Raw genomic sequence first — 288,358 nt, 5'->3', positions numbered from 1 at the left:
TTTCAAAGGCCCAAGTCAAAGTGGACGCACACACCACATTAGGTGCACTTAAGTTCCCAGGTTGTGACCTGGTTCCTCTGTCTCTCCCTTCAGAGGTCACGGACTCCTAGATTATAATCGAACATGACTGACAGTAATGGCATCCAATCACAACTTTCCTTTTTCATCAGTGTTCCAAAAGGTGGACTTCCCATTCCCTAAAAATATATAACAAAGCAGCAAACACGCAAACATATTGGTGACATAATACAATATAAAGCTAATGACTATTTTAAGCATTCATTCTCTTTTCCATTGTTATAACATATATGTGTATATACATATATGTATATATACACAAGCACACACACACACACACACACACACACACACACATTCTCATGATAATAACCTAGATCTCACTGTTCGCAGATGGAGGCTGCATTTTCACAGCACAAGCTGTGAAACCCGTTGGCATGCAGCGGCAGTGTTACCTAAGAATCCCCGAGAACACCAGATCAAATGACGTCACTCAGGAATGGAAGAAATCCCAAGGACGTTTTAGATAGATATGCCTATATTTTGCCTATCAATAAACCAACAAATCAATAATTAAAATATTAAAACAGCATAGAAAAATAGGCAAAGGATTAGACAACTCCAAGAAAAAAATACTAATGGCTGCTAAAGCCATGGAGCCCAACAGCTGCTTAAAATATATGTTAAATAACAATAACTATAATTTTAAAAATGTAAATTACCTCAGCAACAAGATACTATTTTCTCTCCATCGAGCTGGCAAAGATTAAAAACATTACAAAAACTCTCTCTTCTGTCCAGTAGGTCGTATACCTTTTATATTGCTAATCCTCTTCCATTGCGTAAACACTAAGACAGTATGCATCAGAAGTCTAAAGTATCACACAAAAATAGCTTTTGACCTAGTAATTTCATTTGAGAGAACAACCCTAAGGAAATAATCAGAAATGCAGGCAAATTTATGTACATATATGTTTATTATAGCATTATTTGTTATCATAATAAATGGGATCAATAAAAATACCCAACAGTAGAGGACTGCTTACATAAATTACAGGCCACACAAACATGTATACTGTGGGCTGTTACACAGCCATTAAAAATTACATTTACAAAGAATTTTGAACAACATGGAGAAATGCTTACAATGCACTAAGTGAAAGAAATGGGATGTAAAGCTATTTATATAGCACTATCTCATCGTTATTTTTTTAAGTGAGTTTGTCTGCAGAAAAAAAGTCCCAAAACATGAACAATGTGGAAGATTACAAGTGATTTTTATTTTACCCTTTATAACATCTCTTTGTTTCTTCTAATTTTCTATAATGAGCATATAATACTTTAACAATTAGAGAAAACATTCATTTAAAGAGGTCAATTACAAAGTGATGGAAGGAGTCTAGACTTCAGGTGGTGAGCACACGGCAGAGTATACAGTTATACATTTGAAATTTACATAATGTTAAAAACCAGTGTTACCCCCATTAAACTTAATTAAAAGAAAAATATAAGAGAAAAATAAAGTGCATTCCATCAGTTGGCATTCGAGGCCCTGGAAAGATTCTATTCCACTTCCTCCCTTCCATCCCTGACTGCTGCCACATTTCCCTGCTTTTCCTCTTAAAGTTCCCACTGCTTGGAAGTCCTTACGAGAACGCTGAAAGTCAGTCAGTTCTTCTAGGCGACATTCTCTGAAGCCTCCAGTAAGAATCGGCTGTTCTCTCATCTTTATTTTAAAGCCAGTTGATACTTGGTTGTAGGATGTCATTTACCAAATTAATTCTAATTATGCATTTATGTATCTGTCTCCCCTCCTGGACTTTGAACTTTTCAAAGGCTCAAGGTCTTAGAAACCTTTAAATTTCTAATACCTGGTACCATTCCTGGCATGCCATAAATATTAAATATATGGATGAATGATAAATGGAAGGATGGCAGGAAGAAAACCTATAGGTTTTCGAAGGGTGAAAGAACTCTAGAAACTAAGCATCTTCAAGTCGCCTCGTGCGTTTGGGTGGAGCATGCCGATGGCACAGCCACAGCGCTGTGTTGCGCATCCCTAAGACGATTGAGCTATAATTAGCTTATAACAGAACTGAAATTTTTCAGGTTGAAACAACAAATCTGTTACCCTGCTTTACAGTAAATGGCTCTCTACAAAGGATATCCATATGCTATTTTATTATTAAAAACCATTCCAATAAAAGATATGCTGAAAAATTATTGCAATTTCTTCTAATTAAAAACTAATTAAGTCATTTGCTGAATAATACATGTACTCTACTTGCACTATCTATGAGCATGCTCCCCACTTACAAATATTTGTCTCCATTTCATTAAAGTAATTAAACTGCTTCAAGTATGGTTATTTTTACAAGCATTTTATAGTCAACTCTCAATTTTCCATACCAATGGAGAAGCATAATTGAAATGTTTAAAACTGAATAACAGATAATGCAGACCCTCCCTTCAGTGCCTCTCCTCCTCCAGTTTAACAAACAACAAAAACAACCGACTCAGGTTTTAGCTCCCACTCCGATAGCCTAACAGAAAACAATTGCACGTAAGCAGTAAGATCATATTCATGAGCACACAGCACTTCCTTCCAACCTCCCTCTTCTCTCCCCAGCCTGGCTCTTAGAGTATGTCAAAGTGGAGGGATTAGTCAGCCTACTTTACCAGCGCAGAGGGACCATCCCCGAATCAACGACAAAATTAATTGCACTCTGTCTCTCCTATCACATCACCCATGCTTTGTCCCAGGCAATTATGAGAATTCCTTAAGTTCCTTAAAAAAAAAAAAAAAAATGCTGCATAAAGCAAAAAAATTTTTTACACTAAGAATTATAATGGAGATTCTGAGTGAAGGTGTCAGCATGTGCGTGACAGCGTATCTGGCTGCAGCTTTGTTTGCTATTTTAAAGTAAGGAGAGTTATGTGGAGGAAACATGTTCATTTGCAGAATGGGAGGGAGCATAATTATGAAGGGGCAGAAAGAAAGTAGAAGTTGGATGCATCTAATTACATACATTGAGAAACGTGACAAGAAAACATATATTGGAAACAGGTTGACAATCCATTTTCCATAATAGGCTTTTCGTCGGGGGCGGGGGGGGGGGCGGGAACAGAACGGAGTTCTCCTCACTCCCTAATGTCTGCTTTTGCCCTGAATAGAAGAGCCACCTGTAGGAGGAGAGCGATGTTACCATGTAGAGAAAGCACCACCCAAGGAGGCAAAGAGTCGTGCAGAGGGGTCAGCCATGCAGACCAGGGAAGGAGAAAGGCAGTCAGAGTGCAGACAGCGTAGCCCTGGGGAGACGGGCTCCAAGGGGCTGGAAGTTGCAGTTGTGATACAGAACACGTGATAGATAGATGATGATGAAGATGGATGGATAGATGGATGGACGGACGAACAGACGGATATATGGATAGATACACAGACAACTGCATAGATAGACAGAAAAAATAGTATTCAGTATCCATGCCTAGCATATAAATACCTGATAAATGCACCAAACTCTCGAGATCCTCAGAGACAGCATTGGTTCCTAAGGTTAAAGACACAAAACAGGTTGTGTGGCAGGAGGCAGGGGGAGGGAGTTTTTATTGTTGCTTTGTTTCCTTTTGAAAACAGGCCTCAGAAGTGGTACCCAAACGTGTTTAGAAGGCTTGAAACAGAATTTCATTCTAAACTCGTTTGTTATACGGCATCTCCTTTATTCTGGACTTTCCCCTGCTTTAAATTTTATTGGATTTTAATCGGAGACCATCTGATGAAATGTTCTGAACCTAGATTAGAATGGTGCATGTACTACAGCTGAATGAGAGGGAGGACAGTGGAATCACATAATGGAATATAAAATAGATTTTAAGAGCAATAAAACTGCAGCATGCGGAGGGGGTCTCCTCGGGGGCAGGGAGCATCGGGGACATGTGGAAATGTACTCACCACCGAGAGAAAGAGAACCCCAGCAAGTTCCTCCACAGGCCAAGGGTAGGTGCCCAGACCACGGCCACTTGCCTTGGGCCAGGGCGTGCCCCATCCTCTCCAGGGCACAGTAAAAAGGAGAGGCAGAAGCTGGGCTGGCTTAGTGGAATAAAACTAAATGAAGTTTAAAAAAATGAATAGCCAGAGTCCCCAAGGACCAGAGGCAGGCACTTAACTTCTCTAAAATTCATCATGAGAGACAGTGGAGATCATTGAGAGCAGGGCTTCTGGAACATTACCATGCAACAGAACTACTGGGGATCTTATTAAAATGCAGATTATGGCTTAGGAAGTCTGGAGTGGGCCTGATAATCTGCATTTCTAGCAAGCTCTGAAGTGATGCTGATACTTGGTTCCAGGGAACACAGAACGTAAAGCAGTGTGTTTCTTACCTGCATCTGTATCATTCAGTACCTAGTTATAGCTCCAATGCCTGAGCTCCCGCCCAGACTCGCGCCTCAAAGGATGGAGCCTGGTAATTTGCATGCTTATCAAGCTCCCCTGTTGATTTTTATGCCTACTCTTCCACATGCCAGACAAATTATTGATAATTTATAACATGTAGTTCTCCATATAAATGACTATACGACAGAAAAGCGAGCAGCAAGTTGACTGAGTGGCAGAATTGAGAGTGATGCGAGGAGGTGGGGGTGTAGCTCTCATCCAGGTAAGTTTAGCAGTGAGTCTACGAACAGAAAACCATACCAGGAACCCTCTCTTTGGGGGAATCTATTGTATGCTATAGGGCAGGCACGCCCACTTACGGGCTACAGGTCACATGGCTGCTGGTGGTCATTGGGACTAAGACCCAGTTTCCCACCTCTTAGTCCACTGAGATACTTGCTTCAGTGGGTGCTCTGTGGGGAAAAAGGAAAAACTCCAGTGCCCAACAGGCCTAGAGAGTTTCAGTACACATTATATTAAGGCTATGAAAAACCTTCCACTGGAGAAACCTGTCTTTCCCAGCTCTCCTTAAGCACAGCTGACCTAGAGTCCTGCACTCCCATGGAGCTTCCTAACATCTATTACCACACCCAGATCACACATATTCAGCATGAACTATAGGCGAGAGAGGTATAAGTTAACACAAATTTAAAGGTTACATGTGAATTTTCCCTATGCTCAAAGAAGTCTTAGTGTCTTTACCATGTTATTCCACATTTTGAAGCCTATAAATGACTTTTTAAGCAGCTGGCTTGGCTAACTTTGAAGGTATTTAGCTATCCTCCAGGGAAGATGGCATGGAAAGCCCCGGTGGGCTGACCTCGCGTTAGGTATTCCTGCATGCTTAGCTCATGGAGCTTCTTTCCCAGGTCCGATCCCAGCACTCTGAAGCCCAGCATCCCTTTTATCCTACGAGGTCAGCATGACCAGGAGGGCACCTGGTGCTCCCTAGTATGACCAAAAAGAAGTGGTAAATAGGGGTACCCAGTCCAGCGATAACTAAGCATGGCTGCCCACCAGGAGGAAGGGAAGGGGGCTGGGGCTCAGTGCTTGGAAGATCCTTACCTAGGAGCCATGGGGACTTGGGAAGGCTTGAGGCTGAACTCAGAAAACTGGGGAAAGATGTTTCAGAAGTGTGGGATTCTAACTTAGGAGGGGTGTATGGGCACTGGGCCTTACTAACGGAGAAGGGCCTGACAGGACACGGGAGCTCGGCTAAGCCACCATCTCATCCAGCTGTGAGGCAAGGAACAGTGAGGAGAAGAGCCAGAGGCTGTGGAATCCACACAGACAAAAGTCCAACAGAGCAAGTTTCTCATGCTTTAGCCGCATGCCTTTGGACAAGTTACTGAATTTCCCTGAGCCTTGGTTTCTGGATGTGTAAAAGAGACAGATAACGAGTATGAAAACTCTGACAGATAAACAAAGTGCAACCAAATGTAGGTATGATTATAATAACTATTACAGATGTTTACTGAACACTTACGATGCACCACGCATTGGGTTAAGTACTTCAGAGACATTAGACTGCCTAAGCCTTCCAGGAGCCCTCTGAGGTAGATACTAGTTTTAGGCTCCATTTGACAGAAATTGAAGCCCAAGAAAACTGATTTACTTGCCCAAGGCACACAAATAGAAGGCAGTAGAGCCAGCATCTGAACGCAGACAAAATACAGATAACATTTTTCACTCTACAAACACTGATGCAGGAAAGTGGCAGAGAGGACCGTTAATAGTGAGTCAGCCAAACTCACTGGGAGAGTGAGCTGTGAATGCTGAGACAGTCAACAGCCCCTCCTGGGGTCAGTTTAACAAGCATAATCCTTTGATTTCAATTTGCACACTCTGCCTGAAGCTGAAAAAAGAACTCGAAATCCTATCGAGGCGTCCGTCCATCCTCACTGGGGATGGCAGAAGAGCCCAGCTGAATGACAGTGGCCAGAGGGATGTATGCCAGCACCAGGGGCGGCGTGATACACTCTGCGCTGATGGCCAGGACAGGAGCCTCCCTCCAGGCCCTCAGGCACATCCTACCTGCAGAGATGTAGTATGCGGTTCATGCTAGGCCAGCAGTGGGAGGCCTTGGCTTCAACCTCATGAGGTGGTGATCAGCCATAGGCACCTTTGTGGAAGCCCAACGAGCCTGCTTGCTGCAGCTGCCCTTGGCAATCCAGAAGCAAAAGTTCCTAGGTGCATATTAAATCATGAGAAAGAGGTTTTCCCAGGTGGAATTTGGCAGATCAATCGGGCCATCCCTGAGTGATTCTTGAAGAAAGCCAGTGGGAGTTTTAAGAAGTGAGAGCTCCCAGGGAGTAGGGCGGTGAGGTTGGGGAGGGGGCGGCTGCCTTTACATCACCTGTCTGCCCCTGGACACAGCAGGCAGTCCTGATGCTCCAGGAAAGAACAGCCAATCCTTAAGGTTCCAATATTCCGTGCCAGGGTAGCTGGGAGAGAAGTTCCAGATGGGCTTGATGTGAACTTCAAAGATAAGTTACATCCCTGGGTGAATCAAAGGTGTGGGGTGGAGGCTTTAAGTGGATTTGAGGCTGTGGTGCAGGGAACAGGAGGGCGTGCCATGCCCCAGCCCCCAATCGCGTCTGAGTCATAAAATTCAGAATAGGAAAGCTTATCTTGGAAGAAAAATTGCATGTTAACCCATAACCCACGTAGGAGGTCCTAAAACCAAGCACTGCTGGCTGAGGACAAAAATCTGTCTTACAGTCCTAGAGGAAGGAGGAGGGTTGGGAGGGGAAAGGAAGGAAAAAGGAAGAGAAAAATGGAAGAAGGGAAAGAAAGGAGGAAAGGAGAGAGCTGGAGGAGACTCCTAAATTAAGGTCAAATATGAGATGAAGAAATTCTAGGTGATAGGACCATTTTATTCTATTGCTTAGGATTTGAAGAAAATATGTTGTTTTAAAATAATGCTGCCAGACTTTGGGGGAAGTCTGCTCTTCTTCGTAGTTTTAACTTTTGTAATAAAGGGGGAGGGATGGGGGGGGAAGGAGTTTAAAATTAAACATAGATGATAAAAACCTCAAATTTTTCAAGTCAAATTTCATTAACTGATAAAAGTCTACCCTGAGCCCTGGGCAAGGACAGTGGAAGGGATTTGGTTAATTTGTTAGATTAAAGACGTTTTGAATAATTGAGGCCACATTAGAGGGAGACTCCATAATTTGAATGACATTCCAAGGTCAGAGACTTAAGAGCTAAGAGTCCTTATCCAAAAACACCCAGTTAACCTTTCAGACAGGAAAAATTCAAGCTACTGTGGCCTTGAACTTCAATGACTGATAAACAAGAAACAGACAATATAAATTGGCAATCTACCTGTTTATACATAGATTTATCTTTCCTTTGGTTAAGGAATCTGACCAGTGGAGTCTTGAATATTTTAAGGTGTTTTGTATAAGGTAATGTGTTATCTTGACAGTTTATTAGCAACAAAGTCAAGAAGGTCAAAACTGAAGACTCCTTCTATAATTTTATTTTCGCTCTGCTTACATCTTAATAAAAGGTGTCTCTTGCAACAGTAAACAGAAACCAATCTGCATCCGCAGGTGTAAAAAAGGTGCTTTCAAATATATTATCAGCAGAGAATGACATACACTTATTGGAATCAGCATTACTCAACACTCTTTGTACCTTGGCAAGATACAAAATGATCTGATTCTTCTCTTGGCTAAACAGAAAGTAAATAGCAAAGTCTATAGGATACAAAATTAAACCAATCAAGACTATAGCAGTTTTGTTATTGTTGCTATTATTAGTAATAATAATGCCATATATAATGCTTTATAGTTTTCTAATATTTTCCCATAGGTCATTGGTCAGAGCTGCTTTGGTTGAAAGGGTGTGTGTCAGTGGCAGGTGAGGGCTGAGTGTCCTCTCCCCTCATTCCCTCACACCATTAGAAGTGGCCCTTGAGGCTCAAAGGGACACAGAATTTGAAAAAGACATAAATTGCCTAATTTTATCTTTGATATTACTATCATGGGTATTGTGGTCGCTGCCCTAACCTCCATTCCCCCTTCTCTTAGTAACTGACAAGACCTCCATTCTGGAATCCACACCCTACACACTGAAGCCCACGAGCTTTGGCAAAGGGCCCTGCACACCTGGTTCTAGATGTGGGGCGTGCAGGAAAAGAAGTGTTATTCCAACCCCAGGCCTCGGTTACTGGTTCAAGGGTAGGAATATGACATAATTTGGGTCAATGGGACTGTACACTGGAGTTTTCTAGGAGTCTGCAAGAAAGAAGCATCATCTCTCTTCTAAAGACTTCCAGGGTGTGTGTATATGTGTGTACATATGTATGTGTGTGTATGTATATAGATATAGATATACACAAGGAAGCATATGGGCCTTAAATTATGACAACAGTAGACAGTTATTCTCAGGACAAGGCTGGCACTAGAAAAGGCAAACAAGGACAGAGTTGAAAAGAAGCATAATCCTCGATGACATCACACCAATCCTGAAGCCCACATAGTTCTAGACTTCCAACTACACAAGCTAATAAATTCTATTACTTACGCTGATTTGATTTGAATTTTCTGTTATGTGCACCTGATCTCACCCTAAGTGATACTGGTACTGTGTGAGGTGATTTAGTCAGGTATTGTATCTCCATTTTAAAGATAAGAAGGTGGAAGTTCTGAGATCTTATGTGACACAAGAACACACAGCTAATAAGTGATGAAACCAAGTTTCATGTCATCTGACCCCAAGTCCAGTGCATTTCCATATGCCATCTCCATGATGTGATTCTAGAAAGCCCCTTTTTCAGATTTATGATTGCCACTAAGTTAGAAGTTAAATATTCTGACATTATACAATTAAAATTAAATTTTAAATGTTGGTTCAAAATATATTTTCTTATTAAAGAGCAGCATGGGTTTTTTTTGGTTGGGGGGTATTTATTTGTTTGTTTGTTCATTTGTTTTTGTTTTAGCAAAAAGCTACCACCCATTTGTGGACGAGGCAGTAAACCCATCAAACGGCTTCATTCAGGTCACTGCAAACAATATCAGGCATGAGGACAGACTGGCAAAAGTAAGTGCAGATGGCTAGGTATGTTGTCCTTACTGGACAGGCTATAAAATATATTAATACAGAAGCCCTAGGTCAGTCATTTAACAGCAGTTAAGAAGGTTGGTTAGGCAGTATGGAATCATAAAGTTTCTGCCTTCCAGGAGTTAATTATCTAATGGAAAGGGAAAAGATGGTGCACCTTTCTCCCTCTGCTGCTTCTTCCAGCTCCAGCTACAGGCCTCTCCCACAGCCCGAATGCGAGATTAATTCTATTCATGTGTGTGCTAAATAACTGTGAGTCAATTAGAATCTTTCTACAGTCACAGGGAAAGCACCCAGCTTACCTTAAAGATCAATCAATTATATGAAAGGCAGAAGGAATAGAGAGAGAACAGCTGGGGAGGGGGAAGAGATTTGTTCTCTGAAGAGATATCTTGGGTTACCAAAGAGTAAACACAAATTGAACCAGAGGAGAAAAAAAGTCAAACTGTCTAGAGATAAAACCAGTATCAACTGCTATTTTGAATTGACGTTATTTTATTAAAACTAATTTCAGACTAAGAGGGAGTAGTAGGAACTAGACAGTCACAGCCAAAGAAGGAACTGTGCTCCTCCTCCCACTTGGATTACTGACTTACCACCTATCAAAATTTTAGCATAGTGAGAAGGTCAAGAATTACACTTTCCAAGACAGCTCTGGACCCAAAGCCCAATCCCAGTATTTACTAACTACATGATAGTATGACTGAATAAATTACTGACCCCATTTAAAACTATTTCCTCATTTACAAAATGAGTTGGCATAAGGATTAAGATTATACCTGTAAAGTGTTTAAGATATAGTGTTCAATAAACTGAAGATACCATTATTAGCCATATGCCAATCATCCTTCAAAATGTTGCCCAGATTCTTAATTGTAGATGCTGTCTTCCCATAAACCATGATGATTTGACCTACAGCAGCTACTAGCACAGCCATTACCATGAGTCTTCCCTCAAACTCCAGCAAGTTCTGCAACATTAACTCTTCCCCTTTCAGAACCAACCTTTAGCTGGCTTTGCAGACTCTCACTGGGGCTAAGGATCATGCTTCTACATCACTCCTCATTTTCTGGACATCTGAGCACTCTTAGCTTAGTCTCACCTGCTCAAGAAATGTGTAACTTCTGGTGACCCAAACATCATTTTGGAGGAGGAGTAGCTCTCAAATGAAACCATTACATAAGGCAGGATCCATGTTTTCACAGAGGGTCCAGGGCACTGAGAAAGTGAGAATGTTCATGCCTCTTTTTATTTTCTGCAAAGACCGTGACTCTTGACGGTTTCCATATTGGCCTTGTCTGAAAACCACTCTACAGCACCAAGTTCAAGTGCAGGTAAGGTCTCACATGAGTTAAGGCAGTCTGGAGACAGAAATCACAGAAGAAATTTGAACAGAGGGAATGTAATATAAAGAATTATATAAAGTTATTAATAAAGAAACTAAAAGAATGAAAGAACATTAGGGTATAATGAAAGCAGCAAGTACAAGAAACAGCTATTACCCCTAGGGCTGGAGAAGCAAAAGGAAGAGTCTGTAATTATTAAAACTTATAGAAGGAAAAAAATCTTACAAGAGGGATGCATTCTTCTGAGGAGGTAGTACCAGCCGACTAGTGCTAATGTCTGGGGTTAGGGCTGGGGTGTTGCAACGAGACTAATTCTCCAAATGCTGGAAAAACTGCAAACTAAATTCAGCAGCTGCTACCGGAAGGGATGCTGTTGCTACCAGAGTGAAGAAACTTTACTGGGTGACACTCAAAGGAATAAAAAGAAAACTAAAGGGGTAATTCCCTTCTTTTTCCTCTAGCCTTGCAGTCTCCCTCTTAGGGCCCCCTATGGCAAATTCTAATCAAGAACTAGAGGACAAAGCACAAATGTGATTGGCAGACTATGACAAAGCAGGTAGAAGGGTAGCTTTGTTGGTGAGAGACAATAGCTTCCTGACTAGCGCAAGGCTCTTATCCTTCCCCTTGACCAGAAATTTCCCACACTGGTAAGTCAGGTTCTAGAGATGTCCACCTTGCCCTGCTCTACACAAAGGACCACCAGCCCTCGGCCCCAACATTCCCTGAGGGAGGCAGGGACTTCCCAAAAATATGAAGGTCTTCAAGGACCTCCTAAAACTGCCCACACCAGATCTGTCTCAGATAGGTCAAAACAGCCTGGTGTTTTGTATAAGGCTAAGGTCACTCTGTATTTTACTGACAATTTAGAGCCTACATCACTAGAAATTATTAATCAATTAGCACTAGGTAATAGTACATTTAATATAACATTAGCAATATCAGGTATCCCAAACTTGCTATCATTCTCTGAGATGAATGTCCTCCCTTTGTTCTCATAGGTAAATTGACATCTGAAATGTATACATACATTTCCTTTTATTTTACTTAAAATTCTATTGACATTTCTCTTACTATTTTTATGCAGAATCAGCTGGGGCTTTTTTAAATGTCCACAAGAAGGAGAAGTCTTGGCAACCTGGTACAAGTTCCTACTATCCTCCTAAAACCACATTATCTGCTGCTCAGACCCAATTAGCTGCTAGGGTTGATGGTCAGCTGATTGCCAGAAAAGTCTCGGGCTCCAACCTACGAAGCCTGAAGACCACAGTCAAAGAGCTGGGGTAAAGACTGAACACCTTGAAGGAGCTTGGTCCCCAGAGATTTTCACCCTTCTAAGAGTAAGGTCAACACTGGCCCCTTATGAGAGGTGTCACATGTCCCCAGGAAGCCGGAACGTGCTGAACTATAAAGCTGAGGTCTCCTTCTCTCTCAGGTGAGGAGACTGTGTGGAATGTGGGGAGAAGGCAACTTTCTTCAGAGATTCCAGGCATCTGTTTGTTTCCACTTCCCCATACCATGAGATAAAGATCACATTGCTTCTCACTACCATCAGGACTGCTGCCTCCTAGGACACTCCAATAACCATGGTTCTAGGGAAGGAAAGATCAAAGGAAATAGGCATCGGCTAGGTGATGCTTCCACAGGAGACAGATGACGCCTGACCTAAAGTGTACCAATGGCACCTCATGAAATTCAAGCACAGATCACAAGCACATGCAAGAGATCTACAACTGACAGCTTGATTTTCAAACTAAATATCTCAGTAAGTTAATTGACAGAGAATTGGTAAACATTAAGACCCACAGTAGTGCCCTAGAACTCTACTTAGAACAATCTCAAAGTACAGAAAAGTAATTATGAGGGAAAAGATAAAATACTTACAGAATAGATTCAGGATAACTAAGATGTCATAATAGAAGTTCTAGAAATCACCAATGGAATACAATGACAAGAGGAAATATTTAAAATAATAAAAGAGAACTTTCTTGCAATGAAGGAAATTCCAAGTTTTCAGTTAAAAGTGTACACTATGTTCTAGGCAAATTTGACTTTAAAAAGATATGCTCCTGAGCACATGATGTTAAAATTCCTGAACTCCAAGGATAACAAAATAATTATGAGTTTTGAACAGAATAAGTTATTTACTGAGAACTGGTATTGAACTTTTTATTTGTTACACTGGAATTAGAAGATGTTGGAGGATATCTTTCCTATTGAGAGGAAATAATTGAAACTCTAGAATTCTATATCCAACTCTGTATTTAACTGTCAGAAGGAAAAATTATTTGCATATATTCATGTCACCCACCCCTCATCAAAAGAAAGAAAATGCTCAAGAAAGAACTCGAACCAAACAACTAATGAATCAGAACCAAGGGCTCAATTTGTAACAAAATAAAGAGAAGTAACTGATAAACATCAAGCTTTGCTCTGTGTGTGTGTGTGTGTGTGTGTGTGTGTGTGTGTGAGAGAGAGAGAGAGAGAGAGAAACTATACATGGATACTGAAAAATTGTGGGAATGAGTGATGCATGCACTAAATAAGGATTATTAAAATAGGATAAGCTTCAGTGAAAATTTTAATAATTCTAGAGAACTAAAAGCACTAAACTATTTCAGCAAAACTTTGAAGTTGGGGGATAGAGAAAAGAAAGGAGTCTTCCAAAAGTCTCATCTGGGTTGGGGCTGGGAGCCTATAATATGGGGAAAGTTAAAGAATTCTTTAAAGTCTTATTTTACCAGAGCAATGGTGGGAAAAACAGAGAGAAAATAGAATTGTTGAGGAAATTGGCAAAATACTTTTTAAATAAACAGAAATGTGTATATGACTCTGAGTAACAGAAAAAGGACTAGGAATGTATAGTAGAACTTCTAAATTAATAAGAGGAAACATGAAATGAATACTGTTTAACAAATTAGCAAAAACAATGAAAAGGAAAAAGTACTCATTTGGATTATTTAAACATTTTTAGTATTCCACTAATTTATCTGTTGGCTTTTGGGCTATATAACTTTTGCTTTGTCTTGTTTTTCAGTGGTTACTCTAGAGACTACAATATTAGTATCAAACTTTACCTTCTTAGACTAATTAGAGTTCATTTTGTTCTATTTCATATGAAAGGTGGAAACCTTCCAACCATATAGGTCCTCCCACCAACCTTTATGTTACAATTGGCATATGTATTAGATCTTCATACATTGAAAATCCCACAAGTTTTTGCCTTTTTCAGTCATACATATTTTTAAAACCTCAAGAGAGAAAAAAATACTATTTTCTATTCACACAGAGACGCGCCATTCCTGTTGCCCTTCCTTTATTCCTGAGGACAATTTTCATTCTGACAATTTTCCTTGGCATTTCCTATGGAGCAGTTCTGCTGCTAATGGATTCTCTCAGCTCTCCTTCATCTGAGGAAAACATTTATTTTGCTTTCATTCCTGACAGATATTTACAGTAGACATAGAACTTTGAGGTTGACAGTTGATTTTTTTTTTTTCAGTAAAGTTGTTGTTTCACTTTCTTCGGGCCTCCATGGTTTTGACAACAAATCTATAGTCGTTCGCTTTGTTGCTTCCCTGTATTAATGTGCCACTTTTTTACAGCTGCCTTCAAGACTTTTAGTTTCATCAGTTTGACTGTGATGTACATAGGTGCAACTTTCTTTGAGTTTGTCCTGTTTACATTTCATTGAGCTTCCTAAATCTGTAAACATATGAGTTTATTTTCCCAAGATTTGTAAAGTCTTGACCATTTTTTAAAATGTGTTTTCTTCCTCAATATCTTCATCCTCTCATTCTAGGACCACCATGTATGTCAGACCTTTCGATATTGTTCTCTGAGGCTCTGTTAACTTTTTCAGTCTTTGTTTCTCAAATGAGATTATCTGCCAGTTCACTGACTTGTTCTCTGTCCTTTCTACTATGCTATTGAGTTCATACAGTGAACTTTTCCATTTCAGATGTTATATTTTCTAGATCTAAATTTTCCATTTGGTTCTTTTTTATAGTGTTTATTTCTCTACAGAGAGCTTCTATTTTTTTTCCCATTCATTTTTAGTGTGTTTACCTTGACCTCATAGAGCACAATTATAATAGATGCTTAAAGACTTTGTCTGATAATTGCAGCATCTGGGCTATTTCAGGGTAGGTATCTATTTAATATCTTTTCCCTTGAGAACTGGTCAATTTTCCTGGTGTTTTGTATATCAAGTAACTAGACATTGAGAATATTATGCCATACAGACTCTGGGTTCTATTATAATCCTCTGTGTTGGTGGAACAACTGGATGTGGAACAACTGGAACCCTCACACACTGCTGGTCAGATGTAAAGTGGCACACCCACTTTGGAAAACAATTTGGCAGTATCTTATAAAGTTATATATACACCTATCATACAACCCAGCCATTTTACTCCTACATATTTACCAAAGAGAAATGAAAGCATATGTCAATTCAAAGAAAAAAATATATATATACAAATGTTCATAGCAGCTTTCTTCATAAACTCCAAAAACTGGAAACAATGCAAATATCCATCAACAGGCCTTTGGAGAAACAAATTGTGGTAAACCCATACAATGGAATATAAAAGAAATGAACTATTGCTATGCACACAAAATGGATGAATCTCCAATCATTACGCCATTTGAAAGAAGTCAGGCAAAAAAGGAGTATATACTCTACAATTCCATTTATATAAAATTCTAGAAGTTTCAAACTAATTTATATTAGCAAAAAGCAGAAATGTTTGCCTAAAGCCAGGAATAAAGATGTAGTCTACAAAGAAACACAGAGAAATGTTGCAGGTGATAGGAATGCTTGCTATCTTGATTGAAGATATAATTTCACAAATGTATACATATATCAAAGGGATCAAATAGTACATTTTAAATATGTGCATTTAGTATGCTCCAATTACATCTCAATAAACCATGTAAATAAAAAGAGGAGTCAACTACGTAAATTAATACAAAACACAGCAAGAGAGACGTACTGTGTACAACAAAATTCTCTCCTTAAGAAACAAAAGACAAAACTCAGACTTCTTAAAAAAGATAAAAATGCTAAGCTTATAAAAAGTATTGAAAGTGATAATAAAAGGTTGGAAATAAAGAAATATATACAGAGATAGTGGGAAAATATAAATAAAAGTTGAATGGAGCTTTTTAAAGACAGACAAGGTTATAAAATCATTAAACAGATTAAAGAGCTATTTTATAATAAGAATATACTGTTTATAAAGAAGATACCACAGTCACCAAATAACACAGCAGAACAATATATAAAGCAAAAACTTTTGGAAATGCAAATATAACTTAATAAATAAACTTAACAAATATACCAGTAATATTTGATATACTGTTTTCAGTAATGGGTAGATTTACTAGACAAAAAAAATAAGCAAATACCTAGAAGAACTGAATAACACAATCAATAAATTGAATAATACAAAAAAAAAAGTACTAAATACATGGAGAACCATACAGCTCCAAATAGAGAATACACATTTTGTCTTATGTCCATGAAACATTTACAAAAAAATGGATCCTACACTTTCTTTAAATAAAAATATATTTTAAAAAAATCCTTTATGGGCCACATTTTCCATTCATAATATATCAGAAACAAAAAGATAAATGAGACTAACTAAAACAACTGTCAGAACTTTTCTGAGGCTGATATCGATCATGATATAGCCTTAGCTTGTAGGGAGAAAATCTGGTATCAAATTTCACCTCTGCCACTGACTGACACTAGGAGGTGACCCAACCCCGCTGAGATTCCGACTCCTATAAATAGCAGTGATTCTACCCACCCCACGAATTTCGTGAAAGTTGTTGCCAGTGACAAGGCAAATTGAGATCATGAAAATTAAGGCATTTTTCAAAGTATAAAGTACCATTCAAATGTAGGATGTCTGGGAGAAAATATGCTTACATAACAATAAACAGGACTTGCAAAAAGACTTTGAGAAGAAAGGGCTCTAGAAATGTGTCTATGTTGGGGTCTACCTAAACATGTATGCAAAGATTTTTTTTTTTAAAATCTAGAAAAACTATACATACTTAAAGTAGTAAAAGTTAATAGCAACTAACAAGAATAACTTGTTACTAAAAACTAATGAGGAGGAAAAGTCCCTCAGACGGGAGCTACTTAAATATTTGATGACTAATAAATTAAATGTTAATTAAATACTTCAGCTATTTTCTTCCCTGACCAGCATATAATTAACATTTAATTTGTTATAAAATATTTAAAGTTATGAAATATCCTATGGTATCTAAAATGTCTCCATTGTCAAACCATCTTGAGACAATGTGTCAAGGGTACAAGAGGTTAGACTGGCATTTAAACCTCAGGAGATAGCACATAAAATATATCTTTTGTGACTTTCTCACATAAAGAAATTGAGAATGAAATAAGGAGAATCTCATTTTCCAACTGAATTTAGCCAAGGAATTTATAAGTGCTAACTAGGAAGTAAAGGATAAAATAGGAATGAGGCACCCTTGCAATCCTACAACTATAATATCATGAATGTCCAACCACCTAACAGGAAGTGGAAAACATGACTAAAACTTGATTAGGAAGAAAGCTTCATTCACTTTGGCCTCTTTGAACTTGAAATACATCTGGAAGAAGAAGCATAAGGAGGAAGCAGATTGGACAGAACAGTTTTCCAATAAGACGAGGGGTAGCATGAAAGATGTATCCTGCTCCCAACCTCCCCTATGAGGCTATCAAAGTCCCAGAAAATGCATTTCCTCACTGGTTCGAAGATGACCTTGAAAAGTAGTACATGAGCCTGGCCTTACAGTAAGGGCAGTAGGGGCTGGTAGGGCAGAGAGAGATGTGGCAAGACATCTAACTAGTAAGGAGAGAGGGATTTGGGGAGTGAACATCTTCACTGTTAGTCTTTAAACTTGAACCATACAGAGTAGTCACAGGACCAAGAGAAACAACTGTCGTGGATCATCAGTAGAGCTATGCAATGAGCTAGGATAAGGGTAATCTCCTAAAAGAAGGCTCCTCTGACACACTACAACATCAGAGGGAACAAGTGGGTTCCACTTCCAGAGATCATAACTTGGGAATGCAGCCTCTCCCCTCCCATCCTCTCTTTGGGCCTCTTGCAAACAAGGTCTTCAGTACAACCCTAGTTCAGGGGTTTGGAGTGCCATCAATCCATTTTCCATCAGAGGTGAGAAATTTGGCATGCATACAAGACACAAACTTTGGCCTTCCTGAGTACTGATTCAAAGAGCTTCTCAAACCCCCTAAATCACTGACGGACATTGATGGCAGCCTATCCAAACTCTCTTACCTATCCACTCCCTCCTATCTAGTATTTAAGGAGAGTCTAGCTCCAACCTGAGCCTCCAGCATCACAGAATACATTCCGCTCAGTACAAGATGTGCTACTCATGGAAACCTTGTTCGGTTTGTCAGTGATTGATTTAGGAGTAAACGGGAACTAGTTCTTGCCAAAGAGCTATAAGGAGAGATCTACTGCGGCCTGTCTCTCAAGAAGGAGAACCTAGAAGAGATAGTCCTCATAATTCCAGTTGATGTGTGTCTTTCTGCAGCTAGAGACAGTGGTAGTCATCTCATCACTATGGTAAGATCGATCTTGAAGAAAAAGCACCTAGTGGGGATGGAGACCAGAAAGAATGAAAGAGCTGGCCCCTCGAAGACATTAATTAGAGAGTGACTGAATTAATCTACCCTGAGGATGCCCCACCTCTGGATTTCTCACACTGTGTCCTTTTTTTGATAGCCCTTCTCTTACTATGCAGCCTTCTTTCTATCACCATGTTCTATTTTCTCAATATTTTTGCCCTCTTTAACTCATATTAATTCTCTGCTACCTGCTTCATGCATCAAGGGCTCCATGTAGACAAACCCCAGCCTGCTCACATTATCCAGCTCAGTACAACACACATTAACAATACCTACTGTGCGATGAGAACTACTAGGCATTGTGCTAGTAGTAAAGTTCATGCTGGCTCCATACAAATGTTTCTAAAACACAGATTGCAATATGATTGGTGCTGTCCCTTACAGACAGCAGTACTCCTGGGTCATCCTTTAATTTTATATACAGGAAGTATCCAAAATTGCATGAACGATAGTGTGTCTATATCAGGAACAGACTTTCTCTTTGTGCTCTAGATTCCTACCCCATCCTCCACTCTAGCAAGTTATTTCACTCACTTCTATGCAGGTCCAGAGGCAGCCACTCCAGGGAACAGGTTTGACCTTAGAAAGCAGTGTCCATAAACTTCCGAGACTGCAGATGGCTTCACTAAACTGCATGATTTCGCAGCTGTCATAAACTGCAGCTTTCTTGTTTGCTTTTCTCTACCTCTTCAGCTTCTATAGCACTGTAAGTCATACTGCTCTGATCTGCTCTTCAGGAAATTGTTGCCCAGGTTGTGGTTTGCCTGCCTGGTTTCTTACCTGCTCTTTGGCCTGGTTCTCACTCCTGGTACTACCATCCGTGCCCACCTTACTCACCCACCTGCCACATAAGAGCTGCCATCCATAGCCCAATGTGTTAGACTTAGCCAGAGCCCTGAGAAATATTAGGGAGAGAGAGGGAAATGCTTGCATAATATTGTGAAACACATGGCCGTGAATATAAGCCAGGGAAAGTGACAAGTAATTTTCCATTGGGAAGGTGTTGAAGCAATAACAAAATTATAGATAATGGCATATGCATCAAATAAGAATATATGCAGAAGTTCTTTGAAACACAAAAAGCCATAAAACTGTAGACTGGAGAATGGTCGACAGAGTGAAAAGCTGAGAAAAAAATGAGGTTTTGGGAGACATCATGTGATCTACAATTTCAGAGCTCATATTAACGAAGTCAGAATGCAGAGCATCCTAGATTAGAACTGATTTCAGAGGAGGAACTCTTGTTTTTGTCACATTTAACCTCCCTACAGTTGACTCAGTAGAGGAGCTGAGAACAATGAATAGTGTTTACTGATGTCAGACACACAGTGTTAGAGTTCTCATCCGTCAGCGATTATATGAACCTCACGTGAGGTTATGCAGCAACATCAGGTTTCATGACGGCTGCAACTCTGCTTACAATGTCAGAAGATGTTTTCTTGGTGGAACAGCTTTCCGCCATGCCATTTAACTCTCTGATGAACCCACCGCAATGATAAAGCTCTTCATGTCCCCAGACTGGCAGGGAACATCAGCGTCACACATAATTATCGTCCTCAGAGAAAAGAGTCCATTAATGATCTGGGCTGAAACCAGGTCTGAATACTAATGAAAGGGTGGCCTTCTAGGATATTAATTAGCGGTGACACTTCCAGGGCAAGCTTGACTCTTCTTCCTAGGATTTCAGTTGAGAGCACGCATTGCATGTGAGCAAAATGCAGATTAGAATAAAAAAGGAAAAGAAGGAACAGTAGAGAATTTTTTTTTTAAAAAAGGAAAAAAGATAATGAAAAGCAAATCAAAAAGATTTCAAACCTAAAACTTGAAAAGTAATTCAGGTACCTATTTCTCATGTGTCAGCTGCCTTCTTCTTGTCATCTGAGTTTTAATAAAACTGATTCCATCTTTTTCTCCAGTGTTCAGTGGGCAGTCTAACACTCTCCCCTAAGATTTCTGTGGACCTCTAGAGTTTATATTCTCAAGGCTTTTCTAAGTTTCCAATCTGCAGCATGTGACAGTTCACCTGCATTGCTTGCCTACGGTTCTCTTGCCTCTCTCCCAGATACTCAAAATGGAGGTCTTGAGACCAAGGATACTGGTAACACCTGAACACTTGTCAGTAATACAGAATCTTGGGCCCTACTCCAGACCAAATGAATCAAAATCTTCAAGTTTTACAAGTCTCCAGCGATCTACATGTGTATTAAAGTTCGAGAAGCTCTGCTATACTCAATGCAAACTATGTGTATGTAGAACTCCATTACTTTTTGATTTTCCCCAAAAGCATGATGAGAATAAAAGATTTTATTATGGATTTGGGGCCATGAAGGCATTCACACAGAGCAATGCCTACACCTTAGATTATTAGCCACGTGTACTTAAAACTCTTCAGACCACTTTGACCTGTTACTCAACTACCTCTTTCCCTCAAATCTCACATCTCAATTCTCCTCATTTTATTATGTAGAGTTATTCAGTCTCCACTCTATCCTAGCTCTGTGCTCCCTTTTGCATACATAAACATTCACTTATATCCTTTGATAAAACAATGGGTTATCTAAACCTTTGGTACCCCCAAAAAACTTGCAGAAACTTTAAAGTTTAACACTTCCTTTCTCCCCCTGGCCTCTGTGAGTGAAAGGAAGCAGTGCAGACATATGTTTTTCCTCTGATATGAAATATATCATCCCTACCCCACTTGAAAGGCAGAAACTGCTATAGTCACTTGGATTTTGAAAAATATTTTTTTTCATCCTGAAGTCCGAAATCTCAATTATTCATTGTAAGACAAGATAATAGCATCTTAGGTAATTTAAATCCAGAGCATAAACACCATATGCCAGACACTACTTTCAAATGTTTTACCAGAATTACAGACAGAGAATGTGAATTATTCTAACTTCTAATTGATTTCTCTTTATACAATCAGTCTCTTTTGTCAAGATTAGCTCTTATCTCAGACCCCAGACTTATGACTTTGGCCAGGGCAACCTATTACCATCTTCCTTACCTATGTCATTGGCTTTACTTGTGGCAATGGGCCCAGGTAAGGAAGGTACTAATAGGTTTGGCCATAGGCCTTGTGACAAAGTCTCTCTAGAATTGGCTATAGTCCCTGACAGGATCTTACTAAGAAATTCTTGTCTAAGGCAGGTGTTGCCTCAGTTTTAAAATCTTATTTTTTGTGTGCCTTAGGATCAGATGATCAGGAACATGGAGTGTCATAAGAGTTATTAACAACAGGGAGAAGCGAAAGAGGTTCACTTGCCTTCATGTGAGGTAAAAGCAAGAGAATTTTCCAGACATGGAAGACTGGGAGCACAATCTGGGTGGGTGGCCTGCCTGTATGACAGAAAATACATCAGATTAATTTGTTTTATAATGTAGGTGAGCAGCAGCCTCTAATAGGTACTAATGAACTCTGATCAACAGCAGAGTTGATAAAAATAGCCTTGTGTTCAATCGAGCATGACAAATGTTCAAAACAACAAATATTTTTTCAACACATACTAGTGCCAGGCATTGTGCCAGGCCCTGGGAATGCACACATATGCAAAATCGTCCCTACCTTCAAAGTTGATTTGAATATAATATAGCAAATTCTAAAATAGATATAAGCACAGAGCATCAGATATAAGCACAAAATATTTCTTCACCTGTCTTGAGCAATCAAGGAAAGCTTCAGGAGGAGGTACAAAACAAGAATAGATTATTCTATTCTACTGTGGTAGAGACTGATGTCCTATTTTCATCATACTTTTCACCACAAATATGCTTCTGTCAGACTTTTTAACATAATTCTCAACATAGCTTCCTTGGAAGCTTTATAACAGAGTTGTTAAAATGGAGGACCCTAGAGAAACTACCAGGCTGCAATGCAGAGCTGGAGATCTATGGTAAGTTGATGTTGGACTGTGAACTTCTGCCACAAAACAATTTGGAAGGTAATTACAAGGCAACAGCTCAAGATAGAATGACCTTATAATTTATTGACCAAACTAAGACACTTCTAAGGAGGGACACTATTAATAATTCCTATCGTATATAAGACATGAAACCATAAAACCAGAAGAAAACATAAGAAGACAATTCCTTGACTTCATTCTTGATGATGATTTTTTGAATTAGTTACAAAAACAAAGGCAACAAAAGCGAAAATAAACAAGTGACACTAAAAATAAAAGGCTTCTGTACAGCAAAGGAAACCACTGACAAAGTCTAAAGATAACACAGTAAAAAGGAGAAAATACCTTTATATCGTATATCTCAAAAGGAGTTAACATCCAAAACATATAAAGAATTCATACAACTCAACAGCAAAAAAGAAAAAAAAAATTTTAAATGGGCAGAGAATAGACATTTCTTCAAAGAAGACATATAGATAGCCAATCAATAGTTAGATGAAAAGGTGCTCAATATCACTAATCATTAGGGAAATGCAAGTCAAAACCACAATGAGATATTATCGCACATTTGTTAGAATGGTTATTATCCAAAAGACAAGAAATAACAAGTATTGGCCAGAATGATAAAAAAAAGAGAGAGAGAGAGAACTGTTGGTGGGAATGTAAATCAGTGTAGCCATGATGAAAAACAGTATGGAAGTTCCTCAAAATATTGAAAATAGAACTACCAATGGTCTACAGCCACACCACCCTGAACAAGCCCAATGTCTGATCTCAGAAGCTAAGCAGGGTCAGGCCTGGTTAGTACTTGGATAGGAGACCACCTAGAAAGACTAAGTGCTGTAGGCATAAAAATAATAATAATAAAGAAAAAGAAAATAGAACTACCATATGATCCAGCAACTCTACTTCTGGGTATTTACTCAAAGGAAGCAAAAACACTAACTGTTCATTGCAGCATTATTTACATTAGCCAAGACATGAAACAACATAAGTGTTCACTGATGAATGAATGGGTAAAGAAGATATGGTAGAGGTATATAATGGGCTATTATTCAGCCATAAAAGAGAATGAAATCCTGCCATCTGCTATGACATAGATGGATCCCAAGGATGTTATGCTAAGTGAAATAAGTCGGAAAGACAAATACTGTATTACATGTGGAATCTAAAAAAAAAAAAAAAAAAAAAAAAAACCTGAATTGATAGACACAGAGAACACATTGGCACATTGATACTTGCCAGAGTGGGGTGGAGGGGTGGAGGATGAGAAAAATGGATGAAGGTGGTCAAAAGGTACAAACCTACCATTATAAAATAAATAAATAAGTCCTTGAGATATAAAGTACAACATGGTAATTGTAGTTTAAAATACTGTATTGCATATTTGAAAGTTGTTAAGAGAGCAGATCTTAAAAGTTGTCATCACAAGAAAAAAAATTCTAACTGCCTATGGTGATAGATTTTAACTAGAGTTGTTGTGGTAATCATTTCTCAATATACACATAGGTCAAATCATTATGTTATATACCTTAAGCTAATATAATGTTATATGTCAATTATATCTCAATTAAAAAAAAAACAATTTCCAGGACTACTAGTATAATCTGAAACTAACTTGGATGAACTGGTAATAGGGTCATCCTATTGCAAGGTCACATTTCCAGTCATCTTGTATCTTAGTCTGTTCAGGCTGCTATGATAAAAAATATGATAGACGGGGTGACTCATGGAACAGCAGAAATTTATTTCTCACAGTTCTAGAGTCTAGAAAGTCCAAGATCAAGGTGCTGGCAGTTCTGGTGTCTGATAAGGGTCCACTTCCTAGTTCATAGATAGCTGTCTTCTCACTATAACCTCACATGGAAAAGGGGGTAAATGAGCTCTCTGGAGTCTCTTTTATAAAGACACTAATGACATTCATGAGGGTTCTGTACTCATGACCTAAACATCTCTCAAAGGCCACATCTCCAAAAACCAACATAGTGAGGGTTAGGTTTCAATACGAATTTTGAAGGGAAACCAACATTCAGTCTATAGCATCTGATAAATAGTAAACACCCCTAACGACATACCACATCATCACCATTAGTCTTCCTATATCATGTCGAGGATGAATTGCTTATGAAGGATTTCAAATAACACCCTTCCGGAATTTGAGATTAATTTTTTACCTTGAGAACAGGTAACTTTTCAATAGTGAGAATAGGATCCCAACTAAATGGACCATTGCTTAAAACAGGATGTGACCGGAAGAGGGGGGTTGGGAGAGTACTGGACCCAGGTATGGGAGATAGGCACTGGGGAAACTGACTCTGCTGCAAATGCCCACTGAGGTTCCTGGTCTACCTCATTCTCCAGTCTTAGCCCATGTAAATACTCCACGGTGGCTGGGGAGAAAGGAAGGAGTGGAAGAGCAAGAGTAAAATTGGAGGATATCTCAGTTGGTGGCAGAAACCATTGAAAAAATGAGTAAAATTCAGAAAGTCAAAACAGGAAAGCAATATCTCAATGGTCCACTGAAAGGTGGTAAAACCTAGTCAGAGCCTTACGTTCATTCTGGAAAGATCTAAACCACAAATCCAATTAGTGGTACCGGGGCATGCAGGGAAAAAACAGTGTTAAATATGATGTTGATTTAACACACATTTTAAAATGTCTTTACAACAAGTCCTTTCAAATAACAGTAATAATAGCTAACATTTACAGAATAATGCTTCAATCACTGTTCTAAGAGCTTCACATTTATTAACTCATCATATTTTCACAGTAATTTTAAATGCTGTATTTTATTACAATTTCATTTTGCGCTAGAGAAGCTGAGGTACTGAGATACGAGCTGTGAAGTCTTGGAACATACAGGAAGCAATGCAGTCGCCTTTTATGCAGTGCGGCCTCTTTAGAGGTAGATTTGAGCAGCTCTTTAAAGGCGATGCCACTTACTTAAGAAACATATAAGAAAGAATTTGAGATTACCCTAGAGAGTTCCTCAAGGGTTAATAAAATAAAATTCTCCCAGAAATAGTGAGAATGTTAAAGTTCTGTTTATTTACATGATACTGAGCTTGGTGTGTTATTCAAAGTGCACACCTTAATTGATACAATAGTACAATGTAGTTCACCTAGAACTAATGATGCAGGAAGCAAACAAGTTCTTATTTCTCAAAGAAATATGGCAAGAGAAGGAAGCTGGGAGAAACTTTCTAACAGAAAATCAGCTCTGTGAGAAAAGCTCACAGCTTCAGTGAGCACCATATTGCTGAGAACCAAGAGAAAATTCAGAGAGGGTCATAAGGCCCTGGGACCCTAGAAAAATATCTAGCACCTAGCAACTCAAATTGTAAGTTGATAATCTGCTTCTGAGGAATATCAGATTATTATTAAAGCACATTCCAATAAAGTAGAGTTCCTATTTGCCTCAGGATGAATGTTTTTAATTTTGAATGCTACGCTGAATTGTTTATCATGAAAATGTTTAATAATGCAATGTGGTTGCAATTTAGGAATGCACCACAGAGAGGGGCAGAGGCAGAATAATTGACTGGGAAAAGCCTCTCAGTTAAACCCTACCAAGAGCACGCTGGCCAGTAACGGAAATACTGAAGTCGGAGACTGGAAGAAACAGTCAGAGGAAAACAAGAAGAATCAAAGAATGTCACACAAAGAAAAGGAACTGCAGTTCTTTTCCCTTTTAAGTCCCTTACAGAAGGTCATGTGATATATATGTAGTAGATGTCTATATTACCCAGGGGTCCAAACAACAACTAAAGATATGTTTTCGGCAATAGAGTTGGGGAAAAGGATGGGATACAGAACTTGGATGATGCTGCTCACTGAGGCCCAGGAAATATGTCCCAAGACTTCAGCCCCATAGATGAAGTAAAAAAACAGCACAGCTGGCAACAAAAGATATTTTGGCTTCTATATGAAATTAATGCTTATTGTGTCTGTTGTTTCCAAATTAAATTTCCAATTAACTCCATAATAAATCTTAATTCTTAGTGTGCTGAGAGGAAATAAAGCAACAATATCTATGGTCAATGAAATAAACCGCCTGAGAATTTTTTGTAAGAGGGCTCTGAATCAAGTGACAACACATTTAGATTATATGATATATCACATATTCTTCAGAAAATGTCCCAAATGGGGTCTAGATATCCTGACACCACCACATAAGGATTTTTCCTTCTCGCAGGACTAAACTAAATAGACGGTAATCATTATTTGTTAGATAGGTGGGCAGGGTCTCTGTGCTCTTTCCAAAGAGAGATTGCATATTTGCAGTGAAGGAGAAAAGCATGTAGCATCTGCAGATGCTTGCGAAAAACCGTATCATATTTTAAAAATCTCCCTTAGTCTCTCCTTTCAGATGTGGTTTCTATAAATTAAATAAGAGAAGCTAAGCCTTATGTAAGCTAAAAAGACAAAATAAAATTGTGACTGGATGTCATATGAGCCCACAGTTTCAGCTCAAGATAAAGTAATAAAAGGAATTAGTGTCTCTATGGCCCTTTGCTAGAACAGTTACACATTGTCACCAAGTTGCCTGCTAGAGGAGAAGGAAAGGCTGGGAGTGGAAATGCTGTCTTTGTAGAAAGCTTTTGTAAAGCGCATCTCAGCATGACAGGGAGAGCCATGTTGGTTTTCTATGGGAATTAAGCATCTGCAGTGAATGAATCTATGATTCCAGGGAAGTGACAGTCTCATTGCCACAAAGGGTAGAAGCTTTAGAGGCAAAGTCACTATTAATCCCCATGAGGTTTGCAGCAAAGAGTGTGCTGTCAGCAGCAACAACCTCGGGGGCTGCTGGCCTGAATTCACAGGCCATGCCCACATGACCTGGAGTGTTTTTATAGTCTACAGTGACTCTAGAGATCAGTGAGGCTTATTGCTCTCATCCTGTTCTGTGAAGAACTGAATCCTCAATTGATTGTACACCCAAACACAAGGACTAGGCAAGGGCACAGCTGTGCCATGAGATTTAAGGTTAGGGCCTGAGTATACAGAAGTAGCTCAGGCCAATGTAGAGTCCCTCAAGATTTGAGGGTCAACATGGTGACAAGCTCAGAGGCAAATGTGACAAACTGCCAAAATTCAAAAGACAAATGTGGTAGCTAAAACGATTTAGAGATGCTATAGAGATGAAACCATATTTATAGTCAATTCTATGGATGAGCATTTCAGGATCCTGCAGGATGGTAGAAGCTGGTTAGGTTTATTTGTTTATTTAATCTATAAAGTTTCCTTCTGAATATCATGCCAAGTAACAAGGGCAAGGAAGAAAAACTGCAGACTATACTTCTGTTCTGACCATAACAGTAATTGATATCAACCTAATAGTCTCACAGTAATCAACTGTAAAATTGGACAAATCTAAGAAGCAAATGTTTTTAGATACTGGACAACAAACAATATTTAAAAAAGAGATGCAAATGAAGTAAACCTTATTATTTCCTTGCTTTTCTATATGAAAACAATTTCTGGGCCCTGGTTCAACGACGTAAGTTCATGCAAAGCATAATAGGTTTATTGCCTGGAGAGACATAGCTTGGAGATCAGGACATTAAAGAGAGAGAATTTGTGGAGGCTTGTGATAGAAATAAGGGAGCTTCACAGAGGGGCAGAGCAAGAAATCTGCAATAAGTCTGAACATTTTGAACAAAGATTAAGTTGCACATGCATGAATGAGAGATGAGGCAACAAAGACAATAGCTACTGGAGATAAGAACTGTGCATTGAATGGAGATTGCAGAAGTCAGAGAATGCATGGAGACATGAGTGTTCCAACCAGCCAATGTAAAGAAGCCTCACTGCATACTCCAAAAATTCAACTGAGACTTTAGAAGAGCCAGAAATGAGTTGCCCTATTCAAACCATAGAGTTATGCCTAAATAGATCTATCATAACATAGATTAAAAATATGCCTTGAAATCATCGCCCTAATGCTCCATTAAATTAACTGCCTGACAGAACAAAACCCAACATGCTTTAAAAGAAGACAACCAAAGTCTGTTTATTTAAAAAAATGTAGCAGCTACAATGTCTAGCACACAATCAAAAACTACCAGACATGAGAAGAAAATGTAATCCATAATTTTTTTTTAATTAATAGAAACAGATTCAAAGATGACAGAATTATAATTAGCAAACTACTTTAAATAGATAGTATAAATATGTTTAATGATTTAAGAGAAAAGATAGATAGAATGAAGAGATAATGAAACTAAAGAGATGAGGGGATTCTATATAAAAGAACAAAATAGAAAATACATAACTTAAAACTGATAACGGAAGTAAAATAAAAAATGCTCTAGATGGCCATAACAGCAAACTGGACATTGAAAAAACAATGAGTAAACATAAAGACAAGACAATGGAAACTATCCTAACTGAAGCACAGGAAGTCAGGTGGGGGGTGACTGAAAAAATGAATAGAACCTCAGTAACTATAGGGTAATATCAAGCAGTCCAATAAAACGTGATTGGATTTCTAGTGAGAGAGAGAGATTTTGCAGTTTTATATATGTATTTATATATATGCATATATATAATAATACCAAAAATTTTCCATATTTAATGAAAAATATCCACCCAGATTGGAGAAGCTCAGCAAACCACAATCCAAATAAACAAACAAACAAAGAAAATGACACTAAAGCTTATCATAGCCAAATTTCTAGAAATCAATGATAAAAATAAATGCAGCCATAGGTTAAAAGACCTCCAAATGCTAGGAATTATCACATAACTCTTATTAGAAACAATGCAAGCCAGGAGCTAACAACATATTTAAAATGCTGAAAAGAAAAATAAACGTCATCAATCTAGAATCCTACATATAGTGAAAATATTCTTCATAAGTTAAGATAAAATAAAGGCTTTTCAAATAAATAAAAACTGAACCAACTCAGCATCACCAGCAGACCTGCCCAACAAGAAAATTTTAAGGAATTTCTTTAAACTGAAAGAAAATGATGAAAATACTATAGTAGATATGAACAAGTGGGACATATACCACATATTTCAATAAGAAGACTCAACATCATCATGATCTTAATTGTGGGTTAATTCATAAATTTATGTCAACCCTAACAAAAATATCAACAGAAATGCTTCTATGGCTAGACAACTGAATTATAAAGTCTATTTGGAAAAAGAAACAGCACCAAACAGCCAGAAAGGTCCTGATAAAAGAAGAGCAAGGGGAAAAGAACTAGTCTATTAGATAGTAAAGCATATTATAATCCTTTAAAATTAAAACAGTATAATATTGACAGGAGCAGACAGACTAGAACGTTTAGAAACAGACTCAAAGACATATGATAATTTGATATGTGAAAAAAATGACATCTCAAAACATAGGTTAAAAAAATGACTTTTTAATGATGTTGAGGTAATTACATAGCCCTTTGGAAAATAAAATAAAATTGAATTTATCCTCACATTACCCACCAAAATAATCTCCAAATTGTTAGGGATGTATATAAATAAAAATGAAATCACAAAAAAAAAACCTAAAAGAAAAATCAGCATATTCCTCTTAACTTAGGAAGAATGAAAGTTTTCCTACATGACTTAGGTTTCAGAAGTGAAAAAGAAAAAGACTGCCCTATCTGACTACCTAAAATGTAAAAAAAGAAGAAAAAATACACTTATATTAAAAAAAAAGGAAAATTAAAATACAAATGAACATACTGAGGAAAATGCAACATATATATATAAAACTAGCCTCCATAAGTATATAAGGACTTTTTTAAGTTCTAGAGAAAAAAACTAATAACGCAATAAAATAAAGGGTAACAGCCGCCATCAACAAGTAAATTCGCAGATAAGGAACATTTTATAAACATATGAAAAGATGTTTACCTCACTCTTAATAGGAGAAACACAAATTAAAACCACAAGGATACACTATTTCTCACTTATCTCCCAGCAAAACCCATGAGTCTAATCATATACCTTTTGATGAGGCTCCAGGAAAACATCTGTTCTTATTCTTAGCTGTCTGATAGGCAAAATGGCAACTTGTAGTAAAATTAATTTGCATTTATCCTACCTACATTTCTTTAACCTTAGTTAGTGGTATCCTGAATTCTATTTTTATCTGGAAACATTTTAGAGACTCCTCTTAAAATCCGGGTACAGTTAGAGCTAATTGTTCCATTATCCCCATATTCGCCAGGTAGAGGCGATGTAATTTTGGTGTTTGATATGTCTATTGATACAAGATAGTGGGGAGGACACTTAGAACCCTGTTCAGGTACTCAACCCCAGAGGGTTTTTAAATGTTGCTTGATTAGGAGTACATATCTGTGGTTATCAAGGGACAAGCCCCAGTGAGAAGCATCAAATACATACCTCGAATTTTCAAGTCCCTCTCCTCTCTCCTGATAACTATGGAATATAAGTGGTTCAGGTAATGGCAAGAATTTAAGATGGAAGAAGATTATAAAACATATTATATCAGGGTTCAGAAAACTATGGCCTACAGGCCAAATCCAGCCAGCAGCCAGCAGCTAGCAGCCAGTCCCTTGTTTTTATAAATAAGAGTTTTATTGGAACACAGCCTTGCTCATTGGTTACATATTATTTATGATGGCTTTTATGCTACAATGGCAGAGATGAATAGCTGCAACAGAAACTGGGCCACAAAACCTAAAATATTTACTATCTGGCCCTTTATAGAAAAAATGTGTCACCCCTACTCTAAAGTAAAAAGAAATTTAGACTTTGCAAACTTCTGGGACAGTTTGGCTCTGTGAACAAGTCCCGATGTGTTGGTTCTTCTACCATGATATCAGCAAGCAACAAAAGGTCAGCTGGGTCTCCAGCATTGCTGTGGTCATGAGGTTAACAGCAGAACCACCAAACTGCAGAATCTTGGGCAATGTGTGTCCTCAGAGGCACAATTCAGAGACCCCCACACTGGCTCCCATCCTCCTAACAAGCTGTGACACTGACCTTGGAACTCTGAACACAGGGATAGTTATCTTACCAACCACTATAACTAACTAAAATAAACCTTCCAAAAAATATCCTTCTCTCCCAAGTATTGGGCTTTTCAATTCTATCCCAGAAAGAGTAAATAACAACAACAGAAACAGCAGTAACAAACATAGACTTTGGGAATGTGAGAATTCTGAGATGACCCAGGAATGGGGAGCTGTAGCTTTTTCTCTGAGCTCACTGATTGAGGCAGAAAGGTCTTATTCACTTATATTCTCCATGTCACACTCTCCACTCAGTTTGGACAGCTACACACACACACACACACACACACACACACACACACACACACACACACACACACACACCCTCCCCTCCCATCAGGCACCAATGATTCCCTCAACTTCCTCTCATACAATCTCTAAACTCTTGTCTTTTCTCTCTAAATGGCTTTCAGTTTCCTGGACACAAAGCCCCCACAGAGGTTACATCCCACTTTAGTCGTTCTGCTGCTAAACATACTTGGCTTGCGCTCTAGCTCATAGCTCTGCACGCGAAGGAAGGAAGATATCAGGACTAAGTTACCTTGCCAGGTGTTGCATGGCTCTTGGTCCATGGATGTACTGCACCCCTAAAGATTTCCTGCTGCCTCCTCTATCCTTGCCTCTGATAAGGTGGCTATGTACACCCACCACATACAGTTGCTGATCTAGGGATACTGAGCTCTGAGAAAGTGGCCTTGCTGTGCTCTGCTTTCTAAATAGCTTAAGCAAGACCTTCAAGGTACTTGAACTTAAATGGCAATTTGATTTTCATTCGTTCTCATTCTCAGCCCCTTTGCTGTCAATTCTCTACCAACTCAAAAAGGTCTAGCTCTTCTGAATGTGAGTTCCTAGTAACCTCTGGCTTCTTCTCTACTAACATCCCTAATAAATGTGTAAACATACTGATTATGACTCTGCTCCGTTACATTCTTCCCTGGCTTGAGGAGAGGCTGGTGGCTTGAAACTAATCATTCCTCAAAGTGCATCTGCTTTGGAGAACACAGCGGGGTGAGTCCAGCTGGCTTTCTTCCAGGTCCACTACACCAGGAGCGAATGCAAAGGAGACTCTCGTCCTCAAACTAGATCCTAGTCCTTGGTTCAATGCCATCCATCTCAGTGACGAGGATCAAAAGTCACATTCCCCACTCCCTCCGCCCAACACCTGTGACTGGGGAAAAAGCCACCTAATATTTAAGATTTTTGACAGTGATAAACCAGAAGGCTAGATAATAAAGGTTCTCCACTCCAGAAAGTGCCTCTGGGTTTATTAGTATATCTGGAGCTCATCTGTGTGTATGTGGTTCTGTCTCTCTCCTACTTCCCTCAGACGATCCTCACCTGTCCATCAGCCCACACTACTTGCTGTCTCCCTCTGTGTCACTATGTCTATGTCTCCTAGGTGTCATAAACCTGAGAAAGATGTGGGAAATTTTTTTTTTTTTTTTTTAAGAAATGAAACTAAACCCAGTTCTGCCAGAGCTCCTTCCTTTATCTGGCAGAGTTCTTGAGTGGTCATTATGCTCGAGCGTCATTCCAAGTTCACCTTTATGGTCACAGAACAAATTTCACCTCTGATCGTCTCAGAGCTGGAGTTACTATGTCCTTCCTCTCTCTGTTACATGGCAGGTGATGGGAGGACCTGATCATGATATAAGCAGGCCGCATCACCCTGGCCATCTCTTCCCGCCCATCATCACCACATTGCCACTATCCCTCCATCCCGCTCCAGTGCCTCATTGACCTTTCCTAAACCTACCACTCCGCTGAGGTGGGAGAGGACTTTCTCACCATAAACCCTCCAACATTCTAACGTGGTCCTTTTTGTGCACTGAATTGTGTCTCTCCAAAATTTTCATGTCAAAGCCCTGACCTTCAACATGACTTTATTTGAAAACATGGCTTTTAGGAAGTAATTAGTTAGGACTGGAGTCCTTATAAGGAAGAGACCCCAGAACTCTCTCTCTCTCTCCACCACATGAAGACACAGTGAAAAGGCAGCCATTTGCATGCCAGAAAGAGAGGCTTCATCAGGAACCAACCCTACTGGCACCTTGATCTTGGTCTTCTATCTTCAGAACTGTGAATAAATAGTTTCTGTTGCTTAAGTCACCCAGCCTATGGCATTTTGTTACAGCAGCTCGAGCTGACTAGTACAGTCCAAAACAGGTTGAGCTTGCCTTGTCACTTCCTTCTAGCACACTATTATGTTTGTGGCCCTCTATCCTCAGTTTCTTATAGTTCCTCTTATAGGAAGTTGAAAGATGCCCAACTTAAGGCTAAGTATGAGCCACTATGGGGAGAAGCACCAAGCATTGTACCTGTAACCGTCCACCCACTCAGCTCTGTCCAGTCTTAGCTGTAAGTTACTTAACGCCTCTTCACTATTTTCCTCAGAAGGCCCACTTAGTCACCACCCAAAAAGGGCCCCAGTCCTTGTCTTGAGCTGCTAGGAATCGTTCTTGGGAAAATAACATTGGACTCTGCAGAAACCTCATCCATAGTAAATGCTTTTCGTATAATAGTTTCTTTCCCTGTGTGTTTCTGTTTCTCATTCTATCTTTCCTTGTCTCTTTATTTTTAAAATATCCTTTTGTTATCCTCTCTCTTCCTCATTCTTGAGGTCTTCGTCTCTTTTAATTGTTCCCTTTTCTGCTCCTTTCCTTTCTTTCACTCTTAATATCGAAATATGTTTTTTATTATTTTAAACGTAATGAATAAGGTCTGTTCTCTAGTATTAACTTGATAAGTAAATGAGTCAAATGTTATATGTTTCTTCTTGTGTGAAAACAAATAAGCAAATGAAAACCGAATAATACAATTTCTCTAATTCTTGACTATTCTTTTTTATTGGGTGCACTACTAACCAACTTTTGTTGGCACCACAAGGGGGCAGTGCAACCAAGCAGATCATTTAACCCAAACAATTACACCAGGGGCTTTCTCCTGGAGAAAGGTAAGGCTAGAAAACAGCAATTGCCTGCTTTTGTCGCTTGGGAAGAGCTATGACAGGCAAAGAGCATGGAGAATGATTCAACAGGCTTTCTGACCATGAAGTTTTCATAGCTACGAATTGTGTTTTCACCCACCTGGAGGATCTGAAAAGTTCATCCAGGCTCAGAAGCCTGTTTTGTTAAAAATCAAGGGGTAGGAAAAGGTGATGAGATGAAGTATGATTTTCAATCTTTGAATATGGCTAACCAGAAGGACCTGGCAATTTGGTTATAAACACGTTGACTTTGGGGTGAGGAATGGCCAAAGAGAAATATCTAGCTAACATTTGTAAATTTGTAGCCAATGCCCAGAAGAGAAATAAGAACAACTTTTGTAATTTAGGAGGTCATAGAAGACATATATATGGAAAACTTAAATGTTCTGTGGTCTCCATCCTGATGATTTATATAAATTCTGCTTGGCATTCCTACGTCTTCCTAACCTCCCAAGCTGAGAACCAATATGTGCCTGTCATAACTCTTCCATTTGCAAGTGACAAAAATCAATTCAAATTATAATCAGGAAAAAAAGGAATTTATTGGCTATTCTAACTCAAAAGCATAGAGACATGCTTACCAAAAGAAATATAATGTGAGATACATACATAATTTAAAATTTTTTAATAGACACATTAAAAAAGTTAAAGCATTCAGGTGAAATTAATTTTATGATATATTTTATTAATAATACATTTTATTAATATATTTTAATGATATATTTATTAATCCAATATCTACAATTATTCTATTCCCAACATATAATCAGGATGTTTAAATTATTGATTTTACTTTTTAATACAATAAGTCTTAGAAATATGGTATTTTACTAGAGGAAAATATGGAAATACTAGAGGACATTTCAATTCAGACTGGCTATATTTCAAGTGCTCACAAGCCGCGTGTGCTAGTGGCCACCATATTGGACAGCAGAGGCCTAGAGCTAGACCTTCAGGTATGACTGGATCCAGGCTCTCGAATAGCAAGGTTTAGGCTCTCCCTCAGTTTTGCTTTTCTTCGCATATTGGGCTCATCCTCTCCAAAAAGAGAGAGAACTTCATTTGGATGGGCATGTAGTTCCAATTTATACTGTGCTTTTAGCTCATAGTCACAGAGGAAAAGAAAAGACATCATTCCAATAGCATCATCTGGTCCTGCTGATATAACATTATCATCCATGAACCAATCACTGAGGCCAGGGGAATAGAGCCAACTCCAACCTACATTGTCTGCAATAGCTCTGGTAAACAAGGCTCTGATAAACTACCCAAGCCTGGTACATGCTCCTTTCTGGTCCTGGAAGTGCAGTGAGTAGCTGGTTAGCCCCACCTGAACCTCACAGAATCAAGAAAGGTAGGTCCCCAAAGGAAAGGATGTGGCACAAATCACATATATCCACTTACCTACCACCTGTGGGATTAAACTGCCCCAGATTCCAGGCTGTGTTGAGGCAAGAGGAATTAGGAAGATCAGTGTTAGTACCTGCTCATCTAGTCATAACATGACTACCAGTTCCTCTTTTTCAACTTATACCACAGTCATTATGTCAGGAAGCTGAATTCACACTGGATTCCCACTCTTGATTTGCAGGTCCTTTTAACCTGGCTGGATCTCTCTTATGCTAACCTGCACGAGATTCCTCTGAGAATCTAACCAACCCTGTTCCTCCACTCAACCCTTGGACCTTAGATTTAATTTTGACCGTTTGCCTGTCCTTTCTTTGTGTGGATTGGTGCCCCAGTCTGGAGGTCGCATTTGCTCTGAAGCACAGACCAGTACTCTCAGGCTCAGCTCTTTCATACAACTCTCATTGCTCTTTAGAGGCAACTTCAGTCCTCCTGACTTTCTGCTGACACTGAACTCCAAAAACAACAGCAATGAGAATAACCAGAAAAGACTATATAGTACAGAGTCAGTTATTTAACCTTTCTATGCCTCAGTTGCCTCTTCTTAAAAATGCAGATAAAATAGGATCTATTCGCCAGGCTTGTGTAGTAAATTAGATGTGTAGATATATGTGAAATGTTTAGAAGAGTCTCTATAATAAGCATGTACCATGGAGGGTTCAATCAGGGAAGCTGCACCTCTATGACTGATATGAAATAAAGGTTTTATTACAAGGACTAGACCTTATACTACTGTGGGGAAAGCAGGGTAAGTAAAGTTCTGCAAGAGGAAAGCTAGAGGATCAGAGAAAAATCACTAATCAGGAACCACAAAGGAGAGGTGATGAAGACTACTGCTGAGAAAGACTATTATTACCTCAGCAACTGATGGTGGCCTTGAAGCGCTAGGTCAGAAGAGTAGTTGGGGAAGAAACTCTGGACCAAAGCAGAGGAAAGCAAGGAAAACAGCGACCCACAACTCTCTCACCACATTTAACCCGAACATTGCTAATGACGCAGAAAAGAAGCGGATGCCCAACACCGGGCTGCACACGTACCTGTCAGAACTTGGAGGCGCTGGAGACCTGGTGGGAGCAGAAGGAGTCCTACGCCCAGTAGCTGCTTGACTCCAATAAATTCAAAGCCGGAGAACGTCGACAGCATCGGCCAGGGTAGCCCCATGCACTGAACCAACTTTCCCCGCACAGGGGCTGCTGCGTCACTTCCGCCTTCCAAATCTGGCGGGAATTTCTCCTGAGGCCAACCCTAACCCAGAACCGTACGAGGGAGGAGTCCTAGGAGATGCATTCCCAGTTTAGCTAAACTGGCCCAGTAGTAAACCATCACGGAGTGTTAGCTATTATTATTGCTACCGATACTCTGTATGGGTCTTGTGTCGTTATTGTTTATTGCTTATACTATACTCTGCTAGAGTGTAAGGCCCCTGAGGACGTCTTAGTACGACCACTTTATACACGGTTTGCAAGAGTTGTCACATACACGTTATTTAACACACCTAACAACCCAGTTGCGTGGGCAAAGTAGGTTTTATGACCCACAGAAGGCTTACAGCGTAAGTGGCAGGGCTGCAACTCAACTGCAGGACCGCAGGATCCCCTCCCCCCCCCACCCCCCCCACCCCCCAATTAATTCCAAGGCCAGGGCACGCCACTACGCCCCATTGCCTCTTACGCCACACGATGGCAGCACAGTGCACTGTGGCACTCAATTATATTTATGACCTCGCTTTCAGTTTCCAGGTGTACATCAATTACAAAGGAATGTGGCATTCCGTGGCACAGTGAAACTGGTTTTTATGAGACGTTTGTGGGATCAGTGTAGTTACTAATCCAGCACGCCTCATATGCCTGTCGAAATCCAAATGTTCAATTTTTAAAAGATGCAGTTCCTACAACTTGCAGCAAGGGTCACCCTAGAGCTACTGAACAATCAATGCCTGAGCCCTAAAAGGATCAAGAAAAGGAAATAGTGCAATGTATAACACGTAATGCAGGATGCTGCCTACATTTTAACCTGAACAAAACAAAACAAAGAAAAAAAGAAAAACCATGGCACCATTTCATGTTATATTGAAGATAACAACTTTTTACCATTTCTCCGTACCCTACCTTCTTTAACTATCCACCAGTAACTGTCGTTAGGACATCAATGCTCTAAGCGTTGGAGAGTGGTAGAACGTTAAAGCAGGTATTTCAAACGCAGTCCCTGTTCTGTTATGTTTTGATATCACCAAGTCCTTATGTTGCCACTTGGAATTGGGATCTTTTCCATGCAATGCTACCTGTAATAGCACGCTATCCTCTCCCTGCTTTTTTTGTTCCTTGCAGAATCAACAGTCATCATGAACCTGACTGTCCTTAGGGCTGGACGAGCCCTTTCAGGCCTACATAAAATCATGGGAGATAATAATAACCTTTTATTCGTTTTACCCTTTGTACTTTTCAAGGTACTTTTCATATCTGTCATCTCATTTGAAACTTATAACTACATTGTACAATGAATAGGGCAGACACTCTGATACTCATTTTACAAAAGTGGAACTAGCTGCAGAGGTTAAGTCAATTGGCCAAGGTTACAGAGCTAGTCAGCCAAGTACTGTACCTCCTATATCCAAATCCAGAACACACTCTGCTATCATTAAAGAGGAACCAGAGTCTTATATGCATATTAGCATAACTTATACGTATTCCATTGTAGGTAGATTTTAACTGAAAGAGGATAATTAGCTTCAATGATCTTGATAGGCATAATGCCCTAATCTCCAATTTATCTAGAATCTAGAATGATGAAGAATGGAACTTTTTGGTTAATTGAGAGTGCCACGCATCTATGATTTGATACTGCTGTGATGGCTTTCCTAAATACAGATTTATGCTACAATTCCTAAAATGTAAGTTTCTCTGGGGGAAGAAACTTCCTTTTGTTTACAGGTGCATCTCCAGCACCTAGAAAGTCCATGACAAGTAGGTGTTTAATAAATATTTGTTGAAAAAAATGATCGAAATCTTGAAAAAAGCAAAGGAAGAAGGAACAAGAGTGAAATATAAACACTGCCATTACGTAATTCAGCTTTGGTTTGCTCCAGTCACTTAATGAGTGGAGGTAAATATCTTCCATTTTATATCTTAGTCTATTAAATGAACAGAACTGCAGAACAAGAAAACGAGACATTTAGCAGTAGCAAGCTCGCTTTTTCCCTGAGCCCTTATCTTTTCCTCAGCATTCATAAATGCCATATTCAAACATTAAAGTTGTTCACAATGCTTCTCCAAGTCAGAATCTCTTATCCAAAGGCAAACTTCTCCCACACCAAAGGTATTGATCTCTACGTTTTGTCCTTCAGAAGTGGTTTCCTGAGTTTTTGAGAAGAATATAGTACAGTGAAAAAACAATGCACTTCTCAATGGCTCCATACTTGGATTGTGTCCTGTCCCATCCCATTATCAGATTGGTCCAGAAACACAGCCAAACTCAGGCCATGCAAAAGTTTAAACCACTGCATCAGGGCCAGAGGCTGGAAAGCCCTCTAGGGTCCCATGGAATATTTTAGTAAATTGTCCGATGATTTTTCCATTGGGACGCAAGACTGAGATCTGCTTTGTTACCATCCACTCTCCTCAAACAAACAGGGTCCCCATTTTTGTTACTATTTATAAGTCATCTAACTATAAACCCTCAAGCCGTGTTATCCTATCAGAGGTGTCTCTCAAAGTGGCACCCTCTTTTCTATCCCCACCTCCCTGACTTTAGTCCACTTTCTCAGCATTTCTTACCTGAATTAAATAGCCTTCTAACTGGTTTCTAAAGCTAGTTTCTCCTCTATTTCTCTTTCTATAATATAGGTCTCATCTCGTCACTTTGTTTTCAAAACGTTTGGTGCTCTAGTTCTCAAAGAATAACTATATAACTATATACTATATACTATATTCCTCTACTCTTTTTCATCAACCATCCATGCACAACTCTATCTGCTATTCCTCCAAATCAATAGGCACTTCCAGCATCCCATCCAAATTCCTTTCATTTTTCTGCCTTTTCTGCCTGGAATGAGTTTTCCCCTTCGTGCCTGGGAATGTTCTTTACTTGTGGTTCAGTTTTAAAAAATCACCTAAGTGTATCATATGTTGCTGCTAGTGGTGTAACTTGCTGTAATATTTCTAGATAAAAGTTCAGTAAAGATATCAAGAGGCTAAAAAAATTGTATTTTTGACCTAATCATTTGCCATATCTATCTTTTCTAGGAAAACAATCTCAAGAAGTTATCCACAGAGAAATCCATTAAAATGTGGTTTATAATAGTAAAAACTATAAATGTCCTCTGTTGGAGAATGCTTAAAATAGCAGCTGTTGAACTTTTTGACTATTAAATATATTCACATGCAAAACACGTGTATGCATGTATATATATATAGATATGCATAGAATCAGACAAATCTTCATGAGACAGTAAATTTCTTTACTACACACAATGCATTTAATTTCATTGATATACTTCACAGTTTGAAAAATGTTAGCTTAAAAATATGATAACAAAATATAATTGAATATTATTTAGCTACACAAATATTTCTTAAAATAACATTTAATCAGATATATTAATGTAACATTAAGTGATAAAAAGCAAGATACTAATGATCTCTATAGCCTGAATATATTTTTTAAGCATGTATGCACTGGGATGGTTCTCCAGGGCCATTATTAAGAGATAGGGTGCTTTAGTGTGTCCACAATTGCCTTAATATTTTTCTTGCAGGGAGTAAAACAGAAGAGCATGAGTCTTGTGTGACCTTGGGTTAAATATAAGACGTATTCATTTTATTCAATAAACATTTATTAACCATAAACTTATGTACTCAAGTACTCAGAATGCAAACATATTCCAAATCTATTATGAAAAGTCAGCCATTTAAACAAATTAATGCACTGGTGTTGCAGACGAACATAAAATATATGGCAGGGGTCCAAAAGAGAAAAATAGAGTCTTCATTTCAACTGGGAAGTGATTTCTAAGCTGATATTGAAAATGAGTTTGCCCTAAGAAATTAAGAAAGAGAAGAAGAGCATTTTAGATAAAAGGATGGAGCAGTAGGGGTGCAAGAACAGAGAAGAGTGAAATTGCTCTGTGAATTTGGGTATGTCAGGTATATCGGTATGACCAGAGCATAAGGTAAGGTAGGCATAAGGTGAGAAGTGAGGCTGGAGAGCTGAGGACAGGCTAGATCCTGGAGGGCCTAGTGTGCCATACCAAGGAGCCTGGACCCTCTTCACCACTGATTCTTGAAGAGGATGGACATTATCATTGCCTATGCAGCTTGTAAAACTGCAGGTGCCTGGCTAACCCCGATAATACTGATTAGCTGGCCCTTAATGAGATCTACCATTTTTTATTTTTTACTCAACTTCTTTCTGTAGGCAATGAAGGATACTTAAGGAGTACAACAGACAGAGGGGTAACATCACATTTCCGATCAGCAACACTATGAAGAATAGACTATACATGGATGAGATTAAAATCAGAAAGTTTAGCTGAAGAGATCATTGTGACAGTTCAGGTGAATAAAGAAAAAAACACAGACTAAAGGGAAAGCAGTTGGGAAGGAGAAGAAGAAACGGATATCACTGTCAAGCCCACAGTCTGAACTTAATATGGAGGTGGTGGGATGGGAAAAGGTGGGTTGAGGAGCTGGGAGGTATATAGCTCACCCATAATCTTCTGCAGCCCGCCTAAATGAAGAGGCAAAATGAAAACTGATATTTGCTACACTTACAGAATTATAGGAAAAATCCTCCACTTTCCCTTCCTTTACTTTGCTCATTTTCCAATAGATTGCCACCTCTAAGCAGCTCCTCTCTCTGAAGCCACCACTAGTGTCTGGGGGCGGAGAGGAGGGATAAGGAGGTGGAGGGGAATTAAGGATGACTGCCTTTTCCCAACACCTCAGGGAAAACAATACTTACCTCATGGATTCGAAGTGAGAATAAATAAAATAATGTATGAACTGTGTCTGGCACATGGTAAGCTCTCGATAAATCATTTCCTTTTCCTAGACGGGAGGGACTAAAGCCCAAATCTTCCTTTTGTCTGACAAAAAATTTCTACCCAGCCCTGTTTTCTTCTCTTAAACATGTTTATAAGTATTTTAGTATAAGACCGAAATGACGAGTTTTCGCTTTCTTTTTCAGACAAGACAGGATTTTTTTTTTCATCATATGGAATAATTAAAGCAAGAGCTAGATAAAAGATTTTCCCTTCTTTAGGCTATGTTTCACCAATTGAGAAAAAATTCTCTTTCCCAATAATCCTCTCTGAAATTTAACATTCTTTTCACCCTTATACTCAATGAAAAAATAAAAAAAAAAGTGCTAGCAGCAACACATCTGAAGGTTTCTTGTACCCATCTAAAACTTAATTCCTCTTCAGTGCTTTGCAAGTAGCCAAGAACACTACACTTAAAAAAAAAAAAAAAAAAAAAAAAAAGCTGCAGAAGCCTCTATTAAAGCTGTTCTTTTTATAAAAGTGCAGTCACAAATCAATGCATTGTTAATGAAGAGTTTTCCTCTATAGGCCTCTAGAGTTATGTAGAGACTCGAGAATTGCTCATGACTTCTCGCTGGGGGGCGGGGCAGGCCGGGAGTTTACACAATGGGGGCTTTCAGCTCCATTTACTTCAGAAGGACCTGGCAGAGGAAGTCAGATGCCAGAACCAACCTTTTCCTCCTCCTTTTCAAAGGTTTAAGCCCAGATGGTTATAAGGAGAACTGGGGGGAAAAGTGTACTGATATAAATCATTCAAATCTTCCTCTTAATTTAAAAATGCTCAGAAATGCACCTTTTCTTCTTCTTCTGGAAGTACAAATATCAGAAAGCACAGTATGGCAATTAAGAGCCAGGTTGCCTACATCTGAAACCTGGTTTCAGCCCTGCTGCTTTGTAACCTTGGCCTCCTTAATTGCCTGTGCCTCATTTCCTCATCTGCAAAAGGGGATAGTAATAGTATCTATATTGCAGAGTTGTAAGGATTAAAATAAGTTAATAGAAGTAAGGTGCTTAGAAGAGTGCCTGACACTTGGTTTCTGGTCACGAGATACTCAGAGGAGTGCGCCAGTCTGGATCAACCCACGTAGCTGTTAGAAATGGGTGTGTTCTAGAACAAGAAATTGTAAGTATTGGACCATAGGCCAACTAAGCCCCACAGACACGTATAATTAACTTGTACATGTATAGTTAACTTTTTTAAAAATGTGTTGCCAACATACACAGTTCAGGAGATATACAAAATAGCATTTCTTCTGTAGTCCCTCCATTGGAACTTTCTACCTCTTCATAAAATTCAAATCAATTATTTATAATCTAAAACAACAGTTACAATTTATCAAGAACTATGTCATTTCGCATCATCGAATCCTTGGAACTGTTATGTTAAGAATTATGATCCTCATTTTATAAGGTGAAGAAAATGAGGAGCAGAGATGCTAAACAACTTGCCTAAAATCAGTTAGGAGGTGACAACGTTGGGACTGCCTCTCAGGGTACCGGGTAGCACAGTGCATTCTTCCTACCACATGCCACCAGGGGTTTCTTCAGCCCCCTCAAAACTTCTCACCTAACAGAATTTCCTCAAGTTCACCCTCCTCTCACAATAGCTCTGACTACATAGCTAAAGGTGGTGAGGGAACTCGTATTTATGCAAATTGCAAATGCCCTAGGAAACTGATGAGAAAAAATTAAAAGGCTATGAGACACCCTAAATGTGTAGGAATTAAAAAGGGATATTGCAAAAGCTTGACTGTGTGGAGGAAATTAGTCTAATGGTCTAAAACAGCAGTCCCCAACCATTTTGGCACCGGGACTTGTGCTCCTATGAGAATTTAATGTCTGATGATCTGAGGGGGAGCTGAGGTGATGATGTTAGCCCTGGGGAGCAACTGCAAATACAGATGAAATTTTGCTCCCTCGCCTGCTGCTCACCTCCTGCTGTGCAGCCCAGTTCCTAACAGGCCATGGACTGATACCGGTTCACGGCCTGGGGGTTGGGGATCCCTGGTTGAAAAGTCAGAGATGGAAAACTTTTTTCCCTAATAATAAAAAAAAAAAAAAAAATGGGGGCAAAGAATGACTGGAAAGAAGAGTTCTGTCTATCTCATGACAAATTTGAGGTAGTGCCAAGATTTTTCATATTTATTATTTGTTTTAACAGAGGGGCAGTCTATAGCAATAAATGAGCAATAGCTTTGTGACCCTGAGAAAACTGCATAATTTATGTAAGTCTTCGTTTTCTCATCTAGAAAATTAGCACAATACTAAACTTGAAAGTGTATTGTACGGATTAAATGTGATATACACAAAATGATTAGCAAGCTGTCTGATATATAGAAGGTGTTCTATAAATGTTGATATTTTCCCATCCTCTTAATTTTCCTCAGTGATTTAAAATTCATGAACATAAATGTACTTTTGGAATGAAATGTGGAAAAATAGGAAACAAGGAACTGTTTGGGAAGACAGACAATAATTACAGTCTTCTTTCTCTTACACAGAGTCTCACAGTGCCCTTTTATATTCAGCAGCACTAATAGTTTCTCTGACAAAAAAAGTTGGAATACTGAGTAAGTGTAAATGACTTAGCTATCGCCTAGAAGTTTAAAGTTTTTGAAATACTACTAAAGGCTAATATTGAGTGTTTACTATGGCCAAATACTATGCCATTTACTCTATGTGCATTATTTAATTTATAGTCATCACGATCTCAAAGATAGCTATTATCTCCATTTGGCAGATGAATTTGAGCCTTAGAGAAGTTCATAACTTGTTCAATATAATGGACTACTGTAACTCGTCCACGTACATGTACAGGAACGTATAACTTTTCCAAGCCCCAAATGCAAAACTGCTGTAAATCTGATGAACTTAGGGAGCAAATGATGGTATAAAAAAAAAATGTGGCTTCAGTGTAAATTATTTTAAACTAATCTAATTTAGATAGCCAACCTGCCAAACTTAATCAGTTACCAACTGAACCTACAGCGTTTAATACACATAGGCACTTAACTTATTGCTTTGTCTAATTATTTCATCTCTATTGTTAATGTCATGATTAAGCCAGAATTTTATGCCTTGCATTATCTAAAATAGGGAAATAACACCTATTTACAAGGGAGTCATGAAGAAAAGCTATAAATAGTTACGTACACATAGAATTTACAAGTCTCCGGAGAGCATTTATCTTCTGTCATCAAAAAGAAAATTTAATCTCTGTAAACTTAAGAGTTTTATTTGGGCTTTACTGAGGACTGTAACCCAGGGACGTGAATTCAAGAAAACTGGAAAGAATGTTCCAGCTTCAAAGAGTGGCGCTTTTATAGGCAGAAAGAGTGAGACTAAGAAGTTAAGAGTCCATTATTTTTGGAGACAGGACACCTTTTCTTTGGGAGAAGAACATGGGAAGAGTTTTTATCATGCAGATTGCCTCTCATTTCTATCGGAAAGGAAGAGTGCTCATGCGACAGATAACCTTACTGGTACTTGCTTGGCCAGAAAATGAGAGACTGGTTGAGTAAGACTATAGTTCTGGGAGAGGTTGAAACTGCAATTGGATCAAGTATTAAATCTGGGTTTGGTATTATCAGAGGCTTTTAGCTCATGATGCTATTTTGAATTTGTGGTTTTCTCTTTAACACTTCTCCACTTTTTTCTGTAAAGTTAAGTATTATTTTACTAACCACAAGTTAGATAATTTGTGCAAAAGTTAGGTGACTTGTCTGAAAGAGGACTGTAAGAAAGTAAAACAACTAAGGCCCCCAATCTCTCTTTTCAGACACCGGTTCACTCATACAGGAGTATGAGAAAAACAACTGGCAGCTTACTTACTAGTCTAGCCAAATTGTTTACCCATTATTAGCCTCAGTGTCTGGACTTGTAAAATATGAGTGACGATATCTTCCATGTAGGATTGTGATGAGGTTAAATGAATTAACACTTAAATGCATTTTAAAAGTGACTGTCATGTAGTAATCACAAAACAAGTAATGGCTATTATTTTTATGTAAAATACTTCATAGCTACTAAACATGGCATTCTTTAAAATCACTGCATTTAGTATGCTATTAATACAGCTTTTCAAAAGAGCTCTGCGTCTCTGACATTGAATGCCGCCCAGGGAATTGGTGCAATCATTTGCTCCTTCATTTGCGATGCACTCTTACTTTCTGATATTTAATTGCTACTTGTAACACTTGAGATTAAGAGACCAATGGTGTATTTTCAGTTTTATCAATTTATCCCATCTTTCAAGCTCTTCCTCTCAGTGTAGCAATGTGCTAAATGTTGTGACCACCACCAAAACATAGACAAGATCATCTCTTCCGCCTGAATTTGTAAAAACATCCACTTGTGTATTTATGACACTGATTGCAATCATTTCATCATGGGTCTGTACTCCTATAATGCAAACTCCTTGAGGATAGCTGCTGTGGCTTATTTCCTGTTTTTATCTCCAAGCACCTAAAACAGTGTTAAGCACACAGCAAAGGATCAAAAATGATGGTGGAATAACTCAGTTTACAGTCCAGCAGGAGAAATCAATCACATACACAAACACAGGACTATAATACAGACTGTGACAATTCTCTTACATGTAGTAAGTACTACAGCTTGTGAGAAGCAGCAGCCAATTCTCACTGGACTGAAAAAGGAGGACAGAATATTTGAGTTGGACTTGAGGTACAGAAAGATTTGGGTGAAAGGTGGAAAAAGCAGATTAAAAAAGGGGGGGGGAGGTGCAGGAAAGAACAGTTCAAGGGAAGGTGAACAGGCCTGGAACCAAGCTGAGGAGCCGCAGTCGATGGGTGCACAGTGGACCATTTGCAGAAGGAACTGAATGAGTAGAGTCCAGGAGTAAGAATTTTATTTAATATATAGTTGAGAATCGTCAAAGCTTCCAAACAGTATAGTAAAATTTGTTTAACTGCTCATATTTTAAAAAGTAATGTTCCAGGATTTTGGATTCCAGCCAAGATAGAATAGCCCCATTGCAAATCCCATTGTAAGACCGTCTTCCCTTACGATTAAAAAAGAAAAAAACTACTGGACATAACAAAAAAGCCTAAGATGACTCTGAACAATGGGAAGAAGATGTATCTCATAGGGACCTTAAGTACTGGCCCAGTGGAGGTGAGCCTACAGTCACACTCAGGATCAAGGAGGTGTTAAAAGGTGATGCAAGGCAGGGTAGATGACACTTCGTTTTCCCCTTGCCCTGGTTTCAACAGGCCCAATAGCCCCACTTACCATCAAGGAAGAGTGAGGTGACATTCCACTTGCTTCCCTCCCCTCTACTGGTATCGCCTGGGTAGCATGGAGGTGAGTTTCTACTCCTACTCTGTAGCAAAAGTGATATGAGTCGGTGCTCTACTTCTTTCCTCCTGAGTGTCAGCAGAGCCCCTCCCGGAACTGAGATTATACTCCCACTTGAAGGCAATAATTAGGTGTGAGTTGGTGCCCCACTTTCACCAAGAAAGTGTAAACAGAGGCTAGGGGGCGCTATTGTTCCACTCCACGCATCTGCAGAGACAGTGTAAACACTCCACTTTTGCTGAAGTGCTCTCCGTGGGGCACAGGGGGAAACTAAATATGTACACCCATATGTCTCTTGTGCTATGCTTCAACAATGAGAATGCCTGCTTAAAAAATAAGTATTAAAAAAAGTTCCAGAGTATCATTATACAATATCCAAAATGTCCAGGAGAAAGTTAAAAAAAAATCACCCATTTCCCCAAGGACCAGGAAAATCACAACTTGAATGAGAAAAGACCGTCAACAGATGCCAGTTATCAATCAGATGTTGGAATTATCTGAGATAATTTTTAATGCAACTATAATAAAAACATTTCAATAAGCGATTACGAATTCTTGTAAACTAGAGAATTTCAGTAAAGAAAAAAGAATGATGTAATAATGCATGCTACAACATGGATGAACCTACAAGAACATTATGCTAAGTAAAATAAGCCGGTCGTCACACACATGTATATGCACACACACACACTATATACCATTTGTGAAATGTCCACAGTAGGCAAATATAGGTTAGTGGTTGCATGGAGCTGAAATGATGTGGTATAAGGAGTAACTGTTAGTGACTACAGGTTTTTTCCTAGGGTGATGAAAATGTTCTAAAATTAGATTGTGGTGGTATTTGTACAACTGTTTAAGTATACTAAAAACTATAGAATTGTACACTTTACATGAATGAACTTTATGGTATATAAATTATATCTTAATATAAGTCGTAAATTAATCATTAAAACTTATTTTAAAAAGAATTAAATGTAAGTTGTTGAACTAAAGAATACAACAACTGAAATAAAAAAAAAACTCGCTAGATTGGTTTAACAAGAGAGTAGAAATGACAGAAGACAGAAATCAATAATCCTGAGGACAGATCAATAGGATTTACCCTTAACAACAGAGATAAAATAGACTGAAAAAAAAAAGGAACAGGGCCTCAGGAACCTGTAGGACAATAACAATAGATCCATCATCAGAATCCCAGAAGGATATGAGAAAGAGAGTAGAGCTGAAAGAGTATTTTAAGAAATAATGGCTGAACACTTCCCAAATTCTGCAAGTACTGAAAGAAAAGAACTGTCAACCATGAATACTGTATCCAGTGAGGAATGAAGGGGAAATAAAAGATATTCTCAGACAAAAGAAAATAGAAGGTATTGCTAGCAGACCTACCCTTACAAATTGGCTAAAGGGAGTTCTTCAAATAAGGAAATGATAAAAGAAGGAATCTTGGACCATCAGGCAGGAAGAAAGAACAATAACAAAAGCAGAAATATGGACTTCTCATGAGTCTTGTAAATCACATTTAATGACTGAATCAAAAATTATACATCATCTTATGATAAAAGAAAAAGATATTTAAAAGTGAGGAAGTTTTCACACTTCACTCAAAGTAGTAAAATGTCGATACAAGGAAACTGTGATGTCTTATGTTTGCTTATTGTAATAGCTAGAATACTAAAAACATTATTCAAAGTGTATAACTCAAAAACACTATAAATATATCAAGAAGGAATCCTAAAAATTATTTAAGGATAGCACTAGTAGAAAAAGAGAAATAGATAATGAGAAATGGCGAGGGTGCAGAAAACAAAAAAATACAATAGCAGCTTTAAGTCTTAACCATATCAATGATTACCTTAAATGTAAATGGTCTAATATACCAATTAAATTCAGATATTTGCAGAGTGGACACAAAATTATGATCCAACAATATGCTGTCTATAAGAAACTCACTTCAAATACAATGAGACAGAAATGTTGTAAGACAATGAAAAAAGGCATACTATGCAAACATTAACTTTAAAAATGCAAGAGATATTAATCCAGATAAAGCAGATTTTAGAGCAAAGAAAATTACTACAAAGAGACGTTACATAATGATAAAAGGATCGATGAACCTAGAAGACATAGTGATGGTAGATACATGTGCACCCTCCAAAAAAAAAAAAAAAGAGCCTCAGAATATACAAAGCAAAAAATTGATAAAGCTAAAAGGAGGAGCAAAGAAATCTATAACTATAGTTGGGGATTTCAACATCCCAGTTTCAGCAACTGAATTACTAGATAGAAAATCAGTAAGTGTAATAAACTGAACAACATAATCAATTAACTAGATCTAATTGACATATTCAGAACATTCTATCCAACAAGAGCAGAACAAATATTTTTTTTAAAACAGACCATGAAACATGTACCAACAGACTTATGTCCTAAGCCATAAAACAAACCTCAACAAATTTAAAAGAATGAAAATAATACAGATTGGATTTCTGACTTTGACCTAAAAATCATTAATAGGAAGACAAGAAAAACTGCAAAAACTTGGAAGTTAACACATTTCTAAATAATCCATGGACAAAGAGGAATTCTCACAGGAAATTGTAAAAATCAATAAAACTAAAAACAAATATAGAAAAATATAACAAAAAGTTCTTTATTCGGAAAAAAAAATCAATAAAATTGTCAAACATCACTGATAAAAAATGAAAAAGACATAAGACACAGATCATCATTATTAGGAGTGAAAACAAGGTATTAGTACAGCTCCTGCTCTCATTAAAAGGAGAATATGGACTATTACAAATAACTTTACACTAAAATATTTACAACCTATAAGACATAGAACAATCCCTCAAAACTTACAAACTATCAAAACACAATCAATGTGAAATAAATAACCTGAATAATCCTATAACCATTCAAGAAATTTAATTAGTAATTTAAAAGCTAAAAATAAATCTCCGGGCACAGATGATTTTACTAGAGAATTCCATAAACTTACACACAAAAATCCTCAACGAAATATTAGCAAATCAAATCCAGCAATGTTTAAAAAAATTACAAGCCATGACCAACTGAAATTTATTCCAGGTATGCAAAGCTGGTTCAACATTTGAAAATCAGTCATTGTAATCCAGCATACCAATAGGCTAAACAAAAAATAAATCATATGATTATATAAAATGATGCAGAAAAAACATTTGACAAAATCCAACACCCATAAATGATAGACACTATCAGCAAACTAGTAATGGAATGAAACATTCTCAATTGATAAAAAGCAATCTACAAAAATCTACAACCAACATCACAATTAATGGCAAAAAAAAAAAAAATGAATAATTTACTTCTAAGACTGGGAATAGGGGAAGGATATCACACTCACTACTTCTATAAGTTCTAACCACCACAGTAATGCAAAAACAGAGGCACACAGATTGAAGAGGAAGAAATAACATTGTCCTTTTTTTGTAGATAATATGATTATGTATGTAGAAAATCTCAAAGAATCTACAAAAAAATAAATGAAATAAAAAACTGAAGAAGTGAGTTCAGCAAGGTTGTATAATATACAATCGATATGCATAATTCAATTATACATAGGAACTACAATTTAAGACATAATGACATTTATAATTGCCTTTAAAAATTAATGTTTATGGATAAAACAAACCAAACATGTACAGTTTCTGCATCCTGAAAATTACAAAATGTTGATGAACTAAATTGAAGACATAAATGTTCATGGGTTAGAAGACTCAAAATAGTAAAGATGCCAGTTCTTCCCAAATTGTTCTACAGGTTTAATGCAATTCCAATTATAACATCAAGGTGTTTAGTAAACATCGACTGTCTTTTTAAAAATTCATATGGAAAGGCACAGGAACTAGAATAGCTAAAACAATTTTGAAAGAGAAGAATGAAGTTAAAGCTTCTTAAATAGCCACAGTAGTCAGTATAGCACTGGAGGAATGATAGACACAAAGATCAGTGGAACTACTTGAGAACTCAGAAAGAGACCCACAGCTATATACCCAAGTGGTTTTTTCCCAAAGGTGTAAAATTCATTCACAGGAGGAAGCATAAACTTTTCAACTAATGGTGCTGGAGCAACTACACTCTCAGACATTGATTTCAGAGAAATAACAACTTATGTTCATACAAACACCTGTAAAAAATGTTCACAGAAGATTTATTTGTAATAGCCAAAAACAGAAAACATCTCAAATATCCTTTAAATCCATCAATGGGTAAATGGTTAAACAAATTGTGGTACACCTGTACCAAGAAATACTACTCGGCATTAAAAAGGAATGAACTATTGATACATTTGACAACTTTAATGGATCGCATGCAAGCTGTGCTGAGTGGGGAAAAAAAGCCAATCAAAGCTTATATACGGCATGATTCCATTTATATAGCATTCTTGAAATGACAAAATTAGAGAGATGGAGAACAGATTAGGGATTTGGGACTTGGAGAAGAGGGAGGTAGCCATGACTATAAAAGGGAAGCACGAGGAATCCTGTATCTTGACTGTGGTGCCACATGGTTACATGAACCGACTCGGAATAAAAGGGTATATAATGAAACACATGTACGCACACACAAGTGAGTGCATGTACAACTAACCATCGAAGTATGAATAAGGTTGATGGATTGTCAACTTGTGATACTGTATAATAGTTATGCAAGATGTTACCATTGGGAGAAATTAGGTGCAGGGCATGGAAATCTATTACTTCTTACGATTGCATGTAAATATATAATTATTGCAAAATAAAAAAGTTAAAACAAAGGAATGATCCAATATATATATCAAGAGCTACAATCATAATCATAACTTTCTGAACTAAAACTTGGTAACTTCAGTTCAAAAATCTTCAGTCATTTACCTACTTAACACCCATATGAGGCACTGTGTTAGGTGATAGAGATTCAGGAGTTAAAAAAGCAGATAATATAAAATATAAAATATAAAAATAGCTCAATGCATGAAAAAGATCATTACATCTTCAGTCTACATATGAGAACTGGCCTCAAATGTCTAACAATTAGAGAAAAGTAAATTTTGGAATATTATACACCCATTAAAAATGATGACTACTGTTTAACACAGAATGGAAAATGCTTATAACATTAAGGAGAATACAAAATCACATATTTGTTAGTATAATTAATGACAACGTGTTTTTATATGAATAAACTTTTATTAAATTTTTGATAATTAGAAAGAATAAAGAAATGCAAGATAAGTGCTTTCTAAACAACATCTGAAAGTATCATCTTTTCTGTGTCATGGTATTTTCACTTTTCTTTATTAAAAAGTATAGACATTCATTTATTTAAATGTTTACAAAGCCAAGAACCATCAAGTGGAAAAAAAATAAGTAATGCTAAAGTAAATTCAGCTTTTCATCAATATTGGAATGGTTAGGTTCCGAGTTTAGCCCTCTTGGAAAAATAATGTATGCAGCAGCTGTTGGTTTCCATTTATTCAAATAAGCCTAGAAATCAGTAGGCCACCCTTGTGATGACTGTGCTTGCAGGAAAAGAGGGCAAAAAGCAGAATGGGAAAAAAAGAGACAACATTGGGAAAAGATGCTCTAATTGAATCACAGGGTCAGTATCATAATTTATGATAAATTATTTATCAAAAGAGTCTGGAAAGATATCATTTGTGTGTTACTTAAAGTGTGATTAAGGCGAGATAGTCATCAATAGAAGTATGGCCAGATCTACAAAGCACAAAATAGACTGGAGAGTTTGTAAATTATCTAGTGAACTCCAAGTCCAGCCACACCAGGTAATTAATCACAAAAGCCATTTCTTTACAGTGGTGTAAAATGCATTGGGGCAAAATTGCAACCCTGAGTTCTGACAAATACAGCGCAGACTCTCCCAGGAGCATATATGAAGACATCCCGTTTGTCTCGGTTTCATTTCTTTTGCAAAAATAATTATTTTTAACAAAACAAAAACAACTTTTGCCCTGCCTGTAACAACCTAACCTCTACTTGTCACACAAGGAAAAATTACCTACCTCAGTACAAAAGGCATCAGGTGCTGCCCTCATTAACAGTGACCCAGTGTGACAGCCAGGAAGACCGGCACGGTCCTGCTCTGAGAGGCTGCCAAGAATGCTACAGTCCCTTACACCCGCCTTCCTGCTCCTGTGCTGCCCACACAACCTAGCTTTCTCATGAAGCACCTTCTGCTTGGCTCAGTGAACACAATCACTGAACGTGGTGTTAACGATGGTCTTTTCTTTCCCAGTCCAATGCCTCTCATGTATTTTTTTTAAAAAAACACTAGTTTTCTTAAAAAAAAAAAAACAAACAAACATTTCCAGAAAATGATGAACAGTAATTGTCATGAACCTATAGCAGATCTTGAAAAACAAAGACAGGCAAGAATCTGTCAATATAGCAATATTCCAAATATGAAATTCATGGTTCAGGAAGAGATAAATAAATAAATATAAAGGGGCTTCTCAAATAATTTCTTTTGTTTTCCCCCAGTTCTTACTGAATTTTGTTTGTGTAAAAAGTTTGGATTCTATGATACAAGAGCAAGCCCTATTGGGACCAATAGTAGCCATTCATGCCATCAGCCCTCCACATAAAGAGCGAATGGGGAAAGGCAGAAGATATTCCAGGGTTGTTCATTATTTTTTCTAAAGACATCTATCTTTTAAAATAATTTCATTATTTAAACTCCATCTGGCACTTTAGTCACTTGAAAAATTATTAAGTTAGGCATGAATTAAAGAACAAACCCATCTGGACTGCAGTTTTCATTTTAAGTGCTATTCTGCTCATATCTTTTTCCTTGGCTTGGCACATCTTTGAGATACAGCTTACTGAACAGAATCCTGGGACATGTGTGGTGAGGAAACAAAGTCTTCATGACAGAACATTTGAGTTCATTTCACACATCCCAGTGGCCAGGTAACAGCATTTGTCATCTTCTTTGTGCTTTTTACTAGTATCATTATAAGGAAAGTGCTTCTTTCCCAATACTCTCCCATCACACCCACACCCTTGTATGGGGCATTCCACTGATTCTTCTCTGAACACTGTATCTGCTCATGTCCTATACAAGGGACCCGGCCCGACTCTGGGCTGGCACCATGACAGGGACAGCACCAATTCGCTCCAGCGCTGCTTGGCTGATGGTGTAGGAGTGCATGTGCTGAGGCCGAGGCTTCCTGCTGACTGAGCCATTGCTCCTGGACATGACCTGCGGTGATGACCCTCTGTTGGCTGTCACTACCAGAGTCTTATGTGAAGTTGGGATCAGATGGTTCCCATTAGCATAGATGGATGGTATGTTGACATTGCCTGAGTGCACGGAGAAAGACTGGCGCAAGTCACCGAAATGGTTGAATGACTCCGTGTTTCTGTGAACTTTCGGATTGTTGCCCCAGTATCGGCTGTTGTAGGTATTAGAAGAGGTCAGTGTGTTGTTCTCTGAGGAGGATATCTCGGTGTGAAATGCTTTGGCAGAAGAAGAACATTTAGGTGGAAGATCATCCTCTCTGAAAAGGAAAAAAATGTAGTTGTCATTAGGATTTACTTGAGGTTTACCCGACCCTCTGCCCAGGACTCTTTCTTCTACATTAAGGTATGTCTGTGAAATACAAGGTTTCAGGAAAGGCCACACTGTCGTGACAGTAAACATAGCAGTCCTGGTGGCCTTGGCTTTGACATTCATTCCCTTTGAGACAATGCTCAAGAAAATTGTCCCCATTTTTCAGTCCCCAAGAGTAGAAAGGGTAATTTCAAATCTTTAAAAGACTGTGTCTTCAAATATAACTGAAAAAATACATGTATTCAAATTCTTTTTTGTTTTTGCTCTGTATAGGAAAATAGTCCAAGAAGAAATCCACTGAGCTAGTGGCTGTAAAGCTCTGGGTGTGGGGAACATCAAGAAATGGTTAGAGTTCTTATTGTACTTGGGCATTTGAGAAATCACTGTAGTGTGCCGAAAGAGGTTTTTCTCCGTAATCTTATGCTGAGATGAAATCTGCCCATTTGCAGTCCAAACTCTTATGAATTATAAAAGACTAAGTCATTAATTTAATTTAAGATGTTAATTCATTCATTTAACATTTACTGAGTACCAAGCATTCTAATAGATGTTTCATATGGGGGAAAAAAAAAACAACAACACAGTTTCGATACCCAAAAAGCCTATGGTCAAACAGGGTTGACGAATGCAAAAACATTTGCAAGTCTGAAAGGATGGGCAAGGGGCCAAAGTCAACTTATGTGAGGAAATAATGCCTAGACTAGTCTTGGATCGGATCATGGAATTTACTGACAAGATGAATGAAAAGGGAAGAGGTTTAGTCCAGGAAGAGGGTGGAAGCTTGAGCAAAGGCCCTGAGGCATGGAAGAATGCAGAATAGACTGGAACATGAAGTAATCAGGGAAGTGGTGAGTGTAAGACCAGGGCACCAGGGGTGGGTCAGATCCAGAAGGGCTGTATATGTCATGCTAAGTAGACTGGAGCCATTATTTTCAATAAGGACATGACATGGTGCAATCTGAGATATTAGACCTGAACTCCCACATCTCCACAATATGCCAAGAGTCACTTTTCTTTAAAGATCATTTTGATGTTCTCTCCTTAAGATGTCCATATTCTTGATGGAACTCTTTCACACTGAACCATAACGTTTTGGCTTATCTGTATGTAGACAGATACTGGTATGCTCTTAAGGTATTCCTTCTTGCTTTATGTTCTCATCTATTATATGCATCAGTGTTAAACATGTATTCTAATGTAACTTTTCTACTATCTATGACTGCCACCTAATCCCACTTACCCTGGAGATAGTTTTCACTTGCATCCTCCTAGTCCTCCCCTTTCATGATCCAGTAAATAAAGCTTACTAGTATCATGAGGAAAAGTGATGTAACATACAAGAAAATATCATTTAGCTATTTTAACTATCTTGGTCATGATAGTCATAAGACTAGCCATGAAATCTCAGTTGCCCAAATGAATAGAAATATAGACACTGGCTAAGCAGGACAAATTATCTGACGTACAAACCTTATTTCATTAGGAATTTCTTCTTCCTCTTCCTCTTTATTTTTTCTTCTCCAGTAAAAGAATGCCCCTAAAATTAGTGCAATGCAAAAAATGATAATAACTGCACCAGTGCCAATGGCTCCAGCTATTAGTCCAAAGTTCCTGGGCTGGGCTGCAAAATATATTTAAGGTATATTTAAAGAACAAAAAATAAAAAAAGAGAGATAAATAATATACGCACTTGCAACTTTATAAACATGCAAGTTTATTAAAGAATCTTCTTAAAATGTACGAAATTAGCTGAAGTAGTGCATCCATGTAAAGTTAAACCTCACTTAACTTTCTGTATCCCCAATAACCAGGACTAACACACAGTAGGCTCGCATTATTTAGTGAATTTACATAACAAGACTCACAGCTTCAGGAGGGCCACATCTAGAGCAGAGCAGGAAAAAGATGGTCCCTGTCTAACCTTCCCGATCTGCCCCACATGAACCCAGCAACCAGTGAGATAACTTATCACTTCATTCCAGCCAAATCGCTCCCTTTTGCAACTAGAATTCAAATACTGAATTCTAGCTGCAGAATTCTCAAATAAAGGGAAAAATTCTACACTGCTCATTGATAATCAGGACACCCAACAAGAAGGTTTTGTCTTAGCCATGGCCATAGATCATCATAAATTTTATAATGTGTATAGTACTATACAATCAGAAGTGATTTGATACTAATGATCCTGAGAAAGACATTGTGTCATAAAGAGATCATATTTCTGAGGCTAAAAAGTATAATAATGCATTTAGAAAATATCTTCAAAACATTTAACACCAAAAGAATTTCTACTTAATCTTCAAACAATCTAAAAACGAATAAGTAGAACTCTTCATTCCCCAGTTTAACAAAGATCTTGGTGTTTCAGACCTAGAGTGGACATTGGAATTTTATATACTTACGTGAAATAACCTGGAGATCTAAAAGACAGGTGCTGGTTCCAATGGCATTAGAAGCCATGCACTGGTACAAACCTGAAGACAGAGCACTGATGTTCCGGATGGTGACTGTTCCCTGGACCTGGTCTGTCACAAAAATAAAAACCGAAGAAATTAGAAGGTAAGACTATAAAAATAGATAAACACTGAGGAGGTGTTAATAGCTTTGCTTGCAGAAATTTTAGAAAAACTAAAATCACAACATTGCATTAAAGACCTAGAGCTATTGAGGACTGTCCTAAAAATAAAGGCAACCTTGCAACTTAATCTGCAGATTAGTGTGAGGGCCTAAATGTGAGTAGCCTTCCCAGAGGAGACAGGGACTAATGCCTACCCAGAGAATTTACAATCAGTAACACCAAATTTTAATTTGAAGGAAATGTGATAACAAAGATGAAGTTAAATTCATTAATGATCGCTTCTTACCAGATGGAAAAATATCTACTCTGTGCTCAAGTGTATAGATTGTTATTCCCTTCGATGACTGTTATAACAGTTTAAGTCTAGACCCTCCAAGAGGCAGATGCCAAGACAAGAAAGAGGTTTATTGGAGGCTATGCCAGTAAAGGAAATGGAGAGGGAGCTGGAGAAGGCAGAGAGAGTCTCAGACTGAAATGCAAGTCTGGCCCTTAGGAAGGGGAGAGGAAAGGAAGGACAGTGGGGGAGGGAGAATCTTGGACTCCAGCAGTGTTGTGGAAGTTTCCACTAGGCTGATGGGGAGTCCTTGAGCCAAAGTCACCTGTTAAAGGGGTCCCACATCTTGTAGGAACAAGCGTGTATGAGTAGCCCCACTGTGCCCAGTTACTGGCTGGGAGCTGCCCAGGAGGAGCTTGGCCTGGATGTGGAGCAGCTACCTATCCTGGAGGAGGCAGGCGGGTCTGTGAGTCAATTATGTTAGCCTCATCAAGAGATTCAAGCAGTGCAGTTTCAAGGCCACCACACTGATGCTATCAAAAAATGTTTCAGTAGTTTGCATTTTAGTGATTTATCAACATTAGCATAGATTATTGTTTATAAATAAATAAAGTTAATAGTAATTAAAAGCATTGGCTAAGCTTTTATATGTATTATCTCAATCTTTAAAATGACTCAATAAGGTATTTATTATTATTAATCCCATTGAACAAACAAGGAAACTGAGGCTTTAAATGAGTAATAAGATTACACAGCTAGTCACTAGGAATTGGAATTGGGTGGAGGGTTATCTTAGTCTGAGCTCTAGGCTTCTTGGCCTCCCTTAAGCAGAACATAATACATTAAGTCATCTCAACCACTCAAAACGGCTGCAAATCTAGAAGTAAGTGGAAATGGCTCCTAAAGGCACATTTCTCACACAAAGTCCATGTATTTTCTACAGAGACACCTGGAACTAGCACCACATCGGGCTGACTTATTTTTACATCGAACTAAGATTTAGTTACCTTATTTTTGCTGCTGGCAACCTCCATTTCTATCTAGATCAAAGGCAGATACCGAGAAAGGGGGCAGCGAAAGCAGACCTGACCACCGCATGCATGATTTATTCAGATACTTAACAAATAAATATTTATTGGGCACCCTTCTGTCTGTTGGGTAATTTCTGAGGATGCTGATACATGACAAACAAAACAAACTCAGCCCCTTATGTTAATAAGACAAGCAAGCAAGCAATCACAAGAAATGGGCTCAGTGTCAGCACTAGAGAATATTGGGTGCTGGGGAGCACATAGGAGGGGCAGTTAATGAGGATAAGCAAATTCTGAAAGATCTCCAGGCGTGGACAGCCCTCAGGGTTCTCTCTCTGCCTTTCTAACACAATGCAGCGGACAGTGTTAAATGACTCTGAATCATCAAACACGCACTGGAATTCACTTCAATATATTGGCCAGGGAAAGGAGATTTGTTTTCCACTTCCCGTTGTTTTTTTAATGGGAGCATTTAAAGGGTCAAATCCATATTATATGGAGAACTTACTTATCCAGAATAGGATCCTTGGTGAATTTGGACATTTGGATTGTATTGCACACACCTAAGTCAATATACTTGGTTGGCACTTGTATATATTTATTTCCTTAAAGACAAATCAATGGGTACTAGACTTATTGGGGTTATGACTTTGCAAGTTATGTAAATGTCTAATCACTATGTTGTATACCTGAAACTAATATAATATTGTATATTAACTATAATTTAAAAAAAAAAAAGACAACAAGAAGAAACGAACTCTGAGGGCTACCAATATGCAGGAGCCTTTCAGTGAATTTACTCAGATACTTCGGTCAGTCTCGGGAGAAACTGTCATCTCCTCTATTCTGTGTTCTATTTGATTTCACAGTCCAGACCCTCACCGAATGCCCCTCCTACGTGCTCCCTAGCAACTTGTTCTCTCTGGTGCTGGCACTTGGCCCATTTATTGTGATTGCTTGCCTAGCTGTCTCATTAAGATAAGGGCCTGAACTTGTCTTGTTCATCACCATATAACAATCCTCAGAAATTTCTGATGCACAGATATAAGGGTCACCTTCTCTTTAGTGCCTATTGTGCATCACATGCACTATACTAACAGCTTGATGTGTCTCATTTAATCTTCAAATCTTAGGTTTTATATTCTCTACTTTTCGAAGATGAAAAAGCTCAAAGAGGCTTTGCAATTATTCCAAGATCACATATTATGTCAGTAGCGCAATCTATAAAATCTGGTCTGTCCATGCCCAAAGCTTATAATCATCATATATATCCTTGGCATTCTAGTAAGGCATTTAAAACCACAACATTCTATGGGCTGCATCTATAGGATATCTCCTAAGCATGCAATGTTCTAGTGCTGTTAGTATTAAACTAAGCCACCTGCTAACTCCATCTTCAATACAGTACCCAATGTCATCCTTCAAGAAAACCATACTCTGGACAACTAACCCCACAATTCCACACACTGTGTTTTCCTAAGCCCTGAAATCCTAGGAATTTGATCAGCTCACACAAAACCAGTACTTTCATTGATACTTCCATGGAGATAATTTGGGAAATTTTAAACAGCTGATGTAAACAGAATGCTGGGATGCAGAAAAAGACAAACTTTGAAGATTCTTGCTTTAAGAAGTTATTTTTAAAAGGTGAAATCACTTTTCTTCCCTTTGTCTTTATAGACACAGACACCATGAGCAAACAGATAAAAGAAAGTATTTTTTTTTAATTTATTTTTTTATGGTAACATTGGTTAATGAAATCTAGTAAGTTTCGGCTGTACACTTTAACAGCAAAGCATATATATATTTTTCACTGTGTGTTCACCTCTCCTAGTTAGATTTCTTTCTGTCACCAAGACATACCATGCCTGAGCTAACTCAGGATGTAATCAGGGAATGAGAAAGACATATTGATAAGAGAGGATTAACCAGAAGCAGAAGAGGGCTGTTTGTGTAGTCAAGGCAGAATGGACATGGAGCACGTTTTCAGCAAGCACCAGACTGTTTCCAGCCATGAGCACATGGCCCTTTCAGAAACAAGATGGGGATGGGCTAATTCCTCAATCTGTCACTTCATTTGGTCTGATCTAGCACAGAAGTAATTTGTTCAAATGAACTTTGAAAATAAATGTTCTTTTGATCTTCTTTCTTTTAAAGAATAGAGGACGTTCAATAGTGTGAAACTATAACTTGAGTGAAACTATAACTTGAAAGCACGCAAGACATCACATCCCACTCTGTTTTAGTTTGCAGCAACACTGTATCCCATACAAGCTATGCACCTGGACTAAAATGCTCTTCAGAATTAGAGAGAAAGGAGTATGTGTACATTTCCATTTCCATTCTCTCTCCTTAGTCCCAGAAACACTTGCGGATGGATGTTTTCTAGACGCCGAGAGACCGGGCTGCAAACCGCCCTGCCACCTACTAGCTATGTGGTCTTGAATATACTACCTCTTTTTCATCTATGTTTTAGTTTCCTCGTGTGTGACTTGGAGCTACCAATGTGACTCCACATCATAGGACACTGTGAGGACTAAATGAGATAATGCAGGTAGCAAGTTAAGTATATTATCTAGTAATGCTTCCCTGTGGAAATTTCTTCCTGGTATTGCTTGGGAAATTTATGTATTTTTCTGAATCATATGAAAAATCAGTCAAGAAATTGGAAAAATGTCAAATGTCTCCAAATTCCCAATAGATATTAATACTCAGGATTTGACATTGAGCTAGGAATTCCTATATCATAAATTATTCTATATTTTACACAATTTATGTATTTTTAATAATGAGTGATCATAATAATAAAGTGAGTCATTTCTTACATAAAAGTTTCAGAAGTATTCTGTAGCAAATAATAACAATATTATTAATAATAATAAATGCATGGTTTATTGTTATTTGAATAAATGTCAAAATTATACATTTCAATATTATATTTAAAAAATGATCCTAACCTGATACATTTAATTAAAAAATAATAAAAACAGAATGCATCAAAACAAAAAAAAAGCCTAAATTAAAATCTATTTAAAAATTCAAAGATAATATCACAAATGTTTAATATTTAAATTGTCATTCTAAAAGTTTAAAATACCATACAGCATTAAGTGCACTATCCAAAAGTCTTGATCTTTGTTCCAGACAGAAAATTTTATTTCATTTTTGTGTTGATGTTGAAATGACAGGGAGAGAACCTGTACCCATTAAGAGAATGTTCAAAGGGAGGGATAGGATATATGCTGCTTCACATAAGCTCATTGCCTGTGTTTAACAAAAATATTTTGTCTGTTTGCCCTGATTTTTGTTTTGCCATTGACATACATATTGCTTTTGCCAATGCAGATTTTAAATCCATTTCTGATTTTAAGTCAGTATATTCCACATCAACATTTGCATCTTCTTCTCTTCACATTTCTGTCATTAAAAGAATTGAAATCTACGGCAAATGTTCAAGCACTGGAAAACATCCATTAACATTACTAGAAAATAGTTGCATAATGTAACACTTGGATCCCCTGGTATTAGCAACATTACACAGAATAACACATCAAAATTACCAAGCTAAGGACTTATTTTGCTTTTAAACCTGTTACTTCTTGGAACACCCTTCATGGCATTTGTATAAAATATACAATGTATATAAACATGTTGATATTTATTTGCAAGAATGACTCACCATTAACAACAGACATGGTCGTGTGAACACACTCACGACATGGCAGCAGCTACGAGCAAGACTAACTGATTAGATCATGACTGCTCCTCTTCTGCACACTTCTGTCCTGATTCCCAGAAATGTTCACTCCAAGTGCTATTTTCCACTTGACATCAGTGGATTCTTTTTAATCACCATGCCTCTATGTTGATTGTTAGGCCTTAATTCTCAAAGGAGAATGGCACTTAATGCTCAAAAAATGTTACCTGTTACCATTATTATTTTAATCCCATCTGGATGTCTCAGATGACTACAAACTCACTACCTATTTTAATCCCATCTGGATGTCTCAGATGACTACAAACTCACTACCTTCCTCAAGGAAATCTCGAAGTTTTTTCTCCCCTGATTTAGTTATTGTTTGTTCAATGGTCTAAGACAGAAATCTGAGTTAACTTTAATTCTTTTCTGACTCCCAACATCCAGTCAAGCCCCATGCCTTGTTGACTCTTGTCTTCAATCTCCTGAATTCCACCCTGCCCCTTGTCCTTCCTCCGTCCCCATCAGTAGGGACCTTACTGCAGGCCCTCTTTATTTCTTGATGGAGCTATTATCAAAGCCTCCTATCTGTGACCTGGCTGCCAATTTCTCACCTTGACTGCTAAGGCTGTTTCTAAGATGCACATCTGGATATCTTCTCTTGGTTTATAAAGGCCAGTTAATACCCATGGTCTCAAAGATAACATCCGAACTCCTTTCTTGTTATACAATGCCTTTCACAAACTGGACCTGAACTTACCAACTTCCTTTCTGGTCAAACCTCCATGAATCTCTATGCCAGTTTCACAGATTTCCTCACTTTAAAATGTCAAAAATGTTTACACTTCCAAAATTCTGAGTGCATGGTTCCCTCTATTGGTAATAGCCCGTTTTAACTTCTGTTCACCCTATAAGATCCTTTTCTGCTTAGAAATCTCTTTCCATATAAAGTTCTTCCTTAGACTCTTCAGGGAAAATTAAAACTTCTATTTTTAATTATATAGCACTATAAACATTTTGATAGCATGAAGCATGTAGCACTCTTTACATCTGTCGCCTCCATTAGACAATGAACTCTAGAATGGAGATATGTCTCTTTATATTTCTCTACCTTCCCCAACTACTTCCCCTGAAGTAGTTGCACAGAACAACTCTGTGTGTGTACACATACACACGTATTTAAAAAATGGACAAACAAGTAAACAAATGACTATAGCTCTGATAATCACTGGTATTAATTTTTTAAAGAAGAGGGAGTATATTGCATGGGACTTGCTTCTTTATGACAGAGGGCAAAAAGGGGAAAAACTTGTCTTCAGTCAGAATAATGTCTTGATGAAGAGAAAATAAGCGCCTGTCTATTCAGCGACTTAAGTGGATGCCAACATTTTTACTCCCCTTGAGAGAACTATGAAAGCACTCTCACTGGGAAGGGAATTAGCAGGGGAAGTTCAGGCAGGAGAACTGAGGCTTCTGATGCTTATGAACATGGCAGAGGAATGCAAGGGCTTTCTCTCAGCAGACTCAAGGCAAGCCTGGCACCTGTCCTTGCTGGCTGGGCCTGTCTTCTCCCTTGCAACACTAGGGTGCTGGGCTACAGAGCTTTTTAAGATACTCTCCTGCTCCATTTACGATCTCCACATGAAGTTCTGTACAGTTCTCAAGCAAGCAGGAAAGTGAACCATGTCCCTTCATTGTATTGTTAAATTATGAAAGGATGAGGACAACAGAGAATTTCTTAATAACCATGAAGGAAAAATGCATAATTTATAAAGAACACTGAAATAATCAGAAGGTATGGGGAAAGGTAAATAGAAAACATCCAATATTAGAAATTCATCTAAATATATCCATAATTACAATTACTATAAATATATTTAATCAAAGGACAAAGACTCTTAGATCACAGATTGAAAACCAAACTAAACCCAGACATATGCTATTTATAGGAGATAAACCTAAAAAATAAAACATGGAAACATAAAAGTGAACCATAAAACAGAAACATACCAGCAGGAATTAACCAAAAAAAGCCATGATAGGAATTTTAATAATAGTTAAAATAAGGCAAAAATGCATATTAAGCATAGAGATCCAGTGAGAGTGAGATAAAACAACCTGTAAGACTTAATCACATAGGCTCGAGAAAGGTTTAAAAAAACTGGCATAATTGCAAGAACAAATGGACAAATCCGCAATACTACTGTGTGATTTTTAAATACATTTAGCTCATAAAATCATTGCTGAAACAGATAAAATATTTGTAAAGATGTGAAATATTTGAATAATGCAATTAAATTACGTGATAGATGAATGGATAGATGGATGGATGGATGGACGGACAGACATAGAGATATCCATCTTAGTACCTGTAACTGACATCATAGCTCTTACTATTCTCTGTCTGCTCCCTCCACACCAAATATAGTGACATCTTTGCTATTTAGCAAAAACAGCAGGCACACTCTTGCCTCAGGGACTTTGTATAGCTGTTCCCTCTGCCTGGAATACTCTCGTCAGCCCCATAGTCACAAGCCTCTTCCTTCATCATCTTTAAATCTCTGCTAGAATACTATTCTTTCAATGAGACTTACTTTATGCACCTTATTCAAAATTAGGGCTCCTCATGCCTCAACTAATCCATTTTACTCTGATCTTTTTTCCTATTTCCTGATTCATTATGTTCAATCTCCAGCCGCTATAATGTAAGCTCTATGAAGGGAAAGATTTCTGTTCTGTTCATTGATGCACCTCCAGCACTTAGAACAATGCCTGAAACATAGTAGGTGCCCAACACATACTTGCTGAATGAATAAATGAAGAACAGGAATTAATACAAATATACAAGAAGTTAGATAAAATCAAAAGTTTCATTTAACAGGACTGATAAAAATAATTAAGGTGAAAAGGACAAACAAAATTAAGAATGAAAAGGAGAACACAGAGTTTTAAAATTTATAAGAATAATGATAGTATAAATGCTCATATTTATTAAGTGCTTATAATACCAGATGCTGTTCTAAACATTTTACATGTGTTTTCAACTAATCTTTATTCCACCCTGTGAGGCAGTTACTACTATTGTGTCCATTTGACATATAAGAAAACTAAGGCACAGGATCACATAGCCAGTAATTCCTGGAGCCAGGATTCCAACCACATCCTCTAATTCCAGAACCTGCATTCTAAAATACATTCCTCTGTTTTCATATGGAGAATACTACAACTTGATGTCAATATGTTTAAACTTAAACAAAAAAGACATTTTCTAGAAAAATTCAGAAAATCTAAATAAACCTACACCATTAGAGAAGCTGAATCAGTAGTCAAAAATCTACCAACAAAACATAACAGCAAGGCGATGCTTTTATAGGCAAATTCTACAAAACAACCAAGTAATCTCTTATTCATACTGTTTCAGAAAATAGAAAAAGGGGAAAAGCTGCCCAACTCATTTTGAGGCCATTGTATAATCTGATACTAAAACTGAACCAAGGACAATAGAAGACAGAAAAATCATAGGCCATTCCTACTTATGATCACAGATGCAAAAAATCCATTAAAATATTAGCATACTGAATGACGCAATTTATGTAAAAATAATCACAAACAGACTTTATTCCAGAAACACAAGAATGTTTTAATTTTGAAACTCTATGTATGTAATTCACTTATTGACATTTTAGTCTGGATAACTCTTTGTTGTGGATGCTGTCTTGTGCATTATAGAATGTTTAGCAGCATTCCTGGCCTCTGCCCACTAGCTGCTAGTAGGACCCTCCTCCCAGCTGTAATGACGAAAAATGTCTCCAGACACTGCCAAATGAAACTGTACCCGGTTGCGAACCCCTGATGTAAAAGCTGGTGACTTGTCTCATGCATTATGCTTAGAATTCTAAAGTATTATATACCAAAAGGACAGTACTAAATCAACTTTATTGTTTCTCTGTATGAAGATGAAGTGTACCTCACAGTATACTGGTTCTAAATTTACTCAACTCTTGAATATCCACATATGAATTATATGAGGACAACTTTTTGGTAACTTTTATTCTGACATAATTTTAAACTTACAGAAAAGTTATAAGAATACCACAAGGAACTCAGATTCAACAACTATTCATATTTTTCCCAATTAGCCTTATCATATTCTCACGAAACGTATAAATATTTTTCTGAACTATTTAAGAGTTGAAGACACTGTGCCTCTTTACCACTAAGTACTTAGTACTTCCTAAGAACAAAGACAATCTTCACATAATCACAGTGAAAGCATCAAATTCAAGAAATTTAACATAGATACAACAGTAACATCTAATCCAATTTATACTCATTTCATCAATTGTGCCAATTTTACCCACACTCTAACCCAGGATTCTGCATTGCATTTAGTTGTTTTAACTCCTTAAGACTCTTTCATTCTGGAACAGATTCATCTTCCCCTTCGTTTGCTTGACGTTTCCACATGACTGGATTTAGTTAGGTGTTTTTGACAGGTAAACCACAGCAATGACATTGTGCCCTTCTCAGCGCATATATTAGGAGGCAGAGGATACCACTGTGTCACAATATTGGCAATGTTCATTTTGATAACCTAGTTCAAGTGATATCCACCAGGTCTCTCTACTATAAAGTTATAGCTGACCCCTGAACAAAACAGGGGCTAGGAGTGCTGAGCCCCTCTCCCCTGCATAGTAGAAAATCTGCATATAATTTTTAACTCCCCAAAGACTTAGCTACGAATACCTCACTGTTTACTGGAAGCATTACCAATAACATAAACAGTCGGTTAACACATATTTTGTGTGTTACATGTATTATATACTGTAGTCTTACAATAAACTAGAGAAAATGTTATTAATAAGGAGGAGAGAATACACGTATTTACTGACAAAAATTCACATATAAATGGTCCCATGGATTGCAAACCCTTGTTGTTTGAGGGTCAACTGTACTATTTTTTCTTTGTAATTAATCAGTAATTTGTGGGGACATATTTTGGAACTATGTAAATATCTTGTTCCTTATCAAACTTTAGTCGACTACTTTGACAATAGCGATGACTTTTCCTAACTCCATTATTCTTTCCACATATATTAATAAGCATTCTATTGTAAAAAAAAAAAAAATGCTTTCCCTTTTTCGCCATTTATTTACGTATATCGGTTGAGAGTCAGGGACTCTCATTTTATGCACTGGATTATGTATTTATTTTCATGTTCAAATTGTCTCAGATTAGGCCGGAAGAAGAGCCTTCAAGCTAGCCCCTACACACAAGGACGGTGCTAACCCCCAGTTGTGCTCCTGTCACTAATCACATATCTGGGGGGCTCTCCTCTGGTGTCAAATATTCTTTTCTCAGAAAATGCACCCTGAGTTTATCTTAAGCAATTGCAAATGTATTAGTAAAGTAAATCTTTTGAAAGAATTCTAAGTTATTTACAGGTTAAGTGCTATTTTGAGATCTATTTTATTAATGTAGCCACCACGAAGAAAACTTAAAAATCAGACTCATTTAATGTGCATTATTATGATAGGTGAAGTTATCCAAAGTAATTCTGATAAATGATTCAGATTTTGAATTACAAAAAAAACAAACATTTTCATTTTCACATTCTTCATTTTTATACCTAAAATACCAAAGAATATTCAAGTTGCAAAAAAGATACCAAGAAATTTGACCAATATATATTTATTCAAAAATAAGGAGTTATGGAAAGCTAATAGATATTTCACAACTAATATATAAACAATCACTTTTAAATGTTTGTAATTCCAAACTCAATTCAATATTTCACAAAATGTTATAAAAAATAACTGAATCTTAATATCAACAATATAATCTTGTACATTTGTTTAATCCCTTATTTTACAAAAGGATAACAAGGGCCCAAGGAGGCGAACTGTCAGAGAAATAAGTACAGGAAAATCGAGAATTTGAATATAATATCAGGATTTTAAGACAAGAGCTATTTTAAACATGCCATTTACAATGGTGAGATTATTAAGTTAGTCCACAAAAAAACGCTATTTAGCCTACAGTGTGGCTGAAACCTTTAGCAATGAACAATCAGCAGGTAACAATAGTATTGCAGTAATCATTATGAGAATAACCCAAAAGTTATGTTGAAAGAAGTTTTTCAAAATAATGAAATTTGGGCTAATTAAAAGGTGATGGGAGGCCCATTAACATTTCTGTTGTGATTCTTTAAAAAAAAAACCTTACAAACTCTTTAAAAGGTTGGTGGTCCTACTTCTTTAATATATCTAACTTCATCATACAAATTAAGACTTTCTTTTCCATGTCAGGCACATATCGTCAATATGATTCAAATTTCTCAGGCATAACTAAAGTTGTTTTAGACCTGTCCATTAACTGCCAACTCTTTAGGTTAAGATTTGTAAATCTGCCCTGAGAATGCTAAAAGGAACATGTTCTGTATTAGAGATGATGCAACACTCAAGACTGCTAAATTTTAATTTCTTGAAATGGAAGATTTTATATACAATTCTATAATTTCCCCTCATTTTACATAAATTTTCCTCAATTTTTCAAGAATGTTCCCTTTAATATCAAATTTAAATAGCTGGATGTACATGCAGAAAACCATAAATGACAGTCTAGCCTCCTCCATATTTACCTGTCTGGTGTGATTAACTCCTGGATTGCCCATGATTTGGGGCCTTTTCCTGTTCTCTTTCCCATTTTCATCCTCTAATTAGACTGGAGGCTAAAAACAGGATTAACCCTCTCATAACCATGATGATGTTTCTCATACTAAAACAGGTAGCTGTATCTCAAGTAGGAAGCAGATTCTTAGTTATAAACTTCAAGGATTGTTGTATGGTTAATATAAAAAGGTACTATTTAGCTATTTTAAATCTTCACTAAACCAGAACAGAATTTCCATATATAGTTACCACTGGATAAGATACATTTCATAAAAGCAGCGATAAGAAATTAAAAGAAAATGTTTCATTCTCTTTAAAGTTGAAAACACAAAATGATCCAGGTAGCCTTTTCGGCAGTCACAAATATAGTGTGTCATTTTTCAAAATCTATTAAAGTTAATTATGCTGTGAGTCTTATAATTTTCCATTATTAATTAAAATGGGTAAAGTGACACCATACATACCCTGAGTGGCTGTTGGAGGTAGTTTGAGGGTATTATCTAACTTCTCCCAAAGGTAAGTTGGTCGAGGAATGCCTTCCTCTGAGCTACAGAGCAGGATGACATCGCTGCCGATATCCTGGGATCCTTGGATTTGGCAGTGTGGGGCAGAAGGGGGAACTATAAGAAGAGTAAGCAATAAAGGATGCATTTACTGCGAGCCAAATGATGATGGAGGAGACATCGACATTCAGCACACCGGAACCTCAGATGACACTGTTATTGGAACACATACCAGGAGACTACCTCATGAGTAAAGACAGTGAATAGTCATATACTATTCATGGGGCTTGAGCATAGGTGCAGGGCTTACAACTCCGTTTCGCAGGTAGCAACAGTGTAAAAGGGGCTACACTCTCTATTTATATTTTCAAAGTATCTTATGGTCTTGGTTCCACTCTTGCTTCCTCTAAAGAATAATTCTTCTGATCCTTTGTACAGCATACTGCCTTTAAAAATGTAATTGAATAGATACATATTTACAGCAGCATTATTCACAATAGCTAAAAGGTGGCAACAACCCAAGTGTCTATAGGTTGATGAATGGATAAACAAAATATGGTATGTACATGAAATGGAATATTATTCAGCCTTGAAAAGTAAGGAAATTCTGACATGCTATTACATGGAGATGAAACAAGGATATTATGCTAAGTGAAATAAGCCAGTCATAAAAAGACAAATAATATATTATAATTCCACTTATAGGTGGTACCTATAGCAGTCAAATTCATAAAAACAGAAAGTAGAACAGTGGTTTCCAGCAGCTGGGAGAGGGAAATGTTTAATGAGTAGTTTTAATTTTGCAAGATGAGAAGAGTTCTGGAGATTGGTCACAGAACAATGTGAATGCATTTAACACTACTAAACTTATGAACTGGCTAAGACAGTAAATTTTCTGTTATGTGTATTTTATCACAATTAAATTTTAAAAAATAAAGAAACAGGCCACGTGTAAAGAAGATATTTCAAAGAAGAGCAGCCATTTAGTCTGCCAGCTTCTCAGGCTAAGCCCACCTTAATAAGGTGCTTTGTTACTTTGAAACAAAAACTAGACCAACCCACTTTATACTAAATTCTGCTTTCTGGAGGGGGAAGTTAGTGTAATGGTCAAGTATATATATCTACTACCAATAGTAACATTAGTAGTAGACATTTTATAATCATTAAAACAAATAAGGACATAAACAATGTGAAACAAAAATTACAAAAAAAAAAAAAAAAAACACCAAAGGAAGAAGGTGATGGTTTATAATAAATCAGTAAGCAAATAAAAATATAAACTAATCCTATGGCTTGGTATTTCATATTGGGAAATTCAGGCAGTAGAGATTAAATACAAGAGATAATGTACTTGCAATGCTTTTCAATAAATGTGTTCAGCCTTGCAAAAATAAATAACTGGAAAATGAATGCGGAATATAGAGGAACCAGGTGGGGAAAGAGGGAACAATGAGAAAGTATAAGTAGGAAGAGTAAAATATCTCAGGAAATCCCCAGGAGATAAGCCAACCTCCTCAATTCACTGCCTTCGACATTGCCACTGGGATGCTATGCAGAGTGACCCAAAATAATTCTTTGAAGGTAGTAGCATTAACTATAAGGTAAATTAAGGGCTCTTTTTCTTCCTATAAAAAAATGAAAACATAAACTTGGATAATGTGGAAAGGTAGTTACCTAATGTATAGGTAGAATCAGAATAATGTTAAATTCCAACAGTACTCTGTATCCAGTACTCAGAGTACTGTAAAGTCTATACAATTTTAATATATTAGAATGAATAACATTTCCAGGATAGACATTTCCAACCTGGTTCATAGTTTTCTTATTCTGTCTCAAGACTGGAAGAACAAAGCGCCAAACCTGTAGCGTATCCTCACCCAAAGAAGGAAAATGGCAAGAATCCCAATACTGTAGTCCTCAAATGACTCAACAATAGAAGGGAAAAGAAGAAAAAGTTACCAAGGAATATGGGGGCAGATTCTGCAGAGGACAAATCAAAAGCATCAGTCTTTTCTAAGAACTTCCTCAGTCTCCTCAAATAAACTGAATTTAGCCACTTCTACTACAAGAACTCACTTAGGAGGCAGTAGAATTGACAAATGAAACATGTTTAGAATGGGTTTAATTATTAGATAGTCCAGTTTCCAGAATAATGCAAGAGTACTAATTTGAACAAAAAGACCTAAAATTTTTTTTTTTTCATGCCTACAGCAACACCTGGTCTTCCTAGGTGGTTGTCTATCTCAGTACTAACCAGGCCCGACTCTGCTTAACTTCCCAGATCAGACATCGGGCTTGTTCAGGGTAACATGGCCATAGACCATGGACCGTGGCTCCACTGGGGAGTGAACCCAGGACCTTCTGTGTGTAAAGCAGACATGCTAACCACAACACTATGGAACCATGTCCAAAAGACATAAATTTTAAACTATCATTGTTCATCATCTTGAAAAAGATGATGAACCAAATTGATCAGATAATTTACCATTCAAACAAGGGTACTTTTAAGAGTAAAAGGCAGTATTAAATTATACCAGGAGAAAAGGTGTAAGCCAAGAGCTGTGGTGAGCCTACTTAGTATTACAGAGACACCAGGTAGTAATAAATTTATTCTCACATGTGCTAAAACTTTAACTTCGTACTCATAATAACTAACTCTTGATTTAATTTGCTCTGAGCAAGAAGTCCTATCCTGCAGAAGTTTAATAAAAGTGAGAGGCCACTTTTGATAGTATTTTATACCACCTTCAGAAAAAAAATCATTCGGGAAGTAAGCTTTAGAGAGCCACCTGGAATAGGGTAAGGGGTAGGGAGACCATGTGTAAGAAGCATGGAGAAGCAGGGCTGAGATGGGTCTGAGAGAAGCAAAGACAGGGAAAGGACACGAGCAGACTGAGAGTGTAGAAGGACAGACAGAAGTAAATATGCTTGAAAGTAGATCCATAAATAAAGCCAAAGTGCCTGGAACATTTCCTATCACTCACCTAGAACTGTGAGACCGGTGACCCCAATGTTCCTGCCCCCTCTGTCTGGAAGGTTGTTAACCAAACACTGGTAGGTGCCTGTATCTGACAGCTGAGTGTTATTAATGAAGATGGAGACATTGGTGGCTGGCATGGTACCCATAAATCCTACCCGACCATGGAACCGGGGGGCACCATCAAATATCTGTCCACCCTGATACAGAATGACCTGTAAAAGAAAGCAAAGTAAATAAACTGGCCACTGCATCTCCTTCCAGACACATAACAATAACTAGTAGACAGTAGACTGCATCAAACATTGGAAAATTTTATTTCCAAGAGTTGTCATCAACTTTTTACTATGGCACCTGTCCATAGGTATCTAGGGGTTCTTAATTCATACACACCAAATTGAAATAACATTGTTTCTTCGTCTCTCACCAGAGTATAAAAATGTCTTATGCTACCCTACTATCAGCCCATATTTTTACCGGTTCAAAAAATTAATTCCAAAATAAAAAGACAAAAAAATTAGGACTGCCATTCTCATGCTTCCTAGGTCATGAAAAAAGATAACAGTTAAAAACTGACTATAAATGAATGTCATAAAAGGGAGGAAGATACAAGCCTATGATTATTGTTCTTATGTCAGTTTATACCATTGAAGTTAACTATTCATGGAAGATGACTCAGAATGATGTTGCAAAAAGCTCTTTGGGCTGAATGAGGGACTTGGTTCTATTTGAGCTCTACTGCAAAAGCTTGGGTAACTGCAGTTAAGTCTTTCTTTGCCATTTTGACTCAATCACTGACTCTTAAAATAATGAGTTTGAACAAAATCATCTCAAAGACTCAGTTCAATTACAGAAGTTCCATAGTTTAAAGAAATACAAGTTTCTATTAAATATATCTATTCAAATTTCATATCAGAAAATTTAGCTTATCAAATATTTTTAGATAATAAGCTTATTGAAAACAGAAAAACTTCATAACATAAATAAGTTAGCTTTGGGAATAAAGGTATAGTCATGATCACAATTCATTAATTTTCTGAGCATTATTTTCTGCAGTGGGTATCACATATTATGGGTCTTTTACCTATAACTGATATTTCTTATTAACTAGTAACTTCTATCTCCATGTGCCCTAATTTATTTTATAATACTTATGAAATTAGCCAAACAATTCAAGTACTACTATCTAATGTTACTTCTTGAGTATTATCACTATCTTTAAAAAGTACTGTCTCATCCACCTATTTTAGTGCCAGTCCCTTCCTTTCAAAATATATTTTGCTTTTTCTATCTTGGTATTTCCTGTCAGGGATGTTTTTTGATAAAATTCCAGGTTACTATACAAAATTCTCAGAAGAATTCCTTTGACATCTGTTAGTTAAAAAGAAAGTCTTTAAAAAAGAGGATAGCCCCTTCTGATAATTGACTAATAATGCAGGAGGACTTAAAACACCATAGGCACAATGAAAGTGCCGCCTTTTTCTAGAAATTAAATACGTACTTAGGATGCTTTCCTACCCACCTCTTTTGAAAAGAGTAGTTTTAGAGGTAGCACAGGATGGAACAGAAGTACCTGTTCAGGTTGGTTGGCATTGGAGAGAGGAATGACCATCCAAATGACATTGAGGTTAATGAGGGCAGCGCTGGTAGTGAAAGTACAAGGCAGGACTGCTGTCTGACCCCGGGCCACTTGGATACTCCCAGGGCTCTCTGAGACTTCCAGGGAAGCTGCGACGCCTACAGAAGAATGAACAGGAGATTATGTGCTCACCCTTTCCTGACAGCCCAAATCCCTTCAGAAAAGGTTTGTGTGTTTTACACTACTGATAATGTAAACAGAATGACATAATGGTCTTACTTAACAACTACTAACCAGTCACTGAGTCAAAATGATAAAAACTGGTCATCCCTTTACCTTTTGGAAAGTACAAATGAAAAATATTAGAGGCTATTTCTTCTATTTTGTAAGATACTATCTGGTATTTGGCCAATTTTGAATACAACTTGGCAGAATTCAACTGATAGGGTTGGAGTGAAACTTAAAATGGTGATGGAGGATGAGAAAGAAACTGAACTTTTTTGAAAGCATCATTACAATGGCACACTATAAAATTAAATACTTATATGTAAATAAGCAAAACTTGTGCAGGATCAAGCAAAACTTGTGCAGGATCTATAGCTTGAAAACTATAAAATGCTAATGAAACAAATCAAGTAAGACCAAATAAATGGAGAGATATGCAATGGTAATGGATTGAAAGATTGAATATTGTTAAGATGACAATTTTCCCCAAATTGACCTACAGATTCATAGCAATTTCAACCAAAATCCCAGCATGGTTTTTATTGATATTGATGAACTAATTCTAAAACACAAGAAAAGGGAAAGAGCTAAAAATAATCAAAAGGATATTGAAAAAGAACAGATTTTCAAACTATCCCATTTCAAAATTTGCTATCGAGATATAGTAATAAAGACAGTGCGGTACCAGAATAAGGTGTACAGATCACCAGAAAAATGGCCCAGAACTGAGAGTTCTAAAATAAGCCCTTATATTTCTGGTCAATTGCTTTTCAACAAAGGTACAAGACAATTAAATGAGGGAAAGACTAGTCTTTTCAAAAAATGGTATTGGAACAATTCAATATTAATATATAAAAAACACCTCAGACCTTTACCTCATAACATATACAAAAATTAATTCAAAATGTATCATAGATCTAAATGTAAGAGCTAAAACTATGAAACTTCTAAAAATAAATATAGAAGAAAATGTTTTTGATTTTGGGTTAGTCAGAGGTCTTAGAGATGTCACCAGGCCCATAAATCAAAAGAAAACAATAAATTTGACTTCATTAAAAATTTTAAGACTCTGTGCTTCAAAAGATTTAAGAAAATAAAAAAGCCAAGGTACAGACTGGGAAAAAACATCTGTAAATCATATATCTGATAAACAATTTGTATATAGAATATATAAAGAACTATTATAACAATAATAAAAAAGACAAACCACCTATTAAAATAGGTAAAATATGCTCAACATTATTAGTCATTAGGACACTGCATGTTAAAACCACAGTGAGATATCATTACATATACATTGGCTTTAACCAAGACAAAAGCAAGTGCTGCTGGGAATAGTCACTTTGGGAAACAATTTCAGTTTCTTAAACAGTTTAACATAAACTTATGATACAACCTAGCGATTCCATTCCTAGAATGTATGCAAGTAAAATGAAAATATACGTCCACACAAATACTTACCTATGAAAGTTTCTAGCAGCATTATATCATACTCCCAAATGGAAATAACACAAATACTCATAGACCAGTGAATAGATAAACAAAATGCGGAATATCCATACAATGAAATATTACTCAGAAATAAAAAGCAATAAACTACTGATACATGAAGGGCCCTCTCAAAAACATTTTGCTAAGTGAAAAAAGTCAGATGTGAAAGACTACATATTGTATTATTCCACTTACACGAAATGTCCAGAAAAAGTAAGCCTGTAGAGATAGCAAGTAAATCAGTGGTTGCTGGGACAAGAGGAGGAAGTAAGTATTGGTGCTAATAAGTTCAATGAAACTTTTTAGGGCAACAGAAAACTTTCAAAACTGGGTTATTACAATGGTCGTACAACTCCATAAATTAATGAAAAACAACTGATTTTTATACTTCAAATGAGTGAATTTTGTAGAATGGAAATTATACCTCAATAATGCTGTTAAAATGAGGGGGGGAGGGAAGGAGGGAGGGAGGGAGAGAAAGAAAATAGTGACTTACCAGAGCCAACTCCTGGAAAGCCAAAATCAACTGTTATCTCTTCTGAAAATAATACCCACCCCTCTACACCTGCTAAACCCTGCTACTCCCCTGCCCCACCCTGGGACTAAAGAACAATATGGGACAAAGAGGAGACTAAAATCATCAGGGAGATCCAACAAAGAAGCTATTCTAATCCTGAAAAATACATTAAGTCCATGGCAGTATCTCAAACTGTTTTATTTTGAAGTGATATTATCTCAATTCTCCCAAAAAAGTAACACAATAACCTACTGTTATGATTACAATTAGTTTAAAATATAAATGTACATAACACTTTCCTTCTATAGAACTTCATGTTCTTCACATATAGTCTGATGATGTTAAATTTGCAAGATAAAATGTTCGATAAAATAAGTCATCTGTGGTAGAATATAAAGCACTTGATAACATTAGGAAAAGACTCTAAGTTTTACAAAAGAAAGCCAAAAGAACCTCAGGCATTAAGAGGTGGAAAGGGAAGGTTATCTGATCATGGAACAGGCCATGGTGGAAGCCAAACTGGTGACAAAATTTCCATCAATTCATTCTTCAGCTAATACTCCAAGGAAGAAGTGAAGGGAATATGCCCCTCTTAAACCACCCAGGATAATGTATACCTTCCACTCTCAATTCGCTAATTTCAAGATGAACTCACACCATCTTTGATATAAATTTTAAAAAGAAAAAAAATGGCCAATATAAGCAATGGTGGGATTTCACAGAAGGGAGAGTAGATTTGCGGGATAGGGAGCTGGGGGAAACATATCAGGGTCTGCTGGCAGAGAGCAAGCCTCTGAAATGGTATTAGCTATTAAACCAACTTCGTTTACTTCACATCTTTACATAAGGTTAACACTGAAATCTCAAGTATCAAGAGAGCTACAGAGGAAACATTCTAGATAAGCAGGCTTTCAGAACTTGTAAAAGTGTGAGGGTGAAGTTGGACAGATCTAGTTTGAAATCTGTCTCTTTCATCTACTTAGCTATGTGGCCCCAAATAATCATTTAATCTCTGATTCTGTTGCCTCATCTGTACAGTAGGGCTAAATACTCCCTTACATCATCATAAGGGAATGATAAGGTCAGTACCAGATGCTGATGGCTGATGATAGCTACTACCAGTGCTGCTATTGCTAGGTAATATTTAGAACATACTGACCAAATATCAAGTCCACCTTAAGCAATATATATAAACATATATGTATACATACACATACATATACACTCATTTATTTAATCCTATAAGGTATTAATAGGTAAATTTCAGGTGTACAAGTCAATAGAAGGCATTGTGTGTATGTATATCCCACATATAAATGATATCATATGATATCATGTGGTTTTCAACTTTTTCTGTCTGTCTTATTTCACTTAGCATAATTATCTCAAGGTCTATCCATGTTGTCACAAATGGCAGTATTTCATCTCTTCTTATGGCTGAGTAATATTCCATTGTATATATTACCACAGCTTTGGCTCAGATTCAATCATCTATTATAGAACACTTCTATTGCTTCCATGTTCCAGCCACCATGAATAATGCTGCTATGAACATCAATGTGAAAATATCTTTTCGAATATGAGTTTTCAAGTTTTGGGGGTAAATACCCAGTAGAGGCATTGCTGGATCATATGGTTGATTAATTCTTAGTTTTCTGAGGAACCTCTATATTGTTTTCCATAGAGCCCATTCAAGTCTTCAATCTACTCCTGCCATTACTTCTTAAAAATAGTTCTCCCTAGGTTTCCAAGAGACCTCCTGATGCCTTCATAACTCTTGTGATCATTCCTGGACTCTAATAGTGATGACCATTCCCCCTCCTTCTCGAAACACATTTTCCCCTTACCTTCAGTAATATAACTCTTTCTTTCTTTCTATACCACTGGATGCTTCTGTCTCTTTTGCTGTTCCACCCTACATGGCTATTAAATGCTGGCATTTCTCAAGGAGCTACCTTCTCTTCTTATGATAAACTCTCTCACTAAAGACTCTCATCTACTATCATGGCTTCAATTTTTTCTACACAACAATGGATTCCAAATTTCTCTCTGTCACCCAAACCTCTCCTCTTATATCCAATTGCCTCCTAGACATGTCCATGTAGCTACCTGAAAGGGACCGCAGTCACCTTGTCCAAGTCAAACTCTTGCTCTTCCCTCCATGTCTGCCTCCACTGGATATCTGGCTCCTTTATAATGTTCCCTGTGCTAGTGAATGGTTCAACCAGCCTTCAGGTTGGACAAGTCAGAAATTGAGAAATCTTTCTTAATCCCTTCTACTCTCTCATAATCTCCCAAACCCCATCCATGATCAAATCTGATCCATTTTACAAACTGAATTTCACCTAACTTCTTCAGTCAGTAAGAGCCTTTGCTTTGTCCTCTGTGTTTCCTGTGATTTTCTCCATTCCACACCCTAATCCCTTTACTTGGGAACCTACTTGTCCTTCACATTAGCTGGTGTTACCTTCTCACAGAAGAGCCTTTCCTGACCTCAGCCTAGGTCAGGACCTCTTAAAGCACCGATCCTTTCATTCTGAACAGTATCCAAAGTTGTAACCATACTTTCCTTAGTAAGGTATCTTCACTAGTATACTGTGAGATACATTAGGAACTCCATTACTATAACCACACAATAAGAACTCAATAAATATATATTGCTGAGCTGATCTAATTAAATTTCCACATGAAAATCCTAGGGTTCAAAGAGGTAGACTTGTCAAAGATCTTAAGATTGGGACCTGCATCTTCTGACTTCCAATAGAATGTGTTTTCTACCACAACAAACTCTTCCATTCATAATCTCAGAAAATTAATGATATTACTGCTTGTAACATGATTAGGGTAAAGTGATACTTCTGTATCAACAAAACCAACGCTTAGCAATAAAAATTCTGTTTGTAAATATATCTGCTCTATTAAGTTTCGTGTAACTTTCTATAAAAAGGCTGTTATATTCTTTATCAGAATTTTCTATGGAGCAGAATTTAAAAGTCATCTAATACCCTAAAGATATCAGATATTAAGATATCAGATACCAAAGTGAGTTTTAAGACAGACTACCCTGATGAACTGGCACAAGGAAGATAGCTGGAAACTGGCTATATAACTTTTAAGACTATAACTTTTAAGAATGAATGGGTCAGGAGTAAACGTATATAAAGAGTCTTTATGGAGAGAATTTTTTTATTAGAGCTGTGGTGTGCTGTAAGTTCCATCCCATTCCCACTCAGCCTAAGGGCCTACATTCCCTGAATGTGCCAGGGCAAAAGACATCTGAAAGTGTCCAATGAATCAGGTGTAAACACACTTAAGAGATGGAGCAGGGTCATCTCAGATTCTGTCCAAGAGGGGTTGTCTAAGGAGATTTCCAACAGAAGGAAGCTGGGAGGAGACCTCTGGATTCCTAAGGGTGGGTCACTGGCATTGTGAGAACTGCATGAATATTTCTGTATATAATTTAAGATTTTCTTGTTTTGGTTTATTTTTAAACTAAGAAAAGTTGTATTACCTGCTTAAGTTTACATCTACGGAAAGAACTGGCTCTTAAATAAACTTAAAGGAATGCAGAAGACAATATAAAGTTGCCTTGCGATTGTATCTCAGGATTCCTATTTAACATACCGATTCGACTGAGGATAATTAAAAACTTCTTAGAAAGATTAAAAAGAAGGGAAATAGGTGTCTTCCATATTTTAAATGTTTACGTTTTTTTCCAGCTTGCTAAAAACCAACTAAAAATTCTATTTCTTTTTAAAGTGCATTTCCATGTTTGAAATTCTAGGCAGGAATTTACACTTTAATGCTAAATATTGGATTAAAGATTCATTTAAAATATCTTACAATGTGGAACGTTTACATGTAAATGCATAATTTAAGAGCTGAATAGGCAGCATTTTACAGACTTGAATATTTTCTTAGTGTCTCACCCAAGAAAAATTAAGTCAACTCATAAATTCTGAATGACTCTTAGCAATTAAATAAGAAAGGCATATACCACATGACCCTGTTTCTTCTGAGGAGTTGAAATAGTAACAGTTGCCTATACTCTTTCTTTAGGCCCTTATGTCTCAAGATTTACAGCAGAAATAAATTCACATTTTCTCAGAGCAAGAGGTACATGTTACAGGAAAATAAGCTGGCAGCAAAGAATCTTTATAAATCTTAAGAGGAATCACGCACACTACAATGCCAAGAGAACAGACAAAGGACCTTTTACAGTCATCTGCTAGGCTCAAAGGACAAGAACTGTCCCCTACAAATCCATCAGAGCCAGAACACCTGAAGCTCAGAATGAGGACTGGCCCTAGCAATCCAACTGAGACTTCAAAATAGAATGTTTGTTGATGCCCGTGGAGCATATGCTCATGTTTCAGATCAGCCCAACTGCCAGAACACGTTCCTCTGGGAATACGGTCAGTCTCTGGGAATACAGTCAGTAGAGCTTCCAAAAAGGATCATACAGCATTTTTGGAGACCTATGTTTCCCTTTCACCTAAAATGTTAGTATCAACAGTCATAAAATGCTTATTGGCTTATATGATTCCTACATGATTTCATAAGTGCTGTTTTTATTACACATAAAAATATAAAATTCATTTAACCTATTCAAATTGTTTTGTAGTTGTCATACCAAAATAAATTTCAAAACACAAAAATTCTAGGCAACCCTCGTTTTCTGAAGGAAACTATGGAATAGCACTAGTCTCTCACATTGTACTGGTTTTTAAAAACAAATCTCTTTCTCTTCACACTTTAACCAAATTTTAATTAGGCGAAATAATCTATATTATATATTTTTTAAAACTGCCATCTCAACTAAAAATTAATGTTTGTGTTAACTGACATTAAATTATATTTTGGCCATTAACACAGTACTAAGTGAAACTAAGTGAAGAGTAAATATCTGGTTAATTGATCAATGTAGATAGCTTAATTGTGCACTGGTCATCTCCATCTATCAACTTATAGGATCACGGTCAAAGTTGTACTTCATTTTATGCATATTAAACAGTATATTTTATTGTTGGTATATAATGGCAGGCTTCCATAAAATTATAGAGCCTTATCTTCTGGCTGAAGCACTGAACACTCATACATGTCCCATAGCATTATAGTATTGTTATTTCCATGGTATGATGGTTCCCCTTTAGATGCTATGGAAGTGCCTCCTCCTTGACTTCTCCTCTTCCACCATAAACATTCCTTACGGGGCATGCCAAGACCAAACAGCATGCCAGAGGACCAGGGCATAAAAATGATTTCTTCAGGTGTGGTTCCAAAGAGTAGGTCCGGACTTGAAACAGAGAGAAGCTCAAGGCCTTGGACTAAACCATGCCCGCACTGTACTTTATCGTTCCCCTCTGTCACTTTTCAAATAACCAAAAAGTATATACATCTGCCTACTTGGCCCCTTCATGCCATGGCATGTCTATTATGTGTGACATTTACTCAGCAATAGCTCCCAACACTGGACATAAGTCTGATTAGAATCCTCTACAAAATGTCTCCCATTTTTAGCACCCTCTCCTCATTTTACATGTGGATGGCACAGGTGTTCTAGTTTAAGAATTCCCTTACAGAGATGACCACAGTCTGGCGAAGTTACATACATATTTTGCTTGGTCTACATTATATGACCCACTCAATTTGGTACTGAATAACACAAAACCACAGATTACCAACTTATCTTGAGAGTTAGTAACATTGGGCCTGCATTTCACAAGGCAACTGATTACTGATGCCCTTTTAGACAAAGCATGAGCTCTCCACATTGCCACAGTCCCTATCACTTCCTATTATTCTACAATATAGCCCACTTTACTCAGTCAGCAGCATAACTGTTTGATTCCTCTGGGAATTTCTGTTTCCATACCCATTTTTAAAACTAAGAGAATAATGTCATTATAATTAGTTGTTTAAAGAAGCAGAAGCAAGCTACACAAGCAGAACCTTGTTTTGCAGTGTTATGATGGACATGGCACTATGATTGCCACCATAGCTGCCATTCCCTTCAGTGAAAGCAGAACGAAGCAATTCCTTAAACATGGGTTGCCATGATTTGTGATAGAATCTCATTCACACCCTGGCTATCAGAGAGCTTCACCCATAGACTGGACAGTTGTTTATGTGATAACTGTTATAAGATCCTTGTCAAAAGATATACCAAATACAACAGCACCTGGCTAATCCAATAGGACCTTCCCTCTTCGTGGAGAATTTGAGAAAGATGCAACACGTGAAGAGAGAAGAGCTAGGTCACTAAAACGGAAATAAGAGGAACATTAAATAATGATAAAGGGATCAACTGATCAAGAACATAATAGTCCTATGCATGCACCTAACAATGGCTTCAGAGTACATGAAGCAAAAACTGATTGAAGTGAAAGGAGAAAAAGGAAAAAACAATTATAGTTTATAATTATAGTTTTATAGTTGGAGACTGGAACATTCTTCTGTTATTAACAAAGACATACAACAAATCCATTGAACAAATAGATAAAAATCAGTTTAAAAATCATTAAAAATACAAAATACCTAAACAATGAACTTATTAACTAACCAAAGAACAGATTTTCAGAACACTCTAATATCATGGAATATTGTCTAGTGCACATGGAACACTCACCAAGAATAAAATCATACTAGAAATATAAATTAAATTAGAACAAAAAAAACTAACAAATCATCAAATATTTATAAAAATCCACTTCTAAATAATTCACCAGTCAAAGGTGAAATTACAGGGAAAAGCAGAAAATATAGTAAACTGCATGGAAATGAAAAAAAAACCACTATCAAAATTTATGAGAAGGCACCAAGCACTACCTAGAGGAAAATTAACAGCAGCTAAATGCTCATATTACAAAAAGAAGAAAGGTTTATAATCAACAACCCAAGCATCCACCTTACAAAATTAGGAAAAGAAAAGCAAATTAAATCAAAAGCAATCAAAAAAGGGTAAGAATTAAGAAAGAAAAATATAGAGTAAATCAATGAAAGCAAAAGCTGGTTCTCTGAGGTCAATGAAATTGATAAATCTCTAACTAAACTGACCAAGAATATAAAAGAGAAGACACAGTTATGAAAGAGGTAGGACTACAGATCCTAGAAACATTGAAAGAATAATAAATGTATATAATAAGTAACTTTGTGCTAATATATTTGATAACAGATATATGGACAAATTCCCTGAAAGACATAAAGTACCAAAGCTTACTCTAAAAGATATAGATAGCCTGATACAGGTAGTCCTATGTCCATTAAAGAAAATGAATTTAATTTGCATTTCAAAATCCCCCCACCAAGATAACACCATATTCAGATAGCTTCATTGGTGAACTCTACTGAATATTTAATAGAAAAAAAAAATTCTATATATAAACCCTTCCAGAAAAAAAGAGGGAACACTCCTCAACTCATTTTATGAGGCTAGCATTACCCCAATACAAAAATTCAATAAGACGATATATACAAAGAAAATTACAGATTAACATCCTTTCTACACATTGATACAAAAGTCCTTAATGAAATATTAGCAACTGAATCCATCAATATAAAGAAAGGGTGAATCGTGTCAAAAGTGATGTTTATTCCAGGAACTCAAGGTTCACTCGATATTTGAAATTAATAAAATTCACCATACCAACATACTGAAAAAGAAAAATACATACATAATCTTTCCAACGGGTACAGAAAAGGTAACAAAAATCAATATCTAGTCAATATAAAAACTCTCTTCAAACAAGAGGAGGGAACTTCCACAAACCTGTAATAAGCATCTGCCAAAAAACAGCTAACATCGTATTTAAGAGTAAAGAGATAACTTCTACTTAATAGCTAAAGTTGCTTTCTTCCTACAATCAGAAACAAGGCGAGGATATCTGCCCTTGACATGTCTGTTCAACATGGAGGTCTTAGCCATTGCGACGAGGCAAGGGTAAGAAACAAAAGGTATATACACTGGAAAGGAAAAAGTAAAAATTCATTTATTTGTAGATAAAGCAATCATTTACATTAAGAATTCTAATGAATCTACAAAAATAAACTAATTCTAATTAATAAATTGGTTTAGCAATGTTGCAGAAACCAATACACAAATATTAACTACAGAGAAGCTATAAAATTTTGGAAATTAAAATTTTTAAATACCACTTATAATAGCATTAGAAAAATAAAACACTTAAGGATAACTTTAACAAAATATCTGTAAGACCTATACAATGAAAATTACAAAACTTTCCTGAGAAAAAATTTAAAGACCTAAATAAATAGATACAATATAGCTATTAATCAAGACTTAACACTGTTAAGATGTCAAGACTCCCCAAATTCATCTATTGATTTAATACAATCCTAATCAAAATTCTAGTGAGCTGTTTTGTAGAAATAGTCAAACAACTTCTAACATATACGCATAAAAGTGAATATGAAAATAGCTAAATTTTTAAAAGAAAAAAAGATTGAAGACTTACAATACCTGATATTAAAACTTACTAGAAACCTGTGATAATCAAGATCGTGTGAGACTGGCATAAGGACAGACATACAGAGAGTCCAGAAATAGATATACACGTATGTGGTCAATTTATTTCCAAAAAAGGTGTCAGGGCTGGTCAGTGTGGGAAAAGGATACTCTTTTCAAAAAACAGTGCTGTAAAAATTGGACCTCCATATGCAAAAATATTAACTTTATCCTTACCTTACACCTGACATAAAGCTAATCTGCAATGGATCAAAAACTTAAATTTAAGAATGAAACTATAAAATTTCTATAAGGAAATATAGGAGAAAGTCTCGACTCTGAGTTAGAAACAGATTTCTTAGAATGCATAAACTATTAAAATTAATATAATTAGACTTTCAAAATTAACAATTTCTTGTCTTCAAAGGACACTATTCAAAAAAATAAAAATACCAGCTGTATTTTGAAATAAAATGTTTTCAAAGTACTCCAAGGACTTGTATTTATAATACATTAACAACTTTTACAATTCGATCATACAAATAATATTACAAAAATGTACCATAGAAAACATATAAATGAGTAATAAAAACAGAAAAAGATGCTCAACTTCATTAGTCAACAGGAAAATTAAAACCACACTGAGCTATCACTACACATTAACTAAAATGAATTAAATTAAATGACTGACAACACCAAGTGTGAATAAAAATGCAGAGCAACCCAAACTCACACATTTCTGGGGATGCTGCAAAGTGGTATGGCCACTTGGGAACATATTCACAGTATCTAACAAAGTTAAATATATACTTAACCATACCATCTGCCAATTCCAATTCTAGGTATTTACCCAAAAGCTACAAAAACATACATCCACAAGAACACTTATATGCAAATGCTCATAGAATCTTTACTCACAATAGCCAAAAAACTGGAAACACTTCAAATGCCCATCAACTTGCAGATGGAAAAAACACTGTGGCATAAACCATACGATGGAAAATGACTAGTCAACAGAAAGGAACAAACTACTGACATACGACATGGAAAAATATCGAAGTCATTATGTTAAGTGAAAGAACCCAGAAACAAAAGACAATATGTGCCCATTCTTAAAAATTCTGTATTCTAGAAAGGGCAAAACTGTAGGAACAGAAAACACATTAGTGGTTGCCAAGGGCTGGATCTGGGGTAAAGTGGGGAGCCCACAGAAAACTGCACAGGAGCATGAAAGAGTCCTTTGAGATAATAGAAATATTCTGCGGTGGGGATTAGAAGACTAAACATTTGCCAAAACTCAACAAAATGTACATATAAAGGGGGATTTTATTATATGCAAATTATACCTTAATAAATCTGATTTTTTTAATTGAAGGAAAAAAAAGGATGTTGAGATGCTAACAAAATCACCAGATGAACAGGGAAATAAGTTCAAGTCTAAACTTTCAGGGAAAAAAAAAAAAAAAGAACAACAACTATGCTATAGAAGTGGCCTGATGAGAAAACTCCTGCAGCTATCCCTGTCACCAAAGCCTAAATGCCAGAATCTTACTGCAACTACTAATGATGCCAGGTCTCTCTCAGGCACTCTGCCCTACACTATCATCCCAAGGCCACATTCTGCTGCTGCTATCTATGCAGGCAAACAGAAGCTCTGCACAGAGCCCGTTCTTAATACTGCTCTCATTCAAATCATAGTCTCTCACCTATGTGCACCTGACTTGAAAACTGAAGTCCAAACTGCAAAAGAGGCTTGAAATTTGGGTTCTCACTTTTAACACAGAGGAGTTGAACTGATAATGTGAAAATTTCTCCAAATGTAGAAATCTATTCAATATATGATGGGCAGACATGAATAAGACAAATGTTGACTATAGCGAGCAGTAAATGAAAACACAGAAAGTTGTTCCTCTTTCTCTTTCCTCTCCCATACCTCTTCTAATCCTGTCTTTGTCAAGTCTTCTGTATTTCCTTACCTCATAGGCCTTTACAAGATGGAAAACTGAAACTGCTGAGGACAAAAAGGCCTCCTGTCTCTACTGAAAGCCAGGGCTCACTGAGGAAATTACACTGAGGAGGTGGGAGCAGTTGCCTTTGAACTTGAGAAAGGAAAAACAGGGCTACTGGGAAGGGCACGGAAGCTGGCCAAGTTCCTGGAGAAAAGGAGGCCCACGCTCTACTTTCCTCAGAGGCCAAGGGAAACAGCAGCTCCTCAAAGAGGACGGCTGCCCCTGGACACTGGGACTCAGTGCAAGATTCTCAAAGTCCCACGAGGCACAGAAGCTGCAGTGCAAGATTTCACAGGACCCTGCTCAAATGTGGGGCATGTTAGTTATCAGAGGGGTCCCCCAGTGTCTTGGTTCTGTAAGAGGTCTTGCAGGGGAGAGGAAGGAGCCTGGATGATAACTGATATTAAATTTCCTGCCACACTGATAAGAAGAGAATCTCAGATTTGTATTTAACTAAATTTAAAGATAATAGATGAATAGACCTGTTTTGCACATCTCCGTTGGTCCTAGAAATGATAAGTATAATTTAAAACTAAATCTTAATGCCCCAGCCCCAAGGATTATTTTTTTAATATATGTGTACTTTCAAATTTCAGAAGTCACTGTTTAGAGACAGGGCAGGGCCTGGGAAGAGAAAAATGACGGCCTATGGATTATTTTTCCAGTGTTTCAGATTCCAGCTAAATCTGAACCTGTGAGTGACTAACCTTTTTCAGGGGGAATAGTTCAAAATAATTTGCTGCTTAACCTTCTAAAGAACTTCTGAAAATCTAGGCTTTTAACCTGAACAATGATCAGGGTAGGAAAAATGTATTTTTCTTTCCTGGCTTAGTTTTGCTTTGTTTCCTAAAGAAATCACATAGCACTTTACTTTACATTTTGGTACACTTTTCTGACATTGTCACACTGTAGCTCAATGCCAATACCAGTCTGGTTAGCACACTGAAGATTTATATTGGGAAATACTAACTAGAGTTTCCAGATGGCGAAAGGCCAGATAAATGGTCTTTACTGTTAAATACAACCATGCACTCTCAACTTCGCCTCTCAGTTGAATACAGCCCCACTTGGCTATAATGAGCGAGCTCCATTTGTTTAATGAAGCATTCATATGATAAAAGTGGCTAAATCAACAAATAGAGTAATTTATGAACAAATAAAGCCATCTGAAACCATCAGGAAGGATGTTATATCTGAAACCAATTAAATTCTTTAAAAAAATGGCTCGACTGAAATGTTTTATTCTTATTCACCAATATACTGTCTCTTTCCAAACTAAACACCATTTTTTAAAAATTTCATCTTTTGGGTATGTTTGTGCCAGTACTAGTTTAACTTCTAGTTTATTTTAAAGCATTCTTTAGTGTGTACAACATGAAAAAATAAGAGATCTGAAATGCAGAAATAGGGAATTTGGTTATTCATTCTGTTAGAAGCTTTTAGAGATTTTGGAAAAACATGGCAGAGTGAGAGACACCCTCATCTCTCTCCCCTTGCAACAACAATAAGTTGTACATCTAAAACGGAACAAAAAACACCCAAACTACACACCAGCACATCTGAACATGGGATCTGCGCATAAGAGCTACCACAAGTCAGAACTCCGGATGTCGGGCAGTTACTGGGACAAATAAAGAAGCTGCCTCTCGCAGACGCCAGAGCTCCTTGCAGGAGAAGGAGATGGGGTGAAGGTGCAGCGACTTCCCTGAGACACCAGAACTTTTCTATGCAGCCAGCAGCTGGGCTCAGTCATCAAGGAACAAAGCAGAGAAGTGGAATAAGATAGCAGTAAAACAGCAGTTGATTTTCACTGGCCCCAGTTGCAAAACTGAGGCTGAGCCGCAGCCCCCAACTCCAACCCGGAGGGCCTCTCCCCACATACCCTCTGAGACCAATCACCATGGAGCCCCTGGGGAATCTAAGCAAATGTTACCAAAACTGTTGCTAACACTGACAGAGACGGAAACTGAGAGCAGTGAGTGTGATTAAAATCTACAAGAAAATAAAAGACATTAGGCTTTATATAAAGCAGGGATCCAAGAGGCTTAGACACCACCTACTTGAAACCAAAAGAAAGTACCTTCTATGCAGCAGGCTAAAGAGAGACCATTATATAATAAAACTTCTTTCTGAAAAACAACAGAATACACTTCCATTAATGCCCAGGAAGAGAAATAGTCCATTAAACACTAGGAACAACCAAAGTGACAAGACATCTCAGAAAGAAAGATAAAAATCTCCAGAAAATAAGCTTACGGACATAGAAATATGAGACTTAAGTTACAGACTTCAGGATGGCACTTCTGAAAAAACTCATTGAATTCCAAAACGAGTCATATCAATAATTTCAGAAATTACAAAAACAGCTAGATGACCAGAGCAAGGAGATTGAAATCCTCAAAGAGAACCAAATAGAACTTCTAGAGATAAAAAACAAAACAAAACACTGTGAGAGCTGAAAAATGAAAGAGCAAGCCTGGGAAATAGTGTTGACCAAATGAAGAAAAGATTCAGTGATATCGAAGACAGAAATCTAGAAATAAATGAGAAGGGAGAAGAGAGAAACTGAAGAATGAAAACTAATTAAAGAGAAATTCAAGAACTAGCTGATACCATCAGGAGAGGAAACATAAGAATAATGGGCATTAGGAAAGGCAAGGAAAAGGAGCAGCGACCAGGAAGCATTTTCAGACAAATAGTGGACGAGAATTTCCTAAATCTAAGGAATGAGCTGGAGCTTAAAATTCAAGTAGTCAACAGAACACCCAATTATCTCAACCCAAAAAGGCCTTCATCAAGATACATTGTATTAAAGTTATCAAAAATCAATGACAAAGACAGAATTCTCAAGACAGCCAAGAAGAAAATGGTGATGTATAAAGGAAAACCCATTAGATTATCATTGGACTTCTCAGCACAGACCTTACAAGCCAGAAAGGAATAGAACCAAATATTTAAACTATTAAGTGAAAACAACTACCAGCCTAGAATAATGTAGATATATAAGTATCTTTTTCATATTTGTAATGTTAACCACACACTATAGAGTCAGAACTGAAGTACATAACACAAAACAAGAAGAATCAGGGGCAAAACCCACAAAAGCCAACCAAAATAAAGAAAACAGAAACACAAGGACAAGGAAGCAATGGAAACATTGAGCTACCATCAGTATTTTTTAAAGAAACAGAACAAAAAAATCATCAGATTCGTATGGAAGCATCACTCTGCCTGAGTAAATGACACTACAAAGTGATAGTAATCAAAACAGCATGGTACTGGCAGCAAAACAGAATCAAGAGTCCAGAAGTAAACCCATATTTTATATGGGCAAATAATTTTCAACAAAAAGACAAAAACATACAGTGGAGAAAGGAAAGCCTCTTCAATAAATGGTGCTGGGAAAATTGGAAGGCCACCTGCAAAAGAATGAAATTAGACTGTTGTCTATCACCACACACCAAACTCAAAATGGATTAAGGACCTGAGTGTTAGACCTGAAACAATAAAATGCATAGAAGAAAACATAGGAACTAAACTCAAGGACCTTCATCTTAAGAAGGATTTTATGAATTTGACCTCAAAGATAAGGGAAGTAAAAGCAAAAATAAATGAATGGGACTACATCAAACTAAAAAACCTCTGCTCAGCAAAAGAAATCGTCAACAAGGTAAAGAGACAACCATCTTGATGGGAATACATATTTGCAAGCAATGCCTCTGATAAGGACCTAATATGCAAAATATACAAAGAGCTCATACGACTCCATAACAAACAAGTGATCCAATCAAAAAATGGGCAGAGGACCTGAACAAACACTTCTCCCTAGAGGACATACAAATGGCCTACAAACATGAAAAGATGTCAACATCGCTAGCTATTAGGGAAATGCAAATCAAAATCACAATGAGATACTCTCTCATACCTATTAGAATTGCTATAATCAACAGGACAAGTAATAACAAATGCTGGAAAGGATGCGGAGAAAAAGGAACCCTTGTACACCGCTGGTGGGACTGCAAATTGGTACTGCAAATATTTCCACTATGGAAAACAGTATGGAGGTTCTTCACAAAACTAAGAATTGATCTACCATATGATCCAGCAATCCCTCTACTACTGGGTATTTACCCCAAAGACTTGAAAACCCACATCTGAAAAGATATTTGCACACCGATATTCATAGCAGCATTATTCACAGTGGCCAGGACATGGAAGCCACCAAAGTGTCCTACGATACATGACTGGCTAAAGAAACTGTGGTACGTATATATAATGGAATATTACTCAGCTATAAGAAGACATAAAATACTGCCATTTGCGACAATGTGGATGGACCTCGAGATAATCATGCTAAGTGAAATAAGCCAGACAGAACAAGTTGAAAATCACATGATATCACTTATATGTGGGATATAAACCTAAAAGCAATAAATGAGCAGGACAGAGACTCAGAGACATGGACAATGGACTAGTGGTTAACAGAGGGTAGGGGGTAGAGGAGGAAGGGAGAGGTAGACGGAGTAAAGAGGGTCAAATATATGGGAGGAGGGGAGAGTAGAGTGGGTAACGGGGATCAAATATATGGTAGCTGAAGGAAACTGGACTTTGGATGGTAATCACACAATAGAATATATAGATGTCAAATTATACACCTGAAAATTATATAATCATATTAACCAATGTTACCCCCATAAACTTAATTTAAAAAATGAATAAAAAAAGAAAGAAGCTCTTAGAAATTTAAGAATGTAGAGAGAAATAACATAGCATCGTACACCGAAGAACTTTGTGTGGCCTTCAAGGCCTTGCTTAATCTGGCCTCTGCCTGTTTTTCCAGCCAGTCTTACAGCATTTCCCCCCACAGTGGACTTTTCTCAGGTCCAGGAATAAAGTGGGCTTTCCCAAATTTGTATGATGTCTTTCCTTAGTTTGAAATACCCTCCTCTACTACATATACGCACATGCACACGCACACAAGGTCCTTCTAATACCTAACTATTCTTCAGATTCAAACTTTCCCTGACTTTCAGAGCTGGTTTCTTTTCCCCTTTAAAGACCTCCAGAGCATTTTGTACTTCCAGAGCATTTCCCCTTTAAAGACCTCCAAAGCATTTTGTACTTCCTTGAAACTGTCATGACACTTTAAATTCTCTGAGCATAGGTCTTTCTCACCCGATTCTAAGCAGAAACTATATGCCCATGTCTCAGCATAAATTGACCATAATACAGTAAATGTCCAATATGTATCTGATAATATTCATTAAGAATTTACATGCCAAGTACTGTTCTAAGAATTTTATATAAGCTTCATAACAAACAAGACTGGGAGGTTATATGTTTATTAATCACATTTTATACATGAGGACACGTAGGCCCAGAGATGTTACAAATGTTACCAGATAGAACTGAGATTCAGACCAAGGTCTAGTCTGACTCTGAGGCACTCCTATGTCTACTCCTTACAGCCTCCTGGTGAAGAGAGCACAGGATTTAGAATGTGGGAACAGCTACTTACTAGCTGTGAACCCTTTCTTAAACTTTGTGCCTTTTTTTTTTTTGCATTTTTAAGAAGAAAGATAAAAATATCTACCTCATGAGATCACTCTGAAGAAGTGTACATTAAAGTGGCTTGCATAAGGGCATAAGGAGGTTCTTAATAAAGAGCAATTGCATCTGACCTCAGAAAAAAACCAAAGTAGTAATAAGCAGTAAGAAACATAATTGTCCTAGAGGCATGAAATGTCTCAAGAAAATTATAGTTATACACTTATTTTGATACATACTTACAAACATACATACATACATATCTGGCAGGAAATAAAATTTTAAATCTAAATGAAACCAAAAATAGTGCAGGAAGAATAAGCAAAACAAGAATGGGGAAGATAATGGGGATAGAAGGCCCTGTATTGTTGACAGCATCTGATCCACTGATTAATGTTATTTCTAAGCAGATTAACCAAATCCCAACTGTTCTACATCAGGTCCTTTCTCTAAGCTTGTCCTCCCTCATATTAGCAAATAAAAAATAATTTAAACACGCAAATAAAACAGAAGGAAAAAATCACTCATACAAAAGAGAAATGTCCCAAGTTGATGATTCGCCCTAACATGCCTATTCTTTCCTGTGCCTATACTAAAATGATAAAGTGATACAGTTTAAAAGTAAAACAGAGAATTATCTCCTGTGTGTAATTTTTTAAACAGAGCATCAAGCCATCCACCTGTCAGCAATAGGTAGTGCAATACTAAAGATCATCACATGGCGGGGTTTGGGGGGGAGGCCTAAAGAAATTGGGAGGGAGGGGGATGTTATTTCTGTCTCGGATGCAGGAAGAACTTTTAACTTCTGATGTATTTCCTTATCGTAACCTTCTCCATAGCAACCACAGGACTGCAGTGGCAAGAAATAGATGGGGAGATAAAAAATATACATGTTATGTTATATACACACACACACTTAAATATAAATCCTGCACAACTGCTGAATTCAGTAATGGTTTTAAGAAAAATATCACACATTCCCCTGAAATCTCTATTGCTGTGGAAGACTAAGCACTAAAAATCAAAATCAAGCTAGCATGGTACAAGTGTTATTTTTCTACAGCACTTATATTTGTAACATATTTATAGCACCTTATGACAGATTTAATCTCTAAAATGAGGTTATTTTACTAAAAAAATAAATCTTTTGAGGCCTAACATATTTCTCAATGTTTGGGCCAGAAGAATAGGCTTTTATCTCACCTATTATTCCTAAATAACTAAGGCCATCAACAGTAATAATAAGATTGTGACTTTGTGTCCATTACACATTATACTGCTGGTGAAAATTTTAAAACTAGAACAACTAGAAAGGGATATTTCCACTGACAAGGACTTTTACAACAAGTAAAAGGAAGAAAGAACTATAGTCACCCTTTGGGAACCAGATGCCTCAGTTTGCAGTCAGCATTCCCCTATTTGGACTTAACTTTGATTTTTAACTTCCAGATTAACAAATACACACAAAACCTATGGTTTCAGCATGAAGAAGGCCTGCACCCAGGCTGGTGGTATGGGGAAGCATGAATTCATCAGAAAAAGCACTGTGCCCCTACCACCCCACTTTATAGAAAGGATGAAAGCCCATAGTTCAGATGGTAATGACATTAAATGAATGAGTGTTCCCCTTTAAGACCTGCTCTTTTGCGGGATAGACTATTATAGATCTTCTCACTGCTTCCATTCCTAACTTCCAGGTGCCTAGGAACCATCTCAAAAGGTACTAAATATCAGTGAGAAGCCTACATTAGAATCCAAAAGGCCTCCCCAGGGGGGAACTTTGAGATGTTCACCTATATTCTCTCACTAAATGATGAAGTTTTATTACTGGCCTGGCTCATATGTTTATATATGGTCATTTGAATGCCACAGAAGGATACATTTTTATGGCTCCCTTTATTCAAATATAGGGAAAGAACAGGCAACAAAGAATATGGACACGGTGGGTTGAGTGGAAGAGAAATAGGGAGAAAACATTTTGATGAAGGTGTGTTACTAATAGCTTAATAGGAAAGAATATACTTAGTTCTTTCCAGGAATGGGAGGGGAACTGATGTGTGTGAGTGGCAGGCAGGGGAGAGTGGGTGGGAGGAGAAACGGAGGCAGCAATGGCTGGGGGCTGAGGAGCTCTTGGGAATCACACTCTTTATGCTTTTACCTTGACCCACAGGCTCACATGGGCCCAGGCCAATAGAATTTTACACTTATTAATTCAGGCAGCCAACAAAATGACAGGTACCAGTAAGAGGGGCAAATGTAAGGCACACAAATTCTGCCTTCACAGAACCTGCTGTTCTTTGATGAAACACAATGGCAACAAATGTCATGCAGAAGGTAAGAACTTTAATTTCTCTTTTGTCAGGATGAGATACTTCCACTTTTGAGATTTGGTTATAATAGGCATTTCTCTAATAAGTATGGCTACTTCTAGAATCACAGGCCTGTCAACAAACTGCTGAGTCCTCAGGTCTCAGGGAAAACATCACAGAACCAAGGCTAGCTGGCAGTCTGTGACCGACACATAAGAGCCCAGGGGGTGACCTAGAGAGGCACCTCTCCCTAGACTACTACAACTCTGTGCTCTGAGGTGCAGAGGGTCTGCAGGCTCTCGCTATAATTACCTGGCCCTTCCAGAGTTGTCTCAGGTTCAGAGATTTCAGCTGAATTTTATTCAAACTGATCTTCAGAGGGAGCCCAGACAAGCTGCTAAACGATGTTTTCTTCGGCATGAGAAAAAAATGATAGCAAACTGAAGACACCAAAGGATAGACAGAACTTTCAGCACAGCTGCCACTTTTCTGCAAAATTTAGTTGCTCCTTGTGAGACTCAAGCTGATGGTTTAAGAGTGAAACTTACTCAGCTCCACTCTAGTTACAATGAAAAAATGTTGCATGGAATGTGCTCCCACCAACTTGTAAGCGAAAGAGCTTTGACAATTGTACAGCATTATCAGATCCACGGTATAACTACTTACACAATATTAATATGTTCCTTCCACATGATTTTTAAATTCTTCTCTCCTTTTCTCCCCTCCCAAAGCATCTTCCAGCTGGAGACTAGAAACAGTAGTAGTTCTAGCCTCCGATTACTTTTCTTTCCACAGTGCACAGCATTTTATGCCCTGACCCAAGAAAGCCACTCCCATCCAGCACTTTATCCAATAAAGAGAGGGTCTCATAACATTCCAAGTCAATTCTTTGAGATAATTCTAAGGCTCCTGAAAGTTTCCAGTGGTTTTCAGGTTCAGCCAGATGAACACAGACTACTGGGTGCAAAATGGTTTGCAAATAATTAGTTAACAACCACAGCATCCGATAAACATATGCATGTACAATCTGAGAGTTTGGAGAAAAAATGAGTTACCCAGCTCAGATACCAACAAAAGAATAGAATTAATAAAGTTTCATGAATAAATAAAGTAGCTGTTGAGCTGAAGATTATGAGAATAATAAGACTGCTAAATAATCTGTAATTTTCAAAAGGTTAAACATTTTTTAATGGTATGAAAAAGAAGAAATGAGAAGTTGCAGTCCTTTCTGATCCAGTTTCCTCATGAAAATATCCTCAAAATAAAAATCAGCACGCTTTACCCCTTCTTCTCCCCTTGAAGCCAGACTCCAGTGGGAACCACTACCTCATCTTCTACAGAAGTCACCAAGAGGGAAATGACATGAGGCAAGAAGTCTAAAGAATTCACAAATGAGGTAATCTGCTCTTCAATTATGAGGTATCTCCTATAGTATTTATGACCACTCTAACACTGTATTTCAAGATGTGTGTGCGTGCATGCGTGTAAAACACTAATAACAGATAGAAATGCCTAGAGAATGAGAGTTGAATCAGATTGGCGGCTCAATTTAAAATTCACTAGTTGTTCTACTTAAAACAATTACTTCCTATTTTTTAATTAGGAGCTGATAGGATCAGCATTCTCTAGATGCTCACACACCAATATCTAGTAGCAGGCGCTATTAGACAAAACTGTATCTGTGCTGGCTCTGTAACTCAGACAGGGAAAGAGTCTGAAAAAATAAAGAATGCCGACAATAACTATGAGTTTTGACAAAAACAAAAGTGAGACCCTCTAGCCAATCCAGTGGCCTGGTGGCAAATTTAATAAGTTAGCTTTTAAATAAAAGAGTGGTCTACAAACAGCTTCTCAATTTTATAAACTGAACCTTAATGGAAAAATACATTTAAACAGTACAGATTGTTTTAATATTACCTTATTTACTAATTTTCATTTCCAAGTTGAATTCAGACTGGGTATCTTGTGATCAGTCTTTCTACCTTCGGTGAGTTTTCTATCTCAAAGAATAACAATCAGTTATCCAAACTGTGTTCAGAAAACAAGTCAGCAACCAGATGGCATTTGCCATTGCCTCTCTCCTGTTCTTTCATTAAAAGTCTATTTGAAAGTCTTTATTTTGGATGCCATGTGCTACCCTTAGTATTTCCTAAAGCTTACAGACTCTCACATTTTATGTAAAAATAAAGGTTTACAATAAACCCCAGACATAGATGTCATTTTAATCTGTTTTTTTTTTTTATTTGAAGCTTTTCAGAACATTAAAAGACGGGGAATGACCTTATGTCATCTAATTCAATTCTCCCTTTATTTCATAAATGAAACAACTTAACCCCAAAACAAGGAAATCATTGGCCTGAAATCACAGTGCCAATCCTTAATTCCCAGTTCAGTGCTATTTCAACTCTATCAGATTTGTTACACAAAAGACAGAAAATCAAATACTCAAGAATAAATCTCAAGTATTTATAAGTAAGAAGCCTGAAATTTCTGCTTCTTTAACTTACCACTGTTATTTGTTCTATTTTTCATTTGGACATTTACCAAGTGGTGAGCTTCTTATTTCCAGGAGATCTCAGTATCTAATGGCAAAATAGCATAGAACCCAGGAGGGCAGGTGACGGCATCAAAAGTCTATGGACAACTTTTGGCCATTATGGGTGGTCTGGAGATTTTCAGGAGACATAAGAGGAGGTTGCTAATGCCTCTAGTAAAAAAAAAAAAAAGTGTTGGAGTGAGAAGAGGGATACAAATGTGAGAGCCATTCGGTGGTAATCTGAACAGATTTCATTGTAGGGAGTCCCATCCAAGATGCCTGGTTTACAAGTAATAGTATAAATTGGCTTAAGTAAAATTTGTTATTAAAAAAATACGTTGTCTCCAAAATTCAAAGATTTTGAGCCTGTTTTAATATTTGTGGGTGCTTAAAGAGCCATTAGCTCTTTTTTTTTTTTTTTTGACAGTATGGAGTGGTTCTCAGCTTATGAAACAATTTTCAGAAATTTAACAAAGGTAACAGAGTCCTGTACTGTGCAGGGCAATGACTTATGTCCTTTGTATTAGTATGCCCTGAATGAGGATGTCAGATGACTCTCCCTAGAGGAGAATATCATCAGTGTGATGCCACACTTGTGCTTCTGGAGAAAGCTGGATGTGGTTAGGATCTTGCCTGCAAAGACTGCATGTAAGAATAGGGCTATTAAGATACCCACCCCATGGACAGATGGACAGCTAGGTAGAGGTGTACTGTGTCCCTTCAAAGATGAAGGCAAATTGCAACTGAGAGGCTACGAAAATAGGCTCTGAACTGAACACATTAGCCAAATCCATGATTGTAAAGTATTACTAGTTGATGATTAGACAGAGTCAGTAATTTCAATAATATTGGGAATGCAGGTCTTAATGGGTGAGATCATAACATGAAGGTTATGATAAACCACTATGGGGCATCATTCATTCTTTCCAAGTTTAACAACAGGTCAAATTATGCTGTTAAGTGGAGAAACAGTAGGAATAATCACCTCTTCTCTAAAAAGGTCTTATATATAGGTTTCAGTTCTTGAAGGCTCTATTTTAAGTTCCATTGAGCAATATTAACTTTTATTCATGGAGGAGAGAAGAAGTCAAGGAAGCCCCATTTTTCCAAGCCAGCTGTAAGTGCCAAAGATGTAATGTAATGTAATTTATTACTCATTGGGTCAGAATGCCCATGCTGACTATGGGATACTGTAGGGCAATAACTTCTATGATCATGGGGAACTTAGGCAAGGCAACAGTTCAGATGGTTAAGGAGGGGCATGCCTATTTGTTTTCTATTTTTTATTTGGTAATTTCTCAATGAATGTAGAGGGCACCTTATTAAAATGAAAATATATTAAAAAATAGTAGGCTCCCCATGTATAGGGTTACCTTGTTTACATTTACTGGGATCCTCAGGTATAACTGTAATTTGAGTCTAAAAATCAATTAAGACCATGAAGGTGCATTTCAGCAGATGTTAAAGTTAATTCAGAACCTATGTTATAGAAGTGTAGAAGTCTGTCATTTCCTTTTTATTTTATTGCTGTAGAAATTCTTTTAATAAACTTTGGATTTCCAATTGGATAAAACTGTGGACTTCTGATTCTGTATTTTGTTACTCCCTCCCCCCACACCAAGTGCCTAAATATTTGTATTGAAGGTTTTTTGGTGGTTAATAGATATACTTCAGGAAGGTTTTCTCTACCCTGCTCATATATATGTACATTTCTTCCTCCAGAAGGCCTCAAGTAAGAGTCATCAGGGTTAGGGTCCTTTCCCACGGTAATGATGGCTTTTTGGGTCAGGTTTGAATTAACCCCTTGGTTTTGCCAAGTTGAGCTATGGGCATTTTTCACTGTAACCTTGAAATATCTTAGATTCAGCTAAAATAGTGCTTAAAGAAAAATTTATAGCTCTAAATGCTCATATTAGAAAATTACATAAGATAGTAAATAAAATTGATAAGTTATTATTGCTATAAACAAATAAAATTAAAGAACAATAAGTGTTCTTTAAACTGATAGATTAGCAAGAAGGACTTTGTATTTATCAAAAGTAAATAAACCCAATACTTATAAATAAGATGAAAATCAACTATAACTGCATATCTTAATGTAAATTTTTTTAAATAAACAAAGAAAATGCACACTTCTCAAGTAAGTTTTAACACAGTAAAAATTCTTCAAATCACCATTAAATGATTAATGTGCTATTTCCCATTACACATAATAGAGCATTATTCCAACAATAGCAGACATTGATAGCCACAATGAGATACAGCATTATGTGATACATTAAAAAAATTCTAAGGCAATATGCCTTTTATATATTTTATAGAGAATACTTAAAGGTTAATATTTCTCATTGATGTACTTTTTTTAGTGGGGCAAAAAATACACACATACAAACACATGTATACTCCAACTCAATTTTCCCCTCATACCTGGAAAGGCACTAAAAACATATCCTTTGAAGTTCAGTGGGGAAAAACTACCTTTTTAATTCCTCTGTGGAATTCTCTTCAAACTAGAGAGACACCTAGCACCAGAAGCCTACAGTCAACAAAGAAAGAGCTTTTAAAAAATACGTCGAAAACAAATATATAGGTAGGAAGAATCAACATTGTTAAAATGGCCATACTACCCAAAGCAATCTATAGATTCAGTGCAATCCCTATTAAAATACCAATGGCATTTTTTCAGAGAGCTAGAACAAACAATCCTAAAGTTTATATGGAGCCATAAAAAAACCTGAATAGCCATGGCAATCTTGAGAAAGAAGAACAAAATTGGAGGTATCGCACTACTTGATATCAAACTATACTACAAGACTACAGTAATCAAAACAGCATGGTACTGGCATAAAAACAGATACAATGATCAATGGAACAGAATAGAGAGCCCAGAAATAAATCCACACCTATATGCTCACTTAATATATGACAAAGGAGGTAAGAATATACAATGGGGTAAAGACAGTCTCTTCATTAAATGGTGTTGGGAAAAATGGATAGATTCATGCAAAATAAAAGAAGCTGGACCGACCATCTTCTTACACCATATACAAGAACACACTCAAAATGGATTAAAGATTTAAATGTAAGACCTGAAACCATAAACTTTTAGAAGAAAACATAGGCAGTAAACTCTGTGATATTACTAAAAGGAATTTCTTTTCAGATACATATCCTTGGGCAAGGGAAATAAAAGAAAAAATAAACAAATTGGACTATATCAAACTAAAAAATTTTTGTACAGCAAAGAAAACCACCAACAAACTAAAAAAACAATTGACTATTTGAGAGAAGATATTTGCTAATGATACAACGGATAAGGGGTTAATATCAAAAATTTATAAAGAATGTATACAATTCAACAACAACAAAAAAATCCAATTAAAAAAATGGGCAGAAGACCTGAACAGATACTCTCCAAAGAGAAAATACAATGGCTAACAGACATATGAAAAGATGCTCAAGGTCACTAATCGTCAGAAAAATGCAAATTAAAACCACAATGAGATATCACCTCACACCTGTCAGAATGGCTATCATCAATAAAGCAAAAAACAGCAAGTGTTGGTGAGGATGTAGAGAAAAGGGAACCCTCCTATATTGTTGGTAGGATTGCTAACTGGCATAGCCGCTATGGAAAACAGTATGGAGGTTCTTCAAAAAATTAAAAATGGATATACCTTTTGACCCAGTAATTGCACTTCTGGGTATTTATCCAAAGACAACCATAACAATAATTCATAAAGATCTATGCATCCTAATATTCATCGTAGCACAATTTACAATAGCCCAAGATATGGAAGCAATCTAAATGCCTATCAACAGATGTTGGATAAAGAAGTCATGGTTCATATATACAATGTAATATTACTCAGCCATTAAAAAAATGAAATCCTACCATCTGCAATGACAATGATAGACCAAGAGGTTATTATGCTGAGTGACATAGTTCAGACAGAGAAAGATAAATACCATATGATTTCACTTACAAGCAGTATCTAAGGAACAAAAAGAAGAAATCAATCAAAAACAGACTCACAAATATAGTGGACAATTTGGTGATGGACAGAGGGGAGGGGAGTTTGGAGGCTGGGAGAATGGGGTGAAGAGTTAAAGAAGTACAACTTAGTAGTTAATAGTTGGGCAAAGGGAGCATGGCAGAGGAAATGCAGTTAGCATTAAAATGATGGCTAAGTGGAGGGCCAGGGAAGGGAGGGAGCAATTGGAGGGATTATTTTATGAACATTATAGATGTCTAACCAATGTACTGTATACTTGAAACTAATTTATTTTTTTAAGTAAAATAAAAATTTGAAACCTGGGAATTATATCTTTCAAATGATATAGCATAATTGTTAACCTTGGATATTGTATAAGAAGCTGAAATAAAAATGATGTCCGAGCCCCCTAAAAAAAAAATGTATGAACTGATGCTAGAGAGTGAATAAAAAGCTATAGTGTAAGAGCAATGTCTCCCAGGAAACGAAGCCTCCCAATCCCACACTGCTGTGTATACTGGTTCACTGCGTCTGGTTTGGCCATTTCTCACTGAGGTATACACAGGTGGTAGATAGCAGTAAGTGAATATGTTTATGAATCATCATAACAGCTCTATCTGCTGTACCTTTCTGTAATAATAAAAATGTTCTATATCTTCACTATTCAATATGGCAGCCACTAGCCACACATGTGGCTATTGAGCATTTGAACTGTAGCTAGTGTAACTGAGGCACTGAATTTTAATTTTAATTAATTTAAATTTAAATATCCACATGTGTCTAATGGCTAGTACAGCAGGTAGCATAGTTTTAGACTCAGTCTTTTTGTAGAGCTCAACTAATTATCATTCATGTATTCCCCATATCAGAAATTGCAAACTGGCAATCCATGGACAATCTTGGCTGACGGATGAGTCATCATGACAGTTTTTGCTTTTAACGTAAATCAAATATTTTTAAACAGGGTACTCCCCAGTTGGCCATTATATCTAACATCTTTTTATTCTAAATTCTTCACATGTATTGGCTAAATCTTTACAACCTTTATATAAGATAGGCAGTATTATTATGTGCTATTATTTCTATTTTACAAACAAGAAAAGTGAGACAGAGGTATTAGGTAATGTACCAGTTTACTGCTAATAAACGTCAAAGCCAAATTTTGAATATGAGGAGTCTAATTCCAGAGGCCATGCATGCTCTTAACCACCATGTTCCCCAGTCCTCTCAGGCTGGCTTACTTCTTCCAATCATCACTTATTTCATAAGTAACAAATTTCAAACATAATTTCGTTCAATGTAATTGCTAGTCCCCACTTTACCCTTGTTTTGAGGAGTGAAAGTAATTTCCACTTTGAAACAGCAGCCAACTGCTAGAGGAGGCTGTACTGGAAAGTGCTATGTCTATAAGTTAATATAAAGGAATAGCTGGTTTTGTTACAAACTTGAGCAAGTAATAACTAGTATTCTTTCCTTTACCTCCTAAAAAGGACATCACCCTCCAAATTTCCTTATCTTCACTGGGCTACTAAGCCTGTTACATATTTCTAATTTGATTAGGGAGACATTAGCAAAATGAGCTAGGTTTACATCAGCTGTACAGCCTTCTTCCTAAAATCAAAGATGCTAAAATCCAAAAGTGAAATTTTAAAAGGAAAAGGAAATCCCAAACTTAACACTGCTTATTCTAGAATCACTTGCAAATCACTTCTTTTCTTTTATTTCTCAGAATCACAGATATTGCCACAAAGCTCTATAATATTTCAGAGGAGATGAGACCTTTAAAAATTCAGTGTTGCACTAAAGGAAGGGTTAGAGTTCACAAGTAACCTTGCCAATGGTGAATGTATTGCTGTACTTTTATTGAGGAAGAAAAGAAATAAATCAAAGTTGAAAAATGTGCCAGTAAATCAGAATCCAGAAACTATCATAATTAACTCCATCGTGACCACCATTCATGCTTTAGAGGGAAAAGAGGCAATGTAAGCATATTGTGCGACTAAATTTGGTAGTTTAATTTTTCCCTTTTCTTATTTTATCACAATCTGCTCACAGATACTTATTCGAGGACTATGGCCAGAAATCTTGTAGTCATGCATTTTATTAGACTCCAATTCTCCATAGTCAGTGGAAAAAATGATGATGATGTTATAACCAGCAAGATAAAGAAAATTACTACAAAGAGATACATGCTTACTCACTATAGTAACATCAAGAAATAGAAACACTGGATAGTTATGATCGCTTCTGCAAATGGAATGAATTCAAAATTAAAGAATGCTAGATTTAATTGCAGTGAGTAAAAAGCTGAGTTAATGACAAGGTCAGCCAGTGACCCGAAGGATTAATAAGTATATTTTATAATAAATATTCTTCAACGCTTAATTATCACAAAAGACATTATTATAATAAGAAAATAAAACAGAAGTGTAGATGAACAGAGAACAGATATTTAGTAGGGCAAGTTTTGTCTTCAGCACTGAGTTCAGCATTGTGAGGAACATAAAAGCAGCAAATGAGATTCTCTGCATTAATAGAAGTCATTATCCCGTTTCATACGTTCCAAGCAATGCTAACTCCTCTCTTTCCTCCCAGCACTAATTTATATCTGCTGAATACTATGGACTACAGAAACAACTGCAAATATGTGTGAGGGAGAGAAGACCATTTCACCAATAAAGCTGGATACACTGGAATCACTGGATATTAAAGACTGAATTTTGGAGGACCTGTCTGGATTAGGAAGAAGTACAAACAGGCACATGCCCGCTAGTATGTAAGGAAGATTTTTCTTTAAACAAGAGGCTGATTTTGATGTTTCCTATCATGAATCTTTGGCCACTGGTCTCTGTTTAGAGAAGATCTAAGCCTCTATGTAAGACTCCTAGCTGAGATAATATATGCTACTGGATGTCAGAAAAGGAAGAGACTGACATGGCTGGACTCCGAAAGGAAAGACTATGGCTAGTCTGAGTTTTGAGTGAGACCTAGGAAGACAGAGAATAATAATTAAACAACAAATAGAAAACATCAAACTCCATAAGAGAAAACCACAATGAATTCTTCAAACATGTCAAAGGTTACGTCTGACAGCACAATAGGTGAAGAATAACATCCCAGAATAATGTGACCCTGCCAAGGAAGGAACTATTCTTAGCTGGTTATCTTTACTGACCTCATGGGAGAGCAATTACTATGAATAATAAGAAGATTCACTTCCAAGAGGAGAGACAATAGGTGTCTCAAATTTTTAGGTGAGTATGGTCTTAGGAAGTTTTAATTAGACAGGACAGCTGTGAGAGAGAGTGAGCCAGGTGATGTTCCATGGACATCACTGTTGCTGTCAGCTACAGGGGGGCTCTCTTCCTTGGACGGGTTCCTGCAGAGATGTGGCTGGTGCTGGACTTTCTTGGAAAGTTGTGCTGGCATGCACCCTGGGGCCTGCTGTCCTAGACAGTTGGTTCTCGTCGTGAAGCCCTGAAGAGAGGCCTCTTGACTCCAACGGCAGGCTTCCGCAGGGCCACAGGTTCTTTCACACTCCCACACCACATTCATTTCTCAAAATTCATAGCACCATACACTAGAGGAAAGGTCAATTTTACTCCATATAAAATTATACCTCAAAAAATCCAAAGATATTTTTTAAGCAGTAAAGGGAAATTTGCCAAAAATGTTCACATTAGCAAAAAGAAAAGTCTTTTAAATTAATGAATTAATCACACAATAAAGAAGTTAGGGGGAAAGAATAATAAAATAAACTCCAAAAAGAATAGGAAAAAAAGGAATTTAAAAAATGATTTGAAGGCTTCTGGCTTGAGGTAAATGTGTGAATGGCAGGATCTAGTGGTGTACCAAGGGCAAAGAGGGGTTGGTGAGACAGAGGGGCACTAAAACTCAATTTACTTCTTATTGCGACCATGAACCAGCAATTCTAAACAATGTCACTGATATGTTACTCCTGAAAAAGTGTGTTGGTCTAAGTTCTAAACAATAGCCATGGTTATTGTTAAGTTTTAGTAATACATTATATATTTATAAACTTTGAATTAGCACATTTTATTACTTATTCTTGAGTAATGACTACATTCCACATGGATGTCATTTAATAGAAATCACTAATTATATGAGATTTACATATACGTAATTATATGGCCTGGCCTCTGATACACATTTGTTTGAAAGAATTGGAGCCTGCTCCAGGTGCAGTTCCTGCCTCCGATCCACATATGCCTGTAGCTACATAATCCTGTACTGGAAGAGTACATAGTAGATTCTAAATAAACAATGATTAGCAAAGTGATTATAACAGAAGAAACACAACTTGAGTTATTCCAGTTCTGTCCTCTACCTGCAAATCATTCTCTGAATCTTGCTGAGTTCACTCTTTTGGAAGTGTTTTTTTCACATGTTGCCCCTCCCCATGCCCCATTCCCCCAGCTTTTTCAATTACTACATCAATATAAGTACATTATTATAATTTAAAAGTTTTTCTTATTGTATTATATTTATTTTGTTACTGGCATCATTATGTGTGTGTGTATACACACACATACACACATATATATATATATATATAAATTTCATTAAGAAAAATTTATTTTCTTGCTATATTATTATTTAATTCCATGATTATTACTGAAAATAAATCTGCCATATAGAAAATGAGGATATTGAAAAATAATCTACTCTGGTTATCAAGTAGTCTGGGGAGGCCACTGTGGAACCATTTACTAAAAAATAGGAAATACAGGTGGAGAAAATGTTTGGGGAAAAAAATGATTTAGATACTGTGTTTGATCATTCTGAGGGATAAGCAGATAAAATACCCACTAGGTAGATGGAAAATACAGGAAAAGACTAAGATCTAGAAGTCACAGATAAACAATCAAACAAAAAAGTCACAAACAGGTGAGCCATTGAAGTTACGAAACTGAACAAAAGATCACTCAAGATTTGAAAACATTTATCCGTAAAGATATATGCACTCTGAGGTTCAGAGCAGCATTACCCATGGTGGCCAAGGCATGGAAACAACCAGTACCCTTCGATAGATGATTAGTTAAAGGAAATGTGGTACACATATACAATGGAATATTAATCATAAGATGAAATACTGTCATTTGTGACAACATAGATGGATCTTCAGATTAGCATGCTAAGCAAAATCGGTCACAGAGAAAAAGTTGAGAACCATATGATTTCACTCATATACGGGATATAAAATTAAATGCAACAAATGAACAGAGACTGATGGATATAAACAACAGTTTAGCAGGAAAAACAGATCAGGATAAATAAAGGGGGGTCAAATATATGGTGACAGAAGGAACTCTAACTTTGAGTGGTGAACAGATATGCAATATACATATGACATTATGAATTGTACACTTGAAAGCTATATAATTTCATTAACCAGTGGTACCCCAATAATTTTACAAAAATTAAAAAATCATTCATGTAAAAGACAAAAATAAAAGTCAGAACTTCATGACATACACACATTCTGGGGGTAAGCAGAGGAAGGGGAACTGGCGAAAGAGAACAAGCATGAACAACTGGAAAGGTGAGACAAGCACCTGGAGAAAGAAAAAATAAGGGAAAAGAAAAATCACAGGCATAAAAAGCTATAAATGTAATTTGTATGTTTAATGCAATTTATTATAAAACCTGAAAGCCAACTATACAGGATTTGGCAATGAGGAGGTCTTTGATGGTCTTTACAAAAGCATTTCCCAAAGGGTAGTAGATCTGGCCACTTTGCTGAGATGCAAGGCTGCAGAATTAGAAGCCCACATTCCCAACCGCAAATGGGCCAGAGCGGGATTCACAGGGCTTCAGTGACCTACAGAATGAAGTCCCTGAACCGTATACATCAAGATTATCTGAGATACTTGTTTAAAATGGCTGATTCAAGAACTCTACTTCGGACATCTGAATCAGAATCTCAGGAGGTAAAAATTCAAGACTAGTATCTTTAATAAGCTCCCCAGATAATTCTTATGCACGTCAAAATTCAAGGACCACTTGACTCTATGCTCTCCATTCTATCTCTAAAATTCTGTAGGTCAATGGTTTGTATCTGAAAATAGGATGTTAAAGTGTTGCAGAAATGCTGCAAAAATCAAGCCTGAGAGAAACTAAGCACCTCTCGGAGAGTTGGAGAACTCAGATTTATTATGCCGACAGTCCCAGAGGAGCTAGTGCTCTGAAGATCTGGGCCCCTGAGCTCAGGGGAAACTTTGGTTTTATAGTGCTTAGTTGGCATGAGTCAACTGATTAATTTGTTCTCAGATGGTTACAAAGTGTGAGAGTTGCTATGGGTTGCAGGCAGTCACAAAGAGGTAAAAAGCGTGGTAATTGCTATGGGTTACATTTGTTATTTAGACAGAACAAGCAAAAGGAAGGATGAGTCTTTAGTTAATTTCGAGGTCACCTTGCCCTATGGCCTATCTATGCGGGAAGCATATCTAACAAAAGCAGAACAAAGAGCTGATTGGCCTTTTGAATGAAAATTCTTCTTCAGGTGTCAGAAATTACCTGATAAACATATAATAATCAGAAGTACTCAGGGAAGAAATAATACTTTTGCTTTTCATTTACATCAATCCATTTCAATTATGTGCTACCATCATTCTAATGAGGGTTATGGAAGTACTGTAGCTAGGAGGCCCATGGAGATGGGGTTGTGGGCCAGGAGAAACATGTAAAACAAGAATAAAAAGTTCTGTTTGGTGGTTAAGGAGCTTTAAAAAAAGTCATGCAACCTAAAGACTGCTATTATTAGACACAGTCAAAAGATATTCAGTGTTGTTATCTTTCTTTTTGGTTTGGGAAAAACAACTATGTTTCTATTTATATATAGAAATGGAGGGTCAATGTTTTAATCTATCTGCACATATAGACATAGAATCAATGTTTTTTTTTTCTTTAGGGAGGCTACAATTTTAATTAATATTCCCTAATTGGTATTGATTTTAATTGACTGATGACACTCCTACGATGGGCCTCTCTGCCAAGCTTTCTGGGTCAGGAGCACAATGAGCTCCATTATGCACAGAAGCCTTTTGTTTCCAGGGGTCTTCAACTAGGCAACACTTTTTGGGTCTCAGATTATTTAAGCCAGAAAGATCCTTGAGAGGCCATCTAGTTCAGCCTTCCACGCGCTATTTTCTAAAGTCATTCCAACACCTCTACATCCCCCACACAAAGTCTAAAAGGTCTGCTCATTTTTCTTGCATTCCTCCAGTTATTTGTAGAATTCTATGCATTAGATTACCTTGAGAAAAATAACCCTAGAGTATCATTGCATTCTGGATTCTCATACTTGCTTTGTACATTTTTTAAAAAATGACAGGTAACTGGAAAAGAAGTCCAAAAGTTGAATTGTGTGTTAACCACAGCGTTTCATAGACAGTTAACATACACGCAGATAATGAGTGCAAATTAGAGGATGGGCTGAAGAATAATCAGAACTAAAAAGAAAGGAACGGGGTCAAGAGTAGAAGGCTTCCCAGCAAGTATGTCACAGTCTGAGAAGAGGGTTTGGAAATACAAGCTTAAGGTAAATACACACATTACAGCAAATACATGTTACTTGCAGGAAGAAAAGCAGAACAAGGGGAGGAGATACAAATGAAAAGCAAACCTAGGGAACAAAAAGAACAAACTAATCAAAAACAGACTCATGAATACAGAGGACAATTTAGTGATGGACCAAGGGGAGGGGGTTGGGGGGCTGGGAGAATGGTGTGAAGGGTTAAAGTACAAATTAGTAGTTGATAGATGGTCATGGGGGTGGGGAGCACAGCATAGGGAATGCAGTTAGTGTTACTGTAACGGCTAGGTGGAAAACCAGAGGAGAGAGGGAGCAATTAGGGAATCATTTTATAAATTATATAAATGTCTAACCAATGTACTGTATACTTGAAACTAATAAAGTAAAATGAAGAGGGAATTTGAGAAATTTACATCAAAAGCTAATCAGTTCTTTGTTCTGCTTCTATAAATATGCTTGCTGTATGCAGGAGCTCCCTTGCAGAGCTCTCTTGTATTTTGTCCTACTTGCCCTTTGCTCAATGGATGCAACTGTTTGTTCCCCTAGCAGCTCCTGCTTCCTGTAACAATTTGTATCTATCGGCAACCCCTGAGGACAACTGCCCTTCCACCAATGTTACTACTTGCAACCATAGCAACTCCCCTTCCACCAGTGTTACTACTTGCAACCATAGCAGCACCTACTGTTTGTAATGGTTTTGAGTTCAAGTTGACCCATCAGCTCATGTAATAGACTGCTGTATAAGGAATATTGGAACCCTGCTTTAGGCCAAGATCTTCAGAGTGTTAGCTCCTCTGGGACCACGCATAATAAACCTGAGTTCTCAGTCTCTCTGAGTTACTGCTTGTTTTTTCACTGGACTGGTTTTGGGATTTTTCCACAACAAAAATAGAAAAAAAAAAGGAAAGCAGAGAAGATATTTTATACTTTCAACTAGCTCTTAGGTTTAAGACTCAGTATATGGGCTCTTTCATAGAAGAAGGGAAAATGAAGGGAAGGGGGAGGGGGAGGAGGAGGAAGAGGAAGAAGGAAAAAAACTATGTTCCTGTAGAAGTGACTATAATTTTTAATAAAAAGTAGTTCCAAATTATCAGAAATCATAACGAATGCGGTAGAGTTGTTTTATAAATGCTACAAGTATATGTGGGTTGCACTGAAAATCCAAATGTTTATTACTAAACAATTTCCTAAGACAAAGAAAATAACCAAAATTTAACAGATGTGACATCTAGGTGCTAAAGCATCATGGGTAATTTTAATTTTCTTCTTCCTACTTTGCGATATATACTAAAATTTTTGCAAAAATGTATAGTATGTTTAGATTTAGAAAAGCACCTCTTAAATATATTAATTATAAATCTATATTGCTTCTGTATGGCAATATAATTGTCATTTTAAAGGGATGAAAGAAAGGTGAGGAAAGGCCAACTTGTTTTATACTCAGCAGCTGGGTGAATGAGTTCTGGGGGTAGAACAGTTCATAGTATTCAGAAAAGACTATACGAGAAGACTAGGGAAGGGTAAGAAAAAGGCAGCCACAGAAAGGAGAATAAGATAAAAAAGAATTAAGGGAAGAGAATTCCAGTAGTAGCAATCAGACTCCATTCCAGTGCACAAAAATATTTTCTCTTTTTTGTACAAAATGCATAATCCATAATACAAAACCAGTATCAGGTATATCCCCACTTTATAAATTTTACACCTTGCCACACACTCACCGGCCCTCATGTTCAGAACTCATCACTGTTTTCATCAACAGAGCCTCGATGCTGTCTCTGATTACTGGGTTTCCAGCATCATTCCATGGATCATGCAGTCTCTCTTCCACCGATCCTGATTCTGGTGGACTCATCCTATTGTCATCAACCTGGGTAGTGGCCAAACCAGGTTGATTCTTCCATCACTTGATCATGGGTGCTCCAGCAGGATAGTGATACAGTGAGTCTCCCATCACGTGACCCACAGAGCTGATGCAGAAATGGCACTGCTGATGCTTTTCGGACAACAAATGTAGCAACTATAAGAGACTCAGGTCTCACAGTTGCTGATGAGGAAACAGCTCAATAAGGCTAAGTATTCTTCAAAGTCACATGGCTAATTTGTAGCTGAGCAAGGGTGTTAAAAGGCCCCTGACTTGACGTTGCTTTTCCCTACGGCACAGCTCCTTTATAAGTCTGACTGAGTTATTTGGTTCATCTTAATTACATTTTACACAAGTTAAAAATCAGAAACGGCATGGTAAGTCTACCAAAAGACATCTAAACTATCTGATTTGTTTTCCATTTCTTTATCAAGTTGACAATGTGCTTCCTAGGGAGCAGAATTTAAAAGGCAACTTTCACCTCTATGTAGTCTCTCCAACGACATATATAAGGCTTTTCAGGCTCAGGTTAGTACGAAAGTAGCATTAAGAATATAAAAGATTAAATATTACCTAAATAAAAAGTAGCCAGATTACATTAATAAGGGCCAGATTTAGACTTAATATTTAAGAGGGTCAACTGAAAAATGACTTGCCACTTCCTATTCTTCACTAGCAGTTCATTCTTTCATAAGCTGAACATATTGCAGTTTAACCCAGTCAACCTAGCACTCCTCCCCCTTTGTCTGATTTCCATTCCCAAGCCATCTTTGGAATGCACAGGGCTCTGCCCGCACAGGAGGTGGTAACACAGCACCATGTCTAGGAGAGACAACTGCTCTCACCACCTTCTGTAATTCTACCTAATAGATAAGCTGAGGAAGGGCAAGGAAAGGCGAAGAAAAAAAAAGAGAGCTACACTTTCCAAAGTTAACTCAGGATTTTGAAGAAGGGCTCTAACTCAACCGTATTGTCATATTCTCAGTGAGAAAACACTAGTTCTGAAGGTTACTCAAGTCTCGAAATTAATTTCACTTTCCACAGCTATTTGCCAATCATAAGCCCAAGACTCATCTTTTAAAATTTAATATAATGGAGCTGCCTCCATCTCCTGCCACTCTCCTTCTCAGCCACTGTGCCACACGTCCAGCCTTCAGTCAAGTCCTACAACATACTCAGCCATTTCCAACTTTAAAAGAACAGCTTCTTCTTCAACTCTTTTACTCACTAACTCCTATTTATCTTTCAGGTGTCAGCTTAGATATCACTTCTTTAAAGAACCTTTCTTAGAAAGGGCCCCTTTCTTATGCATTCTTTCTAATAGTATTCTGTGTTTTTTTTTCTTTTCAGTATTTACTGAAATATGTGAAATAAATAAGTGAATAAGCAAACAAGTGAATAAATATAGTTTTACCACTTTCTCTTTGTAGAAGCATTTCTATCTATTTTATCTCATTTTACTTTATTTTTTATTATGCACTGGAAAGCAGTGCCACTGAATGAGGCAAAGATTCCTCCTAAAGTTAATGTAGGTTCTTCCTTATTTTCACAATAAAGACACACTCTCCAATAACCTTACTGTGACATAGGCTATTTCAGGGTCATTACCAGTAGGAAAGTATGTGTGTATGTATGTACACACAAACATGCACACTTTTTGAGAGCCTGTAACAAAAAAGCAGCTCAGATAAGGTTGCCTTATAAGCAGAGTATTATAAAACTCAAATTAGTTATAAGGAGTCATTTGAGAATTCAAAAAAAAATTAGATGCATGTGATGAAAGATACATGTTTTATAGGTCACCCCTAAAGAGAAGCATATGGACTACTTCTGCAAAATAGATTTCTGTGTTCTCTGGGACTGGGGGAAAGCGATGCGTGTTTGGGGAGGGTGGGGAAGGGGAACAGGATAACACCCCTGTGTGCCTGAAGCTTCTCAGGTTTCTGCTCCTTCCTTCCCCAGATCTTCTGCACGCATTGGGCCTCCAGGGAATTATTACAGCCAGAAAGTAATACAGGAAAAGAAGATCCAGCTTCTCTAAAACCGAACAGAGGATACCCTCCTATGAAGAGGCCCCTAATATTGAATAAAAAATAAAGGACAGAATAGGGCACAGGATCAGCTGAGTCTTTTTTCAAGCAAACAAATAAAACACGAAACTAAATAAAACACGAAACTAAATCTATGACAAAATTATTCTTTTGAGGTTGTGTCAAAAGGGAACTCTGTCAGATCATAATCTTTTAAAACAATAGCTCCCTTTATCCATCCATAACGCTGAACAAGTATTAACTAACGATGTTAAAAATATGATGCCCATATTCCAAAGGCTTCTTTACCAAAGTATAGCATTTCATTAAAAACACTCAGAGTACTTATTTAGCTACCCATTTTTAAGTGACACTTGAAAAATGAACGCCATCAAGCTTTCTAAAAATAGAGCAAATCAGCTTTGTTTCACTTGTCAGAGACATGCACAGTGCATCCACCCACTGCTTGCTTTTTTAATTTAACTGCGAGAGTGGTAGATACATAGAAATACATTTAAAAACTAACAGATAAAGATAAAATTCATCTCATAAGCACTGTAAATAGCAATGGCTTATACCCTGTTAATTAATGAGTATTTTTTCAGTACCTACTGTATGCCCAACTATGCTAGCATTCAAGAGAATGCAAGAAAAATATGAGGTGTATGGTCCATATTCCCAAGAAGCTTTTTATTTAGTTGGAGAAAAAATTAATGGCCGTAGAACAAAAATCGAGGAAACAAACAGCACTATGTAAATGAGTGCTAAGTGGTCTTGTAATTTTTTTAAACCACGACCACTGTGAATTTGAAAATAAAGGTTTTTAAAAGGCAGCACAATCTGTACTGAACCTTGAAAAGGAATAGGATTTAGACTGGCCAAAAAAAAAGAAAAAGAAAGAAAGAGGAAGAGGATCGTCTGTGTCTGCATGTAAGGAGGAAAAATATAAGCCAGAAAAAAGTGGTTAGGTGGGAAGCTGAGTGGTCACCAGACAGACACGAGGCTCCGGAGGAGACTGGCCTGTCTAAATGAAAGGTTCAAGTGGGAGAACAGTGGAAAACAATAGAAGAGAACCAGGCTGTGAAGAATCTGGAAATCCACACCGTGGACTCCACACAGCCCAGGTAGATTCTCCCATGGAAAGCAGCAAGATTAGAGAGGCAGCACTAGAAAGAAACTAGTGTAACGGGTACTAGTGCAAAGCCCAAACTCGGGTGTGTAAGAAACTGGAGTTTATTTCTATATAACTGAACTTAATTTCAGTGTTGAAGCCCCCATTCCAATGAATGGTAAAAACTAAATTTCAGCCAATTCAGGGTAATTTCACTCAATTTCTGGTTTCCTCATTCTCAAGGGGGCATCTAAATTCCAGAAGATTATAAAATACTAGATTTAAGGGGTGTAGAGAGCAGATGGATAGAGGTTATTACTCACTTTTATCTCTGCAAACATCTGAAGCTCTCCCACCAGCAGGTCTACCCAGATCCTTCCTTCATCCTCCTCATCCATTCTAAAACAAACCTCCTCTCTCTTGGCTGTGCCCATGACCTTCTAGGCACACAGGTATCTCCTTGCTGCCACAGGAAACCAGAAAAGCTATCTCGGGTCCACCTAAGTAGACAGCCACGCAGGGCTCAGGGCATCTCTATGTCACCACTTCAAGCTCTACTTTTCTGAAGACAGCAAGAACGAATTCTGAAATCTTCCAAATCGATTCCCTTTATGCCTGAAACTTGACTTCCAAAATTCAAACACTTGACTCTTTTGTGGTTATTGGATATGCTACGTGTATCCTTTCCTTAAAAAAAAAAATTTAAAAATTTTAAAAAAGTCAGACTGCCAAATGAAAAGAAAGGTCAGTATAACAGGAAACAATAGGGAGTGGTTCTAGTTAATTTATCAAACATTATCATATCAAATTAAGCTGGAGGTAAAGAGAAGCTTAACCAGAGGATCTTTGGGAATGGAAAATAAATAGGTAAGTCTAGAGATGTTAAAAGAAAAAAACCGACAGGAATGTTTAACAGAAATAGAAGATACTGAGCAAGAGTAAATATAGTCAAACCTAGGATTTCCAGCCTTTGAGATTTATGGCTTTATCAAAAGAGAAGCCAGTTTAGAGTGTAAAAGGTTCTGAACTTGGTTTTGAATTACATTCACATAAATTTTCCCAGTTTGAAGTGATAATTTAAAATCCAACAAAAAGGATTTGAGTCTTATTCTAGGAGTTAGTACCATTGAGCTGTTGCTCAGTAATAGATTCATTACTATGGTTTTCAAATTCTATCAGATTTCAAATAACTACAGTTTTATGAAAGAGAAAACTACTGATCTTTTTTTAAAAGTTTTTAAAAGTCTTCAAATGCTAAAATCTGCCTTCCCATTCACAGTTCTCTGCTAAACGGTCTTTTGTAGGAAAAGGAACACAGGTTACTTATTCTTTGAAAAAAAAAAATTCAGCTGGAAAAAAAAAATTCAGCTGAAAAAAAGAACAAAAAAAATGCTGGGGCGTCTCAGCAGTATTTGGGCAGTTGAAGCAGTTCTGGGCAACAATAATGCTGACAAAAATCAAGCACAGTCCCAGCTCCGCACACCCTCGCCTGAGCCCAGAGGCACATCCTGGCAAGCTTTGGAACTAACCTACTGCTGCCTCACTACCTCCCTCTCTGCCCAGATAATAACCTGGAGAAATATGAGTCAATTACAGCAGCAGTTCCCAAACTTTTTGGCACCAGGAACCAGTGCTCCTATGAGAATTTACTGCCTGATGATCTGAGGTGGAGCTGAGGCGGTGATGCTAGCACTGGGGAGCGGCTGCAAATACAGATGAAGCTTCATTTGCTCGCTGGCCTGCCAGCTGCTCACCTCCTTCTGTGCAGCCTGGTTCCTAACAAGTGACTAGACTAACCGGTACTGGTCCATAGCCCAGGGGTTTGGACTCCTGAATTACAGTATGAGAGAACAAAAAGCAATGGAATGACTGAAGTATATACAACGGGCACTTCAGGCATGCTATATACACAGGGATGGGGTGCAAAGAGAGATTTCCACATTATAAATTATTAGGTTGGCTTCAGTCAGATTAGCAAACTTCAGGAAGTGAGAGTCTGGTGATGAAATATAAATACCTAAAGGAAAATATTTTAGGTTCCTGTGCGCACATGAAAAATAGAACATCAAAAATTCAGGATTATGTCAGGCCATGTGGTTTGATCTTAATTCAGAGACGTGTTTCCTCAATTCCAATGACAGTGATGACACTAAAAGAAAGTGACTGGAAGAAAAATGGAAAATAAAAGATATGACAGTATAGTTGGTAGATAAAGGAAATTTATCCTTTCCCCACTTACCTTTTTCAGCCCCACCTCGCACCTGAACATTTTAATATATAAATTAAGAAGGAAAAATGGTATCCTTAAGATAACATATGCCCAACATTACATTAAATCTACTCAGAAAAAAAATTTAATCAAAACTACCTAAAATTCAAATAGTTATTGCTATTCATTGAAGACAAAGATTAGAGCATAATGCATTTCTGTCTTTAAGGAGGAACGAGGAGTCCATGAGAACAGAAAGGGCAGAATTCGGGGTCTTCTTTTTTTTGCTTTGGAGCTTCTTTTCACTGAAGTTTTATCTAGACTTGATATTTTGGAGTTTATTACTGTCCATCTCTCCAGTCCCAAATAGCCAGGACTAAATGTCCTATTATTCCTGTGGGGTCTAGAAATAAGGGTCTGAATGCCTGACTCCTCACAGTCCTGTAATCTAAAAACCCATGAAAAGGCACAATCTCTTCGAATTATGTATTTGTTAAAATATAAGATTTAAATGTATCCAAATTGGAAATATTAAACTATAGTCTTGTTCACATATTTTCAAGTCACCCCCCTTATGGGTCTCCACTTTTTCTTTTTCCCAATGTACTCATCACCTGTTAGCACACTACAAATTATATTTACTATGCTGAATATTTACTGTCTCTCCTTGCTAAAATGAAGCCTCTATGAGGACAATAATCTTCATATTTTTTTCATATCAGTAATCACTGCTCAATAGATGGATTTGCAGAATCTCTGCAAATCCTGACACCATTGTCAAGTAAAAAAAAAAAAAATCCATATGTCTGAAACATAAAGTACGGGTACAGGACTTGACAGCTATATCCTGGTCACTTTGGGCAGACGTTGTTACTGCATTAGTAAAAGCCATAGCTTAATATTTGAGAGGTATGATTCAAAGATAAATGAAACAGTGTCAGATATGTAGACTAGGGTCTTTCTGGCATAAATTGAAAGCAAACTGAAGAGTTCAGTAGCCCCCTGGAGAACTACAATATGAACACCTTTAATAAAGAATTAACACCTTCTTAAAGTAGAGTCGGGATAAAGCATAAGGCGTGCCAAAAATGAATAAAGAGTTGCAAGCAGTGGTCTCAGGCGATGCCAGAACCTAGCATGAAGATGCATAACACTAAGAAAGACATCAGAACTCTGCTCTTCCTGGCTCTTTTCTCTAGGAATGTAGATACCAATTCCTTCTATTTTTAGTATCTCCTTTTCTTTCTGCTCTTATTGTTCCCTCTCAGTCTCTCATTCCCAGTGTTTTGTTCTCTCTGCTGCTCTCGCATGCAGGATCCCTCACCCAGGCATATGCCCAACCCGGCAGGAACAGAACTTGTCATATGCAGAGAAACAAGCAGGCCTCTCCTACCCACCAGCATGTGCCAAGCTCAGCAGTGGCCTGGCACACATAAATGAACCCTGATCTGAATAGAGTGGAAAATGGACAGCCCCTAAAATTAACTGTTCCCTGCATACAGCCCCGGGCACACACCCAGTGGCTAGGCACATTCAATGCGTTCTGGATAAATCCCCTCAAAACTGGAGAAAACGGTTTTCTCTGTTGACTGCCACCCCCAGTTTTCTCTGTTGACTCCCTGAGCCCAGTGAAATTCAGTAATATCAGGGCTCTGCCAGGAGATTAAATAAAGGAATGAAATAAAGACCCAACTATTATTTTAAGCTAACTTTTCTGAGTTCTCAAAGACTTGGTGGTGTCACAACCACTTGAAATTAAACCAAGATGGGCCGTCTTCATCTCTAAAGTTTCTTCCACTCTACAAGACTGCAGTTCAATTGCTACCAACTCTTCAGTATCCACTCTATTAAAAACAACTACTCTTAGTATTCTAGGGACAATTAAATAAAAACATAAGAGACAATTATGGTAGAAAATAATTAGGACAGTGAAGTATTGAGTTAGGCCTTGAAGGATTTAGGACTTAGAGAAACAGTGGGTTTTCAGACAGAGCAATGGCATGTGCACAGAAGCAAGGACAGAGACGAACATGACAGACTGTTAAGACAGGGAAGACACAAGACTAGCTGGAAGTAGGGTTCAGCCACAAGACCTCTGGGTGATACCAGGGTCAGTCTCCTTTCAAGGGACACTTAAATACCAGGATAAAAGGCTGGCATTGTAGGTAATGCAGAGCCTTTACTAAAAGCATTTGAATATATATATATATATAAAAAAGACAAAGATTAAGTGAGATTTCATAAAAATATATTTGGTGGCCACGGGTAAGCTGAATTAAAGTAGCTAATGACTTAAAAAAGATCAATTGGAAAAATAATGCAATAGTTAAGTTACTGGTAATGAAAATCACCACTAGGGTACCGGCAATTGCAATAAGACAGGAGGGTAAAGAGGGAAGAAAAGGAGGAAGAGGGAACTGCCTGCCGGTACGAGACGCCCCTTCCAGGGTGTGGAAAGGCACGCTAACCCTAGGCGGGTGTGTGGAGCGGCACTGCAGTCCTAGCTGAGGGATCCCACAGTGGTTTAGCACATTATGGTTATAGCACTGGGCCCAACTTCAGTACACAGACCACATTCATGTGACTGGCTTCCCAAAAGAGAGTTTCGCGCATCTCTGATTAATGCTGTCTCCTTTAAATTATTCGACCTTCTTTCTTCCATTCCCTCCTTCTAACTATCTCAGAGTCAAAAATCTGGAGAGGTTTCTACCACAATCACTGCACCACAGAGCCTACCTCCTCTCTTTCTTCTGCAATCTTTCTTCTCTACCACCTTTTAAGTTAATCTCACAAAAAACATATTTGACAAGATACCTAGTTACCATGGTGATAAGAAGGCAACATTCCAGATAAGAGAAAAAATTGCCTTTCTTCTTTTACTAGCTTAAACATTTCTCAGTTTCCATCAGTTTACCTAAAAGATTAAGCCATTAATCTCCAGTATCTCAAAATAAGCCTACAAATAGCTCAACCCTCCTTCCGAAACCAATATATAGTGCAAGCCTCATCCTAATTGCTCTAATTACATGAAGAACATAATGAGATACAGCAGCAGATGGCTACAGATTAAATTTGACAGAGAAGAATTCTCTTTTCCTCTTACTAAAAAACCTTTGCCTTCAAAAAAATTAAATCATTTTGTTCACAAAGCTAAATGCATGTTTTTAAAAAGGCTGTTCATTTTTCTACTTTCTTCAATAGTAATGTGCCTTAAAAAAAAATTACTCATTTCATGTAGGTTTCTGTTGCTATATATAACAGAGATAAATTTGTACCCTGGCTGAACCAAAGAAGATGGGCTGTTTGTCAGAAGTTGATATAATAAAATCATATACTTTCGCAAACTTGACCTATAATCTCAAAAAAAAAAAATATGCTCTATCAAATATAGAATGGGGTGGGGGGAGGTCTTTAATTTGGGCCTAACAATAAAAAGTCTCTATCGAAACCATTGAAGGCCCTGGCTTTTCACAAGAGATGCAGTGTCAAACTTCCAAACACCAGTCATCATTTATCACTTCAAACTCAGTGTCTAAAAACTAAATGAATATTTCCCTTAAAAATAAGTTTGTTTCCCCAGTCTCTTTTTTCTAGGTAATGATAAGAAGAGGCTCAAATTTTGGAACTCTCTTTTCAAACTCCTCGTATGCTATTGTCTATAATATTAAATATATTTTGTATCCAGGAAGTCCTTAAGTCACAAACCCCAAAATCACCATCATTGCCAAAGTGCTGGAGCTCTCCTCACCTATCTTCCAATACCTCAAATGAAGTACCTACCACTGCTACACAATTTGGGGTTCCAAGAAAGTCCCCATGCCACTACGGAAACTGAGTGCAAGAAAGAACAACATTCCTGCTGCTTGTGAAACTAGGGAGAGAATCAAACTTTTCATTCTAGTCTGAAGATAGATAACATTCTGAAAATTGAGTATAGGCAACACCTCTTCCCCAAAGTTATTTTACTCAACTGATTTCTAAAATCAGTTCTATCCATATTATTAATGTGTATCAAAGTTCCTACTGCCGTGGCACTCTACGATGGACCAGGAGAAATACGAAAATCATAGGAGAGTCCCGCTTCCCTCCCCACACACACACACAATGTAATACCCCTGTGTCAGTTTCAGAAATTGCTATTCTCTGTAGAAAAAAAAAAATAGTCAGAAATTGCTATTCTCTGTAGAAAAAAAAAAAGTCACTGAATTTTACTAGCTGCTCTAATGCAGCACTGCACAGCCCCTGTTAAAAACACAATTTAAGGAACATTTGTTTTCATGCTCCCATTTTCTCAAAAGCAGACATCTGGGTAACATATGTAGGGTATGTGGCCACTGACCCAGTAATGCTATGGGCCAAATATTTTCTCACATATCAATTTCCATTAATAAATGAAGTTGGTCTGCTTAGACCTCTAAGAAAGTTACTTGACTTGTATTTTTCTTACACTTTATTCCGGTATTTCTTTGCCCATCTTCATTATGGCTCAAGCTGAGAAACATGACAAATAAAATATTGAAAAGAGAAAATGGTACCTAAAGCATTTTATGAAGCCCTATTTTCTCTGTCAATTGTCTAAATATACTTGAAAACTTGTTTTTCCAAGAATCCAATCCATTTTCCATTTTCTGTGGCATGCACGGGAAGCAGAGAAACTATCAGGACGATGGCTGGCAATATTTTTTCACTCAACAGGTTTCACCTCAAAGTTCACTTGACTCGCTTTACAGACAGCCCATGCTTCATCCTCAGCCTCCATGAAATGCCCCTCTTCCTCAAAAACCTAATAGGAGCTCTTATATTCTCTCCTCTGAACCCTTTAATAAAATCTGCTCCCCAATACAGGATCTGATAAATGCATTCATAATGTAACTATCAACTACCATTCCAGAACACAACTGTTTGATGTTTAATAAGTTGGAAGAAGCTTTAAAACAAATTTCTATTACAGGATATAAGGCCAAAAAAAAAAGGCAAATAAGTTTATCATCCAAACATTATATGAAATCACTTTCAAAAAGAAAAATCAATGTCCCTGTCAAAACCCTGTTTCTGTTTCTTGAATTAAGTCCCCTCCTCTCTCATTCTTAGTGTCTTCACTGAAAAGGCCTCTGCTGAAACTGACCACTCAACAGTGTCTTGCATTTGGCATTTAACCAACCAATAATAATAATATGCATGTTACATTAATCCACATAGGCTACATTATGTCTCAGTAGCAAATTAACTCTGAAATTTCAGCAGCTTTGCATAAAGTTTATTTCTTGTTCACACAATGTCCTCTGTGAATCCAGAAGCTTTCTTCCAAATGGTGACCCAGTCTAGTATCATCTTGTGATTCCATCATCTCAACAAGTGAGTCTCCATAATCCACATGGCAAAGAGCTTTGGCTCATAAATGATACCCAACAGCTCCACTTACAGTTTACCAGTTAGAATAAGTACATGATCCCAATCTAATTGCAAGGAATGCAGAAAAATGCAGCCTTGGTCTGTCTCCAAAGAAGAAAATAAAACAAGACCAGGTGAATATGTAGCATTGTCTTTGTCACAATGAGGTGAGTACTATACTTGGAAGTCTTTATATGTTATTAACATCTTTAATATCCATGGCTACCTAATGAGATAGGTATTATTATTATTAATTATCCCACTTTTCAAGTAAGAAAATTAAGTTCCAAAGAAGTAACTTACCTAAGCTAGTAAGCAGCCTTGCTGGGATTTAAGTCTAAGCAATGGGCTCCAAAACAATTATATCATAGTAATTCTCAAAGATGCAAGACACAGTGGTTAGGCATTGTTAAGAATATTGGTCTTCAAATATTTGTAGGGCTATTACATGGAAGGAAGATTTAGATACATTCTATAAGTCTTGAAAAGACAAAGTAAGAAGTAGAATTGAAAAGAAAATTTAAGTGAAAGAGTATTTTTGAGTCCCTACTATAAGCCAGGCACCATTGTAGATATTGTACATATATCTCACTCAAACATCAAAACACTCCCACAAGGTGGGTATTATTATTCCAGTTACACAAATGAGAAAAACAGACTTGGAGAGTTTAAGGAGCTTGACCAGGATATTATGCAAAACCAAGGTTAAAACCCAAATCAATCCAGCTTCCAAGCCTAAGCAATTTCCCACCATAGCTCACTGTGATTCAACATACAGGTAGAAGATATAAATCTCAATCTACAAGTCACATGGGTTAGAAATGTAACTCCATTTTGTAAATTTTTTTTCTGGAACTAAACTTAATTTCGGTTGTGAGCCCCCCGTTAGCTGAGAGGCAGAAACTTAATCTTTGCACATTTTGCTCTGAGGTCTTAGGGAGTGGTCCGCTCTCCTCTAGAACTCATCAAACGTTCTTAGGAGGGTCCTTCAAGCAGTGCCAATATCTAGGTTCTCTCAACTCCCTACCTCACTCTCCATCCTCAATTAGTTTATAAATTTTTTTTCCTGACTTTTCAAAATTTAGTTTTATAGTCCAGTCCAGACTTTGTAATTTCTAAAATCCAAAAACCAGACACTTGCCTCTTCTCTGTAGTCTGCTAAAGTGTCTTTTTCCTCCCCTGATTACTAGAAAAAGTAAAACTATCAGAGGGCAGCAGGAAATGCCATGAACAGAAAGCACTTCGGTTAATATATGACAATATCACCTGTTACATAAAGACCTTTTGACAATTAAAGCTACTGAAAATGAAATGAGCTGCATGTGACAGTGAACTTCCCAGTACAAGTATTTAAGGAAAGGATGACTGGTCATGTAGCTAGAGCAATACAGAGGTTTAACAGGTATATCTGGAAGGTGGGGGTGGGGAATGATTGGCCCTAAAATATTTTTAACTTAATAAATGGGGGGTGGGGGGAGGAAGACAGACAGACAAACACAGACAAAACTATAATTTCAAAGAAGCCAGGAAAAAGGCTGATTTTCTATGTATATTCAGATGGAAGAGGGTAGGAAGGGACAGGTTACCACAAATCTCAATACTGACAAGAGGATAATTAAGAAAAATATGTATAGACCACAAAGGAATAGACTGAGAACATTCGTGAATGTGATTTCATAAGGTCCTCTAAAATAGGACAAAGTCTGTCCTCCGTGCTGAGAAAAGGGGAGGGAAAGGTAAAGGGAAAAGGTGTGGAAGATCATCCAAAAAATTCTGAGCTGTAAGAACTCCGTCACTGAATGTTGCCACTGAGTGACACCTTGATTCTGATCTAAATGTGCAGAGCCTCCAGGAGAGAGAAGGCAGGGTGTGCCAAGTGAGAAGACACAAAGCCACTGTAGTGGAGACATTTACATTTATCCTTTTTACAGCCTAGGGAATGCATCTTGATTTTTCTAATAGCATTCTCTAAACTTCTGTCAGAGAGCTAATGATAAAATAATAATAATAATAATAATAATAATAATATTTTGAAGCACTCCCAGAGGTATTATGAGATATGCTGAGCCACATTAAAATGCAGCATGTAGTTATGTCAAGTACCACATTAAAATTTAAGACCCTTCAAAATTCAATCTTATTTAATTTCAAAGCAGTATTTTAACCAAAAGGTACTATGGGAATTGAGGGGAAAAAGGGAAATAACAATATTCTATGTCTATCAAGGAGAACACTGAGGTGAGGGGAAGGGGGATCTGTTGGACATTTGTAATGACAGCTTCGTTTGTGATATATTATAAATTTCTGTCCCTCTGTCACAATGCAAGGACAAAAAGACCATTTTGCTTGTTGTTTCCTCCATTATTTCAATTCATCTCTGGCTCTGACCTAAACCCATATATTGAGTTGCTTGCTGGTTTTACCTCCCCTTGAATCACATTCTACAAGGAGACATTCAATTTGTCCAAAACCAAATTCATCCTCTTTTCCCAAAATCTGATCTTCCTTTATTCTCTATTCCAATGCACCCAGAACAAAACACCTGGGACATTCATCTGACACTTTTTCATTCTTTAAAACAAAGGAATCACAGATTTTACCTCCTAAATTACCCCCAGTTGGTCTGCTCCTCTTTATCCCTTCTGATGTTTGTTCTTTCAGTCCATGCCCTCATCATCTCTCCTCTGAACCCCTGCACCACCTTCTTAGCATATCTCCCCTTTCTCATCTCTTCTCCCACTTCATGTGCATTAGCACGAGAGGGATGCTTCTAAAATGCAAATGTGATTATGACCCAGCAATCTCTCTTCTGGGTATCCATCCAAAAAATTTGAAAACATTTATTCGTACAGTGATAGGTACCCCTATGGTCAATGCAGCATTATTCATGGTGGCCAACACATGGAAATAACCAGTGTCCTTCAATGGATGATCGGATAAAAAGATGTGGTACATATATACAATGAAATGTTATACAGCCTTAAGATGAAATATTGCCATTTGCAGCAAGGTGGATGGATCCTGAGAATACCATGCTAAGCACAATAAGTCAGAAGGAAAAAGTCAAGAACCATATGATCTCACTCATATGTGGGATGTAAAATGAAAGCAATAAACGAACAAACAAGACAAACAAAAACTCACGGATATAGACCAGAGGGGAAAGGGAGTGTGGGGAGGTAAAAAAGGGCAAAGGGGGTCAAATATATGGTGACAGAACGAGACATGACTTTGGGTAGTGAACACACAATGCAATATACAGATGATGTATTATAGAACTGTATATGTGAAACCTATATAATTTTATTAACCAATGTCACCCCAATAAATTGAATAAGATTTTTAAAAATACATCTGAGCACTGGCACCAGAGGGATGCTTCTAAAATGCAAATTTGATTATGCCACACTCCAGAATAAAGCTGTGGGATGAATGAACCTCATTCTCTGTAAGATATAAACCAAGTGTCTCAGCAAGACAAGAAGGCCTTCCATGAGCTGAAGATGAATAGCCTCACCTTCCTCCGCTGGCTATGTCCTACAATTGCTAAAACTAAGCACACCTGAACAACCTGCAGTTGCACTCCTATGCCACTTTACACTTTTTTATCTTTCTTTGTGTAGATTCCTCTGTTCAGAAGTCTTTCTCCTCACTTCAACGAACCACAGTTTAAAAACCCATTCCTTCAGGATCTCCTTCCTGACTTAACTGCCGCCCCTTTTCCTGCACCCCCTCTGTATTTGCACAGCAAAGCAGCTTTACCTCTCCAGCACCAGTCATATGCTTTTGAAATGACGACTTGCTTAACTGAATTACTTATTAGACTACTAATAGGTCAAGAAAGTTGTCTTCACCTGCACCTGCACTCACAGTACCTGATACACACAAGAAATATTCACTAAACTAAATTTTTTCCACTAAGTGCCTCAATTTCTACTTGATGCTATTTCTAAGATTCTCTCCTAGTTTTCAATACAGTTCACAAGTGAGGGATTTATAGTAAGCAATATTTCCTATTCTCAATTTAATAGGAAAACGGCAAGAAGCTTTAACTAAAGTCTTCCCCAAGTAGCAGTACACCATGCCAGATATGCACTTTCACATGATTTTTCATGTTTAACACTGCCATGTAACTTAAATAGACGCAACCCATTTTTACCAAGAAGGAAATTCAGCTCAGAGAGGATAATAAATTCTCTCAAGATTACATAGCTGGAAAGTAGATGGGTCAATATAGGTTTTATGTGAAGTCAACAGCCCTTCTCACATAAGAAAGAGAACATAGAAAGCAAAGGAAAGAAAAGGCAATACAAAGAATTTTAAAAAGGAAATCAACTAAGTTCTCCAGTCTCACAGTTTTTTCTTTTATCCACATTTCTCAGCAGAATAGGCGACTCTGGGTAATGGGGTCATTCTAGGACCACGGTTGTTACTTAGAACATCATGTTAAGGAAAGTTAAGGTTAACAGTTCAATAAACTCAGCATTAATTAGTTTCATTCCACTAGACATCCATCTACTAAACTAACCCTTGTGAACCATCTTACTAACACATAGACCAAGACATGGTACGTAGAGGCTCAGTTTCATTATTATTATCATTATCAGTTCCATTACCATCACCATCATTATAAATATTCAAAGTACTAAGCTTTCTAATGGGGCTTGCACATTTTGGTACATGGAAGCTATTACACAGATACTCAAGGCTTGCCTGCAAACAAAGGGCATGATGGAATGCCTGACTAGAAAGGCTAAGTGTGAGGGTTATTTCATGCATTCATCCCAGGTGAGGATTTTCCTCCTCCAGGAAATGGGTGAGGACAAAATGTTTCTCACACGATACCCAGACACACCCTAGGTTGGGGACATACTGAGGCAAGTCGTAGGAACAGAGGACTGTGAGCTCAGTGTATGCCTCATGGCTGCAAGCTCAGGAACAAGGACTAGAACCATTCCAATGCCCCTACTTCGGCGAATCTTGCCTGGTAGCATGGTGTCATAATGCATGCTTGGCCTACACAGAGGAGGTAATCCAGCCCCAATAAAGATTGCATCAGCTGCTAAACAATGTTTGGAGTTCATCACTCAGAGAACTAAAAGAGCTACAATTCAGGGACACCAGGCAAAGAGCCCAACAACCGCAGCCTTGAAAAAGACAAGGAAGAAAAAATGTAGCAGCAACTCACTGGGCATGTGACTGGAGACTCTTGGCAGGCTGCCTTGTGGGGCTGGACAGTCTGTGGGCAAAGAATTCACATCTTTCTCTCTGCTGCTAGAGGCCAACGAGGGCCAGACAGAAGAATACCAACTCAGATCCCTCATCAAGCTAATAATCAATGTGAGATCTTCCTGAGGAGAACGATAAATGAATAACCACAACTCTTATCTGTTTTACACATGCATGTGACTGATCAACATTATTCTAACTGGGCTTTCTGACTCTGACAGCCTGAAACAACTCTGTAATATATTAATTGGGTATCAAATATGCAGCCAATCAAGGTTTCTCACCTGGCAGGCAGATTGCTAAACAAAACTCTGAAGCAAAAACAAAGGACAGAGTTCAGCTTAACTAGTAAACCAATATTAATGCCGCATGAATAGAGACACTGAGCCAAGAGTAGATCATACAAGATGAATAAGACGTCTTTGAGGAAGCTACAGTATACTGGGGAAGGGGAAAGAAGGCAAAGAGAATCTCAATATAATATGCCAATTGCTGGAATAATATGTATATGACAGTATATGAAGATCACCAGACAGAGTTAAAAGACCAAAAGCAAAGCAGGCAAACATCAACTCCCATGAGGACCAAAGGGAAGAGTCCAAAAACCACTCTAAAGATAATCTAGTCTGCATTTTCTAACAAGGACATAAAGGCAATGTGACCTGCTCAGAATAATGCAGTCAATCAGTAGCAAAGCCTGGCTGGAACTCAAGTTTTGCAGTGCTTTCCATCATAGAACACTATTCCAAAATCGCAGAAAATGGGGCAAATTCCAGTCTTCTGAAAGTGAGCGAATACAACGTTCAAAAATGCAGATTCTGAAGAAAAACTTGACAAATGAACTGTGCACAGGGATGGAGAGAGGTGTGTGAAGGGCTGGGTGTCTTCAAGGGTGGAAGACTGGAGGACAGATGGCATCTACATGTATTATATCAGTAACCAATAAAATGAAAAGCGTTTCTTTTGTAACTGGCAGCAACATTCTCCTCAAAGCAACTATTTGCTAAAATGTTGTTTCAGTGATGTTACTAGTTCCATACTCCTCCCCTAGCAGAGAACTATTTCATCACCTGGGTCAAGAATTGGGCAATATCTTGCGCACGAGTTTTCGTAGAGACCACTGCAACTGAGGCATATTGCAACATTACTCCATCTACTTCAAACTGAATTAGTAAGCCCTTTCCCCAGCAGAACTTCACTATGGCTTCATGAAGCTCAAAGTGATAAATACTCACAGAAACTAAGATAAAGCTCTACCCAAGTTACTTTGCAAACTAAAATGCAAGTCAGTTGTGATTGTAAGGTAATGAGACCAATGCTACACTTAATTCAACAAACATCTACTGATTAATTGTGGGCCATACACTATCCTGATTTTTTGAGAACAGAGGACAAAGGTTGAGAAGCCAGACACAGGAAAACACAAGATAAATAAAATAAATAAGACAGCCTCTGTCCAGTGAGGAAAGCAAATATAAATGCAAACGTCTATACAGCTGATATGTTATAAAACAGTGCCATTCAAAATGTGGCCTGTGGACCAATGCCACCCTGCCAATTGTTCATTGTTGGTTCACAAGAAGACAGCTAAGTTTGGAAATTGAGAGTAAACATTTATAAACCTTTATAGCAATTTATTAGTAATTTCAGATGTGTTGAATCTAACAATTTAAAAACGAGGCTTCTATTTTTTACTTGCATACATCTGTTACACTTCACTTTTCCAGTATTTCATTTTTATTACATTTTACAGACATATCAGTCCACAAACAGTTTGAGAAGCAATGCAATAAAGTGATATAACAGAAGTACTAGATTCTATACTATACTAGCACAGATGGCTTGTGAGATTTAAGAGAGGCTCTAGAGAGGAGATAACCTTTGAGCTGCAAAGGATAAGTCAGATAGTGAGAAGTGAAAGGCATCCGGGGCAGAGGAAGAACATCGCAAAAGCCTGGCTCATAAAAGTGGATGGTGTATTTACAGCATAAGCTTTGAGGCACAGTAATAAGCAGTAAAAATGCATAAAGTTAAGCTACAAAAAGATTCAAAGAGATTCAAAGAGACTTTTATGACTTTACAGTTTAGGTTTTGGGCTTTAACCAAAACACAAGAGGGAACTACTGAACATTATTATAACCAGAAGAAAGATGTATTTATATGTTCATTAAACTTATTCTGGCAGCACGTAGCAGATAGAGCTGAAGGGAGAGAGGAGAGAGGGTGGGACAGAGACCACTTATGAACACACCGGCATACTCCAGGTGGGAAAAGAAGAGAACCTGTATTATGTGAAGGAAAACAGGCAAGCGAGAAAGGCTTAGAAGAATGTTTTAAAGGGAGGAATGTATAATATTCCTTATCAATACGGATCAGAACCTGTAATTAGACAGTTGTTCACTTAATTCAATAAGTGGCCTGACTATTCAAGTGGGAGATCGGTTAAGTACAAGGATGATGAGTGGCTTCCTAAGAGATAGGAAAGCTATCAGAGTAAAATGGGAAATTCTAGAATAAAAATGTGAAAGTCCAGTATACAACTATGATAAATGTATTGCTGAGAGATAGCGGAGGCATCTCAGGTGAAATGTGAAATTATAGAGATATTGGGCTTTAATAATCTAAATGGATTCATGCGTGGGCTGGGGGGTAAATAAAGAGTTGTAGCCAGCACATTCATTCTGCACATTCCATGTACAGAGCAATATTTTAGACACTATAGGAGATACGAAGAGGAATAAGGGTAGTCCTTTCACTCCTAGCCCCAGGGCAACTCCAGGGTCTCCTGAGACACCCTAGAAGTTAGCTCTGTATCACAGTAGGCCTGAGGTACTCACTGCAATAAATATCAAACCAGACTCATTTTTAAATTTTCAACCCAGAGAATTCTATGGGTTCAGGTAACCTCTTAAAGAGCAGGTAGGTAGGTGTGTGTGGGTGTGTGTGGGGGTGTGGGTGTGTGTGTGTGTGTGTGTGTGTGTGTGTGTGTGTGTGTGTGTGTGTGTGTGTGTGTGTGTGTGAGCACCCATGGACATATGGTGAGGGATTGGTGTTGGCGGGCACAAAAGGAGGGCTTCTTGGTAGAAGAAATGAATGTTTCCTAAAATGTCCCCAGGGAAAATCAAACCCCCATTTCTAAACACGCACATAATTTTGGCCCATCTGGCCCATGGATCTTGCTTTGTGAATCTGATCCTGGGGCTATAACAAATTGACAGGCTCTCGAATAAGTTACAGTGATTCCATGGCCACCCTGAGATCAGAGGAAAATGTTCAATGGAAAAAGAGTCTCAAGAAATTACGCCAAAGTCAAGCAATTACTGTTGAGTCAACCAGCTTCTCTGAATCACCCAGTCTCCGCAGAATGGGTATCCCTCCCAAATTCAATGCAAACTACGCAGAAATCCAGAGATATTCTTCTCCTAGGGACTGAGATCACAGGTTTAGTGTGCCCCCTGAAACTCGGTGACTCTGGAGAGAAAACAAAAGGGTGGGGAATGTAGGGCAAGCATATACGATTTTTCGTGGAATATTTTGAAAAACAGTGACCCTGTTGTTAGATATAATCAGAAACAATGCAAATATTGTTCATACTCCCGCTAGCCACAACTAACACATACAGGGAATACCACTTCGTATAACACTACCGTTGTGGGACAAACCCAATATCCACATTGTGGTGGTCTCATTGTGTTTTATTAGGCTCTCATAGTAAGTGCCAGCTACATTTCAGGGCACATGATTTTACCAAAGTATATAGGCTTGGTTTTGTAACAACTCTACTTCATTCAAGTCATAAACTGGAACAAATAACCCCTTTTGTATCTATACAAGTGAAATTCAGCAATTAACCTGTGTGTTTAATCTAATTATTCCCAAAGCATATGAGATTAAATATTTAAAAGTTTAATTTACCTAAAACATAAGCTTTTAATCTGAAATCAACTGCCACTTCATTTTGCTTTATATAAACATAATATTGCCTATGCCTTTTTTAAATGACATTGGATTTAAGATAAATGTTCACATAGAAGAGAATATAAAACTATCAAGACACTATTAGAAATCAACAGAAAACGAAAAGATCTAATTCTCCACAAGGTCTGGAAAAGGTAAAGAACAGAATCGCTTAATTCCAACAGTGTGTGGAGGTAAGAGAGGCAAGCTTTCCACTCAAAGTCTCCAGGAGCCTCCACAAGTCCAGCACGATGCACCAGCATGGAAAGTAATGAATAAGCTTCATTGATAATAGTGACTACATCACGGCTGGCTGAACATTCAGTCCACAAACAGAAGGCTTCTTGTATTTTCTCGAATCAACCATAGGAAAGTTTTAGCAAAAAGACTGTTATATTCAAATGGAAATCAGTACTTGCCATCAAGAATGGACAATTAGCAATTCCTTAAACTGGTACTAAGAGGAAGAGCAGGGAAATATACCAGAAATGATCACGAACAACCTATATTCCAAAATGAGAATAAGAAAGATTACTATTGTTAGCATTTTGAAAAATTCACATAGCAGACATAAGTCTAGACGTTGTGGGTGTCCTTGTTATCAACCCACACTGGTAGATTCATCTAATACTACTCCATTTTGTAAATCTCTTAATATATACAAGTGCAGACCATGGTCTAAAATTCCAGCACATGGTTAATTTAGATGCTGTTCCTTGAACATTCAGTAAAAAAGTGCAAAGCTTATTTATATATCATTTGAATCTACTTTTAAGCCTGTTTTTACCAGATTAACAGATTCTAGCAAATACCTCTCCAAGACTGACAGGACAAAGGGTCACCAACCTGACTCCCATCCCAAGTACACACACAATTTTAGCCTGTCTGACCTACAGATCTGACTTTCTTAGTCAGATCCTGGGGCTATAACATGTCCACAGGTTCTCAAGTAAGTTACAGTGACTCCATGGCCACCTTGAGTTTGAAGAAAACTGTTTGAGGAAAAGAGACTCAAGAAATTGTGCCAGAGTTGGGCGATGATTTCTTAGATATGATACCAAAAGCACAAGTGACAAAAGAAAAAAGAATTGGTAAATTAAACTTGATGAAAATTAAAATGTTTGTGCTTCAAATTACACCATCAAAAAAGTGAAAAGACAATCAACAGAATGAAAGAAAATATCTGTAAATCATACATCTGATAAGGGACTTGTATCCAGCATCTACAAAGAAATCTTCAAATTTAATAACACAAATAACCCCATTAGAAAGTGGACAAAGGGTGTGAATATGACATTTCTCTAAAGAAAATATATGAATGGCCAACAAACATGAAAAGATGCTTAGCAGTATTAATTACTAGAAAATGCAAACCCACAATGAGATACCACTTCAAACCCACTAGAATGGCTAAAAAGATAACAGCAAAGATAACAGTATTGGGAAAAATGTAGAGAAACTGGAAACTTCATATACTGCTGGGGAAAATGTAAAATGGTGCAACCATTTTGAAAAATAGTTTGGCAGTTAAACAGATTCAGCAATTCTACTCTTGGATATATATTCAAAAACATATTTCCACACAAAACTTGTATATACAAATTCATAAAAGTATTCATGATAGCCAAAAAGTGGAAATAACCTAAAGACCCATTAACTGATGAATGGATAAACAGAAATTTGTATATCCATACATGTAATATTATTCAGCAATAATGAAGAATATAGTACTAAGAGAGAGAAGCCAGTCACAAAAAAAAACTCATAATGTCTATTGATATGAAATGTCCAGAAGAGTCAGCTCTATAGAAGCAAAACGCAAATTAGAGGTTACTCAGTGCTAGGAGTGGGTGGGAGAGAGTGGAGAGTGACTGCTAATGGGTACAAGTTTTCTTTCTGGACTGATGAAAATGTTCAAAAATTAGCTTATGGTGATGGTTGCGCACATCTGTAATTATACAGAAAATCATCAAATTGTACACTTTAAATGGGTAAATGTTATAATGTGTAAATTTTATCTCAATGAAGCTATTGTTTTTAATTGTGCCAAACTGCAAACCTTTATAAATCCTTAAAAGCCACCCCTAAAATTACCTGATAACATATAGGGCTAGACATGTTTGAATTATCAACCTGTGCCTATCTGCCAAGCACTGGTCTAGAATTAAAATGGCTCTTGGAGCACCAAAGAATCGAATGTATGTATTCCACATACCTTGAACTTCTAATAATCCCCAAAGCCTAGAAGCACTGGCTGCCAATTTTGCTTCAATTTACTGCAACAACCATTGACTGAAGCCACCATTGGCCAAAAACTATGTTTAGAATACAAAGATAAAAGATGCATTGAGCCTAATGTCCAAGGGGTTCCTAGCCTGATAAGTCTAAGACAAGCATGTATGCACATGAATCAAGGTCAGTGGTCTGTGTGCAAAAACAAAGGAAAGAGATTTGATCTTCAGATGACCCACAAAAATGTAATGGGAATGATGATACCTGAGAAGTGTTTTTAAAGGTTTGGTAGAGGGGAATGGTACAGAAAGGTGGATGGAGGAGGTAAAGCAAACCACAGTCAAAGCAATGAAATGGTGTGTGTAATAGAAAAGCTACTTAGGGGTCTGTAAGAAATACAGGAATAAAAAGGATTAAATGAAAGTTAGAAGATGAGTTTGGAAAATTAAGCCAGGTCATGGAAGGTCTTGTAGATATGCTACAAATTTTAAACTTTAACCTAAAAGCAATGCTGAACCACTGAAGGGTTTTACGTAGGTGAATGAAATGATCACATTTTAGAAATATTATGGCAGCAATTGTTTGTGGGATGAAGAACCACTAGAGCAAGAGTTCTCAGGCTTTTATTTACCCAAGTAATTATTTTTAACGTGCTTTCAAATGAAATTTTACACAGTACTCCAAGAAGTAAATAAGCAAAAAGCAAAGCTCTTCTGGTTGAAACAATGGTGGAGGGCCTGGGGCTTTGTCTGGACAATGTTCCTTTTGCCTTGACCATGGAAGAGTCCTCATGCTCTGCAGAAGACAATGTGGAAAGCTTTGGACTAAAAAATGGTAATGAGGGAACACTGGAGGTTATTTAGGAAGCTACTGCTATAATCCAGGGGGAAAATGACCAGTGCCTAAAAGAAGTACAAACGATGTAAAAGGAGAGAAAAGAGTCCAGAAAGCTCTACAGAGCTATGAAACTGATGGGCCTTCATGACTGCCTAGATGTAGAGAGTGAGGAAGAAGAAAGAATCAAGGATAACTTCGGGCTTCTGGCCTAGTGAAGAGAAATGACTTCACTGTCAAAAGGAAATATACAGGGGGCATCTGACTTTCCTAAAGATATTTTGACCTAATAATTCCCAAAAAAGAACTCTTGCCCCTCGTTCCCAAACCTGTTGCCCAGTGCTGGGTTTCCTCATTTCAGTAAAACACAAGGCTGATGCTAGCGTTTGAGCCAGAAATCCAGGAATCACTCTGTCATCTGTTCTCCCCGGTCTCCATATTCGGTGCATTACCAAGTGCCACTGATTCTAATTCCAAAGTTTGTTTCATCTGTCCAACACTTCCATCACCGCTGCCACCACTCCAGATCATGCCACCACTATCTCACTCTCTGATTTCTCCGATAGCCTCTTAATCAGTCTCCCTGCCACTGTCCTTGACTCACTCCAACCCATTCTAGACACAAGATGATCTTTTTAAAGTGTAGAACCTTTCAATGAATTTCCACTGCACTTAAAGTCTAAAGACAGGAAACAATTCTTGTTTTATTCACCTTAGGATACTCAGTGCCTAGTACATTGAAAGAACCAGAGAGAGGATCAGGTCTGGAGCAAGATGAGGAATTCAGCTACAGGCCTGCTGGGTATGAGGTGTCTCTGGGATGTCCAAGTAGAGTTATCCTACTGCCAACTGGCAATATGGTCTTGGATCTTAACTGACATTTGGCTTCACTATTTCAGGACGAAAGTAAGTAGAGTTAATTGTGGTAAACAGGACTAAGACTATTTTAGATAATCATGAACTAAGTTAATAAAGCTTGAAGCAAGCTCAGCTTCTTAGAAAAGATTAGAGTGTCTCTCTAATCTTAAATTCTGCAGCTCTGGGTCAGGTCTAGGTTAGCATTTCAAGGACAACAGAAACCATGATCTAGCACTAGATTTGTGGTGGGATCTTTACAAGTAACAATTTGGTAGCAAAGCCTATGATTTGGCCACTTCTCCAAACTATTTTCACAACACCTCTGCCCCTCTGCTCCCTGATGTCCTCACCAATTTCCAAATGACTTCTTTACGAGTTAATCATACATCATTCCTGATTCTCAGACAGTACATCTAGGGTGCTGCCTGTAAGTCTGTATTTTGACCATTACACCAGGCAATTTCTCAGTCTGGGGATGTCACTAAGTTAAGAATTTAGGGAACAGATGTAAAACTTATCTTCCTTCCTCTCTCTAACTGACCCAAGAGAGCTGCCTTAGGATGTGGCTGCTATAAAGATTTTCAAACAATAATAGTTAAGTTATAATTTACTGTAGGCTTCTTATGGTACTGGGCAAAGCATTTAATATTAAAGTACTGTATGTTACAAATAAACATGAAGAGCTTTGAGAGAATTTCTAATAAGTAACAATTACTTTTCCAAATGCAGATGTAGGAGACATTGATTATAATCTCCAATATCCTTTTTCTTCCTTAACTTCCCCCAATATCAGTGTTTCTTCATTACTGTACACAAACCATTCAAGTTCAATAAGATGGTGACGGTATCTAATTCTGTTTCAATTTTTAAGCCGATATATAAAATAATTATTTAAATATCTTCACTTTTAAAACAGAAGGTTTTGAGAATTTCCATATGTGTATCCAGTTAGTACATGTAAGAAGAGTTAGCTTGTGACCTCATAGGTTGGTTTACTATCCAGGTAATCACAGGCAATAGCCTGGTGACTTTGATGGTCCTAACGTTTTAAACTGATTTATGTTTAGTCTTACATATTTATTTTATATCTATGAAGAGCCACTGGTTAAATACAGAAAATGTAAGAATTAGTGAAATATAAATCAACAAATTACAAACATCCTACAACTTCAATTTAAAGTGATTTTACCAGCTCTGTATTGTATTATCTGATCTGAGGTCTTACATCTTACAAAAATAAGTCTCCGATACTTCAAAATCCAATGGAAAAGAGAAAAAGGAAAAATACAACAAATGTCAACATCAAACCTGGCTTTTCATTTATGGGGAATTGAGATTGCCCCTACAATGTGTCATTTGCCTGAAAAGTATTTACAGATAGCACTTTGAAGTATTTTATCTATTATTGTATTTTTTAAAAAGGCCTCGAAATCTTTTTTTTTTTTTTTTAAGACAAAATACTAGACTTTAAACCACTGGGTGATGAAGTAAGGTTTCTATTTCTTTTTGATGCCTACACAAAACCTTAAATTTCAATCTGCTCATTAGTCTATACTCATTCTCAAAACATGTCATTTAAAATTTACTTTATGTGATTAAAGTAAACTAAGCAACCTTGTTACATATGCAAAATAATGTACATGGAAAGTTATTCATTTTAGCATTGTTAATAATAGTAAAAGACTGGAAATCATCTAAGTACCCATCAGTGGGGGGACAAATTATGGTACAAGAATACAATGCAGTTATGCACACATTAAAAAAGAATAAGGAAACGTGCAGGTATAGCGTTCTACTACCTACATAGGAAAAGGGGGTTATAAACGTATTTAAATGTATATGCTGAAAATAACTTTAGAATGATACTTTAAAAAAAAAAATAACAACACTGGTTGACTGTGAAGGAGACAAGTTGGAGCAATCAGGCCAAGAAAAACTTTTCAGTAAGTAATTTTTGATATATTTTTTAAAAAGCTGAGCCATGTGAAGGTATAACCTATTCCAAGAAAGAAATGGTTAAAATAAATGACATTTTAAAAAATGAAAGCATAAGATTACTTTAAAAGGAGCCAATACTTTAAAAAATGTAGTACTCAATAACTAGGTTATATATAATTACACAGGTTAAACCGTTTGCAAAAGAATTATAGACAGCAATTATGTCTGTAATACTTACTCAGTATGCGCTCCCTTGAATTACATGGAACACAGTAATCTTAAATTTCATCTCAAACCCCTTCTATATTCCATCAGTGATTGAAATCAGCTATAATGGGTTCCTTTGCATCCTCAGGGCTACAAGCTAAAGCAGCACAAACATAAGCTTCTTGACAAATCTCCATAAGAAGTAACTGAGCAGAAATATTTAGAAAAATATTCAATATTACTAATCACACTGTACATCACTTCTTAAATAAAAAAGTCAAAATGTTTCTTCATGTATAACGCCTCATTAAATTACGTATTAAATATAAACTTTACAACATAGTACTTAATAATGGAATATCCATTAAAGGCCAATTTTATTTTAATCACATTTTCTTTTATAGTCCCAAAGTGACAGAATTCTTTCTAAAAATTAATTCATGAAAAGACTCTTGAGAAATAGAATTGCAGGTTACAAAAAGGTGAGCAGAAAGCGAGATGCCTACAGTATCAGTGACCAACTGACACCCAGAGTTGTCAGGGAACAAAAATCAGAAATTCAAAAATATAAAACAAAACAAACAAAAAACAGTGACTTTTCAATTCACCATCCAACTCAAACAGGTATTCCCATTGTTCATCTCTCACTGACTTCCTATCAGACTAACTTTAATAGCTTTTCCAAAGATTCATCTTTCTTAAACCCCTCCCATCCCATCCTCCCAAATCTTGGCAAACACCTCATTTTTTATCTTTACTAGTAGAAATTGAAAGGATTCTCTCTCCACCATACAGGATATCCATCCTTTAACTTATCTTTTCATCTTTCTCTCCACCCTACAGGAAGTGGGGTAACTTCTTCCTTGCCTTAAATCGTCTCTCAACCTCTCACTGATATATCCTGTTTGCAACATCATCCACCACTTCACATTTCAAGAGCTCCCTTTTCTTTGGCCCCTTCCTTTGTGCCTTTGAAAAAAACAAGAGATTTAGTTATTTTGAAATTTTCTCTTAACCCTGCTGCCTCCTCTAACTATTGTCATATTTCTCTCCTTTTGGGAGTCAAACTGCCCAGATATATAATTTACATCCATTATCTCCTCATTCTCCCCTCAAGAAAGGTATGCTTCAGGTTCACATCCTCTACTAAAATACTGCTATCAAAGTTCCCTAATGTCCTGCTAATTATTGAATCAAAAGTTGAAAGGGATCTTTCAAGTTTATCTTCTCCATTTAGCTTACTACATGGATAAGGAACCTGACACCCATGAAAGATTAATTTGGCCAACGTTATTTAGTGAATCAGTGTAGCTTGGAATCATGAGCACCTTCCACACAGGACACACACTTGCCGGTTAAAAAAAAAAAAAAAAAACTAACGAGAGCAAGATGAACCCAATTCAAGATTATTTCAGGTATCTACAAAAGAAAATAGAGGAGCCATATTTATAATCTGACATGAAGGTCAGTAAGAATACAGCAACAGATAATCCAACGCACATTTCAGTTGGCTTTGGAATGTGGCCTTGCGCTTTGTGAATTCCTAAACATCTAAACCAGATGATAAAGTTCGGTTGTGAAATCTTTTCAGAAAAGTAAACTTTCCTCTTCTTTTTCTCTACAACTCCCTCTGACAGGCACTTGGATGCAGTACACAGTCTACATCTGAGCATTGAAAGATCCTGCGTAAGAAACTGAAGTAGTCAGAGGAGGAGGAAGAGAAACAGGGAAATAAGCAAGGAGTTTCTAGGAAGAGGTAGTCAACAGTGTCGAACGCTAACTGGGCACAGACAGTTATCATTCCATAGGTCTCCCCTAGAGACCTATTTTCATACATTTTTGGTCATTCTAAATAAGTCCCTGAGGTTTCCCTAAATTAGGGCTTAACCTTTATTTTTTTTTTTTTACAAATAAATATGCCCATCTGAGCATGAAGACTATACATTACTTAATTTACCTGTAACCTGTTTGTGTTCCGTCTCTCAGACTAAGTTCACAGGTCAACCAATAGTCTTAGAATAAAATATTTGCAATTCTACTACAGAAGCTTTCCCCACATTCAACACCTTCTTCTATACCACCCTTTGAAACATCTGTATAACTATCAAAAATTAATAATAATAATAATAAATGAGGACTTTAAACAAAGAACCGACAGGAATTAACAAATGAAATATTATTTTGTTTACACTCTTAGCCTCACCAGGTATTTCCACTCTCAAATAATTGGGACATTTCATAGACTTTTTTACTTCACTTTTTATTGTTTTGTTACACTATTTCCAGCTACTTCACAAATTGAGGAAAGCAAGGTGCTACAAGAAACCTGACATCTACCTTGAAAAATATAATACCTAGATTTTAAATTAAACAAACAATTTAAAAAACAAACTAATGTTTTACTGGCTAGAAAACTCAGATACTATTTAGATATTATTTTGAATATTAATTTAGTAAAATCAATAAGTAGAATGAGAGGAGGAGGAAGAGGAATGAACAAACAAGAGGAAAGAAAACTTGGAAGAATAATACATGAAGGGAAGGGAGAGGCAGTTATAAAGAGAAGGGTCATCCTATAGGCTGCGGTTGGGGCCCTGTGCAGTATCACCTTGTTTTCCTTTCCTTCAAGCTCCTATTTCAGAGCCCGCTGGACTTAGAGCTAGCGGACATCTCTGCATGGTACACAGAGTATACCCAAAAATAGGGCTTCCTCTGGCAAAGTGGTATGCATGAAGTCAGAGACTCAATGGGGATTCCCCGGCATCCTTGTTTAAAAGGACTAAAGAAGATAAACACAACAGAAAAGGGAAAGGCAAGGAGGATGGGAGCCATTCCTGTGTTAGCAAACACCACGATGCTTCTCAATGACCTCAACACTCGAGCATGGTAGCCAAAAACAGGCAATCTGGTTACCTTAAGTAAACATAATTTTAAACTCAAAGGATCATACTAGTTAAAAACGAACTAAGAAGTCATTTAATCAAACCTCTCTACTTAGAAGTTAAGTAGATCTTGGGAAAAGAAAGCATTGAAAAGTCTACTTCTGGAATGGAAGAGTAAGCTTCTAACAAATTAATCCTCCCAAAAATAATGTCTATAAACTCTGGACAACATACAAAAACAACTAACTGAGGGCTCTGGAAAATGAACAAAAGTTGACATGTTTGGAAGAGAAGTCTAAACTTGAAAGAAGTGACTGGGGTGGGGTGAGTTTAACCTTGTGGTTTTGTCCTGAGAACAGCCACAGTCTTGGTAGTGGTGCTAAAAAGCGAAATTCCAGTTTTAAAAAAACCCACCTTATTAATAACTAGAAAAAACAGGGAAAGGAGCTCAGGGACACCACAGCTACCTGACAGCAAGGGAGAACCCTGGAAAGGAGCGAACCAGAGAAGGAAAACATTAACTTCCATATAAAACTTCTGCCCAAGTCTCTGAAAGGCCCTCGAAGCATGTATGCATGAGACAGACCAAAATTACTATAAACTGTGACATGAGCCATCACCCACCAGGGCCACGGCAAGTGGAGACTAAAATTCCAGTAGAAAAATCTGCCATCTTTCTGGCAGAAGAAATCATTGTCCAAAGAAACAAAGGCCACCTAAGAGTGAGGGAGAAACCCTGTAAAAAAGAGAAGCAGAGAACCCAAAATTTTGTTTAAATACTGCACAAGTCTCTGGCTGCCCCCTGAACCACAAATGCACAGGAAAGACCAAAGACAGCCTGAAATGAGGTCTGAGCCACCACCACCATCACCACAGGCACTACAGTTAAAATGCCTGCATAGAAAGGAAAAAAAAAAAATCAACAAACTTCAGAGAAAGATAACAGAAACAGCCTCCACAGCATAACATTTACAATGTTAAGAATATAGTCTAAAATTATTTCACATTTAAAAAAAGGCCAAGAAAATATGATCCGTTCTCAAAGAAAAAGACAACTGATAAAAGCTAACCTCAATACGAACCAGATCCTGAAATTTTCAGACAAAGATGTTGAATTAGTTATAATAACTACATTCAACAAAGGCAAAAAAAGTGGAGAAAGGGGAACCCTCATACACTGATTGTGGGACTGCAAATTGGTAAAGCCATTATGGAAAACAGTCTGGATGTTTCTCAAAAAATTAAAAATAGTTATACTTTTTGATCCAGAAATTGTACTTCTGGGTATTTACCCGAAGAAAACCAAAACAATAATTCTTAAAGATCTATGCACCCCAATATTCATGGCAGCACAATGTACAACAGCCAAGATATGGAAACGACTTAAATGCCCACAACAGATGATTGGATAAAGAAATTATGGTTCACATATAAAATGGAATATTACTCAGCCATCAAAAAATTGAAATCCTATCATTTGCAACAACATGGATGGACCTAGAGGTTATTATGCTGAGTGAAATAAGTCAGACAGAGAAAGGTAAATACCATATGATTTCACTTATATGTGGAATATAAGGAACAAAAAGAACAAACTAATCAAAAACAGACTCACAAATACAGAGGACAATATGGAGATGGACAGGGGGGAGGGGAGGTTGGGGGACTAGGAGAATGGGGTGAAGGGTTAAAGGAGTACAAATTAGTAGTTAATAGATGGTCACAGGGATGGGGAGCACAGCATAGGGAATGAAGTTAGCATTAATGTACTGGCTAGGTAGAGAGCCAGAGAACAGAAAGAGTAATTAGAAAGATCATTTTATAAACTATGTAAATGTCTAACTAATGTACTATATACTTGAAACTAAAAAAATAAATTTTTTTTAAAAAGTACACTCATAATGAGTGAAAATATAGGAAATCTCAGTAAAAAAATAGAAAAAGAACAAAATGAAAATTATAAAACTGGAAAAATTCTGAAATTAAAAAAATTCACTGGGTAAGCTTAAAAGCAAAATAGGGGGCAGGGTGGGGAAAGAGAAGGAAAAACGTCAATGAACTTGAGGCCAGAGTATTAGAAATCATCCAAACTGAAGAACAGAGAAATAAAACATTTTAAAAACATGAACAGAATCTAAGAGATGTATCCCAATTTCAAAATATCAGCATTCAGTAACTGTATTTTAAGAAAATGAAGAGCAAATTGGGCAGAAAAAAATATTTAAGGAGAAATGACCAAAAAATCCCAAAATCTGGTGAACGGAATAAATTTACAGATTTAAGAAGCCCGGCGAAACCCAAACATGATAAATTCAAAGAAAACTATACTCAAAAATGTCAGAGTCAGAGTGTTTTTAAAAACTAAGGGAAAATCATAAGAGCGGACAGAAAAAAATGAAACATTACATACACAATGAAACAATACATACCAAGGAGAAACGATTCCAATGACTAGACTTCTTATCCAAAGTCACAGTTGAATAATATCTTTAAAGTAATGAAAGAAAAAAACTGCCAACCCAGAAATACTATATTTAGCAAAAATACTCTTAAAAGATGAAAGAGAAACATAAAAAATAGCTGTCATGAAAAGACCTGCACAATGTGAATTACTAAAGTAAGTTCTTTGGGCTGAAGGGAAATAATTCCAGAGGAAAACATGAATCTTCATGAATGAATAAGAAGCATCAGAAGTAGTTATTATCTAGATAAATATAAAATATCTTTCTCTTAATTTCTTTAAAATAAATATGACCATTTAACTCATAAATTGTCTTTTGAGTTTATAATATAAGTAGGTATAAGACATGACAACAATCACAAAAAGGACAGTCGGACTTATGGTAAATATATTTTGAAATCTGCAAGGTTTCTATATTTTGTGTGAAACGGTACAATATTAAATCTAATTATACTGTGATAAGTTAAGGATGTATATTATAATCTCTAGAGCAATCACTGAAAAAAATAATGATAATATAAGAAGGAATAGCTTACAAGTCAACAGATATTCAATAGAATATATTAAAAACCAAGACTCATCTACAGGTTATTCCCAAGAGATGTGTTAAAAATAAAAACAGAGATAGATTGAAAATAATTAGATGGGAAAAGACAGACCATGCAAATGCTAAGTGTAAGAAATCTGAATGAGCTATAATAATGTCATATGAATAGACTTAAAGACAAAGAGTAAGTCCAAAGATAAAGAGAAAAAAACTCATAATGATAAAAGAGTTAATTCATCAGGAAGTCATAACAATCATAAATGTATAGGAGCCTAATAACAGACCCTCAAAGCACATGAACCAAAAATTGACAGGACTAAAGGGACACAAATAATTGCACAATCATAGAAGAGTTTAACACCCCTCTCTCAGAAAGTGATGAACACTGAACAAAAAAAAAATAAGAAGAAAAAGAGAATCAGAACATTACCGACCACTTTGACCACCAATAACTGAAGAATACAATTATTTTCAAGTGCACATGGTACAATCACCAAGAAAGAGCATGTGTTCTCAAACTAAAAAGCTTCTGCACGGCAAAAGAAACCATCAACAAGGTAAAGAGACAACCATCCGAATGGGAAACTATATTTCCAAGCAACATCTCCGATAAGGGCCTAATATCCAAAATATACAAAGAACTCATACAACTCAATAACAACGACAAAAAAAAAAAAACAATCCGATTTAAAAAGGAGCAGAAGACTTGAATAGACACTTCTCTCAAGACATGCTAATGGCCATCAAATATATGAAAAGATGCTCAATTTCGCTAGCTATTAGGGAAATGCAAATCAAAACCACGATGAGATACCATCTCACACCTGTTAGAATACCTAAAATCAATAGGACAAATAATAAATATTGAAGAGGTTGTGGGGAAAAAGAAACCCTCATACACTACTGGTGGGAATGTAAATTGGTACAGTCACTATGGAAAACAGTATGGAGGCTCCTCAAAAAATTAAGAATAGAATTAGTATATGATCCAGTAATCCCTCTACTAGGTATTTACCCAAAAGACTTGGAAACATTTATCCGAAAAGATATATGCACACCAATGTTCATAGCAGCATTATTCAAGGTGGCCATGACATGGAAGCAACCTAAGTGTCCCACGATAGATGATTGGATAAAGAAGATGTGGTACATATATACAATAGAATATTGTATATATAAAAAGAGATGAAATACTGCCATTTGCAACAACATGGAAGGACCTCGAGATAATCATGCTAAATGAAATAAGCCAGACAGAAGTTGAAAACCACATGATATCACTTATATGTGAGATATAAATCTAAAAGCAACAAACAACATAACAAACAAACAGGTACTCATGGACATAGACAGTAGAATGGTGGTTACCTGAGAGAAGGGGGGGAAGGGTGAGGTAGATGGGGTCAAAGGGATCAAATATGTACTGACAAGAAAGAAATCTAACTACAGGTGGCAAATACACAATGCAAAATATATACGACTTATTGTCGAATTGTAAACTTAAAACTTATTGGATTTTGTTAATGTCACGATAAATTTTTTAATTATTTTACAAATAAAATAAAGTAAATAAAACTTATGGTATGCAGGGGAAAGTGTTCACAGGGAAAGTTATAGCTGAACATGCTTATGTTGAGAGAAAAGAGGCCTAAAATTGGTGACTTAAGTTTCCACTGAAAGAATCTAGAAAAAGAAGAGCAAAGACAAATTAAATAAAGGGAAAGAAATAACGATACCAGGTAATTCAATGGGAAAAAGAACAGTCTTTTAAACAAAAAGAATAACTAGACATTTGCATTTAAAAAGTGAACATTTACCTTTGCCTCACGGTAAACACAAAAATGAATTCAAAATGGATCATAGACTTAAAAGCCAAAGCTAAAACCATAAATGTCATAGATGAAAACACAGAAGATATCTGCAACTTTTGGATAGGCATAATTTCTTAGGAAAAATCACGAACCATAAAAGAAAAAATTATAGGAGACTTTTGTAAATTAAAAACATCAAACATATGCTCTTAAAAAGACATTAGAAATAAAGTGAAAAGGCAACCCACAGAATGGAAGAAAATACTAATAATACATATACCCAACAAAGAAATAGTATTCAGAATATAGAAATAACTCTTACAATTCAATAATAAGACAAAAGATCCATCTTTTAAAAAGGGTGAAACAGTGTTGAACACTTCACCAAAGAAATCATATAAATGGCTACAAAGTACACAAAGAGATGCTCAACATCACTAGCAGTCAGGGAAATAAAAACTAAAACCATGAGGAATCACTACACACATTAGAATGGCTAAAATTTTAAAAGATTGATGATATCACATCGTGGTAGTGATGTGAAACAACTAAAAACTCTTACACACTAGTAACAGGGTTAAAAAATGGCACAAGTATTTTGGAAAACAGTTTGGAAGTTTCTTAGAAAGTTAAGCACCAATCATTCTACTCCTAACTATTTACCTGCTCCCCCAAACTAAAAATATGTTCACACGAAGGCTAATACAACAGTAGTCCCAAAGCTGGAATCAAGCCAAGTTTGTCTCTATAGAAGAATGGAAAACAAACTGTAGTGTCTCCATACAAAGGTTTCCACTCAGCGATGAAAAGCAGCGGACTACTGATATATGCAGCAAGACAAATGAATTTCAAAGTCATTATGCTGAGTGAAAGCAGCTAGGGAAAAAAACAGTCCACGTTGTGCGATGCCATTTACAAAATTTTGTAAAATGCAATCTAACACACAGCAACAGCAGGCAGATCAGTGGTCGCCTGAGCCTGGGGGCAGAGGGAGGGGTGGATACAAACTGAGACAGGTAATCTTTAGGTGGCAGTAGAAGTATTACATATCTTGACTGCAGTGGTGGATTCATGGAAATATATTCAACTGTCACCTAATTGTATACTTTAAAAAAATGCAGTTTTTGTACTTAAACTGTACTTATCAAAGTAGATTTTTTTTAAAATCGTCAGTGCCCACCAGAGGGCCCTTTTTCTGTGGTATGATTGGTAGGCTAGTCACAGGCAACACATCATCTTGCACCTTCCACAAACTCACAGTATCAGCAAAAGCTATAATTACATCAACAAAACTAAAAAATAAATCATGTTTTATTTCCATACCAAAATTACCCTAAATAAATGGAACATTAATTTTGAAAAACCATTTCCCCATGAAGGGTAGGAAGCTATAGTTAAGAGGGGCTGCCAACTTAACTTAATGTACTTCTGCTGAGAAATCTAGGGTAAGAGGAGAGAGAAAGGGAAGTGCTGGCCTTGCCCATTGCTCCCCAGGATGGTGGGAGAGGATTCAGTCCAGGAATGAACTTAATTAGAACATCTGAAGAGTCTGGAAGCTAAGAGATTGTTAGAGATTCCTGGGGACCTCTAAGAAACATGGACAAACTTTCCGACTATCAGTGGTTAGTCTCTCAAGACAAACACAAGAAACTGAAAAGATATGCCATTCTCAGATTATTTATTATGACATTTCCCAAACCTTTCATGAAATTCCCAAATAAGTGCTATGCTATGATTTTATATGCTTTATTCAACATATTCATAATTTACACCACCATGCCCAAAAAAAGGGTGGTTTAATTTAGTTTGTGCTCAGATGGGCGTTGTTTAACTGCAATTAAATTTCTTCTGTTACCATGCTATCTAGATTTCTAAGGTCTGACCTGAGCAGCAACCCTGGAACCAGAAAATAAGACACAAATAACTAGATTTCAATCTCAATACAACACTAATGACCTATCAATTATTCTCATATATCCGTATATTTATGAAACTTTCACAGATTTAATATTTTTTCACTTCTTACATTTCCCCCATTCTGAAGAAAATATTTCTCCCATTCTGAAAAAAAATATTCTCTTTATCAAGTCTTCACTTTGGGGGGGGGGGATGGGGAGGTAGGGAGCTTTGAAATAGCAATTATGCCAAGTTTTTAAAAGATTCATTGATAATATGTATTATCACTTCTTGGACTTAATTTATCAACATTTATGAGGAATCTCACATGATCTTGAACTAGCATGACAGCCCCTTAACTGATCTCCCTGTCTCCCTTCCAGTCTAATTTCCAAGTCATCCTCCACACTGCTGCTTAAGTCAGATTGATAAAAGCAAAGTTGAGCAAGTTATTCCTCTTTAAAACCCTTGGAAGGCTTCCCACTGCCCACCAGATAAAGCCCTGATCCCTGGTGCTTGCCTATCCTCTGGCCCGATTTCTAGCCTCTGCTTCCCTTGAAGCCCATCCTCCAGTCCTACAGAGCTACTTGCAGCTACCAGACTCTTTCATGCCTCTGTAATTCCGCTTACCTACTCTCTTTGTCCTGAAAGGCTAGCTCTCTCACATCTTCTCCCTTCCACATCACCAACCTTGTTTTCTGAACTCCCACACATCCTCTAAGACAAAGCTTCTGGACTTGCTTCCACCCTCGCCTTGCAAACTTGATCGTTCCACTTCCTTTGGTGATGGACTTAACAATCATTTTCTGCTTTCCCTCCTGTAACTTTGGAAAAAAGGTGGTTCTACCAACATATTCATTTACATAAAATGTGATTCCCCACATAACTCACACTCTAATGGGATGTGTATATTCAAACCTCCTCACTTGTTTAGATAATGTTTTTGCATGTCCTGGGGTCACTGTTGATCTCCTTAACTATATGATACAGGAGAAAAATAATATTTTCTAATAGAGGCATGGTAGTCATAAAACAGTCCCTAAAGAGTCTGCCCGATGACTTTTGTTAATTGAAAATAAAAGACTGTACTGATCTTTTTGGTGTTTATTGAAAGCCAACTATGTGCCAGACACTGTGCTAGATTCTAGGGACACAACACAGTACAAAATAATTTTATAGATAGATAATTTATAGAAACAAGTAATAGAAAGATATATTAGAGACGAATTCTAGTTCACCTATTTTATAATATAGGAAGTGTCTTACCCAAATTCACCCAGCTAGTTACTTGCAAAGGTAAGATACAGGGCACTTCTCAACTTCTCATCTGATGTGTCTTTCCTATCCTTTTCCACCAGTTTGAAATAATTTTGAGAAATGAGACGGATTAAACACTATTTTGGTTTATGATACCACATAAATCTCAACATTTTAAAATAATATTAATCTACATGTAGAAAGAGGCTTGCCACTATATTTCAGAAAGGAAAGCAGTGACATAAAACAAATCTAAAGAGAACAAAATAACAGAGACCCAGAAGTGGGAGCTGAGATTCATCTAAGTCAGCAGATGACATCTATTTGCACTCGTTAGCACTGCCTGGCATGTGCTACACCACCCCCTAGGGTAATTTACATTTTTTTAAAGCATGTATTTCTAAATTTAGGAAGTTAGGATAATCAGGGTGGAAAAGCCCATCTGTTTGACGTTCACTCCAGCTGCTGCAGATTCTGAAATGAAATCTGAGTATTTTCTTGTCTGTTTCGTCTCACCCAGTCTGGCATACACGGACATGACCAAAGCCTAAATGTAGATAAAGGAAGGGTATCCAACATGTATTTTTTCTAGTGCACACAATACTTCCGTTGTGTTTAACTAACCCTTCTACAATTACACAAGCACATGCACAATCTGTACACATCTGTGCATACTCATATACACGTACCCTTTCCTGGTGTAATGTTTTGTTGGTGTGATAGGGAGACAGAAAGATCTTAGGAGGAGATGATGTTTGACCTTTAAAGAGGTTAAATAAGTGTTCAACAGAAAAAGTAACTGAAATACTGCTTAGCTGTTTATTTCCCTTATGTTACTGGAAAGAGCATTAACCTGGATTCTGGCCCAAATTCTGCCACTCACATGGCTGTTTAGTTTTGAAAAAATTATTTTACCTCTCTGGGTCTCATTATATAACATCAAAGAATAGAGGTGGGAGAGGGAGGAAGGAGGAGGTGAGTGAAGAAGAGAAACCTGAAGACTGAAAGTACTGTCTGGATCTCAGTTCTGGAACTGCATGACAGCTGCATAAATTTTCACAAGAAATCCGCAGTAAGTGTAAGAAGTTCTATCCTTCTGGTTTGAAATGATCAACATTAAGCCCAGGAGCACATCAATAAATATTTACTCATATACCTTTTTATATACTTCAAAGGTGTATCCATCATATATACCAAAAGCTACATAAAATTCAGTAAACACTAATATGAAGTAGAAGTATTTAAAAAATAAACACAATTCAAACAGAACAATTTTACATTTCTAAAGTACAAAAAAAAAAAAAGAAAAAGAGAAACAAAAACTCTCTAGGATGATGTTTATTACTGGTGATAAACATCAATGTAATTGTTGATAAAGCCTCAAAAAGAGAAGTGTAAAAGCTCGTCTAGAGAAATAAACATTTTTCTAGATCCATAAACCTTTCCTGAATACCTTTCCGATGTAAGGTACTGTGATCTAAGCAATTTTGAGCAATGACTGTCTTTAACAAAATCGTTAAAGTTTTCATTATTGCTCTTAGGAGTAGGGAGTCACTTATCTGTAAATAAAAACCATACCACTAACAAGAGCCAGTTCCAACATCTCGCTTAAGTTCCAGCTTGTGTCTAACACAACCAACTGTAGGCATTTCAGAGACAGACACAAGAAAGGCTGTAACCTATATGGCCCTGCGACTTCACCAAGGAAACCATTCTGTACCTGAAGAACACAAACAAAAATCAAAGGGTTGTAAAAGCTCTAAATAGGAGACTTCAGTTCTTAACATAATTTCTTTCTGTATTTGTGATGTTATTCTTAACCTACCATTATTTTATAGGTGAACGAACATTTTGAGAAGAACCAGGGATTCAGAACAGAAATTGTGGTGCTATCTAATTTTTTTACTGCCTCAGATGTGGTTAGCCTGTTTTTAGCCTACTTTTGCCTCTGCTATATCCCAGTGCACAATACAAAGCAGGAACTCAATAAATATTTAGTGAATAAATGAACAAATGTTTAAAAATGAAGTTTTATAATGTCAAGGGCAAAGAGGAAGAAAGAGGTACAGACTCAGACTCTTACTATGCACCAGGTGTGAGGGCGACCTCTTTATCTAATCCAGCTACTTGGTGGAGTAGGTGTTGCCTGCCTCACTTTGCGGATGAAGAAAAAGACTCAAAGGTTAAACAATACTCTGACAAAGCAGAGAAGAAAACGTGGGGCCATCTAGTGAACCTAGGTGAGCTGTGATGCAGCTGTAAAACTCAGAGAGAGAGAGAGAGAAAGATGGGGTGGGGGACATAAGGGACAAACAGTCTGACACTAGGCAGTAAGGCTGAGCTAGGAAGGTTAGTGACAGAACAAGCAGCAGCCCATTAAAAGAACAGGTGCAAACACAGAAGTGTAACTGGCTGGACCAGAGCCAGGCAAGAGGCACAGAGGGTGTCCCACTGGGCTGCAGGAGTCCAAGAGGGAGACTGGGCAAGAGGTGTGGGAGCTCTTACAAGTGGGGGAGTATGGGGGTCCTCAGAGCTGAGGAAATTGGGGAAACCAGGGTCGAGTGTTTCATTTCACATGTTCAAAATTTCTCAGAGTAAACACTGCCTTGAAATATGTCAGTACAAGCAAATAATGGCATGAACATTTATGACAAAGATGTTGGTCACCTTTGGTAATTTATCAGTCAAGCTGCCATTCCTAATTCTTTCTAAAATCATCTTTAGAAAGCTAAAGGGAAAAGCCAATTTTCGCCAAAAGGAAGAGAACACTGTAAATACAAAATTTTTATTGACGATGCAGGAAAATGTTTAGAATGCTCAAACAAATAGTTCAATGTGTACAGATTAGAAGTATAATAGAGCTTCAAATGAGTTACCATAGCTACAAAAAGATAATTAATTTTGAGGAAACAAAAAAAGAGATATCATTAGGGGAAGTTTTCAAAGAGCTGAAATAATAAATGTGGCATCTAAATTTAACTCACATTACTTCGTAACAGAAACTAGCAATGCTCCTTTCCATGTGACAGCTTCTGATGGCATCCCTGTCCCCTTCCTCCCCAATCTGATATGCCTGGCTTTTTCTCTGCTAGACTAAAACCTATTCAGATGCTGCAAGACTCAGTTTCCACCTGTCCTATAAAGTCTCTCTCAACTCTAGTTGCACTTATGGCCTGAACAATATACAATCATCACCTATTATACGAAACAAATATTTATTAAGCACTGGCTGTGGAAGGGAGGTATGGGAGACAAGGGTTTAACAAAGAGGAGAGTTGTGCATATTATAGTACACAGAGACCAGCTAAAGTCTGAATAATGTTCTATGGAGACAGGGAAGGAAAAGCCAGCCCAGAGACACCACTCCAGAGCTAACATCTAACCTGCATCTGGAAGCACAAGCATTCTTTTCCAGGCTCAGAAAAAAAAAAAAGAGAGAGGAGAAACTGTTTCAAGTTGAAACAATAGTATTTTTTTGTTCTCTTTTTCCTGAAGCAGGAAGAAGGTAGGTTTGAAAACCGAAAGATATGAGCTATGACCTTACTTAACCTTTACGAACGACAGCACCCTTGTTTATAAAGTAGGAACAATACAAAGATGTGATGAAAATCAATTGTATAATGTATCTTCAAGGACTAGTACCTAGCAAGCATCGAAAAATGTTTCATCACTCCTCGAAAACTGTACACTCAATAAAGGCAGAAACAGAGTTTTGTTCTCCTTTCTAGTCACCTGCAGTGTCTAAAACAACTGCCAAACACAACTTCTTGTTGGTTGGTAATGTCCCAAAGAAATAAATATGATAATTTTAATAATTCCCTTTTGAATTTAATTACACATAAATCTTCTACTATACCTACTTATTTGCTATAAATAAAAATAAAATTTCAAACTCTCTTACAGCCAGTGCTATATTTCCCAACATGCATAACAAATACTTAAGGCACCAGCAAGGCAGGAGCACTAAGGGAGAGAGAGAGAAACATTTTTAAGGCTGATATTTGATATTTCAGAACAAAGATTAATATAGTCCTCTTGAAGGAAAAAACACAACTGTGTTGAACTTGCTTACCCTTATTTTATAGATTAGTGTCTCATTTTGAGTTCCACAGGAGGGGGCACCATAATCTTTCATGCTTAGGATTCTAAAGGTCTTTACAAGCTCTGCTCACAACCCATATAAATGTTTCCCAAATTCTTCTCATTAGGCCTTAGAATGGAGACAAAACCACCACAAAGCCAAGTAAGAGTTTCCAAGAGTAAATGCAATCCACTTACTGATTATCTGACACAGCATTAGGCACTTTATGTATTATCTTAATCTTCCAAGCACTTAACTTGAGATACTGAAACTCATTCTATTCTACAAGCACAATCAATTTCCTCACTCGGAAAAAGGGCTAATACTCATCTATCTCACAGGTCTCTCTTAAGGATTAATAAATAAACACACATAAAACACCTAGACAATGCATGGTTCACAGTGGGCAACCAATGACAGTAGCTACGATCTCAAAGGAAATTTGACATCCTCCCATCACTGAAAACTAAAAGCAGAACTGTGTTGACAGAGAGGCATCCAACGTGGTGGCAAGAGCAGAACTGAAGCTGATCAGAGCTGGCACTGGAGGCAGGGTGACTTGGCTTGCCACCCTTTGGCACATGAGCCCAGTGCCTATTCAACTCCAGTATTCCAAGCTGTTTAACCACATTCAGTTCACTGTGGGCACCTCAGTATCAAAAAAAGAGCCTGCCAAATCCAAGTGTTTAAAAAAAAGCACTCCAAGTGATCAAGCAAATAAAGAGGCTTTTCTTGAAAGAAAAGATCATTTATTGAGATTCAGTAAACCACTGTAGTATGGTTCCTGCAATTGCTTACACATTTGCTGCCATGTTGGCACACCAGCTTAAGTTAAAAACTAGGACAGAGCTCGAGATTTGTGTGTGCATCTGGCCAGATGAGGATTCTAGATTCAGTAGGATTGGCCATGCATCTCAACCGGATGTTTTCAAGGGGAAAGCAATAAGTAAATTTACATTCCTTTGTTAATAAGCACATGCAAAGAAGTGGAGTATCTTTTTCTCAAACTGATATTCCTACTGTTTCTCACGTCCCATCAACACACCCCAAAACCAGAGGGGTGGCAGGGGTTAGGAAGATAACTGCATTCAGTCAGATCTAGTCATCTAAGACTGATGTCATCATTTGAAGAGCCTCTTTAAGTAACCTTATAAATGTCTCTTTTGGATGGCTCAGATAAATGCTTAGTCTTTCTGACTTCTTTCCCCTGTTTTTCTTCAAGGGGGTATGTGAATAAGTGAAGGAGAGAGTCCTCAAACTACCCCAAAGGGGAGAGGAGAGGAGAGGAGAGGAGGCCCTCACATCCGCACAAAGTTCTCTGGCTCTACATTTACCTCTGCTGTAGAGTATCTTAACTGGCTACACTCAGACTGGTAACCAGTAAGGTACAACTAGTCCTCTGTGGGGGTCTTCTTTCCAGTAATGGTGGTAGTGGTGTTGAGTGGGGAAATAGTGGTGGGTATGTGCCAGTTTCCATCCTTGTACGGTGGTCCTGACCATTCGTCCCTGATCTGGAAATTCCTGCACACACCGAATTCATTCTAACCTCGGACCTCTATCAGTGCCCTCACCAGGATACACAAACACTACTAAGTCTCTTACACACTCAATGTAGGTACTGAGGAATCAGGAGTACTGCCTCGGATTCTACCTGCTTTGTGCCAAAGTCTCCCTGCCATCACTCTGACACTTGTTGACAATGGCCAGCTACAGAGCTTGCAGGCACCAAGAACCACGACACCTAGGGAAATTCATGGCTTGGTCAAAACAAGTATGAAATCTGAGCAGCAGACAACACTTAATTCATACCATTAATGTAACACATTATATCATAATGAGCTGAATTATGTTTGTCTTTTAGACTAAAGCCTGAAGTCTTGAAGATTGGACCCTCACTTTTTCCATCTTTCTACCCCCTGATGCCTGGAGTAAAACAAACCCTCTTTTTGGGGGGGAGGAGGGTCCTTAAAAAGTGCTGAATATAGAAGAAATAAAGGTGTCTTGCCTCATCGGCTGGGATCCAGCTGTATTTTCTTCCACTTGACTCTTTGAGTACTACATTATCTGCAACTTCTATTTCCTCACATGATTCTGACAAGTGTTCCATAATTACTCCTTTTCTGATTCATATAAATCTCCAAGTTGTAACTGTACTTATAAGTATAGCTATAGTTACATGTATATTAAGTTCCTCAAGACCAGATACCATGTTAAATACCCTGTATACCCCACAATGCCTAGTACAGTAGTATGCAGAGTAGGTATCTCAATGGTTTATTGGAAAATGAAAGAATATACTTTGAGAAGTTGAGTATATATTCTCCCCAGAAGAAAAAATATCAAATGCATATGACATTTTCAATAAAATTTCTGTGACTTCTCTGAAAACTATTTATGGACCACAGTTAAAATTCCTTGTACAGAAACACAGATCAATAGAACAGAATAGAGAGCCTAGAAATAAACCCACACATATATGGTTAATTAATTTACAACAAAAAAAAAGCCAAGAATGTATAACAGAGAAAAGGTAGTCTCTTCAATATAGTGTTCAGAAAACTGGACAGCTGTATGCAAAATAACTAAACTGGCCACTATTTTATATCATACGCAAATCATTAACTCAAAATGATTAAAGACTTAAACATAAGACCAGAAACCATGAAAGTCCTAGAAGAAAATACAGGTGGTAAGCTCTTTGATATTAGTCTAACTGATGAGTTTTTTTGATGTAGCACCAAAAGCAAAGGCAACAAAAACAAAAATAAACAAGTGGAACTATATCAAACTAAAAAGCTTCTGCACAGCAACAGAAACCATCAACAAAATTAAAAGGCAACTAATGAAATGGGAGAAAATATTATATCATATAAGGGGTTAATATCTAAAATATAAAAAGAACTCATATAACTCAAGAACAAAAAAAATAATAATCTGATTAAACAACAACAACAAAAACAAAAAAAAAAAACAGGCAGAGGCTCTGAATAGACATTTTTCCAAAGAGAAGAACAGGTACATGAAAAGGTGCTCAGCATCACTAATCATCAGGGAAATGCAAATCAAAACCACACTGAGGTATCACCTCATACTTGTTAAAATGGCTATGGAGAAAGGGGAACCCTTGAGCACTGATGGTGGGAATATAAACTGGTGTGCCAACTATAAAAAACAGTGTGTAGGTTCCCCTAAAAATTTAGACTACAACTACTATATGATTCCACTTCTGGGTATTGATCTGAAGAAAACAAAGCAAACACTAACTCAAAAAGATATATACACCCCCATGTACACTGAAACATTATTTACAATAGCCAAGATATAGAAACATTCTAAGTGTCCATCAAGAATTAATGGATAAAGAAAATGTAGTCTGTACACACAATGAAATATAATTTAGCCATAAAAAAAAAGAAGGAAATCTTGCCATTTGAGACACATGGATGGACCTTGAGGGCATTATGCTAAGTGAAATAAGTCAGAGAAAACCAAATATTGTATAATATCGCTTACACATAAAATCTAAAAAAAAACGAAAAACAAAAAACTAAGCACACAGATACAGAGAGCAGATTAGTGGTTGTCAGAAGCAGGGTGTGGGGGTGGGCAAAATGGGTGAAGGAAATTTCGAAAAGGTAAAAAATTCCAGTTATAAAGTAAATAAGGTATGGAAACATAACATATGGCATGGCAACTATAGTTAATAATACTGTATTGCATATTTTAAAGTTGCTAAGGGAGAAAATCTTAAAAGTTCTCATCGCAAGTAAAAATTTGCAATATGTATGATGATAGATGTTAACTAGACTTCTTGTGGTGATCATTTTACAATATTTACAAATATCAAATCATTATGTCAAACATCTGAAACTTAAAAAAAAATGTTGCATGTAATTATAACTGAATAAAAATAAAATAAAAATTTAACATCTTAAAAAAAATTCCTTATACAAAATGAATGTAAGGTGGTTATGATGCAAAGTACTCAACAATATGAAATGCTAAATATGAAGTGCTATTATACAACTGAAATTATTATTCTTAAAGAAAATTACTATATAATAATAAAATCATGAGATTTACAATTTAATCTCAGTTCCAGATAACGAAGATGATTATTAATGAAGAAAAAAGAGATGACGATGGTAGAGATGGCAGTGGCAACAGAAAAGGAAGAGGGAGATAACAGACTCCCCGGCCCCCCCAAAAAAAGTAGAAAAGAAAATCATGCTGAAAAGAAGAAATGAACACTACTTAAGAATAAAGTCAGATTTCATAGTATTCTGTTTGGGTCTTTACGTGTCTTTCGGGAAGCGAGTCTTTCTGACCCAACCACTGCCAATAAGCATCCCTTGTTCACTTACCATGTGTAAGGCACTGCACCAGACCCTGGAAGTAAAATGAAGTGTAAAACCACATAGATGAATGTATTTAACCAAAAAAACTGGACATAAATGTAAATGCATAAGCCATCTCAAAAAGTTTCAGTCCTTGACTTCCAACTGTCATCACACACACACAAAAATCAAATCCAGGTGAGATGTCGGGTCAAAATAGAAAAGGTAAGCTGTATAGCTTCTAGAATATAACAGAGAATATCTTCATGACCTTGGGATAGGCAAAGAATTCTTAACCAAGACACCGAAAGCGCTAGTTGAAAGGAAAAATCATTAAAACTGTATTTAAATTAAGAATGCTTCTTTGAAACATACCAAAATACATGTGTGAAGCCAAGTCCCAGAGTAAAAAGATTCTGCAACACTTATAACCAATAAAGTGGTAGTATTATAACAAACATTTTTAAATCATATTTTAAAACTTTATAAGTCAGGGGCAAAAATGACACACAGACTCTCTAATGTTAAAAATTGGCAAAAACCCAAGGATATATCAACAGATAAATGGATAAAAAATATATAGTATATACATACAATGAAATATTATTCAGCCAAATAAAAAGAATGAAGTTCTGAAACATATTATAAATGGATGAGCCTTGAACACACTATATATACTAAGTGAAATAACTAAGAGAAAAAGCCAGCCACAAAAGGACAAATATTGTATGATTGCACTATATAAGGTACAACAGGCAAATTCATACAGATAAAAATACATGAAATGTTACCAGAAGCTGAGGGCAGGTGAAAATGGGGAGTTACTGCTTGACATTTACAGAGTTTCTGTTTGGGGTGATGAAAAAGTTTTGGCAATAGACAGTAATGATGGCTGCGCAACAGTGTGAATGTGCTTGATGCCACTAAATTGTTCATTTAAAAATAGGCGAAATGGTGAATTTTGTGATATTTTACAATTTTTTTAAATTATTTTTTTAATGGTGACATTGGTTAACGATATCCAATAAGTTTCAGCTGTACCCTTTAACAGTAAGGCATATCTACATTTACACTGTGTTCACCTCCCATAGTTAGATTTCTTTCTGTCACCACGCATTTGACCCCCTTTACCCCATCTTCCTCCCCCCTCCCCCACCCCTTATCCTCTAGTCTATAGTCCATGTCCATGAGTCTCTCTTTGTCCTGTTCATTTGTTTCTTTTAGGTTTATATCCTACATATAAGTGATAACATGTGACTTTTAACTCTTTTGTCTGGCTTATTTCGCTTAGCATGATTATCTCGAGGTCCATCCACATTGTCTACGCAAATATTATCACAACTTTTAAAAATTAATGTATCAAAATCATTGAATTATATACTTTAAATGGGTAAATTATATGGTATGTGAGTTATATCTCAATAGTCATTATAAAAAACTGTCAAAAGACTTGAAAAGACAGTCTACAGCCATGTCGCCCTGAACATGCCCGATCCTGTCTGATCTCAGAAGCTAAGCAGGGTCGGCCTGGTTAGTACTTGGATGAGAGACCACCTAGAAAGACCAGGTACTGTAGGTATAATAAATAAATGAATGAATGAATGAATGAATGAATGAATAAAATAGACTGCTATTTGACATCATACACAAAAATTTAAAAAAAAAAAAAAAGACTTGAAAAGACAATTTACAAAAGAGAATACCTAAATAGTCAGTAAAGGGAGAAGAGGTGAGTAACCTCATTAGTAATCTGGGAAGTACAAAATGTCTAAAAACATGCACACACAATGATACCATTCTTCACCCATCAGAATGGCTAAAGTAAAATAAATTGACAATACCTGGTGTTCACAAGAATGTAAAGGAAAACAGAACTCTAATAACACTGCTAGTGGGCGTAAAGATCATCACCATGACTTTGGGAAAATGGCAGATCCTGCTAAAGCTAAATATATGCAACCTGGTTCTCAAGTCTACACCTAACAAAAATGCACTTTGATATGCATGGAAACATGTACAAGAATAATGCGCATCAGCATTATTCATAACAGGCCAAAACTGGAAACAACTCAACCGGCTATTAGTAGTAGGATGGATAAATCAATACACAGTGTAGTCATACCTTAAGGCGCTATCATGCAAAAAGGCGAAGAAATTACAGCCACATGTAACAATGTGGATAAATTGCAAAAATAATGTTCAGTTTTAAAAGCCAGACACAAAAGAATGTATAATGAATATGGATAATTCTATTTATATAAATTTCAAAAATAGGCAAACTAATTTCCGGTGCTAGATATCAAAAGGTGGTTATGTTTGGAGAACAGGGAATGGTAGGGAAATTGAGAGGGTCATCGGGAGACTACTGGGTGTTGGCAATGCTCTGTCTTTGGATCTGGATGATGTTTTCACAAGTATCCACTTACAATAATTAAGTAGTACCCTTAATATTTCTATACTATTTCCATACTAAAAGTGTAGTGTTAGAAATATTTCTACACTAAAAGTACCTAATAAACTTTTTTAAAACTTTAGTCCTGTCACTATTGCCTTTTCTAATAAATACAGCAGCTTTGAAATACATTACATTCAAAGAAAAAATTGAGTATGTGTAAGTCGATGCTTATCAGTGGAATGAACAAAGTATAGAGAAAGGCAGCAAGAATATGTTAGAAGACAGTGGGAAGCTATTGGAAACTTAGTTCACATAAAGGAAAAGGTTGAGAAACTATTAATCTGTTCAAAACTGGAGCACAAATGAAATGTAAATTCAATCTGTAGCATAAAAGAATCTACTTTGTATCAATTTTTGAGAATGAGAAATGTCTATACTTTAGTAAAAACTTTAAAGTTCACATGCATATCTCAATTCCACATACAGAATTTCAACTTTTTGACTGTAAAACTGAGAAAATAAGGTGTATTACCTTACGCAAGATTAAAAGGCTGCTAAAAAGCAAAGACCTAAAATTCATCCATTCACTCAATAAATTAAGCACCTGCCATGTTCACAGCACAAAGTGCTCATCCTGTGGAGCTTGCAAGAAAGTATAAGAGAACAAGACGTAGCCGTTTGGAGGTGCCACCAAAGGAGCACGTGAACCCACTGTGTAGGAAGCTATAAGAGAAAAAGCTGTCTTACAGAAAAGTTATCTCAGAATGTAAGGCAGTCAGTCTCAAGGAAACAGGCGTGAGCTGAGTCTAGAAGGGCAGGTAGTACGTGTATCAAGAGGAGGTGGTGAGGTATTTCAGACTGACCAGAAGTGGACGGGAAATGTGAGCAACACTGAAGAGGTGGATAAGCCAAGAGTATTAACAGAAGGCCCTGGGCTGGGAGGGTGGGGTGGAGAGGACACTGAGTGATACTCTAAGACCTTTAGAATTTATCCTTTAAGATTTTTTCAAGTTTGCTGTGGTTTTTGTTATTGAAGAGAGGAATATAATGACAGCAGTGGTTTGACAGAAAGGAACCTGGCAGGAAGGAAAGGATGGATCAAAGAGAAGAAAGGTAAAGTTAACAAGCAGCTAGAAAATTGTTGGAATAACATAAACTTGAAAGGAAAAGGATAAAAATTAATGAAGGCGGTAAGGAAAGAAAGAATAGTAAGTTTAGAGCACTAAAAATAAATATTTTAAAGATTCCAAGGTTTTCGGATATTTAAAAAACAAAAAATTATTTTGCCTAGGAACAAGCCATAGGGTCATGTACTTTTACCGTGTGATGCTGCCACAATATACACAATCTCCAAAGTATAAGCAATATCAGAAGTTTGGGCCAGACACAAAATCCTGAGATTTACGTATATGTTACAATGCAAATCGCCATATGTAAAATTAGATAAATATGTGTATGTTTACCTAATCGGCCAGCATATATGAAGCAGAAGAGCAAGTAAAGCTTTTGCGAAGTTTAATTTTAATGGGGAAAAGCTGAATTAGTTCGCCTGCCACACATGCGATAAGCACAATCAAAGGAATGGGAAAGTGTTCCTTCCACACCCGTTCACTCGAGTCAAAGAGAAAGCTGGAATGCCGACTTCCCCTGTGTCAAGAGACTCTGAGCTGAAACTTGAAAAGGAAGTGCTCAAGACTGCAAATTATTTTCATGTTCTTGGTCTTCGTCATTATCAGTTTATAGAATATTTGTTAGACATTGAAGGAGTAAGCAGATTTGATTTATTTTAATGCAGGCAGATGGCTTGGTCGTGGAAATTGTGAAGAGATTTACTGAGCGGCTTCATCAGATCAAGGACATTATGGAATTAAAGGGCTCTAAGAGACCTTACAGGTCCAGCTCCCCGTGGCTCACAACATTACACTTTCGTATTAATGAGAAAGGCAACCCACTGAATTCAAAATAACTGAGGAAGGGGGACAGGCACAATTAATTCATCCAAAAAGGCACAAATGTTAAGACAAACTGGAAATATAGATTGATCAAAGGGCAACTAAAACATGTCTTGCTCTTAGGGCAATGAAATCACCAATTAGAAAGAATTAAAAGTTACAATTTCAGAAAATATTTTCATGAAAACAAATAATGTTTAAGTTTCTACAAATACTTTGGAATACAAAACTCAAGAACCATCTCTACTAGTGTGGTTTAGTTTCAGGAAATATTTAATGTTCTGAAAACAGTCTAAACTTATCAAGATGGCACAATAAGCAGTGAGTTTATGAATCTCAGAATTATTTTGAAAGTTCTGCCAATGTGACTAACTCTACCCATTCTGAAGACCACTTGGTTTTGTGTAAAAAAATTCTCCTACATGAAAATGCAAAAAGAACAACCAGGAAACAGTATAAAAGATAAATAACCTAGAGTCAGAATTAAGATGTATCGTAACCACACCCTTTCAGAGCTTTTGGTTTAAATATCACTACTTTCCTGACTAAAACTCACAGGTTTTTTTTTAAAAGCTCACAGGCTTTTCACTTTTAATCAATAATAGCAATACCAAAACATTTATATTCATCACGTAATCCAGTACAGATAAAATTTAGACACCCAATGCCTGGCTTAGCCAAATAAAAGTCATTATGTTAGAAAAATAGAGAAAAGTTATAGAAATCAAGTTAAAGAACCAGAATACACTGAATGTAGAAAAAAGAAAATTTCTGTCATATTTACAGCCTGCTTACAACTGACATATATTAGATTTGTCTATGATACAAAGGATTTAAGAGAATAAAGAAGTATGTACATAGCCTGAGCTAAAATAAATAGAAATCAATTTTCAAATAAAATTTAAAAATAGTATTCTTTACATTTGAAGTCATTTTTTACAATCTTTCTACAACGGACAAAAATGGTTTCAATTTGTAGACTAGATATCACCATAAAGTCTCATTATATTGATGGAAGGAGAGGGAAAGTCAAGTAACTACTTTTCAAAAAGTTTTATTATGTTAAAACCAGCCATATATTACTTCCAGCTTATTTTATCGACAATATTCTCAATACTTAGAAGCCAAATCAAAGAATCACAAGATTACAGAGTTGGATAAGATTACCTAATCTAATTCTTCATTTTGCAAATGAAAGCAGGCCTGAAGATCTGTATGATGTCTCCCAGGCCACACGTCTATTGGTGCCTCCTGGATAGAACTCTTATCTCCTGACTCAAGTTGGAGCTGATCAATCCCTGTAACAATAACGGCCACAAATGAAGAATTTTCTATATGCCAGGCACGATGCTAGACACTTTAAAGATGCATCATTTCCTTTAATTTAGTACTTCTTAGTGCACTGAGAAGGCCATCTTCACTCTACAGGATAATCAAACTCAAACGCAGGGCATTAAAACATTCCCAAAGTCAGAAAGCCAATAAATGACAAGTTAGGAATTCAAACCCAATATATCTAACTATACAAATAATTCCACTTTGGGCCAGCTATACTGCAAAAATACCTACACAGATTTATAGGTTATATGTACAAAGATGTTCACTATGATATCACCAATATCAAAAAATCAGAAACAACATAAATGTCCCACCATGGGAAAACAGCTAAATAAATTGTGGCATAGACTTGCTACAAAATAGTAAACCTAGGTCATTAAAAAAATGACATACACCCATATGTGGCTACGTGCCCATACTAAATTTTATGCTTTAAAAATAAGCATTAAAACAATATCTATGGTATTATCTTTTTAAAAAATACATGTACTTCAGGCTTTGTTTGTAATTAGAAAAAGGTCTAGAACAATGCACAACAAACGAGAGAATTTGGTGGGTGGAGGTGGGATATGAGTCAATTCTTAAACACTTCTGCATTGTTTGAATGTTTATACCTAGGATATGCCACTTTTGTAATTTAAAAGTCATATATATTGCAAAAAATACAGAATTTTAAATGAGTTTATTATTTATTTTTAAGTGATACATGCATACTCTGTTTAATGCCATCCCACACAGAGTGGAATTATTGCATGGCTATTTGTCTCTTAAACAATAAAAAAAAAATAAAAAGAATTTAACATCCATTAAAGTACATTAGAGTTTCAATGTACTGTATTCCATGGACCGTTTAAGGGTCTCCAACACCCTTTCAAAAAATCTGTGAGGTAAAAGCTGTTTTCTTAATGACAGTAAAACGTTATTTGCCTTTTTGCCTGTGTCGACATTTGCACTGATGGTGCAGAAGTGGTGGGTGGAACTGCTGGCGCCTTCACACTAGTCAAGGCACTGGCACTAAACTGTGTCTGAAGTCACTGTAGTCTTACTGTCATGCACTCTCAGTTACAAAAGAAAATCCAATTTCTCTAAAGACTGTCTTTGATGAAGGAATAACGGCAATTTTATTAAATCTTGACCTTTTATAATATTCTGTGACGAAACGGGTAGTCTGAAACATAAATCTCATGCTACACACCAAAACAAAAATGGTTGTCCCAAGGAAAAGCCCTGGTGCAGCCGCTGGATTTCAAAGCTGAATGAATTAGCCTCTTTTTTCATAATCACCACTTTTACTGGAAAGAAAAACTCATGGACAGACTCCAGTTATTCAGACTTAGGTATCTGACAGACATTTTCCCAAAATTGAACAAAATAAGACTACCACTTCCAGAGAAACAACTGACAGCTACTTGTTGCCAATTCTGGAAATATACATATTTCAGAAAACCTGTATCTGCCATTGTGAGCTTAACAGTTTCCCAGTACTTGAAGATTGTTCTGATGGGATCAATGGTGATAGTTAACAAATGTGATTTTTTTTTATCATAGAATTTAACATGTCAACATTTGTAAGATCTGCATCAGTGAACCAATATTTTCTAAATTATCAATGTACAATGTTACCTAAAAATCATGCATGAGGAAAAGATCTAAGTATAAAATAAGCCCATGGATTTTAATATAGCATAGTGAGAAATGTTTATTGATATGGTTTCTGATTCTGCATGGCAACCAATCTTTAAGAAACTACTATTTACTGAGTTTTATTAGAATATCAAAGAATATACAAAATCATTTGAAAATGCTATCAAAATATTCCTTCTTCTTCCAACTACATATCTATGTGAGGCCATATATTCTTCATATATTTCAACCAAACTGAGACAATACCTCATAATAAACTGAATGCAGAAGAGAGGGGAATCCAGTGGTCTTCTAATGAGCAAGACATTAAAGAGATTTCCAAAAATGTAAAAACAGTGCCACTCTTCTCCCTAATAAACTTTTGGTTTTGGAAAAAAAATCTTACACTTGTCACAAAAATAGTATATTATTTATGTTAGCATACAATGGATTTATTATTATTTGTAACCTGATTTATATTTAAATTTTCTCTCACTTTTAATTTCTAATATGGTAAATACTGATAGACATAATCCACGCAAACAAAAGCTCTTTATTGTCCTCAATTATCTTTAAGGTCCCAATAATCTTTAAGGCCTAAAGTTTGAGAATCTTTACAGTACACTGTTAACACATTTTTCATATGTTCTGCACACTGTCTGAAGTCTTGGCCAACAAGTGCTAGTACAGCAATCTGTATTTACACATGGGCAATATGCATATGAAAGCCTAAGATGCTAACCTGATTTGAATATACTCAGCAACAAGCGATGTTTACTATACTCCAACCTGTTATTTATTTTGTGTTCTGCTAAATGATCTTGACCTTTGGGGACTGACTGAAAGTGTAAAATTGGTAGTGATGGACTTGGTCCAAAGAAACAAAGATTAAGTATTATGATCAATGTTTGATGTTACTTAAGGCATCTTTTAGTACATGGTCAACAATGTGGCTCTGATTAAAGACTTTTGACATTTTGAGAGCTATAAACATCTCTGCAGACAGAGAATGGTCCATAAGGAAATTATTATCACTTAAATTAGTAACCACTCACTTAATTAATTTGCAAGTACCTATTGAGCACTTACTATGTGCCAGGTATGGTATTGTCCTTTAGGGAAAATATACATACATACATACATACATTCGTACACACATATATACACACACAGAATTGCATCATAAAGTTAACTTCATGGAACAAGGGGGAAATATTAACACAGAACTATGTCCACATTCTCACATACCCCCACCAGTGCCATGTCCAGCTTCTAAGGTGATTTCTGGGTCTGCCTGCTTGGCTCCAGGGTTTCTTACATCAGTCTACAAAATAGGTACAGCTAATCATTGGAACCGGCCGTGAATGTCTAGATTTATTAACTTTAAAAGAACCTGATGTGACTAGAACATAACATCCTCCAAAATGGAAGGAGAGGATGAAGAGGAAAGAGGACAGAAAAGAATCAACGTTACTAAGCATACAGGAGTGAGACAGAAGAGATTTTACATGAGCAACTGCTGTGAACAAGGAGACTTTGGGCAAAGGCAGGTAAAAGGGTTCTCTAAATTAGGACACTGTTAACATTTCCACTGGTGTGATATTCAACAGATTCTGGTAAAAATTTAAATTTCTTTTCAATTTTTAAAAATGTTGGATTAATGAGTCTTTTAAGACTGGCCTAGAAGTGGTCTCATTAGAGTTACATTCACAATGCCACATTGTGTTATTACAAGTTGTGACTCTAGTAGAAAAACAGCATTGCATTTCCAAACCTATACTTTACCCATCTATCCCAACCCTAAATACTGACCCACTATCATTCAAAGTCACTGACAGTAACCTTAATGTTTGAAGATTCTCCCAAAGAATTCCATGTAGCATTAGAATTTCCTGAACTCAGTGCTTCTGGAATCTCAACCTCTTCACCAGCAATGCTTTTCTAAATAAAAGTATGCATCTAACCCTGTCATTTTGTTACCTCTCAAGATCAAAATGCTAAACAAAGAGAAACCAATTAGACTTCCTCAAAGGATTTTTTTCACTGAATAGAGTTTTTGTTCACATTGGCAAATTTGTATTGTTTTAATCCTATCCTATATACATAAACATTTTAGTGATATTTATTAAAATACATGAGTGAGGTAAAGCCACACTATATAGCATCTGTGTAGTGTCCAACAATGGTAAAGATAAACTAGTATCAGACCAATGGCTGAGTCTATCATTAGAGTCTATCATTAGTGAAACTGGGAAACAGATTTCCTCTCTTTGACTTCAAATTTCTACAACTTTAAAATCATCGTAAATGCAAACTCCACTACAGTCTCTTAGGTGGTAGAAAAATCAAGTACAGAGCTAATCAATTACCCAACCTTTAACAGAAAGGAAAAAATCCTTTCACAGTTTAGTAAGATCAGCTTAACTCGTAAGTACATTAATTAACTTTCTACTTTTAAGACTAAATTCAGCTCAAATCAGATGGCATTCTAAATACCACCCAAGAATTGACAACCTCTCTGAAACCAATTGCTCTCAAAGTATGATCAAGGGAGGATTTCAGAGCCTCCAGATGTTCTGAGAACCATTTTTAAAATGCAATGGTGAGATGTGTGAGTGCCAAGTGGTCCTTATCAAACAAAGGACGGGACTTGAAGTGACTGGACTATCAGAAATCCAGCAATCCTACCTCAATCTGCCTAAAACACAGAAATAAACTGGTATCATTAGTGTAGATACAAATAGGTTCAGGATCCCTATTCTAAATAGACCAATTATAGATCAGAATTTAAGTGGAAAAGCCACAATTTTCCCAACGTTCTCCCAACACAGCTAGGACCTCCAGTCCTTTGTTCTAACTCACTGCAACTAAAGACTCTTGGATACCAGCACATCACCTTGTTTGACACTAAATCACATGGCTTAAGTAAGAAGATTCAAATGAGACTTTTCATTATAAATGCTTCCACTATCAAAGTGCGAAAACACATTTGAAAATGTGCCACATACTGTTACTGGGGGGAAAAAGTCTTTGCCCATTGCATCATTACTTTGGGTCTGACAACAGTTCTAAGCACAACATTTTAGAAGTGCTTGGTGATTTAATATAGAAATTGCTTCCTGAATAGTCCATGTTGAATATACAGTGTATTAAGCTCAATTTCTCTAAAATTTTCATCCAGTGGCTATCACCTTTCATATAGGTCAAACTACAAATTTTTCACTAAAAAAATGAATCCTTCCAAAACAGTACCTAATTAAAGTTAGAGCTAAGAAATTTAAGCTTTTAATAACTTTTCATAATGCCAACACCTAAGCACATAATTTATTTCCATTTCATTTTATATGGCCTTTTCTTTCTTTTTCTATATTTTCTTATGTTCTCGAAAGTTATACACTATTTCAAGGAGTCAAAAGTAATACAAGAAACACTTTCGATATATCTGACCCATGGGTAGAACTATATAGTAGTCAACTTTTCAATTCAAATTCCCTTTGAAGTTACTCCACAGAGATTTAAACAAATACAAAAACAAAAATTTCTTGACATCCATTTTCTTTCAAATTTTAAGATGCTCTCTTTTTCTATTTTTGGTGTGTTATGCCATTGTAGTGGCCACTGCCACAGTGGTTATCTTTCTAACATCCATTTCTCTTTTCTTCTTCATAATGGAAGCAACTTTGCCTCCATTCCTCCACCTCATTCCAAAACTGGAAGTTCTAAAGATGGTCTCTAATTCATTCAAATCAATTTTACCAGTGACCGATTCAAGAACTTAATGCAGTCAGGACATGGTATTCTCCTAGAAACTTATGCTAGGCACTATATAGCCGTTCACCCTCTTTCCCTCATCTTAAGGAAACTGCGTATCAGTGGCCTTTCCATGGCCTACTGAATAAATCCCAAACTCAGCAGTCTCCTTTTCTAGCAGCTAGCAGCTTGTCCTTTCCAGAATATGCCCCTGCACTTTCCATTCCATATCCTTTGTCCAGGCTGTTCCTTCATCTAGGAGAGCCCAACTAATGCCATCTCAGTCCATTTAAATCCTACTCAAAGTCCAGATCAAAAATGTCTTTCTTGATATCACCATTAATAAATGGCAGTCATCATATAGTCCTTGTATCATAAATCATTTGTATATGCTTACAGCCCGTTTTAAAACTACAAACCACTTAAGGGTTGTGGGCAAACTTGTGCATCTTTGTCTTCCACCACCTTCCTTCCCTACCAGACACCCAAATCCTGAGTAACTCGGTAACAACAGGCACTTTTTTCATTTCTGAGGGTGAAAAATGCTTCTACAGAACAGATCATTGTGAAGGCTGAAATGTCCTTGGAAGTCTTTTAAAACATCCTAGCATGGCTAAGGAATAGTTCTGCTGAAGGAAAAGAAACAAAGCAGATGACCTTGTAAGGCAGATTCCGAGAATCACATCAACTCTTTAAAAGTACTGCCTAATAATTAAAAAACAAACTATGTACGAATGCTACTTTAAAAAGAGAGTCACATCTATTATAACATACAAAGATTAACAACCGATTTTTTACCATAAATGTCGGCTATTCTGATAGTTATACCTATAATATTTTCAGTTATATCCAAGGGATTTGTATAAAAAGCCCACTTACTGAATCTTATTTCACACTTGAAGGAAGGAAGACAGAGAAACATGTTGGCTCTCTCAAACTAGTTACCAAAATTAACCTAGAAGCACATACTGCCATCACTTTATTATTATCTAGACATCATCCCTAAAAATATACCTATTGAACTCCATGAAAGTTATCTGGAATTTTGATAATTTCCTTCACTGGCTTCTATTGAAAAGATATACAAAGTTTTATATTCTTTTCTCCCCTACTAAGTGAATTTGTGTAATTTAAGTCTGCTAATATTAGGTTACTTCAAAATCTATGGGTACATTATCAGGTCAAATAAGACCATAAAACTATGGGAAACATACTGATATCTCCAGAAAATAAACAGGGATAACCACAGTATTCCAATCACTGAACATGCTTATTAAAATAAAATCCTAAAGAATAAATCTCAGTAAATCTCAACGTATCAGATAAATGGGAAAGAAAACTTGATTCCACAGGACAATGCCCTCACAAAAGGGCACTGTACAAGATGAAAATCAAAAGTTTAAATATAATGGCTAGTCATAGAAATAGAATATAAGAAAAGTTAGAGAGTAAAAAATTACATTTAAATAGATTTTTTTAAACCGTCAAGAAAATTAAACACATGTCTATTCTTTGTGTTCTAATATTGTTATATTCTTTATGTTTTTGTAAGCTAATTTAAATCCTTCAGGGACGAAGCTAGCGTATAAAAAAATAAATTATTGTTTTCAAATATAGTGTAGCATATTGTATAGTTATTTTTAAAATAAAAATCACATTTTCAGTGAAACCTGCATATGCCTGGTAAAGGTACAATTTAAAGTTTCCTAAATTATTTTAAAGGCATCTAGTTTACCTGGAGCCGCCTGGTAACGGAAACTGATTCTAAATACTGTTTCTCACCGTACCCAATAAGTACGGGAGTTCGTTATCTAAAAAGGCATATAGCAGGGTCAGAGTCAAGTCGGCGTCGGGTCCAGGATGGGCCGTAACCGAGCAGCAGGTGTAGTTACCTCCGATCAGGGAACACCTGAGCTGTGCGGGAGGCCGGGAAGCGGAGTGCCGGCGAGAGGGCAGCCGCGGCGGGTGGGCGCCTGAGCCTCCGCCAACAGCCACGAATATGGCCCCTGAGTAAGTTGGGCTCCCAAGACCTGGCACAGGCGAGCAGGCTCCTTGCGGTCCCCAAACAGCTCCTGCCGGGCCGCTGGCCCAGCCTGGCCCCTCGGGGAGGGGAGGGCTCCGGCTACTCACCGTGCAGAGACAGGAGCAGCAAAGGCGCCAGACGGGAGCCCGGAGAAGTCATCCCGGGGCCGCAGGGAGCGCGCCCGCCGCCCGCCCAGCTCCTCGTCGCCGCAGCCGAGGCGCGGGCCGGGCCCTCGGTGCTCTGGGGTCCACTGGGTGCTCCCCGATCCGCCGCCAGGCAGCAGTCCTCTCGACGGGGCTGGGACCCTCGGACGCCACACGAGACAAGTGCAGCTCCCGCGCCTCCCCGATCCGCAAAGGCTGAGCTGCGACGAGGGGCGTCCCGGGCTCGCCGCCGCGCCCCACAGCGCCACGGCCACCACCTCGCGCTGCCCCAGGACCCGCCGGCCCTCAGCGCCGCCGGGGAGCCACTCCCCCCAACTCCTCGCCAGCTACTCGGGCTGCAGCGGGCACCGCCAGGCTCCGCGCCGCCCACTGGCCCGCCTCGGTCTCCCGGGCAACCGCGGCTCCAGCGCGACGCCTGGCGGCCCACCCGCCGAGCGAGCGCAGCGCGCAGCTGGCGCGGCCCCGGCCACCTGTGCGCGGTGCCGCCTGCTGCCCCGCACGCCTCCGCGAGCGCCGGGAACCCGGCGGCCGTTGCCCTCCTCGCCCACGGTCGGGCCCCTCTCCTGCTCGAAACCACTCCTGGGACTAGTGGTGTCAGTCCTCATCCCCGGAGGGCCCTTGGAGGGACTCTTCCACCGCCTCCGTCTTAACCAGCAAGATTCCTTCCTGTAGCAGTTTTCAGATGATCTCTATTTGACAATTTCACTTTCTCTCGGATCCTCTATTCTGTAATCCAAATAATCTGAAAGAAACTGACTCCTGACTACTGTTTCTTCCTTGAAACGAACGAAGAAGCTGTACTATATTCCTTGCTCCCCATTGTCGGAGACTACCATCTTCTCTTTCCTCTTTTGTAAAATTTATGTCAACTTCTAATATTTAAAAGTTTACGTTCTAAATGTTATAGCTTTATTAAACTAATTTGAAATATTTGTTAACTAGTGAGGAGGGGATGGGGGGGTTACTACTTTCATTGGGTTTTTATTTTTGTTCCTCGTTTGTTTTGAGTGGGAAGCGAGACCCTACTGGCATCTGAAATATTTTACTTAACTATCTACCTACATCTTCACCTAATCTTCATTCTTTTCCACTGAGGTCGCTGGCAGGTGTCCTACAGCCCCACAGCCACTTTCTGCTTCAGCCTCCAACCTGAACCTTCTAAATTTGAGGACACACCTGCACAGGGAATGTCAGACCATTCTGGTCAATTTCTGCAACAGTGTAGATTAGGATTCTTGGAGCCATTCAGAAATTCTGAGCCCCCATCTAGCAGATACAATCCTCCCAGGGCAACTCAGCAGAGAAAATAGTATGTCTAGGAAATAGGCAAATATGTAAAACATCTGTACATTTGGAAAAATGTTAAAATATATGTATAGAAATGAAAATAACGGTATAGAGATGGTGGAATTATGGATGCACTCTTTTTTTGAAAATGCTGCTGTTATAATTTCAAGTTTTTTTTAAAAAAATGGAACATTCAGATATGTCATTCACCTTTAACAAGAATACTTTGATAAAGTAGAGTTCGATTATGAATTAGAAATGCCTCAGCTTTGCTCATTACTTACAATTTGCTATAATCCCTTATCAGATCTCTAATGGCAAGAAAAGAATGATATGACAGTAGAGCGTCTTCGATAATTCAACTCTAATGTCATCATTGGGCTTAGTCTTATTTCTTTAAACTCCAGGGCAAGGACTAGACATTCCTCCATCCAATCCAATTTTTTACCTGGTCCTGCACATACTCCTACATTCTAACCCAGTCCCAACCAGAGCATAATAGTAACACAGAGAGAAAATCAAGTAAGTTGTCATGTACTACTCAGAACAGGATTTTGCTCCACTATAATCCCAGATTTAAATACAGAGTATTATTTAATTAAATAAATAGCCTAATAACCTAGGCTGAAAAGCCTTGATAAAAGCAAGTTACCTGGTATACTTACTAGTACATCAGTTCAGCAAATACTGAGTATCTACATTATGTACGGCGCTGAGTTGAAGGTTAAACATAAAGTGTGCAATATAATCCTCACCCTTAAAAACTTTTAATTTTATATGGCATATATCTGTACAGTCAGGAATCAGAGGAGAAAAAGAGGTCTCTTGCCTCTTTGTCACCATAGTGTACTTCTGCCTTGCCCAACAGGAGCTGGGGACTTACTAAAAGGACAGACGGCTCACAGTTTGGTGGAACAGCCCTTTTAATAGAAAAAGAAGTGTGGTTTCTGGAAGGAGAGTGAGGATCACATTTCAGGAGGCAATCTGGCTGCCCAGAAGCTCAGGGGGCAGATGGTAGATGGTAGACTCAAAGGAAGCAGATCGGGAGGACTGGAAACTCCGAGTGCTATACACAGAGACTTCCAAAGGGACACCCTCAGGGGAAACAAAGAAAAAGGTGCTTTTCAAATCACAGAGATAATACCACTGGCATATATTTTTGAGTACGTTTTTTATTAGTAATGTTGGTTTTCACCAGCTCTTTTATCGTAATCTGCCTATGACCACAGTAGGATCTCCGTAAATCTCTTTTAAGTATTCTGAGTGTTAAAGCAACAGACAACATCTTACGTTTGTATAATACTTTATAATTTCAAAGTACTTTCACATACATTATCTGATTTGATCTTCACAGTAACCACAGGGAGTATGTAAAGCAGGTAATATCACCCCCTCTTCACATCGTAAGGTACTGAATCTCTAAAAGATCAAGGGACACCTCAGGGATTGCAAATACCAATGGGCAGAACTGGAAACGAGGTCTTCTAATGCTCGCCCTATAGTTTTTCTACCATATTACAGTCTTTTCCTTTTATCTTTTTACAGACTAACATCTAAAGAAATGTATATAAACCATATTGTCTTAAACCTATCTGTGGGGAACTACAGTTGTCTCCCCAACATTTATGCCTCCCCTCCCCCACCACCACTCCCAGGTGAATAGCTGTAAAATTTGAATGAGATTGCCACCCGCTACCTCTAGGGGAGCTTTAGTTGGTCTATCTGACCAAGGAAGAAATAGAGAGGGGAATAACTAGGATAAAGAACCCTGGGGTAAAAGACTTGTACCGTAGTAATAATCTGGGCTCAAAAACACTGATGAACCACAATGAGGTACCATCTCACACCTGTTAAAATACCTATAATCAACAGGACAAGTAATAACAAATGTTGGAGAGGATGCAGAAAAAAAGGAACCCCCATACACTGCTTGGTGGGACTGCAAATTGGTACAGCCACTATGGAAAACAGTATGGAGTTTCCTCAAAAACCTAAGAATTAATCTTCCATATGATTCAGCAATCCCTCTACTGGGTATTTACCCCAAAGACTTGAAAACCCACATCCAAAAAGATATTTGCACACCAGTGTTCATAGCGGCATTATTCACAGTGGCCAGGAGGACATGAAAGCAACTGAAGTGTCCTACGATAGAAGATTGGCTAAAGAAACTGTGGTACATATATATGATGGAATATTACTCAGCCATAAGAAAAGATGAAATACTGCCATTTGCAACAACGCGGATGGACCTGGAAATAATCATGCTGAGTGAGATAAGCCAGACAGAACAAGTTGAAAATCACATGATATCACTTATATGTGGGATAGAAACCTAAAAACAACAAAGGAATGGGACAAACAAACAGAGACTCATGGACATGAACTATAGACTAGTGGTTACCACAGAGTAGAGGACTAGGGAAGGGGGAGATAGATGGGGTAAAGGGGGTCAAATATGTGGTGACAGAAAGAAATCTAACTATGGGAGGTGAACACGGTGTAAATATATATGTCCTTTACTGTTAAAGTATACAGCTGAAACACTGGATCTCGTTAATCAATGTCACCATAAAAATAAACAAACAAACAAACAAATAGGAAAAAAAACGCAGATGACATGAGAATACAGTCAACTTCTAAATATCTAAACATGAATTATCTGAATTCAAATTTTAATCCTATACCTGCTTCTCTCCTCCACCCATCAAAATACTGGATCATCTCTCCACAATCAGTCACTCTGTATCCAAGAATGGAAAATTAATTTTATTATTATTATAGGTGAAAAATTATGAAGGAAAATATAAGGCTTTCCAAAGCTAAATATATTTTTATAACATTATCTTATTAATTAGCTATTTTGTTATTACCACCTATTCTTCATTTTCAGGCAAAGTTACTCTGAGCAGAGTCTACTGTGACAAAGTGCTATTGAATTCATTCTAATAGCAAATTTAAAATGGCACCACTGTGTTTTGTTAGGACTTTCAAAAGGCAGTAGTGTAAGAAACATTTTATGTCACCTGAAAACGTTTGTATTCTCTTTCTTGTTAGATAATTTTCAAAAATTTTTCCAAGTCTTTTTACCAGTATTCACCAGTCTAAACTAATTTGCTTGAAACTCTGTCACTTGACTTTATATATTGGGGTACTGGCAATGAGTCATCTCAGGTTTTTTCAAATTCTGGTAAATCTTCCATAGCAGTTTAAAGTGCAGTTCAGACTTTCATTACTGGCAACAAAACAGATTAGAGACCTTGACTTACAAAAAATGTAAAATCATATTTTTTAAAATCTTAAATGAATTGATGATCACTCAGTAAATATGGAAAAGTCAAGCCGAAAGCTAGATGAAGGAAGGAATCCTTCAACAGTCCATTCTCAGCACAGAATCAGTGTGATCCTATTAGGTCAGATTAGATCTCCTCTGCCCAAATCATTCCAATGGGTTCCTATCTCAGAATGAAACTAAAAGTTCTTACTATAAATTACAGGGCTCGTATTAGATTTCTATTGCTGTTATAACAATTACTGCAAACTTAGTGGTATAAAACAACACAAATTTATTATCTTATAGTTCTGAAGTCAGAAGTTCAAAATGAGTCTCACTGGGCTAAAGTCAAAATGACCACAGTGCTGTTTCTTTCTGTAGAATCTCTTTATCTTCTTCATCTTCTAAAGTCTACCTTTTTTTCCTTGGCTAATGGCCTCCTTCCTCCATCTTCAAAGTCATCAATATCGGGCCAAGTTTTTCTAACATTGCCGTCTCTCTGACTTTCTCTCTCCTGCCTCTTCTATATTTAAGGATCCTTGTGATTAAAATGGGCTTATTTGGATAATCCAGGACTATCTCATCTCCAGGCCAGCTAAAGGGTGACTGTACTTCCACCTACAACCTCTGCCATGTAAGGTAACGTTCACACATGAAGAGATTAGGAAGTGGGCATCTCTGGGGGTTGGGGAGCATTGTTCTTCTTACTGCAAGGCCTAACTTGATCTAGTTCTCATTATCTCTCTAATCGCTTCTATTTTCCTCTCACTGTGCTCTCACAAACTTACTATGCCATGCACCATGCTATGTCTTTTAACATATATAGTTTCATTTAAATCCTCATTTAAAACAACACAGAGAGATAGGTCGTTTTACCCCATTTCTCCAGATGAAGAAAAGTGAGATTCAGAGAAACTTTAAACTGCTTGTTCAAGAGCACACAGCTCTTAAGGAGTAAAACTCAACTTTTCCGACTCTAAGGCTAGTATTCTTTCCACTATACCCTGACACACCTATTTGAATTAGCAACATGATTGACAATTTGGAACTGATAAACTATCTACTATTTTTTAGTACTAAATAACTGTTCAGATTTCAGCCTGTCTTCTGAATTTGTTAATGAACACTCTTCCTTAAAAGATATAGACTTAAACAATTAAATGAATACCATCCACCTTAAAACTTAATCTAAATTAAGTATTCTTAATTTAGTCTTGAAAGATTTTACATGCTATTAATAATAAAATCAGTAGTAATCCATAAAAATTGGAATTCAAAAACAGTGAACCATGCTGTTTCTATGGTAAACAATGAGGAAAAAATTAGATGGCCAAAAAATATTTTAATTCCAATAAACTGGTTCACAGCTTTAAGATCTTTTTAGAAAAATCCATATATATCTAATTATTATCATTACCAAAATCCATAGATTAATACCATGGACTCCCAAAGGAAGAGAAGCACAGTATTAGGACCTGCTTGTGCAGTATTTCAGATCCCGGCCCTACCTCTTATCTCAGCTTTTGCTGCAAGTCTAGGTATAACCTAATAGTAACTTGCTTCACTGTGACATATACCAAATACCCACCTCTGCTCAGGAGCTTCTCTGACGTTGCTGCCTGAGACATTGGCAGGAATCTGCTGTACTGACATGTGCACCCTATAGTACAGGGATGCCAACACTTATGGAGCCACTTTTGATGAATGTGGGATGGGAGCCAATGGATAATCCTCCTCCTTTGCATTCTCCAAGTGGGCAATTCTTAGTTCATCAAGCTCCTCAAAAGGTTCTGGCATAATCAACAGTAACCAACAGACAACATCCAACAACAAAAGGTACATCTTTGACTGGCTTTTCTTCCCTCCCTTTTTCATTCTCCTATCAACTAACCCTGCTCCCTGAAATTACTTCTTAAATAACAGTTCTACATAAGCCTTTGATTCAGGACTGCTTTCAGGAGAACCCAGGGTAAGAGACCTTCCCTTAAGAAGATTCTATATATCTGTGTATATGATTCTTACTAAAATTTTACTATAGTTTTTTTTAATAGAGTTATACATCAAAACTACTTATCCTAGAGATTTTGGCCAGTCTCTGTAATGTATCTTTCTTGATAACCAGAATCAAATAAGACAAATACAAAATATAGCTCTTGCATTTGAACTTCTAAATCATAAAAGGCTTGCTCAGCTTCATCTCTGCTATATTTTTAAAATAACCTTCGAAAAGTCACTTACTCTCTCTATGCCTAAACTATCACCTTTATAAAAATGGAATATAATTTTTATCTCACAGATTGTTATAATGAATCAATGTGGTAAAATGTAAAAGAATGCCCATTACAGTGCCTGCTGGATAATCAGCCTGGTGAGCAATGTTAGCTGCTGTTATTATTACCATTATCGGTAGACTATTGATTTTATTATTTATTTTATTATTGATTTTATTTGAAAGGCTGACATCATGGGTACAAAATATCCATTATGGAGACTTGATATTTCACCAAAAACTTTTTATTGCATTGTATTTTGTAACCGTAAGAAAATATTTGAATTCGTTCAATGCTCAGAACCATGATAACCCCTGTGTGTATCTTTGAAGTAGAGACTTCAAGGCATTATTGCTTTCTCAAGATACCTTTGCCCCATAACCAACCCTACCCTGTCTTTCCACTGTTGCTCAATGTATGCAGGTCTCGTGCAGACGTTAATCAACTCAACAAATACAGAAAAATCCCACTTTGATGTGTTAAGTGTCAACTAAACAATTACATCATGTAAAATGCATGTTCACATTATTATGAAGTTAATAAAATCACTGGATTAACAAATTGGCTAGCTGCCCAGGAGTTCCAGAGGTTCTGTTGCTAGCCATACCTATTCTTGTCCTAGCTGTGGTTTAGCGCCACCTGGTGGAACTACCAACTAAAGCTTAGCTGTTTATCAGACTGTTTCTGAGTCTTGTATTGATTGATACTCCAGGACAGCAACAGTTATTTCAGGAATGATGAGGTGGCATGTGTTTCATCATTTTGGTGCAAGAATACTTGGCCATAGCGTACATGGATATGTCCTAAGATAGAACCGCCTCCCATCTAACCTTCGAATCTCATTCACCCTACCACATCCTCCCTTAGAAAGAAAGTACTTTCCTCTACCCCTTTCCCCACCCTCCACCCCCACCGCCATATGGAAAAGGGCTGAACAGAGGACAGAAATTAATTGCTGACTTCATTATACGTCAATTCTCATTATTTATGGGACATATAAAGAGTTTTACAGTTTTGGTTGACAGTATACCATATCCCAAGGCACTGGTGATACATTAAGTAGCGAAAGTTGAAAGGTCTCTGCTCTTCACGCAAACTTCAGCTTAGTGGAAAATTTATCACATAATCCTACAAATAAATGTGATGGTGGTATGAAAGAGAGAGGTTGGGTGCTAAGTAGGCCTGTAACATAATTTAACAGAAATAAAGAGATCTGGGAAGAGTTCCCTGAAGAAAACATCTACCAGAATCGAAGGTTGACTAGGCAATGGAGAAGTAGATCATTTCTGGCACAGGCAACAGACTGTGTAATGGAGATATTTTAAAACAATTATAAGTATGCATTTTTAATACCCCTTTGTAAGTCATGTTTTCCTTATGTTTTTCCCTTTTTAGATCAAGCTGTGAGTATTGTCGTACACAGAAAATGACAGGGCAAGCACTTAGAAAACAAAACAGAACAAAACCAAAAAACAAACAAACAAACAAACATTATTCTGGTTCAAGAATGATAGTTACTTCTTCAAGTCCATGGGGAGGCCACTTTCTTATAGCCAGGCTTCTAGAGAGGGAACAGTTCTACCTACCTTTTCTGATCTTGTCATTATTGTTTATAGTTTTGTTTGTTTTTAATTTTAAGTGTCATGAGACAAGTCAGATGGATTCAAACAAAAGGATTCTATTGTTAAGTCATCCTGAAGATAGGTCAGAGGACACGTGAACGAGTTTCCAACCCTAGCAAGAAGGATATGGAAAATTTTCAAAGAGGAACCAAGGCATAGAAGGGGAGAGAAGGCCAGAAGTCAAATCTGTGTCCTCGTTTTCCCTGTAGTGTATAGCAGTTCAAGGTGGCACTGCTGCAATTTACAAAATGAGTGGTGGCAGAGCAGCAGCTGGGGGAAAAGTCTTGGTGGGTAGGCCAGGGACGATCTGCCAGAGCTGCACATACTCCATTATGGTGGTGAAGAAAGGACGGGTGAGAGTTATCATGTTCTTGGTTGAGAAAAAGGAAGTAGTACTCTGCGATGCCAAGAAAACTGGTCTGTCAGAGGAACACAAAAGTTGAAATAAAATGACCACAGATGAAGCACCACAACAAGGTCAGAAAGATGTTCTCCTACGTTTTCTTCTAAAAGCTTTTCTGTTCTACCTTTCACATTTATATCTGCAATCCACAGGGATTTGATTTTTTGTGGATGACGTAAGGTAGAGATAGCCAGTTAACACGGTATCATTTATGAAAAAGGCTAGCTTTCCTTACTGAACTGCAGCGTAGCCCTTGTCATAAATAAGATGACTGAATATGTGTGGGGTTTTATTCCTCTATGTTGTTCTCATTAATGAACTTTTCTATCCAAGCCCCAATACTTCACTGTCTTAATTACTATAGATATATAATGGTCTTGATATCTGGTAGTATAAATCCTCCAGCTTTGTTCTCTTTTTTAAGATTACCTTGGGTACTCGATCCTTTACATTTCCATGTGAATTCTAGAATCAGCACTTCAATTTCCACAATAAAACATCTTGGGGTTTTTATTGTAATTATGTTGAATCTATAGACTAGTCTAGGAAAAATAATATCTTTATAATAGGTCTTCCAAACTAAGAACATGGCACATCAAGCACTCTGAGATTCTTTCATTTCTCACAATAATGTTCAGTAGTTTCTTGTCTGTCTTTAGTTAAACTTATTCCTAGTTAAATCTATTCCTAAATTTAGCTAAATTTATTTTTCTAACACTATTATAAATGTTATCTTTTTAAAAATTTTATTTGATGGCATATAGAAAAAAAATAACTCTTGTATATTTAATTGTTGCCAACAATCTTACTAAATTCATGTATTGATTCCAATAGTTTGTAGATTCTTTTGACTAGTCTACATACACAATCATATCATCTGAAAATAAACTTATTTTTTCTTTTTCAATCCTTATTTACTTTTCTTGCCTTATAGCACTTTTTTAAATTAAGTTTATTGGGGTAATATTGGTTAATATAATTATATAATTTTCAGGTGTACATTATCATTTGACAAATGTATATTCTATTGTGTATTTACTACCCAAAGTCCAGTTTCCTTCAGCTACTATATATTTGATTCCCTTTACCCCATCTACCGCCCCCCCCCCCAACCACCCTCTACTCTCTGGTAACTACTAGTCCATTGTACGTGTCCATGAGCCTCTGTTTGTTTGTTCTGTTCCTTTGTTGCGTTCAGGTTTGTATCTCACGTATAAGTGATATCATGGGATTTTCAACTTGTTTTATCTGGCTTATTTCACTCAGCATGATTATGTCGAGGTCCATCCGTGTTGTTGCAAATGGCAGTATTTCGTCTCTTCTTATGGCTGAGTATATTCCATTGTGGTACATATATTCCATTGTATATATGTACCACAGCTTCTTTAGCCAATCTCCTATCATAGGACACTTCAGTTGCTTCCATGTCCTCTTGGCCACCATGAATAATGCTGCTATGAACATCGGTGTGCAAATATCTTTTAGGATGTGGGTTTTCAAGTCTTTGGGGTAAATACCTAGTAGAGGGATTACTGGATTGTATGGTAGATCAATCTTAAGTTTTTGAGGAACCTCCATACTGTTTTCCATAGTGGCTGTACCAATTTGCAGTCCCATCAGCAGTGTGTGAGGGTTCCTTTTTCTCTGCATCCTCTCCAGCATTTGTTATTACTTGTCCTGTTGATTATAGCCATTCTAACAGGTGTGATGTGATATCTTATTGTGGTTTTGATTTGCATTTCTTTAATAGCTAGTGATGTTGAGCATCTTTTTATGTTTGTTGGCCATTTGTATGTCTTCTAGGGAGAAGTGTCTGTTCAGATCTTCTGCTCATTTTTTGATTGGATTGTTTGTTTTTTGTTATTATTGAGTCATATGAGTTCTTTGTATATTTTGGATATTAGGCCTTTATTGTAGGTGTTGCTTGCAAATATGTTTTCCCATTCTGATGGTTGTCTCTTTACCTTGTTGATGGTTTCTTTTGCTAAGCAGAAGATTTTTAGTTTGATGCAGTCCATTCATTTATTTTAGCTTTTACCTCCCTTGCCTTTGAAGCCAAATTCATAAAATCCTCTTTAAGTTCAAGGTCCTTGAGTTTTGTTCCTGTTTTTTTCTATGCATTTTATTGTTTCAAGTCTTATATTCAGGTCTTTAATCCATTTTGAGTTAATTTTTGTATGTGGTGATAAACAACAGTCTGGTTTCATTCTTTTGCAGGTGGCCTTCCAATTTTCCCAGCATCATTTATTGAAGAGGCTTTCCTTTCTCCACTGTATGTTTTTGGCTTTTTTGTCAAAAATTATTTGCCCATATAAATATGAGTTTACTTCTGAACTCTCGATTCTGTTCCACTGGTTTGTGTATCTGTTTTGCTGCCAATACCATGCCATTTTGATTATTGTCACTTTGTAGTATAATTTGAAGTCGGGCAGAGTGATACCTCCAGCCTCATTCTTTTTTCTCATAATGGCTTTGGCAATTCAGGGTTTTGTGCTTCCATATGAATCTGTTCATTTTTTGTTCTATTTCTTTAAAAAAAATACTGATGGAATTTTGATGGAGAGTGCATTAAATCTGTATAAAGCTTTAGCTAATGCAGTCATTTTAACTATGTTGATTCTTCCAGTCCAAGAACACGGAATATCTTTCCATTTCTTTGTATCTGCTTCGATTTCTTTTAATAGAGTCTGTAGTTTTCATTATACGGTTCCTTCACATTTCGTTAAATTTACTCCTAGGTATTTTATTCTTTTTGTTGCAATTACGAAAGAAATTATTTTTTACACTTCTTTTTCTGAAACTTCATTGTTAGAGTATAGGGACGCTATGGATTTCTGAACATTGATTTTGTAACCAGAAACTTTACTATATTTGCTTATTGTTTCTAGTAGTGTTCTTGTGGAGTCTTTAGGGTTTTCTCTATAGAGAATCACGTAATCCGCAAATAGTGACAGTTTATATTCTTCGTTTCCTGTTTGGATACCTTTGATATCTTTCTCGTGTCTGATTGCACTCACTAGGACCTCCAATGTTATATTGAATAACAGTGGCGATAGTGGACAGCCTTGGCTTGTTCTTGATCTTTCAGGGGAGGTTTTTAATTTTTCACCATTAAGTTTAATGTCGGCTGAGGGTTTGTCATAGATGGCCTTTATTATGTTAAAATTCTTTCCTTCTATACTGATATTGTGAAGTGTTTTGATCATAAATGGATGCCTATCTTGTTGAAGGCTTTTTTTGCATCTGTTAATATAATCACATGATTCTTATTATTTATTTGTTTGTTATTCTTATTTGTTTATGTAGTGTATAACATTAATAGATTTGCATATGTTGAACTATCCCTGTGCCCCTGGGATGAAGCCCACCTGATCATGGAGTATAATCTTTTTACTATGATTCTGTATTCAGTTTACTAGTATTTTATTTAGGATTTTTGCATCTGTGTTCATGAGAGATATTGGTCTATAGTTTTCTTTTTCTTTGTGAGTTTGTGTGTTTGTATGTGTGTTGACCTTATAGTACTTTCTAAGACCTCCAGAGACTGTTGAATGGAAGTGTTGGTTGCAGGCTTCCTTGTCTCATATCCAATATCAGAGGAAAATTTTAAGTATTTCATGATTTAATATGATGTCTCCCATAGGTTTTTAACATATATTTATCAAATAAAAAAAATCTATATTATTCCAAGTTTGCAAAGATTTTTTTTAAATGTCTTAGATTTTCTCACTTTTTCTATATTCGTTGCAAAGTTCATATATTTCTCTTTTCTTAATAATGTGTAAATTACTTTAGTTGAGTTTTGAATACTAATTTCACTGTCTGTAAAATGAATTCCACTAGTCATGATGTAGTATCTTGTTTACATATAATTGGATTTTTTAATGCTTTATTAAGAATTTTTGCATCTACTTTCATGAGAGAGATTGATCTATAATTTTCTTTTCTTGTAATTTCCTTTTCAAGTTTTAGAATCAAGGTTATGCTAGCCTCACAAAAAGTAAGAAAGTTTTGCTTTTTCTCTGTTTTATAAATGAATTGTGAAATTTTTGTTTTGTTTCTTCCATAAATGTTTGCAATAATTGAATTGTGTATTCATCAAATTGGGGTTTTCTATGGACAATCTTTTTAGTAAATACAACACTATTTAAGTGTTCTGTCTCCTCTTCTGTCACCTTTGATTCATTGTATTTTTCAAAAATCTATCCATTTCATCCAAATTAATTGGTGTAAAATTGTTCGTAGTAGTCTATTAGTATATTTTTGATGTAAATTTTATAACAACATCTCCTTTTCTATAACTGATGCTGGTAATTTGTATTTCTCTCTTTTTATGATAGTGGAACAAGAATAGGATAATAGTTAAGGTCCATCTGCGTTAAATAATACAGGATGACCTCCTCATTTTCTTCATTTCAAAATCCTAATTTCATTGTATCTGTAAAAGCCCTTTTTTCCAAACAAGTTAATAGTCACAGGTTCCGAGGATTAGGCATAACATATCATTTTGGGTATTACTATCCAGCCCAGTACACCTTGATTTGCAAAGTTTTACAATGATGTTTACTAAGTTTGCGTTTGGCTGTGTCCAACCTCATAAATCACATCTATTGAGTTCTTAATTTCAGATATTCTATTTTTTAGTTGTAAATTTCCATTTTATTTTTTTGTAGATTCCAATTCTCTGGTGAGATTTTTCATAATTTCATCTATTTGGCCATGGTTTTCTTAATTTTCTTAAATATATTAGTCATAGTTATTTTAAATTCCTTGCCTGCAAACTTCCATATCTGCCCTACTCAGTTGTCTTTTTTCTCTAAATTACAGATTCTATTTGTCTTGCCTTATTGTATGCCTAATAGTTTTTATTGTATGCCGAACTCTGTTTATTTTTTAAAAATTCTAAATAATGTTATATTTTATCAAAGACAGTTTTCCTGTCTTCTACTAACATATAAGATGAGAAGCTGATAACCTCAGTACAATTAAGTACTAACGGGATTGGGGCCAGGTTTCAGTTTTAATAAGACCAAAGACTGCCTCTGGTATATCCGTTTTCCTCAGGCTCTCTCAAATAATTATTGGGAACCTAGTGAGTTTCTGTCTATTCAGCTTTGATAAACTATGGAAAATCCAGCTCTACCCTGCCAAAGTTCTCATCCCAGTTCTTCAGCCTCCTGCCCCTACATTTTAAAACCTAGCAAATGCCTTGAAGGGGAAACCAGCTGTGTTTCCCCTTACTTGGCAGGTCTTTGTTTTCTAACTATCATGAAGACTGCAGAGGATTTCACTATGCCTTTTAGGCGCCTTAGGCTTACTCCTCGGCCACCTGTCCAGCATCAAAACTTGACAAATGTCCTGTAGGTGAAACCAGACATGCATTTGACGTGTGTCAAGATTCCTTTGTTCATTCCAGCCCTGGGTATGACCACTAAGAACTTTATGTATTTCTCTTTCTCTCAGTAGAGTCCTTTCACTTAGGCGGCCTCAGATCTCCAACCCATGCACATAATTAGCAAATGACCCCAGGGAGAGAAGTGGCTGTTTTTCATCCACCTACCTGAGAACAGTTCTCTCTCTGGAATTTCAGTATCATAAACTTGCTTTTACAGCTTTCTGATACCTTCCGAATTATATTTATAATTTGTCTGTATTTTGCAACAAGAACATTAGCCTACCACTATCTACGACAACCTACTATTAGAAGTCCCAACATTTAGTTTTTTATAATATCTTCAGGTGATGCTAATAAGCAGCCAATCTTAAACAACACTGACCTCATCAAAGAAACTATTTCAAGACTGAGGTCTGCATTGAGGTACCGGTGATTCTTGTGGCTTTCCCTCACCTCTACAAGATAAATGAACCTCAATCTATTATGGAAAAAGTCCATAGAGAAGAAAATGTGTATAAGCCATGGATCACTGACTTTTAAGGAGTATTCCCAGAAGTGTTAACCTCAAACTTGCATTTATACATCACTGACCCAAACTGTATCACCTATCCCTCTATAAGAAGGCTGGGAAATAACCCAAATACAATATTTTCCTCAAGAAAATGGGGCTTCCTTTGGTAAGGAAAAATGAGAGAATGGATATTACTTAGGCAGCTAGCAATCTCTGCTACAGTTCCATTCTTAGCACTTCTTTTAGCTTCTTATCTAACGAATAAATTCCTCTCTATAATTGCATAAGAGAAAAATGATTTTCTGCTCCAAATACTTTATCAAAAGCTCAGAGAGTTTCGCCATTTCATATTTGCATGCAAGAATCATGACCTCCATATATGTAGTGATTCTTTATCAATGAGAAAGAAATAATTTTACTGGCAACGTGTTCCTATGTCACTCATTTCTTCTCTCAAATGAGAAATTTTCAGTAAATGACTTCTTTACTGTGCTCTGAAGACTGACTTTGGTTACAAATCTCTGCCAAACTGCTTTTAAAAACTCAGGCCCTCAAAGCAACTTTTAAAAAACTATGTTTTAAGTGGAACATATTATTTTAAAATAGCTTTGTATTCTATCATGTGATAAAAAGACACCAGTTTATTTATCATAAAGAAGAAAGCATAACTTAGAATCTTTCTCAATCAGAGCATATAAAGATATATTAATGATAATGATTAACTATTTTTTATATCTTTTGTAAGAGAGAGAAGAGGCTTAAGTTTTAGTAGATTGGGTTGGTAATTAAGACCACAAAAGCTATAAAGGAATGATATATATTACCATGGAAATTAAATGAGTCAGCTTAAGACATGTTAAAACAAAAAGGAGAAAAATTTCTTTTGGAAATGACCCTATTGAGAGGGTGAAAGAAACACTAGACAACCATTGTAACTCTTTGAGATTTTATGAATAAAATATAACTTAAAGACATCTGAAAATGCAGATATTGATTATTAAAGCATCTAATTTCAGATAATAATAACACCCCAGGTACCTTCTATGATATTCTGCAGGCGGTGATTAGAAGGTAGGTAATATAAAAGTACTAGATATGATTGTTAACATTTTTTCAGTAGGCAGAAAATCAATTACCAGCGTCTTCTTTTGGTCCTTTCAGAGTACGTTAATAAGATTAGAGAAACTAGTTGAAGCAAAAGGGGTAAGAGAAGGAAGGAAATCTGGTACTTGCCACCAATTAAAAAGGTGATACTTTGTTAACAGTTGCTCACTGTTTCAGAAGGAAATTTTTCACTTCTCTGAATCTGTTGTCATAGCAATGAAAATTGAGATCTCTTTCTTTCCAGCTCTGAAATTCCATATAGCAATGATTTGCTGAAATATGAGATAGCTCTGTAAGAAAAGGCGTTGAGTAGGAGGAAGTAATAGTTGTTGAGCCCCTACTAGGTGCTAGGCACTTTGCATTATCTCATTTAACCTGGACAAAGGGGGAAACCGAGATCCATAAAGCACTTAGACAAAACACATACACACACACACAACAACAACAAAAAAAACACAAAAACCACCTCGACCAAGAATATGTAAGTCGTGAAGTTAGAATTCAAAATATTCCCAATTTTAGGACTCCTGCTACATTTGCTTTAATATCACAGTTCTTCCAGACCAAAAAAAAAGCAGATAGGATAACTATGACCCTACACCTTCAGCAAGAATTTCATACCTGTTTTTCTAATTCTTTTGCAAATGGAAAGCAAAAATAAACTGATCTCCAACAGAAAGTGTTTACCTCTTTTCCTGAGATTCAGCATGCAGGATTGCTGGTATTTATATCTGTGCCTGAAATAATATATTACAGTATTGTTCTAGTTATTAAACTAATACATATTTGGAATGCTAATGGGAAAAAAACATGAAGTGATAGGAGTTGAACTGATAAAGCAAGCATACCCAACAACAACTGATGGATGCTATTTTAGTAGACTCAAATTTAACTACTTTAGATGATTTGAAATTTTTGTAATTTTTAAAATTGTACCAGGGTGTCCTACCTTGACATCTAAGAATCATACCTCAGGTATTCTAAAGTGTAGGTAGCATCCAAGTATCTATCTTTAGAGTACATGTACACTTTGGAATGTGAGGGTTGTAGTTTTGGTTTGGGTTTGGGGTTTTGGATTTTTGCACTGTATCCAAGAGGTTAGGCCTAAGTCACAAGGAAAATGGCTAATACTCATAGTCTTCTGCTAACACTTTTAACCCATGAGAAAATTGCTACTACAGAGGTATAAAGCAACTAAGGAAACACAGAGGACCGATTACAATACATTGTCAAAAACATGGAGAGAGTCAAGTAAGACATGGAGAGGAGGTAACAATGTGAGCTGGGCCTTAAGGAGTAAGTTCCCCGGACAGGTGAATTCAGATTCAAATTACTATTCAGGGAGTCTTCCTTCTTTGTGCCAGGCATTGTGCTATGTGGTTTTCTTCACATGATTTACTCTTTACCACACCTTAGTAAGAATTACGTTCATTGTACAAAGGTTAAATGATATATACAAGGGATGCAATTGATATTTGTAGAAATAATGGGGAACTGATGCCAGTCTCTCTGATGACAAATTCAGTGCTCTCTTCACTCTCTCATATTACCTATTATAACTTGAAGTTGTTGTAACATGTAGTCTGAAAGCAGCCTGCTAGAAATAAACCATGCATACAACAAATGCAGAAGCATCAGTAGTATTGCCCTATATTTATCTACTGCAAAAGTGCATAATACCTTCCGGAGCCAGACTGGCAAAGCTACTAAGCACCTTTATATCTCGAGAAATTATGTAGGATTCAGAGATACCTCCATATTCGGCTCTGTCAAAGCAATTGGTGCCTATGTGTTCTGTTCGCCATCACCCATGGAGTCATGCAAAGCTGCATAGCTAAATAAGATCTGACATATTTTAATCTAGTGTACACTATCCAGTGATATAACTTCATACTTTTGAGAAAGGCTTATTTTACATAACCAGAAGTATTTGAGGTGATCATATGGGAGTTTCTACCTGCTGATAGCTACTGTCTCAAAGGAAACATACAAGAAAACATGACTGATGTTCATGGTCAGCACAAGGCCCTAGTTTAACGAGAAATCTTGCTAAGACTGAGGCCATGGACCAACCCTTATCTGAAAAATCACATTCACATGGCAAAAGTTTAATTGGAAATCCAGAATATCAAATTCAACTACATAAACTGAGAAGTTTGCCCCCTATCAAAAGTTCAAAATTTAGAATACAGAATTTACAAACCACTTACCATAGGTTAACTCGTCACTTGCCACAGATTTGATTTGCCTGCATTAAAGAATAAAGATAACTGTAGGCATCTCCCTATTTCAGAGAAGCACACATTTCCCAAGAAAACTTTGTGGCGTGAATTTGAACTGAGGTGGCTGGAGAGACTTGTTCTGGTTTGCAGGAAAACCCATAGTACGGGCCTCAACCACACCTGCCTTCTGGGACACTCTAGAACTACTGAGAGTCACTCAGGAGTTTGGGTTCATCGCCATGTCCTTTCAGGGTCCTCTGGATAGGAAACTTTCCCCGGCCCAGAAGTTGTGGGAAAAGGTGAACCTACAACTTTGCCAAGTCCCAATATACTAGCGGATTCTTAAGAGCCCATAGTACACAGATTTATCAGATGGATCCTCAACCTCAGTAACATAGATTATTGCCAGGCTGCACACAGTACGCCACTTCCCCGGCCTTTCTGGGCAACCATGCCACAACAATTTGCAATAGGTGGTGTATCTAATAATGGCTTTTCACTCTGACAAGAAGTAAAAGCACAATCAAAATGGTAATGGAGAACCTAGTTGGGAACATTTCTTGGTGCTTTACAGATTGCCTCACTGAAACTTTCAAATTTTGAGTTATATAATATTTTCGTATTAGAGATAATCATCAGTTCCTCTCACACTCCATTTTAAAAAGCTACAGCCCAGTTGGGAGATTTAGGTTTCACATTCAATCCCTCCCTGCCTTCCCCAATAAGCAAGTCAGAAACTATGAATCTTTTATTTTAAAAAGCATCTTTTTTGAGACGTAATTCATCTATCATACAATTCACCCTTTTGAAGTACACAATTCAATAGTTTCTAGTATAGTCACAGAGTTACACAACCATCACCACAATACGTTTTAAAACATTTTCATCACCCCAGAAGAAACCCCATACTTATACAGTCACTTCCCATTTCCTACCTCCCCCAACCTCTATCACCCCTAATCTATTTTCTGTCTCTATACATTTTCCTCTTCTGGACATTTCATATATATTGAATCATATAATCTGTGATCTTTTGTGATTGTTTTTGTTTTACTTAATATAATTTTTTCAAGGTTCATTTATGTTATATATATCAGAACTTCATTCCTTCATGGCTATATAGTATTCCATCAGATGGAGATACTGTATTTTGTTTATCCATTCATCAGTTGTTGAACATGTGGGCTGTTTCCACTTTTGGCTGTTTTGAATAATGCACGGGAACATCCCCGTGCAAGTTTTTATGTGGACATATATTTTCATTTCTTTGTTATACAGCTGGTAATAGAATTGCTGGCTCAAAGAGTAACTCTGTATTTAACCCTTCGAGGAACTGCCAGACTGTTTCTAAAGTGGCTATACCATTTACTTTACCCCTAACAGTGTCCAAAGTTTCCAATGTCTCCACATTCTAACCAACACCTGTTATTATCTCTCTTTGATTATAGCTAACAGGTACAAAGTGGTATTTCACTACAGTTTTGACCTTCATTTCTCTAATTCCTAATAAAGTTGAGCATCTTTTCATATGATTATTGGCTATTTATATGTCTTTGGAGAAATATTCATTCAAGTTGTTTGCCTATTTTTAAATTAGACTGCTTATCTTTTTGAGTTGTAGGAGTCATTTATATATTCTGACTATTAGACCCTTGTCAGATAAATAATTTGCAAATATGTTCTCCCATTCCGTGAATTGTCTTTCACTCTTTTGATTGTGCCATTTGATGTACAACTATTTTTAGTTTTGATGTAGTCCAATTTATCTGCTTTTTCTTTTGTCGCCTGTGCTTTTGTTGTCATATTTAACCACTTCCTAATCTGACATCGTGAAGATTTAGATTTATTCTTCTTTCTGAGAATTTTATAGTTTTAGCTTCCATATTTATGTCTTTCATTCATTTCACATATAGTGTGAGGTAAGGGTCCAACTTCATTCTTTTGCAAGTGGATATCCAGTTGTCCAGCACCGCTTGTTGGAAAAGACTGTTCTTTTCCCATTGAATATTCTGGTGTCTTTGTCAAAAATAAATTGACCATATATACATGTGAATTTATTTCTGGACTCAGTTATATTCCATTGGATATAGAGGTCTATTCTCATGCCAGAACCACACTGTCTTGATTCTTGTAGCTTTGAAGTAAGTTTTTAAATCAGGAAGTACAAGTCTTTCAACTTCGTTTTTCAAGTTTTGTTTTGTTTTTTGTTTGTTTTGTTTTGTTTTTTGTTCATTTTGTTTTAGCTATCCTGGGTCTCTGGGATTGCTATATGAATTTTAGGATCAGCTTGGCAATTTCTACAAAAAAAAAAAATAATTCTGGAATTTTGACAGACTGTGTTGAATTTCTAGATCAATTTGGAGAGTATGGCCATCTCAACAGTATTAAGTTTTTAATCCACAAATATAGGATGTCCATCCATTTATTTAAGTCCTCTTTAATTTCTCCAGGAAATACAGCTCTTTCACAGAAATCATAAATAAGAGACTCTAAGAAAACACTCAGAGAAAGGAAAAGCTTCCTGAAAACTTTTCAATTTCCATTAAGCTTGGCTATATTTAGTGTACATGTGTTCAGTGAGATTCCTTTGTTTCCTTATAGTAAACCTGCTATACTTAATCCACATTGATTGGGTTTCTGCTCCTTGTAATCAAATAATCCTGGGCTAAGACATTATCTATCAAAATTATTAAGACTGTGAAAGTTTAGAAAGTGTCTAAAAATCAGAGCACTTGTAAATGGCAAAGTTGAAATTTGAACTCAGGCCCAGCTGAATCCAAAGTCTCTGTTTTCCCCACGACCATATTTTATCAGTTCTTGGATTTAATTATTTGCCAATGCACCTCTAAGAGTTAGGTCAAACTTTAGACCTATTAAGTAACTACTAATCCAATTGCTTGTCTGCCTTCTTGAGTAATTTTTCTTTTTTTTTTTTTTATGATAAACTTTTTACTGGTCAGAATTCAAAAGATGTCAACATTTCTAGTTGCTAAGAATGTATTAGACAAATGCAAGAAACCATAATTTCAATATCTGTGAAAAGGCAGTTTGTAATGAACTGCTTAGAAAATATAGAAATTTTATTGTCAAAACCCTTTGAAACCTTTTCATTTTCTTTTTCTTCCTGTCTCCATGTTACACTCACTGATATATGAAGAGGAGTATGCAGAACTGTGAATTTGAGTAATTTTTCTTAAACACCATTTCTAATTTTACACTTGGTTTTCTAACTTTGTTTATTCGTGTCTTTCAGCTTTAACCCCTAGAAGTTTCCCTTTTTAAGATTTTTCTATGTTTAGTGATCGAAACTTTGATTTTTTACACTCTGAGGATTATGGGAGAAATTGATGCTTTATTCTTCTTGAATATTATGCTTCTATTAATATATCCCAAAATTATGTTGTTTTTTTTTTAATAATAGCACAATTCTATGATATATCTTGCTCCATAAAAATTATGGACATTTGCAATATGGAAAAAAGTAAACACTATCTACACAATTTCAGCAGACAGATTTTCTTCTTTTCTTTCTTAATAACAGTGGGACTTCTTCTCCAGTAACAAACAACATTGAAGAGACAAAGCCCAGGGAGGAGGGGCTGAAGCTGGAGATGGTGTATTTTTAGTCATTTGATTAAATTATGTAGATGAGAAGTTGATAATTTATTGAAGAGGAACAGGGAAGTCTATGTAAATGTTTGCAGATTAATAATTAATGTGACTTTCCCACATCACTAGGCCTTTAATTAAAGCTACTGTGAAACAAAGCAAGAACCAAAGAGCACATTATTATAGCCGCTAATTGTAACTTTCCCGTCCTAAGTAACATTCAAGAGTCCGTGCTTAATTTGCATCTTTAAAGGAAGATAGACCATACCTAGGGTAGTAGCTGTTTTTTCATTCCAGTTTAACTAATTCCCTCCAGACCAAAAATCTATTACTATATTAATGAATTTCCTCTTGTTAAAATTTCACCCAGGAAGTTTTGGGTTTTATTTGTTGGTTTTGCTTTCGTTAACGTCCTATTAATTTTTATTTTAGGGCAATGTATTGCTTCCCCTCAACGATTTAGAAAGTGAAATGAACACCCCATTTTTAAAAATGATAATCACTTAATGTGTGTGTCCACCTGCTACTTCCGACATCCGACTGAGCATTTGCTACCCAATGGGGCATTCCTCATCTCTCTCGTGGTGTCATTCGTTACTATCTCTTTCTTACTCACTTTTGATCCTCGTACTCCTGTTTTTCATGTTTTGATTTGGCTCCTTTCTGTTCTTTTTTTTTCCTGTTTCTATTACTTTTATTTTTGTTTCTTTCTTTCCCATCCATTTCTGCTTCTCCTCACAATCCTACCCTGTAACCCTTTTCCCTCTACTGTTTATTGTTTCTTGTTCTCATGCATTCCTTCTCCCAGGCTATCTCTTCATACTCTCTCTGTTCCATCTCTTTTCTCATTATCATGAACATAATACCTGGGTCAATACTGAATCCACAACGCTGGATGCTTCCCTGCCAGCTCCTAAGATGTCACTTGTCTGGTAGAGGGTTTAAATATACTAAGTATGTACTAAATGTATACAAAGAACTGTATGTACCAAGTTCTTTTAAAAACCTATTTTCTGACTTATATTGGATTTGGAGTCAGGAGTTCTAGTTTTGCGTTTTAACGTTTATAAACTGTATGCTTTGGGAAAATGACTTTGCTTCAGAGAGCCTCAATCTCTTCGTTTATAAACGGAAAGTTCTTTGGGCTCTCTAAAGTCCCTTTCAGTTTTACAATGCTGTTATTTATCTATACCTACTTATGGAAAGGAGTAGGAGGATGCAGTTCTTAGTCCCTCCACAGGCATTTGCTTTTTGGTCCAAATAAATATGGGTCTTGTGGAATTTTAGGCAGCAAGGGAAGATATTTGGGGGCAAGCAGCCTTCCCTTATAATACACTTTTTGTCTGTGCTGCTAAGGCAAGCACTGACAATGGAGGATAGGGGGGAAAAAAGAGAGTTTGAGGTCACAGTCCCCAGAACACCTCATATGCCCATATGCCCAAAGAGAGAAATTGTAAAGCCTGCCCTCCCGCTTCCTCCTGCATTATGGGTCCTGTGATTGTCACATAGTTCGGAGCACTTCCTGCTTCATCCAGTTTGCCCACATTCAGCACCAACCCAGGACAACTGAGTCTGACTATGTAAATGTCTACCGCCTGTAATTATTTATATAAACTACTCATTTTATTCGAACCTCTTAATTAAAATCTAGAGGCTTACCAAAAAAAAAAGGACAATTAATAAGCTATAAAAATTAATAAGTAAGATATAATAGAAAAGTAAAAGTAAGATGAATTGTGAGGTTAGGACAGGTAATGTATGCCATAATAGCCTCCAAACCTACAATGTGTAATGCTAAAAGGAATATGATCAGTTATAAGAAACAGGGCCTTTAAAAGGTAAACAAAACAACAGTTTAGGAGCAACAAAACTATTCCAGGTACCAAGAGCAGAGAGAAATTTCTTTCATGAGTACTCATATAGAAAGTAATATATAATGTATTAAATCATATCCTTAATAGTATCTTTACAGTTAATATAATATGTTTTATGGGGTTATGTGTAGACTATCTTTCAACATATAAATACTGTAATGCCAAAGAACAATGCTTACCATTTATCCTTAAATTTCATAAAGCACAATTATAATCATGCTCTCATCATTAAATATTTCAGATCAATTGATATCACTATAAGTTGCACTGATTACAACATGAAATTCTGCTCATCGATGTTTAGTCCTCAGAGTTTGTATATACAAATATTTGTAACAGTAAAAAAAAAAAAAAAAAAAAAAATTCTGTTGAAATCCTAAGGGAAGGGTCTGGGAAGCATGATAAACTTTCTCTGAAAATGTTGATTTAGCATGCTCCTGGGATGAAATAGCAAAGAAAAGCAGGGTTTTCAGAGATAAAACCAACAAAACTGTCCTGTCTGTCTCAAAGGGGCATAAAAAAGAATACTACCATGTAAGCATTATACAGCTTCAAAATTAATGGTTAGAGTTATGTTTTAAGACAAAACTATAATCAAACAACCTAAATTGACAATTTAAATACAAATATAGCATTATAAGCTGTGAACTCTTTCATTGATTGCCCCTAATTAGCTTCATGGATTATTTCTGCATGGCTTATTCCCAATTCTTTCCTAGCCCTCCTAGGAATAACTTATTTAACTGATCTCTATGACCAGCACTCTTACCACAAGATTTTGTGTGTGTGTGTGTGTGTGTGCGCGCGCGCGCGCGCGCGTGTGTGTGTCTGTGTATCTATGTGTCTGTGTGTCTGTGTAGAGAGAGAGAGAAAGAGAGAGAGAGGGAGAGTCTATTCAGGCTGCTGTAACAAAATACCATAGGCTGGATGGCTTATAAACAACAGAAATTTATTTCTCATAGTCTGAAGGCTGGGAAGTTCAAGATCAACATGTCAGCAGATTCAGTGTCTCCTGAGAGCCTGCTTCTTCACAGGCTTGCATCTTCTCACTGTGCCCTCATGGGAGTCCTTTTGGGGGGCCTCTTTTATAAGGGCAATAATCCCATTCTTGAGGACTTCACCCTCATGACTTAATTACCTCTCCAAAGCCCCACCTCTAACAGCTTCACCTCAGGAGTTAGGATTTTAACTATAAAATTTGAGAGGACATAAACATTCATTCAATCCATTGCATATACACATATGCATGTATAATATCACAAAGATATATTTAAATGTAAAGAATAATTCACACATTAAATATCTTAATATTTTATACAAGAAACTGATGATTGCTATGCTACCTCTGCCTGCAAAGCTCATCTGTCCTACTTTCAGTCATTAGCACAGTACTTTGGGGTACGCCTCCTCCCAGTGATTTCACTGCATCAGCCCCGTGTCAATGGAGGGAGCTCGGACAGACCTAAACACTGTCTAGCTCTGTGGACAGCTCCCTGCGAAAGCTATCAGCCACTCATATATTGGAGATTCTGAAGCCTTTTATTACCAGACTGTTAAAATCACTCTGGCTGACCCTAACTCTCAGGAAAAAATTGGGTCATTAAATGACTCTACCCACTTACATTTTGAAATGACAAATCGTAACACCTACTAGGAAACTTCAAAATCAACCCCAATTAATTTGGGGCTCAGTTTCTGTTTCTTTCTACCTCCCAGAAATCCTACTAGTTTTTCATAAGGCTTTGATAGAGTCCAGATTCCCTCTCTTCATCAGAAATTGATTTTAGCGTTCTTTACTCTGAGGTAAGGATAGATCACAAATACCAGCAAACAAATTTATTTCAGTGTAGGTTCAGCTCCTTCAGTGTAGGTCCATGGCTTATTCAATTCCATGTCTCTTGTCCCTAACTCACAGTGCCTGGCACAAATAGTAGGCCCAAAATAAAGGTTAACCTTAAATGAGTATATAAATAATTTATTATGAGAAATAGAACCACCAAGAATATTTTATCATCTCAACTAATTAACATAATTACTTCTAAGGGAGAAATCAAATTAAGGTCAGAAGATAGTCCAGATATAATAAGGGAAATCGTCTTAAGACATTAAGGGATACTCTCATAAGACTGGAGAACCTTTGTAAGTCACCACATCGGGTATATCATGTGGCAGGAATATACTGGTCAAACTAATGATATTAATAGTTATAGTCGATAAGAATTTTAATAGGGATCCCAGGAAGATGGGGGCAGTAGCATCATAATTTTTCCATTTTTCCAAATCCTCACATAAAAACAGAAAGAACAAGATAGAAAAGTCAAAGCCCATGAATAATATTTATTTAAAAACTGGAAAACAAGGTGTGCTTGCAAACCACCAAATCAAATGGGTACAGGTGAACCACTAACAGCCACAAAACTTGTATAAGATTGATGTCCATTTGGTTGAAAAAGCAAAGTAGCAATTAGCCAGTTTCTGATGGATTTGAGAACAAACCTTTTTATTGGTTTATCAGGTCCTCCGTGACTGAGTTGCTGATTAGAGTCAGGAGTGCTAGGAGAGGGCAAAATAATGAAGAGAAAGTGCTGGGAACACACCAAAATTGAACAGAATAGGGGAAAAAATATAAGAATATGTAGACCAAAGTAGTTTAGGCAAACAAAACTAGAAAACCCTAGAAAGCTAGTCACAATATGTTTAACACCACAGAAAATAAGGAGCTCTGTGAAATTAAAAAAAAAAAAAACTTTCCTGAAACCCACTTCATTTCCTAAAGTTTAGAAGATTTTCACATAAAAAAATAAGCTGAGGAAAAGTATCAAAGTCAAAACCCAAAGTTATTATTTAAAACTGACAGTAATAAGCTAAATCTCACACACACAGAGACTTCAGATTATATATAGTTCATGTTCATATCTGAGAGTGTGTAATCTTTCTTTTTGCTGATACTGGTTCCTTCACACTAAGTACCATGAACTATTAAAGGTCTACTGCATAGAGAATACACATAATTAATTTTTCCGAGAAATGAACCCATGAACCAAGTAAATCTGTAAGGGTCAGAATCAAGAAGATTGCTAAGCCTTCACAGGATAGCCTTGCCTGACTTTGGTTGCCTGACATGGTACCTATGTGACCTTGCTGTCAGCCTGGAAAATCTATTTTCGTTCTTCAAGTCTTCGTTCAGTTTCCCAAAGAATATCCAGCAGGAGCATACAGGGATGCTCAGAGCCCTTGGAAGATTGCCTCTTATAATCATCTTTATTTGCACTACTTTGCATTTAATTCTCTACCTCATGCTATGCAAATGCATCTTTGCTTTATGTCCAACAGCATGGCTGGGAAAGACTAGACAGTCATGCCTTTATTAAACGCCAAAGCATATCAAAAGAGAAACAGAGAGCGTAACACAGATCTCGATTGGCTTATACAAAACTTTCTGTTGCACAGGCCCCCATTTCATCTCTTGGGGCCTTAGGCAAGGAAGGTGGCTGTAGAGGTCCTCTTTTTAATTAACTGAGCTTTACTCTTTCTTATCCATACAAATCCTCTTCTGGACCAGGAGTCTCACATTTATCAGACACCATTTTGTCACATGGTCTTGTTTTTCACACTTTTGGAGCCAAGTCTTTGTCATTCTGCCATTTCTGTGACTCTTCCACATCCCCCTTCTATTTTTAAGGGCGATTATACTGTCCCTACCTTGTCCTACCCAACTCGGGCTGCTATGGCAGGATACCACAGATTGAGTGGCTTACACAACAGACATTTATTTTCTCACAGTTCTGAATGCTAGAAGCCCAAGATCAGAGAGCCAGCATGATCAAGTTGATCGAATTCTCAAAAAAGCTTTCTTCCCCGGTTTGCAGGTAGCTGCCTACTCACCTGGTGCTCATGTGGCCTTTCCTCTGTGCATGTTTATGGAGAAAGAGGTATTTCTCTCTCTTCTTCTCATAAAAGCTCTAATCCTATCATGAGGGCTTTGCTCTCATGACCTAATCCAAACCCAATTAATTACCTCCTAAACTTCCCATCTCCACATACCATCACACTAGGGGTTAAGGTTTCTGCATATGAGTTTAGGAGGGACACAAACATTCCGTCCATAACACATTTGACTAATCCAGGATAATCTCCCATTTTAAAGTCACCTGAATAGCTAAATTATTCCAGCTGCAACTTTAATTCCCCTTTGACGTGTAACCTAATGTTCAGAGGTTCTGGAATTGGGATGTAGACATGTTTGGGGGACCATTATTCTATCTCCCAGAATGGCTTTCTCAAAAGAATTATTAGTAAATAGCTAGTAGGAGCTAGAAAATATTGGGGGGGGGGGGAGTATGTATCTCCACTACTTCTGATATTTCTTTCCCAGAAAGAACTCACTAAGTGTCATTACTGGCTTCTCTTTACTCAGAAGAAATGGAGTGATTTATCTGAGTGGTAAATTTGAAAAGAACAAATTGGGTGGGCATGCTTGGCTCAGAATCCCTTCGCCCCCTTCCTTCCTTTCAGGAATGAGGTGCTTAGAGGGAGTATTCCTGTCACTCTCTCTCCGGAGACTCCACCCTCGCTGGGAGCCAACCTTAGAGGGAGGTTGGGTAGTAAAGTTTTTCCTAAGCCTGGGCTTCCCTTCGTGGGGGTGAGTGGGGTAACCTATCTGGCTAACAGATCTTGGGCAAAAATCAGAAGATTTGGTGATATCAAAATAAGGGTGATATTTTGGCCACATCTCCCAACTCCTATTTCTCAGACTCTTCAGAATCCAGGTGAGAAAGAGGAGTACCTTTCTTGAGATTCCATCATAAACCTCGAGAAGAAGCACTTAATTCATATGATGTTATTCATTTTCCCAGGGTGTCTCATTTCTCCACAAGTGACTATTTTTTGAGGACAGAGTATGTGGGAAACCATACAGCATAGTGGTGAAGAGTGTGGGTGTTGATTACACTGCCTGGGTTCAAATGGTGGCTCCACCACTTAACACTGAGTGATGCTTGGCAAGATACTTTACCTCTTTGTGCCTCCATTTCCCACCTGTAAAATAGGAATATTAATGCCTCCTTCTTAGAGTTATTGTGAGTAGTAAGTGAGATCACAGAAATGAGGCACTTAGAACAGTGCCTTTGCAGCAGTGCACATTGTAAACATTGAGGCATGCTGTATATTATTATGTCTTATACAGATCTCTGCTCCAGATTGTATGTAGTACAGTTGACCCTTAAACAACTTGAGGGTTAAGGCCACCAGCCCCCACCCTACGCAGTTGGAAATTTATGCATAACACTTGACTCTCCAGAAACTTAACTACTAACAGCTTACTGTTAGCCAATAAGTAGTTGATTAAAGCATATTTTTTATGTTATATGTATTATACATTATGGTCTTATAATAAAGTAAGCTAGAGAAAAGAAAATGTTATTAAAACCATAAGAAAGAAAAAATAAATTTTCAGTATTTATTGAAAAAGTACACATATAAGTGGATTCCTGCAGTTCAAATCTGTGTTGTTCAAGAGGAATCCTAAAAATAAAAAAAATAAAAATTTTTTAAAAATATTTTTTAATGAAACAGGGTTCTCTGCAGTAGGAACGATGCGTTATTCACCTTTGTATTCCCTGGAAAAGTACAGTGCCTAACACAGAAGAGAACTTAATGCATGTTTTCATTTTTTAAATTAATGGCAAATGCATTTTGTCCAATTTTGCATTGGAAACTGTAGCCCAAGGATAATCTCAAAGCATTTTGCGATTGCCTAATGCAATCATGAGGCGTTGCTGCCCTCTAGTGGAAGAAATTATGTAGAGCACATAAAGGTGTTACGCTTTAGTAGGTTAAGTGACTTCTTAAAAAATAACAATTTTTCTACACAAATATTTTTTCCAAATATTCATACATTTTAAAACATGTTTCAAAATTTGCATTAACATGTTTAATGAATGTAAAATTTATTTACATTCATAATCTAGTCCCTTTGGGAAGTCAATCATATTAAGACAATGTTTCGCTTTCTAAATTTTGCATCAAGTATAATAAACTACAAAATAAAAGATGTAAAAATTGCAACTAAAAAAAAGTCATTAGTGAAGAATGCTATTTAGAAGTATAATAAATCTCAAGGGTAGTTCAGTTCCATTATTAATTAAATATTTGTGGTTAATCCCTCTGATTTCTAACTTGTTTTCAATTCAGTTTTAGACTACTGACTACAATGTTGCAGACTACAACATTGATAAACTTTCAAATCATTATACTACATGAAAGAATCCAGATGTAGACTACATTGTATGCATCCACTTATGCAGAATGTCCAGAATAAGCAAATTCGTAGGTACGGAAAATAGATAAGTGATTGCCTGGGGTTGGGGTAAAGATGGGGAAGAGTGTGGGTAGAAATAGGGAAGATTGATGATATGTACAGAATTTGTTTGGAGTGTTTAAAATATTCTAAAATTAGATTGTGGTGATGGTTGTAAAATTCTGACTATGTAAAAATGACTAAACTACACATATTAAATGAGTGAATTTTATGGTATGTGAAATAAAAATTAATAAAACTATTTTTTAAATACATAATTAAGTATGTAAAACACTTAGCCTCATGCTTAAGTAACAGGAAGTTCCCAGACACCAACCAAAAAGAACAAAGCAAAGCAAAAACAGGAGAAAACTATTCTTCCTAGTGCGAATTACACATTCTTAACTGGATTTGAGGACAGGCAAATATGGCACCTTGAATCAATCAAAGATGTGTTGCTTTGGTGTACTCACAACACAATACGTAAACAGGGTAAATAATATGAATGAGAAAGGATGAAAGAGAGTCGACTTGATCTCCACTGACCCCTTTAAATATCATGAATGTACACTCCAAATTTAACAGTCTTAGCAGTCTTTACAGAGTTAGATGTTATAGGTCTGAGGGTCACAAAACTATAAACTCGCTAATGCCAAAAACAACTCATAATAGAATTGATAAACAAAAAGTTGTTTCTTTAAGAAAGCTGCTTAAAGAAACTTTGAAAAAGAAATACTAGAAAGTATAACCAAGTATAACCAAGAAAGAGAAACCAATATTAAAAATTGAAAAGGAAATATAGCATACATAGAGATTACAATGTTTAAGAAAATATGCTCAATAAATTTCAAATTTGAGAGAAAAAATTTTTCTAAGTAAAATTTAATTATCAAAAATTTTTCAACTAGAGAGAGAAAATCTAAATTTACCAATATCATACAACAAATTGGAAAAACTATAAAAGACCTGTCTGTACACACCACAACCATAACCACCACCACCCCCAACAAAGGAACAAAGCTATGTGATTTTATAGGTGAGTTTTAATGAAGCTTGAAAAACAGATAGTTCATATATAAACTGTTCCAGGACACAGAAAACAATAGTAAATTTCTTAAATCACTTTATAAAGCTATCAAAATTCTGATACTAAAACTTGACAAATATAAAGCAAGGAAAAGTAGCAACAGATCAATCTCACTAATTAACAAAATATAAACATCTTAAATAAAATATTAGCAACTGATTCCAGAATTGTATTATGAGAAAAATATCGAATGACCAAGTAGGTTTATTTCAGAAATGGATAACTGATTTAATTTAAAAATCTATTGATGTAACTACATGAATAGATTAACAAAGACAATCATATAATTATTCCAAGAAGTGCTCCAAATTATTTGATAAAATTCAAAAGCCAATTAAAATTCTTTGTAAAATAGTAATAGAAAGAAATTTATTTATATATTTTTTCTTATGTGTATTGCAAACACAAAAATTGGCCATTATACTTAGTGGGACATTCCTATTATATTCAAGAATAAAATGAAGACATCTGTAATTTTCGTAATTGTTAAACATTGTTTGGCAATGCTATCCAAAATTAGAAAAGAAAAAGAACAAGGAGTATAAATATTATAAAGAAATAGGAAAAATTATCATTACCATTGTCTATTAAGAAAAATGAAACTAATCTGAGAACCTAATTTAATAAGAAAGTTAAAAATGGCAAGATAAAAGAGAAACAAATTATTTTCTTTCCTATATATTAGCATTAGCCATATAGAAAATATATTAGAAAAAAGATCCAATTCAAAAAAATAAAACTCATAAGTTGCATAAGAATAACTCTTTTTTAAAACAAATATACTTAACATATTAAAAAATTCCAAACATGAAAGATAGCTCTAATAAATTTATGTGAACATTCCTAACAACTACTATTTACTTGCTGAATGTTAGGCACAGAACTAAATTCTTTATAGATGTTATATCATTTACTCATTTCAACAGCTTAGTTCAGTAACTATATTTATCTTCATTTACAAGTAAAGACAATAAAGATCACAGAGCGCAGGTCACTTGCCGAAGGATACACAGCCTTTAAATGGTGAGGACAGTATTCAAATCCAGTTTTGTCTGGCTCAAGACCTGAGCTCTTAGTCACTATGTAACACTAAAGAGATTAAAAATTAAGGTAGGTGGAAGAACCAATCAAGTAACTTAAATGATGAAGGGGCAGGAGGCAGAATGTACGGAAATTGAAGAATGCATGTCCTGCCTGAACTGGGCAACTGCTCCTCACTAGGCAATTGTTGATATGTGGAACTGCACTGACAGATTTTTCAGTTCTTCAAAAGAAGCTAGATACCCAATGTAAATGTATAATGTTAAAAATGTACATTTTTAAAACTTTAAGCAGAGGTAGGAGGTGGCTAGGGAGTGACATCAGTGAAAATAGCAGAATAGGTAGCTCCAGGGGCCCATCCTTTCACAGAAACAATTTTAAAGATGAGCAAAAATTGTCAGTCCACTTGTCAGAACTCTGGAAAAGAGACAAGGTTTACAGCAACCAAGTGAATGCTGAATCAAAAAAGAGGCAACTTACAAACAGTAGAACAACATTGCGACATTTATACTTGTCCTTGCTCCTTCTCATCTCAGTAGCAGCTTTGAAGATCACAGGCCATGCTCACAGTCTACAGATGCTGCTTTCAGAGAGAGCAGAGCATACCTAATTCTCAACGAATAGTGTTGGTCTGTTTTAACTTATCTGTGGGCTACCTGGAAGACTGATATGGGGTGTCCAATGGATAGAATATCTAAAGCAGATCAATAAGAAAATACAGGCCTTAAAAAACCACCTAGACCTAACAGACATATAAAGAACATTTCATCCAATAATAGCAGATAAGTATTCTTCTTATAGAACGTTATCTAAAATAGACCATATATTAGGCCATAAAACAAACCCTAATGAATTTTAGAAGATTGAAATCATACAAAGCATCTTCTCCGAGCATAGTGAAATGAAGTTAGAAACCAGTAACAGAAGAAAAACTGGAAAATTCATGAATATTTGGAAATTAAATAGCACACTTTTAAATAACTGAAGAAGTATTATGTATACTTTAAAATGCATGAAATACCTTGAGGTGAATGAAAATACAACATACCAAAACTTATGTGATGTAGTAAATGTAATGCTTAGATGGAAATTTATAACTATAAATGTTTACATTAAAAAAGATCGCAAATCATCTAACTTTACACCTTAAAACACTACAAAGAAAAGAGAAAACTAAACCCCAATCTAAAAGATGGAAGGAAATTCTATTCCAATGAATAGAGAAGAATAAGTGAAATATAGTACACAAAAGCAGCAGAATCGACAAAACAGAAGGTTGGTTCCTTGGAAAGATCAATAAAATTGACAAAACTTTAGCTAGACTGACAAAAAGAGAGAAGTAGCAAATAACTAAAACGAGAGATCAAAGTGAGGACATAGCTATCAACATTATGGAAGTAAAAAGGATTAAAGGAGAATACCGTAGAGCAGAAAGTTAAATAACCTGGACGAAATGGACAAATTCTAGAAATACACGTATTACCAGACTGACTTGAGAAAAAAGTCTCAATAGACCTATACTACATAAAGAGATAGATTGAATTAATCGAAAATCTTCTAAAAACAATTTTTTAAAAAAAAACCTAAGAACAGATGACTTCACTGATGAATTCTACAAATAATTTACAGAAAAATTAACACTAATCCTTCTTAAACTCTTCCAAAGAATAAGAAAGGAACTTTCTAACTCATTCTGTAAGCTAGTGCTACTCTTATAACAAAGCCAAAGACATTACAAGAAAACTATCTCTTATAAATATAGATGCAAAATACTGGCTAACTGAATCAAGGGCATATTAAAAACATCACACTCCATGGCCAATTAGGATTTATCCCAGAAACGTATGCATGATTCACCACACAAAAGTCAATCAATATAATACACCACATTAATAAAGGAATAAAAATGACATAATCATATCAATTGCTGCATAAAAAGCAATTTTTAAAACTCCAGCACCTTTTTGTGATAAAACATACTCAGAAAACAATAGAAAGACACTTCCTCAATCCGATAAAGGGCTTTGATGAAAAAAATCATATCGTACTTAATAATGAAAACCTTCCCCTTATGATCAGAAACAAAACAAGAATACCCACTTTTACCATTCACCATTGTCCTAGAAGTTCTAGTAAGAGTAATTATGCAAGAAAAAGAAATGATAGACATCCAAATTAGAGAAGATTAAAACCATCTTTATTCACAGAAGATATAACCTTATGTATAAAAATCCTTTAAAAACCATGAAAAACAATTGCAAGTAAGCAAATTCAGCAGTTACAGGATACAAGATCAACTCACACAAACCACCAGTATTTCTATATACCATCAATGAACAATCCAACTGAAATTAAGAAAACAATTTCATTTACAATAGCATCCCCCAACCCCAAAATAAAATACCAGAAATAAATTAAACCAAAAGGCAAGGTAGGAAGGTGTGAAAGACTTGTACATTTAGAACCATAAAAGATTGCTGAAGGAAATTAAAGACAACATAAATAAATGAATATTTCATGTCCATCAATTGTAAGACTTAGTATTCTTAAAATGGCAATACTAACCAAAATCAATCTATAAATTCAATGAACTCTCTATCAAAATTCTAACAGGCGTTTTGCAGAAACAGATAAACCAATCCTAGAATTCGTATGTGACCATTCAAGAGGTAGTAAATATTTAAAACAATATTGAAAAATGAAAACATAATTGGAGAACTCACCCTTCCTGATTTCAAAACTTACTATAAAACAACAGAGTTCAAAACAGTGTGTTACTGGCATAAGGATAGACATAGAATTGGAATAGAAGTGGAATAGAATTGAGAGTTTAGCAATAAATCTGTACATCTGTGGCCACAATGAACTAAATAAATTGTGTACCTTTCAGATTTATATCTTGAGGATCTAACCCCTAGTACCTCAGAGTATGACAGTACTTGGAGATAGGACCAAGAGGTAATTAAGTAAAAATGAGGCTGTTAGAATGAGTTCTAATCCAATCTGACTGGGGTCCTTTTAAGAAGAGGAGAATAGGACCTACAGACAGACATGAGGGATGCAGGCACACAAAGGAAAAGCCATGTAAGGACAAAACCAGAAGACAGCCACCTACGAGCCAAAGAGACAAGCCTCAGGATAAACTAAACCTGCTGACACTTTGATTTTGGACTTCTAGCCTTCAGAACTGTAAGAAAATTAATTTACGCTGTTTTAAGCCAAGTTCACTTGGAAGAACAAATATGTGAAATAGTCACAAATTATTTTTAAAGAAAATGAAAGGGAATTTGTTCTGTAAGATAGTAATGTGTATTATAAAAATACAACAGTAAAAAAACAGTATAGTAGAAACACCAGAACATATTTTTTTCTTGATGAAACAGGAGTGAAATGTCTATAAATATACTCAAGTATATATTAGAGAGTAGTATATGGAAAAGCCAGTATTTTAAATCAGGAAAGAAATAATAATTTTTTAAAAAAATGTCATTGGAATATCTAGCTAACCTTTTAAAATTAAGATTAGGTCAGGTTCCTATCCCACATGATATACTAAAATAAAATGAAGAAAGATTAAAGGTTTAAATATTTAAAACACACACACACACACAAATCATGCTACATAAAGAGATTCTACAAATCAATAAGAAAAAAAAATCCAACATAAAAATGATCAAAAGACGTGAACAGGCACTTTATAAAACAAAGATATCCAAATGGCTAATAAGTATCGGTAAAGGTGCTCCAAATCATTAGTCATAAAGGAAATATGAATGAAACTCCCAGTGAAACCAACATACCAATACAACCAACAGTAAAAGGCAAGCATGTGGAACTCTTTTATACGCTGCTGGTGAGAGTATAAATTGGCACTACCATTTTCGAAAACTGTCTGGCAGCATTTACTAAAGCCAAACATAAGCCTGTCCTATGATCCAAGACTCCCACGATCTGGTATATCACAAGACAAATGAGCACTTATGCCCATCAAAAGACATATACCAGAAGGTTCTTAATAGTTCCAAGTTATAAACAAACCAATGTGAATCAACACCAGAACTGATAGTTTGTGATATAATACAATGGAATACTGCATAGCAATGAAAAATAATTATCTACTGCTATATGTAACAGTATGAATGAATTTCACAGACACAGTGTTAAATAAAAGAGGCTGTAGCAAGAGTCATATTGTGTGATATTCAAAAGCCAGAAAAACTAAGCAATGGAAACAGTGATCAGAACAGTACTTAACTTTGGGAAGGGTATTCACTGGGTCGGGACAGGTAGGAACCTGCTAAAGTATTGGAAATATTCTACATCATGATCTGGGTGATATATACATAGATTTATAAACATGGAAAAATTCATCAAGCTGTGCACTTAAGTTTTAACTCTAAGAGAAAAAAGAAATACACGCATACCGAAAAGTACTAAAAAAAAAAAATGTGAAGAACATTTATATAATTACTTCATTTATATAATTACTTTGAAGCATTACTTCAAAGAAAAACTACAGAGAAAAATTAATTTAACATCATAAAAATAACTTATAAAACTGCTATATGGCACAAAAACCAAGAAAATTTATTTGCAATTTATATAACAATTAAAATGCTTAATATATGAGAAACTCTTACAAATCAATAAGGAAAAGACAAGAGCAGTACTAGGACGACCACAAAAAAAAAAGAAAAAGAAAAAGAAAAAGAAATACAAATGACTATTAAACATATAAAAAAAAGAATACAAATTAAAACAAGATACTATTTTTCATTTATCAGGTAGGCAAAATTATTGTAGATATAGGCTATAGGGAAATAACAGAATTATTGTAGATATAGGCTATAGGGAAATAGCATTCTCACATATTATTAGTGGAGCTATAGATTGGCTCAACTTTTCTGGAAGGCTTTTTAAATATAGTAGTTTCAAAAGACCAAAATTATCCAAAGAAAACAAAAATAACAATTTGTAAAGATCTATGTACCTCCTATGTTCATGGCAGCACAGTTTACAATAGCCAAGATATGGAAGCCCATCGACAGACAATAGGATAAAAAAGTTATGGTTGATACATACAATGGAATATTACTCAGCCATTAAAAATTCACAATGACATGGATGGACCTAGAAGTTATGCTGAGTGAAATAAATCAGAGAAAGATAAGTACCATATGATTTCGTTTATATGTGGAATCTAAGGAACAAAAAGAACACATTAATCAAAAACAGATTCACAAATATAGAGGACAATCTGGTGGCGGCCAGAGGGGAGGAGGATTGCGGGGCTGGGAGAAAGAGGTGATGGATTAAAGAAGTATAAATTAGTAGTTGATAGATGGTCAAGGGGATGGGGAGCATGGTAGGGAATGCAGTCAGCATTAATGTAATGGCTAGGTAGAGAGCCAGAGGAGAGAAAGAGTAATTAAGGGAATTATTTTATAAACTATATAAATGTCTAACCAATGTACTACATACCTAAAACAAACAAACAAAAAAGACCAAAATTAGTGCATTTCCTGAACCAATCAATTCAACAACGAGAAATTTATCTTAAGGCCTGAAATTAATATAAAATAATATTTAATGTCAACTCTAATTGAAAAATAAAAATTAAAACAAATTTTATGTTTAGGAAAAAAAATGTGACAAGCTCGTAAAATGTTAGTATAATGATGGTCAATGAATCTGTTGAAAGCAACAAAATAAATTCATAAAATAGATTATATGTAAATTTTTATTTTTATTTATTTTCATTTTTTATTATGTTTTTATTATAGTAACATTGGTTAATGAAATCTAGTAAGTTTTTGGTGTACAATTCAATAGTAAGGCATATATATGTTGCATTGTGTGTTCACTGCCCATAGTTAGATTTCCTTCTGTCATATGTAAATTTTTAAATAGCTACTGTTTATAAAGCATATATGAGCTAATTATATATATTATTTCATTTAGTTGTCACAAGAACTCTGAGAACTATTATATTATTCCCATTTTCACCTGCAGATGAGAAAACCGAAGTTCAGAGAAATTATGAGATTTGCCCAAGCTCAATAATCTAGAAGTGGCAGATACAGAATTAGCATAGACTTGGACTTACTCCAAAAGCCAGTGATCTTTCATTCAAATTACATTTATTGATAAGGAAGAACATTTATACAATAGTGAGAAATAAAATGCAGTTTGTATTTTGGTCGCCAGATGGGAGGAGGTTTTGGGGGTGATGAGTGAAAAAAGCAAAAAGGATTAAGTACAAATTGCCAGTTATAAAAATAGTCATGGGGACTAAGTGCAGCATATGGAATATAGTCAATAATGTTATAATAACTATATATGGTGTCAGATGGGTACCTTACTTCATAAGGTATATAAATGTATAATCACTAAGTTGTATACCAGAAACTAATATAATATTGTATGTCACCTGTAATTGAAAAATAAATTTTAAAAAATTTTTAAAAGAAAATGCAATTTATAGAACAATTAAACAGTTTGACTCTTTCGTAAAATATGCACATACCTATAGATATTAGACACAGATCTACATAGGAAAATTTTAGAAGGATACACATCAAAATGCTAATAAAGGTTATAACTCAGGTGTAACTCAGGGGAATTTTTTTCTTTATGCTTGTTTTTCTTACTTTTTAATAATGATTACATTTAACTTAAAAATGAAAAAACAAATCAACAAAACCAATGCCCCTTTGAAATTGTAAACACTAGCCTTCACCTATTTTACTCCAAATGCATTATCCATTTGCTCCATATATCTTTAAAAAAGTAAATAAGGCAGATTATTGATATATTTATGTTCAACAAACATGTCTATGTTTTAGGTACTGTTGAATGACTGATTTTACTTCTGTGCCTAGATTCTCCCAAATGTGGAACCAAGGGTACTTACTCTCTCTCAAATCTTAATCACGACTATCTGTATTTGGATTTTAAATCTTATCTGTAACTACTGAATGCAATTAAACCCATATTAAAAGGATATCTGGCATCGCACTGCCAATCCTTGGCCTGCCTCAGTGATTTTAGGCTCTCCAGAGTCAAGCAAATGTCTTCATCAATCACTACTTCTGAAAGTAGAGAGTATGCTGGTCTGAAGTGGATTCTTAAAGTTTCTTTCAACCAGGGAGAGCCAGATCTCAAAACCTGGGCCTCAGGGGTCACCACCATCAAGTGCAAGTTCTCCCACTTGTAAAATATCTTTCCTATCTTTCTCCCACCTTCCTTACTCCCTTGCTTCCTGGAGCTCTGTTCCTAACCCCAGCCCTCCTTTCTGCTATAAGGTTACTGGGGAGTGTGATTTTAGAACCCATTCTCACTGCACTTCCTCTCCTCTCTCTAGCCCTCCAGCCATGTATGTCTAGATCTTGGGGCTTGGGTTTCCACAGCCAGGACCTACCTTCCCAGAGGGGATGGCAACGGCTGTTCACCCATCCCTTGAGACAGAGAAGAGACTGCTTTTGCAGTAATGAACTGCCAAAGGGTGTGTGGGAGGTGAGGGATGGAGGGGGCGGGGGAGCAAAACTCTTCTCTTTACACTCCTTTATTGTGAGGAAAGAGCCCTATGACTTTGGTAACATGAGTGTTAAGAGGGCTACACTCTGCCTGGTACCACTAAAAACAGCCCCAGCACCATTCGTAACGACAGGATTTAAACATGGTTTTAAAAAATTAAAAGTAAAAACACATAATTTGATCATGTCACCACAATACCAATTAGAGTCTAAAGAAGAATAACATTTAGTAGGATCATTTACTAGCACAGTATCCAGCACTAATACACTGTGCAAGACAATTGTCATTAGATGGACCAAGCGCGGATTTGATGGGATGGCAGCAGCAACCCCTGCTCTGGTATGCAGCCCTCCTGTGGTTGGATGCCCGTTCAACAGCCAATATTTTGTTAATTAGAGGAGTGATACCGGAAAGTTCAGATTTCGCACACATCGCTGTCAACTTCCTCAAGGAAAAGAGAGGAAGGTACCACTCTAAGGCAGCAATTCACAGAGCCCTAGCCACTGAGACCTAGCCACTGAGCGGTGGCAACACTAGCATGTGGTCATTTCAAGAAGAATGTCCACCTCTGCGTTCGTGTCCACACTGCGCATCGGCGGAAGCCCTCTCCAGACTGTGCCCAGAGCCGGAGGTACCCTTCCACCAGCAGTAGCAGGCACCCAGCAGACCTCCAGGAGACTGCAGAGAGGAGGGAAGAACAGTGTGCTGAGGCAGCACAAAGCCCACAGGCAGCATTGTCATGCATTCCCCAAAGGTCGCCTAGACAACCCAGCCCAGCCCCACCCACGGTGTCTGGCAGCCAAGACCAGTCAGGGGCAGGCAGAAGATGGAAGAACCTCCCGAAGAGGCTCTGGCAGAACCCTTGGGACCTGAAAGCACAGCCAAGTCCCCAGATAACAACCACACAGATTACCAGGAAGACAACTGGCAGAACCTGGACAAAGAGGAGGCAGATAACCAGACTGATGACAGAACAGCTAACCAGGCTGACCCCGACATATTTGGCCAACCCGACCAGAAAGTACCTGAAGAGATTGAGCACAGAACATCTGATGCGGCTGACCCCAGAGCATCGAACCATGATAATGTTGCTGATGACAGAGAAGTTGATCAGGTTGACCAAAGAATATCTGAACAGATGGACAGCAAGGCATCTGGCCAAAGTGATCATGTAGAGTCTGAACAGACTGACAGCCAGATGCCTGTTCTGCATGAACGAAGATCTTCTGAGTATACTGAGCGCAGATTGTCCAGCCAGGCTGGAAGAACAGCTTTCGAACAGACCGACGGTAAATTGTCTATTCCATATGAACAAAGAGCCCCTGAACAGATTAACCACAGACTGCCTGGCCAGGCTGACCAAAGAATTCCTCAACAGATTGACAGCAGATTGTCTGGCCTGGTTCAACAAAAAACTTTCAAGCCTGTTGACCGTAGATCATCTGACCCAGTTGGGTACAAATCATCTGTAAAACCTTACCACGAAGAGTATGACCAAGTTACTGAACAAGCTGAAAACCAGACTGATAACCAAGCTGAGAGCAGTTCTCATCACCTTGTAGTTGACAAACCGGACTATAGTGAATCTGACCAGGCTGACCACTTAATAATGAACAAAGAAAGTGATGACACAGAAGAGAAGCAGTTTGACTATGAAGAAGATCACCAGCATGATGATAAACTATTTACCAGCAAGAAAGACGAAGATGTTGACTTCAGAATACAGCCCTGCCAATCTGAGGCTAGCCAGACACACCTCGATAATTCCAAAGTTTCATCTGAATCTGACCCTGAAAGTGAAAACTTTCCTCCAGCATCTAACTCATTTGGTACTGTATACATCAGTAATGTCCAAGAAAACAACCAAGGCTTTCCCCCAAGATTCCCCTCCATATCAACCAAAACGGACTATGTCATCAGTCAAGAAAAAAGTCAAGTCCCAGAAACCATGCCTGTAGGTTAAAAGGGCATTTGATACCGATATGGGAGGTTGGAGGTCAAGCCAGGGGCCTATAGTATCGGTTTGGTGGTGGGAGTGGGAAGTAAGCACTGGTTGGATCAAGGATGAGTAATATACCCACATGTTGTGATATGTGTGACCCATAAAATTTAGGAAGGGCAGGAAAAGGGTGAGAAATAAAGAGACATGTTGCTTTCTCTACTACCCTACGGCCACTCAGGAAAAATCAGTGAACCAGCATTCAGGAGGCCTGGGTTTCAAGCCCTGATTTGGCTGCTAACTCTAGGCCCTGAGTCATTTACCTTCTCTGGGCTTCTACCAAAGGAAAGGAATTTGAAATCAACTGGAGATCACTGTGAAAGGAAAAGTATTTGAAGTAGATGGAAGAAGCCTAAGGTACCTCCCAGAACTTAAGGTGCATTATATTACCTGGAAGATCAACCAGGTCTCTCATAATCGTCTTTTCTCCAACTCCCAGTGTTCAGATTCCATCAACACCAGATTCCACTGATAACAGCAAAAATAAGAACAAAACTTTCTGAGGCTTTTTGATTTATTAAAGGCTCTTGGGGGCATATTTCCATTTCAGGATATTTCAGAATACCGGGAAAGGAGTAACTCCTATATACACAACAGAACTCAGAGGAAACGATTCCCTTCTATAATATATCAAGATCCTTATCAAATTTCACTACAGTACATGGAGAAACACCGTATTCTGCAAATATTCCAGGTAAACCTCTCTTCCCTTTGTTTAATTTTGACATTTTTGGTAATTATAATATAAAAAACAAACTTTGATGTGGCTTTCAAGAGGTATAACGAAGGACCTTTACTATAAGAGCTATAATCTCATTGAGAAGTCAGTAAGTGCATTAAGATGTATTAATCAAAAGTAGTAAATGATAAACACCAAATAAGTGATACTTACCATGATATGAAGCCACTTAGAAGGAGCAGGTAGGTTGATTGACAAGGAAAAACTTGGCCAAGGGTTAAAGTTTGAGCTAGACTAGGAAGGGCAAAATATTGGCAATTGAAAAAGAGCGAAAAATGCTTTCCGGTCAGAATATAATACTTTCAAAAGATAATCAACATTTGACCATTTAAGAAACTACATTCTTTGGGAGGAAAGAGTAGTAAAGTGTTGCTTCTAATTCTTGACATTCCAAATCTTATTGATCTCAGAATATGGGGCTAGAACCTTCTTTAAAGTATAATATCCTTGGCCAATATAGAATTATAAGAAATTACCACATTTATAAAATGTTTGTTGTTTGGTGTTCCTGACATGTTTATTTTTATGTTAATATTATTATCCAGTAAGGTACATACGTGTATATAATACATGAGTACATGAAGTAATTTTGTAGTTAGAAAGGTGTGAAATAAGAATGGCCTACCTCAAATGAAAACATTTAAACTGGAAAAGTATAAATTTAAATAAGTAGGGTATAGTAGAAAGAGTACAAACTTTCCAAATTTAGCCCAAGGTTCCAACCTAACTTTGCCACTTCTCATCTTCATTATTTGGGGAAAATTACATAACTTCTGTGAATCTCAGTTTCATCATATAAAATAGGGATAAGTGATATTTACTTCATTAACTCTGCTCTATGACTTTTCTTTCTTAAAATGTCCCATTGTGGGAAAGCACTAATGACTGGGTTTTCTGACTTACATCAAAGAACAACTAATTAAATTGAAGGATGAAAGCTGTTGAAGAAAGTAGAATTCTAATCATTCTATAAATAAATGTTTTCATCTGTCAAGGAAAAACAATGCTTATGCATTCAATGTTGTTATAAGAAAAATTAATTATCAAATAATGTATTCAGTAGAAACATATATGAAATACTAATTGGTCAGGGACATTAAACAGACCTTGAGTATTTTACAACTAAAATTTGCCCTATTGTTATTCTTTGTAAGTGAGAATTCTACTTCTCTTGTTATAATTTTGGAGGTTATTCAACAGCAAAAAGATATAATAGTAAACCTCTGAAGTTTTATATATGCTTTCTCATTTATTATGACAAACAATAAATATCACAATAATTTTCACCTTTCAGAATCAAGTGACTCAGAAAGAAGGCTCTATGTAAAATTATATAGCCTTTTAAAATTTTTACTCAAGATACTTTTCTCTAACTATTCTTCGAAGCATATGACATTAATTTCTCAGTATAGTAAAATGATAATTCTCAAAATAAAAACTTTCTCCAAAATTTTCTCACTACCTCTTTGATCTTAGAAACTAAGAGTGTCCATTGCTACTTATTACTAAATTTTTATTCCTCCAAATTTTACGTTACTTTGCCTAATTTTATCAGTAGTGAGAAAGTTATTTGACATTTTGTAGAGATATATGAATCTTTTTAAAATGCTGTGGTACATGTTAGGTTAGTGCAAAAGATTGCTCCAGATATAACTCCAAATATAACTGACCTCATAACTTTAGCTCAGAACCATAACGCGATACCTTATGATCTTTCTCAGCAGATCACTGAAAACTTAGTTTACGAAAGGCCAGAGGACCCCCTGAGTTTTATGCTGTACCAGGTATGGAATAGGAGAAAAAGAACAACCTTTTTATTCTGTTTATTGTAAATATAGCACACATACAAGTGTATAAAACAAAACATATACAACTCAGTGAATTATCATGAAGTGAGCAAACCCATACCTACCATTCAGGTTTAAGAAACTAAAACATTGACAGCATCCCAGAAGGCTCCCTTCCTTTCACTCAGCTGTTACTCCCCACGAAGGGAGTATTATTCTGACACTTATGATAATGACTTTCTTACTTCTATTTATCATTTTACACTAAACATGAATCGTGAAACACTTTTGTTTAGAGTTGTCAGCTTTTACAACTTTATATAAAGGGAGCCGTGTAGTAGGTATTCATTTGTATCTGGTTTCTTTTGCTCAAAAGTATGATTGTGAAATTAATCCATGCTATTGTTATGTGGCTGTAGTTTGTTTTCAGTGCTGTATAGTATTCATTATATGAAATACTACAATTTACCCATTCTGGGTGGACGTGGATGTTCAAGTTGTTTCTGGCTTATAACTATTGCAAAAATTTTTACTATGAGACTGTGTACATGTCTCTTGTGCACATATACACATATTTCTCTTGAGATATACCCAGATGGTAATTACTGGATCACAAAGTATGTGTTTGCTCAGCTCTAGTAGATTATTTCAAACAATTTTCCAAAGTGATTGTACAAATCTACACTCCCAGCGTGTATCAGAGTGCCAGCTGTTTTATATCTTTACCACTTATATCCAGCACTTAGTATTGTCAGTCTTAGCATCAGCCATTTTGGTCAGTAATAAATCATTGCAGTTTCAATTTGCTTTTTCTAATTACTAAAGCAGTTGCATATCTTTTCTATTTATTTACTGGCCATTTGGAAATGCTTCTTTTTCTATTGTATTACTTGTCTTTTTTTTTTTTATTCACTGTAACATTTTTCTATATATTCTGATTGTGAGATCTTTGTTGATTGTGTTTGTTATAGGTATCTTATCCTACTTTGTGCTTTCCCCTTTTATCCCTTAAAGTTATCTTTTTAAAAACATTTTTTAAAAATTATTTGTTTGTTTGTTTGTTTGTTTGTTTGTTTGTTTTATGGTGACATTGGTTAACGAAATCCAAGTTTCAGCTATACACTTTAACAGTCCGGCATACATATATTTACACTGTGTGTTAACCTCCCATAGTTAGGTTTCTTTCTGTTACCACATATTTGACCCCCTTTACCCCGTCTACCTCTACCCTTCCCCCACTCCTTACCCTTGGTAACCACTAGTCTATAGTCCATGCCCATGAGTCTGTTTGTTTGTCTTGTTCATTTGTTGCTATATCCCACATATAAGTGATATCACGCGATTTTCAACTTGTTCTGTCTGGCTTATTTTGCTTAGCATGATTATCTTGAAGTCCATCCATGTTGTTGCAAATGGCAGTATTTCATCTCTTCTTATGCCTGAGTAATATTCCATTGTATATATGTACCACAGCTTCTTTAGCCAATGATCTATCATAGGACACTTTGGTTACTTCCATGTCCTGGCCGCCATGAATAATGCTGCTATGAACATTGGTGTGCAAATATCTTTTTGGATATGAGTTTTCAAGTCTTTGGGGTAAATACCCAGTAGAGGGATTGCTGGATGATATGGTAGATCAATTCTTAGTTTTCTGAGGAATCTCTATGCTGTTTTCCATAGTGGCTGTACCAATCTGCAGTCCCACCAGCAGTGTATGAGGGTTCCTTTTTCTCCGCATCCTCTCCAACATTTGTTATTACTTGTTCTGTTGATTATAGCTATTCTAACAGGTGTGAGATGGTATCTTATTGTGGTTTTGATTTGCATTTCCCTAATAGCTAGCAATGTTGAGAATATTCTCAAATATTTTTTGGTCATTTGTATGTCCTCTATGGAGAAATGTCTGTTCAGGTCCTCTGCCCATGTTTTGATTGGATAATTTGTTTTGTCGTTGTTATTGATTTGGATATTAAGCACTTATCAGAGGTGTTACTTGCAAATATATTTTCCCATTCAGATGATTGTCTCTTTGCCTTGTTGAGCAGAAGCTTTTTAGTTTGATATTGTCCCATTCATTTATTTTAGCTTCTACTTCCCTTGCTTTTGAGGTCAAATTCTTAAATCCTCTTTAAACCTAAGGTCCTGGAGTTTAGTTCCTATTTTTCTTCTAGGCATTTTATTGTTTCAGGTCTTACATTTAGTTCTTTAATTTGAGTTATCTTTTGACAAACAGAAATTATTAATTTTGATATATTCAAATTTAACAATCTTTTTAACAATCGATTTATGATTAGTACTTCTGGTGTCCTGTCTTAGAAGTCTCTCCTTAGCCCAAGCTCATGACCATTGTCCCCTATATTATCTTGTAGTTGCTTTTGGGTTTCTTTTTGTGGGGTGGGGTGTTAAGTTTTGTTTGTTTTTTGCCTTTTACATTTATATCCAATAAATCTGGAATTGATTTTGTGTAGAGTGTAAGGTGGTGTAAAGTTTCATTTTTTTTTTCAAGCAGACATCCAACTGATCAAATACCTTTTATTAAAAAAAAAGACCATACTTTCCACACTGCTCTTTATTTGATTCCTATGGTATATTTGTCTATCTTTGCTCTAGTACGAGACTGTCTTAATTAGTATGCCTTACAATAAAAATAAGTCTTCTCATATCCTATTCTTCTTTAAAAATATTTTTGATGTTCTTAGGCCTGTACATTTTCATGTCCATATTTAGAATAATTTGTTAAGTTATAGAAATGAAAGAACAAGAAAAACTCCAAAAAAAAAAAAATAACTAAACAATATGGAGACAAGAAATCTACCAGGTAAAGAGTTACAAACAATAGTGGTAAAGATGCTCAATGAACTTGGTATAAGAATACATGAACTCAGTGATAACTTCAACAAAGACAGATAAAACATTATAAGATGATAGAAAACATAAAAAAGAACCAGTCAGAACTGAAGAATATAATAACTAAAATGAAGAATATACTAGAAGTAATCAATAGCAGATTAGATAAAGCAGGGTATTGAAATGGCAATCTGGAAAACAAGATAGCAGAAAACACCCAATCAGAACAGCAAAAAGAAAAGAGAATTTTAAAAAATGAGTATAGTTTAAGGGGCCTCTTGGACAATAGCAAGCATACCACTATATGAAAAACTAATGACTGAAAACTTCCCTAATCTGGCAAATGAAATAAACATACAAGTACTGGAAGCACAGAAAGTCCTAAACAAGGTGAACCTGAACATACTCACACCATTTAACTTTTAAATGCCGAAAGTTAAAGACAAAGAGAAAATCTTAAAAGAAGCAAGAGAAAAAGCAGTTACTTACACACAAGGGAGCTCCCATAAGACTATCAGTAGATTTTCAATAGAAACTTTGCAGGACAGAAGAGAGTGGCAAGCAATATTTAAAGTGATTAAAAGCAAGGACCTACAACCAAGACTACTCTACCCGGCAAGATTATCCTTTAGAATTGAAGGAGAGATTGAGTTTCCCAGATAAGCAAAAGCTAAAGGAGTTCATCACCACTAAGCCCATGTTACAAGAAATGTTAAAGGGATATCTTTAAGTAGAAAGAAAAGATCAAAAATAAAAATAAGAAAATATAGGGGAAAAAAATCTTACTGACAAAGGCAAACAGTAAAAGCAGCAGATCAACCAATTATAAAGTTAGTACAAAAGTTAAAAGACAAAAGTAGGAAGACAATATGTAAATACAATAAATTAATGGATACATACAAATACATACAGAAAAGAGATAAAAATAATGACAAAACAAAAATGTTGGGGGATGAGGGAAAAAATGTACTGATTTTAGAATGTGTTAGAACTTAAGCAACCATCAAGTTAAAATAGACTGCAATAAACATAGCTTGGTATATATGAAGCACATGGCAATAATAAAAATCCTTTAAGAGATATACAAGAAATAAAGAGGAAGAAATCCAAACATGACACTATAGAAAGTCATCAACATACAAAGAAGAGAGAGAGAGAATAAGAGCATGAAACACAAAAACAGTCAGAAAACAACAAAAATGGCAATAACCACACACCTATCAATAATTATTTTCAATGTAAATGGACTAAATCCTTCAATCAAAAAACATAGGGTAGCTGAATGGATACAAAACAAAAACCCAACTTATACTGTCTACCAGAGACCCACTTCAGATCAAAAGACACAAATAGACTGAAAGTAGAGGATGGAAAAAAATATTTCATGCAAATGGAAACAAACCCCAAAAAAGCTGGGGTAGTACTCATATCAGGCAAAATAAACTTTAAAACAAAGACTGTAACAAAGAAGAAAGAAGGGCATGAAATAATAATAAACTGATTAACCCAACAAGATATAACTCTTATAAACATCTATGCACCCAATGTAGGAGAACCTAAGTATATAAAACAAATATTGACAGACATAAGGGAGAGGTCAACAGTAATACAATAATAATTGGAGACTTTAACACCCTACTAACATCAATGGCTAAATCATCCAAACAGAAAATCAACAAGGAAACAGTGGCCTTAAATAGCACATTAGACCAGGGGAGCTTAGTAGATAGTTTTAGAGCCTTTCACCCCAAAACAGAAGAATATACATTCTTTTCAAGTGCACATGGAACATTTTCCAGGAAGGACCACATGTTAGGCCACAAAACAAGTCTCCATAAATTTAAGAAGACTGAAATCATATCAAGCATCTTTTCTTATAGTAATGGTATGAAATTAGAAATTAATTATAAGAAGAAAATTGAAAAACAGACAAACACATGGAGACTAAACGACATGCTACCAAACAATAAAAGATTAACAATGAGATCAAGGAAGAAATCAAAATATACTTTGAGACAAATGAAAATAAAAACACAACAACCAAAAATATATGAGATACAGACCAAAGCAGTTCTAAGACGGAAATGCATAGCAATATAGACCTACCTCAAAAAATAACAACAACAAAAACACCTCAAATAAACAATCTAAAGGAACTAGAGAAAGAATAACAAACAAATTCCAAAGTGAGTAGAAGGAAAGAAATAATCAAAATCAGGGTGGAAATAAATGATATAGAGATTTTTCTAAAAAATAGGAAAGATGAAATCAAGAGCTGGTTCTTTGAAAAGATAAACAAAATTGATAGACCTTTAGCCAAACTGATCAAGAAAAAAAAAGAGAGGACCAAATAAAATCAGAAATGAAAGAGAAATGACAACTGATACCACAGAAATAGAAAGGATTTTAAGAAAATATCACATGTATACTCCAACATATTAGAAAACCTGGAAGAAATGGATACATTCCTAGAGACATACAATCTTCCAAGACTGAATCAGGAAGAAACAGAAAATCTAAACAGGCCAATAATTAGTCACAAAATTGAATCAGTAATCACATTGTGTTTCTTTAATCAGTCTAGCTAAAAATTAATCTATTTTGTTGATTTTTTTTTTCAGAAAACAGCTTTGGCTTTGTTGATATTTCCTATTATTTACCTTTTCAATTTCATTTCTTTTTGCACTTATCCTTATTGTCTCCCTTCTTCTTTCTAATTTTGGTTTACTTTACTTTCTTTTTACTTCTTAAGGTAAAACCTTAGATAGTTCATTTTAGACCTTTCTTCTTTTCTAATTTAGACATTTTTAAATGTTTCTCTCTAGGCACTGCTTTAGTTGCATCTCATAAATTTTGATGTATTTTCTTTATCTTTTCTGACAATCTCTGCTTTATTTAATTGAACTATGTAGACAAGGGGTTGGAAAACTATAGCCCATCTGATTTTAAATGGCCCACAGGCTAAGGAAGAATTAACATTTTTTAAATCATTAAAGAAGGAGAAGGAAGAGAGGGAAGGAGAGGAAGGAGAAAAAGAAGGTGAGGGAGAAAGAAGTGGGGAAAAAGGAGATGGGGAAGAACCGAAAGAAGAGGAAAGGGAAGGGAGGTTCGAGAGCAGCAACAGAGATAGTATGTGTACTGCAATGCCTAAAATATGTATTATCCAGCTCTTTTCAGAAAAAAAATATTTTGACTTTAAATAACCATATGTATTTTAAGGAACTTAAGGGGACAAAAATAATTTTACGTTTATACAGACAAATGCTATTTCTAATTTTCTTTACTCATCTGTGATTTTCCAGGTTTCTCTCTGAAATTATTTCCCTTCAACCTGAAAAACTTCTTTTAGCTTTTCTTGTATTGCAGAACTGCTAGCAATGAATACTCTTAGTTCTTTATTTGAAATCTTTTACACTTTCATTTTGTTGTAAGACATCTTTGCTGGATATAAAATTCTGAATTGACTCTTTCCCCAGCTCCTAAAAAATGTAGTTTCACCATTTTCTGGCCTTCATGGTTTCTGATAAGAAGTCCATAGTTATCCAAATTGTTCCCTGTATGTAGTATGTCATGTTTCTCTGGATGCCCTCATAATTTCTTTTTTAGTTTCCAGGGGTTTTATCATGATGCTCAGTTGGGATTTTTTTTTTGGGGGGGGGGGGCGGGGAGGGGATGTAGCTGAGCTTCTTAAATCTATAAACTCATGTTTTTCACCAAGTTTTGGAAGTTGACAGCTGTAATTTCTTTTTAAATTAAATTTATTGGGGTGACATTAGTTAATAAAATTATATAAGTTTCAAGCATATAATATATCATACGTATATTGCATTGCGTGTTCACCACCCAAAGTTAAATTTCCTTTCGTCACCATATATTTGACATTCTTTATTCTTCTCTACCCCACCCCCAATTTGGTAACCAATAAATCATTGTCCGTATCCATGAGTTTCTGTTTGTCTTGTTCATTAGTTGCTTTCAGTTTTATATCCCACATATGAGTGAAATCATATGATTCTCAACTTTTTCTTTCTGATTTTGTTTAGCATGATAACCTCAAGATCCATCATGTTGTCGCAAACGGCAGTATTTCATCTTTTCTTATGGCTGAGTATTATTCCATTGTGTATATATATATATATATATATATATATATATATATATATATATATATATATATACACCACATCTTCTTTATCCAATTTTCTATTCGAGGGCATTATGGTTGTTTCCATGTCTTGGCCACCTTGAATAATGCTGCAATGAACATCAGGGTGCATATAGCTTTACAGATAAATGTTTTCAAATTTGAGGAGGTAGATACCCAGAAAAGGGATTGCTGGGTCATATGGTAATTCATTCCTAATTTTTGAGGAATGCTATACTGTTTTCTTTAGATATTTTCCTCTCCCATTCGCTCTCTCTCTCTCCCTCTCTCTCTCTCTCTCTCTGCCCCCCTTTTTTGAGACTAAAATTAACCTACATTAGACCTTTCGATATTAAATTCTTGAAGTTCTCTTCATTTTTTCAAGTTTTCCTTGGCTCTATTTTCAAGGGACAATTTTACTTATTCCTTTCTAATTTTGAACAACCATTGAGTCAAAGAAGAAATCAAAAAAAAGGAATTAGAAGATACCACAAGACAAATGAAAATGAAAACACAACATACTAAAATTTACTAAATGCAGTAAAAAGTTTTAAGAGGGAAGTTCATAGTGACAAATACATCAAAAAAGAAGAAAGATCTCAACTTAATTTTATACCTAAAGAAGCTATAAAAAGAATGAACAGCCCAAAGTTAGAAGAAAAGAAATAACAAAAATTAGAGCATAAGTAAATAAAATAAAATAAAATAAAATAAAATAAAATAAAATAAAATAAAATAAAATAATAAAATAATAAAATAAAGAAAAACAATAGGAAAATGAAACCAAAAGTTGTGTTTTTTGAAAAGATTAAAAAAATTGACAGGCCCTTAGCTAGATTAAGACAAAAAGAGAGAAAACTCAAATAAAATCTGAAGTAAAAGAAGAGATATTACAACTCATGCCACAGAAATAAAAAGGATCATATGATACTACTATGAACAATTCATTAAAAGCCAACAAATTGGATAACCTAGAGGAAATATATGAATTGCTAGAAGTAGTATTTGCATAAATTGCAACCTACTGAGACTAAATTGAGACTTAATCTAAATCGTGAAGAAACAAAGACTGAACAGACCTACAATTAGCGTGATGATTGAATGAGTAATCAAAAACCTTCCAACAAAGAAAAGCCCAGGACCAGATGGCTTTGTTGTTAGCTCTATCAAACACTCAAAGAATTTACATCGATTCCTCTCAAACTCTTCCAAAAACTTGAAGAGGCGAGAATACTTCTAAACTCATTTTGTGAGGCCAGTATTACCCTGATACCAAAGCCAGACAAAAACACAAGAAAACTACAGGCCAATATTCCTGATGGATATAGATAGAAAAATAATTTTAGATTGTATCCTGGACATCGTAAAGATTATGTTGCGTAGTCTGAGTTCCATCATATTCCTCTGACAAATGTTTTTGTTTTAGCTGGCAGTTAACATGGCTAGATTGGATTTGTAAGTGCTCTTTTACCTTCTGTGGATGATGGGTGATAGCTAAGTCAATTTTCTAAGCCTTTGCCATACTATTTTGAGTCTGTCATGTAAGTGCATGATTCAGTGTCAGCCTGAGTCTTGTGCAAGGTTTATACACAGAATTGGAGAATCTCCTTCTCTTCTAGGTTTCCCCCTCACTCTTCAGCATCTGGCCGTATTTAACCAGACTACTTCCCCTGATTCTTCATCCAGAATGACAGTGGGTTTTCTATCAGAGTTTTAGGCATTTCTGTGAGTTTTAGACATTTCTGTGAGTTTTAGGCACAGCTGTGGCTGTGACCGTCATTGGGTCAGTTATGAAAAATGAGTTCATCCCATGTCAGTCAGTTGCTCCAAGTTTAGACTCCCTTCCAAAATCCATCTGTCTTTGCTTAGTCCAAGAACTTTCTGATTGTTGAGAAATTTTTTTTTGTTTTGATTTGATTTGGGGGAGGGGGTGTATTTTGAACATATTACACAGTTGTTATTTTCAGGAGTTTTAAAATGCTTACTCTTGCATATAGGAAGCAGATCTTCTTTTATATATATATAATATATGCATTTAAGGTTTATCATAAATTTAAGTATGTGGTATTTTCGATTTATTTCATTAAAAAGTAGTTTCTAATTTTAATTATGATTTCTTCTTCAACTTATGGATTTTTAAACATTACATTTATAGAAATCATTAAATATCAGATTTTCTAGTTGCCCTTTGGTTAATGATTTCTGCGTTTCTCTTATTATTAATATCTTGCATTAGTGTGGAACATTTGTTACAATTGATACACTATTAACTAAAGTTCATGGTTTACATAGGGTTCTTTCTTTGTGTTGTACATTCTATAGGTTTTGAAAAAATGTATATGATATCTATACTTACTATATCTATAATTACAGGATCATTCAGAATAGGGTCACTGTACTCTTACATTTCTAATGGTTTTCCTAGAGTTTAAAATACGTATTCCTGAATTATCAAAGTCTAAATTATTGGTATCAGTTTAGTACAAGGACTTCTGTATTTTAAATTTCTACATATCTTAACCCTTCTAGACATGGTGATTCCAAAGTAGTCCAAAACTGTAAGTGAAAAAAAAAATCCTTTTTTATTCTCCTCAGGTACAGGAAATGATAAAAAACAGAGACAAAAGACCAAACTACAAAGAATGAATCTCTCCTCAACATGGTTCACGACCATCAATGTCAATACCGTGTTCTGATTCCCACTCAAAAAAAATGGTTTTTGAATGATTATTAGTAGTGACTTCGCCTAAATGTGTTCTTAATTTTTAAATAAAAATCTACACACTGTCTTTGTAAAATTTACATAATAGTTACTGATACCTCTGGCTAATCATACAAAAATATATACTTGTTATACTTATCCATGCATCAATATTTCCATACTCACTCCTCCAAAGTTCACAAATCCCAAAGAGGATCAAGAAAAGAATATTAGCAATTCATATGCAATTCTCTTAAAGAGTACAAATCTAATGTCTCCAAAGTCATAACATTTTCAAGCAGAAAATGTATGGAAAATAATTTGTAACAGCACTTTTTTTTCTCTCTTAATGGAAGATGATTGCTGTAATATCTCTTCTTGTTTCCTAATACTTCCAATATATTTTTACTATTTTCTTCTTGACTTTGTCTATTATATTCTGCCATTAGTGGACATAATTTAATCTATTCCTAGGGACAGCACCCTTTTGATTTTTAACCTACAGCAAAATTCAAACATGTTACACTACTCTGTACACACCTGTGGGAGAGGCAGAATGTCGCTTCCTCATTACCTTTATCCCCTAAAGAGTATTTATACCATGTGGAATGTGTAACCAGTCAAACTAGTATTTAAAAACAAAAAGTCTTAATGAGGTCTGTCTGGTATGAGGGTATCTGCCCAGCAATCATAACTGAGATGATCATCTGATACTACTTTTGTGAGTTGAAACTTTCATTTAATTTCTATTTGGAAATGAAAGCAAACTTGATTCTTCATATTGTTTAACTGGTGGTTTGGTGTAATTATGCAGTCACATTACAATGAATTAAGCTTCTGCTTGAACGATTATGTACAAATCTTATATTTTTATATCTGAATTTTATTTCTAGTAATTATATCAAAATTCTTCTGCTTGTGACTTCAAAGTTTATTTAGTATTTCTTTCAATTATCCACAAAATGTGCATGTGCTCAGGCTTGATAAATGTTCCCCACTCAGGTAGACAGCTCATCTATTGACTGCGGGCTGGCAAAACCAGATGAAAGCTGATAAATTTGTGGTGAACCGCTGCGAAAAGCGACATGACTAACCAGACCACACCAGCTGTTTCAGTCCTTGGCTTTTAATGTAGGATACATTTCATAGCTATCGTTTTGACCTTTTACAGTGAGGCAGTGGACCAAAGGGATGGGCTTGGTATGGTTCAGTGTGATCTTGTCTAAATTGTGTGAGTGAAAGGAGAAGGGAGAAAATGGAGATCAAGTCTCACTTTTAATGAGTCAGGCTCTCTACTAAAAGAACTGTCTAGTGCAGAAGATCAATCAACTAACAGTACTTACATTCAGGCCTTGGTGGTAGGATGTAATCTCAGGCCAGGAATAAAGACTAAAGGTGAGAATCTGGTTCCAGATGACTGTGTACTTATGCTTGAATATTCATGTCGATTATTTGCTTGGGAACATTTTAAGGCTAAAACTCAGAAAGAGATAACTGTATCTCCTAGTGCTTTATTAGGTCCTCACAGGCAATGTTGTTTTCTTGTAGTGTTAGCAGAATTTGCAACAAGGTAACACTAGAGTGGTAGTGTGGACTATTATTATGAACAGATGGGATTCCAATGGGCAGAGTTGAGTTGTTTGCCTAATTCTCTGTGTAATGTTTTATTTTGTTTTGTTTTGTTTTGTTTTTTAAAGAAAAAAGCAGTCCTGGACATGGTTCCACAGTGTAGTGGTGCTTTACACTCAGAAGGTCCTGGGTTCACACCTCAGTTGTACTACATGGTCTATGGCCATGCCACCCTGAACAAACTCAATGTCTGATCTTAGAAGCTAAGCAGGGTTGGGCCTGGTTCATACTTGTCTGATCTTAGAAGCTAAGCAGGGTTGGGCCTGGTTCATACTTGGATGGGAGACCACCTAGGAAGACCAGGTACTGTAAGCATTAATAATAAATAATTTTTTAAAAAGAAGAAAAGAAAAAGCAATCCTTCTCAAATTCCATTAAAAATACAGTAAAGATTTTCAAAAAGAAGTAAATCCACTATAATAATACTCAAAGCAGAAGGAAGAAAAACTGAAGATTTTTATAATTTCTGAAAACAAAAAGCAGATAAAATAGCAATGACAGATACACTAGGGGAGAAGTCCTACCTCAGAACCCACAAAGGTGGCTTAATGGAGGGAGAAGATGTTTATCCAGGCAGAGTCTCAGAGGTCTCCAAGCTCAGTGTGGGCAGGTACAGGGGAAAGGAGTGAGCTGTGAGTAACAAAAGACTTCTCCTTTTAAACAACCTTTATGGACTCTATTTTAGTTATTTACTACCAGAGCCATGCCTTGTCGTCATCAAAGTACCCCGTAGTGAATCATTCATATAGACAAATTACACTTCCAGAAATGACACCGAACCTGGAGAATTTTATAGGGAAGATTTGTGTTGAATTTGTATAATGAAAAAAAAAGTGGAATAATTTTCCAACCACAAATTGTTCCACAGATTGATCAAGTAAATTGTGACATATCCATGCAATAAAATTTTATGCGTCCGATTAATGTTACTATACTTATCGTTTAATTATTTGGATGCATGTAGTTGGATATACCCCATATCATATAACAACATACATATACATACGTAAAAATATACATATACATAAAAAGTGTTAAATAGAGAAAAAGAAAGACTGAAAGAAATAAAAGAATAGAAAAATATGAAATTTTGGAAAGCCCTTTTTAAGCATAATGTCAAAGGCAGAAGTCATTAAGTAAAATATTTATATAATAAACATGAAATATTTTAATAAATGTATGGAAAAAAGTTGCAAAAAGGCAAATCATTAACTAAGAGTAATAGTGGCAATGAATATAGCAGGTCAATATCCTAAATCTGTAACAAGTTCCCACAAATCATAAATACCCCCAATCAAAGAAGAGGTCCAAGAACATAAATGGGGAACTTATTGAGGAGAATATGTAAATAGATAAAAAAAAGTATAAATTAAAACAAAAATTAGATACCAGTTAAATATCTTTTACAGACAAAAAAATTTTAAAGGTAACTAACCTGGCTGAAAGTACAGAGAAATGGGCGCTTTCTTACACTATCATCAGAGGTATACATTTTACAATCTCTCTGGAATGCAATTTGAAAAAACTTTAAAACAAACTACCCTTTAGTCAGAAATTCTAATTTTAAGAATTTGTACTAAGGAAATAATAAAATGAGTTAAAATTTTATTACAAGAATATTTTCCATGGCATTATTTATAATATTGAAAAACTGAAAATATGAATTTTCAACTTGAGGAATTCCATTAATACCCAGTGGTACAGTCATATAGTAGGATATAATACATGCATTAAAATTATGTTGTAGAATAATTACAAAGGGAAATGTATGCATCATGTTGTAAGTAAAAATAACTGGCTTAAAAAACTGTAAATAAGTATGATCCCAATTATGTGGGGTGGAAATGCAAGAAAAAAGATAGAAAGTACCACAGGTATAAGGATTTTGTCTGTTTTATTCCTGTTAGAATTGAATCTGACATATAGTGCCTCATATAGTTCCTGAATGGGTTATTCTATACCAAAATGTTCATTGTGTTAGTCGCTGGTAGATATATAATTATTCCAGAGATCATGTTTTCCCTTAGGACCTCTCATGCCTGAAATGTAAAATTGTACACAACATCTTTAGCAATATCTCTGTGATAAACACAGCAAGTGTCATAGACTTGTCCCTTAATATTGAACATCAGACATATATAGACTCTAGAGAACTGGGTAGACCTGGGCACTTCAGGAACATCGTTATGCAGGTTTGCTCAGTTTTTTTAAAAATATGGAAGCTGTTCTTTAATACCATTTAGAAAGTTACGCATCGTCTAACTACACACGAACACTACAGCACAGTAGCTAGAATGCAGGCTGAGAGGACAAACTGACCAGTCTTTAGCTCTAAACAGCTCTGCGACCATGAGCAAGTTACCTCTTCAACCTCCAGCTCCCTCCTCTGTAAAATGAGGAGTAATAATAGTATATACTTCACAGAGCTATTGTGAAGAGTAAACTTGACAAGATTTGGGACTTTTAGTAGGTACTGAAAATATGGTAGACAATATTTTGGTTTGAGAAGTCTTCTTTCCTGCAACTGGTGACTAGAGCAAAAGGCATTTTGTAACTCACATTCCTAATTCAGAGAACTTCCAGGTATTGGACTAGTCTCTTTTCAACCCATTTGACACTACCACTCCATCCCGCCCCCATAAAAAAATGGATTTTAAGTGAGGGGTGTGTTTAGCGAGGGCAGTGCTTGTGAATAGAAACATTCCAGTGGTTTCTTGTCCCAAAGAAAAGTCCCCTGAGGGTTAAAAGTTCGAGGGTGTGTATGGTACCAACATTTTGTAGCCTGGTTAGAAATCACATTAGTTATCAGCCTTGTTAAATTGCTTTGCAATAACCACAGAAAAGCGAAAGCATTGGAGGGTGATGGTGCGCTGGTATGGCCAGGCAGGAAGGGGATAAGTATACCTCCCTTTAGTTTCAAGTTCCTGAAAAATACTGAAAGATGGGTCTAGCTTGAAAACTAGGGTCTTGGAGTGTAGATGATTTTGGAAGATGCAAACTGACATGTTGGGTGAAAACTCTCGTCAGCCAGTCCTGTACGCCATCTGTGGTCTACACTGAGGCTGCTGGCAGCAAGCCAGACGGTAGATGGTGATGATGACCAAGAGGAAAGGACAGCAGCCTCTCCAGGGCCAGCCACATAAGACAACATTGTTTCATTCTCGGAAGTGTATACAGGGAATGGGGAGGGGCATTATTAAAGAGAAGACCCTCTACCTTCTCCCCGAAACTCCCAAACCACTGGAGTCTCAATTATACTGATAGGAAGAAAATATCTAAGTCTTTCTAACTGAACTGACACTCTTAGTAATGAGAATTCTCTGATAAGCTTTGGAATTGGGTTAAAATGTGATTAAGAAAAAGGAGAAATTAGCAGAACATATAAAACAATTATTGGAAAATAAACCAATCATACTTGTACATTAAGGACTTGGAATTCCTCATCTAATAAGTTGCAGTTATTGTCTGAAAATTAATCTTCTTTTTTCTAGCTAGTCATTTGTTTCTTTTCATGGGTTTCGTATTCATGTTATCTGTTCTCAAAAGATTCATGTTTATTTTGTCCTTACATAATCCTAGTAATAGAACTTAAAATGCCTAAGATATGGAAACATATGTCCTTGTTTGCTTCTTTGCTACTTTATCACAAATGTTTCCAAAAGAGCACGTTTTTAATAACGTGCATGTTTCTTTGTATAATTGTAATATAGATCCTTTGTAAACATGTGAACAACAAAAAAAAATAAAAGTCATCCATATTGCATTATCCAGGTATAACCCTGTTAATATTTACTTTATATTCTTCCTAACTTTTTAAGTCATGCATACCTATATGCATTTTAAAAAATAAAAGTATGTCAAATTGTACAAACTATTTTGTAACCTGCTTTTTTCACTTTTAGTTCTTAGCAGATCTAGTGCAGAGTGCTTGGTACATCAAAAGTTTTCAATGAATATTTGTCGAACAAACGAATAAACATATTTTTATGTTAAACATTTTTCTGTGGCATCCTTTTTCATCATGATTGCATAGAATTCCACCGTGTGAATTATCATGCTGTATCTGCCCAGGCCCTGGAGAGCTGAGGAGGAACAGGAGTGTGATGGACACAGGATCCCCCATGCAGGCCTCATCAAGGAGGAATTGCTGCCCACCTGCTGGGAGTGCTGGCAGTTCTCAGCCCCCTTCAGGGATTGCCTCCACTACAGAAAGCCACCTTTCCAGGGAGACCCACAGCTAAGGACTGATTACGGAGGAGCCCAGTGCAGAACAATGGCGGCAGGCCATCCTCTGACATTCCCTGGGGCTGTGGGAAAAGGGTACTGCCTGAGGCTGTTCTATCTGCATGGCAACTTGACCTTTTTCCACCCAATCCTATTTCTTCCCTCTCCCACCTGTGTTTAATCTCTAATAAACATACTGCACACAAAACTCTATCTCAGAGTCAGATTCCTGAAAATCCTCACCTGTTACAGAGCTAACCCTGACCCACGAGAACTCCCAAGTCTATTAATTAAAGCACCCCGTAAATTCCAACATTACTGCCATTGTGCATTGCTAATACCGGGTGAAAAAACTATGGTGCATGTCTACCATGAGATGTTATGCAGCTATTCAAAGAAATGTTTCCTTTGTTCAAATATTCTTGGTGCTGTGTATGACACGTGGTGGCTCTAGAGGAAGGCAGGAAAGGGAAAAGAAGGGAAGGAAAAGAGAAGGGATGGGAGGGGAGAAAAGAAGTGGGAGGAGAGAGTGAGGGTGTAGGAAAAGAAGGAATTGGACATCATCAGATAATTACCTGAGCCCCCTCTGTATGCCTGAATTTCTTCCAATCTGTCTGATTCTAGATCTCTGGCCCCTTACCAGTCTTCAGATCACCTCAGTGTGAGCATTACTTGGGCAATGACCATGCCCATTAATGTAGCATTTGCAAGTTATAAAAACTAAAATTAGATAAACATGAATCAGCATGACTATGAGCAGTCAAACAATATAGATAGGCTTTTTAATGCACAAAAGCAGAATAAAGGATTGATCAGACCAAAATAAAAACAAAAGCTCTGAGAGCATGTTCAAGGGAAGCTCAGACGTAGGAGGAACCGTTCCAGAGGCGTGATGAGCTGAGCCCTGTCAAGGTGCTTCCATCTGTCAGAATCGCACATTCCAAAGCTGCAGAAACCTATTGAACAAAAACTTCCTGTTACTTCTGACTTTGGGAGGCAGGCTCAGGCAGCAGGAGGTTCAGCCCCTGTGAGAAGCCTCCTCCCAATCACAGATCACCCTTCCCTTGTCCTGAAGGTTCAAAGAATTGCTACAGGTTAGAAAAGCATCTCAGGCTAGCTTGGCTTGCACAGTGGGCCAGCACCGCACCAGGAAGAGGAGGACAGGACACCGTGAGTAGACTTGATTTTACTCTGCAACTAAGCTCTCAGTGTTTGAGTTTCTTTCTGGGGAGGGGAGCTAGCAATCTGGAAGGGAAAGGGAGAGAAGTTAAGTTTCTGATGAATTTCATTTCATTTTTTTAATATAATTTAGGACATTGCGACTGTACTTTAAACTATACAAATTGATTTCTGAAACACTTTGATATTGTCCAGTTCTTAGAACTGAGATTAACCTTCTTCTGGGGGTATTATTCTACTATCCTGATTTCAACCTCAAATTTTCTTCTCACAGAGAGACCAAGAAAAATGTAAGAACCCTGAGAAAAACTCTATCTTTCTCCTGATAAATCTCATAGATACATTCGTGGATCCCCAGTTTTCTTGTGAAGTCAGAAAAGCAAAAGAAATTTTAGGGAAGCTAGTCATATTCCTTCTTAATAATCTGTATCTTAGCCTAGCAGAAAGGAAGTTTTCTGGTCTCCTGATAAGAAATCATTTGGTCCTGTCAGCTCATAAAGGGATTTGTGAGGCAATTTACACAGGTTTCTTTTCTGCAAACAGTTCTGCTTAATAAATGTGTCAGTTGAAATAAGTCAACAAATTAGCTTTATCTATGCAATGTCATTTTTACATAGTTTATTTTTACTCTTCACCAATTAGTTGATCCACCAGAATCTGCAGGTACTAAATGTATTTTTTGTTCTAATAACATTTTTACACATAATACAAATTAAGTTTCAAATAATGCTAGCATTATTTTATGTTTATGTTTTTAAGTTCAAAACCAAGTTATAACCAGTATTAAAGATTTTTCTGACTTTTGAGTTTTCATTGTTATGTCTTTTTTTATATCAAAGACAATGTTTATTGACCATTTCTTGCCTGAAAAGAGTTGCTAAGCAGAAGAAGGAACTTAGAGCTTTATATATATATTTATACACACACACACGCACACACACACATTTCAGTTATATATATAACTTGGGTTATACAGTTTTCAAACTTGGTGAAGAAATGTTTTTTCTTTTAATTATCTCTTCTCAATGAGGAGAAAATTTTCTTTTCTTTCTTTCTGCTATAATAGGCTTAAAATTTTCTTTAACTGCCTGGAAAGAATCATAAACTTTTAGGTCCAAAGGGGACCTTGGGCACCATCTTAGTCAAGAAAAACAGAAATGAAATCTCAGAATTGCTTTTTTGATCTCTCCTCTTACATACGTACCCAGAGCAAACACTAACAAGCCCTAGAATATGCTGTATCCTTCTGCTGGAATCTGGGTCTCTTGGCCATGCAGGCTTCTCACATCCCTGAATGGCTACTGTTTCCTAACTGGGACAGAGACAAAATTCATGAGGATGTACCCCTAATCTCACATCCTCCAAGGATTCTCCATGGGATTCCTGCCCTGGGGCCGGGCATCCCACTGGCAAGGCCCATCCCTGTGATCCCCACTTGGCTGAGAGTGCCTGAGCCCTTGCTCATCTTAGCCTGTGATTTCAGGTGGGTGGATGACTCTGAGATCATCTTAGCAAGCATCAGTAGTCTAGAGCAGTGCTTTCTGTGAGGATGAAAATGTTCTATGCAATAGCCACTAACCACATGTGGCTATTGAGCACTTGGTATGTGACTAACACAACTAAAGAATTGAATTCTTATTTAATTGGACTAATTCGAATTAAATAGCTACTTGTAGCTACTAGCTACCATTTTCATCAGAGCAGGTTTAGAGATTTAAAGCAAGAAAAGCTAATGGGTGCTGTGATCTTTGGGTAACATCTCCATGGAAACAAGTTCCTCTTTTCATCATTTCTGGGACTCATCCTCCTCTAAATTTAAGTAGACCAGTAATTGTCCTCATGGGGAAAACTTCCACACCCATCTTTATTCTCACCTCTAACTCTAGACTGTCTACTTTTGTTCTAGGTTTCAGGGTCAGGGCTAAGGCAACAGTATATTGTATTTCTTCTTTCTTCCTTTTACTTTCTTTTGTTATTCCGAATTTTTCTAACATGAGCTAGAGTTTGTGGTGTGGTTTGTGTTACTTAGTATAACAAACTTGGGTGCAGAAAAGAGGGAATGAACTTGAAAAATAAATGATCTCATGCTTGTTGGGTGAATCTCATTTCTTTTTTTCTTCTTTGAAAATTGGTTTGTTTAGTGAGCACTCAATGGTTTTTAGGTCTATTCAATTTGTCTGGAAACATCAACACTCTGAATATGAATAATATAAGAAAACAAAGTGAATGAAAGCATAAGTAAAAAAAAAAGAAAGAAAGAAAACTCCAGTCTTTTAAAAAATCGGCACTCCTCAGCCAAAGAACTCCCGGTATGTTGAGCAATTTGAGTAAATCATCATGGTGCCAGGCCTCTGGGCAGTTTTCCACAGGGCGGGGCTCACAGGGTCTGTTTCTTATACGGAAACATTTTGAGGGAAGCTGTGCAGTTTCAGTCAGGGGCAATAGTGTTTCTGAAGTGGACAGCTGAAATTCTGCCTTCTACCAATCCTACTTTTTAACCCCATCCATTTGGATCCTTTTTTGCCCTATGAGGTTAAAAAAAAAAAAAAATCTAGTACATGTGAGGAAAGCATGACTTAAATAACACAAGAGGGTTTCAGTAGACCCCATACTAAAGTAGCTCATATATACTGGGAACTAAAAGGAAAGGGAAGAGAGGAAGACATATCATATTATCAGGAGTCAGTCTCTATCCAGAAACAACCCAAGCCCCAAATCATGAGTTAAAAGGTTTGTATTTTTAGGATCTCTTTTCTTCTCCTTTTGGAAATATGAGAATGGGATCAGAGCCCATCATTCTCAATGAGACATTAACATAGATGGCTCATTTACATGTAGTATTTGTATTCTAATCTGGAGCAGTAGAAGAGTAATTCCTTAGTGTGGGATTTTGGAAATTAAGGTAAAGAGTGAGGAAGACTTTGAATGGAGGGCGAGAGTGAAAGGCTCTCTCCTTGCCAGCTTTGTTATGCGACTTCCCTTGTGGCTTAACTTGTAAGAGAAAAGGGCAGGTTCAAGGGCAGGGTGTTGGGAGTTTCTCTTAATTTTAAAGAAATATAAAGGGAGGAGGTATCTCCCTACCTTAAAAGGAAGGATTAATTACAAATTTAATGTAAGTCTTAAAGGTCAGGAGAACAGGACTCAAATCTTGACTCTGCAATGACAAATCGATGGTCTTCGAACAAGTCAGTGCCCCTCTAGGAGCCTTAATTTCCTCATCTGTGCAATGAGGGGGCTGACTACCAAGCCTCTAAGTTTGTAGTTAGAGCTGATATTCTATCATGATATAAATGGGCACATGACCAGTAATGGACCTAGGATAAATAGACACCTTACTTTCCTCCTAATCATGTACCTTCTTAGTAAGACAAAAACTACCCAAAGTGTATACATCAATTTCTAGGTGTTTCACTCATCAAATAATTTGCAAGTTTATAATTTTGTTTCTTTACTGCAATTGTTTGTCAAAAAGACTTTTTTAATGTACAGCAACGTATTTCTTCGTGGTTTCAGAATGACTCATTAGACAAACTTGGGTGAAGAAAAGAGGTAACAAAATATGAGGTTGGATTGCCATGGAAAAGGCTAGTAGGGAAAAAAAGCTACACACACATATCCACCAAACAGGATATGATTTGAGCGTTATGCCCCGACTCATATCTCCACGAACCACCAAGAAGCCGACACTGAAGCAAGAGCAAGAGGGAGTTTATTTCAGACTCGAGTCCAGACCGTACTCCGCACACCGACACAGCAGTGAATAGGAGGCGGCCCTGAACATGGGGCTTCAGGGGTATTTGAAGGAAAAAAAGCAAGCACGGGGAGCAATGCCTTGGCGTTACAGGATTTGCACAACAAGCTTGACCTTTAGCGGGATTTGCTGGGTGATGGCGCCAAGGAACAAGGCGGGGAATTTGGAGAGTTACTTTCCATAGTTGCTCTGATTGGCTGTGTCTAGGGTGGGGTGATTGTCTCACTATCTGCGGTTATTCCGGGAACTGGCCTGTGCCTAAGATGGGGTCTTATACCTAAGATGGAGTCACCTAGGTTGTTCGTGAGCTCCCCTGAACTGCTGTTTGCTTAGGGCAAAAAGAAGAAGGTAGGAAAGAAAGGATAGTTCTGAGCAAGATTAGTTGGAAAGAACAAGAAGTTGTTCAGCTGAAATTCAGAGGATGATAAAGAATTCAATAGGCAGAAATGAGAGAAGGGATCCCAAAATAAAAGACAACATGAGCACAACCTGGACACATAATCAGGACACTCAGGGTAACAGAGGACGATAAGGTGCAGGGCATTTGAAACCTGCATAGCACTGTCTTGAATACAGGCTAAGGAGCTTGTGCTTTATCTCTCAGATTGTCCAACCCATCTCCTGTGGGCTCAAAGGAAAATGGAATGGTTGGGTCTGGACAAACATTATAGATACAGGGAAAGGGAAGACATTGGTCTGTCTCCAAGAGGCAAAAAGTCAAAAAGTTTTCAAATTCAAGTGCAATGGAATTGAACTAGAGAAATCTGGATCTGAAGAGATTGGTCAGCAAGAGAGAATGGGTAGACAAATGAAATCATCTGGCAATAGGAAGTGAGAAGGCGGCAGTGGCAGAGCTCATGGGTGGAGCATGAGCTTTATAGGGCTCTCCTTTGAATGGAGGCTACAGGGAGCTTTTGTAGGTGTTTAAGCAGGAAAATGATACAAAATTAGAGCTATGTTTAAGGATAGTGGATCTCAAGACTGATTAAGTGGCTGGCACTTAGAAGACTTGTTTATCTTGTAAAACACCACAAAGTGTTGATATATTAAATTTAAAATAATTAAGTAGATCATTTTGGCCTAAATTTATACTATCAACTAAATTCTAGAGGTGGTAGCAAAGCACTCAAGGTTTAAGAAAAATTTGTGTGAGAAAAATGCTTAAAATTACAAATTTCGACCATTAATTTTTCTTCAAATTAGGAAATGACTGCAATTATTCAATTTTGGCATCAAAACATGTTTCCCCAGTATGTGGAATATCTGTGCTCTGTAGGATCATTTGAGAACCTCTGCTTTAGAAGCTCACTCTGGAAGCACTGTGTGGAATGGAAACAGAAACTGCGGAATTCATCTGAGCTAGAAGTTAGGGAATGGCAGTAGGAATTGGAAGGAAAGGCTTAAATGGCCTCAAGAAACATCAGAAAATAATCGTTTATATTAAAAATATAAATCAATCCTAATTGGGGAGTGTTGTGTTCAGGGTTCTCTACAGAAACAGAATCAATAGGATACATATATAGAGAGAGAGAAAGAGATTTGTTTTAAGGATTGGCTCACACGGTTGTTGGGAACTGGCAAAATCTGTAAAGCAAGCCAGCAGCCTGAAAATTCAGGTAGGAAGTTGGTGTTGCAGTCTTGAGTCCGAAATCTGCAGACTGGAGACTCAGACAGGGTTTCTGTGTTGCAATCTCGAAGGCAGAATTGTTTCTTTTTCAGGAAGCCTCAGTCTTTGCTCCTAGGCCATTTGACTGATTAGATGAGGTCGGCCCACATTGTAGAGGATAATCTGCTTTACTCAGTCTACCAATTTAAACGTTAATCACATTAAAAATATATATTTTCACAGCAATAGCTAAACTGGTATTTGAACAATAACTAGGAACCATATCCTGGTCAAGCTGAGACATAAAATTAACTATTGCAGAGTGTTTATTTTGATACTTCCTTATTAGCCAGGCAGAGACAAAACTGAAGAAGTTAAACTTTTTAAGGCACAACTACTGCAAGCTACAGAGGTCACCACAGTTTATATTTTGTATGTAGAGAAAGGCCCATTTGTCCATCCGTTTTGTCCTCTCTCCATGCTTGTCTTCGCTGGAAAAGTCAATAAATTCATAATGCCTGTTGTGATTATTGTTTTTGTTTTTTTAAATAGTCATCGGTGTAGACCTTTGTCAAAGTTTTTCTTTTCTTAACCAATATAAGTTCATTAGTCTGCCCTTATGCACAGGTATATGTAATAGTCCTCAAAGAACTCTAAAAGAAGCCAGATCCGATCGTTTTCTTTCAGAGGAATCATGTTGCCTTTCCTCTAAGTGTACCAGGAATGCAGGAGATTCCTCTAGCTTGGCTATTATGGAAGTAACTCACTTGCCTCAGTTTTTCAGGAGCCCTTCCTAGACATTTTCCACTAAATGGGGGTCTCATTGACTCAGATACAACATAATATCAATTTACACATTTTAACCAAGGTTTTCCAACTTCACTTTTGAGTGTCTTCTAACTTCCTAGGCAGCTGCCCTCTGAGCTCAGTAATTTGCCTACATGTTTCTTTATTGTTAATTCCAGATTAGTAGGTTTCAACCACCCTGGGGCTAGCCATGCAGTTAGGAAGTTTAGAGCTGGTAAAGGGAAGCTTTGTGAGGCCTAGAATCCCTATTCTTGTTTCAGCCAGATTTGATCTGTTTTTACATATTAGAGGTCCATATTAAAAGCATATTTCCATATTCCCTTTAAAAATGTGACTGTTTTAAACTACTAGTTTTACATGCCTTCACCATTCATTAGTCTATTAGCGCTGGTCTATCTGCTTCAAGAAAATTAGGCAAAAGTAAGGAAAATTAATATTGGTTGGGTTTTCACAGTAATCCTTTAAGTATTACAATGCCCATTTAGAGGTAAAACTCAACAGGATTCAGTAACTTAGTCAAGGTCACAAAGCTGCTAAGCAGTAGAGCTAAGATGCAAACCCAGGTCTGTCCAAAGCCCATGTTCTCTCTACTTCACCATACTCTCTAACTGGCTCTGCAATAAAGGTCTAGGCAAATAATTCACTAATATATTCATTCATTATTAAAATATACATTTTCTAAAATTTACTTTATCTGCTCTTTTATTCAGGAAAATAATTTATTGAGTGCGTATTATGTGCCAAGCACTGTGCCTCCTTGGACCTAGAAAGGCAAATAAAACAGGGTCCTAGTTCCTTCTTCTTTTGAGACTCTTGCAGTAAAGTGCAGAAGTCCTTCATAGGTTGATAGAGGAAAGAAGGCACAAGGGAAGCAGAAAGGAGTCCTTCCTGAGTAATTTCTGCGTCAGGGAGAAAGCAGCCCCAGTATAGAGGAGAAACTAAGATTCATCTCTGCATCACCTTGTAGTCTGTAGCAAGAGGCTCAATGGTAGGTGTGAACTATTCAGGAATGCTGATGGCATGCACAGAGGGCCCTCCCTTATGGCCGTGCTGCCTGGTACCTGACTCTGACCACACCCCAAGCACAAATGGGAAGCTTTTTTTCCTCTCCCCTGCCAAAAAGAAAATTTTTCCGCAATGAATCCTTCCATAGGAAATAAAAAGTATACATGGGTAAGGCCTCCAGGCCTCTCTAGCAGAGCAGCCCCTGGGCAAGAGCCTAGGAAAGCTGGAAGGGGCTGCTTCACTTCAACCTAGGAGCCCTTGTCTACGGGACCAGTCACCTAGAACCCCCTTCCTAGGTACTAAGGGTCACTGGTACATGAAACAAAACCATAACCCAATACCCTGCCTTTCCTAAAGATCCTCCTGGTTATTTTTCATAATTTCATGTTTGTAAACAGTTTCAGTATTTGCCAACCATGTCTGCATCCTTTATCTCAGTGGTCACAACAGTCCCATCAAACTAGTTGTGTTTCACCTGTTTTATAAATACAGAAGACGCAGAGTGGCACTGCCCAAGGTTATACAGCAAGGACAGGCGACACTGGGGTTTGCACCCCGGCATTCTGACAGCAGGTTCGGTGTGCTCACCATTAGATTACAGTCTCTAGACTACACTGTGAGCCAGCCACCAGAAGCCTACACTTGGCTCCCTAACTGCCTTCCCTCTTGGCATTTGTAGCTTTTTGCAAGGATGCAACAAAAGTTTTAGTTCTTCTAGATACCGCCATAGTCTAAATACAAGTGGCCAAGGAGAGGCTATGAAATGCAGACTCTCACACTGATCTGCACATTTGCACCTTTTACTTCCAAGAATTTCAGTCCCAAGGGGAGGGTCAGAGAACTGCAGATTTGGGATACATCTAGACAGACTTTCTGGAAAAACGCATAGGTGTAGCACTGAGTTTGGAGAAAATGTACAAATATCAGTGCAGTGTCAAGGGACTAAGTAGATAAGAACCTAGAGAAGTGGGCAAGAGAGGCCCAGTGATTCTGCCCTTTGCAAAGGTTAAGATCATATGAGCAGGGAAAATATGTCCACTCTGTCTGCTCCCAGGCCGGCGAGGAATCCAGCCAGGTGTTCTTTCTCTGCTGAAAGTATTAGCTATGGGGCAGGACTTCACAAACTGTAGTGTTATGCCAGGCGGACCTGAGTTTCAATCTCAGCTTTTGCATTTTTAGCAATGTGGCCTTGAGCAAAGAAATTAATCTCTTTAATCTCTTTCTGTTATCTGCAAAATGACTAGATTCTTCCATAGACCCTACAGGAACAGGGCAGCGATCCTGGCATCTTGATTTTAGGCCAGTGAGACTCATTTCATACTTCTGACCTCCAAAACTTTAAGCGAATACTTTTGTGCTGTTTTAAGCCAATAGGTTTGTGGTAATTTGTTACAGCGGCAATAGGAAACTAATGCTTATTTCTGTCAAAATGCCCATCTCTTAGGTCTGCTGTGAGGAGTGACTTTCTAAGTTATTACATGCCACTGATGCCAAGGGTCTGAAGGAGAAGAGAACGCATAGTGGAAAAGGAGAAAAATGCAGTGGTTCACAACTTTGGAATATCTTGTCCCTCAAACTAGTCCCGCCTTCCCAACTTCAACCCACAGCGGGGCTGCCTCCCTGCCCTTTCCTACCACACACTTGTCTAGACTTCCTCAATGTACTCCTCTTTCCACTCAAACCAACCTCCTATCTGCCTCCTTCCTTCTTTTCCCCTACTTTTGTCTGTATTCTTCTACCCTGATTCTGATTGCAGTTCTCCCAGAGGATATCCATTTGTCTATCCCCACTTTTGAAAACTCATGTTCGGCAAAGTTTTCTTTGGGGAATTATGTACGTTATGGAATGTAATTGGGTCACTGGGGCCAAATCCCTTTCCAGGTTTCCTTCAGCTTTTTTCTGGACCAATAAAGACCCTCTTCGAGGTCTACGTACCTCTTCCTCTACTCTATGACCCAATTTCCCCCTTTATTCTATAATGTACAGTCATTTTTGCATTGGATCCATGTTGCTATAATCACAATTCCTCAAAAGAACAAACTGTGTTGTTTCTGTTCCTTAGGCCCAACTAATCATCATAAATAGGCAGCTACCTAGCAAATGGATCCATAATCAGTAGTGGTTGATAATGGTACTGAATTCGGCCCCTTCAGATTTTTGCCCTTACTCTCTATACTTGTGTTGTCTGAACTTCTACCTTTCACGGTCTATTTACTTGTGTCTCAAGTTTAGATGGTAACCCAACTGGTCAGGGCCGATATCTGTGCATACTGGTAATGAAATTTACAATGTGACTGACCCGGTTGCATGAGTAAGGTTCCCTTTTGCAGGGGTAAGGGTTGTATATTAACTCGGGGTCCTGTCAATCTAGTGTGTAACAATCTCTGGAAAGAATGAATGACATTTCTAAGCATGAAATGACATTTCCAAGCAGAAAGAAATGAATGGCATTTCTAAGCAGAAACTACACTTAGGGGTCTTGTAACAATGGCCCAGATTCTTCTATTCATTCAGTAAACATTGAAGGAGGACTGACTATGTGCCCAATTCTGAGCCAAAAACGCTTATAGATTTTAAGTCCTTCAATTCCCACAGCTACGCAGGTAAACAGGAAAGGGAAGCATTTAGAGATGTTTAAGATTACTTGGAAGGTTGAAAATACCATGAAGTTAAAATTTAGCAAGTTCTGAGTCAAACAGAAGGCTTACCTCTCACTGATCCCCACACAAACCAGAACTTCAGCCAAAGTGGCCAGTTTGCTCTCCCATGGGCTCCTGGCTCTTCCAGTGCTCTAGTCCCTGACCTTCCCTTTCCATTTCCCTGGAATGTCACCCATACCACCCTCCTCCTGCACCCATGCACATCTAGTCTACTTATCAAAACTATACATATTCTGCAAGGTTTACATCTTCCTTCCTCTGAATCTCTTACATGCATTATAATTATTTAGACACATCTCAGCTTCCCTACTAGAACATAAAATCCTAGACTACAACAATCTCCCTTACATATATCTTCATACATCTCAAAATGCAAGTTGTATCATTTAATACAGTTTGATTTAGAGCATGAATGCAAGAAGTGATTAGTTAATTAGTTTAATCAATTAAACATTGAGAGTTATGAATGGATTTTTCTCAAGGTGATTCAAGTGCAAAAGCCAAAGTGATTGATTCAAACACACTTAACCTCATGTTCTGTCCAGAGAGTCCTGGAGAAGGGAGAAGCCCACTAATTTTTAGTGCCACACAAAGCACTAAACATTGTAAACAATTTCTCGGAACCAGTGTGGGCTGGAGGGATGAGCTTTGGCTCACGCAGACCAAAATCTGAGCCTAGCTCTTCCGCTCACTGGTTGTATGACCCCAGGGAATGTAAGTGACCTAAATTAAAGCTTTGTTTTCCTCATCTGCAAAATGAAGTTCCTCAGCTTTTTCCTTTTTCTACCTAATTGGGTTATAAGAATTAGATGTGTCTATGTAAAGCATCTAGAGTGGCACGTAGAAGGAACTAAATGTTAGCCTGTCTTTTCTCCCGCTCCCCCTCTTAAGTGAAGGTATATTTTTTGTTTGCCAACTATTTTTTTATTAATTCATTTTTAATTATAATTGACATACAGTATTATATTAGTTTCAGGCATAGGACATACTGACTCAACATTTACATACCTTACATATTGAATCACTATATTGCACACCTGAAACCAATATAACATAACGTAATAAATAATGTAATTAGTATAATATAATAATTAATAATGTACTTATTATGATGTTATTGACTCTATTCCCTATGCTGTACATTATATCAACATGATTGGAAGTGTTATAGGTTTTATTTTATAAATGGAAGTTTGTATTTCTTAATCCCTCTCCTTTTTCTGTCCCTCTCCCTCCCCTCTTGCAACCAAAAATTTGTTCTTTGATTTCACTTACATGTGGAATCTAAAAAACAAGATAAATGAACAAATGAAGAAACAAACAAACTCATAGATCCAGAGAATAAATGCCAACTATTTCCGAAGATAATGAAATATTCTGAAAATAATGGTTTTTAACAGCTGCCCATAATCCCTCTGGTAACCAAATGCCAACTCTGGCCACGGGTTTACCTTTTGGCTTTCATACCAAGGACCCTTGGTGAACTTCAGCGCTGCCCACTCATGACCACCTCAGGTCTGCCCTTGTTGACTGTGGGACCTCAGTTTATCACTCAGAAGTATGCAGTCTATATATTCCATATCTTAAAGAACACTTGAAAGTTAATGATGCTGGCAAACTTTACGTTTTTTTTTTTCTTCTTTATAAAATTACAGTGATTACTGAGTTTAGTAACTCAATTTCCCCCATTGAGTTACTAAATTTCCCCCATTACTAAATGATTACATGAATTCGGTTTGGATGTTTTGGAACACCGGAAGGCAATATACAATGGTGTGACTTAGTCACGTTATGAAACTTGCAACAGAATATGTCACCTGCTCCTATTAAGTTGTAATGGTCTCAACTGTGTGTCTTCAGCGTGTGGCAAACTGTGAAGATGGCCAAAGACGACTCCACTGTTCGTTGCTTCCAGGGCCTGCTGATTTTTGGAAATGTGATTATTGGTGTAAGTAATGAGTATTCTTCAGACAATCTTGCTCTTCCCGTAATCATGATTTTAGATCAATCAAAAGTGAGAGTTTAAAGGAAAATAATGATATAATTACTGGCTCCCTACATCTTTTCCCATTTTAAGAAATGTGTTAGTAAAATATGCTAGCTGGACTTTAACTATATAAATAATCATATATAACTATATAACATATCAAAAGACCATGGTTGAAAAAAATAAATATTTCCCTTGCAAGTTTGAAACATGAGAATCTAAAAGGAGCCGTGTCCACCATGGTCAGTGTCCAAGCACATCTGCCACACACACGCTCTGGTGATTTTTCCTGTTACACTTGATTTGATTTCCATGGTACTCTGCCATTAAGGTTGTTGGGGGCAGATGCTTTTGTCTTCCTGTTATCTCACACAGAGGCATGTGGGAGTAGCTCAGACACCAGGCTGTGGGGAAGGGGAACGGTTGATGGGAGAGCACCTGGAACTCAGCATCGCTGGCTCTTGGCTCAGCCCCGCTTCTGACTCCCTGTGACTCTGGACAAGCTTTTGCCTTTAAGGGTCAAGACCCTTCATTTATAAAATGCTGGAGGTGGGAGAAGTAATGACCAAGTTTCTTTCAATGGTTTTCAGGCACTGATAAATTTGACTGGTACCATTTTAAATATTATAACCCAAGAATTTGGGTGATGGACAGTGGGAGTAGGTGTAGGAAATTATCATCATACAAGAAAATGTCGTTTGAGTGTTTCATGCCCCAAGAAATTTATAGATGGTCTTAAATTGGGTCTTTTCCCAAATAGCAATAAGACAGTATATGTGGAGGGAGGCATGCAACCAATTAGTAGAATGGCAGGAGCTATTTGATTTCCTGACAGTGAAGAGTTTGAGTCCATTGCTTAAAGCCTTTGCAGGAGACAGAGTTAGTCTCTCTTACTCTCCCACCTCCACTTCTCTATCTTTTAACCAACACTGCTCTTCTGGCCACCAGCCTAACAGAAACCCCTTTGCCCCCAGATGTGTGGCATCGCGCTGACCGCAGAGTGCATCTTCTTTGTCTCAGATCAACATGGCCTCTATCCACTACTTGAAGCCACCAACAACGATGACATCTATGCGGCAGCCTGGATCGGCATGTTTGTCGGCTTCTGCCTCTTCTGCCTGTCTGTTCTAGGCATTGTTGGCATCATGAAGTCCAGCAGGAAAATTCTTCTGGCAGTAAGACCTTAAAACTCTCTACAGTTATCTCCTGGACCAATTGATCGATTGTTTCTTCTTCCCTGAGCACAACATTTTGACTTTTAGCAGAGGAGGGGGAGCAGAGAGTACCACAGGAGAAGGGGAAGATTCTCCTTTAAGCAAAGCTTCTCACATGAGGGCAAGGATGCCCTCTGCTATTCTAAGTCCAGAAGTTTCCTAGTCCAGAGGGCACAAATGGGAGACATCTGAAGGGTGACCCTGTTAAGTATTTTTCAAATCCGTGTTTCTCCAACTGGTATCTACATGTACACACCAGTATATCCAGGAGCTACGTAGGTTAACCGAGAGACAGAGTGCGGACTTCATAATTAGATTTTTTTCTTTTGACAATAGTAGTTTAAAATATTACTGTAATATGAATCAAACTTGATAACGATATAAAATACAAAATATGCATGATTTTTTAAGAGAAGGCATGAGCCTTTTCAGACATTTTTGAGTTCAAGGCTGATGATTTTGTAAGATGACCTACACTTGCCATTATTATACATCCACTCTGCTTTTCAGGGACCCTAGAGAAGCTCGATGCGCATCACTGTAGACCACAGCCTCAGCTCCCACCTGCCCGTGGAAGCTCTAACTCTGTGCACCCGCAGAGACAATTTGGCCCCAAACCACAGCCAGGTCATGCCCTGCCATTGTGGAGAAATTGAATTTTAGATATTTTGCAAAAATCAGCAGAGCTAAGAACCCTGATGTTAGGTCTAGACCTCTCCTCTCTGCTCCCAGGCTGAAGACAGCAAGCAGTTTCTCACATGGTGATGGGGTTCTACGCCCCTGCCCCCCCCCCCCCCGCAACACACACACACAACCCTTCCTGAGATAACTCTCCACCAAATGCTGCAGGACAAGAGTTCTACCTTTATGGAACCAGTCTAGCAACTTAAGGTGCTCACTGGTTCACTTCTCCTGTGATCCGACATTGTCTTGGCACCCAGGGAATGCAGACCATTTACATTCTCTGGTTCCTTAGTAAGAGTTAGTTTCAGGGCAAAAGCACCCACTTTGGTGGGGGTGGGGGGGAAGGAATGCAGGGAAAGTAAGAGATCCTAGAGATAAGCTGCACGCGCGCGCGCACACACACACACACAAGTTCATTCTCTTGCATTTGTTTTTCTTTGTTAAAATAGAAATGCAGGGTACTGGACTGAGCAAGCTCTGTATTCAATGGGCATTTGTTCTCTGGGGAAAAGAAAAGAACGGAGCTGATTAGCACCTAGCACCAAGTCTTGTTCCAAGCAGCTGATCAATGAGGGTTTGTTGAATAACTGTGTAAATGATTGGATGATTATATTTATACCGACATAATGAAAAACATAATTATTTGTTTTTTAAAAAAGTCTTTCTTTGAAAGTAAATGTAACTCCTTTTTTTAAAATGTGTTTCTCTTCCAGTATTTCATTCTGATGTTTATTGTATATGGATTTGAAGTGGCATCTTGTATTACAGCAGCAACACAACGAGACTTTGTGAGTACAGTCTCAAAAGCACAGAACAAAATGGTCATGTGAATCATCATTATCATCGTAAGATAATAGCTGACAATAACAGGCACTCTAATATGCACATTAATCATAAATATGTAATTTTACTTAATTCTCATAATAACCCTATGAAATAGTTATTATCACTATTATCATTTCATAGATGAAAAAAAATGAGACTTAAACAGGTCATTTGTCCAAAGTTATACAGCCGATAAGTAGAAAGGAAGAATCCTGAGTTCAAGCAGTGTGATTCGCAGGGCCCAAAATGTACCCCCTATGCTCTTCATCATTCCGCCACGCCCACTGGCCCCCTAAAAGGATGATCAATAATCTACCACATCTAAGACTTCCTCTCATTTCAGCCTCTTTCTCTCCTTTTCTCCAATCCCTAGCCTACGGCACCCTGCAATGCCTGTCCACCCTAGTCTCACTGGGATTTCTTTGAAGATGGGGATTTCTCCCTACAAGGGGATTTCGGGCACTCAGAACAGGTTTACAACTGTCCCTACCCCTACTGGGTACCTCTGAGCAGTTTTATTCCCAGGAGGCAGTGTTCAGTGCCCCCAACAATGGGCTGAGCAAATCACTTTTGCCTCCTGGGGGATTAGTGGTACTAACTCTCCCTCTTGTGTTGCCTCCTCGCTTCTTAGTTCACACCCAACCTCTTCCTGAAGCAGATGTTGGAGAGGTACCAGAACAACAGCCCTCCAAACAACGACGAGCGGTGGAAAAACAATGGAGTCACCAAAACCTGGGACAGGTTCATGCTCCAGGTAACACCTCTGGTCATGGGGAGATGCCATTTTATACTTAAACCAGTATCCAGTAGTATATGTATGGTTGAGAGGAAAGTCAAGAGGTGAGGATCACAGCCTCCAAAAGGATTTCCTTCAAAAAAAAAAAAGACTTGGCATTGGCAAGTTCACCAATTGCTCTTGTTTATCAGCAGGAGTTGTACACATGACTCAGTGGGACCTCTAAATCTCTATTTTATCTTAAGCCATGATGTTGATTAGCTTCCATTTATACGGATAATGACATTGTCAAGAAATTTAGATTTATTGCACATTCTGCCTCTTAGAACTCAGGCATCTCTTATGTTAAAGGAAAAATATTGCCTTCTGCTCCACAGCTAAGTCAAGTGGCAATTACTGTCTACTTTGCTTTCACTCCTCCTGTGGGCTAGGCCTGCTAAGGACCATAAGCTATGACTTGATTTGATCACCCTCTACTTGGCAATGATACCTTATATCCAAGTTTACCTCAAATACCATCAAAAGTCCAAGTCTTTCAGAATATCCATTGTCACCTCATACCGCTGTATGTATATAAATTCTCATCCCTGCGTAAGTCCTGATCTGACCCAACTCTCACACTGCCCCTAACCTCCAGCCCCCACCAACGTTTCCTAGCCTGTCTTCAGCAAACTCTTTTATGGCCTCCACTCCTCCTCTGAACTCTATCTTTACCCTCTATCTTCTATAATTACTTTCATTTACTTTAATATTTCCATTCTAATATGCTTCTTACCCTATTTGAACCCCCAGTTCATTGCCATATTGTTACTTTCTATTACTCTTCTGACTATAGGTCAAGTATTTTTTCTCCCCCAGCCTGCTGACAAGAACTAAGCTCTTCAAATGAAGATGTGAATGCTCTCACATTTGAAAAATCCACTTACTATCTTTTTAAAGCCCAGTCTAAAATAAGCTTGGCTCAAATTTAACCATCTTTTTCTAAAATGCTCGGTTTAAAATACAAGATGATTATTTTCTTTGATAAGATATTTTCCATAATCCAGTGGTAAAAGAGGACATGCTTTAAAGATAGGTGATTTGTCATCAAGTTTACTTGGATGTATTTATTCTAAATGTTGAAAGATACCTGTATTTTTTATTTTTATTTTTATTTTTACAGCAGAAAAGAAAAGCTTTATTAAAAGAGAAAGTACACGTCCAGATGTGGAAGTGGGCCTGAGCAAGAGAAGCATGCTCATAAGGCCAATACTTGTATTTTTAATTTCTTCCTTTAAAACATTCTAGCAGAATTTATAAAAAGTATGAAAGTGATATAAATTGTGTTTTATTCTTGCTCCTCAGTTCTATCCAGAGTGTAAGCATATTAGCTGCATGTTAATTAATCTTCCTTTCCTCTGTAGAGGCATACCTATGTGCCACCAGGTTTTGATTATTTTTTCCAGCTTATTTTCCCCTGTTATAAAAGTAACACATATAGAAAAGGTTAAAAATATAGAAAAGTAAAACAAAAAGAATTACTAATTATTTCTTCACCACTAGTAATTTCAATTTTCTGATCCTCGATTTGCTCCTGTGTAGTTCGAGAATAATTATATCTCTCCCTTACACTGTTGTACCAAGATATTAGTATTTCTTCCTCCCCCCTTTTATACCACTGCCCCCCCAATTCCATCCCTGACCTATGGATATTGCCGTTTTCACCTTAAGAACTGAATCTCTGAGGGTAAGGCGTCCCCTCCCACATGTTCACAGCGTGCTCTGGGGGCCTGGTGCCCCCAGCAAACATGGGGTATGGTCCGTGGCACACTCAGGGTATGGTCCATGGCTCCACCTGGGGTGTGAACCCAGGACCTTCTACATGCAAAGCAGATGTGCTAATACTATGGACCCACCCCACTGTTTCTTAAGTATTAGTGTTTACTGAGGGTATACTATGGGCCAGGTAGTGTACTAAACACATTAGGTTTGTTAACCAATTTAATTCCCACAACAACTCCGTGTGAGGTAGGTACTTTATTTATCCCAATTTTATAGTTAAGGAAACTGAGGTTTAGAGAATTTAAATAACTAGTCACAGAGCCCATTAATGGCTGGTGAGGTAATAAATGAAAAAGTATTTGTACACTTTGAAATACAGGGTACCAATACCTTCAACTCTTGTTAATAATTTTTAGTAAACATTAAATATAGTACAATTTTTGTATCTTTATTCTTCATAAAATCTCAGTTGCTACACTGATGGTTGTAACAAGGAAATGGAAGAGAATTTTGTAATTCTCATCTGCCACAGGACAATTGCTGTGGTGTGAATGGTCCCTCAGACTGGCAGGAATACACGTCTGCCTTCAGGACTGAGAATAATGATGCTGACTATCCCTGGCCTCGTCAGTGCTGTGTTATGAACAAGCTGCAAGAACCTCTCAACCTGGAGGCCTGCAAACTAGGTGTGCCTGGTTATTATCACAATCAGGTGAGTCCTCTCTACCCCCAAGACCTTCCAAAAGGTTCTTCTGCTCTTCATGAGAAAAATACTAGTTAATTGTAGGTAAAGTCTCTCGGTAAGGAATTCTGCATCCTTTTTCCTAAACCTCATGTTAACTACTTCTCTGTTAGTACAATGTGAATGTCATTCTAGGACCGATCTGGGAAATTTTACATTTTAATAAAATTAACAGAACATGAATATTGCAATAGCAAAATTCGACTTTGTTTCAATGAAAAGTATTTGTACAACGTATAGAACTGTTGTATTGAAAACTATTCATATCAAACAAAGATTTACTCTAATCTTGCAAAATGTAAATTGAAGGGATGGTATGCAAAAAGGATGTTTTGCCAGTTCCGAAGTAGTAGCAGTTGCTGAGGACAAATGCAGTAATTGTATATCCACATTCCTTATTCAGTGGTAATATAGGATAGTCTTAATAAAATATTAGATGGATGATTTTGGTAGAAGGTAATTTACATACAGATGGTTTTTGAAAAAGTGTCTACAACCTAATGAGGATGACATGGTGATGATGGAAGCTAATGTTTATTGAATACTTACTGTTCCAAGTGCCTCGCATATATTAACTCACTTAATGCTCAAAGGTAGCTGCCAGTACGATCCCTATTTTATGGGTGATGAACTGAAATATGGAGATTCCAATAGTTGCTTTACCCAAGGTCATGCAGCTAGTAAATGGTAGAGTCAGGATTCAAATGCTAGTAGTCTGGCTCCAGAGCCCAGACTCTAAGCCAAGAAAGAACCTGGAAATATTCCCCAAAAGCCCTGAAGAGAATCCTCATACACATATGGTCAGCCTCTGAAATGCTGGACACTGCTTTGCGAGTAACCGCTTTGAGGAAAGCTAGGTGTATGCCAGTTCATTAAATAATTTAGAAATGTCAGGATATTTAGTCTTGAAATAAATAACACAAAGTGCACTTTCAAAATGAAAGATACAGCACTGATGATCATCCTGCCCCTAATGGAAGGGCATCTGGACTAGGATTGGTTACATTAATCCAGAAAAGGACATGGGAGTGATATAGGTTATTTTGCAGAGTCGTTCAAAGCAACCCTCATCTAGCTTCTAGCAACATTGTTTTGGCATCGTTATAATCAGTTATATTCAGACTGCTACAAAAATTAAATTTATTGCTTATATAATCATAGGAGGCAATATAACTGTCACTCTCAGGAGTCATAAAACACTTTTACTATTTCAACCCTGGAACCGGCCCATGCAGACATATCTTGATGGGACTGTAATTGCATATAAACTGTATTATCTCTTTGAAAGGGACAAATAATTATCTCTTTGCCTTCAGATAATCACTTTCTCTCGCAGCAACACTTTACATTCCTGTAATGAAGGACCTCCACACCTGGTTGGACAACCTTTCTAGCACCCTCTCTACAGTTCCATGGCTTCTCCTTGTCCGTAACATTTCCACGTACATTACCCACCAGCTAGCTGCACCACTACCACAAACTAGTTATCACTCAGTGTTATTCTCCAACTTAATCCCTGAATCCTGAAATTGCTCTCTCTGGACCTGACTCCGTGTTTCTACTTTCTCAATCTCACTCACTCTTCACCCTCAATACAGTCTCTTACTTATTAATCCTTTCCAATTCTCCTTATCCCTTTTCTCCAGATTCTTACACACTACCATTCTCTCTGAGTTACAGATCCTGCTAATTCTCCTATAGCAATCTTTTTCCACGAAGCAAAATAGTCACCCAAAAACCTCACGTATTTCACTTCTATTATTTCAGCTGACACCTTGAACTATATTGTAATTATTTGTCTGCAAGTCTATCTTTTCTGTGGGTCTCTGAGAGGACCATGCATTATTCAATTCTATATCTTCAGTATTTAGCATAGTGCCTGATACAAAGCAGGCATTACGTTGGGTGGATGAATTAAGAGGTGAATGGCTCCCTTTTTCACGTCTATATTGTAGCTTTTCAAGATCTACATTGTACAAATGAATGCTAATGAAAATAGGAAAGTCATTATAAGTGTGGTATTAATAGAAATCAACCAGAAATTGACATGTGTCAGATGCAAATATGCATATTCTTACATCATGGTCCATCTGCCCTAGAAATGCAATGTGCAAATTCTGGTCACTACATCTTAAGAACATTATGATGGAACTAAGGAAGATCCAGTTAAGATCTACTATAATGCTGTAAAGGGACTAAATGAGAAGAGGTGAACACAACCGGGTTTTTGTTTGTGAGCTCCTTGAGGGCAAGACCTATTTCTGTCTTATCACAGTTGAATGTTCAGCCTAGTGGCCTGGCACCTGTCATAAGTGGACTGTTATACATATTATATATGGAGATGGACAAATGACCACCTCTTAGGATTTCTGGGAGGATCAAGTGAATAATGGATATAGGAGTGTTTGTGAACCATCAAGTGTGTGATATGATACTGTTGTAATCACTACTTTGTATCACGTTCTGTTCATCCTATCAATGTTTATTAGGTGTCCACTTTGTGTCAGGCATTTGTTCTAGACATTCTAGAGATTCAACAATGATCACAATAAAAGCCCTGCCTTTGTAGAGCTTTCACTATAGTATCAGAGACAGACAATAAACAAATCACCAAAGAAATACAAGATAAATTCCAGGTAGTGATATATGACAATGAGCAGAAATAAAGCAGGGTAAGTGTATAGAGAATGGTGGGGGAAAGGGTATTTTTCCCTGTGGTTGCCAGGAAATGCTTTGTGGAGATGATATGTGTACACAGTTCTGAGGAAATGAGTGAGACCCTCACTTAAGATTGGGGAAGAGAATTCTCTAAACAAAGGAAGCAAGCGACCTATGCAAAGGCCCTGAAGCATCTTTGGCTTTTTAGAGAAGTATCAAGGACATCAGTATGGCAAGTCCGAAATGAGTGAAAGAAGAGTGGAAGGCAAGGATGGATCTAGATTTTGTAGAGCCTGTAGCTTGTAAAATTGGTGGATAGGGGTCTTCCTTAAGAAAGACTATTAAAAATATGCAGACAAAGTTAGATACAGGGCTTTGAAATGTCTTGTAAGTAAGCAGCCCTGAAATTCAACCTATAAGCTTTACAGTGAAATAGCCTCCGGCAGTAATAGCTAGGATCCTAGAAAGAGGCAAGACAGTATCATACAGCGCCTTGTAGGCCATCGTGAGGGCTTAGGAGTTCATTTTAAGGATTGTGGGAAGCCATTGGAGGATTTTGAGCAAAGATGTGAAGTGATCTGATTTCTCTCTTACAAGGTTTCCTCTGGTCCCATATGAAGACTAGTAGGGTGCCAAGAGTGGACTTAGGCCTCAGGGAGACCAGTTAGAAGGCTAGTGTAGTGATTCTGGAGTGAGAGCATGATGGACAAAAGTGGTAGCAAGAAATAATAGGTTTTTGGAGTTGAGATATATTTTAAAAATAGACCCAAAAGGATTTGCTTTCAGTATTTGATATCAAATGAGAGAAAAAACAATTAAGGATAGTTCCGAGGTTTTTCATTTGAGCATCTAGGTGGATGGAGGTGCCTGTAACGTAGGTGGCAGAAAGTATATAAGGAAGAAAACAAGGCATAGCAGAGGCAGGGCCTGTCAGTGGATTAACAAGGGACTGAGCGCAGTCAAAAAGGACAGAACCTCTCGCCACTGGGCAGGGCCTAAGCTTCAAGGTCAGCCTTTCGAGGACATTTTCCTGTGGACCTCCATGGTTCATTGAACTGGCCTGTTTTTTGCATTTGCTAGGCATTCCCTTTGATTTCCAGGGCTGTAGTGAAAGTCACTCAGAGAGCAGGTCTAGCCCCACACGTGTGTCGCTCTAGCACTTTGCATAGTGACTAGCACAGAGTATGCCATGTATAAAAACTTACTAGATTATGGCATGCATGAATGAATGATTTGATGAATAAAAAAATGAATCATTCTTTTGCACATACGTGGTGGCTCTTCAAAGTCACACTAGGACCAATAAAGATATGTTGAAATATGAGGTCAAATGAAAAATTAAAAAGCATGTTATAGGAGTCCCTTCAATGATTAAAAAAAAAAACAATAAAAAACAAAAAACAAATTTAAAAAAAACCCTGGTTTTCACAGACTGGAAGGAATGAAATCACCAACTAATGCTGCCCTCAAACGAATCACCAATAAAATCTTTTGGAAGAGAAAATTTCATATTTTATTAAGAATACTTTACATTGTCCACATATTTGAGATATGTGTGTGTGTGTGCGCGTGCGCACGCGCGTGTGTGTAAACGTTAGGCTAAAATAATAGCATTTTATTTTTTTAAAAAATGCTTTAATTGGCGGTAATTACAAAAAAAAATAATAAAATAGCAGTACCTTTGTTAGCTAGGTTGAATGGTAAAGACACAAATAAATGTAATAAAGAAGAGTTATTTGACAGGATTATTTCTGTTTCCAGGGCAAAGCACAGTTAATAACTGACTGTCCCCGGGGATGTGGAAATAGCCTGATTATGTTAAACTGGACTTTGGAGCCACATTGATTCACATAGCAGTCTGCTTTCCCACCCATCTCTTAACATCTTTCTTTCTGGTTCCTCTCACACTGATGTGGACTCACCCACTCTTCCAGGGCTGCTATGAACTGATCTCTGGACCAATGAACCGACACGCCTGGGGGGTTGCCTGGTTTGGATTTGCCATTCTCTGCTGGACTGTGAGTATTTCCTGGTGCAGGTCTTATTTCTGAGAGGACGATGTTAAGAAGAGAACTTGAGATTGCCCCTGGTTAGCCCAACCACACTGGACTGTCTGGAAACAAAACCTCAAACCTGTGGGCTAGTCAGGAAGCTGCTGCCACCCAAGCAAAGGACAGTGATTTCCTTGGGAGGCAGGGAGTTACCTCTTCCTACCAGAGAAAGGATGTGCCCTACTAACCAGACTCTTCTTCTGAGTGACTGGGATGCACCTGCCTCTCCTCCAGGTCTCCAAATCTCATTAATTCATTATAGTGAGATGTAAAAGACCACCATCTACTAGATGGCTCCTGCTGGACACTAATCTGCCCCGCTCCTTCTGAACAGCTGCCTCCACCAGTCTCATCTATCCTACTGCTCACATTATGTGATGCGCATGAAGCAAGAGGGTAGAGCCATAATTCTCGGCCCTGGCTGCTCATTAAAACCTCCTGGGGAAGCTTAGAAAAGAAAGCATACCTGGACTCCAACCTCCGAGATTCTGATTCATTTCAGCTAGGGTCAGGGCCCCGGCTTTTTTTCTTTTTCTTTTTTCTTTTTCCAAATGATTCTGATTTGCTGTCAGGATTAAGAGCCATTGATGTGGGAAGTAGTTCCAAACTTTTAGGTTCAGAACCCCTTTACTCTCTCAAAAGTTATTGAGGACTCCCACAAGCTTTGTGTCTATGGGAACTATAGCTATTGATATTTACCTAATTAGAAATTCACAGAAATTTTAAAATTACTTATTAATTCATTTAAGATAATAATAAACCAATTGCATATTAGCATTAATAATAATTTTTGTGGAAAAATAGTAACTATTTTCCAAAACAGCAACAACAAAAATAGTGAGAAAAGTGGCATTGTTTTACATTTTTGAAAGCTTCTCCTACATGTGACTTAATAGAAGACAGATAGATTCTCCTATTTTTTTTTTCAGTCAATCTGTTATAATATGTTGTTTAGAGTGGGTGAGTCCTCATACAGATATGTAGTTGAAAAAACAGGAATGTTTTAGTAGCCTCATCTAAAGGTAAGCGTGAATATTCTTCTTTGATAGCACACAAAACTTGACCAGTAGTATCCTTAAAAGGGTTAGCTGCAATGTGGAATGTGAAACTATGTCAATGAACTTTTCGGACTCAGTTACCATGAAATAGGTTACATTGGTTTGTTTTGCACTTGGTGTAAGTATTTTACCCATGCATGATTCTATAGTATCATGTATTGGTTATTTGGGAAATATTAGTTCTTTTTGTTACACAGATCTTCCAAATGCTGGCCTATTTCTTTATGCAAAATCAAGAAATTGCATTCATTGATATTGTCATATTGGAAAAGACCTTAAGCATTGGAATGCTATCAAGCTTATGGTGACAAATACGAGTTTTATTATTTTTGCTCGAAAGTCCAAAATTATCATTGGCAACAAATATTGTCAGTTGTTTTCTTTGAAATGACAGACTCTCTTTATAAATTTTCCAGACATCTGCCAAACATCCAACTCCGAGCAATCAGAGCTGTTTATGAGTCATTTTTTCAAGTAAAAATGGTGTTTCATAAGACAATGGCTAGTTCAAGTGCACAACACAGTCACTCAAGTGCTTTTCCTCAGGATAACTATCATGTTTCAGTATGCAGCAAAACCGCTTATGTATACTTCCTGTCTGCCTCATATAATATTACAAAGATGTGTACTCAAAGGTGAACATTTAAGAAAATTAATGATTCTTACTGCCTCATCAAGGACAATCTCAAATAAAACTGACTTCTTTTTTTATACTTCAAGTGTACAGCAGTGAAGAACATAACTAATAATACATTTTAGTGTGCTTGCATTGAATCTTGCTAAGGTGCCAGCAATTTCATCTTCCACTGCCTGTGCACTATCAGTGCAAAAGTGAAAACAGCAAAAAAAGCAAATACAGTCTTAATGTTATTATGCAAATAACCTTGACATCATTCACCCCTAAAAGGCCCCATCAGGTACTTGTGCACCACAGTTTAAGCAATTTTGGGTTTAGGATGAGAAACGGAGTGAGGCAGGAAGGAAGGGAAAATAACTCCTTCTATAATCCCTCAAGTTGCCCTCTTAGGAACTCCCACCATACCTCTGGCTGGGAACCACTCCACATGATATATTTGTCTCTGCCCAAAGTCTAGCAACAAGCTGCCTAACACAGCACATAGTAAGTGCTTGAAAACTTATTGAACAAAGGGAAATTTATAACAGTAAAGTTTCCATTGTGCCATGCTAGCCAGAACGATGGGATAATGTTTAAAGGCTTCTGAGGATCTTAGAATTCTAGACCAACCGGTTGAAACTTCGGTATTTCTACAAGCATCAGATGGACTGGACTCTGTATCTCGTAAGTCCCTTTGAAATCCAAAATAAGGAAGGAAACTAGTCATACTGAAGGCCTGCTATAGACAATGCATCATTTCAAATATATTTAAGATTAAATGCTCACAACAGTAGCTAGGTAGGTAGCCAGACTCCCATTTTATAAGGAATAGAGAAATTCAACAGCGTTCTTAAGAACTGTCCTTAAGAAGAGCTCTTAGGCATGTTCACTCCACTACTGCCTACAGAGGGCTATCCCATAATGGCTAATCAGACAAACTCTGAAGATGGCTTCTGGGTTTGAACCCTAGCTTCACCACCTACTAGTTCTATGACCTTGGGTAAGTTATTTATCTTCTCTGTGCCTCAGTTTTTTCATAGGGTTTTGGAAGCATTAAATTGAGTTATATATGTAGCGGGTAGAACAGTGCCTGATGTATAGTATGCTATCAATAAGCATCAGACATTATTATTAGTATTTCCTTATCTCATTCAATATTCTAATTCTGTGATAGGTAAAGAAGATGTTATTTTCATTACTTTACAGATACAGGGAGTGGGTGACAGGTTTGCAAAAGAACCTAGGTAGTCTAACCCCTTGCCTGAGGCAAATATCTTGAGTTCTTTGGAGACAGCTGTTCTAGGTCACAAACATTTTGGGGAAAAGAGAGTCCCTGGAAAGAGAGGTTCATACTAAAAGCAAGAGATTCATTCCAAAATAGTATATTCTAGAAGTAGGAATCCATTGGAGTATAATAAGCCCTGATGGGAAGAAAAAAGAATTTTCCCAGGAAGCTAGTTTAACATAGAAATGACTGATGTTGCTTAATGCAAGATTACTCTTAAAATCGAGTGTCACTGAGACTTGAATGAACCTAACATCATTTTTCCCCAAGTATGAGATGTTTCTTAAACAATTCCTTATTAATTTTCCTTTTTCTTCCCCCTTTGTATTTTAGTTTTGGGTTCTCCTGGGTACCATGTTCTACTGGAGCAGAATTGAATATTAAGAATACAGCGACACCACGGTACCACCTCCCCCCAGTGACTCTAGATTTGGTGCTGGGACTGCTTCTCCTCATACTCGACATGTCTGCCCCACAGGGAAATATGAATGTTCTCACTCGAGTTGTCAAGTCAGTTGGTATGATGTTTCTTTAGGTTCTCAGGCTCCTGCAATTCTCGCCACTAATGTTTTCACCCTGGTCTAGGGTTCTGTGACATTTTTATGGACTGTGGGAGAGGGAGAATTTGGAAATTAGATAATAACTACTCTCATCTCTGTTTATTTTTCATTTGGGGGCATGAAGACATTCATAAGGACCTGAGTATCACAGCTGGCCAAGTCTATTTGGACAGCAAATCTGCCTGTATTCCTCACTACTTTCTAAAAGAGCTTCAAAGACTTTCATTCATCTCTGTATTGGCCAGGTGAGAGAACTAAGGAAAAGGTGATGAAATGCATCTTTTGCCTTTTGTTCTCTGGTGGCTTCCATTTATGGAGTCTCTGGTCATTCTCTTAATGTTACCCTGGGATCTTTTTCTTCTGCAGGACAATATCAGATCTTAAGTTAACAATGGCCAAAATTTCCTCTCGGACATTATAGAGTGATATGTGTTTAATAACTTCAATGTCCCATTGATTAATTAAAAGTATGTGGACCTTTAGGGAGAAAGTAGGGGCCTGTGATATAGTTACCACTCCCAACTGAGAACACCTTTCAGACAGGGGAAAAACAAGCCACATATTAGGTGTGTGATAAAGTGATTTTTGTTTACTGTCAACATATTTTTTTTCTGAAGTATATTGCTACTTTGCGCTCCTGAAATTCTTATAACTCAACATTTGTCTAGTCTTATAAATAAAGAGGACTTTTAAATATGCTCACTTTCTTTTGTTTTAATCCATGTCCTAATTGGTCATATATGAGTCTAACAAAGTGGATTTTCCAACAGAAAAGCTTATTAGGCTCATGAGAATTAAAGTTTAGGAGATGGAAAATGCTGTAGGGTATGGTTTCCTATTGGACACCGGTAGCTCTGCTGTGCAGTTAAATAGTTGGAATGTCTACATTTACTTTCACTTTTTGTTCCAGCCACACTTACACCCAGAAGTGGTGATGGAGCTGCTACTCCTAAAATCCTTTTCTTCCTGCCCTTAGAAGCAATGAAAGCATCTCTGACCTCAACCACCAAACTGCGTCCCCTGTGAAGAAAACATAGCTATCACTTCAGGGTCCTACTCCCAGGCGAATCAGTCACAGAGGGTACCTTGTCTCACACTCCTGATCGATCAGGTTCCTGTGAGTTAGGCTGAGCCCTGGGACAGGGAGGCACAAGTGAAGAGCAGAGGGGCCTCAGCTATTCACTTGGGGGTAAAGCTGGAGCAGCGGCCTGATCCCTGGTTCCCAGGATAGGGAGACGAGCTCATGTCCTGACACACAATCGGCTTTCCCTTGCCTCACCTTATCTCTCCAGGACAGGGCTTGAGTATCAAGACAAATGACACCTGCACTTGGCTGAGAAGGTTCTGTCCGTGGTCTTTTAGAAGAGGGGAGGAGAGGGAAGGAACTTAATTTGAGCAAAGCTTTGAAATACCTCTCTTCCAACTCCCTTTCCATCCTCATTCCTGTATTCTAGTACCATTTTCTTCCACTGTTAACTAGGTTTTCCAGTGCCTGCATGCTCTCCACTGGCCAAGCAAATTCTGCCCCCAAACCACTTCTGCTTTCCCCTCCAGGGTTTCAAGCTCCAAAATTCTCTCCATATGCAAAACTTCATTCTTCTTGTCATTTGATCTCAGCTAGGTCAATGGAAAGCCTTTTCGAAGACTAATTTATACTAAGGGATGAGTGACAACTTGTCCCCCCTCTTAATCTTCTCTGTGGGTTTTTTCTTGACAACTGAAATTGATCTCTAGTTGGTGGAATCCAAGGCAGCAATGGGAGCAGGAAACAGCTATTGTAGAGCAAGATAGCCCACCAGCTGCCCCTTAAATCTTACCACCTGCCTTCTCTACCAAGCAGTCACTAGAAGAATGAAGCCTCAGCAGCTGCCCCTACCCACCTCCAGCTAGCTCTTTACCTGGAGTGCCAGCCTCATCCTTCATAGAAGGTGCAAATTCTACTATAGATGCAGACAGGCTCTGTTTCTCCCCAAACCGAATAAGATCCTGAACATAGGTACCCACTATGTCCAGGGCCCCAATATTTGGGGAGAACATACCTTTCAGCTAAGACAGGCCCAAAACTGAGGATTCCCTTACAGCCATTCAGACAGGACTTCTACACTTCCTGTTATAGAGTCTTCAGTTTAACCTCAGGGCAGTTTCTACTCTGCCAAGTTCCTTTTTCCTCTTCCTTGTGGCTTCTGAGACTGGAACGGGGGCTCATAGTGAGTCCTAAGCCACTGTTCAGGGTGAGGCCTAGACCCAGCTCCACCAAAGCCATCTCCAGCCACACCAGAACTTGGGGGGGAAGGAGAGCAAGAGAGCCTGGGTGCTGGCAGCTTGCTGGTCTTGAGACACGTTCAGACAAAGCGATCTTCCCACTTCAACAGTCTGTCCAACAGGTGGGCAAAGAACAATTATTACCTAACACCAGAAATGTGTCAGACCAACTCTGGGGTAGGTTTTACTTGATTGCAACACCAGACGGGTCATCACATGCATATTCTCTCCTCTCCTCTCCTCTCCTCTCCTCTCCTCTCCTCTCCTCTCCTCTCCTCTCCTCTCCTCTCCTCTCCTCTCCTCCCCTCCGCTCCCCTGCCCTCCCCTTTCCTCTTTCTATCTCTTTCTCTCTACCTCCCTCCCCTTTTCTCCCTAGATTGTTGCTCAGGCTCCTGTTTACACTGAGCATTAGAAAGCCCACAGCTCATGTTATCAGCTCTGTAGCTTTTCTTCTACATCAGTTGGAATAAACAGGAACTACTTCAATTCTAAATAGCAGATAGGTATTTTCTGGATAACCATAAGGAAAAGAAGGAACTTTGGAGTTTGAAAATCTAATCTCATCTCTTCCCCATTGTTCCTTTCACCTTCTGTATCTAGTATTTCTTCTACTTTCTCTTCTCTGCTTCACCTCACACAGATCCTTATCACGTCCTATATGTGAGACCAATACAGGAAACCCAGAGGCTAGTTGTAAGCTATTGAGTTTGCTTTCATGTATGACATTTTTATCATAAAGATTTAGTAGCCACATCTAACGAAATCTAAAAACATGTTGTAAAAAGGCAGCGTTCTTGAAAATTTTATAATTCCTAGACCCTTCTCCAACCAACCTTCCCACCAGCCCTCAAACAACTCCCAACATACACACACTCACTCACACACACATTTGAAGAAAACAAATCGCCAAATCTTGTGGTTAAAGAGAAATGGTGCTATCATTCCTTACTTTCTGGTGACCTCTACTTTGAGCTTCTCTTGAAAAAGAGCAGCCCCTGACATTCAAAAGCTAGCCTGGCACTCACAGTTAGGCCATGCTGTTCTCTTAGTAGACATAAACGATCTCATAGAGTACCAACCTCAGACCAGGTTACTCTGTAACCAGGATAAAATGAACCAAAGCAAGCTCACTTTGTAATTCTAAGGACAAAAACAAGGTCACCGTGCCACCCACAAAATACCAAACACACCCTTTCTTGGCTAAAATGAGCGGCTGCTCTGTGTTTACCTCTTGCAGCTCTATTCTCCTGCTAGTCCCTCTCTATGGAAAAAATGTATTGAGATGCACACAGAACTGACCCTCTTTTCTAACAGTATCCCATACAGAGCACCCTCTGCTTTCGTAGACCCTTCCCAGATGACGCAACCCAAACCCAAATGTTACGATAGGTTCTTTCTAACTCCCTTTTCCCGTGACACCCCATGTTTCCCCATTCCTCACAGTAATGAGTCATAATCTCAATTATTTATCTGCATATGTGTTGCTGGGGGTCTTTTGTTGAAGGGCATAGCATTCTCCAAATAACATCTCATCCTCATTTCCTCTCTTTGCATATCTGTTGTCTGTTACCATGAAGTGGTTAAGAACATGAGCTTTGGATTCAAACACCTGATTCAAATTGTAGCTCTGCATGACTCTGGCAAGTCAACTCGCCTCTCACACTCTGCTTCAGGAAAACATGTATCCTACCAAGGGACTGGGAGAATTCAGTAAAATATGCAAAGTGTGATTAGAATGACTAACAGACTGTGAGAGAGACCAATAGGAAGTCATACCACAAATCCCATCTGAAGAACTCTGCTTGGCCCACAAGCCTTGGGAACATGCCAACTAATGGCATCTTGCTTCAATTTGTTGCAATAGCTTAATGACCAAACATACTGGTCCAAATTAACTGGCTCTCAAACAATAGCTATTAGTAATAGCTTTTCAGCAAAACTTCTACTTGATAGTGGAAGAATGTACTAGGGTCATCAAAATAAGGCATTTTAATGGATACGTCTCAAGTTTTGTGTATTAGTTCTAGAATGAGATATCTGCCCATGATGCCCTCACAGAGAAATCTCATAAGCTCCCAACAATGTGATCTTCTGAGGGGATGGGGGGGAATGGGATATTGAAATAAAGAGAGACATGAATTCAAATCTTATCTCTTCTTCTTACCAACTTTGAGAAGTTACTTAACTTGAATCTGTTTTCTCTTTGCAGCACGTATATACCTACAGGGCTATTAGAAAGTTAAAATAAACACAGAGAAATTGAGTAATAGGAAGCAAGCAATCTCTCCCCCAAGGCCCCAAACTACACGCGCGCGCGCGCGCGCACACACACACACACACTTGCGCGCGCGCGCACGCACACACAAGGTTCAATTTTAATTGAGTTTTCAACTTTAACAGTTGTTAGTGCAAGTACAACAACAATGGAACCTTTGCCTGTACGGGTCTGCTTCCTGGGGATGGGGCCCCTCAGCCACATCTTTGTGAATAGTTTTGAGACCCATCAGGCCCACTCAGGACATATAAGATGGTCTTCAAGGTACTTAATACCAATCAAGGAAGCAGTAGCTTATATAAGGTACTAAGGAAAACTTAAAAATTTTTTGAAATGTGATTGGCAAGAAAAGAAATTATATACCTAAATATTCTCCATCTCGTGGAACATGTTAATGGCTTTTAAAAGGGACCATATACATATAGGACTTGGGGAAAGTGGAGGTTTTGACTTGAGCAGAAAATGTCTCATTTCTCCCAAGAGCATTTCGGAGCCCCCAGGAAGTGAGGAAGCTAATGGCAGAAAAACAAGCCAGAGAGTCTGGAAAAATGTTCAGAGCCCAAATGAGAATGAAACATACTCCTTAGGGCTCAGAAGCTACCAGACTTCTCTAGGAAAACTACTTCAGAGAATCCGAGAAGCCCAGATGAAGGCATGATTGTATAATGGTCTTCACATCAGAAAACCTGAGCTGAAGCCTGAGTCTGCCACTTATTTGCTGTGGGACTTCTGGCAAGCCCCCACCTGTTTAGAACCTCCACTTCCTCATCTACCCGACTTGTCTCAAGAGTCAACAGGATAAATAAAGTGTGTGTAAAAACATTGCAAACCATAAAGTGCTATACATATGAGTGGTGGTGTGAGAAAAAAAAAATCCACAAAAACTTTTAAGGAGCAGTCTTTGTGCTAAGTATTTGTTATGTTCGAATAGACTGCACCCATATAATCCTTAGCAATTATGGTAAGCATATCTACAATACTCGAAAAGCTTGACCTCTTTGTAGCAATTGATAATGAAAACTATACAGGGTAGGAATTGGGACAAAGCTCAGGTCCTTCGGGAGCAAACTCTCCTCCCCAGAATGACGAGAGCAGGATGAAGCGATGAACGGGCAGGCAGCCACATGCCACTGGATTTCAAGTCCCAGTGCAGATAAAGTGGCACAGTGGGGAAATAAAGGTCATAAAATATTATCTTCCACCTCAAGAAGTTTCGTGACGAGTCATTTAAGTGACTTGTACATTATCTTGGCTGAAAGAATCATCTGAAGAATAGTAACAGGCATAGGACAATGATTACTAACATTTTTTAAAGTGCAGGATGCCTTGCTAATAGCTGGAAATACACAGGGAGTTTCCACATGGTTGTAACTATATGTAGTTTCCACTGAATAAGAAACTGAGGTTTCAAATATGGATCCTCAAAGTCCTTGCACACATTATTCTCTTCCTTTATCTTCCCCAACCATGACCAGAGACCCACAGCCTCCAAATTGGGGATCCGTGGCATAGGCTGTTAGCAATTATATATAATTATAATTTAAAAAATTAAACAGAATGCTAAAAAGATTTTGCAGAAAAGAGAAGTGCAAGCATGGGTGGTGGCAGGGAAGGATACAAATTCCATCACTCTTTCTGTGCTAGATAGAGAAAAAGCCTTTGTCCTGAGTTAAACCAGGCTAGCCCTACGTAAACCTGTTATGTCTATAAAATGTATTCTCCTTTTAAATTCTCTTTCCCCACTTGGGTGGTGACTGCAGTTTTTATTGGGAGCCCCAAACCCTCCCTCCCTCCGTCTCCCTGTTTGCGAAGGATATTATTTTCACGTTTGGGGCTGGCACTCATTCAAGTTAAAGTTTAACAATTAAGATGTCATTTAATAAGGAATGACTGAGAGACCCTGGGGCAATTGTGTATTACTCGCTTAAGAACATCCACACTATATTATTTGTCAATTCACCTATGCAACAAAATACTATTCTTTCTGTTCTGACTCATACCAGTCTTATTGCCTTCCTTAGATTATCCTCCCATGTTCCTGCCCCCTCCCCAGGAAGCTCAGCAGTGTTGTGGCATCTCCCCCAAATCACTGCCACTACTCGTCTGTTCTACGGCTCCACCTTCCTCCCAAATAAAAATGCTTTCCAAACTCTCCGCTCCACCCCTACCTGTCCTATAACCAACCAGGTGTGTCCCTCAGGCCAACTCTACTGCATCCATTATTTATCCTGAGAAAGGAGCAGGCATAGGAGGATGAAGGGAACATAACATCTCGTGGTCCAGGAAACTAGAAGCAGAGGCACCTGCCACAGGCCTCGAACTGGTTATTATACGAGGGCATTGTACACAGGAAGAAAGGGAAGAGCGGAACAGAAGGATAAAGAAGAGAGGCACTGGGAGGGTTTGGTCTCATTTGTTTTTAAGCTGTTTAGGATTATGGACACATCTGTAAACCTCGTACAACAATGAAAAACAAGATTGAGCACCTAAAGCTTTTCATATTTTACTGTAGAGGTATTTTTGATGTATTATTAGTTAATATGTAATTAGTAAAGTGCTAATTCATATACTACATGTACAAAATCATTTTACAAAAATTCTTAAAAAACTAGTAGATAATGTGTGCTTTCTCCTGGGCTCATACTAGAAGGTGTGTTCGGGCAGGTGACGCCACCTGCACAGTAGTAGCAGCAGCAGCCAGCACAACACTGTCCTCCCGCCACGTGGCTCTTCGTCCCCAAATTCACTGCATCTTGGTTCTTCACCCTTTTCCTCTCTTCGGCTTCCTTCTTCTCACCTGGGACCCATCTCTTCACAGATGACCATGCAAAATACATTGAGTAACAGAAACACATCTTCGTACCTTTATCTCTCTGATGAGAACAATTCTGGATCTCTGGGTCATTCAGCGACCTTATTTCCTGTGGCCTTTTTTTTATCCCACAATGTATTACTTCAAACTTAAATAAATATCCTTCAATTAGAGTTCCCAAGAAGCCTGCATCATATCTTTTGATTAGTGCTTTTACATTTAGTCCTTCAAGTACCTGTTTTACAACATTTTAACCCTCATGATCAAAACAACAAAGAAAGCTATTTTGTTACAAGTATTTTCCATTCCATCTCTCCAGGAGCTCCGCCAAGAAAATACAAAAAGGAAAAATTCAGCTAGATAATTAGCCACAACCAGTTCTTAATGTGTGCTACTAGGGGAAGTCTCTAGGCCAAAATTATTGGAATCTAATATTCAGTTTTTCCAAACATCACCAGATGATCCAGGGTCATGGGGCAGACCAAAAATCCACTGTGATGTTGATATATAAAGGATTGTAATCCACAGAGACTAACTTATAAATACAACTGTTTAACCCATCCGTTCTCCAGACTCTTGACACCTGATGTAAGAGCTTCATCCTGAAGATAAAAAGAAAAAAAGTAAATGGTAAGACACGAATGTAACATACATTTTTATAGCTTTTTGCCTTGCCACAAAATTTGGCAAAAGTATCTTGGTAAATTATTATACCTATTGGGTTTCCTATTGCAAAACGTTTATTTTCCCCATCTAAGGTAACGGACACCAGTGAGAGCCAAATGTTCATGCGTCAGACCCATTAAGACCCTGGGGACCAATGATGAAAAGAGTCACTGCATGCAGGGAGCCCCCAGTCTACAAGACAGAAGGACGTTTAGGTAACACTGATATGTTGTGTTACGTGTCATCCACTGCTAACAGGTCCTTGGATAAGCTTCAAGGGATCTATGAATACTCCACTGTTGTTGGGAAATTCTGTGTCTGTAGGCAGGGAGGATACGTAGCTCTTGTAACCGACTCAATGTTAGATCACATGTAGAGGAGGATAAATCAAGAAACGTCTGCTTTAATAAAGGAGTCTGGAGAGAGGTCTTAAAGAAGGAAAATTTGAGTGAGGCTTAAAAGAGAAGAAATTCACTAAGTGAAGAAGGTAAGGGAAAGGACACACAGGAAGAGAGACCACTCTGGGCTAGATGCATAGACATGCAAAACAGCAGAATGCTGTTTGGTCTCTAGGAGCTTAGCAGTGAAAAGCAATCCATTTCAGTCACAGCAACAAAGTGGATGCAGGTCAGAAGCATAACGTTGAGCTAAATAAACGTCAGAGGAAAATAATACAGTATGAACTCATTTATACAAAACTGAGAAACATGCAAACTAAATAATCTTTTGTACAGGGATACACATATGGGAAAACAAGAAAACTGAGAAATAGTTCAAATCATTATATCACAATTACCACAAAGATCAGGAAATAGTTACCTCTTGATATGGAGGACAGACATGGAATTAGGGAGGACCACACAGGTAACAGGCATAAATTGGGTGGGGGGCATCACCGTGCTGATGGTATCAAGAATATTCGGATTTTTTTATTTCTGCACCCCCTGGCAGCAGAAACAGTTTAGCAACACGGCCAGGCCCAAACGCTCAGTGCCTGCCCCGCACCTTCCCCCGGAGGCGAGGGCCTCCAGAGAGTAGGCCTGTTGCGCCAACTCAATGATTCACTTCAGCCACGCAAAGAAACAGAGTAGATTCTACTTTGTTTTTTTTGGACAACTTTTTGAAAAATACTACAGCTGTGTTGTGTTTGTGAAGTAAACAAATGTTTGTTTCTGTATCTCGGCAACACGCTCATCCACCTGGCACCCGCACCATGGGCAGCACAGCACTGAGCCCACGGCCATGACTACAGGCTCTTGGCTTGCTGGCCAACGGGGCTTGTGAACACCACGGCTCCACTTCAGGGCTTACCCAACTTTGGAAAATGACACCAGCAATACTGGCACATGTCAACTGGACTGAGTCTGAGAGGAAGAGTAAAGTGAAAGCCATTTTGTTCCCAACTTTTAAATATATCCATGTATTTTTTTTTTTTTGCCATTAAAACAATAAAATATAAATGGGGGGAAAAGAATATTCAAATTTTTCATATAATTTGTAAGTATTCCTTTGTTTCTAATCAATAATTATTTATTTTATTTAGAGAGAAAAATGCATGCCTATGGACAGAAACTAGAAAGACACAGAAAACAGAAATAGCTGTTTTGTTAAAGTGGTAAATTCTAACAAAAAGGGCTAAAAGCCTTTTAATGTTGTTTTTTGAATATAGACTCTAATTTTTGCCCTGTATATTGGGCAAAAATCCATTAATATTGTTTTAAAATGCAGACTCTAACAAAAGGGGTAAAAGACCTTTAATGCTATTTGTAAATTTAGGGGAAAAATCAGAACAAATAAATGTAGATTGTTCAGTTACAGCCCCATTAAAGAACTGGCTTATCTGTCAAGATTCCTTGGTGAAAGGACTTATTCCTAGGGCGATTCCTAGGGAAATCTGAATATTGGCTGGATATTCCATATTAAGAAAGTTGTTATTTTAGGTATAGCGGTTCTTCTTTAAAGGCTTCTTATATTTTAAGGGTATATATGGAAGTATTTACCCACGAAATGCTGTGATATCTGTGAGGTCTTTCTAAATGATCCAGTGGAGGAAGAGAAAAAAGTAAGAGAAAAAAGAGGGGTCGTGAATTGATAACTGTAAAGGCCGGGTATCAGGTACGTGAAGGTGTAATACGCCATTCCCCTTACTTCCCTCCAACTTTGTAAATTGCCTTAATACAAAGCTTTGAACAAAATAAACTGGCTCATCTGATCAGATTCGGTAGAGGTCTTAGTGACAGAAGAGACTACGCAGGCAACTGCCAGGCACGTGAAGCAAGGACTCACCGTTCTATATTCACCTCATTGCCCCGGTCTCTAGTGTGGAAGATCATTGTATATTTACCCACTTCAGGCATGGGTCGGATTATTTTCATTCTATGAAGCTCAACCCTGGAAAAGTAACAGAGGAATTTAAAAATGATGGGCCTCAGGTAGTAAGTCCATTAAAAAAATCACATTTAACATTTACTTTTGGGGTACAAAGATGTATCAATTTACAGTTTGTCATTTTCCAAAAACAATTGAGAAAGTACATATTTTAAAACATCATGATGAATAGCAGGCAGAATCAAGTCTCTTAGAATCCTTAATTTATTTCGTGTTTCCTTTTTTCAACAAAGAAAGTAATGATCATTTAAGGTCACAAGCTTTAAAGTCCATGAACCTAGGTTCAAATCTAGACTTTGTTATTTACACCTCTGGTAAGTCAGTTCACTGTTTCAGGTCTTGGTTTCCCATCTTTAAATTCCAATGGTGTTATAGAGTTGATCAGAAGAGCTCAAATGAAATAATCCACATGGAATATGATTTGCAGGATGTACTGTAATATGTAAGTCCAAAGAAGGGTGGTACCTGCTATGCAGGTGAGTACATGAATATTTAGTAAATCTTCACCAACTTTTATGTTCAAATCGTTTGGTTTATCCATAGCGTTAGTCAAGAACCATTCTGGAGGCCATGATGATCTTAACAAATGATCAGATCATTGATCACTGGAGCCAAGGAGCACAGGAAAAGGACGGTGACAATTATATGGTCAGTGCAAAATTCTACTAAGCATCCTATCTGGGCAGTGAAATGGATTTTGGGAGGATGATGGATATTTTACCTCTAGCCTTTGCTACTCCTGCAATGAAATCTAGCAGACACCTTCTGTCCACTTCATAAGCCACAGCCACACAGGCTGATGATGGGCTGGGCCATGAAGAGGTGTTGCCTGTCACTTATGGCCCTTCCTATGGAGCCTTTGGTCAGGGAAATTCATTCCTGCCAGAAATATCCCAGAGACTCTCGTCCTAGACATGGGAACAAGACCAGCAGGTGGCCCTGGCTTCTTTATGCCAAAGGAAAATTTTCGGGCAGTCACACAACTATTAGTTCAGAACCCCAGCCGAGAAAGCTCCTTTCTGACAGACAACAGCAGGAGGAAAGGGGGGCTACTGATAGCCAGAAAGACCTTGCTATATAAGTCTGAGGCTCCAGGCTCTTGAATAATTACTTATTTCTGGGAGACAGGAATGACCAGAACTTTCTGGCCATAAAACCCAAGTGCAGGGGAGAGAGCTGAGATATGAGGCCATATCCCCTTTGAATCCCTTAGAGCAGAAAGTAGTCCAAGATAATCCGAGGGTAATGCCAGCAGGATGGAGAGTCCAGCCCAGAAGTCAGGCCAGCAGCTGCTCCCATAGAGTGTGGGGCTGGCTGGTGCATAAGAGGAGACATCTTTATCTGCTTCAGGGTGTACAGCTCCTCACAGGCTGTTGGCACTCCCTGCTCTAAGCATTGGAAACTGTGCCAGGATCCTCTGGCATCTGAGAGAAAGCACAGGTTTATAACAGGCCCTCTGGCCACTTTCCTCAAACTACAGACACTCTGAAGTTTAGGACTTTCTACTCACTGGTGAGGTCCTCCTCAGTAAATAATACCTACTGACAAGTCCGCAGAAACCTCCATCACCCCTTCTGGACCCCAAACACTCATGAGCCAGGGACAGGCCACCCTCTATCATTTCTAAACTGACAGTGGCAAAGAGCATTCTGGGCGATCCTGCCCTCCCTCTGCCCCCTGCCACCCTTTAAGCCCAAATCTGTGGCCTCACGGCCTGCTGGACTGGCATCTACAGAAAATGTGAAACGAAGGTTTCCAACACCACCACCGATAGCAGAGCCCCTTGAAGGGGACCTGTGTCTGTTGTTCACCTGAGTCTGAGGTCATCGTCTTCGCCTCCCCATCCCCAGTAGTTGTTAGAGAATCCATTCACCTTGAAAAACTGCTGTCTGCTTAGGGCAGTAACACCCCCAAAATATCCGCTATAACGTAGCCTGGAACAGGAGAGAGGGGAAAAAAAGTGAGAACATGTACACAAAGCATTTTTCCTCTCCACGGACACTTGAGAACTCTCCGATTCAGGACTGGCATTCGAGGTACACCTTGAGGGCCATGTACTTCACTCATTCACTCCTGCTTGGCATCCACCTCCTAACGTTCCTTATCTTCCTGGTCTGGCCTTCTTCCCCTGTCTAGACAAGTGCTCACTAAGCAAGGTGCCACTCACCTGTTATTGTTAACATTTGTGTGTAGATGTCTACAGAGGTACCTGTAAATGTGCACCATGACATCAGAGCTGGATGACATCTCAGGTGTCAATCCAATGAATACTGTGGCTACCAAGGGCACGGAGTTAAGGATTCTGAGGCTGCAACCAGGTTCGGCATGAATAAGTGTCCCAGAGAATATACTGTCTTCTTTTACTTTTACTTTTTTCAGAGGAGGCACAGTAAAGAGCAGGAGAAAGCTCCTGCATGCAAATCTCCACGTACGCACATGCCAATACCCATCTCAGAGTCCGTTTCCTGAACAACCCAATGCACCTGAACAACCCTGGGGTTTCTGGCTTGGGCGACTAGGTAGATGATAATGTCTTTCACAAAAATCGGGTATGTAGAACAGTAATTAGATCTTGAGATGAAGATGGTAAATTATACATTGGATAAACTAAATTTGAGATTACCCTCAGGGCTTTTGCCAGTGGTCAAAACAACATGGAGTCCAAACTCAAAAGAATAACTACAGATATGGCTTTGGAAAGAAGCTGTCAAGAGGTGGTGCTTGAGAGGCACAGGAGAAGGAGAAATGCACTACCCAAGGACAATGTAGTAGGCGGGAAGAAAAGAGGACAAAAGGTGGATCTGTGAGGGACACCACCTAGAAAAAGGAGAAAGAGATCGGGAGAGACGAGACGGCCCCTCCCAGTCACATAAGATTCTTATGATTACTGGTGGACCAATTAGCTAATCTGAAAAATAAAGATATACGTGAAGATACCTGTAACAATTCAGAAATGCAAATGAAGACAGCTTAATAACTTGCATGTTACTAAATAAAAGGCTGTCAATACATGGAGGTTTCTAACTTCAGTCCGAAGTGTTCCAGGACCGATTAAATATTTCTGTTTGCCCAGAGAAGAAGAAAAACCAAAAGGACAGATCGATAAACACACAGACACTTGCCATCTAACAGGTGGAGTCTCAATAGCTAATTTGTAGTCCTGCTGTTCATTTCTATGTTCTGAGTACAGACAGGGAGGCCTTGTTTAACCTATAATGGAAACAGATTTACTTATCTACTCCCAACCTAAAATTCTGACAAATGGTATTATTATAACCTAAAACAAGCCAAAAGAAAGTGCTCAGAAGGCAGCTATTACTATCCAAGAAGACATCAACTACAGTGGTTTGCTGCCGTGGTTATCAGACTCTGATTGGAAAGGGATTCTTAATAATTACCTGAAGACCAGTGGCTTCGTCAGGATAAAGCAGAACCATTGCCCCAGCACCGCTGGGTGGTCACTAGGAGAGAACCAGCATCGATGAGCTGGTAGTGATCTATTAAGTATCCACTATCCACCATGAGCAAGACAGCAGGCTAACCACTAATCCCTGGGCCCTGCCCTCAAAGTTTATAGTCTAATGAGAGAAGTTAGCATTGCTAGGGTTCTGAGGACAGAAATGCCACACCTCGGAGGGTTCAGATAAGTAGAAAAATGGGGGAACCCTTGGTGGCCAGAACTCCAGGGGAAACATAAAGAGAGAGAAAAGAACAGGCTGTCTGAGGAGCACAGGGAGGCCCGCTTAGCTGCAGTGAGAGGTGCAGAAGGAGACCAGTCACAAAGGTTAAAGAACTCTATTTCTCAGTGGCCTCTTGGATGGCAAGTCTATATGTTTACTGATGTTTGCTTTTGGTTTTTCTTCTTATGCAGAAAAGCACAAATGTTTAATTGGCCCTGAAACAGTTATATTTTTAAAGGGCTGTAAGATGGGTAAAACATAGTCATAAAATAACAGTAGAGTCCTTGTAGAAAGCTGGCAGGTACCAAAAATTCTTGGCAGTAAAGTTTGCCACAGACTGGTCCAAAGTTTTACCAGTGACCATGCTCAGTGGGGTCAATAGATTTATTTCTGGTTTCAACAGAGTCTGAGACAGTTGGGGCAAGTCACTTTAACCTCTTCTCTCTGCATGTGTGTAAACTGATAACATTTCTTGCACTTCTCATACTCATGGGGCTATTGTAATAAATAATGAATAAAGTACGTGTGACTTTAAATTCTGTCGTTCAGTGACACACAGTTACCAGCAGGGAGCAGACACTTAGCTGCCAGGAACTGCAGCTGCCAACAACTAGAGGGATTCTGCCTATAGTAGCAAAGGTAAAAAGAGGGGGGTAAAGGTTGGGGGCCAGGATGAGGGCAACTCCTACCTAACTTACACATGACTTCCCCTGGCCACGGTTTACATGACACATGTAATAAAGTAGAAAAATATATATGAAAAAAAAATGACAAATCTGGACCATAAGAAACGTAAATCAGAATAGGTTAAAATAGGAAATATATTAGAACTTTAATGTGCAAATAAGATTCCTTTCAGCTTCAAAAAGAAGGCCATGCATTTGGCTCACACCTTCTTGCATCCAGATGAAAAGAGGACACGTATCCAATCACCTGACTCATATTAAGAAAACCTGTCAGTTACTCAAGGAAAACAAAAGCTTTCTGATAGCCAGTCATAAATGAAATGTTTGGCCATTGACAATAGCAAGTTAAAACAGCAAGATTAAAAGAGCAAGATTGATACAGGGGCTGGTTTTAGTATATGTGCTGACGAAGCAAGCACCAGGGGCTGGTTTTAGAGTGAGTAGCCTCTGGTGATATCAACGATTGTGACATAGAAGTTTTATTCAAAATCAATTCCCAGCAGGAATGCCCAAGAACTCAATTTCTTGTGCTCCAGCTTAATACAAAAATAAAATCTAGAATTTAAACAAAAGGCCTGTCTGTCCTTAAAATAATCCTGTGTATCTGAATTTAAAAAAAAAAAAAAAATCCCTGTATGATTTGTCATTTCTAATCTCAGATGTTTAGAGAAAGCTGTGCAATGGGAAGTTACCATCTACATCAAGGGTCCACAAGCACAGGTATCCTGTGCTGTAGATACACAGTAAGTGAACAAAACACCGAGGTGGCCAGCCACGACATGCTGCTTTCTTCAATGCAGAGGAGGTTCAAAGAAACCAGAAAGCAAAACCTCCAGGTAATGAGATTCAGATCCAAAGATCAAGTTCCTAAAAGGGAAAAGTCCTGTGATTCTCTTCCGGAACCTTCCCCTGCTCTCTGGCCCACCGTCCCTGCCTTCATTCATGCACATCGCATCTTTCCCCTCAGCTTCTTCCCTGCTTCCCTTCCTGCCTTGTTTCCAAGTGCTTATAGCTGAATTTGTAGAAATTCAAAATTGATGCAACCCCACTGTAGAAGCTGTCTCACCGCACCAGCACCCAACAGGCGGCACTCCTTGAGGGCAGGCACCCGGCCTTATTCCAGTTGGTCTCATGGTCACCAGCTCAGTAAACACCACCGAACAGACATCAGTACATGGGAATGACAGGGCTTGGGGGAAGCTGTTAAGTACACAGATGTAAGTGAATATAGTTTCATTTGTAGAGAACTTTCTCGGTCGCTATTTCCCCCTAGTTGTTCTTAAGTGGAAACTGGTATAAAAATAAGGTGAAATAAGGTTGAAAAGCAGAGTTGCCTGTCCTGGGGGGCACAAGAGATGGGAGATGAAGACAGAATGGTGGTACCTAGCACTTCACACAGTGACTTTGCAAGAAAGGAACCTGTCCTGGGAGTTCTGGCTCCTGAGCAGACTACTCAGTGGACAAGTTCTCCCCATTTTCCCTCAAAACTCTGGAAAGAGGCCACAGTCTGGAAACAGACGTCACAGACCTACAACAGAGGCCCAAAAGCTCACCTAAGAGGTGTGTTCTTGTTGTCCCCTAGAGGGGGAAGTCAAGGACAGACAGGCAAGTTACTTTAGTGCTATACAGTAGGGGGCGGCTTGCAAAAGTTCCACTATATAGGTGCTACAGGTGAGGCCGGCCATGATTTGCAACACCTGGATTATTTTTCCTCTCCTGTTCTCTCCCTTTTGTCTTTCTGCTCTTCTGCCAACGCTGTTGTAGGGTTTTTTCCTGATAAGGAAAAACCTAAATACTCTAATTCTTGTTTTGAACTTTAAGTGATATGCCATGTACCATTTTTCCTATTTCTCATTTTCCTCAGGCACGCTAGACATTACATCTCAAACAGCCTTGCGGACAGAACAAGCTTCTCCACCTAAGCAAGCCATGAACAGAGCCATCTTACCTGTACCCGGTGCTGTTCCTGCCAACAACCAGATGCTTGGGCTGATCCTCACACCTGTAAAGGTTCAAGTCATTCTCTGGCACCAGGTCCACATCGTGGAATATGAAGCAGTCCCAATTTTCATCCTTGAGAGCTTCTAGATAGCCCACATTCAAGAGTTTGGCTCGATTAAACTTTTTACTTCCAGCCTATAGATATGAAAATTAAATGCTGAAAAACTCCTGAGGCAATGTTTCATACTGCCCAGTTCAGTTCAGATGCAGGAGCAGGGATTACTCCTGCTACACACAACTATACTTGTGACATGAAGATCTGACAAAGTACATGCAATACTTAAAAGTACATGCATCACTTTAAAACATACCTTGAAATGGTGAGTTGTTGTTAAATGGGTATAGAGTCTCAGTTTTGCAAGATGAAAAAGTTATAGAGATCATTTGCATAATATTGTGAATATACTTAACACTACTGAACTGTACACTTAAAAATGGTTAAGGTGGTAAACTTTATGTCATGCACACTTTGTCACAATTTTCAAAAGCCTATAGTTTTAAAATAACTCAAAAAAAAAAGTTTAAACATACCTTTATTTATTCCATGTAAAACTAAAAAACCTTTCTTACATACTAGTCATACCAATAAATATCACTGCTTCACTGTTCAACTCTTACTCAGCTCATCCCAACCTTACCCTATGCAACAAATTACACTGAGCTTCCAAGAGATATGGCTTACCAGAAAGAATTGAGAATTCTTGACCTATAAACAGAGGTTATTGCTAATATTTCTAAGTAAGCTACTTAAAAGTCTCTTGGAATTACTGTAAGAGAATTCTGTTTTAACACTTAATGGTGGAAGCTAATCCTCTCGGTGGCCTTACAGAAGGGATTTATCACTAGGTGAAAATAAGAACACAATTTGACCAGTAATTAGACCAGAACAACACTATGAAAAAGATTTTCATTCAGTATTAATTTTTTCATGGCTGTATAGATCAAATTTCTTCAGAATAAATTCCAGTTTGATAAACAATTTATCATAACAAAAGTACAAGCAGTTCACAAAAGTTACCACAGTGCTTTTCTGAAAAGAATAACACAAAACAGACATATTTTTTGATTATGTAAAAATATTATACATTGGGAGTGGCTGTCCTGAGTAAGAACTCAGAATGACTAACAATGTGAAAAACAAAAATAATTATAAAACAATATAATAGTAAAATTTTGTCTCAAATACTAAAGAAAAAAAGGCATAGATGTTTATATATGCACAGTGATTTTCAAAAGCTCCAGTTTATTATAAAGTATACACTGTAGAGCTGCATCCTCTAATTTGTCAAAAGTTTTCCTAAAACAAATATTTATCACTAAGATGATCAATAGTAAGCATGTAATTAATTACTTTTGCATTTTTAGCATTTGTAAGGATTCGAGGGGGATTATTTGGATGGCCCAGGACACTTTTGAAAAGCTAGACATGGATATTTAAGTTGACGCCTTATTTTTCTAATCAATAAACATTAATACCAAATAAAGGCATCTTTAATCACCCATTCCACTTAGAAGTAAACTCTTCAAAAGCAGCCTACACTTACATTTACTGTGTTCCTACTGGAAGCCAAATATGTAAATCGAGAAAGTAAAAACTAAACATGTTTTACATGACAAACAGTAGCAAAGTTAAAGGCACAATGGTGGAAATGGTCATAGAACCCCATGGTTATTAACTAACACACAGTAGTCTGTCAGATCCTGTATCTAGACCCCCAATGAACAGCCACGCTCAGTAAAACAAAACAATTCCAAGATATCATTGTATGGTATAGAGCGAGAATGCGGATTGAAACAGAAAGTAAATCTCAGGGAAAAGTCATAGGGCAGTCCTTAGCTAACATGGAAGGGCGAACGGCAAAACAGTCTTCCTCCAGAAGTTCATTTATGAGGCAGTAAAAATTCCCAGTCTCATTACTCCACATCCTGGGACAAGAATTTCCTTTACTCCGTTCAAGGATAAACAAAGAGACCGCTCCTTTGACAATAGTTTGATGCTCCTTTGAACCAAGAGAGACAAATGGCCAAGTTCCTCAGAGAGAGGAGAATCTGGAGGCAGAGACCAGGTCTGCCCCAACACTCACCTGGTGGATAATGTAGATGCCATACTCTAGCTGCTGCCTCTGTAAGAAGGGATGAAGGTGTTCTAGCAGGTACATCAGGTGTTTCTCTCTGTTCCGGTGTGGAATGAGGATGGCAACTCGCTGTAAAGCCTTACACTCCTCAGGGTGATACCGGCCTTTGTGCACTCTGGGATTTTCTGCCTGCACTTCTTCCAGAGTAAGATCTGGTTTGAAAATGAGCTTGTCCTGACCTCCTACAATTAAAACAGGACAGGAAACAACAGTAGCTATCTCATCAAGTGTTGATTGGCTTACATGAGCTAGTGTATGTAAAGCACTTAGAACATTGCCTGGTACCCAGGGAACACTGTATGAGTGTTAGCTTTTATTATTACTATTCTAAATCTTCATTTGTTCATGAACTACAACCACAGAATCATGTGATTCAGGTTGTTGGGAAATATAAGTGCATTCCCATGTAGGTGGATAACCAAGTCTGGCCCTGTGATTCATCCATAAGAATGCATTGCATTCTATCCCAATGACCCTGGTGAAGAACAGAGATCAGGGCTAGACTAACTTCGAATGTGCCCTACCCGCTTTTCCTTCTCAAAATCCCAAAGGAGGGTGAAATCTCTTAAAAATCAAGAGCATTCCATGGAATCAAGCTCAGTCCTTTCTAGAGCTCTTAGGAGGTCTCCTAGCTCCCTGGGGGTAAAATGGCAGAATGAAGTAGAAACTAGACCACTCCCTAAGCCAGCAGTAACAAAAATGAGCAATGGTGCCAGGATTCTCCCATTGTGTCACAGTAGCAGACATCCCCAATGCAGCATTTAATCAGCGAGTCTGAATGCAGCCTCACTGGATGAGACATCCATGGTAACCAACCTCGTGCAAGGCTTTCAAGATCAGGCTATAGCCAGTGACCTTCCTCTTTGATCTGAATTAACAGAGAACACTGCCCAGGAAGAGGTGGCGACATTCTGATTAGGGAACTGAACCACGCTTTTTTAGCCCATTTCTCAATTAGAAAAAAAAAAAAGTGCAGCTCACTGCCAGTATTAATTTTACATAAACATAGCCTTTGAGGCTCAAACAAATCTGACTGGTTTTCAATGTGAAAATAAAATATAATAACTGTTCTTAGAGTTACTTCTAAACAGAATTTGTCTCTACTCCTAATCTAACAGAAGTGTATACATAAATCAAATTCATTAAATGAATCTTTGGTTGACAGCTGTTCAAGGAGATGTTAACATCATACGTAGGCTATGTTTTCTAGGATTTGACATTTTCAGTGATCAAGATTTACTATTTTGTAAATAGAAATAGCACTATTAAAAACAGAATGTTATAAATAGAATATCATTTGTTTCCAAAGACTACAGATATACTAGAGCAATGCGAAAATAATAATAAAAGTGAAATACTTCATGGTAAACTTTGGGGGTAAGGTTAGGGCTGTAATCTGCGAGTTATCTCAGGATAAATACTATAACCACAAGCGTCATCGGCGAGTATTCTTGGGGCAAATGGGAAATGGGTTAAAACTCCATATACACTGATCAGTCTGTAAAATCTCAAGACGGTTTGCAAGGTGTGCTATCCTCTTCTGAGCAAAGCAGTCGCAGGCTCTTCCTACATATAAGTCACGGTGCCTTGTTCTATGTGACCATCACCTATCTGGCATGGCTGCTGAGATCAGACTCTAGTGTCCATGAAGTTGTTAAAAGACTCTGCCCAAAAGTACCAAGGACAAATAACTGCTTCCAGCCACTAAGAGAGAATAAATGGCCTATAAGAAAGAGCCTTTCCTGAAGGGTCTGCAAGCAAGACATACAGTCAGCAAGACAGCAATGCCCTAAAAACAAACAGTAAGAATAGGAATTATAGAAAAGGCAAGCTACTAGAGCTGGTGCCAGGCCAGTGTTGCTGGGAGCTGATGATGCGGCTGCTGAGATTGTTTCCTGCAAAGCCTGTTAATAAACACCATCATCTGAGTTAATCTGACCTGTCTCTGTTCTTGGCCCCTGAAAGAGTTCCATGCAATGGGGTCTGATATAAATTAATCCTCTTGCTCACCTTCTCTTTGTCATAACTTTTATGGGCACTAACCTTCTAGTACTTGCTTCCACCTACTCTACAAAGTCTCCCTACCACTCGCACGACATCCTCTCAAGTTTTATTCCTCCTCCGATCACCAATGGTCCATCTTAATTCATCACTACTATGTGACCCTTTTAATCCAGGTACTTGATCAGTATCACATCACTGCCCATCTATTTTTTTTCCTGCCCATCTATTTTTATGAATGCATTTATTACTTAAATATGTTGTGAGGATTTTGAACAAGGGGGATAACAGTCAGATTTGCATTTTAGTAACTCATTTTCCTAGCTCAATTTGTGTAATTCATGAGCAGAACAATTTCCCTCACATGATGAGAAATAATATCTTGGCTTTTCTGTGACTGAGTAAAGAGAAACAGCATGCCAATATGAACACAGTGCAAGACCGTGATTCAATTAGGAAAGTGAGTCTGCAGGTTTTTCCTAAACTAAAATCAAGAAGCCTCTGAAGAACCCAAGCTGCCCACAGAGAGCTAATTTAGTGTATGCTGAGAGCTACCTCTATAAAACCAGCGAGGGCCACTGGACTTTGCAGGGCTGGAAAAGCTCACCCTGCCTTCATCCCACCTGCACGCTTTGCCTGTGGAAGAAAGGCAAACATAATAACAACACGCCGTGGTCGGTGCAACAATAGAAATATAGGCAGGCACACAGGGAGCATAAGATTAACTCTGGGACTGTCCCAGAAACCTTTCTGGGAAAGAGGTAATCCAAGCTGGATTTTTTATGAATAACAGGAATCTACCAGGCAGACATGAGAAAAGGCATTCCGGAAAGAGGGAACAATAGAAGACTCAGAGGAATGTCTGGAGAACTATAAGCACTTCGATGTTCTGGAGAACCAGAGATTTGATAGAACATTTGTGGGTTGTATATAATATCACAGGGGAATTTTTCCTCTCTAATTAACATGTTCACTAAAATTAATTTGCCATTAATTTAAATAGAAAGGCAAGACACCAAAGGAGACTCAAAACAGACAACATATTTAAGAAATTAACACTAACGACAACACTGAAGAATATACTCAGTCCTGTCTCTTGACTCCATTCTTTTGGCCAAGGGGATGCCGACAGATGTGACACCAAACAGAGGTTTGACGTGCTTGCATTTCTCCACGTGTGCACTGAAGGTGCCAGAAGAGCGTGACCAGGCTAGTCCATTGGTCCCAGGAGAAGGATGACAGACAGACAAGTGGAACAGGGCCACTAGCCTACATCAACTGACCCTGAGCTCATCCAGCAGACTTGTACGCTAAATAATGCCTGTTGATGTATGCTGCTGAGATTTTTGTGGCTGGATAATAAAATTGGATGTGTTCATATAATAAAACTCTACATCAGCAATATGGATAGAGCTCACAGACATAATGCTGAACAACAGAAGCCAGACACAAAAGAGTACAGAGGGTATGTTTCCAATTATGTAAAGTTCAAAAACAGGACAAATCTATGGGATGGGATTAGAGTCTTGAAGTAAGAGTGGTGACTCAAAGCAGCATAGAAACTTCTGGGGTTCTAGAAAGATTCCATTTCTTAATTTACATACTGGTTACACAGGTATGTTCATTCTGTGAAACTTAACCGAGCTGTACACTTCTGATTTTTGTACTTTTCTGTAATATATATCTAATAAAAAGTTTACACAGCACTTGTAAAAAAGAAAAAATGTATACTTACTGAGGTATGGAGATGTAGAAGGGCAGTTGTCAAGGTCTGCTTTTTTCACAGATGCTTCATTAGTCAGAATTTCTTTCTTTCCCAAAACAATGGCCTTGTTGAAACTAGCAATGAAATCTTTTGCTTTAGGAATCTCTTGAATAGCACCCACAAAATAGTTACTGGTGGCCCACCCAACCACTGTCAGGCATAAGGTAAAAAGCAATAGTAATCGAAATTTGTAGGAAAGGTAAAAAGTCATGTGGAAGCCCATGTCTTTTGATGTGAGCAATATGTATCACTCTGCCTCACTGTAAGCAGGAGGCTTCAAGTTCAACGTTTCCAATTTGAGGGCAAACTTGATGACAACTGAAGATGCAATGCCTGCTTTGGCTCAGTAGTTCTGCTCCAACGATCTCTAGAAGGCAATCACAAAGACACGTTTCAAATGGAAATCCTATCCTAAAATGATTCACGTCAGCACAAACTGAAAACCTGTCTCCAGTGGATCTTGACTAACAGTAATGGGAGTTTTCCAACTAGGGTTTAGAGACCAGACAATCAGAAATTTTAGAGGTATAAGGCTCCAAGCATCTGTACATCACAGGAGTTCTCTCTGGATGACCATCCAGGCTGCCTGGGTGAGAAAAGCCATGTCCAGATGTTGTGCAGAAGAAGGCAAAGAAAAGACTGTAAATATCTCCTCAGTTCCAAGCTGGGCATAGCCTAAAATACACCCTTAATAGTTCTCTTCCTTAGTTGCTCATTCCTGGCATAGCCTTAAGAAATCTTGTTACAAAGAGTACTTTGATCCAAAAAGAAAATAAGAGAAAAGACAAAAGCTCTTCTATGTGAGAGCTTTAAAAAAAAAAAAAAAAAAATGTTCCTCAACGACAGGGAATGAAAAACCAAGGATTTTTCAGCTATAAATACTATATTCACAATGAGCCACCGGCATGGGGCATGTCTCAGCAGATCAGGGGAGAGGGCAAGAAACACAAGAGAAAGTCAACTCAGGAGGTCTTACAGGAAGCCTTAAGAATAACAGGCAGAACTATAGCACAGTGTTTAAGGTAGGGTTTTGATTCAAACAGAAACTACTGCTCCCACCACATATCGGCCATGAAACCTCAAACCACTTAACTGAGGCTTGGTCTCTTTATCTATAAAATAGGGATAAACACAGTACTTACCAGAGAGGTTACTGTGGGACTGGATGACCTAATGTATTGATACATCACGTGTTAGCCCACCTCCTGATACACAGTAAGCATCATTTGGTGGTGACCATCAATATTGATATTGTTATATTACTTTACTTTAGCAATGCCCTGCACATCCTCCCTGTGTTCCCAAAATCACATCTCTCCCTAAATTCTAAATGTGCTATCAGAAGAGCACAAAAATGTTAAAGCTGGAGCACTGATCATCTCTGTAACCAAACACACCCTCAATTAAATGGATAGAATGGAGAGCACAATATTTTCTATGCCAAGTGATAACAGGAAAACACGATTAAGTCTTAAGTAATAAAAAGAAAACCGGAAAATAAAGTCTAAATGGGCGTATGATTACCCCTAAAACTATAAAAATAAGAAAACTCTAGAAATACAGCTACAAGCTAACTATAACTGCAACAAGAATATGAGATTAGCCAGAGGTATATCTTTTCTTTTTCTGAGATTTTGTGTGGTATACTCCTGTCCTTTCAGAATGAAAACAAAGTTGCTCTTGTTTTTAAAATGCAATGTGGAAATGTGGTAATTTACTGTGAAAAACAAAAACAAAAAACAATCTTAGCAACTCTCAAGACAGCCTCATATTTACTGAAGGGTGGTCTTCCAAAAATTTAGCTCTAGGTTAGTCTTGAAAGAAAATAAGAAAGTATTTCTCTCTAGACACAATGTTATAAATGAAACTTAGGAAACCAGGAAAGAGGATTTGACCCAGGAAGCAATTAAACAGTATGGCCTATATTTAGTCTTATGAAGGTATCAAAAGAAATTGATGCTGAAGGCAGCAATAACAGTTAATAAGAAAAGTGATTTATTTGTGCATTTACTCTGTGCCATGCACTGGGTTAAATCCCTTGTGGTACCTTATTTAATCCTGATCTCATCCTTGTGAGGTAAGAATCATGTCTTCTCATTTTACAGAGGAGAAAATGAAGGTTTAGAGAAATTAAATAACTTGCCCAAGACCACACAACTAGTAAGTGTGGAGCTGAGGTCTGAGGCCATGCAGTCAGCTCCAAAGCCTAGGCTGTCACATCCTTCATGTGGACATTTCAATCTCTTATCTCTCCCCTTGGTGCCTGGGTGCACCCAACACAAACTCTTCAAATACATAATTCTCTTTGGCAGCCTTCTTCCCTCTCTCCCATATCCTCCCGTATCTTTCCTTGGACTGTTTGTTCAAATGGCTTCCTGGAGGTCTGCTCTCTTCCCTTGAGGTAAGAGTTAAGTCTGCAGGATCCTGGGGCCATCAGACAGCCTCTAGAGGACTTATTTGCAGGAAGCTTAAATGCGAGGATTGGTAATAATTTTTTATAAAAATCTCAAGATTCTTGGAAAATTTAAACTGGGAACATCGTTTTTCTAAGAGCTGCCTGTAGAGGGATAGTCAGTCCCCTGACAGGGAGACTCACCTGCCTGAAAAGACTTCTGATCAAAAAAGTACTGCAGCATTGACGCAGAAAGGACCACAAAGCACGGGCATCCCGCCTTCTCATTTTACAGAGGGAAGAGGTGGTGGTTTAGAGAGATTTAAAAACCTACCCAAGAAGCAGTGAGTTGGGAATAATCAGACTAATCCTGCTGAACCACAGCCCAAGGAACTGGTCCAAGAGAAGAAATTTATGATAAAAGCAAGGAGCTATTCCTAATGATTACTTAATAATGAGCTCTTCATTGATAACCCTGCTTATTAAGACTATGTGGATCCAGTTAAAAATAATCCTTTCCCACTTTTTCTAGCCTTGTGGCTAGATAAAAGCAAGGACCTAGCATGAAGGAAACTCAGGTATGAGTGAACCTCTCAGGTGTGAGGGGTCTGTAACACCTGCCCAATTGTCTTTATAACAGAGATCTCCTTCCTGGCCTGCCTATCAGGTAAGTGACTGAAGGCAACCCCTCTAGGCAAGCTTTTATTTTGTTTTGTTTTCCCCAGCTAGAAAACAGTAAGAAAACAAAACAAAATAAAAGCTTATCTTACAACAATGACCTGAGAATTTAATGAGATTATATACCAAACATACCTAGTCCATTCCCAGGAACATACTGTTTATTGACGTAATGATTAACCAATATGATTCATGCTCAAAAAAAAATTTTTTTTTATGCTCAGATTTTATCAGAATGCTAACCAAGATAATGTTATCTCTGGAATTAATCACATATTGAAATACAGATGATTTTTATTTTCTATTTCTCTGTAATTTCCTCTTTTTCTTTCAATGAGTACATATTACTTTTATAATGAAAAAAAATCATAATGATTTTTTAAAGAAAGCTCTTTTTAGGCCAGGTAACTGCTGGCTGATGTTTGGGACAATGTCATCAGATTGGATCTATAATAACATTTGAAAAATTGAGAGACCCTGAAATCCCTCTGAAAAAAAATTTCTTTTTCAATGAAGGCTATCATATGACGGGAATCATAGCTATAAAAACTATAGGTAACATGAAAGAAGTTATTTTAGGGCAGGACACACCATCCTTTTCTTTTCTAGAAGTCTGCCCTAGAGTTAGTTCAAAAAGATGGTGTTTTCATAATTTTGTTTTTCCTCCTCTCCATTCAACCAGTCTCTTCTGAGCACCTGCTATTTTCAGGCACAGTACTGGGCACCAAGGGAATACAAAGGAAAATGAGGTGTAGTTCTCGCACTGAGTTTATTTCGATCCTTTCTTAGATTTTAATGTCTGTGATTTGTTTTCTAATAGGTCAGCCCCACCCAAAACAGGGATAGATGAAATAAAATTGCCAAAAAATGGAGAAGTATCGAAGCTAAGTGATAGGTACATGAGGGTTCATTTTCTTTTTCTCTCTACTTCTGTGTATGTTTGAAATTTCCCATAATAAGAAAAGAAAAAAATCTAGTAAGGAAGCTATAACAAGATAAATCAGCATAAATGCTAAGTATCATTCTTGAAGAAGCTCTACACATACACATTTTTACACCACCATGGGGGGTAGGCACCAGGTGCTGCTCCGTAAATATTTACAAAGCACTTATCCACCAGCAAGAAAGGACATGGTCTTCTCAGCAGCCAAGAATGCCAAAATCAGTATTCTGATGTTTCTAAATCCATCTGGTAATCCTGAAGACACAGGACATCTCAGAGTGGACATGATGTGGCCCCAGGCACAAGCTCCCACTCCCCTGAGCCAGCAACAGCAGAAAGGCTGATAATTTGCTACTCCTTTTACTCCTGCAGAGTTCCTGAGGGCTGACCATTCGCATATGTTGTCCTACCTTCCTTGGATTTCTGGTATCCATTTGCCCAATTATAGCTCCTTTACCTGGCTTCTGAGTGATCATTAATCAGAGCCTAAAGAAGCAATGGTTTCCTGGGATTTTTTTTTTTTTCCCAGGGGGGAAGGAGGATAGAAATTATGACAGCCTTTTACATGTACAAGTTATTTAAAATCAAAGAATGAGCTCCTAATGGCCCAAACTAGAAGCATGTGAAGAAGAAAATGATAGTGTGGATGAAAAAAGGGTGTTATAAGAAATCAAAAATTCCTACCTGGGCGGGTAGGTCATGGTGGATAGTAACACTACAGGCCTATAACTTGTTTAGAGAAAGGTTATTAAGCAAGCCCTGTCCATTGTTCTTGTGCATCTAGGTTAACACGCCTTTGAAATGCCAGAAGTAATACCCCCTCTAACAACCCTCAAAAGATAAAATAATCTTAACTATCCAATAATCCAATCCCTGCCTCACTTTCTACCACCTTTATGAAATCTTTCTTACATTCCCTCTTTAACTTCGAATGCATAAAAGAAACTGCAAAACTTATTCTCCAAAGCATTTGAGATCCTGCTTCCTGGTAACTGTCAGTTTGGCTCAAATAAATTCTTATAAAAATTCTTTACACATTTGAACATTTCTTATGTTGACAATGGCATTGTACTGTAACCTACAGAATAAAATGAATTATCTATGAGTCCATACTGATATAGATGATCAAACAAATACATGGGAAAGAAAGGGTAGCTCTTTTCCTACAGAAAATTTCCAATGAATATGGAAACAGGAAATGAAAAAATCACCACTAGACAGACAACACTCTAATTGTTGCAGACAAGATCCACCAATAAGTGCTAACATTAGTGGGTGAAAATTTGAGGATAAACAATTTGTAGAGTCTCAAAGTATTTCCCCCACGATAATTATTAGCTATAAAGGGGAAAAAAGTAACTTTATAGTGGAGAACCTAGCAAGTATCACCTTAACCAAGTGATAAGATCCATCAACCTCATGAGTGATAATATTACACTCTAATCAGAACTCTTCTACAAAACAATATCATTCTACAAAATAGTTGGTGCTTTTCCAAGGGGTCAGAATAATGAAAACAAGGGAAAAAAAAAAAACTGAGGAGCTATCTCAGACTGGAGGAGACTAAGGAGAAATAACTAAATGCAGTTAAATGTAGGATACTGGATAGAATATGGAAACGGAAAAAAATCCTTAGCAGGAAAATTGATGAAATTCAAATAAAGTCTGTAATTATATTGATAAATGAACCATGGTTATGTTAGGGGCTAATATTAGGGGAAAGAGTGAATTTTTTCTCTGTGTCATTTTTGCAACTTTTGTCGAAGTCTAAAATTAATTAAAAATTAAAAGTTAAAATAAAAAAAGTTGGAGACTGAGTATAACTAAATATATAGCAGTAAAATTAACTTAATTCTCAAAGACAACCCCTGATTTTTCTATTCCTAATACCTCAAACTGACCTGACACATAGCAGGTGCTTAATTTAGTAAATAATAAATGACTTTCTAGGATATGTTAGTTAAAATACATAAGGATGCACCATAATCCCAGGCTATGATAGAAACAGATAAGACAGGGAAAAAAACAAGGAAAAGCAAAGATTAATAAGGGAAAATATTAACTAGGTGTAAAATTCCATTTGGGGAAGGTTTTAAAAAATAAAAAAGGCTCACCTCCACACTAACTCCCTTCTATTTACTCTTCTAAGGGTAGACAGCCCCATCTTTAACAAATGGCACTTTCTTTTGGTCAGGCCCACCACATTCTGCTCCTCTGCCATTGAGTACTCCAAAGCAGTGCTCCTCTTGCCTAATTCCTGAAGGAGTTACTGCTCCCCTTCCTCCCTGAACCCACAGAGCACCCTGAAGCAAGGTCTCCACCCTTGGGCAGGAGCTGTTGGATGGTCTTGCATCACTCATTTTACAGCAAGAGTTGTCATTAAACGGTCAGGAAACATAAAATAAATTTAACTAGCAAAGGACTGAAATTGTTTTATACAGTATATGTTAAGCAGCATAACAGAATTCATAAGAATTTCTGATGGGGGATTTTAATGGAGGTTCAATGTATACTTATGTGTCATTTCCAGCTATCCCAGAGAATCCTGCAGTGGGATGAGTTCCCTTTCGGTAGCCATTTCGGGACACACCAATGAGAAAGTCTGAGGTCTAAGGTAATGGAAAATACAAGGGTTCAGAAATCATGAGGAGCTGAGTTCAAATCCTGTTTACAGATGCATGAATGGCTTTGGGCAAGTGACCTAAATTTCTGAGTCTATACTGCCATTTGTTTGGTTCCAAGAATGCTTATATCTAATACAGAAAAGAATCTGTTCAAACTGCAGAAACCTGGGTCCTACTCAAGAGATAATGGTTCTAAGGGGCTGGGCCTCGGACTCAGGAAAATGAATTTTTAACAAGCTCACCAGGTGATTCTTATACCCATTAAAGTTTGAGAACCACTGAAATAAGAGAATGGACCTGGAATGCAATAGATCCTTCAGAAATGTTAATTTTCCTTCTGGTGAGGAAAAGCTGTAAAAGGATACATGAAAAATGAGATTTTAAAAATGCATTTGAATAGTTTTTGACTCCATCATTTAGAAATTTATTCTAAGGAAATAATGAGAGAGGCAGGCCACATTATTCAACCAATGTTACTAAAATAACCAAAAACTGAAAAGAATCAAAGTGTTAACAATAGGGAGCTGATTTAATTAATTACAGTAGTTCCATCTAATGGAACATACGCTTTTGTTAAAAGTGTTTAAAAAACTTAACTACATGGGACGGTACTCATAAGAACTAAGTGAAAAAAAACACAGAATATGAAAACGTACATAGTATGCAATCCCAATTATGCTATATATGTGGGGTGTGCATGTCTTTTATATATAAAAAGCCAGAATCACTGGATTGTTTCTTAATTATAAAATTAAGGAAATTTTGTTTCTTCTGTGTCTTCTAATTTTTCTAAAATGGGTTATGATCAGAAACAATGTTATTTTTTCAGGTAAAATGATTACATAATTTTCCTTTAAAATATATTAAAATTTAGAGATGACACAATAGACAGGGATTATAACTTTTAGTTACATAAATTTGGCAGCAATTCATTCTTATTACCCTCAATGAAATCTGTTCTAAAGAGGTCTCAACAAACCCAAATCTCAAAGAAAAACCTCACAGGCTATCAATAATTACCAATGCCAGAGACTCCTATGGTCTTTGTTTAAAATTACTATTCCTAAACTTCGCCCATAGAGATTTTTATTTTTATTTTTATTCTTATTTCAAAACGCAGGGAATCCATATTTTCAACACAAACCCAGGTAGCTTTGGAGTACTCATTGATGCCTTTAAAAAGAGAAAAGAAAACCACCATGATTTGCCTTGGACATTCTCATTTTAAATAAAAGATCTTCAAAAAGATGGTTAGTTCTCAAATCACTTGCATGCATCTCTGGGAAAAGCACACATTATTATTATCTCAATTTAATGTAAACATCATTTATTCTATAAAATATAAAATATATAACGGAGCTAGTTTTATTTCTCCCAAGATTATGTAGTCAAACAGTTCAATATTTCTCTTTAATGAATGCGTTTAATCTGATCAAAGCATGGATCATGAAAGTTTTTACAATTTCATGGAGTTTAAAGGCCAATTGTGCTCTAGAAGATAAATTCCAAAAAGATAAACTATGGTCCAATCAAGCATTATCTCCTCCCCCTCAGAGACACATTCCAGCACTCCTGCCCAGCCCAGGTACCTAAAATAGCCCTCCATCTTTCTTTTCAGCCCAATTTCTTATCCTGGACCCTGAATCCTATTCATCCCTATTCAAGATTGCTTGACCTTCTTGCGTTTTCAGTGTATTATTTTCTTTTTTAAAAAAAACTTAAAATTAAAAATTAAATAACAACAAAACTCCTCAACCCGCAAATTACAATCTTCTTCCTCTTCCTTTTCATTACCAAACGGCTGGAAAGGTCTACCTGTGCCCTGACCACCTATCTGCACATCCTCATCCTTCACCCACTCTTGAACACTTTGCAACCCGGTGCACACCCACCCTTTTAATAACTGCTCTCCTATGGCTACCAACCCAACGGCCTTTTCTCAGTCCCAATCCTCCTAGCTTTTTCTATTTTTTTTTTTTCTTTTCAAATGTAGTTTTATCCCCTGTCTAATAGAAAACGAAACATCAACACTGGATGGACGCAGAAAGCCCGACTAAGGGCAGGTGTCACTGAAGAACTTTAAAATCCAGGCGACTTCACAACTCCTCCTCCCCTGCAGGCCCCCCAGGCTAGGATCGGCTGTCAATTTCCTGGTCGAAACCCTGGGGAATGAGGCTCCAAGGGGAAAGAAAGAGGCTTTTTCACGTTGATGCTCCCGCTAGGAAAAGGTGCTGGAGGGCAACCCCACAATCGTGTCGCCAAGCTGAAGGGTACAGGGTGAGGGGACCCCCTGAACCTCTCCCTACCTGTCAGTATCTCGTCTGGCTCCCCGCCAGCAACAGAGGGAATGTCGCAGTGCCTCTCGCCGGCCTCGGCCTCGCCGCTCAGGCTGAGACAGGACAGCCCACTGCGTCCGGGCCGCGGCGGCCCCACTCGCGCCCAGCCCCAGCCCGCCGGACCGACCCTGGCCCGCCGCCCGGCGATGCCCACGCGGCGCCCGCCACCACCCCACGCATGGAATTGCGCCTCCCCGGCGCCGGCGGAGCAAAGGCCCGGCGTACTCACCCCAGATGCGGCCGTGGAGAGCACCACCGGAGAAAGGGGAGATGAGAGAAGCGGCCGTGGAGACCGCCTCCCCCCGCCCCCCCAACCGGGAGCTGGCTCCAGAATGTCTGCTCCGCCCCCGACCCGCCCCAACAGTCGTTTCGGCCTTGCGTTGGAGGCCCGGCGGTCAGTTTCTCCGCCAGCCTGCCGCTTCATCACCAGCCAGATCCAGCCCACCTGGGCGATGGAGGGAGCATGAGGAGGGTAAAGGAGCCGAGGGCAGCCTGTCCTTTAAGTGATCTTAAAGCCTTGAGCCGACACTGCGCTAGATGTTCACAAAGCATTGGGGAGATGAGCCAAACCTGAGCTCCCGCGTCAAGCCCAGAATGCGGAAGAGCACTGAAGAGTTCCAAGTGGTCCTGCTCCTCGCAGAAACAATAGAAACCAGCTCTGAAGGAGACATCCTTCATTTAGTCCCATAGGAGTCAAGCAAATACAAGTTCGCAATTTTTAAAACATTCACCAAGCACAGGAGGCCAGGTTCAGAGCCCCCAAAAGGACATAAGATATTAAAATTGTCCAACACAAAATACAGAAA

General features: G+C 37.4%; 4 protein-coding genes and 1 pseudogene across 9 annotated transcripts; 3 read left to right on the top strand and 2 right to left on the bottom strand.

Annotated features, from left to right (window-relative positions):
* Window positions 1-53,497: 53,497 nt before the first annotated feature.
* IGSF11 (immunoglobulin superfamily member 11) lies at window positions 53,498-169,380 on the bottom strand. 4 transcript variants are annotated; one of them, XM_016140127.2, is made up of 7 exons: window positions 169,061-169,379; window positions 74,090-74,253; window positions 72,524-72,731; window positions 69,501-69,656; window positions 57,187-57,309; window positions 56,255-56,321; window positions 53,498-54,731 (listed from the first exon to the last, which is right to left on the bottom strand). In XM_016140127.2, the coding sequence occupies exons 1-7, from the start codon at window positions 169,110-169,112 to the stop codon at window positions 54,287-54,289; spliced, it is 1,215 nt and encodes a 404-aa protein (XP_015995613.2). In that variant the 5' UTR covers window positions 169,113-169,379; the 3' UTR covers window positions 53,498-54,286. The 4 variants fall into 4 exon arrangements, with proteins under 4 accessions (XP_015995613.2, XP_015995612.2, XP_036074962.1 ...); XM_016140126.2 differs by having other exon boundaries at window positions 56,255-56,405; window positions 169,061-169,378; XM_036219069.1 differs by lacking the exon at window positions 69,501-69,656 and having other exon boundaries at window positions 56,255-56,405; window positions 169,061-169,380.
* On the top strand, window positions 157,334-157,451 carry LOC118602048 (annotated as a pseudogene).
* Window positions 169,381-209,476: 40,096 nt separating the features above from the next.
* Window positions 209,477-219,400, top strand: TEX55 (testis expressed 55). The gene is made up of 4 exons (XM_036219653.1): window positions 209,477-210,604; window positions 211,200-211,343; window positions 213,110-213,172; window positions 219,392-219,400. The coding sequence occupies exons 1-4, from the start codon at window positions 209,477-209,479 to the stop codon at window positions 219,398-219,400; spliced, it is 1,344 nt and encodes a 447-aa protein (XP_036075546.1).
* Window positions 219,401-229,763: 10,363 nt separating this feature from the next.
* On the top strand, window positions 229,764-256,606 carry UPK1B (uroplakin 1B). The gene is made up of 8 exons (XM_016140129.2): window positions 229,764-229,893; window positions 241,592-241,679; window positions 242,693-242,893; window positions 244,330-244,404; window positions 245,073-245,195; window positions 247,471-247,650; window positions 252,273-252,356; window positions 255,682-256,606. Exons 2-8 carry the CDS (start codon window positions 241,611-241,613, stop codon window positions 255,730-255,732), a joined length of 783 nt encoding a protein of 260 aa, XP_015995615.1. The 5' UTR covers window positions 229,764-229,893; window positions 241,592-241,610; the 3' UTR covers window positions 255,733-256,606.
* Window positions 256,607-262,923: 6,317 nt separating this feature from the next.
* B4GALT4 (beta-1,4-galactosyltransferase 4) lies at window positions 262,924-287,892 on the bottom strand. 3 transcript variants are annotated; one of them, XM_016140130.2, is made up of 7 exons: window positions 287,782-287,892; window positions 278,550-278,946; window positions 274,763-274,995; window positions 272,626-272,813; window positions 268,123-268,245; window positions 266,210-266,314; window positions 262,924-263,859 (listed from the first exon to the last, which is right to left on the bottom strand). In XM_016140130.2, the coding sequence occupies exons 2-7, from the start codon at window positions 278,800-278,802 to the stop codon at window positions 263,727-263,729; spliced, it is 1,035 nt and encodes a 344-aa protein (XP_015995616.1). In that variant the 5' UTR covers window positions 278,803-278,946; window positions 287,782-287,892; the 3' UTR covers window positions 262,924-263,726. The 3 variants fall into 3 exon arrangements, with proteins under 3 accessions (XP_015995616.1, XP_036075258.1, XP_036075259.1); XM_036219365.1 differs by lacking the exon at window positions 287,782-287,892 and adding an exon at window positions 287,523-287,543; XM_036219366.1 differs by lacking the exon at window positions 262,924-263,859 and having other exon boundaries at window positions 268,185-268,245.
* Window positions 287,893-288,358: the final 466 nt, after the last annotated feature.

The sequence above is a fragment of the Rousettus aegyptiacus genome, unplaced genomic scaffold, assembly GCF_014176215.1.
Source record: "Rousettus aegyptiacus isolate mRouAeg1 unplaced genomic scaffold, mRouAeg1.p scaffold_m13_p_4, whole genome shotgun sequence".
In the NCBI taxonomy this organism is placed as follows: Eukaryota; Metazoa; Chordata; class Mammalia; order Chiroptera; family Pteropodidae; genus Rousettus; species Rousettus aegyptiacus.
Note: the sequence above shows the minus strand (reverse complement) of the source record. Positions and strands in the feature narration are given on the sequence as shown.

Coding starts and splice junctions, on each gene's coding strand:
- TEX55 (XM_036219653.1), top strand. CDS start 209,477: ATGGAAGAACCTCCCGAAGAGGCTCTGGCAGAACCCTTGGGACCTGAA. Junction 210,605..211,199: donor AAGTCCCAGAAACCATGCCT/GTAGGTTAAAAG, acceptor TTTCCATTTCAG/GATATTTCAGAATACCGGGA. Junction 211,344..213,109: donor GTATTCTGCAAATATTCCAG/GTAAACCTCTCT, acceptor GATCTTTCTCAG/CAGATCACTGAAAACTTAGT.
- UPK1B (XM_016140129.2), top strand. CDS start 241,611: ATGGCCAAAGACGACTCCACTGTTCGTTGCTTCCAGGGCCTGCTGATT. Junction 244,405..245,072: donor CAGCAACACAACGAGACTTT/GTGAGTACAGTC, acceptor CTCGCTTCTTAG/TTCACACCCAACCTCTTCCT. Junction 245,196..247,470: donor GGGACAGGTTCATGCTCCAG/GTAACACCTCTG, acceptor CATCTGCCACAG/GACAATTGCTGTGGTGTGAA.
- B4GALT4 (XM_016140130.2), bottom strand. CDS start 278,802: ATGGGCTTCCACATGACTTTTTACCTTTCCTACAAATTTCGATTACTA. Junction 274,996..278,549: donor TTCTACATCTCCATACCTCA/GTAAGTATACAT, acceptor TTTTAATTGTAG/GAGGTCAGGACAAGCTCATT. Junction 263,860..266,209: donor AATGAGGTGAATATAGAACG/GTGAGTCCTTGC, acceptor TTTTATCTTCAG/GATGAAGCTCTTACATCAGG.
- IGSF11 (XM_016140126.2), bottom strand. CDS start 169,112: ATGACTTCTCCGGGCTCCCGTCTGGCGCCTTTGCTGCTCCTGTCTCTG. Junction 74,254..169,060: donor GCTGCTCCTGTCTCTGCACG/GTGAGTAGCCGG, acceptor ATTCTTCTGTAG/GCGTCGCAGCTTCCCTGGAA. Junction 54,732..56,254: donor GAAATTCCTAATGAAATAAG/GTTTGTACGTCA, acceptor TTTCCTTTTCAG/AGAGGATGATCTTCCACCTA.